This window comes from Thermobia domestica, chromosome 18 (genome assembly GCF_964235325.1).
Source record: "Thermobia domestica chromosome 18, izTheDome1.hap1.1, whole genome shotgun sequence".
In the NCBI taxonomy this organism is placed as follows: Eukaryota; Metazoa; Arthropoda; class Insecta; order Zygentoma; family Lepismatidae; genus Thermobia; species Thermobia domestica.
The window spans coordinates 54,222,880-54,455,574 of record NC_137471.1 but is presented as its reverse complement, the minus strand read 5'-3'; the positions used below and the strand labels follow the sequence as shown (position 1 = coordinate 54,455,574).

General features: G+C 35.9%; 2 protein-coding genes and 1 long non-coding RNA gene across 4 annotated transcripts; 2 read left to right on the top strand and 1 right to left on the bottom strand.

Annotated features, from left to right (window-relative positions):
• Window positions 1–1,203: 1,203 nt before the first annotated feature.
• LOC145675785 (proteasome subunit alpha type-1-like) lies at window positions 1,204–30,383 on the bottom strand. Its single transcript, XM_081746484.1, has 6 exons — window positions 30,257–30,383; window positions 20,572–20,631; window positions 19,299–19,489; window positions 12,153–12,312; window positions 7,226–7,435; window positions 1,204–2,074 (listed from the first exon to the last, which is right to left on the bottom strand). Exons 1-6 carry the CDS (start codon window positions 30,257–30,259, stop codon window positions 1,874–1,876), a joined length of 825 nt encoding a protein of 274 aa, XP_081602610.1. The 5' UTR covers window positions 30,260–30,383; the 3' UTR covers window positions 1,204–1,873.
• A 19,388-nt stretch (window positions 30,384–49,771) lies between these two features.
• Window positions 49,772–158,717, top strand: LOC145675933 (uncharacterized). The gene is made up of 2 exons (XM_081746742.1): window positions 49,772–50,200; window positions 157,109–158,717. Exons 1-2 carry the CDS (start codon window positions 50,128–50,130, stop codon window positions 158,692–158,694), a joined length of 1,659 nt encoding a protein of 552 aa, XP_081602868.1. The 5' UTR covers window positions 49,772–50,127; the 3' UTR covers window positions 158,695–158,717.
• On the top strand, window positions 100,408–106,139 carry LOC145675021 (uncharacterized). Of its 2 annotated transcripts, XR_014129105.1 has the most exons (4): window positions 100,408–100,927; window positions 102,283–102,422; window positions 104,959–105,244; window positions 105,922–106,139. It is a non-coding gene; the product is annotated as an uncharacterized LOC145675021 (long non-coding RNA). The 2 variants fall into 2 exon arrangements; XR_014129106.1 differs by lacking the exon at window positions 104,959–105,244 and having other exon boundaries at window positions 100,683–100,927.
• Window positions 158,718–232,695: the final 73,978 nt, after the last annotated feature.

The window sequence follows — 232,695 nt, the reverse complement described above, 5'->3', positions numbered from 1 at the left end:
TATGCAGTTCAGATTGCATGACCATTTGTACCGTCATGTCCAATACAGCATTTGTTCATAGTGTGGACAACTTTAATCACATGCAATAAGAAAACGATAATAACACACAACTGAGTTAATACATTCTACAAATTGTATGTGCGTCGCTCTTGGGAATATGTGTCACTGTTACAAGACCACGAACAATGGATACATTCTCCCACTTACGAATCTTCTTTTTTTCTTTTACATATACAAAGATAAATATTCTGTTCCACAGAAATAAAATTATAAATTATTATTGATAATTGACGATCTACTTTTCTTACCGCCATATTTTTTCATTTTCTCGAAAACTACTCATGAGAATTTATCCCCTAGCACCTCAATTTGTTAGCCTATCTACCAACTGATTTAAGTCTCATCTTTGGATAATATTAACCAAACATCAAAGTTTAAGAGGTTAACATAATTTTGGGTTTTATCTCATTAATCTGTACTGTAATCTAACTAGTGTTACAATAAAAAATCTTGAAAGTACGAGGACCGTCCAATAAATTATCTACCTAGACAGGAAGGGAGGGGCAGAGCATAATGACGTCTGATACACATGCCAAGGCCACTGTGGGATTTGAAGTCAGTCGGAGCAATGTAGTAGTCGTGACCAGAGTGTTTGTGTTACGCCGCTAACAATGGATTTGGAGAAGTTGGAGCACCGCTCGGTCATCAAGTTTCTCACTAGTGACTATATCCTCTTCCAAGACCTGAAGAAACACCTATGGAGACAACATTTTCCGTCGGACAACGAGGTCTAACAGGCTGTTTCCCGGTGCTTTGCACGCCATGACAAAAACTATTTTGAATCTGGGATTTCTTCGCTGCCCACAAACGTGGCGATGGTGCATAGATCTCCATAGGGACCACATCGAAAAACAGTGATGACCAGGTGAGCCTATCTGCATTCTTTCCTGTCTACATAGATAACTCATTGGACGCTCTTCGTATACTTCATTATCAGTTTCCTCTCAATATATGTCATAGATATTGTACAGCATAATTTTTATATTTACAAAAAGTTTTCACAGATTTTCTCGAAAACTACTCATGAGGATTAAATTACACTTATCCTCAAATGAGGATCTATCGATCGTATACGTTTAAACTTCGGATTTTAAACTTTTTCCTTAAACGCTAATCGTATTGTAGAAATTAATACTTATTAACTAAAAAAGATATATATTTATTCAGCATATGCAATAGGTAAGATAATATGGGATTCAGCATAATGTAAGACATATCACAGAGTGTAATAAAAATAAGAGATTTTAATGCTGCCTTACACTTTTGCCAGCTACCATAAAACCACTTAAGTTTCTGTCTTTCTTCTTCTTTTCTTTTTTTAATTTCACGCATCACTTTTTTTTTTCATCATAATATGACGTACACATTGCCTCTCAAAACCAAATAAATACAACTTTTAACGCTTTTTTTCTTTATTAGAAAAAAATCAACAATCAACTCTGAAAAGAAAATTACTAGCAAACAATTTTGATTTTTAAATTAAAGTATGAGAACATATTACAATAACATGGTGTTAAGTGTGTTTTAAAACGAATTGAATGGTTTATGAAAAAGGCACGATACAGTATGAACCTTTCTAATGTCATTTTTTCCCCCTGAAACATACATTTTAAAATCATCACAGACAACAGATGTTCATGAATACACTCTTAACCAATTTCCACAATATCCTGCACTTTAATTTCCCATGTCTTTAGATGAAAACAGTACTTCTGCTTCTAGCCACCAGAAACGAATGATTTAAAAAAAGCACAGGAAGAAATAGTTTTTCCTATGATTTTTCTTTCTTTTGTAGCACAAGTTTGTTTTTGCTTTATTCGGTCTCCATGGCATCAGGAGGGCCTTCCCCAGCTCCTGGTTGTGACGGAGCATCACTGGGCGCATCAACTCCACTTCCAAGTCCTGCACCCACACGTCGTTCTTCGCCCTCGATGCCAGAAAGGAATGGAGAGACATTCTCGTCTTCATAAAGAGTAAAAGGTTGGTCCTTACCTACGATTCCTACGGACACGTTCTGGAAAGAAGTAAAATGGATACATTTAGTTACACATAGATAAATGAGATACTGACTTGTTTTTTTAGTACCATAAATAACATTTATTTTGTTGTTTATGTATTGTAACGCTGATAACGTGTTTATCAAACCCATACTAGCTGGACGGGAAAGGTACCTTTCCCAAATAAAACAATTGGTTTCTCGTATCACCAGAAATAAGATGTCGGAACTAGTATGTCATCTCAAGCTGAGTACAATCTACAGTGTATTTGAGAAGCTTTTCCATACTAAAATCTCTGTTGGTGCCTTCGACATGCCGCGTGGCTAAGCGCACGTTTTTACTAAGCGAGTGGTCCGTTCGATTCCCTTGCAGTGGTTCGGATCTCCTTTCGCATCTCATATAGCCTGAATACTGACAGAGGACGTTAAAAGTAAACCAATCCCATCTCATCCAGCCTCGGCGCTAACAAAGGACTTCTAAGCAAATCAAATCTCTGTTATACATTAAGGTTCTCACGTTGTTTGCACAAATTATGTATTGCAATGAAAATAAATGTTTTTAGATACTTTGCGTCTTGTATTTGCTTTTGGTCACTAATATTTCACTCACTTCTTGTGCAAACATCGTCTGAGGAAACGGTCTTATGAAGAACAATTCGAGTATCAACTTACTTGTTGGTTTATTGCTTCCGCCAAGTGACCTATGTGGTGGATTAACACCGTGTGCGTGGGTTTCCTCGGCGTTCTCCCGTTTCCTCCCACTTTCTCCACTATTTTATTCATTTCTCATCATCACCGTCTTCTTTAGCCTAGCCGGAGTGGGACTTAAAACTCAAAGATTTTATTTATTTTTTACTTTTTATTTATTTATTTATTTTGTTGGTTTATTATTCACTTCCTCACATCAATTTCACTAGAGGTAACTCCTCTGTTTCTTTATCTAGTCTTCACGAAATGTAATTGCAAACGAAGAAAACCTTTGTGATGCTGATCCTGATACAGCATTTCCCGGAGGTATTTCGAGAGCAAGTGCAATTCTTGATGCAGATAATGAAACATCATATTCTAAGGATACAAATGGTTCACCAGAACAGACCAAAGAGTTGAAAACAAGTAACGTGAATCCCTACCAAACCGGAAGAAAGTAGATGATGCTGGTGATTCTAGTTGTTTGTAGATTAACACAACAAGAAAGCTGAAGAGAGGTTCGAAATGATAAGAACATTCATGTTCTTTCACTGTACAGGGTTTCCGCATGAAACCTTCCTGATTACAAATATTAATTGCATGGAAACTATTACTGCCAGAGAATGACGGTTTGCGGATCTTGAAGAGCAACTCAAGCTGTTTTATACTATATATATATATCTCCCGCCATGTGTTGTGTAGCATGTCCGGTGTGATTGAGTTAATGGCTTCATCAATTTTGTGACAAAAGCAGGAATATCACGTACAGGTGTGGCGTAGACTCTATCTTTGACATAGCCCCATAGAAAGAAATACACAGGGATTTTGTCGGGAGATCGTAGCGGCAAGAAGTGGGTTCATCGCGTCCAATCCATCGCTGTGGAAACGTTCGGTCTAAAGTTCTACGAACATCGAAACACCAGTGCGTTGAACGTGGGATGTTCCGCTCGCGTGACGCTCTGCGAACTGACTTTGTTGGGCTTCTAGTGAAGGCCTCCCTGACCTCATCTACAGTTTCCTCAGACGTTCGTGCTTTGTTCCGAGCCAGGTTGTCGGTTGACACTCCCCGTGGCTAAAAACTTCTCAAACCATGTTTTAATTGTCTTGAGACGTCTGGTGGGTCCCGTCGGTACTTTCGTCTGAAGTTGCTTTTCACGGTAATTGGTGATTTAGTCTCAACCAATCACACCACATACTGCGCTCTCTCTTGTGCTGATGTCATGTTTGTTCATGAACACCTGCACCAAATAATAACAATTAACAATCAACAACAAAAAATTGTCTCAGTTGCTCTTCAAGATGCCGAAAACCGTTATTCTCTGGTACTAATAGTTTAAATGCAATTAATATTTGTAATCAGGGAGGTTTCATATGAACACTCTGTATAATGTATTTCGTTTGATGGCATTCGAACAAACGATTGAACATGTTGCCATATAGGAAATATTTAGGCTTGGCGTACTATTCGTGAATTTTGTTTCCCTTGGGCTTAGAAGAAATTTCGGTCTTATCGGGATACTAGAAATTGAAACGAGAGAATCATCACGGTTTCCTTCCATAAAGACCTTTATGTAAACTGTGTATTTCCCTGCATGACGTTTTCTTTTACAAACAATTACACACAGAGGTAGGAAGATCGTAGAGTGTTCAACACTTTCTTAATATTCTACAGAAAAAACTTCCAAATTTGGCGCCTTTCATTGTCATGAACACACGGTGAAATATTTAAGTTCATCAAAGGGATTTATTCACGGAACTTACAACACTGTGCACGTGAAGAGTGTCTGAAAATGTAAAAAATGCGATGTGAATGTATGCTGAAAAGTTACTGTTTTGTGAATTAAAACAATGGTAAGAAACGTACTCATGTCTGCTCATTGTATCTTAGAAGGTACACAGAAATCCCTCTAAAACGGTCTAAATAAATGTATACGTTCAAATACAGTATTTCAAATGTTTCATAACGGAATTCTGAAAGAAAAATCCTAAATAAATTCACGTTCAAATACAGTATTTCAAATGTTTCATAACGGAATTCTGAAAGAAAAATCCTAAAAAAAAAAAAAAGAAAAAAATTCAAGGATAAAAAAATCGATCATTCGACAGAAAAGAAGAATTAACAAAAGTATCGTTTAAACTTTATAATAAACTAGAGCTTCATTGTAACTATAACAATTTATTCAGCCAGCTAAAATTCGAGAAAAGAACGTTTAAAACGCTATCCACAAGTTCATCATTTAAAAATCTTGACATGATATAACAAAAGAAAGAAGAAATTCTGTAAGTGATGATGTTACACTGATACATACTAAAACTACTTATTTCTGACTTAATTCTGAAAGTGAACTCTGAATCTCAGAATAAAATATTTCCCGAACGGAGAACAAAATTTGATACAAAAACAAAAATGATATAACTTTTTTGTTTTTGTTTTTTATGATGCGTCTTCCTTTCCTGTCAAATTGAATGTAAACAAACAAAACGACACACGTGATATTTAGGTTGCATAACACTTGAAGGTAACAACTGCAATGCTTTTTTTTCATCTCTACAAGAGACTCATCAAAAACGTCGACCCTGCACAAGCAGGAAAAGACACAGTAAAAGAAAAAGAAGTAGAATCGTTAATTTCCTTCTCAGAAAGCAAGTGAAATGAATATTTATGATATTTATATTTTACCGTTTATTGACTATTAGTTTTGTATGAAAACAGTACCTTTTCATAATAGTAGACAAATTTTCCTATGTCCTTAAGATTTTACATTAACGTTGACAACTCAAGACAATTCTCATTTCATAGTAATGGAAACTGTCATTTTTAATTACAATTTTAGTCAATTAATTTTGAAAATAATTTTAATTTAATTGTTACATTTTTTGTGACGACTAACTTTCAATTTGCCATCGAGACTAGTGGTGCTTGGGGATCTGCAAGCCTTGATTTTATTCGAGAAGTAGGCAGACGCATTTCTATCGTTACTGGAAATATTCGTTCAACATCTTTCCTAATTCAACGCATATCTATTGCTATCCAACGTGGCAACGTGTCTTTGGTTCTTGGCACCTTACCACATGGAAAAGAACTAGATGAGGTATTTCTTCTCTAACACAAAGGACAATACTGAACATTTATACAACTGGACGACATACTATACAAATAAGGTGTAATATCATTGGGTGGCGTAGAAAAGCAGACAGTAACACTAGATATGATGCCGTTGATAGGTGGTTTTCTACCCTTTCCTTTGGTTCGACTATCGAAATATATTTCCTGTTGACTTAATTATTTTTTCTTAATTGTTTCGTAAATTTATTTAATGCAATTGTTACAATTTTATTCAAATTATTATATTTTTCTGTTATTCTGTTAGCAATTATTGTTCCATTCCTCATTTATGCCTGTTGTTATTTTAGTTGAATGTCGAATAATTTTGAATTGTAATAAATTTGTTGGTAAACTGTAAATATATACACACAAGGGTAAGTCAAAAATTATCTACACTGTTCTAAATCTTATTTACACGAAGGTAAGGGTTAAACATATACCTCATTTTCTCCATAGTTCTTCGTCAATGCACTTCGACCGACAGTCCAAACTTGCATATTTCTTCTAAGGTTTTCACTTAGTCATCAAGCTACTTTTGCAGCGCTTTCTGTACGTCTGTCTATGATAGATGGATGAAAGACCCGGGTTTGATTCCCGGTGGGAGCTCATGTGGTTTCGAATTATACGTTAAACTATAAGTCTACGTCGCGTACAGCCCCGCTGCTGAAAGGGACGCTAACCATCAAATCAAGCAAATCAATTTATGATAGGCACAACCATGAACTAATGTTCAAAGAAGACGCTATCTCATCGATGATAACTCGCCTATAGTCAGAACCATCTCTCAAGCTTGCTGAATCTTGTCGTCCCTCTTGACCTCTGTCTTGATAAGAGGTTAACGAGCAGCCTGCTCCCTCTAACTTCCCGATCCACGAAAAAGCACTGTTACAACAGGAGTACTGTCTCCATATTGTGGTAAAGGTCTATGATGAATTTTACCCCTTTTACATCCTCAACCATAGAAATCGGATCACTTGCTCCTTGGCGCAAATTTCATAGCGAAATGGACACGTTTACACTGTAGTAACCGGAAGACAAAAGACGCGATCAAAATAGAATTTCGCATCCGTGACCGCAGTCATACTAACTCTAAACACGCGTGCACAAGAAGGTAGTATGGCAACTTTGAGGGCACGTTTTAGCGAAAGTGTAGATAATTTTTGACTCACCCTCGTAAACAAGCATTTACCATTTATTTAAGAAACTAATTCTACAAGCAAGCTCCATTAAACAATTAGGCGAAACTAATCTAATGGTTTTACGAGGTAATTGATGTGGATATTACTGGTGTAGTTAACCTTTTTGTTGAGAAGTACAACAATGTGATATTTTAAAAAGTAAAATGGAAAATGATATTGTTATAAAGTAGAACTTACCTTCGTACTTAGCTCTACTTCATTTGGAAGTGTGTCCCGTAAAGCCCGCAAGCCGTGCTTAATTAACTCATCCGAGTCACTGTCTGGGAACTTATCTAGATTCTTCTCTAAGTACGTCCTCGCACTCTGCGAACGGGAACCTATAGCCATAGCCTTACAATCGAAGAAGTTGGCTGATGGACATGTTTGATAAATACGCGGTCCCTGATCCTACAAGAGATAATAAAATGAAAGTAAGATATAATAATAAGTAAGTGAAAAATCATCTTTCACATTAATTAAAAATTACCAAGATATTTTCAATTAATACAACTCCCGCACGAAGAACATTTTTAAATTCTGAACTGTACTCACTTCTACAGATACTAAGGCTGCTGAAAAAGTTACTGCAAACTACTACTAATAGTGGTGTTAGGGTTCTACTATTATAAAATTTAGAATATAGGATGTACCAGAAGTAATGACTCATCTTTTAAGTGATCAGTACAATTTTTATTATAGACAAGAACGACATGAAACAAAATTGCAGGTACAGAGGAATGATGTAAAAATCAAGTGCTTTACACTATCTAATCCCTTTTCTCCATTTGGAGGTCCACCTGGCAGCCATTAACATGCCTGCGTTCGGAGACACACATTTCTGCACGCCTCTCGGCACATTTGAACGAGAATATTGTTGAATTCCTCGGTGATTCGCGCCATCAATTCGCAACACTGTTTATGGGTCTTGCATATACCTTGTCCTTCATATATCCCAATAAGAAGAAGTCGGGAGGGCTGAGGTCTGGTGACCGTGACGTCCAGTCCAATCCACTGCTCTCCGACGACGAATCCATCGCCCGGGGAAGGTGTTGTTCAAAAAGTCACGGACAATTCGGGCAAAGTGTTGTGGGGCACCGTCTTGCTGCCACCACAATGTGTCAAAATCATCCCTCTCCTGCAACAGAGGTATCACAAGAAACAAACAAACAACATCAATCATACAGTCTAACCTACCGCACCTAACAACAGGTGAGTCACTACTTCTGGGACATCCGGTAGACGTTTCTATGTTTAAATTATCTTTGTTTGTTTATAAGTGTATTCGTTTATTTTTCACAGCAGTTTGAAGAAGTAGTGTTGTGTGAAAAATGGAATTTCTCGTGAACACTTTCGAGTAAGGATTTATTTATTTATTTATGATTTTAAAGGTAGTTTAACTCCGAAACAATGCATCGAGCGACTTCATTTAGCTTCTGGAATGAAGTGCCAACCAATGCGTTTTCCGAATTCCAGTGTGGTCGCATATTGGAAGAACAAAACTAAGAGAACTTCTATACGCCGACGACATCGTACTAATAGCAACCTCAAAAACAGATCTACAGCAAAATCTAAATATGCTAAACACAGAATGAAAGAAGAAAAATATGGTACTAAGTAAGGAGAAAACCAAAACCATGATAATCGGTAAGAAAAACACAAAATCAAGCTGGATAACGAAACATTAGAACAAGTGGAAAACTTTAAATACCTACGAAAGAACGTACACAACCATGGAAGAGAAGAGAAAATGGATACGATAATGAAGGCAGGAAAATTATACCAAATGATACACAGGGGTTTCATTAAGAAAAAAGAAATATCCACAAAGACAAAGCTAACGGTATACAGAACCAACTACATACCAACACTCACGTACAGTAGCGAAAACTGGACCCTAACCGGAAGACACCGACGAGCCATACAAACCATGGAAATGCGCTACCTAAGGAGAATAACGGTAAAACCAGGAAAGATAGAATAAGAAATCAAACTATTACACAATCCTTGAACTCTCAACCATTACAAGAAACAGTAGAACGTAACCAAATTAGATGGTTTGGGCATCTAACGAGGTTATCGAGGTTATCGGAAGAGGTTGGCGGTTGGGAAAAAACGAGGTTATCGAAACAAGTACTGGAAGCACGTCCCCAAGGACGCAGATCAAAAGGAAGACCAAAGAAAACCTGGAAAATGAATGTTAAAGAGATATTGGAAGCACGAAGTTTGGAGTGGAACCAAGCCAAGAAAATGACGGCAAACAGGAAAGCCTGGAGAGCTCTCTGTAAAACTCGACACCAATGGATAAAAGAGGACGCTAGTAAGTAAGTAAGATTTATGTAAGGTCGTCCATCCACTATGGCACATGAATCAACCACAAGTTCATATGCCATAGTTTAGATTTTGGATGCGAGGTGTATATCTATTTTTAATTTTATATCCTTTTCTTTTTACCTTCCTACATGATTTTAGTTTTATAACCTTTTCTCAAACGTACAAGGTGTGTGAGAAAAGTAATGAGACTGGCAACACTGCGGGCGATCTAGCAAAGTTGTGTCTACTGCCCTGTGCTAGGCCGGTTTGTTTATCGCTTCCACTTTCTCAGTCCGAGCTACAACTCCGTACAGCTAACACATAATTTTTGACAGCGCCATCAGTGAAGTTGTGTTTTTGTTTGTTACAGAAATGGAGCATCGGAATTTAGAGCAACGTTGTGCAATAAAGTTTTGTGTTAAACTTGGTGAATTCGCGAGTGTGACTTTTGAAAAGTTGAAACAGGCCTATGGGGAACATTGCTTATCAAGAGTACAAGTTTTCCGCTGGCACAAATCATTTTTGGAAGGCTGAGAACACGTTTAAGATGAACCTCGCTCAGGGAGACCTTCAACTTCAAAAACTGACGAAAACGTTGAACGTGTGAGGGCTCTTGTGGGATCAGACCATCGTTTAACAATAAGGATGATGACTGAACAGTTAAATTTAAACACTTTCACCATACAATTTTGACAGACAATTTGAACATGTGAAAAGATTTGTGCCAAAATGGTGCCGAAAAACCTCACAACTGAACAGAAGAACAATTGAAAAAACGTGTGCGCGTATCTTGAGAGGATTGTCAATGACCAAGAATTCTTCAATTGCGTGATCACAAGTGATGAATCCTGGATATTTGAGTACGATCCTGCAACCAAGCGGCAAGCGAAGAGTGGCACACTCCGTCATCTCCTCGGCCGAAGAAATGTCGAATGAGCAAATCAAAGATCAGGACGATGCTGATTTGTTTTTTTGACAGTAAGCAGGGGTGCCCACAAGGGGGAAGCTATGACGCAAACTGCGTCATTGAAATATTTGGGGGGGGGGGTAAAATCTATATAAATATGTTTGAGGGGGTGTAAAAATTAATCGAAAAGATTTTATTTTTTCATGGAAGAACACCTACGGATAGACAATTGGGGGGGGTGCGTCATGGACATGAGGGGGGGGCACCACTGCAGTAAGGGTATCGTGCACAAAGAATTTGTTCCACCAGGACAAGTGTGATTCGTGTGAGACCAGACATTGCGGGTCACACGGCCATTTCCATCTGTGAATTTTTTTTACCTCAAAACGCATTACTGTTGTTCAACTCCCCTATTCACCTGATTTGAGTCCTTGTGACTTTTTCCTTTTCCCGAAATTGAAACATGTCCTAAAAGGACGTCATTTTGGAACTCTGGAGAACATTCAAAAGACTGTGACCGATCAGTTAAAAGCCATACCAGTTCCAGCGCTGCTTCCAAGAGTGGGAACAACGACTCCGCCGGTGTATAGGTGCCCAAGGGAACTACTTTGAAGGGGATAACATCGTTGTTTGAAAAACATAAAAACTTTAGTTGGTACAAAATCAGTCTCATTACTTTTCTAACACACCTCGTAAGTAAGGTGAGAATGAAGACCGTGTTCCTTAACAGTACTACTTAAGTTTTTTGGGACCTTTGTGGTGACTATGAAGCTTTCTAAATTTACTTTTACTTGCTATCTTAGCAGAATTTAATATTTACTACCAAAACAAAAGAAAGTTCACATGTTATGGTAAAAATAGTTTGTTTTTAAATATTTTGAATTTACAAATCTTTCAAACATTAGAATGATGTCATAAATGGCAATAATAACTCTTCCAAATATAACACTGCGTTGTTATGTTTTACTTTCTAAAAATTACGATGACTATTCAGGAAAAAAGTTAATGTGAAACACAAAACAAAAACTGATGGATGGCACAGAAACCACATATCTTACGCTATTTTCTGAAATACTAGCTAAAATGTCCGTTCTTCGCACAGGGAGAATAGGGATACGGGAAGTCTCCTCCCCTCCTCAGGTAAGCATTTCAATGAAAGTGTAGTAATAAAAGTCCGTAACGTCACTCTTTCTCACCCTCAACCCCAAATGAGACTAAACTTCAACTAAAACGACATCTGGATTGTCACTTTTCATTTCAGCTATCCTGAAAACTAAGGACTGGACACTGATATCGTACATTGATTATTTTTACATGCTAATCCTTACCACATTCACCCTTCCTATGCCGATGGGCAATGAACTTCAACGACAACGGCAGTGTCCAGTGGCGTATTTAGGGGGTCCGGGCTTAAGCCCCCCCCAAATCTTACTTACTATAGTAAAGTGTATGAAATATATTGCAGAATTTTAACATTTTCAGGCAAAGCCCCCTCCCCCAAAGTTAGCATAGCCTTCCCCCCGAAACAAAATCGTAAATACGCCACTGGCAGTGTCACTATTCATCTAAGTGACTCCGAAAACTATGGATAATATTGGATGTTGTGTAAAGAAAGTGTTTCTATATGAAGAAAGAAAAAAAAAAAAAAAAAAAAAAAAAAAACGAACGAAAGGTAGACAACTTAATACATGTTACTTTTAGGAGATGTATTTCTAGAAAAAAGGACACCAAAGGCTTATTAAGTATGTCGAAATGATCGCAGCCTAATATGTAAAAAGAAAGAATACAGCAAGGTACGTAAACTCTATTCCTTTTACTATACTCATATGCGTATTATACAAAATGAAAACTTTTAATTTTTTATACAATGAAAAGCTTTACCATGAATGGGTCGATGTGTATACTTACATCGTAGCCAGCTACAAGAAAACCGACGCCAAAGGGTCGTCGGTCATACCGTTGCGTGGATATCTGCATCTTATTGCCTAACATACCTATGAGGCGAGATACTGGTATCGGTGCGTCGTGAGAATATCTATAGTTCAGGCACTCAGTTCTCATGTACCGACTGCAAAAGACAAATATGTATATTAAAGCTTTTAAAGACAGATGTGGGCTGATCAGTACAACATGTTGAAAACAAAAGCTTACTTAAGAAAGTTTGTGTCTGACAGTTGCATGGAACATGTAGTGCATTTGAGGTATTGTTGCCAACTTAGCATTTTCGCAATACGTGACCTATCAGACTGTATTTATCACAGCAGGTGATCTTCCTTTTATTTACGAATATGAATTATCTAATTAACGCACTGGTATTTTTTTGCGATTGTCTACTCAACTTAAACAAATAACAGAGAAGCCACTTGAACAAAATCATATAAATTTGGAAACGTAAGGGAAAAGTGCGATACTACATTATTAACATTTGAATGGATAATGGTGTGATTTATTACCGCATATATTATTACCCACTAATGATGGTTTGTGATTTTAGTATTTTATACAAAGAGAGAAAGCATGTTATATCTGGTTACTTACCGGATGAAAAAGAAAATCAATACCATATACGTACTTACATTTTAAATTTTTAAATTTCAAATCATTACATGTTTCAGTAATGATTGGATATTATAAAAGTATTATCAAACCATTTACACGGCATGAACTTTGAGCACATACACATACACACACAAAAGTTCGTATCTCAGTATAGTTTATTTAATTATGAAAAGTTTCTTTTAATAATACATTTTTGAAATGGGCGAGATAAGGCATCATCGCTCCGCTTACTACTGGGATTAGTGTTCTGATACGTGATGAAAGTAGTACTATAACTATTTCATCAACATTCATATGCAACGTATCGTGTTGGTCTTGGAAATCATAAGCATGGAGGTTAATTTTTCAATGTAGTGGGTGTTAAAAAGATGGCACAACTGCTTAAGTTGAAATAAATTTTTATGTATTTTATATAAAATATACGAGTACATAATGTTGTGTTTTTAGTGTTGTTAGTTCGGTAATGTTTAGTTCTGATGTATGGTTCATAAATAGTAGGTTACCTGTTGTGAGAATGCTTATCATTCTATAACAGGAAATGTGACACGGTGTACTATTGTTTCCAAATATTAACAATAGTACTAACATGCAAATACCGGCAACAGTGCGGACAATGACCTTAATTGGCGAGAAACAGCTCTAAGAATACTGCGGTGATTGAAGAGCAATTCTCCGCTTCGTTTTATTTACAGCACGTGCAGCTATTTGTCAGACTCCAGCTTTCCCTAACCCCAATTTGAAGTATAGGAAAATCGCATCAAACTAAAATATACATCGACATTATACTATTTTGCTAGGTATTCACTGATTTAGATGTATCTTCCTGCGATAAACTTTATCACAGGAAAAAAACAAAGGGCTCCACTTAGGATGTTAGAATTGCAATGTTGGAGAATTGTCACTTAGGATGTTAGAATTGCAATGTTGGAGAATTGTCCAGCAACACGGTGCAATCTGTACGAGTGAATAACACCGTAACAATGACTAAAAGGATTAAGAACGATAAGTCAGTGATGAACACACACTGAAGCACGTTGAAGGCGGTGCATTTCTTGAATTTTCTGTCTCCCTTCGTTGGAATAAGAAGCCTGTCACTTGACGGTAAAAGTACATTAAAAATAACAGTACAGTTAAATGGGAATTTATATGAAACTGGAATCTACTCTGAAGAAAAATATAATTTTATTTACTTATTGAAACCACCCTCGTAAGAGTAACAAATGCGCACTTTTTCTTTATTTTAACTTTGCAGACTATGTAATTTCATTGATACAATCATATCTAAAAGCAAATTCTCTGTAATATTTCTGCTAAGAAAATATAAAAATTGGCTTTTTTTTTTTTTTTTTTTGAGAATTTTCTTAAGCTACGTTGTTTTTGAGACAGAATTTACTCTGCAAAGTATCACCCCTTCCAGATTAATCCAGAAAAATTACGTAACATTATAAATTTGCTAATAAACTATTGATTTATGGAATATAAATAAAATGGCTAAATGCAGAATTTTGCGTCTTTTATTTTTACTCTGCAGTGAACTATCCTTATCTTTGGCGGTAAAAAGAAAATATGAAAATCCCGCTGGAAAATCTAATAAAAAAAATAAGGTTTAAAAAATTAGTTCGAGTACACTGAACGAAATGACTTCTACGTGCGTATACCGTGCATACATATGGGACCAGACTTTCAAAAATAAATTATTCGGCATGAACGTGCAAACCGGCTAAAATATAGAATTAGATTTTTTTTCACGATTACCACACTTTCTTCTCTCTTATCGTCGCCCAGAAATAAAAATAGAGAAATCCACTTCCAATATCAGATTAATATCAGTATTTAACGAGTTTGGTTTACCAAAATTCCTTTTTAATAGACTAGCAGCATACCTGTTCTTCGCACGGGGAGAATACGTTTCATTTTGGACATAAAGGGCTGAATTTGGATTTAAACGGCATCGAAAGTGTCACTGTTCATCTCAGCGACCCCAAAAACTATGGATTCGACATTAATATCGGTCATTTTCGATCATTATATATAATATCCCCCGTCCCCTAAGTTGCATCATCAAAGTGAAATGACAAAAAACGTTCTAGGCCCGAATCTCATCTGTTAAAAATTCGATCGAGATTCGTCGCGTGGTTCAAGAGTTATTAAGTCACAAAAACAAAGTGACTTCATTTTAATATATATATAGATTTAATCTGTATATTTAGGAGACAAAAAATCTTAAAGAACTACTTGATAGATCATCATTAATTCTGTCCAGGATGTAGAAGAGTTACGGATCGAGTTCGTTGGTGGAGATAATATTCAAACCGAAAATGGTATACATCAACCATTTCCGGTTTTTACTTGAATCAATATAAAGCAAAAATGCTAATACATTTCGAGAAGGGGATTCTTGAAAATAATTAAATGTCCTAAGAATACATTTCACTTTCATCCTTAACGGAAAACCAAAAGTTATAGAAATCCACTATAACTTCCAGATTCAATATTGATCTCCATAAAGCAAAAGCGATAAAAGATTACCCTATATTCAAATCGGAAGTGTAAGAGATCAACTATTTCCAGTTTTGACGTTGATTGCTACGAAGTAAAACGGTAATAGATAGCATGAAGTGGATTTTCTCAACCAATAAAGCATCCCAGAAATATGTTCCATCTAACCTCTTTACTAAAACGGAAAGTAGCAGATATGTACTACGACTTCTGCTTTTCATATGAGAAAATATAAAGCAATAGAAACCAAACTTCTTCAGGTACTGTACACACGGCACTACTACTTGTTACTCATGTACACTTTAAAATACAGCGTGTCCGGAATGGGACTGACAGTTTTTAAAAGTGTATAGTTTTAATATGGTCAGAGATACAGAAAAAAAAAAAAAAAAACATTTATATTGACGGAAAACTCAAAATGTTTTGTTCAGCAAATTTTCGTACTTGAACAACTACCAGTGACGGCGCTAGTATCGCCGATAAATAAAAATGGTGTTGGCAGTCGAAAAGGCGCAATGCGTGTAGTGGTTTGCAAACAAAAAGTGTTGTCTAAGTTCAATGAAACTTTCGACGTGTTTACCATAAGGATCCTCCATCACGCAACAGTATCCAGGCGTGGAAGGATCAATTTTTATCAACGGGGAGTGTAGTGAAACAACACAGTGGTGGTAAATCGCGTGTTTCAGAAGAAAATGTGGAAACAATAAGAGATGTTTCTCACGTAGCCGAGGAAGTCAATTCGCGCAGCGGGCAGGCAATTCGCAATTCCAAAGTCAACAGTGCACGACGTGGTACACAAACGATTACGTTTGCGCATGTATAAAGTGCAATTGTTGCAAGAAATTAAGCCCAATGATAAGTCACAGACAGCAGCATTTGCTACTGAAATTCTGGACAGGATTGATTATGACCATAATTTGCTATTGAACATTGTTTTCTCTGATGAGGCAACTTTTCACTTGTCTGGCTATGTTAACCGGCACAATGTTAGGATATGGGAATCTGAGAATTAGCATGCATACATAGAACATTCTATAGAGCGTCCCACCCTTAGTTTGCAGTACAGGAGTAAATGGCAATGCTTTTCCTTATGCCCATTGTTGCCAAACTTAGCCTGAATTTTAGAAATAGTTTCTTTTACTAGGTATGAATAAATTATTGTAGAATATTGTATTCTCTATCAAATAATCTGTATTTCTCACATCAAGAAGAATTTTCAAGTATTGAAATAAATTGAAAGAGTGAAATCTTGCTGATGGCAAATTCTAACGTCGCGTTAAATATATCACGTCATAAGTTAGGAACTCTAAGACATACAACGATGAAAATTATACAGCTATTAATACCATATTTGGTGCCAATGTTGGAAAAATTTGCATTCAAAAAAACTTTTTAAATTTTAAAATAAAAAATAAAATGTACGAGAAAGTGTATATACTATTCCAATGCAATATCTAAAAAGTTGACTAGTGAGAAACTTTTTTATTTTTCAAGTTAGATGGGGGTGCAAAGCGAGAAAAATATTGAGAAAAGATTGAAATTAATTTTAAAACAATTCGCAGGTCAATATCTTTCTTTATTTAGGTTTTATGACTTTTAGTGTTAAGCATCAACTTTCCAAAGCGCGCGCATCTGACCAGAAGAAAAACAGTGATAAATCTTGCCGATGATATTTTCCTTATAATGTTTGTTTTAAAGTTACTGATGTAGAGTATTGTGCTATAACGATGAGTGTTTACTGTTGACGGTATGCGAGCACGAATCTACTGCTTAACGGAAGCATATTCGCAAAATCGAATCCTGGACCTCAACTACGATAAACATTGCGTCAACTCCACTCAATCTTACGTTCCACTACTTACTTCGCTCGTTTTCCTTGAGTTGCACGCACACACACATACATACACACACACACACACATATATATATATATATATATATATATATATATATAATATGACCAATATTTATTAATAATAAGTCTCCTCATTCCTGTGAAAAAGTTATTAGTTTTGTAATTGATTCATTTATAGTAGTCCTTAATGCTGTTTCAGATGCTGACAATTTTGACAATAAAAGTTGGTTTCGTTTGCAATTCCACTTCTCTTATTTACTTTGAATACATATGAAAATGACAAAAGCGTTCATAACAAATAACTTTATGAGCTCACAAAGCAGAATGAAAGGCCTCTTTATTCTCCCCCTCCCCCCCAATGCTTCTTTAAGAAGCAGGGTTTGATAATTTTGTTTGGTTTTGTTTCCTCGCCCAACGATCTGTATCTTTTTGGCTGTCACTATACGTGATTTAAAGTCACAACTTGCGCGTTTGTTTAGAACGGACATAATGGGGTTTCTTCTTCTGTTTCCAGACTGACATTGTGTGTCTGAGGTGTCAGAAGTGAGTATAGAAACTAGGGAGGTTCAGTTCCTATTCACCATTGCATTTGTCATAATCATCATCATCATCATATTTTATTGGCAGACCACTTGCTGCAACTCAGAAGCTTCCACGATCCACGGTCTTCGGTTAACCTCTTCGTCTTCACGTATGTTTTTTCTATTTTGATATCGTCCAGTAATTGTAGTCTCTTTTCGTCCCCTCCCTCTTTTTCCTGCCACCATACCCTCTAGCATGTCCTTCATGATACAGTCTTAAAACATCGGAAGTGGGGAGAAGCCGCCTTCACAAAATAGTTTATGATGTAACTTGTTTGACAAACGGAATTGGATTAGCGGATATTTTGCTTACACAGACGAATGAGCGTTCTCGTACGTCACATTTTCTCGTCACTTATCACTATCACCCTACTCCAGTTTTCACTCTTATCCAAATTCAGTAGCAGTATCTTACCCATTGCTATTCCTTAGTTTGCCGCACAATCGGTACAGGAAATTTGTGTGTGGAACTGTTTAGCCTGCCATTTATTTCAATCATATGTTTTCTATTCGTTTCATATGTTCTCTCGATTCGTTTCATATGTTCTTTCGTATTGCTTCCATCAAAATTTTATTGCATCGATTTATAAACCATCATTAAAAAAAAAAAAAAAAAAAACTTCTAACACACAATTGTTAGACTGTTATTTCGTACCATCCAATTCGCCGTTCTAAATGAATTTGCGCGATTGGAATGACAAAAGAGTTGAAAATATATGAATTTAAGAAGGATTTATTTATAGACTCATCATTCTTTCTGTCTTTCTTGTTCTTTCTTCGAAAGAAAACATACGGCGGAAGAAACGTGGCAACAGCGCGCTCCATTTACTCTGTACTGCAATCTAAGAGTGGGACGCTCTATAGAGACAATGCCAAACTGAATGTTTGGTGTGCTTTAACACATAATGCAGTTATAGGCCCCTTCTTTCTCATAGTGCAAACCATAACATGAAATGTTTTCTTAGACATGCTTCAACACTTTGCTGTTCCCCAGTTACATTTGCAACCCCAAGTGATATTCCAATTGGATGGTGCCCCGCCACATGAGCCTACAAGTGAGGGAGTACCTTGATACTGAATTTCCTGGCCGTTGGATAGGCCGTGATAAGCCAATTAGGTGGCCTCCACGCTCTCGTGATGTTGCCCCCCTGGACTTCTTCCTGTTGGAGTATGTGAAAGACCTTGTGTATTCTGGTGAAAAGGTGCGTAACCTTAAAGAACCGAAGAACCGTATTAGGAATGCGACTGCTTCAGTAACACCTCAGATGTTACAGAATACATGGAGGAGATTGAGTTCTGGCTAGATATTGTAAGAGTTACACTGAGTTAGAATGACTTGTAAGTAATAGCATTCTTGAATTCTCCTTAAAATATTTTTTTCCCCTCCGTATCTCTGACCATATTAAAATTATACACTTTTAAAAACCGCCAATCACATTCCGGACACCCTGAAAAAGGTCTAGAAAGGATGGCTATATGCATTACATCATAAAACGGGAAAAGGAAATGAACAGAAGAGTAAATATTCTACATAGAAATCCTTTGATTCACTATACGAACCTGAGAATTCGACCATCAGCTGTAAGTCCAGAGATCGAAATCCCCATATGGTCATCAATGGGCATTATTTTCTTCTGATACGCTGAGAGCTCAGACGACGCTCTCTTCAGAGCTATGAGCACCGCATGAGTCTTATTTTTCAGACCTACAGTGGCTGAACCCAACTTCACTGCTTCCATAGCGTACTCCACCTACAAAACAAAGCAGAAGCAACTTCATGTATCTTATATATATATAACAACTTGTCAAATATTATTTTATCTATACAAATGAAAATGAAAGTAACTATGTTTGTAACTTCATACCTCTCGAACCACCGGACCGACCTCGATCAAATTTTCAACATAGATGAGGTTCGGACTTGGGATGGTTTTGTATCATTTCACTTTGACGGTGCAGCTTAGAAGAGGGAGCTTAGAGAAGGAGGACGGCGCAGCTTAAAAGTGATCGAAAATGACCACTGCGGGGCCATGAAGCTAGCAATTAATTTGAACTGACATGTATAGTTATTAATTTGTTCTTGAGAAATCATAAAGTCCTGTGAATGTATATTGATTTGGGCTTACTAGTATAGCATCATTAAGATATATTTTATCAGTGATAACCAATAACCATAGTTTTATTTTAGGCTATTATTTCATTTTCGCTGATTTTGGCTATATACAAAAAACTTTAATCAGAACAATCATATCTTATTTCTCATTTTTTGTGATTCGCATTTCGGTGGTCTCTGACACTCGTCACTGACGTCTAATATTTGCTAAACTGGACGCATTTTTAAGGTTTCTCCTTCCGCAGAGGAAGGAATCACCCAGAGCCACCAAATATTACACGCAGATACATCTTCCACCAATCTAATCGCAATATCAAAACGTTTTCTCGGGGTACGTCAAATTTAAAAGTTATGCCTATGTACAGTGTACCATATTCTCTGTGAAGCAACCAACTCAAACGTTTTGCTGTGTTGCAGGTTGTATAGCTTTCAGATCTTTCAATTCTTTGCGATAATCTTATTCTTCGCACCTAATTCTTAATAAAGATGGACAAATTTTCCGTTTTATATTACTAGTTAACAACGCACATCTATTTTACTTCTTCTGCTCTTCAGCTACAACACTAAATTGGCTCATTTAGCATTTTTCCTTTAATATATAGGACTATATAATTTCTTGTTTGCTGGATGATTCGTACAAAAATTACTGACCAAAAAGCAACTTAACTGTTGCGAATTTTTGGTAACTGTGGACGTACAACTGTAGTAGCAATAACTTACCTGGTGTAATCGTCCCTGGGGACTCCACACGGTGACATCGCTATCATACTGATTTCGGAACTGAAATGAAAAAAAAAAAAAAAAAATCATTAGGTCAGATACGTAATGTATGCTAATAACTGAATAAAAAGTATACACCTTCAGAAGACAAAGATGAAAAACGAATAAAAACGAACGGAACAATATGTTCAACTTCCGTGTTTTACGTGTGAGTGATCAAGAAGTACGGGGCACCGTAGTCAAGTGGTTAGAGCGTGGTCCCAGGTTCGATTCCCAGCCGGTGCTTCCCAATTTTCGGTGTCCACCCAGCGTCGTGAGGCAAACTGGGGAGTCACGTGAATAAAAGACGTGACGGTCTAGAAAGCTCCTGATACGCCCCCTTAGTGACAGGGAGACACAGCGCGCTGATAACGTCCTCATTTCTAGGCTGAACGTAGTTCAACAGGTCGCTTACAGATGGCGTTGAAGCGGCTCAGACCCCCACATGGACTGTTAGACCAAGTGCTTTCATTTCTTTTGGTGATCAATATGTTTGTAGTATCTTTGTTCGTAAGCACATGCTTCTATTTACGGAGTCCAATATTTAATGTGCTATTAACGGAACTACTCGGTGTTAACTGATACTTTTCTCAACAGCCACAAGCAGCTTTTCTCACGTCTTAAAATTCTATCCTGCATTAAAAGAAAATGAACTAAACGTGTTTGTCATTTGTCTATGTCAGCGTATCCCAACCTTTTTCAACTTGCGGCACACTACAGGTGTAACGTGAATTCTCGCGGCACACTTATAGAATTATTATTATTATTTGTAAATATAAAATACCGTAGCATTTTTTTCTGTGATTACTGATATCTTTCTCACGGAGAACAAAGTTTGATCACTGGTATTTCCCCGCAGGGACGTACGCAGGAATTTATTTTGGGAGGGGTCCAAAGCTTTTCGGGGGTCCGAACACAATTTCAGGCTAAATTATATGGTAAAATTGCCCCCAAAAATAGACTAAAATATTTAAAAAGTCCGGATTTCGGGGGGGTCCGGACCCCCAGGACCCACCCCCTGCGTACGTCCCTATTTCCCCGTAATAAATTATTATGCTTATTTTTCATTTTATTTTAAAAATAGAAAACAATTGCAATAAGATATAGGACTCAAGATTTTAAAAATACACTTCCTTTTTGGAAAACTATCCAACCTTTCACTACGAAGGAAGATCACTAAATAACGAACGAACAAATAAATATCTTGTACTTTTAAAACACACTGTAGGTAATTTGTATGCATGTTTGCTTTGCCGAAAGAATTGAATGATATTTTAAAATTTCAAGTTATAAAATTGTTTGCAACGATTAAGAAGCAATAGTGGTCATACCAATGAAAAAAATACTTTTTTTTAATACAGTGTAAAAATCAGTATGAAAGACAGTATGAAAAGTAACACAATATGAAACTTAAAACTGTAGATTCACAGTATGTAAGACGAAACGAAAGAAACCCAAGAAAACCCGATGTTGTCACGATGTTGTCAATCACCAACTCATGTGGCCAGGGATCGTGAATTTCATCCCGCGCTCCCACACGCAAATCAGAAGGCACTAAATTAACCTTTATTGTGTTTTTGTCCTGTAGCAAAAGAAAAAAATGTCAAATATTCTGAAAAGCACTACAGTGAAACCTCCCTTAACGGACACCTCTATAATACGGACAGATTTTTTTGTCCCGGCAAAAATATATGTTCTCTTACGGAACAAAACCCTCCCTTTTACGGACACTCTCAGATACGGACGCGGACAGTCCTTTTTTACCCCCAAACGTCTCAATAACCTCTTCATAACGGACAGGAATTATTCTTGGTTCTGCGATATATGACAGTAGAGAGAAAAGTCTTTTCTCCACAAGTGTATCTATCATCAAACAGAACAACTTCAAGCTGAACTTGAAATGCTTCCTTTTTTCTGACCGGAATAAACTGCTTTCTGGTGGAAATCCTAGAAAATCTTCAATAAGCACTAACACTCATGCTGCATTAGTCGTATGGTCAAGAATTCTATGCGGATCTTTCCTTCCCTAACAAATTTAGTGCTTTTTCCTCTGGGCCTTGCATCTTTCCCGACAATTTCATAGATAACAAAAGAAACATTGTTTATTTTGCGATAACATTTTTCAACGAGCAATGTTTTCTCTCTTACTTTTTTGGAAAAGATTTTTTTTTCTTTTGTACAAATTGGTGCCTCAAGCAGTTGAACAATTAAAGAAATTTGCCATTAATCGCGGTGAAATAGAAGTTCTCCAATTGATCCAACAGTTGCAAGCAAATTTCGAACAGAAACTAGTGTCCATAGGATGCACACAGCAGAGAACTACTGCAGACTTTTCCCCAAGAAATTTTGTGAGTTTCTTCTCCACATTTTCAGTATTTAATAATAATATTGCATACTTTTTAAAGCTATTTTTACTTTTAATATAGGCGGTAAGTGAATTAATGGATTTTTTACAGGGTGATGACATGTCCTTAAGAAACTTACCATACACGCATTATCATTTGCAGTATACGAACATATTAATACATTCCCCAACAATAATATTATTTAACAGAAATGAATTTCTCCTTCATCCGTCCCAGTAATTCAAATACGTACTAAATAGAGTATTTTCATATTGAATTTTACGTATTTACGTTCATACATAATGTATTTACTGTATATCACTGCATACAATTACCGTTGAAAAAATTTTTGTAACCTCTCTGTAACGGACAAAAATTCCCGTCCCATTGGTGTCCGTAATTCAGAGGTTTCACTGTAATATGTTTTAAGACTTGGAGGCTGAAATTATGTCCATTCACTGGGAAGGTTCTAGAACACAGATTCCCCTTTATAAAACTAATGAAATATATTTTAAGTACGTTGTTTTGGTTTATTCTTTTCTGTGTTCTTTCCTTCCAGTTTTTGGACTCTTTATCGTTGAAATATATCATTACCAACTAGTCATGCGTAGGTCTATTGTCTTATACATAAAGTAATAATGATTTCATTAAATATAATTTTAGATAAATGAAGTTCCTTTGTCATTTCTTTGATTTTACTTAAATTTGATCTTAGTTTGGTTTTTATTTTATTCGAAATTATATTGATTCGTATTCGTATTCGGAGTCGATGTTAAATTGTTTGCGGTAGACGTGGGTTGTGACTGTATTGTGAGAATTTGTCGAAGTATTTCATTAGGGATGGGCAAAACCGGTTTCAGTTTTCTCCAAAACCAGTTTTGGTGAAAACTGTTTTGGAAAACACAAAACTATTTCGGCGAAAACCGATTTCTGAAACTGAAAACCGGTTTTTGTGCCCACCACTAGTATTTATACACGTCAATATACGCTTTACACTTCGTGTGTTCTGTTACATTTTATTTAGTTTTATTATAGTTTCTTTAATTGTTCTATTTTTTGATTCATGTGTGTTTTGGTTTCATGGGTTTACAAAATGTTTCCTGAGTCATACAGTGTGGTATTCTTTGAAATTCTTTTGTTTGCAATGGGTATATTGTTTCGCATTATCTGATGTTATGGATAATTTTGTCTTTTAGGGCAAGTTGGGTGAATTATGACAGAATAAATTATTTGAAATTAATAACCAAAATTCCACGTGCATTGAAGGATTTCTTCTAATAACATATATTCTAAAATAACATACGCTTTGGGTCTTTCCTCCCACTATCATTTTATAATGTGATTATTGGAAGAAATCATTTTATGCAAGTGGTATTTTGGTTAGTTAATAGTTTGAAATTGTTTACTTTGTCGTAAGTCACGTAACTTGGCCTCTAGGTGGTGGTCCTGTGTTTAGGATAAGTTAAAGTTAATTTATTCCCTCTAAAAGTTAATTTACGTAATAATGAATGAAATGAATTTTTGAGTTTTACGTCCCACACTTATGCCGGTTAGGCTAAAGGAGACGGTGATAATGAGTAATGAGTGAAATGGTGGAATGAAGAAAGTGGGAGGAAACGGGAGAACCCCGAGAAAACCCACGCACGCGGTGTTTGTCCACCACAAAGTTCACTTGGCGGGGGCTGGGATCGAACCCGGGACTCCAAGCACCAGAGGTGAACGCTCTACCACTGAGTCACCGCGGCCCCTAATTTACGTAATACTGCAAGGATTAACTGTTTTAGTATTTTCTGAGTAGTGTGTAGTTTGAAACACTTAACGGTTGGAGCGAACTAAATAACAACAGGCTACGTAGTAATACAACGTTGAAAACAAGTTCATGTGTGTCTTATCCGGGACCACCATCTGCGGAACATTAGCCGAGTAGAGTAAGATAGGAATAAGTAGGATAGGGTCCGGGTAGCTTAGGGTTGGGAAAGTTTGAATCTATTTTATTAAAATTAACTTAGTAAAATAATTTCTTGTCTCTGCCTAAGGATACCAACTGGAGCGTGTCTGTACACCTGTAGCCATGTTCAGAGAACAAATGCTCGTTACGTTCCCAAAATTCAACCATGCAGCTACATTACGCAAAGTAGTTCCCTCCGCTCGTCAAACAGCTCCATGTTTATAACCGCTTAGGCATTACTCGAGCAGAAGGTTCTACCAAATTTTGACACATTTCTTATATTTTCAGGTTAGCTTAGAGCTTTAAATATCTTTTAGCAGTGCATGTACTAAATAAGGAGCTCCATTACTACTTGCAGATTGACTCCAGGAGGGCTCAGTAAACATAGTGTGGATATATGGTATAAAAATTACAAAGCATAAAATACGACCCAACTTGTGCTAGGTGGCCCAAAAAGGCATGAACGCCATCTAACCGAGTAAGGGCAGGAGCGCAGAAAAGGAGGCCCGAGCTATAGCGATAGCTTGTGCGGAGCAGGCGTACCAGCGACGGAGGGTATACGCATAAACAAAGAAAACACTTACACATACAATATTTTCACTATCACTCAAAATTCATTTCAATATACTGTGCACTGACAGTTATTACTTATATTTACACTCTCATTCCTTCACGAAAAATGTTTCACGTCGTATTTTACCTATAAAATTTCTATTTGGTAAAACCATCTGCACGAGTGAACCCACCGCTTATATAGAAAAGTAAACACAATTTCCGCTCTCCTTACGTCAAACACACAAATGAGCAAATTATCCATTTCTTCCTGGTAAATTTTCAAAATTTCGCTAGAAATGGACGAAACTATCCTTACGCAAAGACAAGAAAGTACACTCTATATTCTTAACAAAATAGGTCCAAACTCCCCTAACACTAAGTTAGACAAGTATTTACTTTGGCCATTTCATTCAATGAATAGCTCAATGAGCCGACTCGTAGCGAAGACAGAAAACAACATGTCCTGTGGGGCTCTAACCCGCCTTCACTCGCTCACGCTCGTTCGGCAATACAATGTGAACTAAATATTAAAATTTTATTCAGAAAGGAACCAACCTACCTAGTAACCTGTATACATGTATGGGCTAACAGGTAAGTTCTCAAAACCGAAACCGAAAGATCAGATCACTGAATCGAAGAACGGCAAGGTTCTAGATTACTGGTCCCCCTTCCCATTGAGCAGTAATAAAGACAGAAAACTACGTGCCCTGCGGGGCTCTAACCCGCCTTCACTCGCTAACGCTCGCTCGGCAATACTGTATAAGTTAAATGTATAAACTTTAGTACAGAAAGAAACCTACCCAGCTACTAATCTACATGGGGGACCAGTAATCTAGAACCTTCCCCCGAAGAACCGAAAAAAAAATGATGAAATGGCCAAAGTAAAGACCTACCCTAAGATAACCCGATCCGGCCTATTATACCCTTTTAAAGGGATCCTAACAATTTACGATTTTTAGTTTCGTAACTGTTACTACGCTTTTTGTAGAAAATCAGGAGCAGCACGGAACAAGTGCCTAAATGACTCCATATGAAATATGGATCTATTAGTGCTATTTTCAGGTAAACAGCTGTATCGTCCGATAAGTTTCAGGAAATTTACCGGATCAATTGGAGAATTTAAGTTTGTGAGGAAGAATGAGTGAAAGTCAGGTAAGGGGAATAGTAGGCGGAGGGACTATTTCGCGGAGAAGTGTACCTATTTTATTATACGAATCCATAGACTGTAAAATGCACAGAAAAATTTCGACAAGTCTTTAAATTGCCCATTTCATGTCGAGAACAGAACCCAACAAACCCCTGCGGGGCTTCTAACCCGTTCCTACTACTATTCATTATATTATGGATCCGTATAGTAGAACTACACGCCTAACAACGTAATCTAACGTAACGTAATGCAATCCAACCAAATATAACCGAGTGCAGTACATTTTGGTACCTTTTTCATTTTCAAATTGGGCTATACTATACATGAAGCTGTATCAGTTCCCGAAGGAGCAGGACGCTCATACTTTTAGGGATTATTCATTGAGTATGTACCAGGGTGGATTGATTTAAATCAGTCTGATTTAAATCAAGATTTAAATCACTTGATTTTTTAAATAAAAATCGTTGATTTAAATCAAATTCCGAAATAATTTAAAATGAAAATAAGTAAAGTCCTGTTTCTGTTCTGTTATTTCGATTATGGAAGATGATAATCATAAAACAATGAGACTCAAATGTACAGTATGTACAGCATAGTATGAAAACAAGTGTCATGCAGAGGATGATAGGGGAAATCCCGTTTTGAACGGGTAACAGGGCAATCCTGTTTTCTTCTCTTCGTAACATAGGGTTTATATTGTAAATCGTTAACTATTCCAACGGGGAAATCACCATCGACATTTAAGACGAAGATTCTTTTGTGTGCGCGTCTATATATTTGTTCCCAGATAATAGGGCGTATTTAGAAGTGTCCTATCCCCTCCCGATTTTTTTTTTTTTTCATTTTATAAATTTGGGCAAAATTTATGTATTTCGTACCGCAAGCTAGTTACAATTTCCTTTAAAATATGCCCCTGCCAAATATCAGTAACTTTGGGCAAAATTTATGTATCTCGTACCGCAAGCTAGTTACAATTTCCTTTAAAATATGCCCCTGCCAAATATCAGTAACTTTTGTGGGAAAAAAAGTGTCACTTTGATGCGCGTTGCTGTACTTTTTCCTTAACGCTAGGGTAAAGTCTCCATTATTCGATTAAAAAGGTACCAATAAAGCTTTTTACTTCGTTTTCTCGAAGGCATTGTAGAGCATGTTACATATGCTTTCACGCCTCTCTGCGTCAAGACATAGGATGTGTTGACGTCATAAATTTAAAAAATATATTTTCTGTTGTGCCTATTTTTATTATTTTTTGGCGGGCCTATATTTTGCATTCAGAAGACAAATTCTGCACACTCGTTCAGTTCATCCTTAGTATTTTTCAGATGATTTCAGATCTCTGCGTGAAAACAGGGGGGTCCAGAGGGGAAAAATGTAAAAAAAAAAAAAAAAAGATATTTTAAATAAAAATAGCTTTCTTCGCGATTTTCCCACCTAAAATGGACACATATGAATGGTACCATCTGAAAGGCTGTTCTATTCTCAAGAGAATGATGTACGAATTATGATCTTAGGATAAATAGGAATGTCTCAGGAAACTGTTACCTGAGATCCTGTTTATACGGGAATCTGGGGTATTTGGGGATATTATTTTTCGCGGGCTTACTTTTGCATCTAGAAATTTGAAATTTTGGACACTCATTTACTGCACCCCTTAGTATTTTTCAGATTTGTTTCAGATCTTTGCCTTTAAAGAGAGGCGGTACAGAGGGGTAAAAAGTAAAGAAAATGGGATATTTCTTAACAGAAAATCCCTTTTCTCGTGATTTTCCAGGCCCAGATAGCCTACACAATGGAGACATTTGAATGGTACCGTTTGAAACTCTGTTTTATTCTGAAGAGAATAATGTACAAATCATGATTCTAGAATAGAGATGCCTGAGGAAACTTTTATATTACATCCGGATCATCTAGGGTATTGTGGGGATGTTCTTAGCTCATTGTTAAATATTTTTCCCGCCCTTACTATTCAAGATAGAAGCTTGAAATTTTGTACACACATTTAGTACACCCTTAGTATTTCCCAGTTAATTTTGAGATCTGTGCGTTAACATAGGAGAGTCCAGAGGAGATCAAAATTTGAAAAAAAAAAAATAAGCAAAAATCCCGACTTCTCTCAAAATTTTCCGCTTCAGGGACAAGATAAGGAAAATGTGAATGTTATCGTTTTAAAGGCTGTTCTATTCTGAAAAGAAGGAGGTATGAACCATGATCCTAGGATAAATAGGAATGATGCTTGACTGAAAGTCTATAATTTACAAAAAAAAAAAAAAAAAAAAAAAAAAGCTATAATTTAAAATTGTTAAAAAAACATTGTTTGGGATTGATATAGGTTAAGGATTGGGGATTATTTAAAATTCAATCCCAATACTTTCACTTAAATGGCATAATTAACATTTAATACTAATTCCCAATGTTTTTTTTTTTTAATTCGCGACTTGTATTATACGAGGAGAAAGATTTGATTTAAATCAAAAAAATCGATTTAAATAAAAAAAATCATCAAAAATGATTTTTTTTAAAAAAAATCATGATTTTTTTCCACCCTGGTATGTACGAACTTACAAAGGGGGTAACAAAACGACTTTTATTTACTTATCGACTGACACGAAAATAAAAAAGAACATACCTGTACATTATATCTGCATGTGTAGTGCCCTTGTACTTTATCTATGACTATGTGTGTGGTGGAGAGGGGAATTTAACGCATATCTTGTGCACATGGATACTTCTTACTATTGCACTACTTAGAAAATTTATGGTATTTCATGTAGAAGTGGTAATAGAACACAGAAGAAACAGATTAGGGGGTTCTCATGTATACTATTACCTCAAATTGGTCCGGCGATACAGCAGTAATGCCCTATTTTCGGGTTAAATTCCAAAGTTGGGCGTCCGTTTCCAGCGAAATTTTTAAAATTTACAGGAAATATATGGATAATTTGATCGTTTGTGTGCTTGATAATATATAAGAGTCTCGAAAAATATGTTTATTTGTTATATATAAGCGGTTATAAACATGGGACTATATGGCGAGCGGAGGGAACTACTTGGCGCAAGGTAACCGAACAGTTGCATTGTGGGAAAGAAACTAGCATTTATGTTACCAACATGGCGAATGTACAAGGGCAATGAACTAGCAATTTTAACATTTGTGAAGGAATACATTGATAATGAGCAAAATCTTTTAAAAGTTTGTGAAGAGCACGGATTAATGAACCTAATAACAAATTGCAGAAAGTGTGGAAAGGAGATAACAGTGAAAAAACTTGACGAAAGGACGCCCAACTTCGGAATATATGCCCTATTTTCCACCGGCAGTATAATTCTCCACAGTGTACAGGACCTGTAGTTTATGTTTACAGATGCATTGTTACTAGTATGAAACCATGGCAAGTACTATTGAAACTCGTATCGAATGGCATTTAGTATCCTCGCTACCGCTCTGCCCTGACTCAGTTCGATAGCATTCGTGCTTTAAATGGCCACCTAGCAGACGTTAGTTAATGATTTATGCACAACACTTATTTATACTCGTCACAGTTACAAATAATTAACCATGATCGCTACCAAGTGATTTGGGGGAGAAACTAAATAATACCCGAAAAATGAATATCTACTCGGTTAAAATTTCAAAAATTGTGTAGAACATACCATAATTTAGAAAATTTGAAGTCTTTAAATTAACCTGTCAACCTCCCTCCAACAAAACTCCTTCGTAATCGTGACGATGTTCTTTTGTTCAGTTACGGAGTTCTGTTGTGAATCTGCATCTATTTCGCTCCGTACCTCGTCGCATTGCTATTCACTGTCACGGAAATCAAACATTGGGCTAACGGGCACTTTCCGTTATAGATTGCGTCAACGCAACGAAAATACGAAGCGGTATTAGGCGAAGCGGTAAAATAGGCATACGCGTAGCAGTTTCTCGTATTTATTGCATTTAGTTACTGTCCACAGAATTTTGTTAAAAATGTGATACGGAATTTTGGATACGATCTGTTCAGTATTATTAATCTATTGAAAATTTATTACGAAACAAACATACTCATGACATAAATGTATCAATCATGAATTCTGACTTAAAGTAGGCCTATGCAACTTCAATAAATTTCTTAATTTTTTCTTTCTTAGATCCCTTACTTGGGATACCCACATAATGTCGTTAGCACAAAAACTTAATAATGTTTTCTATGCCTTAAAAGTTATTTAATTTATATATATATATATATATATATATATATATATATATATATATATATATATATATATATATATATATATATATATATATATATATATATATATATATATATATATATATAGCTGTAGAAGCATTATTTTTGTATCTTTCAATCTTTGTTAATTTATGGGCTTATCTTCTGGGGAAATGATTCAAGAAGTAAATTAATCTTCCGTATTCAAAAAAAAAAAAAAAAAAAAAAGTTAGAATATTAGCCAATGCGAGAGTAAACCAGCCATGTAAACCACTTTTTATAAGACCACAAATATTATCATTGCCATGTCTTTATGTATTACAGTTATTAATTTTCACGTGCTAGAATCTTAATTCATTCTTTGCCAATAAAGGAAACTTTCACTGTTGTAATCCTAGATATAGGGAAAATCTCCGCATTCAAAATCACCATACTACATTGTTTCAAAATGGTCCCATATACTTAGGTCTAACATTATAATCCAAACGATCAATCTCGATCAACAAAATAATTTCTAAATTGGTAACACTGACATTTTTGTTACATTTTGTGCTAATTTTTGTTTCAAAAATAAGGTGTTTATAAAGAAATTAACCTAGTTTATACTTTGTTGTACCATACTAAATTGTTTCTCTTATATGTATGTGTGTGTCTTGCTTTAATGCATATAAGTACCGTGTTTTGAGCATAGGTGCATTTAGATGTTGTCTACTGTGGGGAATGGACCTTCCGAGGGTCTGGAATACCCCTTAGTCGAGTAGGGGTTCAAGGGTTCTACAGCAGGAAATTGTTTACAAATTGTTAATATAAAAACTAGTTTTTTAAAAAAAAATGTTCGTGTATAATTATCTATAATACAACATAACAGATATTTTTTTTAATACTCAAAGAGTTGTAACCTGTAACCTCCCCCCTTCGTAACCTGTAAGCTCTTCCATGGTTTTGAGTTATTATGTAACTAGAAATGCAATTTTTATAGGCAACATACACTCAACATTTGGATAGGCGGTATGTCGAAATAGAATCGTAATAAAACATAGCATCTCTGTTTTTTTTTTTTCGAACACTGAGGAGGGAAGGAGGGTAAATATATGAAAATGAATAAAACTTAATAACTCTTGAACCATCCGACCGATCTCGATCAAACTTTCAATATAGATAAGGTTCGGACATGGGGTGGTTTTTATCATATCCCTTTGACGGTAGAACCTTAATAACTCTTGAACCACCTGACCGATCTCGATCAAATTTTCAACATACATGACCTTCGAGCCTGGAAAGTTTTTTTTTTTTTTTTTTTTTCCTATTTTCACTTTGACGGTAGAACCTAGAGGAGGGGAAATGGAAGGAGAGATTAATATATAAAAATAAATAGAACTTAATTCTTTAACCACCCAACCGATCTCGATCAAATTTTCAAGATACATAACATTCGGGTCTGGGTTAATTTTTATCATGCCGTGCCCCGCAATATGGGGAGGAGAGAGGGATATATAAAAATAAATATTTTTTTAATTGTGTATCATACTCAATTATTCAGACAACAATAGGACGTGCGTGTTTGCTGGCTTAAATAAAAGGTCGTGTAAGTTAGTTGGTTACCGTCAAATGATAAACTATTAAGCATGGAATCGACTTTGTTCTCGAGACGTTGCCTTCTGGCTCCATTGTTAACAAAGGAAGGCAGTATCAGAATTAAATCTGGTTTACCTGACTTATTTTGTTCATTTTTTATTGACATATTCCTACGTAATTTGTTGCGAGGAATCGATTGGTACATCCCCGATTTCTGAAGAAGACTGCATTAAAGTAAAATGCAGGGTATAATGAGAAAATGTCTCGATTCCATTCCAGTCTTCGCAAAATTTTGCGGACTGCCACGCTACGCAAAAGTTGGAAGAAGCAATTGTATGTGCTTTACTAATTGCAAGCTAAAACGCAAATTTTGTAAAAAAAATCGACAAAGCAGTTATAATGACTTTTTTGCTTTTTTGTGTATTCTTGTCGCTACACACAAGCTCCTATAAGTTATTCCTTGGAGGCGAGAATGAGTTTGTCATGTTTAATGATTCTTGATTGATTGATTGTAGGGTTAATGAACACATCATTATCCATGCATTTGTTTCCCGTCAGGAGAAATTTGATTTTGTATGATGATCTATGTATCCACCAATTCCATGGGGTATGATTATAGAAAAGTGTTAACCGGGGTAATATAAACCTCAGATCCCATTTTAGGTTCTGTCTCACATACCAAAGAATGAATATTTACTTGTTGTAGGCCTATATATATAATTGTTGCTTTTGTTCCTTTATGTACCTGACTGCCTCAGAATCAATGCTTTTAAAATGAACTAGTTAGTGATTTTTTGTTATCTTTTATACGTGACAAAGAATAGCTTCCTTGGAGAATGTTCATTGAGATCTTGAAAGAAAAACGATGATTAAAAGATAACAAGCGGTTCTGAGTCCACGGCTTTACTTAGGGGACAGCTCTAGATTTTTTTTATCTGATTATTTCCAAGGACGTTTCTCAATTGAATGAGCATAGGGAAGACTTTTTGTTCTCTTATTGAAAACTGAATGATAGGGTAAAATGCAACCCATTGATTTGGCTTTTACCAGAAAAAAAAATGCTATATGAAAACAAGCGAATGAAGTAATGCTCTAGAAACGATACTCAACCATGGATAGAAGAGCAAACATCGAGCAAATCAGGGAAGAAACATTGTTTCCTGCTACATCCATTGAACACTTGTTTAATCGCGTATTTTTTCTGTTTACCTGGGAACTTCGGAATCATGCGTACACACCGGGAAATTCCCGATTATGCGTATGCTTCCAGGAATACCGAATCGATCAATCCCTAAATCTCTGATCATGCATGTGTTTGGGGATTTCCGGATTATGCGTGTGCCTGAGGGCAGACCCCTGACAGTAGTTAAGAGAACTTAAGGTTTCACATTCACATGACCATGGTGGCTCATGGTAGAGCGTTCACTTTTAGTGAATGGGGTCCTTGGTTCGATCCCAGCTCGCAGCAAGTGAATTTTATGGTGGACAAACACCGTGTGCCTGGGTTTTCTCGAGGTTCTCCCGTTTCCTCAGATTTTCTTAATTCCATCATTTCATTTCATTTCTCATCGTCACCGTCTCTATAGCCTAGCCGGCATAATCGTTGACCGTAAAGATTTCATTCCATTTTTCACATTCACAGTTCAGTGATACGTTTGTTGATATCGTAAGGTAATAGACATACGTAAAAAATGGTGAGGTCGAACATTTGGAAGCATTTCAAACGTAAGAAAAATGCTTTAACTTCAAAATGTGTACAGGGTGGTCCATAAGTCTTAGTACAGTGGATTATTTTGGAAACAAACATGATTAAAGCAAATCTGACTAGCGGAGGGCGGACTTGGGTAAAAGAGCTACCGATTGATGCATGCGTGGTGAATGGCGGCCATCTTGGATTCAGGTTATTTTTTTCAAATGTGAAGGTAGGCATGTCACACATCAATTAACTTTTTTTTTTTTTTTTTTTTTTTTTTTTTTTTTTTTTTTTTTTTAGGGGAATGCAGTCCTGCAGAAATGCGTTATCATGTCCCGTTCCAAAGTTATGACGCCCCAAAGTTGACGGCTTTCTGTTTCCTTGCTGGGAGAGCGACATGGCTGTAACGCTGCAAGAAAGACGTGATGCCCCAAATTTGACAGGTTTTCTTTTCGTTGCAGATAGAGCGAGAGGGCACTGACGAAGGAGGAAAGAATTGGGATCATCCTAATGTCTGGGGAAAGAAGCAGTCGTGCAATTGCCCAGGACTTCAACGCGCGCCACACCGAAAGACCTGCAATAAGCCATAACACCGTTAGCTACCTCATTTGGAAATTCAATGTAACTGGTAATGTTGCCGACAAACCACGGTCAGGTCCCCCACGAACCGCAACAGATGAGAAGACATCCACAATGGTGCTTGCTGCGAGTGTGAAAAGTCCGAAGCGCAGCACAAGACAACTATCAGCGATAACAGGCGTACCACGTGCTTCTGTGATGAGGATTCTCCATACGTACAAGTGACATTCCTTCAAGATGCAGCTTACCTACAATCTTTCAGAGGATGATCCAGACCGGCGCATGGAATTCGCCAATTAGGCTTTGTCACAATATGACCGAGATCCGCATTTCCCAGCCAGCGTTCTCTTCACAGACGAAGCAAACTTTTATTTGGATGGGGAAGTGAATCGCCAGAACATGCGATATTGGTCGATGCAAAACCACATGCGATCAATCCTGCAAGAGGGTTACCCTTGTTCATATCATGGTGTGGTATGGTATATGGAAGACGTCGATCACAGGACCCTTATTTATTCCTGGTACTCTAAATGGTGTCCGATATCTGGACATGTTGCAGAAGTTGGTGTTTCCTTGCTTCTCTACCCTGATGTCACCTTGCCGCGATATTTTTAGCAAGGTAGTGTTCCACCGCACTATGCGGTGCCTGTGCGGGAATGCTTGGATCTGCATTTTCCTGGCGTTGGATCGGTCGCCGAGGCCCTGTGGAGAGGCCAGTCCGGTAGACAGACCTCACTCCCTTGTTTTTTAATGGGGACAACTAAAATGTTCGGAATGTTGCATACCTACAGGGACGTATTTTGGACGCCTGCGATAGCATCACCCCCGCTGTGTTGTTACGGTTTCAGGAGGACTGAATTAAGAGACTCCGGTTGTGTGTTGCAATGGACGGGCAACATGTGGAGCACATCCTGTAGGTGGGACTTTGGGGCGTCATAACTTTAGAACAGGACATGATAACGCATTTGTGCTTGCGGGACTGCACTCCCCTGCAAAAAACAATGTTAATTGATGTGTCACTTGCCTGCCTTCCCATTTGAAAAAAATAACCTTTGTCTTTCTGTACTTATATAAGTCTAGAAACAGTATTTGTGGTCTATGGCAGAGTTGGCGTGGGTCAATGAAAACTTGACCCACGACCCACCGTGACCCACCACCCACCATGACCCACCACACACCGTGACCCACTCTGACCCACCACCCAGCATGAACCACTGTGACCCACCGTGACCCACTCTGACCCACCACCCACCATGCACCACTCTCATACAGTTTGACCTACTCTGACTCACCAAAATCCATCGTCATCAATTCTGAACACGATCCACGGCCTCTTCTGAACTGACTAAAGAGTTTACACTTGTAATAAAACAAGACTGTTAAATTGTCACTAATCGGAGTTTGAAATTCTAGTCAATCGCTCAAGCACCACTCTGTTACAATAACAGTGGATCTGACCTTTACGATATAAGATGGTAAAGTGTTTGTCAGTGAGGAAATTGAAACAGTTCGAGGTGGGGGGAAACTAGTGTGTGCCTAAAATATACTTATACTAAGAGAGTATTCTTGCAAGTGTTAATTTCTGAACGCATTCCAAAAGAAACTTCTATTCACAGGAAAATACCCCAGTACAATATGGAAAAGGTTATGGTTTCTCAGTTCACAGTATTTTTTTTTTTTTTCACAAAAGACTTGGAAAATCAGTGTATAAAGGTGCTCAGGTACCCTCTGTGAGAGCATTTCCATAAAGTATGCTCATAATTGTAATTTGTGTAATCACTAAAACACCATGTTAAATTTACGTTACAAATATGCATAATTGCAATTATTATGAATATTTATTCAGAGTAGTTTACCTAAAGCAAAGAAGTGAGTTACTAAAAATTAGGTACAAAGTTGAATAACACAAATAAGCCATTACTAGTACAACTATACATTTTTCGTAACTCGTAATTTTCCACCTTAAAACAAATCTGAAATCGGATTTATTTCCTGTTGGTAACTTTTTGGCGGTAAATCATCCACAGTGAAATGATGTCCATCCTTCAGCCAAGAAATAACTAGCTCATCTACTTTGAGCATGTCTAGCGGTGGACCATTAACATTGATGAACAACAACTTAGACATTGTTTGAGCACTTAGTCTATTTCTAATATCAGTCATCTGTAAATTCATAAGGGGAATACCTATTCGCACTCTGTCGTGGAAATTGATAATACTTCTACCCGATTTCTGCTACTTCTCATCGACAATCTACTTGTTAGACTTAAGTCTGATAACGATTTTTCTTGGTCAGGTTTGATATACTCAACAAGAAGTATCATCTCTCTATCACCATACAACATCTTTTCCATATCGACCATGTCAGTTGGCAATGTCGACCCATGTAGAACAGAAACTTCATCTACCACGCCTTTGATAGGGGATTTTGTGAATAAATTATCAATTAAAGCCTGATAAACTGATGATTTCTTATTTGTTTATAAATTTAATTTTTGTAATTACACATGAAGGTTTGATACCATTTCCAAGTTCCCTCCTCCGTCTAGAAAGCGAAATGGAACGAGGTTCCTGGAAAGTGTTCAGAGGTGAATGGGAATTTCCTTCTTTCTTCAACTTCAATTACCACACTGCTGTTTGCAATGTGTCAAATTACGATGAATTTCAATTAATTATCATAGTATAATTATTTCCTTGTTGAATTATCAATATTTTTCAATGGAAAAAAGGATGAAATTTCGAATCAAAGTAAGCAGACCAACGTAAAGGGAAAAGTGTAAAATTTTCCATACAATTATGCATACAATCCAAACTTCAAATTTCTGTGTAATTAAGCTTACAGTACAAATTTTATGCCTATTTTTCTCACAACTTTATGGGTTGATTGCCCTGTGCTGTAAGCGCTCCATATAATAAACATAAGCTTCAGCAATTATTATAGCAGAAAGCAATGGATATATGAAGCCAAGCACTGTATTTTTTGTTTCTGATTTTTTTTTTTCTTAAATAAGATCGATTGTCTTCGATCATTTTTACAAACCAACTCACTACCAATTTTCCATATATAGAAATTGCCCCTCCCCACATAAAGGAGAATTTTAAAAAAATGCTAGGACACATTCTGTTTATTTTCAATAAAGTGTTAATACACTGAATTTCAGCTCCGTAAGTTTAACGGGTTGCGGGATACTCATTTTTCCCCCCAAAATTCGGATCCTCACTACCTCCTTAGGATATTATGCATTATAATAAAAGCAATATAACATCCCAATTTGGATTAAGGCCTAACTATATACCAAAAGTAATTTCATTTGACTTTGCAATTTGACCGTGATGATCAGGCACACATAGTTACATTCAATTTTTTATATAATAATTTATATATTACAGTAATTCAAAAATGGATTTTTCCAGTAGTTAGCTCTAAAAACTCACAGGTCTCGAAAGCCAAGTTGTAGTGTAAGTCCTATTGCTATTATTACTATTAAAAATATCAATATCCAAAAATGCCTGAAGGTCTTTTTTCACTTGGTTAGATATACTCACCTCAGGTAAGTAGACAGAAACAAGTGGAAAAGGAAGGGAAATGAAGGTCTTGAAAGTAAAACGGAGACAAATTTACCAGTCTTCAGCAGATAGTGTCTACAATGCAGTGAGCAGAAAGTGTCGGTAGATCATACTGAGTCGGTGGGTCGCAGTGGGTGGTGGGTCGCAGTGGGTCATGGTGGGTGGTGGGTCGCAGTGTGTCACGGTTCGTGGTGGGTCACATGCTGTTGACCCACGACCCACTGACCCACTCAGAAAACTTGACCCACTTGACTCACTGACCCACTCCATCTCTGGTCTATGGAAGAATATGAGTATGAAATCAAGACATCCAAGTATTTTAGAAGAAAACAAAGTGAGGCCACACTTTCTCAAGATCAAGACGATGATTTCACAAAAGCTGCTCAAGTGCGAAGATAGAGACGGATCTAGAACGTAAAAACTAAAGGGCATGCCAGACCCCAGACATAGGTATATCATGAGTTTACTATACACTTTCAAAAATATATAAATAATACTTTAAATTATATTTCTTACTCAAAAACTGGGGGCCTAGGCCCCCCGACTCCGAGCTAGATCCGCCACTGTGCGAAGACCTTCAGAAATAAGGTAAGAGAGATATTCAATTTCAAATGAGGGTGGGTGGGGAATGCAACAAACATGTAACCCACAAAACTGATGTTTCGTGTAGGACGATATAATTTCATTGTCAAACATAAAACTGGTATGCTCGTTGGTGGTACTATAATAAAAAATAATTTAAAAAATCAGGAATTACAATTAACCTTAATTTCTCAAGAAATAATAATAATAATCATCATCATCGGTATTCTACCATTATTGGCAGGTCACTTGCAGCAGCTGAGAAGCTCCCATGCTCCACGGTCTTCCGCTAACCTCTTCGCCTTCACGTACGACCTTTCTGTTTTGATATAATCCATTAATTGTAGTCTCCTTCGCCTCCTCCCTCCCTTTCCTGCCACCATGTACTACCTTCTAGTACTTCCTTCATGATAGAGTTCCTTCGTAGCCAATGTCCCAACCAGTTTCTCTTCCTCTTCTTAATAATATCTAAAATTGTTCTTTTCTCCCCTACCATTTCTAATACCCTCTTATTCGTTTTCCATTCGACCAAGCTAATTTGCTCCATTCGTCTCCACACCAACACCTCGAAAGCTTCGTTTCGTTTCTCATCATTTCTGCTTAATGTCCATGTTTCTGACCCATACAGTACAATACTTCACACTAAGCAATTTATGAATCTTTTTGTCAACTCTTTATTCAAGGACCCACAAAATAGTATTTTCTTCCTCCTAAACAGGGAGTAATCTACACCCCTCCAAATTTCTTTACACACACCCCTGGATGGAAAAGGAATACTCCCCCAAATCCAATTGTATCAATCAGTATGATATTACATCAAGGTAAAAAAGGTTTAGCGTTTAAGAAAGGAGGCAATATTCTTATTTATTTATTTCACTTCAAAATACGAAGCGACCTCGTTCTCATGTCTTCGAGAACCACACGACCTCATTGTTTCGGGCGGTGTTTCGATTGAAACAATTGACAAAACAGACCGCTGATACCTACCCTCCTGGGCTCCGCAGTCGTTTCCGAGAAAAGAGATTGATGGACAGATGCAGATGACTGAAATCGGCAACGTCTTGAGCGGTCATTCACCTATCTGCTCCTCAATAAGGAGAAATATGACAATATAGTAATAAGCTTATACCAGATTCAGTTGGTAAGTGCTACTATGCAACAGGCTTGCAACTAGAGGGGAATTGGGGAGGACCTGGCACTCCCTAAATTTTTCATATCCCTCCAGACCTCAATACAAAATGCACAATTTAGATATTTGTAAGAGAATTTTTAATCACTTGGCCCCTCCTAACATATTCATAGCCCCCCAAAGCTCTGTGGCTGGTTTCGAGCCTGCTCTGCAAGTGGTGTATCAACGGACGGACGTTAGAAGGGTGTAGTCAAAACGTTTTTAGACATAAAGAGATCAATTGAAGTAAGAATTATATATATTTTAGACTGAGTCTAGTGTTATGCAGGAACATAACTTATGCAGGAACGTAACTGCTTACCGTAACTACAAAGCATACTTTGAAAACCTAAGAAAGGAGGAATCTCAAAAAGAAGAAGTAAAGAAGAAACAAAACAACAAACAGAGCGAGAAATTGACAAAGGAAAAAAGGGGCATGATGAGATTTTGTGTGCTTTTGGCCATTTTTGGTCACCTTTCAACTATTTACAAGAGACCAGACCACTATGAACCCTGGGATTATTAAAATTAGGGTATTTTAAAGAAGACAAAACAGCAAGATACAAAATATTTGTAAATTGAAAAACTGGATCTCTGGAAGACAACTAAATCAATGAATAATTTTCTTATGAAAGATATTCAGAGCGAATAACGTAGCCAGGAAGGGCAGGAACAGAGATTAAGAGATCAAATAATATTACAACAGTTAACGTTAACTACAGGGTTAGAATATTAAAATAATGAAATTGGAACTATGTACGGTATTAATTACTAAACGAATGTGATTTCAGAATGGGACGAGGGAATTTTTTCCCAATTAATATTTTGAAAAAAAAAAATCATCTACTAAAACTTGCTGGGGGTGAATAAATTGAAATAATAGCAGAATTTTGCAAAATAATTACAATAATTCGTATGTAATCAATTCACATGTAGGGGAATTATTGGGTAAAATAGTGGAGGTTTCCCAATATAGTGAAACCTCTCTTAGCGGACATATCTCAATAATGAACATCTTCATAAGAGGACAAACTTTCTTATTCTTCCATGCCATAAATATGTGTGGTGTGGTATTATGAGAGAGACCCCTTCCTTTTAGGGACAACTCTCATTTACAGACAAGTAATCGGTTCCACCGATGTCCGTTTTGAGAGGTTTCACTGTATTACTTAGTTTATTAATAATAATAATAATAATAATAATAAATGCTCAAATGTGTGAACTTACTTTATTGAACCTACCACTGCGAAGAGCTGATATTATTATTATTATTATTATTATTATTATTATTATTATTATTATTATTAGTAGTAGTAGTAGTAGTAGTAGTAGTAGTAGTAGTATTGCAATAGTTGCGTAACAAAATATACTGTTTTCTTGTTTGAGTCTGTTTAAAAATTATATCACTATTCTGAGAGCACCCTCCCCCTTTTATTTTGAACACACCCAAAAGTAAAAATTTCTGGCGTACTTACTGCTCCTAAAGGCTTCCGTTATTATAAACAGGTTACATATTTATTATACTGAACCCCTAAATTCAAGTTCAAGAGTCAGTCAGAGGGTTCATGAGTCAGCTTTTATTTTCATACCTTTCACGAAGTTTACTGACACTCAGAAAACCGCTGTTTAGTTATATAAATTTGTATTTATGTCCTAATTGAGCAAATGACAGGGTAAAACCAACTGCTAAGGATATGCACAATACAAGTACTAATGCACTTTTGTTCATGATAGTACATTTCCTTCCCATGGAAAGGTCCGAACAGAGATGTTTCACACTCATAAGGGAAGAGAGGGAGATTATATATCAAAGTGGAAGATGGCTTTTACACCAATCGAAAGAACTAATGACGCCGATTACGAAACTGTAATAAAAAAAATTCCGAATGCATATTCTGTGCGAGTAATATGAATATACAGGGTGTCCAGAAAATCCGTTTCCACCCCTAGAATCGCAATCGGTGAGACAGATACTAAAACAGGAAAACACGTATTTGATCATTTTAAAAGTACAACGTATCAAAGCAAAAGGTGTTCTCCCAGGGCCACCCGCAGGGTCCCAGGCGGGGTGCAGCTCAAAAATTGCAAATGGTAAGGGGGTCAAGTAACACATCGTTGGAAACGCAATAAGAAATGAAAGAAGACGGAACAAATCTTGACTCTCTAAAATTACGCTGTGCAAAATGGGGGCTGGTAAAAATGACAGAAAAAACGTCATTGTAAAGTTTATTCCCCCCCCCCCCAGAAAACCTGAAACAGTGAGACAGACGTCAAAACAGGAAAATACGTGTATCATCCTTTCAAAGGTACAATGATTGAAAGTAAAAATATTTGTCTCAGGGTCCTCCACAGAGTCCCACGAAGTCGTACTCAAAAGTTTTAAATGGCAAGCGGGATCAAGTAGCATATCACTGGAAAGCTGTTGTTAAAAGAAAGTAGATGAAATAAGTCTGGACGCTCTACGATAACACTCTTTCTTTTTAGTTCTTTCTGTAGTCGGACTTCAGTTTGTTTCCTCTTTAATTCTTGTACTCAACGGAAATAAAAGAAATGTCCTTACTGTGAGATTCTGCTCTTTGGGCCCAGTAATGTCTAAATGAATAAACAAAAGAATATAATCAAATAAAAGAAAATTAAGAAATAAAGAAAAGAAAAGAAATAACATCTGACGTCTTTGAGCATAAAACTGACTAGGTAACATATAGTGTACAATAGCGGTAGTCTCATACTCGTTGTCTGGATTATCAAATATAAAATGATTCGAACAAAAAAAAAAAAAAAAAAAAAAAAATCTTGTACCTGGAACAGCGAATACGTGCAAATGTCTCACAATGACAACAAATGCAGATTGCAAAATGGAAAGCGAATGCGCTCAGAGAATCGAAATAAGGATGTACATTTTGACCGGTCGCCAGTTTGCACAGCTAAATTTTAGAGGGTCTTGACTTGTTTCATCTTCTTTCATTTCGCAACAGTTTTCAACGGTATGCTACTTGACCTACATTCCCATTTGAAAATATTGAGTACGACCCCCTCTGTTACTCTGTGGAAGACCCGGGAAAAAATATTTTTAATTTCAATCACTGTACTTTTGAAATGATGACACACTATTTTCCTGTTTTGACATCTATCTCACCGTGTCAGATTTATAGAGGTGGCCATAGACTTTACAATGACGTTTTCACCAGCCGCCATTTTGCACAGTGTAATTTTAAAGAGTTGAGACTTGTTCTGTCTTCTTTCATTTCTCAACACATTTCTAGCGATATGATACTTGACTCCCTTATCATTTGCAATTTTTGAGTTGGACACCGCCTGGGACCCTGCGGGTAACCCTGGAACACTTTTTGCTTTGATACGTTGTACTTTTAAAATGATCAAATACGTGTTTTCCTGTTTTGGCATCTGTCTCACCGTTTGCGATTCTAGGGGTGGAAACGGATTTTCTGGACACCCTGTATATTCATATAACTCGCACAGTATATTCATTGGGAAAATTTTTATTACCGTTTCCTAATAGGCTTCATTAGTTCTTTCGCTTGGTGTATAAGCTATCTTCCACTTCGATATATAATCTCCCTCTCTTCCCTTGTTAGAGCTATATCAGGGAATTTTGCGGGATGCCGGTTGTTTACTATCCAGAGATGGCAACAATAGCAGCATTCCGTCTTTTGGCGTTCAGATATCGTATTACTGGTCTAACTTGGCACTGGCGGATTTTTGTATTACGTCAGCCATTTCACTTTATTAATACTTGCACGTACGCAAACCCACTCGGATGATTCTGTCTCTGTTGCAAACACAGAATACTAGGACACGCTCCTGGGCATTATCAACCTTATCAGTGTTGCCAACTTCGTAAAAATATCATCCCTCTTTTTTCATATACACTTCCCCGTACATGCACGTGTACGAAATTACGTTGACATTGGACCATTTCTTTCGGATGCTTAACTTCTTTTTGTCACTCATTGTATTATTAATATTATCATTAAAGAAGAACTGAGAATTCGAAGCTGCAGCTGAAATCGCAGAAAGGTTCGGACATAAAACGCATATAACCAACGAGGTGAAAGAAGGGAGAACATGTATGCACCAGGTAAACAAAATTGGGAACCACTACTCTGGATGAAATTAAGAAGAAAATCAGGACAAATTTACAAAACGACATGAGACGAGACTGGTTTTGCGAGAATCGAGACGAGACGAGGAAGAATTCGCGAATCGATACGAAACAAGAACAGACGAAAATTATAAGACGAGACGACCTTGTTTCTCATCTCGTCTCGTTGTCAATAATACTTAGAAACTTCCAAAATGAATGGCTTACTCTTGGTATGGGTTGGCTTTCCTATTGAGGGCCGCAGTGGCTCAGTGGTATAGCGTTCACCTCTGATGCATGGGGTCCCGGGTTCAAACCCTAGTCCCGCCAAGTGAACTTTGTGGTGGACAAACACCGTGTGCGTGGGTTTTCTTGGGGTTCTCCCGTTTCCTCCCACTTTCTTCATTTCACCATTTCATTCATTTCTCATCATCACCGTCTACTTTATCCTAGCCGGCATATCCGTGGGACATAAAACTCAAAAATTTCGTTTCAATTTATTCTACAAAGATAAAACTTCTTTATTTCTTATTGTTGTGTTCATTGTTCTAATTACTGGAAGCTTACTACGCAGTCGGCGTTCCATTAACCATGGATATAAATGTATTGTTGAGCTTGCCCAATGGGGCGAAGAAAGAAGAGGAGTTGTGTGAGCGCATGCGAGAAAATAAAAAAAGTGGTTACAAGGTGATTTAAGCAAGCGATTTTGTTTATTTTAAGCACATCAAGTGTTTTATATATAAGGAAAAGAGTGAATAAATAAAAAAAGACTTAACTGGATTTATTTACGGCCATAACTGTGGCCTCTACTTTTCAGTGGACGTTAGTGGCAATGATACATAATGGACAGAGAAAACGACCCTGAAGACCTCCCTGGTCCATCAGGGTTAGGACAAAGTACTTTAAGCCATCACCACCAGCCGCCTGATGAACGTGGCCCAGAGCCAGACGTTCAATGTGCGCAGGAAGTTCCAAGCGAAGAAGTTTTGCAGGAATTCGACTACTCGTCGCTTTCACAATGTATTCTCCATACTGTACAAAATGTTCCAGTAACTCCTGAAGATATGGTCAACGTACTTGGAACAGTAGCTACATTGACAGGAGCAGATGCAGCAAGAGCTGTAGCCAATATCCAGGAGGGATTAGCTGGCCCTTCTGCCGTTATAAGTACAGTTGGGATGCTTGTGCTTTCAAGTGTGATGAATTTAGTTGAAGCGAGGACACGAACCTCTATTAACAATGTCAATGATGAGGATCCATTGTATGTCGGAATGGACATAGATTTAAATCCTTCTGACCAACTGGATGTATATTGGCCACAGATTAGAGAAGCATTTGAACGAAGGAGACGTATTTTGTATGTTAACCCCGAAACGCCTAGAAATCTCCTGTTAGAAACAATATTTAATGGAGATCGATTTCACTGGACGTCGATAGCTCTCGGAATTAGTACTTTGTTGTCATGCACTTCAGCTAGTGGAAGGAGTCTATGTTTTGGTGTGTGCAGTTTTCTAACATCTGTTGCCTGCAGTGAGCACTTCAGAAATACTTATGAACCACTGGAAGACTATTCTGTGGCAGAGACTTCCGTAGATAGAGAAGTTGAAATAGGTGGTCAAATGGTTGTCAGGAATTACGCAGTTATAGAGAAGACCCATAAGAAGATTCCTAGAGTCGTTATTGCAGTCAGTGCAGTAGTGTTGGGATCTTTTTTCTTTATAAAAGGACGATGGTTATGATCATTTTACTTTGTTAGAGAGGACTAACTTTTTAAGTGAACTGGTTATACTCGCAAAAGACTTCCTTGTTTATAGTGAAGCATTTCCGTTAAGGAAACTCCTAGTTGTTTTCAAGTTTACATGCATATTAACGTATATATTAAATATAAACTTTGCAAAGCAAACTTCTGTGAAGTAAAAATATATGAATTACTGTATGCATGCAGTGCAGCAGCTGAAATTACTGTATAATTTCGAATTTCGTTACAAGCAATCAATTCGTCTTAATTCAAGAGCACTTCGATGAACTCTTATCTAAATTAAAACTACGTGGCCTACACCTGTATATTGTAAATACTCGTTGAAGCAATGTGTTGATTATTACTGTAAATATTCATCAAAAGCAAACTAAATGTTATCAAACGCTTGTGAAGTTAATAGTTCAATAAAGGTTCAAAATGACGTATTTATGTTAAAACAACAAACACTCTGATAAATTTTGAGAAGTCTGCAATTTAACACTATCAGAATGGTATTACAATTATCTAGTTATTGCTTTTATGATTTTTCATAGAATGCACAAATGTGAGTGCCCTAAAGTCACGTCGTCATGAACTGTACACTCAATTTCTATTTTGCAATAATAATAATAATAATAATAATAATAATAATAATAATAATAATAATAATAATAATAATAATAATAATAATAATAATAATAATAATAATAATAATAAACTGCTAGTCATCATCACTGGCCTAGTCATCATCACTAAGGAAATAGATTTTGAGACGAAACTTGCGCAGAACCCCATAATGCGTTGTTGCCAAATTTGTACGTTTACTGTTTAGTCACAATAAGAAAATTCCTGGATTCTAGCATTGCAGTTCGAGAAGAGAAATGGCGGTAAAGATCGAAAAATAATTTCTCCAGTAAGTATCTAAGCCGAATTCCATGATTACTCCCTTTATTATCTGGCATCAGTAAACACTCGACACTATCTGACAATGCCGCACTATTCAAGCAGCGTTTACCATAGCACCGAGAACACCTAGTGATCCACCTTAAGGCTTTGTGGTATTTATTACAACTAACTTACAATTGTAACTAATACATCAAATGAAAAAGTAACTCAGTTTTATATACACGAATGTGCATGCATTGTTTCCTCTGTCTACAGTTAGGAAGCGCTAGTAGCGAAGATGGTGTCTAGTGAACAGAAAGTTTTCGTATTTTACATTTTGCAAACACTGAGTCTGTAGTTACAGTGCAACCGTCTGTGTGAAGAATTTTGAGGAAACACTTACAGCTGTATCCTTATCGTTTGCAGTTGCTAAAAGCTCTAAAGAGTACAGAGTATGATCTTACGTGCCAACTTTGCAAATTAAATGTTGCTGCACGACGATGAAGAGTTTATGGGTCGTGTGGTCTTCAGTGATGAATCGACATTTCATCTAAGTGGCGATGTGAACACTGATAATGTTCGCATCTAGGGGTCAGAAAATCCCTACGGGATGGCACAGTTGCAACGGGACTTCCCTAAATTGAATGTGTTTTGTGCAATATTTCGGCGGAAAGTTTATGAACCTTTCTCACTTATCGACTCGATGTGTGCCGTGTGATGAATGGTGTTCACATTGAACACTTGTAACAAAAACTGTTTATATTGCTCTTTCATTTAATGTATTATTATGAGGCGTTCAGAAGCCAAACCGATTAACTCCATTTCCTGCTGCTTTTTATGTTCTACATATTTTTGACTTGGAAAAGATACATTCTTCTCAGAGGTAAAATCGATTAACTTCGTAGTGTAACAATTTGCCACTAGAATGCGTAAACGTTCTGATCACTCCTTTAAATGCATTGTACTTAAGTTACTAAAAATGCTCACTACTGAAAAATCTTGTTTGATGGAGTTAATTGGTTTGGCATCTGGACGGCTCATTTATAATTGTAAGTTAAACGTAATAAATACTACAAAGTTTTAGAACAGCGATGCAGCTAGGCTAGTTGTCACCCGGGCAAGAAATCGCCTTAGCGTCCCCTTCCTGTCCAACCAAACCAAAATGTTCAACGAGTACACCTAATATTGGCATCACACGAGTAATTTTTCTATTTCATTTTTTCTTCAAGTGGTAAAGCTTGATTTCAAAATTGCAATATATAATTTAATTTTTAGTATAAGATAAAACACCAAACTAACTAATATTTAGTCGCTGCGCCTCGAAGAATCGCTATATGTTAAAACCACAATTTTCAGGAGAAGCAAAAAGCATTTCGAGCTCTTAAAATTTTGCTAAATACACGGAAACACTTGAAAAATACATTTAAATTGGTTCTGCGTATATTATGCACTGGACATTGTTGTAGCTTGCTTCAACAGTATTATATTACTATTTTTGAGTTTACGCAGCACCTTTTGCGCCTTTTAAGCACATAGAGGATTTGTATACATTAATCAATGCGTACGTGATGAGAACCAGAAGCGTTTAATTTTAATCTATAATTTTTCACTGTTGTGGTGAAACAGTTGAACATTAAAGCGTTTCGCTGCGATGACATATTCGCTTATTAAAAGTGTTTGTTGGCGCGCGCGTGTGTGTGTGTGTGTGTGTGTGATGGGGGTGGAGGTGAAGAGGGATGGGAAATTCTGTTGCAGATACGTTGCCTTTTGTTCTGTATTTCGACAAGCCACGTTAGGTGACAATTTCGTGAGTTTTTGTCTTATTGCTGCAAGTACATTAAAAACAACTTTGCACTCAATAAGGGGGGGGAGGGCTTGAGCTGGGTGACCCCCTAAATACGCCACTGATGTGAACGACTTCATTTTTTCATTGATTTGCCATTGACTTTAATGTTCATGTTTCGTGATTTATTTATTTATTTATTTTTACAATGTTCCATCCAGTTTTGGACAATGTATGTGCTTATGGAATATAGAATCTACTTATAAAGTTTCTTCAATGTTTTTGATGAATTTCAGCCATCTCCTGCTTTTGGTTTTTGAGATAAGTGGAGGAATTACTATGTATTTGTTTTGATTTTTTACTGATATTAATGTTAATATTTCGTGCTTTTTGACTATGTAATATACATTTTAGAACAACGTGCTTTTCAAATATACAATCTACGTAGTCTCTTCTACATTTAAACTGAATTTCACTCATCTCCCGCCAGCGGCGGATCCAGGACCGACTTCTGGGGGGAGGGGGTTTGTCATACTGCCACTTAGAGCTACTTTTAAGAGCTTCAAACTCTGGGATGGGTTTTATTTATATATATAAAAAAATAAGAAAGTTTTCTCTTCTGGGGAGCGATTGCCCCGATCGCCCCCTGGATCCGCCACTGTCTCCCGCAAAGTCTATTCCCATCATTGCGACCCGATAAGCCCGTAGTAGTCGTATCTGTGAGTCCTTTCAAGGCCCTCGCGTTCCTTCCCCCTTCATTCTTACCAATCTGTTCATCATTTACTTCTATTTATATTATCGGTCTTCTTTGACCAACAAGAAGTAATAGTGGGACATTGAACTAAAAATTCAATTTGAAAATCGAAACCTAATACTTGAGGTTATAGATAGCAACAACCAGGGGTAAAAGTGAGAGGGAACTACGGAGGACACCGTTACCTTATTTAAAAAAAAAAAAAAAATCTATGGCGTCCCTCCACTTCCTAAAAAATTAAAATGGACAAAGATAGGCACGGGGGACGGCGTGACGTCATCCATCCCCCTACCTTTTCACTTTTACCCCTGGCAATAACAAGAGTAGGTAGATTTTAAGCGACAGGGGAAAATGGTTTTGAACAGACAGAGAATACTAACTTTTTAATTGGCACTTATCAAAGATACAGTTTCAAGTGAAAGGATTTTTAAATTCCTTATCACATATTAATTTTGTTCCTTTATCTTCGGTTACTCTTTTCCTTTCCTTCCTCCCTGTCTGTTTTGTTTCGCGTTCCTTCTGCTCCTTTCTTCTGCGCAGAGCGGTAACTCTAAAAAGAGTCAAGACCTAAGAGAAACGTAGTGGTGAGTAGTACAGCAATACCACAGCAAGCAAACATATCCGTTTGTCCGCTCGTAGGATGAGGAACGAAGTGTGGAAGCTCCAATCTTTGCGCCACGAACGAAATCCAAGGATTTTTCTCCCCGCTTTGACACGTTTTGTGGAAGGAGTATGTGAACCGACAACTGCCGTGTTTTTTTTCTTTTCTTTTTCTAAAGTGATGCGATACGATCTGACATTTATTAGTGAGTCTTTAAAAATGTAGCTAGAAGAAAAAGAGAACATGCATTGTTGATGTTAATTCAGGGAATGGCATAAACTATGTCAGTGATACCTTGGCGCAGTCCTTGGATTTGGCAAATTTGTGTTCTTCTGATTACAACGGCTTGTTCTGGTAAGTGATTGTAAGATTTTCTTTCTGTCTGTCTGTCTTTCTTCTTGTTTTATTTAGAACTAGCATCAATTACTCCATTCGCTGGGTTAAATTAACAAAAAATAGTACTATGTTCCGTTAGTTACTCACTTTTTACTATTATTAAAGCGCTCTGTGATATCGGTCATTTTTGATGATTTTTATATATCTTCCCCTCACCTCCCCATGTTGCAGGGCACGGAATTGGAAGTGTCATTGTTCATCTCAGCGACTCCGAAAACTATGAATTCCACACTGATATTGGTCATTTCGATCACTTTATACAGTATATCTTCCCCTCTCCAAGTATCGGGGCTGAATTTGAATTTAGACGGCATCAGAAGTGTCACTGTTCATCTCAGCGAACCCGAAAACCATGCATTCGACACCGGTATTGGTCATTTTCGATCATTTTTATATATTTCCTCACTCCCACCCCTCCAAGTTGCTGTGCTGAATTTGGATTTATACGGGGTCGGAAGTAAGGATGGCCAAAAATGTTCGGATCCGGATATCCCGGACCCAGTGAGATCCGGATCCGGATCTTGCCGGATCCGGACCTATATCCGGATCTCGAATCTGAATCCAAAATTCGAATCTCGGATCTTGATTCGTATCCAAACCTACATCTGAAATTGTGATGATAAAATTGAATATCTAAAATTCGTCAAAACATTTTTCGGATTCACTAATATAGTACTGTAGGTTGTTGTGCTTTTAAATGTTTCCATAACACGTTTGTACTACCTTTGTTCTTTATTTTATTTTAACCTTGCAATATTTACATGTTGCACTTTCTGTCGAAGTCTCTTTAGTAAAATGTTTCCAAGTTTGACTTCTTCCCATTTCAGAGTATACTGAATTGTCTGAAAACTTATGTAAATGGTATCAAATTCTTCTGTTTAGCTCCTCTTCGAAACTTTATGTTAGCTTCATATTGAAAATATTTATTTTATTCTTAGAAAATAAACTTTCTTATTTTCTCATATACAAATGAAATATTTTTAGATAAGGCCCTTCTAATCGCAGGAATACTAGACAAAACAAACTCTTTATTAATAGTAGTTTCTGACTCACTAAAGTCCATCCATCAAAAATGTAATAATGAATATCTTTCATTTCGAAGGTACGGTACAACAAAAAATATAGACTGGTTGGCGTGGAACAACAGTAGATTTTTAAACATACACACGAGAATTTCAGGAGAGCGATATGGTTGTGTAGTATTATTAGTATTAATAAAAGTGTTCGTTGTATGACTTTATTACCTAACTTATGGCTTGCCCTTCTGAGGTCGGGAGTTTGTTGAAGGAGTAAATATAAAAGAGATTTCTGTTATTTTTTCTTCACCCTCCAGGTTTCTAGGACGTAACCAAAACATATCCATGCATCGTATCATTGAAGCGTTTTGTATATTAAAATGTTCAAAAATATTTAACATATTCGCATTTGTTCATGTGATCTCAGGTTCAATTTTCGGTGGGAACATACATGGGAAAATTGAAAGCTCAAACAATATGAAAATAGTACTTAAAAGTCAGGAAATTAATATTAAAACTTTAGCTATCTATTGGGACTGTAAGGCTGTAGTTAAATTAACCCACACGTTTCGTGAAGATATATTACGTCGTTATTGTTTATTTACTATAAGCTACCAAATACATCCACAGAGGCCACACTTTATTTACACTGTAGTAATCAACAGATGAAAACATTGGAAAAGGAATGGAAGGAACGTCTCCAGAGCCTTAGATCAAGGTACTAACCTAGCATTTGCCCAGTATAACTGAGGAACAACCCTGGAAAATCCTCAGTCAGGATGGCTGGTCTCCGAATTCGAACCCGGTATTATCCAATTGCAAAGCAAGAATCCTAACAAGTTGCCTGAGCTTGCTCCGTATTATTATTATTTAGCTAATAATTAACGTAATGTTCTAAAATTAGTGCAAATTAAACCCTGCTTTTTTTTATTGCTGATGTTATAGTTAATAAGCCTACATGAGACATCAGTCCCCCTATTAAATGGGCCTTGCTTAAGAAAGAATACTAGAACTGGAATTCAGGAAGCGGGGGTGAAGAGATTAATGAGGATGAGGAAACTGTGTACGATGCAAAAACTGAGTAATTATGACTTCATCACAGATATATTCACTTACATACGTCAATTAATATTTCTCTGATACAGGGCATTCTTGGTAGCTCAAGTGGTAGAGCGTTGGCTTCGCATTCGGGAGGTCGTGGGTTCGAATCCTGCTGCCGACCATCCTGACTGAGGTTTTCCAGGGTTTCCCTCAGTCCTACCAGGCAAATGCCGGGATGGTACCTAGCAAACAGGCCCTGGCCGATACCTTCCCAAATCCTTCCCATTGTTATTGTTGTTGTTGTTGTTATCCAGTGTAAAATGGCCTCTGAGCTGTATCTGGTGATTGTTAAATAAATAAATAAATAAATAAATAGTGGCAGGAAAATGGCCCGCTTTTGTAAACGAACACACTAAGCACGTGCGTATAGGCGCAATGTCCGTGCAAAGAAACATAGGTAAAACTAGAAAAAATAGGGAAAACGAGGGGGAAATGATAAAATGCCCTTCAACTTGAAAAAAGAAAGCTAAAAATAACTAAACTTAGAGCTACGAAACACGCGAGGCGAATCTTATTGAAGAGATTGTTTTTCCTTAGTGACTAGTTGTGCTGACTACGAACATGAATTACAAAGAAAACAAGTAGCTAGCTCTGAGTTTCGCAAACTAGTTGAAAAGGAAATATTGGATAAAATTTAATAAAGAAGGCATTTATGATAATTAAAACAAACTGAATTATTGGCACGACAGTCCTTTGGTTCCTACCAGCGGGCTTACGTTCAAAGTGGCGATGTGTAGTCAACGCATCGACACTTGAAGTCCCTAATGCCGGCTTTCTAGACTGGAATCCGCTACCTCTTACTTAAGATAATTCCCCAATTGTCCTCATGATACTGAGTCAACATCGAAATTGTTGAGTGCCTCTCCGGAAATTGAACCCATGACCACGGGCACCGAAGGCATGCGCTAACCATGATTTATATATATATATATATATATATATATATATATATATATATATATATATATATATATATATATATAGGGGGCGCGGTGGCTCAGTGGTAGAGCGTTCACCTCTGGTGCTTGGGGTCCCGGGTTCGATCCCAACCCCCGCCAAGTGAACTTTGTGGTGGACAAACACCGCGCTCGTGGGTTTTCTCGGGGTTCTCCCGTTTCCTCCCACTTTCTTCATTCCACCATTTCACTCATCTCTCATCATCACCGTCTCCTTTAGCCTAACCGGCATAACCGTGGGACGTAAAACTTAAAGATTTCATTTCATTATATATATATATATAAATAAAGGTAACCGCTTTTTATCAGATTATTTAACCTGTTGAATGCTTTGCAGGGATTACACTGTAACCATTATGACACCACACAGACATAGAAGTAAACGAGGACAATTAAAAACATCTATGCCCGAAGCGGGATTTGAATCCAAGACATTCACAGCAAACGATCCAGAGCCTAATTTCGCAGACCACTCGACTATGACTGTCGAGTTTTCTCGGCTAATCCGTAGCACATTTAAAGTCACTGATTATTTTAAAAGTTGCTCCTAAATACTGACAATCTAAGTCTTATGTATTAAATATTTCCTGTGATAATACCATACACTCTTTGTCTTCTATAGACGAAAAGCTATAGTTACCCACATTATCTAATACAGAAATAAGTTCTGATTCTCTAATAGCTGCTGATGGTGATAGTCAAGGTTCACCGAAGCATGATCCCCAAACCCAAACTGAGATATTGATGTCACTGGAACGCCTGAAAAGTCATTGTGGGTAAGTGAATTGCCCACTTGTCAGAATGAAGGGCGATGGTGATGTGAAATGCGGGGCTGTCAGAGGTACTACTTATAATAATTGGATTCATAATATTCTATGTTGCCGTAAACCCTCTTCAAGAAGATAACTGTTAATCTTAGCTTTGAAAATATTACATAAGGAGTTTTATTGCTATTATTAGGTTGCATGTAAATCTCTTTATTCCGGAATTATCGGATTTATTTTAACACTTAACTTTCACATCTCTTCTGATTTACGAATATGTAAATCGCGATTATCCCCTTAAGGTCAATTAGTGATATTTTAAATCATTTCGAACCAACTTTATATATGGTTAGTCTTGTTATATGGGAATAATTGAGACCAGAAGCAGTCTACAGGCTAAGTCCAAAAGAATCTTGACCGACCTCCTGGTAAACGACGTCTTTCAGCAAGGTGAATTGTGGCAATCCGATACCCACATGAGGAAATCTTCCGGTTCAAGTGAAAGCTTCTATAAGAATCAGCACCCTAATCAGTGGAATGTGCCTTGCTCTTGTTTCCCCAATGTGAAAGTACCTAACTTTATTGTTAAAAATGAAAAAGGCTTTTATTTCAAACAAGTCACCATTACAGTTTTCGTATTTGAACACAACACTCATGAAAAGTCATGTTAAAGCGCGACTTACCCCTGAAAAAGAATGTTTATCTGATTTTAGTTTGTCGTGTTCCCCGAAGTACATGCGGAATTAGTGCAAGTGCCTTCCGCTCGCATGACCTAGGTACAAACGGCTACGATCTTGGTACTAGCACTTGTTTCGGTTTCCAGATCTCAAATATTTATCTTTCAGCCTGATTCTATGTATGAATCCGAAATTTCAAATCTAGATAAGGGGCACCATAATTAATAGTTTATTCTCGGTGCTCATATTGTGATTTACTAAATAATTATTAAATCTAATTGTAAGGTATACATTTGATATTTTGAGCAGACTGAGCAAGATAAATAAACGTAAAAGCTAGTCAATACTTGTCTTAACTGTTTGTTTTCTTAACTGTCAATGAAATAGGTGTATTGAGGTGTATATATATATATATATATATATATATATATATATATATATATATATGTGTGTGTGTGTGTGTGTGTGTGTGTGTGTGTATTTCATCTCGGTCTTGCAACCGGGTGGACCTAGATTCGACATTCGAACTCTCATCTGTATCAAACGTTTTTTTTTTTTTAAGAAAAAAATAAGTAAGCCAAGGATTTGATCTTTAGAGTAGAATGAAGGAGACAAATAGACTTGTCAATATTCGTCTTAATTTTGTTTTCTTCTTCACTGTTAGGACTTCGCGAAATTACTTTCGGCGAATTTTAGATATTCAAATTTATCACAATTTGGGTGCGATGTGGGTTTGGATAAGAATCAAGATCTGAGATCCGGATCCAGGTCCGAGATCCGAGATCCGGATCCAAAGGATCCGGTCCCTCCGGCCATCCCTAGTCGGAAGTGTTACTGTTCATCTCAGCGGCCCTGAAAACTATGACATTAATTCGGTACTAATATTGGTCATTTTTAATCATTTTTATGTATCTCCCCCTGCACTCCACCAAGTTGCGGGTCTGAATTTTGATTTAATCTGCATCGGAAGTGTCACTGTTCATCTCAGCAACCCCGAAAATTATAGATTCGATAATAATATCGATTATTTTCGGTATTAATTCACATTTTCGATATTTTCGATATTAATTCATATTTTCGATATTCATTTTTAAATGTCTCTCCCTCCCCATGTGTTAAGTTACATCGTCAAACTGATATGACAAAAAACATCTCAGATTTCAACCTCATCTATGGTGAAAATTTGATCGAGATCGGTCAGCTGGTTCAAGAATGATGAAGTCACAAAGACAGTTATTTTCATTTTCTTTTTACATATATATATCTCCCCTCCCCTATATTGCATAGTAAAAGTGAAATGACGAATACACTTCAGGCCCTAACCTTATCTATGTTGAAAGTTTGATCGAGATCGGCCGGATGATTCAAGAGTTATTAAGTTTTATTCATTTTCATATATTTTCCCTCCCCTAAGTTCTACCGTCAAAATGAAATGACAAAAACTTCCCAAATTCGATTAAGGTCGGTTGGGTACTTCAAGAGTTATGAACTCACGAAAATAGTCATATATATATATATATATATGTATGTATATATATATATATATATATATATGTATGTATGTATGTATGTATGTATGTATATCCCCACCCCTATGTTGCTCCGTCAAATTGAAATAATAAAAAACATCCCAAGCACGAAGTTCATCTGTGTTGAAAATTTGATTGAGATAAAGATATTTTTTTAGTATTTCAATGTCATGCGAAAGTATGCTGAATGTGTGGCTTAAAAGAGAAAACAAAAGAAATTGGAAGCCGGAAGCCGACGTTATGTTGGAAGCCAGTGTTTTCTGTTAATTTTTTTCTAATGTGTGTGTGTGTGGGATCTGGGATGAAGAGGAAGCGAGCTCAGTAGGTCAAGTGGTTACCAAACATACTTTTCTGAGTATGTGGCCAGGTTCGATCCTATATTAAGCTGTAGTGTGCAAGATCACATTGTTGTGAGATCTTACCCTGTCACTAGTCCCTCCAATTTCATCTTCGAGTTGAGTTGATTTTAGTTTAGCGTCCCTTTCAGCAGCGAGGCTATATGAGACGTGGACCTACTGATTAACGTGGAATCCGAACCACATGAGCTCCCGCCGGGAATCGAACCCAAGTCTCCCAAATTTCATCTTCGAGAAACTTGGTATTAAAAATAAGAACTTATTATGATGCATCTTTTTAATTCAAATATGTTGAGTTTGAAAAGTAAAGAATGTAATCTTTAAGTTTTAGGTACCACTGTTATGCCGCCTAGGCTAAAGGAGACGGTGATGATGAGAAACTAATGAAATGGTGGAATGAAGAAAATGGAAGGAAACGGAAGAACACCGAGGAAACCCAAGCACACGGTTTAATCCACCACAAAGTTAACTTGGCGCGAGCTTGGACATTTTGAGTTTGAGTTTGTGTGTTTTGTGTCCTTATGAATACCGAGATGATAAAAGACAGAACCTACTATTAACTTAGGTTTCAGATTACGAGCGGGGCTTGAGCTAGGCAGTGATGGAACAGCTCACTTTGGGTCACGAGTTCCATGTTAGTCATCCGGGTTTAGGTGTTGATACTCAGACTCGGTAACTCAGAAGTAGCCACATGTCAGCTCTGTAGCATTATTGCAGAATTTCATACTGGATTATTGATGTTCAGTACTTGAGTTCTTTAGAATTTCATAGTGGATTAATGATGTTCAGTACTTGAGTTCTGTAGAATTTCATAGTGGATTATTGATGTTCAGTACTTGAGTTCTGTAGAATTTCATAGTGGATTAATGATGTTCAGTACTTGAGTTTTGTAGAATTTCATAGTGGATTATTGATGTTCAGTATTTGAGTTCTGTAGAATTTCATAGTGGATTATTGATGTTCAGTATTTGAGTTCTGTAGAATTTCATAGTGGATTAATGATGTCCAGTACTTGAGTTCTGTAGAATTTCATAGTGGATTATTGATGTTCAGTACTTGAGTTCTGTAGAATTTCATAGTGGATTAATGATGTCCAGTATTTGAGTTCTGTAGAATTTCATAGTGAAGTAGTAGTCAGAGGTTTCTACTTAGAACAGTTCTATTAGGCCGGAAGAATACCTACAATCTAGTGATATTAAATTCACATCCTATATTCAAATGCTCGAGCAAAATAGTACTTAAATAAAACAAATTAATTAATCGAATAAAGAATAATTTATCAAATAAATATTCGTCTAATGAATAATTGTTCAAGTATACATTCAAATGACTAATAATTATCCAAAGTAAGCATTCAAATAAGGAATAATTGTTCAAATAATCATCTAATAAGAAAAGTTGAACAAGTACGTACGTATTTGAACAATAAATAACTGCTTAAATAACGAATAATGGTTCAAATAAGCATTCAAATACTTAATAATTTTTAAGTAAATTCGAATTCGAATAACGAATAATTGTTCAAACATTCAAATAACAAATAATTGTTCAAATACCATTCAAGTAATGAATAATTGTTCGGAATAAGCATTCAAATATCAAATAACAACAAATAATTGTTCAAATAAACATTCAAATGACAAATAATTGTTCAAATAACTACTAATTATTCAAATAAATTCAAATAACGAATAATTGTTCAAGTAATCATTAAATAAGAAGTGTTGTGTGAGTAAGTACGTATTTGAACAACAAATAATAATTGTTCAAATAACCAATCATTCAAATAGTTAATATTTTTTTCAAGTAAATACGTATTCGAATAACGAATATTCGTTCAAATAAATATTCAAATAACAAATAATTGTTCAGATACGCATTCAAAATAATTGTTCAAGTGAAACATTCAAATAACGAATAATCCTTTCAACAAACATTCAAATAACGAATAATTGTTCAAATAAACATTCAAATAACGAATAATTGTTCAAATAATCATCTAATAAGAAAAGTTGAACAAGTAAGTACGCATTTGAACAATAAATAACTGCTTAAATAACGAATAATTGTTCAAATAAGCATTCAAATACTTAATAATTTTTAAATAAATTCGAATTCGAATAACGAATAATTGTTCAAACATTCAAATAACAAATAATTGTTCAAATACCATTCAAGTAATGAATAATTGTTCGGAATAAGCATTCAAATATCAAATAATTGTCCAAACAAATATTCAAACAACAAATAATTGTTCAAATAAACATTAAATGACAAATAATTGTTCAAATAACTACTAATTATTCAAATAAATTCAAATAACGAATAATTGTTCAAGTAATCATTAAATAAGAAGTGTTGTGTAAGTACGTATTTGAACAACAAATAATAATTGTTCAAATAACAAATCATTCAAATAGTTAATATTTTTTTCAAGTAAATACGTATTCAAATAACGAATATTCGTTCAAATAAATATTCAAATAACAAATAATTGTTGAGATACGCATTCAAAATAATTGTACAAATGAAACATTCAAATAACAAATAATCCTTCAAACAAACATTCAAATAACGCATAATTGTTCAAATAAACATTCAAATAACAAATAATTCTTCAAATAAACATTCAAATAACGAAAAATTATTCAAACAACTATTAATTGTTCAAATAAATTCAAAGAACTAATAATTGTTCAAATAATCATCAAATAAGAAGAGTTATGCAAGCAAGTACGTGTTTTAATAACAAACAATTCTTCAAATAATGAATCATTCAAATAGTTAATATTTTTTTAATAGTAAATACGTATTCGAATAACGAATAATCGTTCTTCAAATAAATATTCAAATAACAAATAATTGTTAAAATACTCATTCAAATATGGAATAACTGTTCAAATAAATATTCAAATAACAAATAATTGTTCAAATAAACATTCAAATAACGAAAAATTATTCAAATAAATAATTGTTCAAATATATTCAAATAACGAATTATTGTTTAAGTAGATATTCAAATAAACAATTAAATAACGAGTAATTATTCAAATAAATATTCGAATAACGAAAAATGGTTTTGAATAAATATTCGAATAAGGAATGATTATTCGTATAAATATTCAAATAACATTTAATTAATCTAATAATAATTATAGTAGGAAGAAAATAATTTGAACAATAATTTCTAATAATTTTAAGAGCACTAATTTAAACTACTTTGTCTTCTAATTTTTGTTGAATTTTATATAATAGTTTAATTATTCATTTAAATTGTCCGTATATTTTCTGCTTCTGAATGCAGAAGTGATATGCTATAGTTGAAAGTGGAAGGACATCTTTTAATATTTCCAAGCCATTAGTCAGAATGCGTTAAATGCAGCAGAACGTCAGCCATTGTGAAGGAGACAGACCTTTCTTTCTCCTTTGAAGTTGACGAATGATACTCTTAAAATTATCTCGTTGGCGGGAGGTTTCGGCCATTAAGACACGTTTTCCGCTAGTCTGCTCCACACAAGGTAGGTAATTCATCGCTTGGCTGATACTAAAATCGGTCTCTCTTCTCTGGTTTCCTTACATAGATCAAAAGATATAACACGTAAGATGACAAATGAGCGCTTTTATTTATTTTTTTTTTTTTCTAAAATCTCTTACTCGAAATACCTTTCGTATTACTTTGTTTTTAAGTACTTTGTAAAAATTAAGAATAGGAATAAAGGATCGAGTATGTGAACGTCTATTTATCAATTCTGTTCTTTTTTCTCCTTGGTAAATAACGTCTAAAATTTGTAGTCTGAAAAGGTTGTAGTCCTCTTAACCAAATTCTTTTGCGCTAGTCCACAATTATCTATATAACCCAGGCTGGGTACATTCAACTGAAGATACATGGTCAGCGCATTGTTTCCGAACGTTTTTCTTGTTGACGACCTCAACCGTAGTTTGCTACCTTTTAATCCAAGTGTTACTCTGCAAAATGATATTTCTCCACTAATACAGTAAGTATCAGTGCGTATCGCTGTATTGGCACAAATGAATCGCTGATTTGAGAAACAGCGTAACTCAATAATTTCAATATTGCCGTAAGTCAATGATTTGTGACGTTTCTCAACTCAGGGACACTTGGAGCTCGATTTGCACGAACTATTATCATGACTTCTGACATATTGCAACCCAACAGTGTAGCTATTCTTCAAAAATCAAAGCTGCATGTAAACTCATTTTCGGCATATGGCTAACTTATGACGTTTCTCAAATCAGCATAAGTGATGGTAAGTAAGATCTTTTCTGTTGAATTAAAGGGAAAGAAGTAACAACAATAAGTTCATACAGATGTCTAAAAGTAACTACGGGGGGACCAAAGTGTATTTACAATCCATATCGTCTCACTTTATTTATTTCTAAAGTTTATTATACGTAATTTATTTTCGATAGTTTCGTAAAATATTAAGCTTGTTATAGTAAATCCCATAACCTTCTTTCCATATGAAATTAAATTTAATATGGCTGCTCTTAAGATATGAGGTACATGTATTAATAGTTAAAATTATTCAAATTATTATATGAATATTTTTTTTATTTAAATCTTCAGTAGATTTAATAATTTCCTCTGAATATTCGAATAATAATTCATGTAATTATTCCAACTCTCATTTGTTATTGTAATAATTATTCGTTTATACAAATAAATTATTCGCATTATATTCAATTAAGAATATTGATCTTATTAAGAACATTTTGTTTGCTCATTATTATTACTAATTGTTGTCTCCGAGGCTTTGTCTTACTGTACACTTTAGATTAATTAACAGCTCTATTTATTTATTTATTTTGAGATTCCGCACCAACCAAATAGTGATGTCAAGCGGACCGGCTCGAGACCTGAGCCCATTGGCTCAGCTCGGCTTGGTTCAACTGAACCAACAAGTCGAGTCGGCTCGATTTGAATGAGCCATCGCCTCTGTTCGACTTGGTTCAGGTGAGCAATCGGCTCGAGCCGGCTCGTTTGAGATTCAGCCATCAGTTCGGTTGGGCTCAGCTCAGGTGAACCATTGGCTCGAGGCGGTTTGGTTGGAATGAACTATCGGCTCGGTTCGGCCCAACTGAGCCGAGGGCTCGAGCCGGCATGATTGGGTGAGCTGTTGTCTTGGCTCACTTCGGCTCGGTGGTGACTGAGCTGTGATCCGAGCTGTTGACAACACTACAACCAAACCATCCCGAACTCTATAACATATCTATGAAATTCAAGGACTTAATTATACTGGCAAATGACAGTGCAGGTAGCGACATCTACTATTTATTATTACGATTAGCGTGACGCACGAACTGAGCTGTTTGCCATTTACAGTATTATTATAATTTTTAAAATTTTTTACTGCTGTGAATGAAATGAAATCTTTCAATTTAACATCCTACCTTTATGCCCTTTAGCCAATTGAATAATGATAGAGAAATTGTTGATATGAGAATGTCGGGGGAAATGGGAATACCTCGAGAAAACCCACAGATCGATATTGTCCACCTCAAATTTTGCTTGTAGGGAGATCGAACCAGGGACCTCACACACCACAAGTAAGCGCATTACCACTCAGCCACCATACCTACTTATTTTTACTGCTGTGGGGAAAATAAATATTACAATTATAAACCTTTACATCTACTGGTTTGTTAGTTTCCATTAGCTCTTAGCAGTGAATGGAGTTAGACCTCTCATCAGACAGAACATTCACATTTAGCCTATTCTCAATTTAAAAGTATCGGAGCTATTTCTTATCAGCAAATGTCTTAATGACAACATTAACAAGGCACATGTTAGCTGTCAGTGACAACGATTTACCAAACTTAAGGCTTTTGTCCGACACACTAGCATAAAATCTATGGACAAGAGTCCCATTTCCAATACAGAATTCATAGTTGTTATACACCCTTCACTGAAGTTATAAGACCGCCCACATAGAACAGTAAGACAAATTCTACCATCGTTCCTTTATATCTGGAAATAAGTAAATATGGCTCCAAACCTTTTAAGAAGTAGAACAGATTAAGAGCTTGGATTTAACATGAACCATAAACATTTTCATTATATAACTAGGATTTATTAAGTGTAAAATAAAAAAGGGATACAATAGTTGGCACAATAATGTAAATTATGGATAGCTTGATGCGGCTGCACTGATGGAAGCTCCATGGACACGTTAAAGTTGAAATATCCTAAATTAAAAATCAATTTCCTTATGGAATTTTCTATTATTAATATAACAAATTATAACTTTAGTATGTCCCACGAAGTTTCCATCAGTACAGTTATATTAACGTAGCTGATGTTTGCATTGAATTATTGTGTCATTTTTTTTTTAAATCTAAAACTAGTGTTGCCTACGAGACGAGACATTTTTCGTCTCGTCTCGAAAACGATATAAGAAATATATTTTCAAGTTCAAGTCGAGAAACATGAAAATTCTCGTCTCGGACAAGATAAGACATTTTTCGAGTCTTGTGGTAACAGCAGTTTATTCACGTCTTAGATTTCAAATACTGTTTTACTGCTCTATGATCATAGTATAAAAACTATAAAGTGATAAAGTGATTGTGTAATCACAATGAAGAACATTTACCAACACGCAAGTAATTACATAATATATTCCATAATAACAAATATAGTTTAAATGTTGTTATAGGTATTTATTTAATTATTTATTTATTTAACAACCATCAGATAAAACTCAGAGACCATTTTGTACCGGATATATAGGCCTAATTGCAATAACAACAGTAGAAAGGATTTGGGAAGGTATCGGCCAGGGCATGTTTAATAGGTACCATCCCGGCATTTTCCTGATAGAACTGAGGAAAACCATGAAAAACTCCAGTCAGGATGATCGGCAGTGGGGATCGAAACTACTACCTCCCGAATGGGAAGCCAACGCTCTACCATTTGAGCTATTTCATTCGATGGACCTCTCGTACGTCTCTCATGACGCTGAAGGATTCTAATAACTTCTAGATTAAATTAAGAGAAAAGTCAGAGCACACATTTACAAAACGAGATTCGAAAAAATTCGAGAGAGGGGGCGCTGATTTCTCTGTAAATGGGGGGGCCCATTCAGATGCAGAAGGCAGACATGAGGATTTTAAGACAAATCGCATTTAAATTATGCCAAATGTTGTATATTCTTAAATAAAATAAGGGGGATTCACATCAGCTTTGGGAGGGCCCGGTTCCCCTCGGCCCCCAGGATCGGCGCCCTTGGGGGGAAGCTTTCCGACAATAGAGGTTAGACAATACGAGTAAAATTTATTTCTCGTCTCGTGAGCAACATTATAAACAGCGCTCATAAACACAAAGATGTTATAATACAGATGTAATAAAAAGAAGCTTTTATGACTCACGTTAAATCCATATTAGTTGTATCCACTCCTATTCTCTCTCTCTTATACAAGGAACACATACATGTAGAAATAATAAATTACAGTATAACCCCGATTTTACGTTCTCGTATTTAAAGAAAGATTAATTTTGTCCCGCAAACTATAGATATATAATGCATTCGCATTTAAAGAAAACCGTGTTTAATAAATTTTCCACATTTAACAAGAAAAAAACACGGAAAAAGTCATTAGTACAGTATATCAGTATATTAAAATCTGTGAAGTTTTTTTTTCTTTCTGAAATTATTGTAATATTTTGTTTATGAAAAAAAAAAGAACTATCTTCTTTGTGTTTCTTTTAATGTTAATATTTAAATGTTATATTAATCGGATCTGTTCCGAGGATTATCTACACACAATACTCTAAGTGAATTCGTATTTATTTTTCTCAACTTAGCTCAAAAATAATAAGTTAGCATTTTTTTCCTTAGCTCAAAAATGATGTTAGCATTTTTTCCCTTCAAGTATTTGTTAGCTTTTACTTCCATGTTTTCAATGATTTTTGTTCTGGTCTTTAGTGAGCTTCCTAAATATAGTATTCAATATAGTATTTCTCAATCTTGGAAGGGTGAAAACACTGATAGTATACATATTTTTAATAACAGTAGGTTTGATTTAGCTGTTTGTCATTTAATAGCATATTTAGAACCAGGATGTTTTCTATGTTTATTTAACTATGTTGATTTTGAAATATTTTAAAATAAACAATCCTTAAAAGTGCAAAGCAAAATTGTTTCAAAAAACACAGTGCAAAGACTGTATTAAAGCCTCATATTATAAATCGTAGAGAAACTTGGTTTTAATAACGTGAACTCTTTTATAATAAACTTCTACGTGTATTTAGTGAAAACCCATATTTAAGAAAAAAATCCCCACGCAATTCGTAATATACTGTATTAAGGTGCAACTATAAAATTCACTTAAGCACAATCTGCAAGTAAATTTTTGAAACAAATTTAACTTTGTGTAATTCAATAGACAACACGCACTTCTAAGCATAAAGTTCTCATTGTGCAATAGCTGCAAGGCGTTAGAGCAGACTTCTATTACTTTTTTCTTTTTTTAAACCAAAGTGATGTCTCGCCTCCGTTATAAATGGCATCACATATTGACAAGCTTAATTTGATCTAATTAAGAACGCTTTCTAGTACATTGAAATAGGTGGAAGGGATACAACCTCTGAAGGAAATTTTTAATTAAGTGAGCTTCCTAAATTTTGACATGTGATTAATCGAAACACGACCAATGATTGGCGGATGTATTTATCACTGTTTTATTATATAGGTTTAGTGCTAGGTGTTAGCATTTGACTGTGTTTCTTGAAATGGTTTTGTAATTAATGGAAATGGATTAACTAAATGGTGTTACTTTACACTGTCTTGTCGTTTTTCAATATTAATGTATTCTAATGATGTCTACGAGTATCTGTGTGGTCTCTCAGAAATTAAATCTTAAGGTTTTTATTGTAATCATATCCAAGAGAAAGTTATGTATTTCTATTTCTAATACACTAGAAAGCAATGAAGATATGCTAGGTTAGGTTTGTATCTTATGGTACTAGGATAACCTACTAAAACATCATATGTTTTTGATATGAGTGCCCGTAGTGGGGCCAAGAGGAGGCAATTGTTCCTCTATGGATTTTTGAATGGGTTCGCTTCTTCGAAACAAATATAAAAACATATTAGATTGTCTTACTTACCCACCACAGTATTTAATATATTTACTGTAGATAATAATTGTTTCACAGGAAGCATTGTGTGCATGAAGGTGTGTATTGTATATTCATGACTTTGCTTGTGCGTCAGTCTTTTGCAACCTTTGGGGAAAAATCCTGCAGGCGTTTATGTTTAGAAGTAGCAATTCTTAAAGTAAATTAACGGAAACTGGGAGCTGACGTAAAAGGTAAAAATGACTGCATGTTCTGGTGATGATAAGTAATATTTTACCACAGTATGTATAAGTGTGAAGACATATTTTAACACAAAAATTGCAAGATTAGACCACCAATAATTCCTTTAATGAAGTAACAATAACAGTTTTTGATTAAACGTATATTTCAGGAATATTATTACCGTGGCCCTGCGTAGCGTAGTCGCTAACGCCCTCGCCTTCGGTGCGAGCGGTCCCGGGTGGGGGCACTCGGTCGAAAAAGTGTAACAGCTTTTTTAGGTAAGCCACCCTGAATCAGGTTTTCCTGCGTTTCCCTCATTCACACCATGCAAATGCCGGGGTGGTCCTAACTTATAGGTCCCAGGCCGCTTCCTTCCTTCCCTTTCCACGGATTATGTGCTCGCCGAGGGACGTCATCCCTCAAAACGTGAAGGGCTACATGGCCTTAGATGCCGAAACCCCAGAAATCTAAATCCTAACCTAACCTAATATTATTACCGTAAAACGAAAACAAAAATGTTCAAAGATATACCAATCGAACAGATCTTATTGAGATGATCAAGTGATATTGGTGAGTGTAAAATCTTCATCCGCAGTTTCAGAGAAAAGCGAAATATATCGTTTTTTTTTTTCCGCAAGTATCAAAATTGATGCTGTATGATAACTTACTAAGATGAAACTGATACTAAAGTCATACTCATCAAACTTTTTATTATGACACTAGCAAGACGACAGTATACAGTGTAATTAATTATATTACCCAAAATTATGAAAAACTCTTAAACTGTAATTTGTGATTAACAACAACATTGTCTACAAATCAAAAAATATCAATTAATGACCATTGTTAATTGAACAAAGTGAAATACTTAAGGGAAATTCTTGTGCATAGTTTTCGATTACAATCTAGGAAAACGAATTTGTATAACGCTAAAAAATATGTCATTCTTGCTAATATTCATTTGTTATATTTTATTTTACTGAAACATATTGTTTATTTATTTATTTTGTACTGTATATGTGAAAAATGCGCTGTTAACTATTAGATTATATCTATTGTTGTTTCTGCTAACAGTGACATTCATACTTAGCTGCTGTCCCCATCCCAACTTGGTAAAGTTTTTTTTATGTATATTAAATCAGTTTCGTTTCTCATTTTCGTTTTTTTTTTTTTTTTTTTTTTTTGTATATTGGATCACTTTCATTCTTTATTTTTTGTATATTGAATCAGTTTCATTCTTCATTTTCGTTTTTTGTATATTGAATCAGTTCATTCTTTATTTTCGTTTTCTTTGTATATTGAATCAGTTTCATACTTTATTTTCGTTTTTTTGTATATTGAATCACTTTCATTCTTCATTTTTATTTTTATTTTTGTATATTGAATCAGTTTCATTCTTCGTTTTCGTTTTTTGTATATTGAATCAGTTTCATTCTTCATTTTAGTATTTTTTTGTATATTCAATCACTTTCGTTCCTCATTTTCGTTTTTTTTTTTTTTTGTATATTGAATCCGTTTAATTCTTTATTTTAGTTTTTTTGTATATTGAATCAGTTTCATTCTTTATTGTCCTTTCTTTTCAGTAAAGTGATTCAGTTTCGTTCTTTATTTTCGTTTGGTTTGCTTCTCTGTTGTCACCCCAAACTTCTCTTCCTGGTGTTTGTGGTGGACAACATCATGCCCGTGGGTTTTGTCGGGTACTCTCGTTTCTTTCCGCTTTATCATTTCACCAATTATTCCATCATCATTCTTTTACTTTAATCTAGGGATGGGCAAAACCGGTTTTTATAAAAACCGGAAACCGGTTTCTAGAAAAACCGAAATCCAAAAAACGACATTTCGGTTTTCACCGAAACTTTTGGGAAACAAAACTATTTCTGTGGAAACGGAATCGGTTTCTGGAGAACAACGAAACATTATTCTGGTCAGAAATAGAACAAATTTTGGAGAAAGGCGAAACCGGTTTCGGAGAAAACCGGAAAACCGGTTTTTCTGTCCACCACTACTTGAATCATACTCTCCCTTAGCTTAAAGAGCATAATCGTGGACGTTAAACTCAAGATTTTATGTTTTTTCTGTTCCTGGTGCCGACACCATCGAAAACAAAGTAAGGATTTCCAACATGCTTGAACATAAAAAAATATACAGTGCACATATTATAAAAGAAATTTTATGGTTGACAATGAAATACAATTATACTCGTTTAATTCCCTTCTGTAGTAAATCAGATTTTTGGTACTTATAGCTATAATCTTTGACAAATAGTTTATCAAAGTAAAAATTATTGTTTGGGATTGTGTATTCCCATTTGATGAATTGACATCATAGAGAATGGTGTTGCAGCTGGAGAGATTTTCCAACAAAGTTCAAAATACATATAACTTAACGCTTTATCGTCAATATCCTTTACTCTTTCAACATTATTTCTTATATATATTTTCGTTTAGTATTTTGTGAACGATGTACTCACAACAAACTATGATAGAGATAACTTATATTCTATAATTTATTGCACTTCTGTTCGTTTAGGTGTTCAAATGTAGAATGAATAATATTGCTGATAAAGTGCGTTACGTATGCACACTGTTCGTTGGGTATTTCTTCTACAAATATTCACTCCCTGCTGAGTGTTTTGTTGTCGATTGCGAGACTTACAGGGACGGAGATTATTTCTTAACTAATCAACCAGAAGATCCGGTTAGATAGTTGTAGAATGGTCCATAAATAAACAGATAGATAAACATGTGTTGAAAAGGTTACAGTGGGAAACTACACGTGTGTTTGCTTTTTTTTTTTTTTTTTACCATGGTCACTTACGAGTACCAGATATAGCATTCCTCCCGTTATGCAGTTTTTAACTTCTGAATTCAAATGTGTTTTCCATAGCTTTTTGTGGTAGTCTTTGGTATGTCTCTCGTGGCAATAATACAGTGAAACCTCCCTTAACGGTCACCTCTATAATACGTACAGATTTTTTTTTTTTTTTTTTTATCTCGGCAAAAACAAAGCTACTGTAGGTATTACTAAGAATATATGTGCCATTTTTAGCAGTGGCGTAACTAAAGGCTTGGGGGCATCCCCGCAAACAGCGTGGATTGGGGCCCCATCTCTACGTCCCACTACATGATTTGGGAGCCCATGATGGCCTGAGCCCCCCCTCGCAATGCAGGGTCTGCGGGGCCCTTATTTACGCCCTTGATTGTTAGGAGTGTGTGTCACCGCTAGGGGAAGGCATATACCAATAGATACAATACCAATAGATACAATCTGCCGGTTAATAATGTATATTTTCACATATACAGTACATACATAATCTGTTTTTGCAAAATAGCGATTTTCAATAATAATAATAATAATAATAATAATAATAATAATAATAATAATAATAATAATAATAATAATAATAATAAGTAAGAAGTGTCATCAAGAAGATGGCATGAAATGTTTTAGACTATAAAACAGTAATGTATCCTTTATATTTTAATTGAATTAATATATGCGTTTTCATTAAAGAAAAGTGCTTTCTGTGCCTTTTATGATAATCATAGATGATCACAAAACAACGTATACCCTCTGAAAATTTTAGAACTACAGCATTGGCTGTTTGCGTTTCTTATGTCAGTTCTAAAATTTTGTTAATTTTATTAGCAGAGGAAGTTAAGGTATTATGGAATACCATTTTTGTTTCGCTTGTAACTCAATTAATAATTGGACATTGAAACAAAAAGGAAGACAGGTATACGCTTTACATATTTGGTTTTATTTATGCGTATCTTGATAAAGAAGTTTCGGTACAGGGGTGGGCAAAATTTATAATGTGTAAAGAAACTACTTCGGAAGGTAATATGAAATAGTCGGGTAATATGGAATACAAATGCTATATAAAAAAACAAATGAGTTTCCTGTTGAACAGACAATGAATACAGTGACAATATATGAAAATTCTGAATGCCAAGTCATAACTGAATTGATTACTTGCAAAAGTCACAACTATAATAATCTGCTTCAGGACCGGTACAGTCATTTTGTGCTCATATTAAACATGATGAACGCTGGACCCAAGCTTACCCCTTATATCATCAGAAAATTTGCTGTAATAAAATACACTTGGCATTGTTGTCATCATAAATTCATGTTTAATTGCCCAATACCGATAGATATTTTGTAATCGAAATATCATACGGAATACCATACTTTTCTTGTGGGTATTCCATATTGCCCTCCACGCCACCTTGGAAACGAAAGAGATGTTAAACGCATTCGAAGGATAATAGCGCTTATCAAACTACCACTCTGTATATCCAACGTCATAGTAAACAAAGAATTGTTGTTCTATTACATTTCAATAGGAAAATACAGGTTGTAAAACACTTACCTGTAAAAGTTTTCACGAATATGAAATCAGATTTTCACGTCTATCAACACAACGAATGTCACAATAAGAAGGAGACTGATTGTAGAGCATCATGGGAACGTGAGGTAATAATTTCTTTCCTCTTTGCTTGGTAGCAACACACCACAGGCGAGATAATGAGGTATTCCATATTATCCGACTATTCCATAATACCCGAACTTCCTCTATTAGTTTTTCCTTTGGTTTAGTTATAGGTAGTTCCGAAGTAGTATTAACGTTATATAGGCCAATTGCTGTAAACATAGATGTAGCGTTTTTAGGTAGGCCTAGTGTTCCATGATGAATTTCTCTTCGTTGCACGGAATGTTTGCAAAGACATGAATTTTCGTAATTGTCATTATCAATTATCATCATTTTACATTGAAGTAAAGATTACACTTTACAAATAACGGTTTCGTAATTGCCTGCAGAGAGTATATTTTCGTGGGAAGACCTTTCGTATGCGTGGGCTATCTGTGGACAATTGGATTCAAAGAACAAGAGGATTAGGTTCATTAAATGGCTACCAAGTATGTTTCTGTAAAGTTGGACAACAAGGGCTCCTGATGCAGTATTCATCTTATGTTTTGTGAAGCTAGTTACATACGTACACAGATAGACCACTTTTAATTGTTTTTTGGGAGTCTTCTGACGAAGGTTTCCCTCCGACAGCATGGCAGTTCCTGTCAGCCTCCCTTGATATCTTCATCAACTGGGCGTGTGTGTGTTGTCGGCGGGAATCTTGTTCACAACAGACTTTGGCGGTCAGTTAATTTACACGGCGCTCAAACATTCTATTAAATCAACATTTTTGTTCTCAGGCCTCTTCTTCTAGATCGTCCCTTTTCAGTTCAAACGAAAATAAAGCGGTTCCAAATTTAGGTAGCAAATGCATTAGACATATTTGGTGCAGGCGGTAGTTGATTTAGGCGATTTATGAATATGCTAATGTTACTTCTTCTATTCTGGTGACATCATTTAAATTAAATAAAGTATTTATAGTAAAATAATGGTTTTGTAATTTATTTGTTTGTTATGTGAATAATGGACGTAATCTATCTCTCCTGACATGCATACATTCAAAAGGAAATATTTGCCAGCATGTGTGCACATGACGTAATATACAAATATAAAAATTTCTGAGGCTCCAAACCGGAATATTGTTAATGCGAATATTTTATCAAAAATACTCGTGAGACATTCTCAACTTAACAAGACAAATGCACATTGAAAATTCATTGTATACATTTTTCATTTTTTTAATATAAGATTTATTCCTACACACGACTCAGAATTCAAACAAATTTACACTGTATAAATATTAGTATTATGTACAAAGACAGTATTTTGATTTGTAGTACCAAATAATAATAATAATAATAATAATAATAATGCAGAAATCAGTATGAGGTGTTTCAGAATTTGCTGTTCAGTAGTCAAATTTGGTGTTCTAATTTCGCAAGCAGTGCGATTTCTCTCAAGACTTGTTTCATCTGAAATATATACATTCATACCTGTAAAAAAAAAAAAAAAAAAAAAAAAAAAAAGCAATACAGAATTTAACAACTAACTAGTTTACCATGCGCAAATCGAGGAGAAAAGGCAGAACTACTACCCATTATTCAGACAGTTTTCACTTGAGTGAACTTTTCTCAGAAAGTACATATTGTTCGTTATTTTATCAAAGAATTCACTGCAAGTCATTGCTAAATTCATTTTGCAGAGCATTTGTCCTCTCACTGTTGACTTTTCCATTACACTTCTCTATGCTAAAGCGCTAGAAGTTGTTAAATAACTTTGTGACTAAAAACTAAATTTCACCGTCTGACTGAGCACGAAAAACGAAACTCGAAACAAACAAAAGCTCTTGAAGAATTGTTAGTATTTTGTAAACATTGTCCACTTTCTAATATTTTAATATTATTTATTTTTTTTCAGGATATTAAAAAGAAAAGAAATAAGGGAAGGAGAAATTATATGAGATAATTAACCACCAATTAGGACGCTACGGTTTATTGTCTGCTGTTTGATACTGTAAGATTTATCAGTTGACTTACAACGGATCATTGGCAAATATTGTTCATCTTTGTTATATTACAGAGGCTCGTAACTCGAGACATGTGATTAACTCATCGATATTTTAATATTAAATAAAATTTGGTAAAGAACCATCAATACGTTCAAAAGAAGTAGGGTGGCTATCCGGGACTACCCCTCAAAACCTGGACTGTCCAGGTCAAGCTGGGACGTCTGGCAAGCCTAAATGTCATTATTCTTCTAGAGTACAGCGGTATTTTTATACTATCCTGTTTATAATACAAGAGCATATCAATGTATGAGTAACCTGTCAAATTAATGTGTTCTTACTAGCTCTATCTGCCTGCTTGATGCCAATAGATGACGCTAGGGTGCAGGGAATTTGTATATTTAAAACTGTTGTGACGAATTTTTTTTTCAATGTAATTATTTCAAAATGGATTATGATAATATTGGACATGGACATATTTTGCTGTTTATTAATATGACAAGAAAACAATTAGAGCTTTTCAGGGGCAGATCCAGAACGGACTTCTGGAGGGGGCGATCAATTTTATTATTTATATATATAAAATAAGAGTTTCCTTTTCTGGTGGGGGGCCTTCGCCCCCCCTCTGGATTCGATTCTGGAGCTTTTAATTAAGCATGATTTTAATTAGGGATGGCCACATTTTCCAGAAAAACGGAAAATATTTTTTCCGGAAACCGGAAAATTTTTCGGAAAATCGGAAGACTGAAACTTTTCCGGAAAAACGGAAAACGGAAAATAGGATTTCCGAAAACCGGAAAACATTTTCCGGGAATTGCCATCCCTAATTTTAATCTGTTGTGTACAGAGGATCGAAGGCTTGGATGCAACAACCAATAAAAGGTAAATTATAAATAATCCCTAATTCATTGACGATCAGCTTATCTTTTCATTTTTTTCTTTCGAAAATTTCGCTTCTAGAAGAAAGAAATTCGGGGCACGGGTACTTGTGTACGGGTTGACGTAACTACAATGCAATCAGGCTTGCATCAACAAGCACTTTGAAAACCACACTACTTTTCAAATACTTTACATAAATCTTATTTTTACCATGCAGAGAACAACATTCTGTTAATATATACAAAGTACATACCAGTAATCAGTCGCCCGTAATTCTCAACCCTTACATTTTGAAGCCTATATATATATACAATATTCGTCTTCCTACTTATTTCAGGCAGCAGACATTGTCAATGGTTAAGAAGAGACTCATGATTGTCTTCTATAAGCTTGAGTACATTAGCATGAATTAGAAATAAACACATTTCAGACGTTTTGAGTAACATGTATTAGATTATTGATAGTGAGATGAAAACACCCTTGTAGTACGCGCATGGAACAAGTTTTTTTTTTTTTTTTTTTTTTCAAGTAACAAAAAATTTACGGTTATTGTAATGCTATTTTCTATTCATTCTTTTTCGGAAGCTTAATTTGGGAAATGAAAATAAGAAAAAGAAAATGACTTAAAAAATGTTTCCAGTTTCATGTTCCCCTTTATAATAAATCTTCCGAGGATGGTCTTATTTTTTTCAGCCATATAAATAAAGTATCTTCGTGTACGGTGAGATTTTTTTTTCTCTTTCCGTCTTTCCTAACGTGCGTTTGGGAGTTTCTTCTTGCCTTTAATTGGACATAACACTGATTTGTGTGTGAATGAACAGATGCATCCAGAAGCTGGTTTAATTATATTTAGTAGTACATTCAGAAGCCGTCAGTCAGGAGTTTTAGGAAAGCCCTTTATAATAATCTGTTTTTATTATTATTTTCATTCATGCTTTAGGAAACGAATATACACAGGGTGTCTAAAAATTCGGGTCTATGTTATATACAGAAAATTTTGTTTGGGAGGCGAGATCAAAGTCTTAAGAGATTGCAGTGGAACACTATTTGCTGAAGGACGTGTCCTGCACGTGAATGATATGTAATTGAATTTCAATTTATCTTAGTTCTGAGAGCGATTTGCCCAACTCCGGTGGGACGAGACGTTTCAAGTATATCTGAAAGAAACACTACAGTTTCGAAGGCTCACCAGGATTTGAAAAAATGATAGGAGTTTCCTGAGTCAATTGGCTGTAACCCATTTATTTTAGTCATTGAAGGTTTTGTAATAATTTCGAAGCATTGTAATCTGCAAACTATGATCGTGGGTGCCTCTTGTGTAGTCGATTGTTTTCCTTATGCCATGAATGAGTGGTTCCAAGTTTAATGTAATAGGACACAAAATGTTTGCTTATGAGTCATCATTTTGAATAGTGTTTCTTTCAGGTATACATTCGGGGAGACCCTTTGAACTACCCCTTGGCGGTTGTCAATTGACCTCCCGGAGCTAAAATAAATTGTAATTATAGGCCGCTTTCGTATATTCTTTTAGTAAATAGTATCCCAATGTATCCTCCACTCATATATTTTGATTTATTGTCTCGTACAAAACTTTGTGGAAGAGCAGTTGAGAAGCTGGTGGAATTAAGCCAACAATAGGTTTGAACAAAATGGTCCAACTTGAGGAAGTTTAACTTCAGTTTCCGTCTTCAAAGGAGTAATCTCTATTTCTCATACGCTTACAGTTATTTTTTAAGTATAAAAACAAACCGTAATTACTTTTCATAAACAAACACTGAAGACAGTAACGTAATGGAGAATTTTCGGTTTGTATACGCTCGATCGTTTTCAAAAAATGTGATATAGCATATACTCACCCCTTTATACGCTCGTTCTTTCGTATAAGATATATATTTTCTTCTATACGTCCTATTATATCCCTGACTGAAGGCCAATAGGGTATCTGGAAGGATTATTTTAGAAATGCAAATCAATGTTTCTGTTAATTCAGCGAAACAATTGGAGTTCCATTATGTCCCGTGGAAATGCAACACATTCCCAATAATGCTACAGGGTGGCCAGAAAGGCCCATTACTCCTTGATAAATGCTACTGTAAGTTTTCCCGTTACCCCTTTATAAATGCTAATGTAAAGTTTTCCATTCTTTGAGATTGTGTGAACGATGACTGATGCTTTCAGTTACAATATTGAAAAGCGTGTTATTGCAAGTTGTTGGGTGCATGACAGAAACCACAGAGATCTTTAGCGATGAGTGTGTAAGGAGTTTTCGCACACGCAATGCGGTCTTTTGAACCAAGGACAATCCATACTTTTATGAAGAGTTGAAACAGAATCCCCCGCATGTGATGCTATGGATAGGTGTAGACAGCAGACGCGTGTTCGGGCCGTTCTTTTTCGACTTAGCAGCGATACTTAGACTTTTTACAGAACTAATTTGTTCCTCTCTTAGAGGAGCACGGAATCAAAGAGACATGTTGGTCTCAGCACAATAAGGTACCTGCTCATTATGCCCTCGCCGTACGCGAATATCTTACGGAAGTCTTTCCTGAGCTTTTAATTAGTCATGTTAGTCTGGATCGCCCGCATCACTTGCCTGTTCATCGGGCCGTGGTGGCTCAGTGGTAGAGCGTTCACCTCTGGTGCTTGGGGTCCCGGCTTCGATCCCCTCCCCCGCGAAGTGAACTTTGTGGTGGATAAACACCGTGTGCGTGGGTTTTCTCGGGGTTCTTCCGTTTCCTCCCACTTTCTTCATTCCACCATTTCACTCATTACTCATCATCACCATCTCCTTTAGCCTAACCGGCATAACCGCGGGACGTAAAACTCAAAGATTTCATTTTATTTCATTGCCTGTTCATCACGAAGCCCAGACCTCACCTCCTCCTGTGATAATGCGTTATGAGGAGTTCACAAAGGACATCGTTGCACAAAACCGTTACGATGCGCTGCCGAATGACAGAAGCTGTGAAACAAGCTTTCACTCAAGTTACACTTGCAATGATCCGCGAAATGTCGCACAGAACCTGGCGGCGTATTATCCTTTGTCATGAGAATGACGGTTGACAGACTGATCCTTTGGACACTTAATGCTTCCTACATCAATAAAACTTCTCGAAAGCATTATTGTTCATGGCATTCAGTTCTTTCCGTGTTGTTATTTACTACGTTTAGTGGTTTATGTTACTTATTTTCAGCGGTAACGGGATTTTGTGGGTACCCTACTTCTTTTGAACTTCTTGATGGTTCTTTACCAAATTATACTTAATATTAAAATATCGATGAGTTACTCACTTATCATATTATATCAATCAAATGTCTCGAGTTACAAGCCTCTGTAATGTAACAACGATGAACAATCTTTGCCAGTGTTTCGTTGTAAGTCAAATGATAATATCTTACAGTAGCAAACAGCAGAGAATAAACCGTAGCGTCCTAACTGATGGTTAATTGTCTCATCTAATTTCCCCTTCGCTTATTTCCTTTTTTAAAAAATCCTGAAACAATAAACGATTAAAATTTTAGAAAGTGGGCAATGTTTACAAAATACTAGCAATTGTTCCAGGGATTTTGTTATAGACCAGAAATCTAAAATCTGTGTGCACAGTTTATGAAGTAATAATTTTTGTACACACAAATTTCTGCTCTATTTGAAAGGTCTTGATAGGAATAATTAATTATCAGCATATTGTATGTATGTTCCACTTTCCAAAATTTTAATATTCTTTGTTGTCACAGTTTTTTTTTTTTTTTAAGAAATAAGCAGAGGGGACAATGAGGAAAAAACGTATGTGGTGTACATAAAAACGTAGGTTACATGTGTAAATCATGTAGTTTTTGGATTTAACACACAGCAAACGTATAACTGGAAAAGTACATTTTGTACGAACTTTCCATATAAGTGTTCATAATAAACGCACTTTCCGTACGAACGAAAGAACTGTATATAGGCGGTCAGGATCTCACATACAGATAGACGTATGTAACATGTAGCTGACGTATATAGCATATGTAATATACGGAAGACTGTTAGATGTCAGACATCCTGCAACGGCATGATGTAACATCTAAGCGGAAAAAAGTATGTAACATATGGATAGCGTATGCTAGGTACTGATTTCCGTGGTAAATATAATGATTCCGTATATTTGTATTAATAAAATATACCGCTGTCCGGATAATCGATTTTTCTGTGGAGACTAATGGAGACCCTGAATTAAATCTTGTCATGACGTTACGGCTTGCATCGTTATATTTACAAGTTAGATTAGAACGAATCAGTAACGACTTTAAAAAGGGAGCAAGATGAACCGGCGACCCCCGGTGGCATCGTCTGCCTCCGTCTGCCCCCTAGATATATTGTGTTTTTGATATACTATTATTTTCGATATACTAAAATTACTGCGACCTCAAAAATTTACTTTGTCCCTGCCCTCACGAAATTAGAACTGACGTCGTCACTAGAACGAATCACTGGCAAATGTGATACAATCTTTCATTGTCATTAAATTACAGCGATTCGTAACGCAACAAATGTGAGACAAGAAAGAATCCTTCGATGATCGAGACGAGACGAGACTTTTACAAAATTTACTAGAGAAAACGAGAAATCCTTATGTTTTATTTCGTCTTGTTGGCAACACAAGTTTTATTGTGATTTTTCAAATAACATGGATGGAAAGATATAGATTCGCTGCTGATGTTCCGATTAAGCCCCAACCTATCAATCAATCTAATCTAAGTGTATCTCTATATCGGGGCATTTAGTAAAGCGTGTCTTCATTCAAAAATATTGAGAAGCACCGCTTTACTGTGCGGTATAAGCTTGTGATTTCTCACATAGCACATGGACGTCCACGAGATGTCTGAGACTGATCCGCAACGGACAACGGGACATCCCGGGATTATCCGAATTTGCTCCCGGGGCATCCATAGGACTTCCGCTGAATATCTAGATGTGCGCTAATATCCCGGAAAAACAGGATATTCAACGGGACTTCAAAGGGATGTCCACTGGTAAATCGTGGGATAATGGTCCTAGGTATGTCCGCCGTAAGATTTCCCTGGGATCTCCTGTCCCATCCGGGACGTCCCGTGGACATCCTATAGGACGTCCCATACAGAATGTTCATGGGATGTCTACTCATTGTCCCAATAATTCAGGGAATTATGGAATAAGTGGGATCAAAATGGGACGTCCTAGGGACGACGTGTGTTATTTGGGTTACAGCTACAGAAGCCGTTAAATTTTCTCGTAACGAGAAACAAGCAAATGTACACTATAAGTTATAATGAGTGGGCCCACCCATAAATCCAGAAATAGAGTCTAGTCGGACAACTATGATGATAACGAAAACCAAGGGAGTAAAAGACATATTTGTTAGACAAACATAAAATATGGCTCTGAAGTAAGAGGTTTGTTTCAATGAAGCTGCTTAACTGCAGCTCTACGGAATAAGGACATTATTTTCCGGGCATTCAGCATATATATAACAAAGTGGACATCCTCCTTTCTTCTCTTGCATAAGGCATTGTTGGTGTGATGATGTATGGCACATTCCATACGCCACTGAAAGACAATCAATAATACAGAGTGCAGTTGTTTTTGTTTATAAATTAATAGCCGCTCTTTCCGCGGAAGCACTGAATACCCTAATTTGTTGTAGTCCGCTCTGCGGACGTTGACTGAAGACCGTGAGTGGGCGTCTTTGGTAGTAAGTAGGAAGGACTCCTCCCTGTGGTCGCCGCGGGTCACAGAGGCCATCAGCTTAAAAACAAGAGATTCAGACACACAACACCTGTTGTTCCATTTAAAGTCGTTAAATTGTTGGTAATAAGTGCACAGTTGAATCAGAATTATGTGTCCAACTGTGGTATTTGTCATTTACAACGATTTATATCGCTAAATTTTCCCAAATCCCTCTTCATATGAGCCTCATACTCCAACTTCAAACTAAGCTGACAGCGTGGAAGATTAATAAGAAACATTTTACTGTAAAATGGACGAAGATTATTGATGCTCTTGTCACAGATTAAAAATTAACTTAGGCTCCTTCTGTAATATCAGAGATATTTCCACAAAGAAAATTTCGGGGGGAAAACTACCCATGCGAAGGGTGGGTGGCAATAAGGCATAACATTTAATGGAATATTATGTATAATACAGGTATAGATATAGATAGAAGGGAACACATCCGTTTATGGAGCTCATCATTACGTAAAACATCATTGTGGATCGGAATGATATTTACTGTGATGACTAGGGATGGGATTTTTTGAGGCACGTTTTGTTTTGTTTCAGAACAAAAATGAGTTCTTCGAAAGTACCCGAGGTATCAAATAAAGTGTTCAGAGCACAAGGAAATAAAATTCAATTTCCAATCTTGTGAGTAAAAAAGAGACAAAGTTTCTGCATTACGTTTACGTACGTAGAAAAGTTAACTTTTTAACATTATAAGAGTTGTTTACAATCAGTGGTAGATCTAGCTCGGGGCCGGTGGGCTTAGACCCCCAGTTTAAATTAAACTTATGATGTACCTATCATATAGTCTGGATTCTGGTTGCCAACAGTTTTTACTTTCTACATCCCCCACTGTTTACAATATCTGGACATGAATCTTTTAAGCTCTGAAAGGTGCTTCAGATAGAGATTTTTAAGATATGACCAAAGTGACCAAAAAGTGGAATTGATTCCCTTATGCACTGAACACATCAAATCTTGCTTCCTTCTAAGTGATTGCACTCACTTTTTGATACCCCTCGTATTTTCATGAAATTATTCAAAGACTTTGTGATGCATAACAATCCCGCAAAGATAGCAACATCTATTAGAGTCAGATAGGCAAATGATAGTGCACGTAGCGACATCTATTAAGGTCTTTTGTTTGCTATTAGGAAATAACGTGACTTATAGACGTTTGCAGTTTATTATAAGGAATTATCATTATGCTCCTTGCCTTTCCGCAACCAATGGTAAAAAAATTCTTAAAGATGGTTGTGTAACATTCCAGGATAGCGTGATGCACAGACCCACATGTTTCTCTTCAATAATTAGGATTGTGGAGTTTCGGACGGTTGGTGGGAAAACTCATAAAATCAAATAAATAAACAAAACCCGTCCTAAAGAAAACGAACATTTTGGAGTTTTCCGGTTACCAGAGTGGTTTCGTAAAAAGGCGCCGATTTCTCTGTAAATTTGGGGGGCCCATTCAGATGCAGAAGGTATATATATGAGGATTTTAAGATAAATTGCATTCAAATTATGCCAAATATTGTATATTCATAAATTCAATAGGGGCCCACATGAGCTTGGGGGGGCGGACCCCCAGGATCGGCGCCCTTGGTTTCGTATACCGAACATTGCCTTAACGAATGGTATACATAACATTTTCATCGTTCCTGCGTCATTTACAACAAACCGCACTCAAATTGGACAATTTTTACAAATGTTATGCCCAAAAGAAATTCACCTATCCTAAAAAAAAATCACCATGTAAGGGCAATGCTATACCTCTTCATCAATCTTCTTAATGCCTATCATAAATGACCTTGAACATACATATATATATATATATATATATATATATATATATATGTGTGTGTGTGTGTGTGTGTGTGTGTGTGACCAATTTAGAAGAAAAACCCTTAAAAAATTTGCGTTTTCGTATCTATTTGTCTTTCTTACAAATACAAGTTATTTTCACATAACCTTGGATGTTTGTAGTTGATTCTCTTTATCTCGGACAGTGACCAACTACAGGAAGAAAAATTATGGAAATTAACGATTTTTTTAAAAGAAAAGAATAAAAATGTGGAGACGCCCTACGCGACTATCATGTCATCAATTTTTCAATGTGTCCCTAGTGGCGGCCGGGAAGGAAGGTACAACAATACATAGAGAAGAAGTAGTAGTAGTATTATCCACGAGACGAGAGAAATAGTTTTCTCGTCTCGCTTCAAAAAAAAAAAAAAAAAAAATCATATGCAAAATTTATGATCTGATCTTTGCCTCTTAATGCATCAACAAGTTATCAGAATCTTTCCACGTCACGAAAGGCCCACGAAGAGTGTGATCTAATAACATTTAAACCATGTTTATTATTGATGTATATTGTATAGTGACTTAGGTATCTTTATACGTTGATAAATGCTCTTAATTGTGTTAGTACATCACTTCGTCAATTTATAATTTGTATACTGTGAATCATGCTACACTAAAACAAAGTTTGAGATCTAGGACTTAGGTGAACTAGTGTTGTTCACGAGAATCGAGAAATTTCTCGTCTCAAAAACGAGATTAGACTTGTCATGTTTCTCGTCTCGTCTTGTTTTTGAGACGAGGTCAAAAATTTCTCGTTTCGAGGGCAACACTAAGAAGAATACAAGGAAGCGTAGTAGAACTCTGATTTACTCTTTCCTTTACTTGCTGTGGCTTAGTCTAGGGCGCAAAATTTCCGGCCGCCAGGTCGCCATTGGCTACTAGAAATTTAGAGGTGGCGATCAGTGTTCAGTAGGAATGGTTTGTGCCTAAACTGACAGGGCTGCGCACTTTCTGTTTCGCAGGATAATATTTGTCATTGCGTGAGAGAAAACACGGAATGTGAAGTCTTCACAACGTTCATGGAAAGTGAAGTCTTCACAACAAAAATTTACAGTGAAAACTTCGTTACGAGATCCCCAAATTTGCTTCCAATTGTAACATTTAGTGCAATTTTACCTGAGAGTACAGCTTCATGTGAGAGAGGCTTCAGCAATCTCAATAGAGTTAAGACTGCCTACAGGAATTCACGAAAAATTGACACATTGGATGATTTGCTAATTTCCATCAATGGCCCTTCACTTAAGGACTTTCTTCCGAAAACTAGTACTTCAGTGCAAAGACAGAGCGTTACATAAACGTGAAGTCTTAATTAAGATTTTTTTTTACATTTTATGAATTGTCCAATTTTAAAATGGATTATCCTGAATCTAATTGTCTGGTTTTGAAATTTTATGCGTGATGTAATCTCTTTCTTTGTCAAACCAAAGCCCATCGGGTAGGGGAGACCTCTCACAAATTGTACGTAAGAGGTGCTGGCAACTATCATTTTTGGATTGACGAGTGCATCTAACTTTGAAATTTTGCGCTCTGGCTTAGTCGTTCTTATTCCATTGAAGACCGTGGAAGCTAAAACCTGTGATGAATCTAGCCCTGCGCCGGGGGAGGGGTGGCTAGGACACCCAGTTTTTTGATTGCAAAAACAATTGAAACTATTATTTATATATTTTCGAAAGTTTATAATAAGCGTGCCCTTTATTCTTTATCAGAAAATTTTTGAAACATTAGATATAGTTTTAGTTGCAGTATGCAATGTGTAAAACAATACATTGATGTCCATAATGTCAACCAACCTATAATATCCATCGGGAGAGAGTTAAGTTGGAAACTTCTGCAGGACCCATGAAAAATTGTACCTTCATAGTCTAGGTTCTAACTGCTCCCCCAAGTTTTTATTTTCTAGATCCGCCACTGGCTAAAACCTTAGTAATTCCCCTTAGTCAGGCCTTTAGTATGACGCTGATCATACGTCAAAACGACTCTGCAAAGGCCCGCTATGTTTAATATCCACTTGGCATTAGCTACAATAGATAGTGGAAACTTGCATTTCATCAAGATGTTTCACGTTGCTGATATTTTGACGACGACGACTTCTACTACTACTACTACTACTACTATTACTACTACTACTACTACTACTACTACTACTACTACTACTACTACTACTACTACTACTACTAATAATAATAATAATAATAATAATAATAATAATAATAATAATAGGACAACTTCTCTGTTAGGTTGTACACCATGCTAATTCCTAATGGTAAAAAAGTCACTGTAATAGATGTCGCCATCTGCACTACTGCTTGCTACTCAATGATTTAAATTAACATGGAGTTTGGGGTAGTCGAAGGGCAAACAAAGAAGAAAAGAAATAAAGTAAAAATGAAATATTTCAGTTTAACGTCCCACGCTTTTGCCCTTTAGGCTAAGAGAGACGGATGTAAGGCAAGTGAGTGATGATGGAAGAATTGGTGAAATGAGAATGTGGAAGAAAACAGATGTACTCCGAGAAAACCCATGAACATGGTGTTGTCCACCACAAACTTACTTGTCCCGGGATCGAACCAGGGACCCGAAGCACCGGAGGTAAACGCTCTACCGCTGAGCCACCGCGCCCCCTGCACCAGAGGTAATTTCTACTAAGGACAAACGGACGAACGGGTGGCCAAATGTAGAAAAATAAGTTTTTCGGTATGTATGGACCATGAAACTTGTAAATCCGTTTGAAATCTCGAATTAAATTGTCTTCACGATCAACATACTTTCTTCTCTCCTTTCCTCGCTCGAAAGTAAAAACTAGATTAATAATACGACCTAAAAAACGCCAGTACTTTTTAAAAATCCAACGTGGCGTGGTGTGGCATACATTTAGTTATCTTTAAAACGTGTACCGAAAAAGTACTAAATGGTTTTTCATTAGAGTGTGTTTGCTTTCGTAGAAGAAGAGAACTATAACACAGATGCTTCAATTTGACTTCACTCAGCACTTAGCACGTGGTAACTCCGTCTGTCATCTCCATATCATTAAAAGCGTTGCTCGGAGAGAAGAAAATGTATTTCGTGAGACGAAGGGTAAATATGAAGCCACCATAATATGTTAAACTTCTAATTGTATGCGTCAACGGAGGCACCTGTTGAGAATAAGCTTAATAGATCGACACATGTTTAGTAAACAGCATGGAAAGTGCTACTTGAAAGCCTCTACGTAGGTGGTTTTTATCAGAATCCCGTGTTTAGTAAACGTGAAGAAGAACACTTATCATAAAACAATGCTGTTGTTGATATTCTGAACCAAGACCCTGTGAACTTATTCACGTTTCCTTTCATTATTACTAGTTTCTGAAGATTATATAAGTCTCACAGATGCACTGAGGAACTACTTTTTGATTAAATAAACCCAGTTCGTTATTATAGGTGTGGCTCGAAAAGAATTTATTGTCTGGATTCTTTTATGTTCCAATATTTTGATGCTAATGAATAGCTTTTTGGAAAACAAAAACGTGATCAGGTTTACAAAACGGGGTCTTCTCTTATAACCTTTGATTGTTTAAAATGAAGCAAAATTGTTGGCTTAAAAATATAGTCCATTGTCTTGATTATTAACAGGATTGTCAAATAGCAAGGGCTTCTTTGATTTTTCATCTGATGACTGCTTCAGAAAAGAATGCACATTTAGGGTGGCGAGCACCAAACTAGTGTAAATTACTCTTGTAGTAACTCTTACTTCTTTAGTCTGGACTACTTTAGTAAATTACTTCCGTAGTAATATACTCTTTTAGTAACTGTTGGAGAGCTCAATTTCTATTTACTTCTTTAGTTGTAACTAAAGTAGTAACGCCTTTTTACTAAAGAAGTAAGCCATTTCTGCCACTGCTGGCACATGCATTGCGTTTCCTATTGGGAGTTGAAGCTTATCAGAAGTGCCCATGAAAAAAGGCAGAGAACATGCGATTGTAGTGAAGAACAGCAAGTTCTTGTAAAAAGCAGACGAGCTTCATTCGTTAAAAATGCGTTTAATACGAGAGAAATATAATACAAAAATGTTGTTAATTGAAAGACAAAGAGAAATCGTGGAAGACCATAACCTTAAAATGGAAGTTATGAATAAGAACGAATTCAAGAACGAAATGGAACAGACTTCAGGTTCTTCAGGCAATGTACTCCAGAAATTTATGTTTTTATAAATGAATGTGAATATATTTTATATCTATGAAACCAGTGGCGTATTTAGGGGAGGTCTTCCGGGCTTAAGCCCCCCCGAAATCTTACTTACTATAGTAAAGTATATGGAATATCTTGCAGAATTTTCACATTTTCAGGCAAAGTCCCCCCCCCGAAAGTTAACAAAGCCCTCCCCGAAACAAAATCGTAAATACGCCACTGTATGAAACATATTCTTTTTGCTTGATATATTTCCCAATGGTTAGTTCTTGTTTTTCACATGACATAATATTTGTGTTTAAGCATCAGTACATTTAATTTTTCTAATTACCACATTCTAATATTTATTTGTATCAGCGAAGTTATAAAAGTAGACATCTTCTTTTTCTTAGAAATAATCAAAACATCCTTATTGTGTAACTCTGTGTACTGAAGAAAGAAATAAAATGAAAATCTTAATCCCCTAATTGCAAAATAAAGAAGAAAGAAAAGAAAGAAAAAGAGAGATACATAACTAAAATTATACATAAATAAAATGGGTGACATTTCACTGCAGTAGTGATGATCCAGTGCCTTATTTGTTCATTTAAGAAGGAAAAGGATTTATACTAATTTATTATTTTACTAGCAAATTAGGTATAATTTTTCTGACAGTTTGTCCTGCAGCATCTGCTTCTGGCTGAAATGCATATTGGTTCATGTCATTCACATCCACAACACCAGTGTTTCTTCTAAACGTGTACTTTTCTGGGGGGTTGCCCCTCGGAAGTTCTGAGAGTTTTCTCCGGGAGGAGATGAAAATAATACTTCTATAGTATAATAATAAATAGTAAAAATAATATGATCCCCTTCGAATACTAAGTGTTCCCTCCGGGATATTTTTTCCGAAAGAAACACTGCACAGCATCAGGGTGAAACACACCTACTTCTGTTCCAAAGTTGTGCAGAACTGCAGTATCCTCAATAACATTCCCACACATGTTTTGTTTATATCTCATTGTTTTAGTGAGAATTTGGAAACGGTTCTTCTAAACACAGAATGTACGTTCTATTATACATCTTGTAACAACATGGGCTTTATTGTAGCGCCCTACGACTCCTGTCTGAGGTCGAAACATAGGAGTCATAAGATGTTTGGAGAGAGCATATCCACCATCTCCAACAAGCAACCCATTATATTGTTCGTTTTCTAATTCTGGAATGAATTCTACTATTGTCTTAAATGCTTGCATCATGCGTGGAACTCAGCCAATGGCTTACCACGTTCAAAATCTTCATATTGGCATCAGAAATGATTTGTGTATTGATAAAAAAGAAATTCTTGCAATTTCTGTATAGTTCTGCTTGTGCTCCAAAAGGACAAAGTATGGGTATAGGTACACATGACCCCTATAACATTCGGGAATCAACCAATTCGATAGAATTCACTTTTTTCCTTTATATATATATATATAGTGGCGGATCCAGGATATGATCAAGGGAGGGGCTAAACCATAGTTTGCCGTTTTATCCAGTGTAAAGCAGGATTGAAGCCCATTTTATCCAGTGTAAACCTGAGCGTCAAGGGGGGCTATAGCCCTTATAGCTCCCACCTTGGATCTGCCACTGTATATATATATATATATATATATATATATATATATATATATATATATATATATATATATATATATATATATATGTGTGTGTGTGTGTGTGTTTGTGTGTTTGTGTGTTCTGTGGCGTGGACACACATACACAGTGGCTTTAAGGCAATTAGGGTGGCGAGCACCAACCGAGAGTAAGTGAAACTAAAGTAGTAAGTTACTAAGAGAGAAGGAAATCGGCGACTTCCAGTCGAGAGTACTGAACTAAAGGAGTAAATTACTACGAAAGTAAATTTTTCGTTTACTACTGTAGTAAATTTATTTACTCCAAAACTGGTGGAGAGCACCATCAAAGAGTACGCTACTACATTAGTAACTTGAGGAGTAAATAAGGCCAAAATTTACTCCTAAGCAGTAGTAGGAGTAAAGTTAGAGAGTAAGATGAATTCTTTGGTTTCTACGTGTTAAATATCGAATTCTATGGATTACCTGGACTACGAAGTATATATGGAGATGGAGAAAGAAGTAGACATCCCAAGAATGAGAGTTTTAGTGGAGAGAAGAGACCTATTTGCAATGTATAGTGACATTGATTTCAAAGAGCGTTTTGGGTTGCTTAAGGATCTTTTGAGCGGCTGCTTGATATGTTGGAGCCGTTACTGCAGCATAATTCTGACAGGAACCGTGCTTTGTCTCCTAGGCTGCAACTTCTTTGTAGATTGCGAGTCCTTCGCACTGGTACTTATCAAATCTTAGCAGGGGATCTTATTAACATACATCGTGATACTGCTGGAAGAGCTTTTAACAGTGTGATAGACAGTTCAATTACCTTAAAGCTACTGTGTGTGTGTTCACGCCACAGAACAAATATATATATACAGTGGCGGATCCAAGGTGGGAGCTATAAGGGCTATAGCCCCCCTTGACGCTCAGGTTTACACTGAATAAAATGGGCTTCAATCCTGCTTTACACTGGATAAAACGGCAAACTATGGTTTAGCCCCTATATAAAGGAAAAAAGTGAATTCTATCGAATTGGTTGATTCCCGAATGGATTGTGTACCTATGCCCATACTTTGTCCTTTTGGAGCACAAACAGAACTATACAGAAATTGCAAGAATTTCTTTTCTATCAATACACAAATCATTTATGATGCCAATATGAAGATTTTGAGCGTGGTAAGTCATTGGCTGAGTTCCACGCATGATGCACGCATTTGAGACAATAGTAGAATTCCTCCAGAATTGGAAAACGAACAATATAATGGGTTGCTTGTTGGGGATAGTGGATATGCTCTCTCCAAACATTTTATGACTCCTATGTTTCGACCTCAGACAGGAGCCGTAGGGCGCTACAATAAATCCCATGTTGTTACAAGACGTGTAATAGAACGTACATTCTGTGTTTGAAAGAACCGTTTCCAAATTCTCACTAAAACAATGAGATATAAACAAAACATGTGTGGAAATGTTATTGAGGATACTGCAGTTCTGCACAACTTTGGAACAGAAGTAGGTGTGTTTCACCCTGATGCTGCGCAGTGTTTCTTTGAGAAAAAATGTCCCGGAGGGAACACTTAGTATTCGAAGGGGATCATATTATTTTTACATGGTACTATTCTATTTATTATTATATTATAGAAGTATTATTTTCGTCTCCTACCGGAGAAAACTCTCAGAGCATCCGAGGGGCATCCCCCACAAAAAAAAAAAAAAAAAAAATGTCTAGAAGAAACACTGGTGTTGTGGATGTGAATGGCATGAACCAATATGCATTTCAGCCAGAAGCAGATGCTGCAGGACAAGTTGTCAGAAAAATTATACCTAATTTGCTAGTAAAATAATAAATTAGTATAAATACTTTTCCTTCTTAAATGAATAAATAAGGCACTGGATCGTCACTACTGCAGTGAAATGTCACCCATTTTATTTATGTATAATTTTAGTTATGTTTCTCTCTTTTTCTTTCTTTTCTTTCTTTCTTCTTTATTTTGCAATTAGGGGATGTGGTAATTAGAAAAATTAAATGTACTGATGCTTAAACACAAATATTATGTCATGTAAAAAACAAGAACATATTAACCATTGGAAAATATATCAAGCAAAAAGAATATGTTTCATACATATAAAATATATTCACATTCATTTATAAAAACATAAATTTCTGGAGCACATTGCCTGAAGAACCGGAACCTGAAGTCTGTTCCATTTCGTTCTTGAATTCGTTCTTATTCATAACTTCCATTTTAAGGTTATGGTCTTCCACGATTTCTCTTTATCTTTCAATTAACAACATTTTTGTATTATATTCCCCTCGTATTAAACGCATTTTTAACGAATGAAGCTCGTCTGCTTTTTACAACTTGCTGTACTTCACTACAATCGCATGTTCTCTGCCTTTTTTCATGGGCACTTCTTCTGATAAGCTTCAGCTCCCAATAGGAAACGAAATGCACGTGCCAGCAGTGGGCAGAAATGGCTTACTTCTTTAGTAAAAAGGCGTTACTACTTTAGTTACAACTAAAGAAGTAAATAGAAATTGAGCTCTCCAACAGTTACTAAAAGAGTATATTACTACGGAAGTAATTTACTAAAGTAGTCCAGACTAAAGAAGTAAGAGTTACTACAAGAGTAATTTACACTAGTTTGGTGCTCGCCGCCCTTAGAGTTCGCGGTTTCATGCGAATTGAACACGTATTAGTCTTAATGCTTTATTTATTTGAAAACGTTTAAGATGAACGAAATAAACGTTAACAAAGCTTTTAGTTTTTAGCCTTCTCCAGAGGATTTCTTCACAAAATATCTTAGACCAGGATTTTTCAACCTGGGGTTCACATCCCCTAGAAGATCGCGAGAAAAGTCATTGGGGCGCAAAGGGAGGTAAAAAATATAAATGTAATTAGAATCTAGTACCAGGATACATATTTTTAAAAGTTGTTTTAAATTGTTTATGTTGATAGACATTTTTACTCCCATACTTATTATCAAATCGGACCACGTTAGTTCAGTGACAGAGCATTCACCTTTGGTGCGTGGGGTCCCTGGTTCGATCCCAGCTCGCACCACCTGGAGTTTGTAGTGGACAAACACCGTGTATGTGGGTTTTCTTGTTGTTCTCCCACTTTCTTCATTCTACCATTGCATTCATTTCTCATCAGCGTCTCCTTTAGCCTAGCCGGCATTAGAGTGGGACGTAAAACTGAAAGATTTCCCTTCATTTTTCTTTCTCGTATAAAAACAGTTAAGTTCTATATAGATGGCACTATTTTACAATTACTTGTCGTCTTTTCGTATGCAGAATAATACATAGACGTAGGGCTTGTAGTATTGTACACAAATAAATAAACAAAATCTATTCTAGCAACGAAAAAAAAAAAGCAATCAACTGAAGATTGGCGACAAACTACATATTTTTTAATGCCATAAAAATCGTTTGGATCGATTTTGTCCAGACTCCGAATGAGAATTTGTCCTCAAGCTTGTAATTATATTCATCTCAATATGGATTGATTGATCAACTTCATGAGATTGGTGACAAACTACATATTTTTTAATGCCATAAACATTTTTCTGTTTCTCTCTATTTTCTTGTGAAACTTCAATTGACCATTTTTACCCTCAACCATACACGAGGTACATCCAGAAAGTAAGTTTCCCACACGTCCCATAGCTAGGAAACCATATGTTACGCCAAGCGACTGCGAGACAGTAAGGTCCTAGCATGGCTCATTCGCTAGCGAAACTTCCCTAGTGCTCTCAGTAGTGTCATGGCAGTGGTTGAAGATGAACGTTGCTATTCCAGCTCCCGCCGCGTGTGAAGTGCGAGCACTGATAAAGTTTTTGAATACACAGGGAAAACACTACAGAAATTGAGACGGGCCATTCAGAGCAAGTGGCGTGGGATACTTATTGCTGGTGTTGTCCTGCTGCACAATAAATGCCCACCCACACCCAGCTCGCCAGACAACAGATCTCCTGCAGCAGTTCGACTGGGACATTTTGGATCATCCACCGTATAGCCCGGACCTCGCTCCGAGCGATTACCATTTGTGCTTAGACGTCAAGAGATTCCTGTCAGGTTAGCATCAGCATTTTCAGAATGACAGAGAAGGAGGCGACCGAGTTCCATAATATAGGTATAGACAAGTTGGTCCCATGGTGTGACAAACCTGAATTACGGTGGTGAATACATTGAAAAATAGCTAAATGCATCTTTATCTGACACAATAAATGTTTCCATTCAATTGTGTTTTGTTTCTGTTCAAGGTCTTTGGGAAAGTTACTTTCTAGATGCACGTTGTAATTTTATTTATACAGCTCAATATGATCAATTGATTGGTGTACTTATCTGCGGACACTGTTAAACAATAAATAAATAAATAAAAGTGTACGAGTTAATCATGATCTAGAGCTATATCTCATTAAACTGTACTTTGTACTGTCGTCTTGCTAGCGTTAATAATGTAAAGCTTGATAAGGGTACAACACTTTAGTATCGGTTTAATTTTAACAGGTGGCGTACAGTTAGCGTGCAACATCAACGTTTAAATCTACAAACTAATTAGTTTTTTTTTCCTTTATTTCCTCGAAAACTACACATGAGGATTTACATTTATTATTTTATTAATATTACGGTTAGTAAAGCTTCATGTTTGAACTTTTTAATAGTATTTTACAAATACTGTTTGGTTCTCTGTACATTTGTATATTCTTCATTCTCTTTAAGCTATTTCACAATATTGAAATAATTGAGGGTAAAGCGTTCAAAGACCTTACTAATACAAGATCCCTGCCTTTACAACCGTATAATTGCACAAGGACTTAAAACCCACGATTTAACCAATTAATTTAACAGAAAATTTATGAAAAGATTGTTAGTTGGCAGTAGTTTGTTACATCAAGCAAAAAAAAAAAAAAAAAAAAAAAAAAGTAAAAATATTAGGAAATAATGCTTTGAACTTTTCATACATTGTTTTAGTAATAACAGGTATAAAATATATATAACCTTCCAACAGGATGATGGATTCTTTAAGTTGCCCCAGGAACTGACTTTCTTCAGAGGGAGAGAGAAAAATATATTAACAGACAATTTATCTCCGTAATTATTCTCGGCTAGTTTTCAAACAAAATTATTGCGGTCGTTCTTTGCATCTACAAGAGAACAGGCACAGAAAAAAAAAATGACTGAATGAAAGATATGATTAATTTACGAAGTTTAATTGCTAAACGATAGGATATATTTATAATTTTTGAAATTCTATATTTGCATTAAGAAATTTTTGTATCAAAGCGTCACCTGAAATGATAAACAATTGTAAATTACGGTGGGGGTAAAAGTTCACATTTTTATTAAGCTTATACTTTGATATGAAACCTACAGAATTAATAATAATAATAATAATAATAATAATAATAATAATAATAATAATAATAATAATAATAATAATAATAATAATAATAATAATAATGGTAGTGGTGCTGTAGGCAGGAAGAAATTGGAATAAAAATCTATTGTTTGATTTGATTTGATTTTCAGTTTAGTTTCCCTTCCAGCAGTGAGGGTATATGAGACATGGACTTACAATCCGAACCACATGAGCTCCTGGCAGGAATCGAATGCGGGTCTCCTACGTTAACCGCTTAATCATGAGGGAGCTCTAAAAATCTATTATAGTACAAAATTAAAATAATAGTATTATTAAGCTAAAATCCTTGGTGCTATAGCCCATAAAGGGTCATGCTGGGTAAATACCGTATATAAAACCAGGCAATATGTAGTAATAATATCGATTTGACTTTGATACCAGTTAATTCAAGGATTTTCCCAAACGTTCTTGTAGTGGTGAATCAACAACGAAAAATTCTCCCCTCTATTCCTCCAAAAGTGAATTGATTTTAGCGTTAGGGGGCACGGTGGCTCAAAGGTAGAGCGATTACCTCTGGTATGCGGACCCTGTTTCGATTCCCAGTCAAGTAAGTTTGTGGTGGACAACATCGTGTCCGTGGATTTCCTCGAGGTACTTCTGTTTCCTCCCACTTGCTCATTCCACCAATTTTTCCATCATCATTGACTTGAGTTAATCATCGTCTCCCTTAGCCTAATAGACATAATCGTGAGACGTTAAACTAACATATTTCATTTCATTTCATTAGATCTTAACGCTACTATACTTGTATAAGCACTAGCAGACACTAACTTGTACTTCATGATAATGCTATTAAAATCCGATCGATTAGTTGATTGTAGTTCAATGTTGCTTTTATTATATTATTATATTATTATATTTTATTATATGATTATATGATTAGGTACAGGTAAATACCCATTATTAATTTTTTTTTTAATTTCTTATTACTTAAATTTTCATGAAACACAAAGAATAACACATGTGCGTTGCAGAGTAGTCTTTTCCGCGTGTAGAAAAAAGTGGCATGATGCCACTTTCTTCTATTTTGTACCTAAGGCAAAAGAAAAAAGTATAACAAAGTGGCGTATTTACCAACACACGCAGGTAATTACGCCAAGTTAAGGATACTACTAGAAATCTCTAATAAATCTTGCAACTGCTTACATCGTCTGTATTATACGAACTCAAATATCACTACACAACATGGCTGGAGCAAAAAATAGAATAACCAAAGTGCAAAGATGAAGATAAAAATATAAAATATAGAAACGATAATCTCCAAAGTTGAAATGAAGTTCCAAACTGAAAAGTTTTAGACCATAAGAAGATAAACAAACAGTGTCACTGTACTGTGACTTAAAAACAAAAAAGCACTACACCGATATTACATGGAACATGTGGGACAATTGAAAACATCTTTGTCTTCTACAGTCAGTCCTGCATAAGCCCTGGCGTATTTCGCAGCATCATGCTTGCTATTGATTTAGTAGCCATGGAGTCACAAATACTGAAATTACACTTATAAAACAAAGTGTTCCTAGACGGACACGAAATAAGGCATACATTGCTGTAAAGAATCAGCAATGTTCTGACTTAGCGTGGTACTAATAACGGATTCTTAGTTCTATTGAAATAATAACGTCCTTCCACGGAACCTTTCCGAAGCAAACAATACTGCACGTCGTGGTGGTCTCAGCGCTGTCTCCCGAATATTCATCAAATCGGACTTATCCAAGACCATGGCACACATTGGAAGCAGATTCCAGCGGATTATGTCAGAAACATCCTAGTACTGAACACTTGGCGTATTTAGCTGCACTACCTCCAGTTATCTTATATTGTCTATTATCTCTTATATTATTATTATATAGACGGAACATTTAATTTAAAATGGGATCCGAATCATTCACCCACCAGGAACGATGTGATGTCGGGACCATTCGCACAAAAATCAGCTGCATTAGTCATTTACTCACAAAGGGGCATTGTTAAAATTCGAAATTTATCGAATTTTCGAATATTTGTATTTGAATTCAAATATTCAAACAAAATAATCGTTTAAGCGATTTGTTTGCATTCGAATAAGAAACATATTTCTTCAAACAATTATTCTGTAGTTTTTCGTTATTTTGGAGTTTAACATTCTTCTTTAGTACTATGATTATGTAAAATTTGAACTGCAACTTAAAATGGCATTTGGGTAAAATGGCATTTGAACTGCAACTCCCTCGAAAATCGAACCCGAATCTTCTGCATTCAAAGCAGCATTATTAATCGCTTGGTTAGTATAAAATAATACGAACATTCAAATATGTCGCACTGCATAGGTATCGCAAGCACCATTCACAACAAGTGCTGGACATTCCACACAGATGATCCAGATTAGAATTCAAACTTCTTACTATAACATTATGATTTTGTGTGCGAAATCCCGAGCTTCATTGAAGCTAAGTGAGCTCGAGATCCATTGTCTTTAGTATCCTCTAAGAGTTAGTCCAATTCAGGTCAGTACAGGCGCTAGGCGAATCTTCACAGGTTTTAGTCCTTTGAGTACAGAGTTTCTTAAGAATCACTTACCTACAATATTTGTTGTTTCGCAAGATCCATTGAGGTTGACTATTGTGCGATCGAAGAAAGAGAGCGAATTACGTTGAGTTCGACAATTGTGATGTCGATAGAGTGTGACTTTCATTGAGATTAGTCAACATGAAGTCGAGTAAAGTTAGTGATTTTCCAGGGCTACTGAAAATGAAATGAAAAGAGATAGGCACTGCCTCACAAATCTCGCAGGCCCGATCCTACACAGATGATCCATAATCTAGTTCTCAGGTTCTGGATGCAGCTTAGTCTACTAAGGATCATGTAGTGATCAGGATATGTTAGTTCTCGGCTTCTAGCACTCGCGAAAGACTATCTACCAGGGTTATGGAAGAAAAATAATGAAGAAACAGTGACTAAGGCATTAGTAAAGTTGGAAGGACGTAGATGGATAGAACTCACCAAGTTGAGAAAATCCTCTCACGTCTAGATTCTAACACCTGGAAAAACTGCGATGCCCGGCTAGACGCCAAACAATAAGGGCAAAAAACCAGATGCCCTACTGCTGGTCATAAGATGGGTTCAAAGGAACAGCTAGGAATAGGATCACTCAACTCTAAAGTGGGTTAGTGTGAGAGTTCAGTTGTCATAAATAGTCGACTAAACGTTTTATCTAGTTCGAAGTTTTCGCGAGATATAGTGTGTGAGAGCTAGACATATTAAGGTCTATGGCTGCCAAATCGAATGAGCACGAGTTTCATTGAGCTCGAAGATCGTATGGTCAAGCAGATTGAAGTTTGTGAACGTAAGTTCCATTGGGATTGTCGGTTGCCAGGACGATAAAGCTTGAGGTGTGTGCTCACTCGATTGAAGGTCCGAGATATATAGGCACCCGTGGAGGATTACTTAGTAAAACAGAATGTAGAAATAACAAAACGCATTACACATACAATATATACCCTTCCCATTCATATAACTTTTAATTAACTTTTAATAATAACCCATTTCTGGTATACTCATTGGTTCTTATGAATAAACTGGAGCAAGGTGAGCATGCTCCAGTATTTGTGGAGTTTACTCCTTTTGGTATGAATAAAGAGGAGCCAAGAGAGCATGCTCAGGGAGAGGTTACTCAGTGCTGGAGCATGGTCTGAAAACTATCGAGCATGCTCACATTTCATATGAATAAAAAACGAGTTCGTGCTCGCACTTCGAAGTACTGTCTCCAAAAATCTGGAGTCACCTCATTAGCTGACTCAAGCCGTGCAGTGAAGGTGTGTTGTGAAAATGGCTGCATTCATGAATTTACAACGACGTAAAATATACAAGGAGCGCAGAAACACGTGGGAAGTGGACTATAAAATTCTGTATCGCTTTGATCAAGAAAACGTGAAGTGGTTTTCCTAGGTGCAACAAATGAAACTAGAGGCGGGGCACTTACTAACGAACAGAGAATGCGAATTTTTTTGGAGATATTTGAGTGATCCAGGGTTTCAAAGTGGGGTAGGGGAGGATATAGGCGTGGATCAGAGTACGGTGTCCGTGACATTTGCAAATGTTCTAGACAAAATAATCGGAAAGGCTCCCCTGTGGATAAAGTTCCCAACAACTGTTGCTGAACAGCAGGCAGAAATGAATAAGTGGCACCAAAAATACAATTTTCCCTTTGCCATCGGGGTCATCGATTGCACACATGTGGAAATTAAACGACCTCATGTACACGCGGAGGAGTACATAAATCGTAAAGGACGTTTCACCTTGGATGTTCAAGCCACTTGTAATTGTAACGAGGAATTCACGAGCGTTGATGCTTCCTGGCCAGGTTCGGTGCACGACTCCCGAATATGGATGAATTCAGCTGTTCGTGTGGTCATGACAGAAAACAGATCAGGAGCCTTGCTTCTGGGCGATTCTGGATACGCCATTGCTCCTTGGCTTATGACTCCTTTCCAAAATCCAGCTACAGAAGGAGAAAGAGAATTCAACAACTGCTTCAAAGGAGAACGAGTTATAATAGAAAGATGCTTCGGTCAAGTCAAGCAGCGATTCCCTATACTGGAAAATTGACTGACAGACTGCTTGCTTCGTCGTCCCAGCGCGGAGTGGAGCAACCTCTATGAGCATGCTCGGCTTCTGCAAGAGTAAGCTCTCAAAACTATTGATAGTTTTTATTCATACGAAATTTTTAGAGTTTGCTCACGAATAGAGCATGCTCATCTCAAGTGAGCAGAGTCTAGGCTCCATTTTATTCATACCACCCATTGAGTTGCTACATAAGAGCGGAAATTGGAGAATGCCCACTACGGTAATCTATTTTCAATCCCATGGACCTTTCCGTACAGGAAATTTTGGAGCTTGGGGTGAGTGCTGTATAAATCCTGAATCTGATTCTAACTCCGTAAGAGGGTAACCCCTGTAATGTCTGTTCTCGTATGCTGTAGAGAATTCAAAGAAACAGTGAAGGCCACACCAGAAGTCACAAAGTACACAAATCTTAACGTACAGAAGTCCTAATATTCATAAATTTCGTGATTGGTCCTAAAGTCTATAAGTACCAAAATACAGAGGTCTTAAGAAAAGCCAATTCTTTAGAATACTGTATGTATAGGTTTTAAACTAAGTAAGCCCTACACATCATTTACCTACACTAGTTTTTCAGTGCAAAAATCCTAAAACGTATAACAACCAGAAGTCCTAAAATGCATCCACTATCACTGGTCCTAAAGTCTAGAAGCTCTAAGTGTAAATCTTAAACTAGATAAATCCTAACATCTCTAGTTACACTAGTTCTAAAGTGCAGAAGTTCTAAAAGAGCCAGCATGGAGAGATCCCAAAATTCATCCACCGTCACAGATTCTGAAGTGGAGAAGATTTTAAAGCTTGAATCCAATTCTTAAGAATATGTCAATTATGTAAATTCTAAACTACATGAATCATAAAAGTTATATATCTTTACTAACCCAAGTTCACAAGTCCTAAAATGTGAAAACTTGTCGTCTAATTTTTAGAACTTGTGTAATTCAAGATATATGGACATCACTCATACGGTAAACGTTTGAAAAGTTGCGTTTTAAGTAATAGAGAGTTAATATATGGAAGTCGTTTTACATTAAAGTGATGTTCCAGTCCAGTATTTCTTTCAGACATCTTCTTTTTGAGGGGCATTGCTTTCCTTGAGCTGTGAGAGTGTTCCCCGGAGGAGACCAAAATAATATATCTATAAGATAGTAATAAATAGAATAGATAGTACCATCAGTGTCCTCCGGAATACTAAGTGTGCCTCCCGGAACATTCTCTCTGAAAGAAACACTGTTCCGGTCCCTCTGGATTCAGACCTTATAAATATACCATAACACTGTATACCTGTATAAATATACCTGAAAGTTCCCATCGAAATGTAAACTACATTGTATGTTCAAAAGGAAGCTACTGTACACGCTATTACAAATTGTGAACACTATTACACTATTACAAATTACAAATAGTATAATCAAAATTACCAGACAACAAAGATACCATCCAGGAAACCTTAAGAAGTTCCTTCTTGAGCAGGGAGAGTGTCTCAAGCAGAATGGTAAAGTACACTAAAGTAAATTTAAGCTCTTTTTTCTTTTCTGTTGCTGAACAGACAAAAGTGCTTTAGAAACTTCTAAAGAAAGAGGTGTTCCCTTCAAAAGGTATATCCTCTTGCCAACGACAAAGAGAAGTGGAAGACTTTCACATCCATTTTCGCCCTTTGTGTGTGTTCACAACTTTTGCATCACTTTCAACAATCAAGGGCGTCGGAAGAGTACACCGAAACCTAACACTGGATAACATCTGTCCCCGTTTTCTACCTGTACTCTTTCTTTCTTTTTCTTTCTCTTCATCTCGTATTTCTTAAGAAGCGGACATGGTAAAAGGGGTGCTTCCTGATTCTCTTTCCTTTACTTTATTCGCTACTAGCCGAAATACACGTTCTTAGCACGGGAAAAATAAATTTATGAAAAATATTATGCTCGTGGATAAGCAATTCAATAGAAGTGTAATAAATAAAACGGAAGATACTCTATTTTTGGCCATAAAATTTAAGCCCCCTTTCTTTCCTTAGGATAAGCCCTTATAAGCCTGCCATATATATATATATATATATATATATATATTCATGAGAATACGAGACATCTTCGATCTCCCTACCCAAACTATCCAACACAATCCAATGAACTGTAGTTCTGACTATGAACAACTGTAAAATAGGTGAAAGTTCCCTAAAGTGAAGCTACTTTTCTCTCTTCAGCGTGATTCTCTTCTTTGTTCCCTGCAAATAATTGTACGGAGTGAAGATATTTACATTCCAACTACATAAGAATCGCCTTAAAAACACAAGATGAAGTCTTATAAAAATGCTTTATAGGAAAACAATATGCAAATAATCTCGTTTTATGTAAATCAGTGATACAATCTACTTTCAATATTCTTCGCACGTTTAACAATACTTATTTACATGGCTTTTTTTTTTTTTTTTTGCCAAAATTACGTTTGTTAGTTTAGTCTGATGAAAACTTAGCTGATTTTTCTCCTTGCGTCGTGTGTAATTGTCGGCGCCAGATTTATATATTTCTAACCCCTAGACCAAAACACAATTCTGTGCTCTAGTCTCTCAAAAATATTATTTATAATTGTTTTTAACTTATCTAATGTCTTGCTGGAGAAAAAGTCACTTATGTTCCCTGTGCTTGTAAATGTAGAAGCACTCGAAGTTATCTTATGTTTGCTTGTTTTTCGGTGTTCGGAGAGTGTCCGAGTTTGCACCGGATGCAATGGAAAAAGTAGCAATGCAAATTTTAGTCAACTTCATAGTTCAACTTCGTTGCTTTCAGAAACGGATTTCTCCTTCAAATTCGATGAAAACGTACACATCAGGTTAGGCATTCTGTTGATACAAAATTGCAACACTTACTTGTAATGTATTATCAACGACAGCTCAGCTCGTGTACTTTATCAAAGATTGCAGATCCCCTTGACTACTAATGGACAATTATAACTCTGCGGTGCAAGTCTATTGGCTTGCTCGCTGTCAATTTGGAGAGGGTGATGTTGATAACTTCGTGGAAGCTGTTACATGTTATTGTTCATTCACTAATTACAGGGTTCCCAGCCAATGTCAGATTTTTTTTTTTTTTTTCACTTTTCGAATCAGCTGATATTGATAGTAGAAAGGGGAAAGATTAAAATACGAGACATTTGCCTGTCCCGACTAAATTTACGGGGACGCGGGACACTCTTATTCGAAATCGGGACTGTCCCGTTTTTTACGGGACGTATGGCAGGCTTACTTTTAATCAAAGTGTCATGAAAAAAAAAAAAAAAACAGCTTGAGATAGGTACTAACTATATTCCAGAAATTCTTTTTAAAACTATTCAGCCATCCGTCGATCCCGTGACGCGATCACAAACAAGACTTATGTTTAAATGCAAGAACACAAAATCAGAAAGAAGCAATCTGCACTGTGCAAATTAGGTTTATCACGAGCAGTGGCGGCAATAACGTCCCCACAGACCCCTCATCAGGACGTTATCGCCCCCACAGACCCCCCTCACTGACCCCCTGACTGAATCATCTTATAGTTGTGGCCATCAGGGAACCTTTGACTATTCGTAATTGTATGCACTTTTAACTAATGTTTTAAATCAGGTAGGTGGAAGTTGAAACGCATGGCGACATTTTTACGCTTCCATATTCATGCACGGTCTCCTATTCTGGGAAGAAGGAAGCGACGGGGCTCGGGCCTTCCTAAAGTTTGCTTTTCCCCCTTGCCCCCAGCATCGGGACACATTTACTTTGATTTTTGCTTGGATATCTAACAAGGAAATACACGGATCTAAACAGCATTCCCTCTCCCCAGAAAATATACAGTAATCGGAGCCGTTGTGCACTCTTAAAAATTCAGGTGGTTTCGCAGAAAATTCACCGTAAAGATTACAGGTCTTTTACCAGAATTGACATTTCAGGTGAAATATCCATAAATTTTGAACAGTGTATCCAGCATTTGACCAAAGTTCTTTCGAGTTGTTTGAAGTTGTTATCATATTTCGAATAATAGAATGAGTATTAAGTTATACGAAAGAAAATAACTTTCAAAGATGTTTTTCATTATTTCTTCTGGTTTAATTGCAAAATAATTTGAAGAATTATTAAATACTTTTAGCCTTATATTTAGTGGTTGCAGACACTGTCGTAAGATACTTTTATGACAAATGAAAGTTGTTACCGCAACTGAAGCATTTAAGACAAAAAAAAAAAAAAAAAATATCTGACAGTAATGAGATTGTTTGTGTTGTGTGTATTCCAACATTAGAAACTGTTGATCATACATTTTCTTCATTTACATTATAGGTGAGTACATTTATTACTATTATTTTAAGTATATTTATAAGGTTCTTATTGCTCATATTTTACGGATTGGAGTTCAAATTTCTTTTAGTATTTCATGATCGTCTTCTGTGTAAAGTTTTAACCGGTGAAGCACATCGGTTTTTTGCATCCAAAGTTTGATCGCATGTTCAGTGTACAAATAACACACTGACGTTCAAGTCGCATATTATGCAACATCACATAAGGAAAAGTACGTTCGGAACTGTTCTAGTGCAAGTAGTAATGCGTGCCGTCAATTTAAGTGCAAGGAAAAAATTGGGCCTTTGTGCCGTAGAGTAGATCCAGTATTTTCAGGCCTATAAACGTTAAAATTTTATTATTTATCAAGAAATTCACTGTCACTATCTTAGAAATTGTTTCTTGGTGCGCATTCACTTTAAGAGGACCTCACCGTTTGTTTGTAAATACTGCGTCCGGATATATGCTATAAAACTGCAGTAACCTGTGCTGGGTGGCCACTAAACGGACGAATGCCATGTAATAGAGTCAGGACAGGGCAGCCCGAGTGGTAACAAGGGGTTCGTGCGTAGGTAGCAGGCGTGTCAGCGATGGTAGGTATTCGCGTAAACAAGGATGTCGTTGAAAACACTTAGATAAATTTGGGATAATAGTTAAGAACAGCTACTTCTCATCTCCCGTGCACGAGGATACATCTTACTGTTGCACTACCTAAACACCCTAAGTACAAGGGCAAGAACTCAGTCTATTACCTACTTTTTAACATCCTAGATAGTCAGTGAATAATTCCTGAAAGTATGGCGTTTCTCGTCCTTCCCTAAATGGGAAGTACGGCTCCTTAACTATAACCAAATTTGGTTATTATCTTAACACGCGATTACTTACCTTTGCGATTTGCACAATGCCGACACTGCATTTAGGAAATTATAAACAACTAACTGGTTTGTGGTAGAGGACTTGAATTCCTCTCATAAACTTTCATGTGCTCACTTTTCTCATATCATTAAGACATTTGAATATACGTATGACTGTTTCTACATTTCTTTATTTTCAATGTTTTTCTACATTGGTCATATTTTCTGCTCAATTTCAATAATACGTACCGGTCCACAACATATAATAACTCTTTTCTTCACAACACACATTCTTATAACACTCAAAATCGAGTTGCCATCTTTGAATACGCCGAACTAATTTCGTCATTATACCCTAATGTCTCATGTCAGCATGCATCCACTGAAAATAGGACCAGCAGCACGCAGATTTTCACGTCTGAAAATATTACATTAAACTATCTAGCGTGAATTAAAAAAATACTGTGTCTTTCCTTGAAAATTTACGTATTTTTCATATTTCAGGTCCTACTCTCACGCACTTAACTCGAAATTCTCTGTGGATGCTTCGTTATACATTTTAACCAGTTAATGAAAATAGTGGAGATCGGAATATGACTTCCCTTTCGTGCCTTTCTCCAACAGTTGATTGCAAGGAAAAAAAAGTGAGTAAGGCTAGGGAAATTAAGGTTACAACTTTTACAGTAGCCCTGTAAACATACTTTTTTTGATAAGAAGTTTTCAATTTAATACACTGCTTTGCTGAACATTCAAAATTTATAATTAATCAGCATATTGAGTTGCTGGCTAAGACACACCAACTTCATTTGCTTTATACAATAATTATTGCTTTTTATAATTATCGTTGTTATTTAGCAACAGTTAAACTCTCTTTAACGTAAAGTGTTTCATGCTTATTTTCAATGTTCCGATGTATAGTTATCACATATATTTTGCGGGGTGATAATATATGTAATTGGTTAGTTTGTAGTCTTCATTTCTTTAGGGTGTCGCGGTGGCTCAGTGGTAGAGCGTTCACCTCTGGTGCTTGGGGTCCCGGGTTCGATCCCAGCCCCCGCCAAGTGAACTTTGTGGTGGACAAACACCGTGCTCGTGGGTTTTCTCGGGGTTCTCCCGTTTCCTCCCACTTTCTTCATCCACCATTTCACTCATCTCTCATTATCACCGTCTCCTTTAGCCTAATCGGCATAACCGTGGGACGTAAAACTCAAAGATTTCATTTCATTTTCTCATGTATTTTGCATGGCACAACTTATCAATAAATATTACTCTTCAATCCTTATTCTTAATCTAAGCTTAAATGATTGCATGGTAGTGTGCATTTTGAATACAACTCTTGAACTTTAACAAATAATTTTCTATGAGTTGAGTATACTTTTCTATGAAATGCGAGATTTTTTAAAAATATGATTGTCTTTAGGTATTTATAAAGGAATAATTTTTAAAATCATGAAAGACTGAAAATTTCAAATAATATGGAAAGATTGGCAATTTATCCATAAAAATGAATACATTATTTAAAATATTTACAGCTCATACTGAACTGAACTACATCTTTGATAACTTTTTTTTTTCTTTACTTAATATGAAACAATGGTATGGTGTGGCTACTTGGCAGTTGTTACCATTTGCTCTGCGTCGACATAAAACCTCTGTTTACTAATTGCTACATTATGATCCGCTTGTCTTCATTACTGTCTGTACGCTGTAAGTTGAAATCATTCCTAATGCTGTAGCGATATTTTCTTACATTCTTTTTTTTTATATATAATTATTTTGCTCACCTAACACCACACATCCATACCATATATTAATGATTTACTTTTTTTTGCACTTATTCAAGGGTTTCATTATAAACAACTTTTCGCTGAAGATGGAGTTAATATGTGCCGAAATATTAGATGAGGCAAACATCAAAGTCCGTTAATTTTAACTATCATCTATCTTGAATCTACAGTATAGCGTTGCTTAGTGCGTTTATATAATTGACCCTGATTCAGTAATGAGATGATTCGCTTTTATAAGAAAAATGTCTTAACATTAGTAGATCTCACTTCAATTTTTTAAGATTAAAATAAATAAATATGGCAGGGCTTCCGGTTAGCCGAATAATCAGCACGCGTGCCTTCTGCAAAATACGTATGCAATAATTTCTCCATACTTATGCCTATAATTTTATGAAATAAAAGGTTTTTTAAAACGAAGTCGTTTGTTGATATTTGAACAAAGAAGTCAACAAATAAATAAAAGTAAATGAAATGAAATCTTTGAGTTTTACATCCTGTGGTTATGCCGGCTAGACTAAAGAAGACGGTAATGAGGAGAAATGAAAGAAATTGTGGAATGAAGAAAGTGGAAGAAAACGGGAGAATCCCGAGAAAACCCACCCATACGGTATTTGTCTAACACAAATCTCACTTTCCGCGAGCTGGAATCGATCTAAGGACCCCATGCACTAGATATGAACGCTCTACCACTGAGCCACCGCGACACCCTAAAGAAATGAAGACTACAAACTAACCAATTACATTTTTTTAACCAGTAGGTTGAAATCTTATTAAGTTGTTGCAGGTTCAGTTTAGTAAGTTATTGCATCGAAATTGAACTAAAGTGATGTGAAAATAAACCTGTATTGTACCATTCAACCCATACACTTCATAGTTGAAGTTCCAGAAAACAATTATTCATAATGTACATGTATTATAACAGAGTTCTTCATAGATATGACAAAAAAAGCCTATAGCCACTAAGGTCAAAGAGTATTCCAGATTCGATAAAGAGGATGATAAGGTACTTTCAGACTTGTCACAACATTTTCATGCGTTCAAACACAGGTCAATGATATTAAAGTGCTACACAGAACAAATTTGTTCATTAAGAGGAATGTTTATGATTAGTTTTATACAAGAATGAACAACCTAGTTTGAATCTTGACAAAGACCACTTGAACAACAAACGAGTTAAAATAATCAACTGTCATCTGGCGCACAAACTTTAAAGTTTGAAGATTGTATGGCACAAAACAGGTTTATTTTCACACAGCATATTTATAATTTTGTTAAGTGGTTGGTGTTTTAATGAAGACGGGAGTTCCTATCGAAAATTTCAAGTTACTTATATGACTGACGTATACAAGATTAGTTCATGTTAATAACGATTCTCTCTTGTTGCGTGATCCAGTGACGTCGCTCCATACACCAAGTAAAGTGGCTTCACAACATTTGTCGGAGTAAAATTACTTATGGGTAGCTACTTGGCCATAAGACCTAAGTTTTCACATCATGTGCCGAACACTTACGGTGAATAGAGGCTGATACACTGTGAGCGTGGCGATAAATGATTGCAATTCCACAGAACAATCCACTTAAACGCTCTACAGTTCTGGAGGCCAAAATGAGAGGTTGTCCTCGCTGCTTTTGTGTTCAGGAACGTCGCACCACTTTTCCTCTTCACTGCAACAACCTAAGTAAGTCTCTTGTTTGGTGTTTTTTTTTTTTTTTTTTTTTTTTTTTTTTTAAGAGCTTAAGTATCCTGAACCAGTTACACATTAGATGTGGCATGCAACCATCTCACCACGTTGACGTTCGTGAAATGCACAGTTTTACTCATTCGGTTCTCTCACCCATTTAGTACGATTATGAATATTGTCCATATCTATGTATCCCAGACACATATGGTTTCCCTTTGTAACTGAAAAACACACATCTTGTGTTTGATACCACTATTAGGTGAAATCTGTAATACACTATTTCTTGTTACCTTTTATGGTGCGAAATTGTTAATCGTTTTCCACAAATACAAACCTGTTTTCGAGACTTCTATATATCTTAATCCACAGTTCTTATGCCAGCTTCACGGATGTGAAATAGTGCAAAATGAAAATGGTTAGTGTTAATCAAAACTTAAGTAAATTTATAGAATAGTTAATGCAAATGTATATGAATAATTCATATTATTGTTTATTGTCTTTAAAAAAAATCGTACAGGAAAGGAAAATGTAATGGTATGAGAGACATAAGAGAAACACCATTAAGCATGATATTGCGCTCAGAGTTACATAAGTCAATTTACAACTTGAAAGAAATAAAAATAGGTTTTGCCTATTTTTCTCTAGCTTCGAAATATATTTGTTTCTGATTTCAGGTGTTTTGTTGGAATTAATCCAGAAATTGAATCCATTCCGCGGAAAGCGAGGGAAGATACGGCAACATGATACTTCTAAGGATTATCCGTAGCAAATTTTTGACTTCCATGAAATAACTCATTGTCAGTTTATAAACGGAATATTGACTAGACTGATCATTTCTTTTTTATTTCATGTACTATCATTAGAGAATTAAATATGATGAGATATTTAAGAATATATTGTTTTCATTTGGTTTTTACTAAATCCTGTTAATTTATGTTTAAATCTTTAAGTACTTTTTTTTCAGTAGCGTCATTTCAGACTTTGCCAGGTAGGAGTAAGTTAGTCCATCAACATAAGAGTTTTACCTTTTGAATTAGTATTTTAGTATACAATTTATTGAAGAGCATTTGATTCTCAAACCCAGGGGGGTAATTATCCTCCTTGCCCTTCCCAAATGATTCCCTGCTTCTCTCTCTCTGAAAACCTTCTTCTGCTTTCTGTACATGTAGACTTAACTCTGGTTGTATTACTGTTACAAAGGAAAAGTGTCGTGAATACATACACGTTTTTGTATACAAACTACTGTATATTCCTGAATGCAAGACTAGGTATTTTGCCGCAATTTTGTAACCGTAAATATGGAGTCGTCTTGGTTTTGCGACATATCATGTATAGTTTTTCTTCACTGAACAGAATCACGAGATTCCATTAAACGATAAATTTACCCATTTCCTTGACTACCGCTTTAGCCTTCAATGTTTGAAGATTCACTGCAGAGGCATCATGTGGGAAGAGTACGGGCAATTGCATCCTACTTAGCACTTAGTTTGAGAAATAGACGCTTTTTAATAAATTGTGTACTAATATTGTAATGAAAAAACGTGAAACTTATGTCAGTGAACAGTTTTGTTCCTCCTGCCAAAACCTGAAATAACGCTATTGATCCAGTGGACCCTTCTAATGAGAAAGAGTAAGTGAGGTTTCTATTTGATTTGATTTTTAATGTAGTTTTGAAAATATGTCCTGTATGTGCTATAGATGTATTTGTGTAATCCTTTGGTAAAAATATGGTGGTTCGTCTTAGTAATTATGTGTGAATTTGCAGGAGGAAATAAAATTTAAAGTAATCCTAACATACTTGTGAAAAAGTGCACTTCAAAATATTCTTACTTGTAACTCTATCAGTAATAGTCACAATAATTGATTATTTATTAATATTATTTTTTCCCTTTTCCTGCTTGCAAAGTTGTATCTTCTACTTCAGTTATCGAAGACATTAGAGAAAGTGTTGTCTAAAGAATGTGAATATTGGTTTGCTGTCTCGTGAAAATTCAGATGATAGGAAAAGAAAGAGCGTAAACGCATTGTTCATTGTATTACATTGTCCAGAAAGAAAACCAAGTTGTTAGTAGTAGGGGTCGATCTGGGTAAATGGATGTTTAGATCATTAGCGATGTCAAACATGTCAATCTTGCTCGAATTTTACCATAATGTAATCCATTTTGGCTGCGAGAAGCATCTTGGACATTGAAATTTCCTGATTGATAGTAACTGAACTATATTTCAGTTCTTGCTTTTGATAACGTATCTTGCCCGCATTTTCGGCCAAGGAACAAGAGTTGATTCTGTTTCACTTTATAATTTATGGAAGAACTCGCCTAAGCCTATACACTGTAAAATTGTTTTCTTGAGGTGCTTTCTTGAATTTGATGTTGAAAAATCTCAACTAAAGTCTATAAGAATTTAAGCGATTAATTCATATTGCGTCGCATTTAACTTCTCCGATGTAGGTTTTTTTTTCTTTTTTTTTTCAGATAATAGTTACACAACCTTTATACATCGTAGCTGCTCCGGTAAGTTGGCAAACTTGACGAGGAAGAATGTGTCTTAAGGCCATCAGTGTAATTGGGCTCTTAAGCAGTACCGATAAAAAATATTTCTTTGTTAAATGAACACGCCAATAACTTTAAAGCTTGTTGAAGAGTACCGCACATAAATACATTAAATCATCACTGTGCAAAATACTCTCGTGCTGATTTGTTGCTCTAAACTGAACACGAAATCACATAAATATATCTAGTTTTTAACCATAACGATTTCCACTCAATCTGTGAGGCACTTTCAAATGGCTGTGGAAAACAGATGTCCAACGTTTTGGTGAAATTACGGAACTTTTCAGGAGAAGTTTCTGTAAATTGTTAAATGAAATTCATGCAACATATCCGTTGAAATATCTGTAAATTTTTGTGTGAAATATCTAGCACTTGAGGTTATGTATATGCTATAATTCCCGTAAATTCTATAATACACAAAGAGTGAAAAAGTGACCAACTGGACAGAGACTCGACCCCGAGACCTCCGACATACCGTGTCGATGCGTTAACCACTATGTCATCCAGTCCGTCTCCCAGAACAGTCACTCACTCTCGAGGTCGATGCTCTACACCCAGACCATGGATTGTACCAGAGAACCATTGCTGTTCTCGGACAATGCCTGTATCCGTACATTGAGCACCTATGACGGTTGTGATTTCATATAGATGTTAATGAAAGAGGAAACAACATATTTTTTAACACACCAGTTCCTTTGTAGATGTGAATTCTACAATGCACAAAGAATGAAAAACTGACCCACTAGGCCAAGACTCAAACCCGGGATCTCCGGCATGTCGTGCCGATGCGTTAACCACTATGCTACCCCGGCCGCCTCCCAGAACAGCTACTCACTCTCGACATCGGAGGTTCCCACTCGGACTCCGTATAACCCACGTGCTTCGAGTAGAGAGCACTGACCTCGAGAGTGAGAGAGTGACTGGCTGTTATGGAAGGCGGACTGGGTGATATAATGGTTAACGCATCGATACGGTATGCCAGAGGTCCCGGGTCCGAGTTTCGATCCAGTCGGTCATTTTTCCACTGTTTGTGGGGTATAGAATTCACATCTACATAGGATCTGGTATGTTAAAAAAATTGGTTGTTTCCTCTTTCATTAATATCTATATTCCGGCAAAATTACTACAAAATTTCCGTTAAAATATTTGAAAGTGCAGGCGAAATTTATGGAATTATTATGGTGAAATTACTGTAAATGTTTCAGTAAAATATCTACAGGTCAGGTGAAATTCATGGAATTATCCAGGTGAAGTTACTGCAAATTTTCCGGTGAAAAGTCTGAAGATGAGGGGAAATTCATGCAAATATTCCGGTGAAATATCTAAAGCTCAGGTGAAATTCCTGGAATATTCCGGTGAAATTACTGCAAAATTTCCGGTGAAAATATGGCATCCCCGATTGCCATATATTTCACCGTAAAAATTCCGGTATTTTTTTAAGAGTGTGTGTATGACATTCTTCTGGGTGAAAATAAATAAATAAATAATGAATCATTATCAGCATTGCAACCAGTTTTAAAATTATAGGTATACATGTAGGAATATGTATACATAAAACGATCCTCGTAACATTTTATTTCAAGATTTCACTATCCTGATTTCATTAAAATAAGCTATTGACAATTTACGCATTATTCGTAGCAACAAAATGCGCATTCAAGCTATTACTTATGAATTCACTGGCTACATCATCACTTGGAAACCTATTTTTGTCTTTCTATTGAGAGGGAAAATATTTTACAAGTGGTTTATTAGAACAGAGGGAATTCTGTGGGTGACCCCCAAAGCCCGTTTCGCATCACCAAGGCGTTTTCTTGGGAAAGTGTTATTTCATAACCCAATTATATAATACACTCTCATGATCTCGTTAATCTCAATTAAGGAGTGCACTTATAACAAGAATATTTTTGATTGCATAAGTACAGGGTGAGTTATAAGTCTCCATACAAATGATGATAATACTACACTACAGTTATAAAATATAGTCCACATGTTTCCCTGACATGTCGAGACAAAATGACAGGCGCTTCAACCAATTCCGACGAACATTTGTCAATGTTGCACTTGTTACTTGTTTGCAAGCTGCACTGATTCTTTGTTTACAATGATCCAAATCCCGAATTTTCTCCTGGTACACAATCAATTTCAGGTAGCCCCACAAATAAAAATCCATGGGAGTGAGGTCTGGTGACCTTGGTGGCTACTCCACCGGACCACGTCGACCGATCCAATGCCCAGGGAACTGCTGGTCCAGCCATCGGCGCACTTCAATGCCGTAGTGGGGTGGTGCTCCATCCTGCTGAAAAATGCAGGGAAGTCCCCATTCTCATCCAAGATTAACATGAAGATGTCATTTTTCAACATGTCAAGATAACCTTTGGCGTTAAGGTTTCCTTCAATGAAAAAAAAAGGGGGGCCAACAATCCTGTTATCCCATATCCCGCACCACACCATGAATTTCGCTGCACCTTGCTGTTTGCACTCAGACATCCAATGTGGGTTGGTATTACTCCAGTACCTCACATTTTGCCTGTTCACCTCCCCACTAACACAAAAATTTGCCTCATCTGAAAAAATTGTGGTACTAACGAAATCATGATCACCATGGTACATGTTTAGTGCCCATTCACAAAACTCTGCCCTGCGATCAGGATCGTCTTCTGACAGCTTCTGCAACATTTGTAGCTTGAATGGGTGCCACTTGTTAGTACGCAAGCTACGCATGACACTGCTTTGGCTGATAGGCCTACCAATTTCTGCAGAGAGGCGTCGGGTTTCCTTTTTCGGACTCTTGGCCATCGCTGCCAGCACCATCGTTGACGTAACTTCATTTGTTGCCGTCTTCGGTCTTCCACATCGAGGTTCGTCGGCCACAGAACCTCTCCTCTTGAATTTCTGAATGAGTGTGGCCACTGTGTCATGGGTTATCTGCGTTCTGTCTGTTTCATTGAACGCACGTGCTACGTGTTACTTCAATACCTTGCAATTTTAAACGTGTTTTTCTGTTTTGTTATTGTCTCAACTTAACGGATTTAGAAGCGTGCCCATAGATTTTCTGATGTAGGTTGTATTGACATTTTGACCAGTTACCCGGTTGCACAGGGTTATCGTAGAGAGTTGAGATTTGTTCTAACTTCTTTTATTTAACAATAGCTTTCATACAATATGCTACTTGAACCCCGGTTCCATTTGGAAATTTTGAGTTAGACCCCGCCTGAGACCCTGCGAGTGCCCCGGGGACACAAATTTTTTATTCAAAAGGTGCTCTGCTCCCCACACTAATTTGATATGTATTCGCTGAGTTTCCTTACTCGACCGTTTCCGAAAAATTTGACCCGGAATATGACTTTGTAATGTATAGTATGGAGTTCAATTTGTAACTTTTCACGCTTATATCTCCCCAACGGTTGCGATCGAGGATGTATCCCTTTTCGTGTTATGTTGTTTTGGGACAAGGTGTCCAACGGCCATAGTCTCGACTCGAAGTCAGAGTTACACTTGGATAGGTTCCCTCGTTAGACGTTATGGTGATTCCCTGCGCTGTTAGGCGTAGTTTCACAATAAACTTACATGCTCATGTTACAGGTTTTTTTGCTGCGGACTATACCTAGGTATAATGTTTCACTCCTAACCGAGTCGTAAGCCTTTCTAAAATCAATAAATAGTTGATGCACCGGTGTATTGTATTCCCACTTCTTTTCGAGCATTTGGCGAATGGTAAATATCTGGTCGATATTTGATAGATTTGGTCTAAATCCGCACTGATAATCTCCAATAATTTCACCTGCGTATGGGGTCAATCTTGCTAATAGAATATTTGAAAGGATTTTATAGGATGTTGACAGAAGAGAAATGCCTTGATAATTATTTCAGTCAGTTGTGTCGCCTTTCTTGTGAATTGGAACAATGATTGATTCTTTCCACTCTTGTGGCAATTCTTCCTTGTTTCAGATAAGGAGAATGAGTTTGTATCTTGTTCCACAATTTTTCGCCTCCACCTAAAATTAACTCAACCGGAATTTCGTCTACACCCGGAGATTTGTGTTTCTTTAATTTCTTTATAGCGGTTTCTATTTCTATTCGGGGTTAGGTTCCGGAATATACGGTTCTGCGGTGTGTATCTCCCTTTCTCCACGCACATTAGTTTTCGGCTACGTGTTCATCAAATCGTCAAAGAAATCTTTCCATCTATTTAAAATGCTATCAGTATCAGTGAGAACTGTTCCGTCAGCTTTCTTTAATATACAAGCACGAGGTTGATAACCTTTCTTAAATTCGTTGATCCCCTTATACATGTTCCGAATGTTTCTATTTTTACTATTATCTTCAAGTTCCTTAATTTTAGCTTTCCAAAAATTGCGTTTCTTTGTTCTAAAAGTTTTGGAAGTTTCCCGCTTGATGTCTACGAAATTTTGTGTAGTTATTTCATTCTGATTTTGTAGCCAACGTAATTTTGCCTGTTTTCTTTTCTCTGCTAGATAAATGCATTCCTGGTCGAACCATGGTTTGTTCCTATGTATTTCAACGTGTCCCAATTTTTCTTTTCTTTCTTTCAATACTATCTCTAATTTCAATCCAGTATCCTTCAAGGATACAATATCAATATTAAATCGTGAAGTCTAAGGTGTGCGGGGCACGCCACCAGAATGAGAAATACACGCAAATAGATAGATTGATCTATTGAATTTATTGATTGATTGAATTCAGGGCGCATCCACGGATGGTCCTCCGGGTCGGGACCCCCAAAACTTACTAGCTCAACATATATTTGTACAAAAATTTGACCTTACATTTAATCTGTACTCTTTCTCTTATAAAAACAATCTACTTCTATCATTTTTCCTGAAAATAGAGGTGGAAATATTTTACAATTATTTACCATCTTTTCGGGTGCAGAATAATACTCGCAATAATACACAAAAGTAGTAGCTTGTAGTATTGGACCCCCCCCTCCCAAAGCTTAGACCTCTCACAACAAAAAAAATCTGGGCGAGTGCCTAATGGAACTTAATATCACTTTTCAGTAGCGACTCTGTATGATACGATGCTTACTACTTCAAGTGGGATTAAAATCGTAATCATTACTTCGTTTTGTATCCAAAGTAAATATTTCTTACGGGATCACGCAAGCAGAAAGTATGGGTGTTAAACGCCTTGTCTATAAAAGCACAAAACCAAGTGCGTTGAGCGGAAATTGGAAGTTTTAAAAATAAAAATCTTTTAGACAGGTGAGAATGACTGAAAAGATAATATAAAATTTCATTTTAGCGAAGTAAGTAATGACAATTTCGATCGAATTGCTTTGCCACAATATGGGATCAATTTGGAGAACTTTTGTTTCTGTGGTGTTGAACCTTCAGGTTCTTTATATTATAACAGTTATTTAGCACTTGTTATGTGTTGTTGAATGCTGAAATAATCTGATGAATGTAATAAATAAAATATTTTTGTTGGAGGATACTTGTTTGCAGCTAATTTTTCTGAATTTGTACTCGCATCTACAACGGACACGATAGTTTACTAGTAGAACCTTCTTTCCTGAAGCGAAGGGTCAAAGATAGGGCTGTTTGACATTTGGATTTACATATCAATAAAATATCCGAAACTTGATCGATATATCAGAATCTAAAAATATTTTAAAACGTCGAAATATTGAACGTCTAATTATTCAAAATAATTGAAATGTTTCCAAGTAATAAAAAATTCGATATTTGAAAATTTCCACCGATGTATCGAAATAAAATATCACAGTCCTAATCCAGGTTCAATTTCAGGAAGTCCCGTAGGCAGAACACTAAAACAGGGGTGCAAACCGAGATAGATAACTTTTTGGGAAGCTAACTTGAGTTCGTCTTAAATAACTAACGAACTCTATGGCCTATGCAACCCGGAGATTCAATGCCCCGCTCACAAAACCTCTCCACCTACTTCTATCCTTAGCTAACTGAGTCCAGTTTCTACTTTGTATTCCTATCTCTGCGAGATCCATCTTAATATTGTCCTCCCATCTGCGCCTAGGTCTTCTGAATGGTCGTTTTCCGATTGGTCTTCCAGTCAAGACTTTGAAAGCGTTTCTACTTTATTCCATCCTACTTACATGGCCTGCCCACCTAAGCATCCTACACTTAATGACCCTAACAATGTTTGGTAAACCGTATAAATTATATAGTTTCTCATTATGAAGTTTCCGCCATTCCCCATTCCCGTTCCTCTCGGGTTCGAATATTCGCGTCAGGATCTTCTTCTCAAATACTTTCAGTCTATGTTCTTCCCTCAGAGTAAGCAACCATGTTTCGCAACCATACAGAACAACAGGTATAATTATCGTTTTATATATTTTAAAGTCCAAATTCCTCGATATAACAAGGGACAAGAGATTTTAAACTGAATAACACGAATTCGCTGCTTTTAACTGTCATTTAATTTCTTCGTGAATATGATTCTCGTCTGTTTATATTGATCCTAAATATTTGAAAGTATCCACTTTATCAAAAGTATTATTTAATATTTTAACGCATCCATAATTTGCCGTATTACGGTCCCGACGCACTTCCATACCAACAAACAACTGAAGGTTTTATGGAGACCGTAGGTGATCTCAAGTCACTTGGCCACCCCCTACTTATCATCCTAATTGTAGGGCATGTTAGTGTACAGTGGTCAAGATCGTATTCGTGTGCTTTATTGAATTTTGCCCCACTAATTTTTTTTTTTCATTCTACAAATTATTTTGTTATCATTCACATACATTCATTAAACATCTGTTTTTGCTTTAGACTAGCACGGGACATAATTGTGGGACCTCGAAGTAAAGATTTAATTTAACTTTTTAATGCTTTATAAATTAAATGGTATTACAATATAAAAGCCTTCATCTAATGTCAGATTATATTTATATCATTGAGTTTTACTTAATCTGAGTCGAGTCCAGTTTATGTTGTCTTGTTGTATATAAATTAAGAGCGACATCCATTAAATAACGTTTTAAAGAAAATCAACATTCCACAACGTGTGGCGGTAGCGTTTATACTAAAAGTCCTTTTTACTGTAGATACAGAAATTGTGGCAATTCTCATTGGTAAAAAGCACATTAAATGTCGTAACATTTTATTTTTTTGTTTTAAAAATATGTTAATACTTTGAGAAATATTCTGTTCTCTCCTTTTACCATGAATTCAAGTCGTCAACTGAATTTTCTTCTCAACTGCTCTAACGAAAAGTTATTGTTTTCTAACAAGTTTCACATGATGTATTCAATGAATATGTGTAGTTTACTTCTTGTTTGGCTACTTAAAAAAAAAAAAAAAAAAAAAAAAAAAAAAAAGGCGGCTTCTTTGAAAGCAACGAGAGATGGTACGCTTATTTTCATTGTTCGTTTTTTCTGTGGGTACTACATGGGCATTTATGGCTAAGCAACTATCCTGTCGTCATTTTATTAATGCTAGTATAGTTCTTTAAATAAAAGATAAATAAGAAAACTTGGAAAGGAAATAAAATACTTTAAGAACTGTATTCAATTGTTCTCGTATACGCAGTGGCGTATTTAGGGGGTGGCTTCCGGGCTTAAGCCCCCCCCGAAATCTTACTTAGTATAGTAAAGTAAATGAAATATCTTGCAGAATTTTCACATTTCCAGGCAAAGCCCCCCCCCCGAAAGTCAGCAAAGCCCCTCCCGAAACAAAATCGTAAATACGCCACTGAATATACGTATTATGTATTGCTGTATTTACAAAATTATATATTAAAATCCAGAAGAAGCAGTTTTCCTGACGTATCTTTTATTTTGTGCAATAGGAAAATTTTACTGCTTCTCAACATTTTTAAGGAGCTTCGGTGGTTCATTGGTAGAGCGTTCACTTCTAGTGCATAGGGTCATTAGTTCGATCCCAGCTCACCTTAAGTGAACTTTGTGTTGAACAAACATCGTGTGTTTGGGTTTTCTCGGGGTTCTCCCGTTTCCTCCCACTTTCTTTGTTCCACCATTTCATTAATTTCTCATCACCGTCTCCTTTAGCATAGCTGACATAAGCCTAGAACTAAAAATTAAAGATTTCACACGGAGAAAAATGCATAATCCAGTCGGCATGTAAATGCTGTTTAGGTTACGCGCGTCACCACATTAAGTAATGTTGTTTCATCCGTAGTACGATATACACCACCGTCCAGCGAAAATTTTGTATTGTGGGACCACCATTTGAAATCTAGAATTAACGCCATACCCATTCCGACAGTGGTAACGTACGTATACTCATATAATGTTGTTACCACTTTCCTACGACTGTCCTTTCTTGGTTCTTTCTAAATCTGTGACTACCTACCTTACGAGAGTAATAAGACGACATATCATTCTGTGAGAAGAAAAGAAAGGAAAGATGTTTTTAACACGAAATCCAGACGCCGAACTCCAGACGTGGCATGGTGTTCCCACCTGCTGTAATTTTATACAAGAAATTGCATTACTAAAGGAGGGCACCCGCGTAAATACGATGTATCCACACGGAAATCCTAGTCCTCTTTTTCTCAGTGCATTTCATATTTTATCAACATTTTTAAAATTTGAAAATAAAATTACTATGAAATATTGTTAAATTTATTGTCATAATTAAAAATATTGAATCACAATACGGTTTAACAACATATATAGTAGACTTCTTTTGTGAACTTGGCGCTCTTATTAAAATTTAATGATAAATTTTTACTTTCTAACGACAATAGCAGAGAAGTAACCACTGTGTCAAAAAAGGATAGAAGAAAGAAAAGAAATAAAAAAATTAAACTGATTTACAAATTTCATACCTCCCTAACTGCCGCCAATCTTACTTTTATATTTCATCTATGAGTTCGTTCATTTGAACCCGATGTGTGTAAACATGCCTCATAGATTCATACTGTTCAACGTATCCGGACCAAAGTTTAAAATCCAGGTTTTATAAGAGTCCCCAGGATTTATTTTTTTCGAATTTTCTTTCTGCTAAAAAATAAGACTAATAGAATGATAATGGGAAGTTCCGATTTATTCAAAAGATGCTCTAACAATTTTATTTTTATTTCATAATTCAAACCTTCATTTAATTAACAACTCTGTAATATAGTATGAGTCGTTCGTCTGGACAAAATCCCAAAGGGAAATCTTCGTAATATTTTTTTAAACGAATTTCTTTAAAGATTCATATTTTATAAATAAATATTTTATTAACAACCTTAGAATATAATCTATCGTTGGTTATGTCGAATTATTGTCATAAAAATGAGTAACTTAGTGTTCTCAAAGAATACAAACATATGTTCCCAAAGAATACAAACTTTGCCCTATTTTATTTGAATTGATTTGAATTTAAAGTCGTTTTCCAGCACCTAGGCTGTATCAGACAGGACCTAACTGTTTAAACTATGGTCCAAACCACTACTGGGTTTGTAGATATAATCTTAATGTGGTTTTCAATATGATACAGTTTAGGTATCTGTTAAAGCGATGTGAAATCATTTCTAAAATATCTAAAACCAATGATGGCCAAATGGCTGCTCGCAGACCGCATACGACCCGCGAAAAAGAAAGACAGTGTATGATTTGCTCTTTTTCAACTCTGCATAACAGGAGGACCATAACTGGTCCTCATAAATATATCTAAATTGAGACTTGACCCTTAACTGTGATATATACATCTTTTGGTTAGGAATTCATCTACGAGATAAGGCTGTCAATACCGGTCCGATCTTTATATATATAGAGTTAGTTCCAAATGTTTGTATCTCAGACGTTCGTAGTTGGTCAAAACACCTTAAATAAATAGTAGGATACACAGAATGGAACTACCGGTTCAGAAAATTATAGGCTACATTCAACGGACCGTCGCCTTAGGGATGTGTGGAAAATGTTCCTCTTCTCTCCAAACATAGTTTTTATTTTGCCATTATCGCGTTATAATTTGACCATCACTGATCTAAACAATACGCTATGTTTCACTTCTGTTTTTAGTTAAGCAGCATTATTAACCCTTTCAGGACCAAGCCTCAGCGTGTAGTGAGATATCATTTTTGAACATTCACAAATAAAACAGAGAAGAAATATTTTATCCATGAAAAAAAAATTATAAACTTATTAACACAAAATAAAAATATTGAGTACAACATCAGATATATTCACGATTAAAATCCTACATTTCGAAAGTGTGGCACTTTGTAGCCCCCCCTGGTACTGCTAGGGTTAATGTTGTCCACGAGACGAAAAAAAGTTTTCTCCCTAGTCTAGTAACTATTGTAGATATCTCGTCTCGATATTCGAAGAAATCTTTTTCGCCTCGTCTCGATTCTCGAACAGATTTTTCTCTTCTGGTTCTTTAAATTTATGTGCAAAACTTATGCTATAATTTTTTCTTGATTTCATGTAAGACAGAAGTGATCATAACACTTCCGCACCACGAGAGTACTACGAAGGGTGTGATATAACATTTAAACTATATTTATTATAAGAATATACTGTATTGTATCTTTAAACATTGATAAATGCTTTTCATTATATTTGTGCAATCACTTGATCAATTTATGATTTTTATGCTATGAATCATGTAGCACTAGGACAGTGACTGAAATCTAATGTAAGACTTGGGTGAACTAGTGATGTCCATGAGACTCGTAAAATATCTCGTCTCGAATTTAAAAGCATATTTCTCGTCTGTCTCGAATTTAAAAGCATGTTTCTTGACTCGTCTCGACTTTAAAAGCGTATTTCTTGTCTCGTCTCTAATTTAAAACCATATTTCTTGTCTCGTCTCGAATTTAAAAGCATATTTTTTGTCTCGTCTCGTCTCGAATATAAAAGCATATTTCTTGTCTCGTCTCGAATTTAAAAGCGTATTTCTTGTCTCGTCTCTAATTTAAAAGCATATTTCTTGTCTCGTCTCGACTCGAATTTAAAAGCATATTTCTTGTCTTGTCTCGTCTCGAATTTAAAAGCATATTTCTTGTCTCGTCTCTAATTTAAAAGCGTATTTCTTGTTTCGTCTCGTCTCGAATTTAAAAGCATATTTCTTGTCTCGTCTCGAATTTAAAAGCGTATTTCTTGTCTCGTCTCTAATTTAAAAGCATATTTCTTGTCTCGTCTCGTCTCGAATTTAAAAGCATATTTCTTGTCTTGTCTCGTCTCGAATTTAAAAGCATATTTTTCGTCTCTTCTCGCGTCTCGAATTTAAAAGCATGCTTCTCACGTGGGCAATACTAAATGTTATTGATTTTGACTTTACCAAACCATTATATAGTGCACTTAATAAATATACAATTGAAAGCACTTCTTTCTTTAATAAAAAAGATTATAGGATATTATTAAAAATTATCTGCAGATAGTGAAGGACTTGGGACATTTCTTTTCTTCACGTTGATCTGTAAGCAAAAATATAATATCTGGAACATTAAAATTCAAGAGATGTAAGACTCCCTGATTTCATGGAAATACAGTCTAGAAATTATTATCTGTGTGTAACTCACCCCAACTGTCCTCATTTCGTTGTAGATTTTCTTTGGAACGGTATAAGACCACAGAAAAACACAATATTAACTTATAAAGCACGTTATAGTGAAGTATTCCAGAGAGTGAAGTCGTACAACACAATAGGATCTAATTGATAGGTCGGAAAGTTTGAGCCTTCGCAGGTCATAAGTTAAATGCTATAATTTCCTGATGATTACAGCTTATTGAGTTCCATCGCTTTTTTCATCATTTTTTTAAATGGATGATTTAGCTTTGGATACCTACTGTAAAGGAATCCTAATATATATGTTTAAACGGTAGGATTTGAAGTCAGGTAGGAAAACGTTATAATCATCTGTAAGTTGTGTTATAAGAAAATCGTGTGTGTGTGTGTCAGTATAGTAATTTTAAGCAACTGAAGTAAACTTATTATTATTATTATTATTATTATTATTATTATTTTGAACTTTTAAAAGTTAGTTAATATTCATAAAGTCAAAGTATTCAAACTGACTTGCTAAATTGACGATCTCAACTAAGTTTTGGTCAGTTTGAACTTGGAAAAACTCTTTTCTTCAGATGTGACAGTCACTGGAATAGTCAAGAAAAGAGCATCCCTACGTATATTGGATTCATTCTCTGTGTATTTGACAACCGAGAACAGATTATACTCTAGCGCGGGCAACCCTTAGGCGCGGGGTCCGATTCGAAGCAATCGGTCTAAATGGCTGAAGTACAACCCTGGTTCGAAGAGGATTTAGAGTTGGCCACCATGCTCGCCCGCTTTATCGTCTCTGTATATGGACATCTGAAGAGGTTTGTGCATGAGACTTCTATTCTGTTCCGTGAGGATCTCGTCGTTAGTATTTCTGTCGCTGCCAGACCTGTTTCGAAAACTATCTGACATTTTCGCGAATGTACGCCAATTACTGCATAAATGCTGTGAAGCATCGGTATTATTCGCATCAACTTTTAGCATTTATGATAAAGTATTTACTAGGATTATGCAGGAGACGTAAGACTGTGTTGTTAGTCGGTCCGTTACTTCGCTCGACAACTCTTGGACGGGTGCAATTTTGTAAAAAATTCTATTGTTTGCAATGTATAGCTAAGGCTATTATTTCAGCTGAGTTCGTTAATGGAGAAAATTCGTCAACAACTGAACGAGTAACGGGGATTTTAACGGTGGTTATTCATATCCCACACATAGAAATATTCCGCATGATCTTCTCTGCTGTCTTTACCAGAGCATATTTACGAACGTAATTTCAGATACAGCTTAACATTATTTTACACTGAAATATTTCGGTTGTTCACTATAACCTATTTATAATAGCAAAACATTCCAGTCTGTGTGTAACGCTAATTGCTACTAGTAAATAGTGGAGCCAATAGATGTCACCACGTGCGTTACCTTCTAATTCTAACAGATTTACTTACGTGCAGATTCAGTTTGCAGATTTAGAGCTATTGTGACGATTTAATTGCAACTTGAAAGCTACATTCAATTTAACGTTGCCAGCTTTCAATAGCCAAATGTAAGGATATTTCATGCAGCTAATGGGAGAAAAAGAAAGAGAAAAGTAGACTACTAGCGGCCTTTTTTTCTGTAATTACGTAAAATAAATCTTTGTAAAGGAGAGTGCATCAGATTTATCTGATTGGTAGAGGAGATTGAGACTTTAAATTACAGAGGCCCTATATCATATAATATACGTATAATAAGAAGTGTGATCAGTTTAAATAGCATGTAGCTTTTGTACAAAATTTGTACCGGATATGCTTGTATTCTACCTGTCTGTGTTGTGAAGTTTCATTTTATTTTGTAGACTCTGTATAAATATAAATGACGTAAGTAAATCGCAATAATAATAGGCCTAATAATAGTCACTAACTTCGCTAATAAATATGAAAGTTTTATTAGTTTTAAAGTTTTAAATGAACACATTTTAAAGTTCCGAGAGAGCCACAATGGGACACGGGAATTTTTTTTTTTTTTTCGGAAATCGGGACTGTTTTGACAAAATAGGAATAGGTGATAACTATATTTGAATTTAATTATTTCAAAATAGGATAATCTATAGTGTATATCGGGCTTAAGGCTTGGAATATAACAACTAGATATTTCATAATGTATGTTTCTTTTTTAAGCAGTTCTTGTGCTAGTATTTATAAGTTTCAGTTTTATTATAGTCCCTATTACAAAAGATTTCTCAGAATGCTCTACTACCTTTTAAACGATAACCATTTGTTCTTTCTACAGTGAATTCTAAAATATGCCTGTATTTTATTGTAACATTATACAGGGTGTTTCAAAACAACACAGACAACGTTTGTGAGGTGATTCCTGACACCAAGATAAGACAAAAAGTATAGACCATCCTGGGCGCACAAATGCTTCCTTTCGGATTTATAGGCTTCCGAAATCATGAAAAAATGAATTTTAAAGACTCATAGCTCAAAACTTTGGAACCCAAGGAACTAGTATGTGCCCTATCCAAATATCCAAGTTTCAGAATCCTGAGGTACTTCAGCAACAATTTTTATTGAGGTAGTTGGAGAGTACTTCAAATTATATGCTCGTAGCCTAACTACTCCTATAAAAATTGCTTCGTGAATGTCTTAGGATTCTGAAACCTGTACTTTTGGATATTGCACATGCACATACTAGTTCTTATGTGAAGTCTTGTCCAGACTTCAGTTTAAAGTTATTTTTTTTCATGTTTTCGGCAACCTATAAATCCGAAAGAAAGCATTTGTGCACCCAGGATGGTCTATACTTTTTGTCTTATCTTGGTGTCAGGAATCACCTCCCAAACGTTGCCGGTGTTGTTTTGAATCACCCTGTATACAATTTGCGTTTGCCTTTTGTTCACTCCTATATGAAATTGCCCATATGAGAAAATCGTCAAATTCTAATTGCTGTAATATTCTAGCATGATCCTGTGAATAATGTCGATTTAATTGTAGATGCTCTTCTAATCTAGAGTAAACCAGATGAGTAAAATGTGTAAACGATTCATCACATTTTATACAAAGATCCATAGATTTCGTTGTCAACATGTTGTTGAAAGATATTCCATATCGGACATTTCCTAGCGAGGTAAACATATCTTTCTCCGTTGAATAGAAAAATTCCTTTCTGTCTTCTGCCTCAGCCATTCTACAATATCTATACCTCCCTCTCTTTTAATATGTTGTTCTGTTCTGACGTTGTTACAAAAGTGTGCTATTAAAATTTTTGACGGTTTAATCTCATAGGATGTTTTTCATCTAAGTTGTCACTTTGATCTGTGAAGGCAGTGAATAGGTCTTCAGTTGTGTGAATAGTATTGAAATTTGTCATTCGATCTCTCTCGTACAAGCTATCCTATATACAGAGCCAACAACTGTAAAAAAGCTTTCAGACTACACGCTACCAAGAGTGTAAAAGATTTTACTTAGTTTTTGTCATCTTTCTTCCATTCAAAGTTATCCATTTTTTTTAATCCAAAAGATTTGCAAGATCGTAATCGTTCTTTGTCATCAATCATCCCTGTCACTCCAGGAACTTCAAGATTCAATTATAACTAGTATGTTTCAGTCACCTTTCTACATTTATTTTCCTTTCTCTGGCCTTTGAGGATATTAGAGAACTAATCGTTTACAACATACTATGTTTCACCCGGGTGTTTTCTGTACAAGCTACGCGTTAAGATGTCTGTAGCTTTCATCAATTAGGATGGAAAAGTAATGTCACTACGTCCTTTTAATTTACCTTGTGGTTATTGGTTTTGGTATTTTTTAACTAAATAAATTTGAAGAAATATAAGACCCATAAAGATGTGTGACAGGCCATACATGAAAAAACAACACTCATAATCGTGTTTCAGGTACATAGTACACATAGATGTTCAATGTGTACACCGTTGGTCACATGGCATATATCCAAATCGCAATCCAGTTTGTTTCATACGTTAAAGAGCATGATCCTCTCAATGATCACCACACCAGCAGCGATACATTCCTTCAGTTGTTGCAGTGTGACTAGGTAAACTGTGTTCTTCATGTACTCCACATAGAGAAATAACATGGCGAGAGGTCTGGAGACATTTTTTCCTGCATTGCCCTTATCTTGCAAACTACCGTCATAGAACTGCCGTCTATCGCGTGAACGAGTGCAACGTATCGCTATCTGTACTTGGTGAATATATATAAGGTCTAAATAACAGTGTATCGTAACCCAATGAATCATTTATACTAATCCTGCATAAACAATTCAAGTACAGCGATATTTATTGTTACGAGACCAATTCCTTTCAAAACCATGAAAATATCATATCCATAATTGAATTTTTCAATATAAAACGAACTAATAAGAATTTCAGAGGGTGGCCCGGCAGGAGATTTCCCCACCGGAGCTAATAATATTCCTCCTCCCCCCCCCCCGACTGTCATATTTCCTATCGTCCTCAATGTGGATCCCTTATTTTCGTAATGCTACGTTTTACCTTCAGTCCATCAAAATTCCGCCCGGAGGAAAAATTCTGAAATCTTCACTAAAACGAACCCCTAGAAAAAGTGCAACAAGAATAATTAAGTATTCTAGACTAAAAACGTAATATTAATTCATTTTAAAAAAATCCAAATTATATATATATATATATATATATATATATATATATATATATTAAAAATAATGCACAAGTTCGAAACCAGTTGCATAACTTGCAACATGCGAGTCATGTGTATAACTGTTCCTTAAAAAAAGAAAAAAGTCGATTCGCTAAAATATTGCCTCTATCTGATAATAAAATACATATAAAAATTTCAGTTCTCTGAATACTTCGAACATATTTATACTTTTGCTCCAGGCTCCATCTGACGTCTTGTGAGTTCCTTCTTTTTCTATAGGAATCCCATTGCATGTATAGTAATAAAGTAATTTTCCTTTCTGTACTTATATTTTCCTTTTAAAAATGATAGTTTTATAGGAAATAATTTAGTACCAAACTCATAAACTTGTAAAGATATATTCCTTAAAATAAAGTTATTAAGTTTCATAAAAGAAGGATTTGCTTTTCCGGTTACTTCTCTAGAATAACTTCTGAGAACCCCAAGACTAAAAAAAAAAGTATTAAGTTATTATATCTTTTCTTATAGCCTGTTACCATTACTGCGTGCTTATGGCAAACGTGACTGGAAAAATTAACTCGTTTATTTGCATATTAATTGTGCTCATAAATTCTTTGCAGAAAGTTACCAGATGAATGTTTTAAGTTAACTGATCGTCGTTTATTAGTGTAGTGGCGTGATATTTATGCTCATAATCAGGAAAATAATGGTTGTTATTTAGTTTAGTCTTTTACAAAATATAATGTAAAGTGTCTATCTTGGTCATCAGACTTCTTGTGAAGCTATCATATCAAGAAAAATATCGTTGTATGTAGTCTAACATCTTTATTAAATGCTGTTAGTGAAAAACTTGTTTCTAATTCCTTCAAATGTCTCTGGTTTTATATGAAATGAAGTTAAATTAAATTTCTAGTTTTCCGCCCTTCGATTATATCCGTAGGCTGAAAGATATGGAAGATTAATGGAAAGGAATGATTATGAATCAATTGGTGGGATGATAATGTGGGAGGAAACAAAAAGAATCTCGAGCAAATGCTCTTGTCCATCACAAACTTACTTGGCCTCTCACTCAAACCAGGGACCTCGCTCTACTATTGAGTACTTGGAGCTTGGTATGCATACAGGGCATTACATCATGGGCGTCTCTGGCGGGGGGAAGGGGGACGCGTCCCCCAATATTTTGAAATACGAAATATTCAATATTTTATTTTAATTTAATTTATTTAGATACTCATTAGCAGTTAGATAATTTCCTTTGATGTCCCCCCCAAAATTTACATGCCAGAGAAGCCAATGCATTACATCACGACACTGATGCATGTGACAGAAGGGAGACGTATGCTGTGATCATACCACGGGATGATAGACATCTGTGACAGACTGTGCAACGTCGTGTACAGTGTTATCTCGATACTAAAGCACAGTGTTGAGTGTGGACTTGTCTGCGTCAACGGTTCGATTGTATCTACTGAACGTTTGGCTCACGAAACATCTCTTTGTTTCTGCTTCCATTGACCAATAACCTAAAATGCCTCAGTTTCCCCTTCCGAGAGCAAGAAGTTCCCGTACCGCAGATTTAAGTTCTAGAGAGAACAATGACAATTTAGTTTTAGTTGTGATATTGATAACATTGTTACTGACAGCATTGCCATTTCATTCAAGATTATGTTGAGCATTTCAATCGTCAAGCTATGGTTGATGTGAGTGGTTGCAGGTACATCATTGAGGAACGGTTAGTGGGATGTGTGTGGGTGCACGAACGACCACACACAGGGCAAACAATGGTACAGGTAATTTCTGAATTTATACAGTAGATCGCTTTTGGGAAGAACGCTTGTAAAGCTTCATGGGGAGAAACGTGCGTTTGCTTCCGGATGTGATGCTGAACTTGTTATTCTAGTTACTGAATGCTAATCTCTACATATCCTCTACAGGCAATGTAGGAATAGTACATTATAGACAATAGTTATAATTTTAATTTTTGTGTCCGACAGAAAGAGAAAAAGTGAAAAAATTTAGACTGACCAAGGAAACTTCATGCAACTTTAGCCTTAGAGATTAGAAAGAAGACTAGATGAAGTGACACATAAAGCTGAACCAAGTTTTATAGGCAGTAGATTATGTTTTGAGGTAATACCAGAGGTAGAAAGTTGTCCAGGAAAAAAGAAGAAAAAGAGACTATAGGATGCACAAGGCAGGTGGCTAATGCCTTACAATGGAACGAATGCAGTAGATCTTTCTGAAAGACGTTTAAAAAAGAATCTTCTATTGAACTGGTTTTCTGGTCGTAGCTTTCAGATGTAGCGTATAAATCAGAATTCGCAAAGGTGAATATCAGGGTTTACTTCGTGGGGGTGCGTCAACGAACAGGTTCTTCGTGTCTCTAAATTTTAAAAAAATCCGTCTCGCTTATATTTTTATAGTAGCTATTTTCAGCATTATTATTTAGTATTATTGAAAAAAAAAAGAGAAGTTTGTTTTTAAATACTATTTTCCTTCAAGGATATTCTCCTAAAATTGTTAAATTCGTAGTTCATGGTGATATCAATGGTTCCGTCACGCATTCACCGCCAAATGCTGTTTAACTTTTATAAAATAACATGTTTTTCGCATCACACTATTAATTCATACCGCATATCAGCAGCACTAATGTGAATAATAATAAGATTCATATGTGAGGAAGCAAACTGTGCATACCCAAGTACTACTTGTATATTTTGAGGAACTACGTGTATTAAATAATTTTGTATGTGTGTGAACAGTGGATCCATGTCCCATGTGCATGGCACCTCACCACTTGTACTACATAAATTCTTGCAAGTTAACTTTTCTCTTGGCTTTTCTTAAACAACTATATTTACAAATTCGTAAAAGGAAATATTAACAGGTTATCTCGTTGTCACAGGCGTTATTTCGCGGCTAAGATTTTTTTTTTTTTTTTTTTTCATAACCCTCTAGGACAGAAGAGGTCAATCTTTCTCAACGTGGGATTAAGATATCGTTAGAAATTACATCAAGGACCTTCCACTATAGAAAACTTTTACGTTAGCAATTTTCATAAGCTTAAGAATACCATACTTTCATCATAGGTAACAGCAATGCTTTCTCTTTTTCTAAAATATTTAAACTCTCAGTATCACCATTTTGAATTATAAATAAGTGGGAAAAATAATACAATGGCCGTATCAATAAACATGAAGAAATACTGCTGAGGCCTCCTTAATGGTCTAATTGCTAGCACGTGTGACTTCGGTTCATAAGATTCTGGGTTTGATTCCCGTGTAAAAACATTGAACATATTGCAGTAGTTCGTATTCCACTGATGATTGACAGTGATTTTTGTGCAATAGTCATCAGCTTTGATCTAAAAACAATAGACCTATGCTAAGATTGAAAAGTTGATAGAAGAATTGAAATTAAACAATAAAGTATAGTCTATATGAAAAAAGATAGAAAGTAAGCCATTTACATCAACAACTATTTCCAGTTCTATCTTATAGGAAGATTTTAAAACAATACACTATAGCTTATTTGCATAATCCATAAAAAGAAATATGTAGAAAACCACGATGTATTTTATCTTCATATAGGCCCTACTACCTGAGATGTGTTTGTCTTGACATCTTTGCAACCTTATTACGCTCTTAGACTCAGGGCAATACAACACCAAATTAGAGAAGTCTTCGAAGTGCCGTCCGGGAAACTTAGTAACAAGGAGATATACCACTCTTCGGAGGATCATTCTGCAAATGAAAGAAAAAGACAAGATAGTCGTTAATATTAGAACCAAGAATTTATTTCACAATACACCAATTATACCTGCAATTTTCAACGAACTTAAAAATTTCGTTACTGAATTCTCTATATCTGTGTGTCTGTCTGTCTATCCGTCTGTCTGCTATTTACGGATTTTTTTTTTAATTTTGAGCTCTTTATTCGATAAAGTATCAAAAACTATCTGAGAAAGTGATGGAATTTTCCGCGTCACTCTTACCATTCCCGAGATATCGGCCAAAAAATGACCGATTTTCGGAGATTTAAAGATCCATATCTCTGGAACCATAAGTCATGGAGAGATAATGTTGGTATTGATCAATACCTAAGAGGATGGTGAACATTTTAGTACAAAATAGCAACCGGTGGCCACTAGTTTGGCCAGTGGACACCAGTGAATATTGGTACTAAAATGTTTACCATGCTCTTACATATTGATCAACACCAACATCTTCTCTCTCTGACTTACCGTTCCCGACATATTGGCCAAAAACTAGTTCCGATTTCGGCAGATTTAGGATCCATATCTCTGGAACCGTAAGTCATAGAGAGATCATATTGGTGATGACCAATACCTAAGAGGATGGTGAACATTTTGGTACCAAATAGTAACCGGTGGCAACTGGACAACTGGTTACTGAAAAACTGGCCACCGTTCCCCAGATATACGCCAAAAAAGTTCGAATTTCGGGAGGTTTGAGGAACCTCTTCTCGGGAACCGTAAGTCATAGCGAGATTATATTTTGCGAGAAACAGAAGGTGTGGATAAAAAGATTTACTTTTACATGTAGAAACAATCACAGTTATCCTTCCCGCCCCATCTCCCCATTCTTTTTAAATTTGTTCTGGCAATGCTCTTGGAGCATTCTCAACTGGTTAAATTATATATTCACCCAATGTTGACATACTGCAAGATTTCAGAACGTTTTTTTTTTCAGATCATACCTAAAGATGTAACAATCGAAATAAGTAGGTTTGAATAAAACATAAAAGCTCACAAATGATTAGATCTATGCTTGTAAAGTATTACTCTTGAGGGAGTAAAATGATTCCAAAAGTGGGATTTCGTTAAGTGTGTAAAAGGCATTCAGAGTCCAAATGATTTATTGAAATTTCACATCGAATTTTAAGTATTGACGCCACATGAGTCATGGACCTACAACATAACTTATGCAAACATGTACTTATTCTCTAGAAATCCCTCCTCATGTTAGTGTTATTGATTTGATGCAGGGGAGACGGGCTCGATTCCCGGTAGGAGCTCACATAGTTGGGTTAACATGTCAAGCTATAGTTCCATTTATCCAGCTTTGGTGCTGGAAATGAATGATAAATCTCCACTAGGAATCAAACCCAGGTCTTCCAAGAACTCTATAGGCAAGAACTTTACCCATTTACCCACAAGTGAACTTCCGAAGTCAAAAGTAAACGAAACTACAAGTAGCTGCAAAATGATATTAGTAACAAAATTCAATGATATTTAACAAAATTAAACAAAACTACATACAGCGCCGCAGCTTGGAACTTTTCCTGAAGGGGCAAGCACCAGTATTTGGGTTCCCTATTAAAATATGATGTAAGAAAATGGGACCCTTTTAGAATTTCAAACTTTAATTAACGTTTTTATTACTTCTAGGGATCCTAGTTAGCGTTTTGCTGAAGTAAGGCCTAGACTACATTTATGTTTCATCTTAAGGAAATATATTTTCCCCAGAAGATGGGGCAACAGCAGCATTTCGAGTTATTTTTCAGGATTTTTGGAAATGGTATTGTGGGCCCATTCCATGCTTCGCATTGTAAATTGAAGGGAGAATACTTGATTCAGCTTAAAGACTTAAGAAATATATATTATTTCTAAGTCACTAGTACTAACATTTTACTGAAATGGACTCAAATCATATTTGTATTTTATTTTAAAGATTATTATGTTGTGTTGCTTTTAGAATGTGGTTAATCTATTCCATGCTTCTTTTATACATTCACGTTCGTATCGTATATGGAGCAAGAAAATGTCTTGAAGTGGGCCCTACTCGAATGACGTAGAGCTTAAATAAGAGGGCAGCTACACCCCGTCTCCCAAAAGTTACGGCCTTGACTATAAATACTTGCAAAATACTACTGATAACAAAGTTCAACGGCCTTGCGGCCCTTAATACAAATACTTGCAAAATACTATTGATAACAAAGTTCAACAGCATTTTACAAAACCAAACAGAACTACAAGTAGCTACAAAATGCTCTTGGTGATATTAAGTTCAACTGTTTATTTCACAAAGACAACAAAGCTACATGTAGCTGCTTAACGCTATTGGTAACCTAAAATTCAACGGTTTTTTAATGAAACAAAACAAAACTAAAGTAACTGAAAAATGCTATTGGTAACAAAAGTCAATGGCCTTTAAGAAAACAAAATGAAACTATATGTAACTGCCAAATGATACTGATAACAAAATCCAACGGTCTTTTAGAAAACAAAATAAAACTATAGGTAACTGCCAAATGCTATTGGTAACAAACGTCAACTGTCTTTTAGAAAACAAAATAAAACTGTAAGTAATTGCCAAATGCTTTTGGTAACAAAATTCAATGACCTTTTAGAAAACAAAATAAAACTATAGGTAACTGCCAAATGCTATTGGTAACAAACGTCAACTGTCTTTTAGAAAACAAAATAAAACTGTAAGTAATTGCCAAATGCTTTTGGTAACAAAATTCAATGGCCTTTTAGAAAACAAAATAAAACTATAAGTAACTGCAAAATGCTATTGGTAACAAAATTCAATGGCCTTTGAGAGAACAAAATAAAACTATAAGCAACTGCCAAATGATATAGGTAACAAAATTCAATGGCCTTTGAGAAAACAAAATAAAACTATAAGTAACTGCCAAATGATATAGGTAACAAAATTCAATGGCCTTTGAGAGAACAAAATAAAACTATAAGCAACTGCCAAATGATATAGGTAACAAAATTCAATGGCCTTTGAGAGAACAAAATAAAACTATAAGCAACTGCCAAATGATATAGGTAACAAAATTCAATGGCCTTTGAGAAAACAAAATAAAACTATAAGCAACTGCCAAATGATATAGGTAACAAAATTCAATGGCCTTTGAGAAAACAAAATAAAACTATAAGTAACTGCCAAATGATATAGGTAACAAAATTCAATGGCTTTTCAGAAAACAAACAAAAAAACTATAAATAACTGCAAAATGCTATTGATAACGTAAAATTTCACTGTTTTCTTCTTCGTTCACGAGATATCAGAGAGCGACAAGCACAATAAAAACAAGTACGCATTAATTTGTGACAATGTTACCAGGAAATCATTAAGAAAGAAGCATGTTACTATATTTCATTAGAAAATCTACTAATGTTTTAAATGTTGTATAGTCAGTCGGGAAATTAAGAGGACTTCATACCTCCACAAAAACGCACAGAACAGACCTTCCGTTTTGAACATTTTTCTCAGTTACGACTAAAGATAGAACTATGGAGTTTTTTTATATTCTTCACAAAACATGTCGGCACAAATCCTTCAGAACAAAACTTTAAAAATTTTCATCCTTAATGAGTAAATTTGGTATAAAAATGGGGAATAAACGTCATTTTCACATCCAATTATCTCCAGAACCCCACATGCTAATAAAAATCCGTTTTGAAGGAATTGTGCATTGATCTTTGCACTTGACATTCGCACTATAACTTGTAAAGTCAGTTTTGATATATCGATACTGTACGTGGAAAACGAAACCCTTGTAACAGCGTAAAGTTTCTCTGCACTGTAGCGACATCTTGTGCTTAAAGTTCGACAGGGCCTAAGCCCCACCCACAGTAGAATTCGGAGGGATACAATAAAGTAGTTCGCGAGGGAAGATCCGCATGCGACGTCTGCTGGCAAGAAAAAGCAGCATTATTGTGTGTATTGTGTGACAGGTGTAATATTTTTTGACGTGTGCATTTCAAAAGTTTACTGAAGTCCCCAGCATGAAGCCAAGGAAGAAAGTAGGGATCACTGCCTTCTACATCCGTCCGATCGAGGAGGCGGTGGTAGGGATGTATCTACATGAGCGCAGAAGCAAGGCCAAAATAAAGATTTTTGCTTATACATTTGCTTTTTGCTCATTGCAACAGAGATTCTACTCAAAGATTTTTGCCCTACACCAACTCTACTAGCAATTTGTCGTTGTGTATATCTTCCTTCCGCCAGAAGTGTTTTGATAACTTCCACTTTACGTGGAGAAAGATCTCTGGTTTTCACATTATGCAGCGATTACAGGACTTCACAGACAAAATTTTAATACACAAAACACGTCACGATCACTTTAAACTGGCCCATTCGAACTGTTGAACGCTTTGAATGTTGTAACTGCTTACGACTGCAACCACAACACTTCAGACTGTAACTTGTTGATAGAAACCACAATCGCTGTATTAGAGACCTGCACGGGCCGGGCTCGGACTCTGTTATTTCTTTGGGCCGGGCCGGGCTGGGGCCGATTATTGCATTTCTTTAATAGTTATTGACTTTCGGTAAACGATAATTAGAATAAAGGCAAACGCTGAAGAAGTGTGCCCGTGAAAAATGTTACAAAATAAAACTTTTAAAATTTATCGGGCCCGGGCCGAAAAATTCGGTTCGTGCAGGTCTCTGCGCTGTATACAACTGAAACACCACTTTCAGAACTTTCTCCTCCACTAATGTCATCTGCTGTTTAACGGTGATATTATCACTTCAACTGTACAGTAAACAAATGAAGGATCCTCTATTGGTGGTTTAACCCTTAACTCACATGTTTTAGAACTCCTAAATTAGGGCTGCAACATCAGCTTTGCATTTTACGGGCGTGAGTCTAATAATTTGAACACGTCTGTACACATTTGATTGATTAATGACAGTAGGAAATTACTTTTGCAGTAGTGGTTGATACTATTTGTTAAATAATTATCTACCATTAATATAAATAATGGAAAATATGTTAAACTCTTTATTGTACCTTCTTGCGTCTATATATTTTTCAAAATTTTTGGGTGGGTCCGTGCCTACCCGCTAAAGCCGCCACTGACTCTAACACCATGTAAATATACTGTAGATTTATGAAACGAAATGTGGAGAAAGATAGGGACACTTTAAATGTATTAATATTGTATTGCATAATGAAAGTTTCCTGTATATGAATTTCAAGAGTATATATATTATATATATTGTGTGTGTGTTCCCGTGTATGTGTTTATTTCATTGTTCACGTACTAATTCAGGTGTTTTTATTATTGTAGTAGAATAGCATATTTTGCGGTTAGAATTGTCTCCTTTCTAAGTGATTTGTTCTTAGGCAGCTAAATTTGTAATAATACGTGTTACAAGACCTATGCGACAATTTTCGGAAGATTATTCCGGACACGAAAGAAAGACTTTTTGAAATTTAGTGCAACTAGTTTCGGAGCTGCAAGATGCCAAATGCGTAGGAAATTGAATTTCAAGGGAATATAATTTTAAAACTACTCAATGTAGAGAGTGCGGCTTCCTAAATTACTGTCGAAGTCATATCTTTTCTATTTACAAATGTTTGTTTCAAAATTATGTATTGTGTCTGGAATAACCTCCCGAAGTTTGTCGCATACGTTTTGGAACACCCTGTACATGTACATATAGCTTTATTAAGTTTTTAAAAGTATTATGGAGCTTACAAAACGAAATGTGAGGAAAGATAGGAACACTTTAAACTTATTAATATTGTATTACATAGTGAACGTTTCCTACGAATTTTAAAAACGTGTTTTTTTTTTTCCTTTTTCACCTAATGATTCAAATGTTTTTGTTGTTTAGTGTAATATGTTTTGCCTCTTGAAACTCGCATTTCTATTGCATTTGTGCTTGACGTAAGCTAAATTAGTAATAATACACAGGGTGTTACAAGATCTATACGGCAAATTTTGGGAGGTTATTCCTCTCTCACACACAAAAAGTTCTTTTGAACTTTTGTTTAGTCACATTGACACCCGTTTAGTGACACGTTGAAAGGATTGTCACTCCGTTTGACATTTCAGTTTTGTAAACTTGACATTCCAGAAGGGTGAAATTTGACGTCATTCTGGAGTTTTCTGCAATCTGTTATTTTTTGGTAGCTAAGCATAGCTTTCCTTTTCTTTCCTCCCCTTTTTTTTTTTTTTTTTTTTTTTTTTAATTTTCTGTCATTTGTACTTCAAGGAAACCAAATTAATAATAACACTATTATGTACTGTATATATGGAACTATTACTTATACAAGTAAAATAAATCAGTATATTCTGTACCCCGAATTATTATTAAATATTTAAAATTTGACGAATTCTGTTATTACTTTTAGTCCAGATAGGGAGATAATTGGTTAGAATCTTGTATCTAGAATAGTACCTTAGGTACTTTGATTAGTCAGTACCTGTACAGTACCTATCTTGGGCAGTACTTTGGCTATCTATTACCTGATACCTGTTACCGATACAAATTTGAGTCAATGCCTTGTACCTGTACTAAGTTATAAGAAATCGTGCCTAACCCAATAGTGATTATCTTCTGCAGATATTTCTGCGACTGGGTTCTTCGGCGATTACACAACCCGGGAAAGTGGAGGTGGAAAGAACATAAAAGAAGAGAGCCCTCTCGTGGCTAAGCAGTTAGGGTACGCGCCTTTGGCGTGGGAGACCCGGGTTCGATTACCGGCGCGAGCTCATGTGGTTCGGATTCCACGTTAATCAGTAGGTCCACGTCTCATATAGCCTCGCTGCTGAACGGGACGCTAAATTAAAATCAAATCAAAAATATAAAAGAAGAGATCCGTGTCCCCCAAATGATTTCCTGGATCCAACAAATGACCGACTTCTAAAACATTATCCTAAGATTACTTCGCTTCAGTTATTTAAAAATAACAAAGTGTACATATAATTAATAATTTACGGAAGTTGCAGCTTCTTTAACCCAAATGAAAAAAAAAAAAAAAACTTGTGCTTCAATTATATCCAAATTTAAAGGAAAAGGTTTAGATAATGGAACTATATTATTGCATACCATTTATAATTTTTCGAGTGTGTAATTCTTCTTTAGATTTGTGTCAACATAAACTGCATAATAAACATATGGACTTTGAAAAATACTTTTTTTGACAGCAGATTACACAATTTATTTGACTTATTGACAGTTTGAAGACAAACGTTTTAACAAGGTACTATAAATACTGCCATAAAACAATGGTACTAAACTGCTTTATAAGTACTTTATATTTTTATATGCTATAACTAGTGTTTTAAAAAACATATTTTTTATTGGATGGAAAATTTGATGAAAAACTCTTTTATTCTGCTTTGCAGGGATTTTTTTTTCTACTTGCTGTAAAACAGGAAGTGAGATATAGCTGTTAATTAAAAAAATATGGTGTTTTTAAATCACGAATAACAAATAAATATTTTTGTCAGTAAATCTTAGTCTTATGTAGATAGGTTCTGTCAGCTACTGTCTGTTCCAAATAACATGTCAAAAGAGCAGTAGAAAATTGTTTTTGAAATAACATGTTTGATACTGTAAGGATGAGATGAAAAATTATGATTTAAAAAAATGTCCACGCAATTACACAACGGCACTATGCTTTCGGAAGCTTGAAATCTCCCTGACTAGTAGCAGAAATTCTGACAATTCCGTAACTTTTATAGAAATTGCAAATTCCCTGTCTCTTCCAGGATATCTCGCTCACCTCGCCACCATGTATTGCAAGTAATACAAATTTCCTCATGAGAAAGAGTAACCAAAAGCTTCCTGTAGTTTATTTTTAACGCTGATCCTTTTTTCCTCATTTCATTTTGTTTAATCTTCCCTTATTTTTTTCATTTCTGGACTCGAAGGAGGGATCCTGACCCCCTAAACCCCCCTTGGCTACATGGTTGTTACCGAGCTTGAGATGGTTGTTACGGTTGTGTAAACAATTTGACCGTGTATGGTGCTGTATGAACTGTTTGCGCTAACATTTGTGCAAACTTTTTCCACATCGAACTCGTTCAAAAATTGTTTACACAAACATGATGTTTGCGCAAACACGTGGACCGTGTATGTGCATGTTTGTGCAAACACGAGCTTTATTTCCGAGTAAGAGGCCTAGTGTACAGACGCTTATTTCTTGCGCTATAGCGTCAATGAATAGGAATCAACAATTCTGGAGAGAATTTATTGAACTTTATCGAAATTTACCTGAACTGTGGAAGGTAAAGAGTGAAGATTATAAAAACAGGAATCTGAAAAATGCGGCGTATGAGAAATTGGTGGCTAAAATGAAGAAAATAGATTAGAAGGCGGATAGATAGTCAGTGAGGAATACAAACAATTTTCCAGTATTTCACCACATGTAGTTGAATCCATTCGTAAATAATTTTTATAGTCCACAGTCGAACTTATCTCAAGTTCGGATATTACCTAAGTAAATTTTGATGATTAAACTTAGACCGTTTCTTGAACCACTCTTTCATCCACATCCTCTTCTTCTGTTTTGGTTTCGCAGGTCTTTCCGCTTCTAAAGCACAAGCAATTACTATCGCTAAACGAGCTGCTTCAGTGGACATGTTTACGCGATCAAACTCAAAATTGAACTGAAATTTGTTCAAACAGTTGAACCATGTATGGCCGAATGTTTGCGCAAACACAGTGTTTGCACAAACCGTGGATCATCTATGGGCCCTCTTTAGAAATAAACCTCGTGTTTGCACAAACATGCCCATACACAGTCCACGTGATTGCGCAAACATCATGTTCGTGTAAACAATTTTCGAACGAGTTCGATGTGGAAAATGTTTGCACAAACGTTTGCGCAAACAGTTCATACAGCTCCATACACGGTTAAACTGTTTGCACAAACCGTGGACCGTGTATGAACCCTATAAGAGATGAATCCTAAGTTTTCGGAAACGCAACCATTGCACGTACTGAATAAAGTGTGTAACGCAGTGGTTTCCATTTCATGAATTTTTGGTGATTGTATGCATTTACACATTATTCACAGATATAGCAGTCTTTTTTGTAATTAGAGCTCAGATATTTGCTATAATTACGACTCGCTCTTTAAAAAATACGATAAGCTAAAAACGCGTAAAAAATGCTTGTCATAAACGTGAAAAATGCACTGAAAGAGCCTTAAAATATATTATGACGTCAAATATTATTCTAAAATATGCTATTTTCACTGTACCTTAGCTGAGATTTACTACAAATATTTGAATTAAAGTACGTCAAAATAAGTTTGAATTAAAGTACGTCTCCTTGCAACGTAAAATTATACCTACGCAATACTTTTATGATATGTTTGATACAGCGAAACAAAATTATAGGTTCACACGAGAGGTCATTGTTGAACTGTAGTGCAGTTTTTATATAGTGCGAATGTTATATCGACTTGTGGAAAAACAATAGGGACACTGTAGTCGCGTTCTTCTTCTTCTTCTTCTTAATAATAATAATAATAATAATAATAATAATAATAATAATAATAATAATAATAATAATAATAATAATAAACTGAAAAATGTGCAGAAAAGTTCTAAAAAGGCAAACAGCAAGAATGCCAAAAATACTTTTAGGATGAAAGTCAAGAGCGTTATTTTTCTCATTATATGGACAACTAATGTATTTTGTTTGATCTTGCATCGTTTGGCCTAATCCTCGTTTCGCCTAACCAATTATCTGACACTTTGATGACAGATAAAAGATAATCTTTATGTCCACCATTTTAGGCGAAATAAGGATACTCGTTTGGCCTAATCCTCGTTTTGCCTAAAATGGTGGACTATAAAAAAAATCGTGGAGATAAAACTGGAGGGAAATTTTTCGAAAAAAAAAAATATTCCCTACTATGTGAAGAACTGAGAAATACAAATTAGTTTTCCCATAACTAATTTGTAATAGGACTATTTGCTTTTGGAAAAATGTTTCGACAATTATACAGTTACTTTTCCGTTCCATTTTGAGAATATTAATGCACCCACAGGGTGTATAGTGACTATATTTGAGATGAGAGAAACACAAAAAGTTACAAATGTTATTAATTTTGTTTAAAGGTGAGTGCTGTTCAAAAGTAACTTTTAGTTTGCAGTTTGTTTCAAAATATATGATATTGTCAAATGGTACTGCTAATCGGTACGTTAAAGGAAATATAGTTTGTGTGTTTCTTCTTATGTAGGTGCAAAAGTTATTTTATTGTAGATTTTGCTGATCTTTCAGACGATTTCGTTTCAGTTTCAACGTTTTTTTTGAAACTGTTAATGCATTATAAGAGATCCGATTGTGATTCTATTGTAATTACAATTCGTATGAAATTTGTAACTATTTCGAGCTAGATCTGACAAAAGATCCCTAAATTTGCTCATAACTTAACAATGGACAATTGTGATCGCAATGAGTGATTTGTGACAAATCGCTCCGCTGACAAATTGCTCTTTGAATAATTCCACAATTCAGACATCTCAATGTGTTACTGACAAAGAAAGAAGAAAAATATATTTCATTTCTTACTATTACTTTTGAAATTACAACTTTTGAGCTGAATTTCCACTCGTTTCACATACTACCTCGAATGTCCATAGCATAAGTTTCTGAGATGCACAATGAGATTGAAATCCGGGCTTCTCGGTGGTTGTTTCAGCAGGAAGACGTTGAATGCTCCTCCAAACAGATGGTGGTCAACCGGGACCTGTTACGAGGGTGGTTGTCCTGCTGGTACACTCCATTTCCACTCGTATGACAGAAATAAAGATGTAGTTGACTCTGGCGATCTTCGTACTTCGATACAATACGGGTCAATAGTAGGTACCAAAGGTCCAAAACATTGCTTACAGAAAAACACTATAAATCAACATGGTCTCCGTTATCTTGTACAATTCCAACCTGACATGATTTCGTTGGACTGGCACCAAATTATAGATCACTATCGGCGTGATGAGATTGAAATCGAGACTCATCATACCAGTGTTTGTTGGTTATAAAAAAAAAAAAAAAAAAAAAAAGGTTTAAACCAAAAACCGAAAAATGTTCGTAAAAATATAATTGTTCGTAAGATCCTGATGAACACACATTTATGGGTTATCACGTTTCACTCCCGTATATTATTCGTATTATATTCAGACCCAAATTTCCCATTCATTACTCAAAAAGATTATACTACAAAAGCAACTTTTGTATTTTTTTTATAAGTGTATTAATGCTTCTTTTCTGATTTTTTTTTATAGTTTATTATTATTGTTATGCAATTTCAATCAAAGGAAAATTCTAAATATTGTTTCGTTTTAATAATGTTTACTATTGATAAAATACATCGAAATGCTCTAGTTTTTTGGGGAGAGGAGGGTTCATACAAATCTCACGAGAGGCATTTATTGAAATTAGAAGTATCTTTGGTATTTATGTATAAATGGGTCAAATAATGGACTCAAATAATTCGTATCTTTATTCACTTTTCTTACAGATATGCAAATTAAGTCTATCTCTTCTTCTTCTCGTTGTATTTCTCTATCTTGGACTAATAAAAGTCGTAATGAACTAACTTGGACTAAATTAGTCTGTACTCTGCAGCATTTTGAAATTGTCCATATGTAATTCTGTATAGTGGTTTCACTTGTTAACTATTTATCTTTTTGTCCTTCTAAAATGATTCTTGACAGTTACATTAACAAGTACCTAAAGATCAGCACAACATATTTTTTACCAGGAATCCTTCATGAGTGAGTCGGCAGACATATCGCATTTGTGGACAATTAGTCCCGGTTTTGAGTTCAAATGGAGGACAATTTCTCTCGGATGTAAGTCGAGAAGCGGTTTGATTCCACTTTAAGCTTATGTGACCTCTTCCAGCATAACCCGGTTGTTGCATAATACCAAGATGAAACAAACTTATTTCTCTCCATATGTGATATAAATACATACAGCAAATTATTTAAACAAAAGCCTGGTTTAAACTCAAAAAATACCGGGTTTAAACAAAAAAAGGGGTTTATTGTATTTTTTTTAAAACATGGTTTTTGCCAACCCTGCATCGCACCATGCTACTCGTTTTTATGGTCCAGTCACAGCATTCTGTTGCCAGTGTAAAACATTAACCGTAGTGACGGCTTGTGAAGTCCATACGATGAAGCGAACGTTGTCTACTAACTATCCAGCTGAACCCCTTTATTCAGTTGGGTATCCGTCTTGGCTAAGGTTTACTGGTGTTCGGTGTAGTAAGCAAAGTTATGAAAACATTTATACCTTGTTCTCTTACTTGTGAGTTTCTTTTTACATTGTTAAATTACTGTAGATTTCCATATTATGCAGATTCAATATGAAACCGGAAATATATCTATAACTTACGGCAGGAATAGAGTGATAATGTGAGACATGCAACCTGTTTATCGGAAGCTGAATTCTCATCAAAAACGATTTCTCATTATCTCTTACGATTTTTAATATTTAGGAATCAATATTGAAACCGAAAGTTGTACTAGTTCTTACTTTAATAGAAGACTCAAGCTGAGATGAAATCTATTCTTAAGATTTGGAATCCATACCATAAATCGTTTGGATCGTTATAGAACGTGTCGATATATATACGATATATGAGTAGACCAATGGCAAAACCCGTTAAATTCACTTAAAAAAAAAAAATGAGATAGTGGTTACTCTGGAAGCCTTAGTTCGAAAGCTATTATTTCCAAATTGTATTCAGTAGAAAAAGCCATTTTAACTAGTTGAAAATTGAGATTGAAATATGTGTCAATTACCAAAACTTGTTAAATCCATCATAGATACAGATGCAAAACCAGTTAAATCCCTCTCCCATATTCAGTTTCATAAACTGTTAAATCTCAAACCTGCAAATAACCTAATGAGAAAAGCAGAACCAAACCCGGTTAATTCCATATTTCAAACAATTTGAGGTTTCGTACTGTATAGGATTAGTTTAGTAATCTGAATATTTATTGCAACTCTTCGTAAATCATTCGAAATTTTATTTGGCAGAATTTGAAGTGTGTGCTTTCATTATTATTATTTTTTTTTTTTTTGGACTGAAAATTGAAGAAAAAGAAAACGAAATCTTTAGTTTTACGTCCACGGTTATGCCGGTTAGGCTAAAGAAAACGGTGATGATGAGAAATGAATGAAATGGTGGAATGAAGAAAGAGAAAGGAAACGCGAGAAAACCCACGATCACGGTGTTTGTCTACCACAAAATTCACATGGCGCAAGCTGGGATCGAACCAGAGACCCCAAGCACCGGAGGTGAACGCTCTACTACTGAGCCACCGCGCACCCTGGACTGAAAATGGAGATACTATACGTCTTAACCTAACTGTTCGTGAAACTTTTCTGTGCTTATTTGCTTTTCTTTAATAATTACTAGACAAATGCACGCAAAATCGAAAGAAAACGATACTCTAAGCAGCGATGATCATAATTTTGTTATCAGACAACACTAAAATTGTCTAGAAAACGTACAAGACACATGAAAAACTGGAAACGAAATGTAGTGGTTAAAAGTCCTTTGTTTTGTACTTCAGGGTAACTCTTTACTTTGAACAGAACACTGTAAGATTAGGTTCTTCTCTAAACGGTCTCTTCAGCTTCAGCAGAACCTCTTTCTTAAAATGTCTCGTGTCAATTATCACTCAAAATTATAGCATGCTTCTGGTACAACATTTAAAAAATTTTGCCGCTTATTTACCATTTCTGATTCTCTTTCTGCCACTGTTTTGCTCAAACTCAACATTTGCACATTTTGTTTTGCTATATTTCAAATTCATATATTGGGATGATTGGCAAATTAATATTCACCCTATATTAGTCCATAAAAGTTTACAAACTCTTCCAAAATATAGTCATTCAGTTTAGAAATGTGTGCGGATAGGTATAATTAACTCCGCTTATAGTTACGAAGGGTTTGGTGATTGAAAGCAGCTCAAAGCTCACGTTTTACAAAGAGGTTTTTGAGGAATAGAAAACCGAGAAAATGGTGATGCATCAGAGGACGACGACGATATGGATTTCCATTTAGTAGATGATGATGGAGAGGAGGTTACATAATTCAATTTTTTGCACATTTGGATCCATTGTTTTCAATTTAGAACAAAATTAATGTAGCATTTATGTATCCATATTCATTTGTGCCAATCTTGTGCAATGTATAATTAATAATACATCCCCCCTCAATATTTTAGTAGGCATAATACTGATTTCTGACTCCCTTTCTTTTTGATAGGTTTTGTATCTTGAGCCTCAACAAAAATGGCCGCTCGTCCAGATGCAAAAGCTGTTATTTCCATTTACATACGCAATACCTGTTAAATCCAAAACTATTTTCTTCAATAACGCAATTCACAGACTAGTGTGATTATACAGCTTTCGACAGACCAACACTCACATTATTCTTAATTTTTTAATGTTCTCTAGTTTCTAATGTTATTTTACAATTATGACGTGTTTAAACAGTTTTTCTCGATTTGTCACAAATTTTAAAATGTGAATTTAACGGGTTTTGCTATTGCCTACTCTTATATATTCATATATATCCATGGTCCTAGTAAATACATAAAGGAGTTTTGGTAATCCGAACTCCTCGAAAATAGTTAATATAATATTAGTCTATATATTTTGCATTTCTTAATTCTTTATATACTAGGGAATTTTCTCTTATAGAATTTCCCTCTAGTTGAATTTCCACGATTTTTTTCTTATTGTCCGACATTTTAGGCGTAACGAGGATTAGGCCAAACAAGGATCCTTTTTCGCCTAAAATGGCGGACACAAATCTTATCATTTATCTGTCATAAAAGTGTCAGATAATTGGTTAGGCGAAACGAGGATTAGGCCAAACGTGGCGACACGATTTTGTTTTGTTCCCGACATATTATATATATATATATATATATATATATATATATATATATATATATATATATATATATATATATATATATATATATATATATATATGTGTGTGTGTGTGTGTGTGTGTGTGTGTGTGTGTGTGTATGTATATATACTTGCCCTAGTTATAATTAAATTATCTACCATTCTGCTACGGAGAATGTTGATTATGGGTTGTCAGAAAGTCTTCAGTATTATCTTGCAGGGGGCTGCCCTCACCCTTCTTTTCTCTTCGCATACTTTGAACAATTCGAACTGGCTCTTCTATGCGCCACGGCAATCGTGTCGTATGGATGGATTTGTTGGCTGATGGGCACTTGATGCTTCTATGTTCGAGCCAAACAGGTTTTCAGCATTACTCTCTGCAAGCAAGTGTCAACTTCTCCCTCCCCCTGCCCGTTGCATTTCGAAGCAGATATATGCGAGCAAACAGGACAAAAGAGATCTTCGCCGGGATTTCACGGATTCTCGTCCACACCACAATTTCCGCAGCACTCGCCCCACACAGAATAGTTTGTTTCACCCCCAAGTCCAAGACTTTCTCGTCAGCTGAGCCGTTGGCTTCAACGTGTAGAATGTACGGACTATTTCCTGACTCGGATTCTGACCATTGCGGCGGTGCAAGGGATTTTGGCTTGAGAGAATCTGTCAATCTCGTGACGTATCTGCTACGTCAGTGGTAAAAGCCACGCAAATAACATCTCAAAAATCACGCCCTTTTTACCCCTGTTCCCCGGTTTTAAGTTTTCTCGCTTGTATGACGGAGCCTTAATTGGCGTCTCTCCTGAAGCAAGAACCGCTTAGTGTATTATTTTTTCTACAATTTTCTTTCTTTCTAAAAAGAATGCTAATTAATCAAGGAGATGCTGGTAGGGGGAAGGATAAAACGCATTTTGTATTCTTTATTCTTTCTAGCTATGCTGATGAATTGCCGTAGTTATTTGTGTAAAAGAAAACGAAATGAAAAAAAGAAAGAAAATACTCATTGGTTTGTCTACATAAAAAGCATATCTTTCTTTTTCAAAATACCGTTGCGGCAATTGTCACTTGTAACCATCAATGCATGGTGTCAATTAGTAGGGAATTATTACTGGTTTTCCGCTACCAACTCTTTTTTTTTTTTTTTTTTTCGATTTCTTTTTAGGATTTTTAGAATGGTCGTCACTCTTACAGTATACACAAGGACTAAAAACAAGCTTTAAGGACTTGATAGTTCCTTTTTTTTTTCGTTTACTTATTTCAAAGAAGTAATTCCATTTCGCTATTGTCAAAGGACATAAGATGGAAGATGTTCACAAACTTTTGCCGAAGTACAATATTTATTATGTTATTGTTCATCTTCAGAACACTATGTATAATCTTTTGAGTTATTATCTAACAAAGTCTTATATGGAATAAAGGAATTAACTTGTTGTCAGTAATAGGGACATCCCATAGATAAAGAGTGACTTTCGACTTCATGGCCACTTCTAATATAGACATTTACAAAAAAAAAAAAAAAAAAAAAAAAAAAAGTTCAAACATTAATATTTTCAATCTTCGAGAGCGACAACCTCTAAGGCAATTACTATCGATAATTTGTCTTATGAATAGGGACCAAGGTTGAAACTTTTGAAATAACAATTATGGTCATAAATGTGTGGACACATAGAATACAGAGATGGCGTGGGTCAATGAAAACTTGACCCATGACATACTGACCCACTACCCACCGTGAACCACGACTCAGCATGACCCTCTCTGACCCACCACTCTTCAAAACCCATGATCCATGCCCTCCTCTCCACCGATTCAAGAGTTTAATAAAACAAGGCTGTGAAATTATTACTATTCAGAGTTTGAATTTCTACGGTCAATCAGTCAAGCACCACTCTGTTACAATACCTGTGGATCTGAGTTTTATGATATAAAGTAATAAAGTGTTTGTCATGGGTCATCTTACGATGAATTTCAATTTAATTATCGTATATAATTATTTCTTTATTGAATTACAGATACTTTTCAGTGAAAAATAGGATGAAATTTGAAAGTCTCAAATCAAGTTAAAGTAGACCAACGTAAAAGGGGAAAAAGGATAAAATTTGACTGTGTCTCGAAAGCCAAGTAGTAAGTACTTTTGCTGTTGTTATAATTACAAATATCAATATCCGAAAATGCCTAAAGTTCTCTTTTCATTTAGATATACTCATTTCAGGTAACTAAATAGAAATAAATGAAAAAGAAAGGAAAACGGAGGCCTTGAAAGTAAAATGTAGACACATTCATCACTGTTCAGAAGATGCTTATACAATGTACTGAGCAGAGTGGGTCGGTGGGTCGTAGTGGGTCATGGTGGTTCATGGTGGGTCACTTTGAGTCAGAGTGGATAGTTGGGTCAGAGTGGGTCACAGTAGGTGGTAGGTCGCAGTGGGTCACGTCCTATTGACCCACGACCCACTGACCCACTCCATCTCTGGTAGAATCAACATGACATCTTCCAAAATTCACGTCCCTATTTACGGTTGTTAAAACTCATATTTGGTCGGTAAGACGACAAGCTGCCAACTGAGCGACCCGTGTTCGATCTCTAGTGGGACTGGAAGTTCTTTTTCTCATAGTATCCTAATTTCAATGCAGTTCACCGAGCCCTTTTAAAAAGATACCTGAGGCAACTTGAAATAAACGAGGCAGCAGCGTGATGCTGATTGGATCTTAACGAATTTCCAGATAGCGTCTAAAATCAATGGAATTCTTAACAAAGTAGTGAATTGTACTTAATGAATTTCCAGATACAGCGTCTAAAGTCAATGGAATTTTTAAAGTGCTGAAGTGTACTTAATGAATTTCCAAATATAGCGTGTAAGTAAATAGAATTATTAACGAAGAGCTGAAGTGTACTTAATGACTTTCCAAATACAACGTCTAAAGTCAATGGGATTATTAACAAAGAGCTGAAGTCTAATTAACGAATTTCCAGATACAGCCTCTAAAGTCAATGGAATTAATAACAAAGAGCTGAAGTTTACTTAACCCTGCGTTAGGCGCGTATGTTTCTGTTGCACGATTACCCACCTATTAAAATATATCTAGAATAAGTAATATCATGTTTAAATGACGATTCTTTGATTTGTTTGAATCAATGTTAATTACAGGCTATAGTTTTGGTTGTACACAGTGTTCTGCTTAATACAACGGACTTTTTTTCATGATTTCTAGACTGATTGCAAGCATGTTACACAAATGTCTTTGATATGTTGTCCAGACATTCATCTGTTACATTTGAAGCACCACTTCCTTGCAATTTGTCTCTTGCACTTCTACAGGCATTTTAACGCCCTCTGGAGCCTGATGGCATTTCAAGATCGACCATTCCCTCTCCCTCAACACCAAGTGAGATTTGAAGTCGGCCCATCAGGCTCCCCGTCTTCCTAATTTCAACTGGAACTTGGGAAATATAGCATCGGCGTTGTATTTGAGAGTCAGTCATTTCCCAAGCGATAAACTCAAAAAAATCTCATTCGTGACAATTCAGGTAAACTGGTATTGAATTTCAGGAAGAAAAGTGCATTCATGCACATATATTCAGAAGATCAAAAATATCAGTATAGGGTGTCACTTGTTCCGTTTCAGTATAGGGTGTCACTTGCACTCAAGTGACCAATTTCATAATCAATGTCATCAGAACACACCTCCGACTCCTCCACTTTCCCCTCAGGCCAAAGCCGAACCACATTTTTTTTTGTCGTCACTATATTCCGGCGTTTTGATATTTTACTTGTTACGCACATAGGCGCGCGGTTGTCAATTGTTGCCCAAAAACGCTCCTGGAAAAATAATTTATTTCTTACAAACTGTAGACGGGGTACATAAGTGTGCTAGTGGCGCCACATCAAACACCAACAATTAACGTTCAGCTACTGAAAGACACGACTCTGAAAGCCAACACACAGTGTTGCCAGTTTGAGACAAAATTCACTGGGGGACACCTGTCACCCACGCGCCTAATCTAGGGTTAAAGGATTTCCAGATGCAGCATCTAAAGTCAGAGGAATTACTAACAAAGAGCTGAAATTTACTTAAAGAATTTCCAGATACTAACTAACTAACTCTATGGCCTATGGAACCCGGAGGATTAATGCCGCGTTCACAAAAGTTCTCCATTGACTTCTAGCCTTAGCCAACTGGATCCAGTGTCTACATTGTATTCCTATTTCTGCGAGATCCATCTTAATATTGTCCTCCCATCTGCACCTAGTCTTCCTAATGATCGTTTCCCGATTGGATTTCCAGTTAAGACTTTGAAAGTGTTCCTAGTTTCTTCCATTCTGGCTACATGACCTGTCCACCTGAGCCTCCTAGCCTTGATGACCCTACCAATGTTTAGTAAACCGTATAAATTATGTAGTTCCTCATTATGAAGTTTCCGCCATTCCCCATTACCGTTCCTCTTGGGTCCGAATATTCGCCTCAGGATCTTGTTCTCAAATACTTTCAGTCTATGATCTTCCCTCAGAGTAAACGACTATGTTTCGCAACCATACAGAACAATAGGCATGATTATCGTTTTATATATTTTAAACTTCAAATTCCTCTACATAATTCGCGACAAAAGATTTTAAACTGAATAATAACACAAATTTCCTGGTTTTTAGTGTACATTTAATTTGTCCCTGAATGTTTTTTATCCACTAATATTGATTCTAGAAAGAATTTCCAGATATAGTATCTAAAGTCAACTTCATTATTAACAAAGTGTTGAAATCTACTTAACAAATTTCCAAATAGGACCTCAAAGCCAATTTAACTTGGAATTATTATCAATCTACAACAATACAAAGGAAGAAATTCGGTCAGGGTCTATATTTAAAGCTTTCATCCTAGCATCTGCGTGGTGAGACTGAGAGAAAATCCTAGAAAAACTTCAATCAGGATAGCCAACCACCGGATTTGAACCCGGGACTGCTGATTGCGAAACAAGAATGTTAACCGCTAGCCTACGTTCTACCGGTCAAGAAGGTATAGAGTCTTTACCTCTACACGTAATTCTTGAACCTTCATAGTCTGGCAGAGATGGAGTGGGTCAGTGGATCGGTGGGTCGTGGGTCAATAGGACGTGATCCCTGCAACTCACTACCTACTGTGCTGACCCACTCTGTCCCACCGACCCACTCTGCAGTGCATTGTAGACAGCATCTTCTGAACACTGGTGAATTTGTCAACATTTTACTTTCAAGGCCTCCATTTGTTTCCTTTTTCATTTGTTTCTATTTACTTACCTGAGATACGTCTATCCAAGTGAAGAAAAGAACTTCCAGGCACTTTTCGATGTTGATATTTGTAATTGTAATAATTGCAATATGACTTACCACTTAGCATTCGAGACACAGTCGATTTTACACTATTTTTCTTTTCTTTATCTTGGTCTACTTTAACTTGATTTGAGATTTTCAAATTTCATCCTATTTTCCATTGTAATTCAACAAGAAAATAATTATATATGATAATTAAATTGAAATTCATCGTAACATGGCCCATGACAAACACTTTGCCATTTGATATCGTAAAGATCAGATCCACCGGTATCGTAACAGAACGGTATTTGAGCGATTAGCTATAGAAATTACAAACTCCGATTATTGATTATTTCACAGAATTGTTTTATTATCAGTGTTAACTCTTCATTCAGTTGAGGGGAGGGCGTGATTCATGGATCAGAGTTGATGAAGATGGGTTTTGGTGGGGGTGCATCAGAGTGGGTCATGATGGGTCACTTGTCACAGTTGGTGACGTTGGGTGGTAGGTCAGTGGGTATGTGCCAAGTTTTCATTGACCTACGCCATGTCCGTACCCTGTCTCGAAAAGAAAGGGGGATTATATAAAATTTTACTTTCAGAAACTCATATTTAGCACATTTTTAGTGGGTAGTACCTGTGCAGTGGGATGTCCCGACAAAAATAAGGAATCCAGAGGGTACTACAAGAATGAGGAATTATATACACCAGAGGGACCGATTTTCGGCTCTGGGTGAGCAACTCTGAAAGTTTCTGGCTCTGCATCGGAAGAAAATATAGTGAAATCTTACGTTACCAATAACATTTTACAGCTACTTGCAGTTTTTGTTTAGACCGCTGAATGTTATACATATTACCAAAAAATTTTTGCAATTATTTATAGTTCTGTTTTGTTTTATAAAACAAGCTGAATTTTGTTACCAGCAGTCACTCTGCTAGGTACAATTAGAGAAGTCTTATAGAATGATTCTGTCTGGCCATCCATCTGTCTGCTTGAATATCATCAGATATCAGAGCGAAAACAGTAGGGAGAAATGTTATATTTATACGGATCAGTGTTTCGGGAATAGGTTATCTCACTACTGAAACCATAATTGCATAAGTGTTTATGTAATAGTTGCTGCATTTATATGCAAACCCACCGAAACTATTCGATGTATTCGTGTTTGGGTGAAAATGCTCAAGTTAGCCTTCAATCCTTCAATAAATATACCTGACTTAAAAAAGATAGTCCGTGAACACGAGTTTTTTCTTTGTCTTAGAAATTTAAGAAATCATCGAATTTAGTATTGCTTGAGTAGAATCATTATTTGTATTATTATTAGTAATAATACTTTTTATTATCGAAATTGATAAGAATAATTTAGATTTAAGATACCGTTTTACTGTTAGTATTATATTTCAGTAATTATGACTAGGAATATGTTTTTTTTTTTTTTTCTTCTGGTAAACAACTCTGAGGAAATATTGTGTTAGATGTCTTTCGCCTTGGAGCATCTGGTGGCAAACGTTGCTAATGAGAGGTTACAACTTTCATTCAGGCGTCAGATTATAATAATTAGGCTGAAGACGCGGCTCCTTGAAACGAATTGGTAACTTGAGAGCGGTATTGCCATGAGTATAGTTACTAAAGATAAATGAGACATAATAGGGAACGCTTTGGGAAAGATAAAGAAAACTTTTTTTTGGAATAAGAGCATATGAGAGAAATGGTTGGCAGGCAACCTTTACTTAGATTGTGTACAGGCAGCACACACCGCAGCCATTTCTAATTTTCTAGAACTTCTTGTATCTGCTTATATCTGCTTATAAATAGTTCGTTAATCTTCTCACGATGCTGGGTTAAGACTTTAAACTATGTACCCTTACGTGAAATCTAAACTGGAAAGATAGGCGCCGAGTTCTAATTATTTCAATGGGTGCTCAGCTCACGCTTCGATACTTACAAGATAAATCAAGACTCCTATTCTAATTCTGAAGGGGGGGGGGGCACGATGGCTCAGTAGTAGAGCGCTTACCGGTTCCATCCCTTGCCAAGTAAGTTTGTGGTGGACAAAATCGTACTTCTGATTTTTCTCGGAGTACTTTAGTTTCCTCCTACTTTCCCATTCCACCAATTCTTCCATCCTCACTCATTTGTTTTAATCATCGTCTCCCTTAGCGTAATAGACATAATCATTGGATGTTAAACTCAGAAGTTTCACTTCACTTTTCTTATTCCAATTCTATTAACAAATCCAATAGATCTCAATGCTTCCCACATTGAGAACTTCTTGAGAGATGTGTAAAAAAAACATCAAGGAAACAAAGGCCGCTGAAATAAAATGAACTCTTATTCTTTTAAAATGTAAAAGCACAAGTTTTTGTTTTGTTTACTATGATTACCTAAGCTTTGTATTGAACTCTTAAGTCCTGAGATATTTTTTTTTTTTTTTTCGTTTCAAAGTTTCAAATGTATTCAGAAATATTGGACAAAGGAAAGAGGCAAAATAATAATAATAATAATAATAATAATAATAATAATAATAATAATAATAATAAAATTATAATTAAATAAGTAATTATAATACATCTAATCAAACCTTCAAAACATTTTAGAAGAATTTCAGTGGGAACTGAAAATAAGTCAACTGTATTGTAATTTTTGTATATAAACACTTTTTATATTTAAAAGACACACACACACACACACACATATATATATATATATATATATATATATATATATATATATATATATATATATATATATATATATATATATATATATATATATATATATATATATATATATATATATATATATATTCGTCGTCGGCAATTCAAAACCCGCTATGTACATTTTTATAAATTTTTCAGGAGAAACGAAAAACATTATCCTGGTTAGATTTTTTGCTTTGTAAAAGTGATGTTATAAGTAATATTTGATGCTGCACGTAACTTGATACCTTCTCAAGTAATAATAAATTAGAGAGTCTAAAAGAGCTAAAAGCTGCACCAGATAGTACTATTATCTCGAAATGGCCGAAAATGTCAGGTTTTGAATTGACGACGACGATATATATATCTATATCTATATCTATCTATCTATCTATCTATCTATCTATCTATCTATATATATATATATATATATATATATATATATATATATATATATATATATATATATACAGTGGCGGATCCAGGATATGATCAAGGGAGGGGCTAAACCATAATTTGCCGTTTTATCCAGTGTAAAGCAGAATTGAAGCTCATTTTATCTAGTGTAAACCTGAGCGTCAAGGGGGGGGGGGCTATAGCCCCGTAGCTCCCCCCTTGGATCCGCCCTTGTATATATATATATATATATATATACGAGAGAGAGAGAACTAACTGCATAAAACAATCCTACAAAATTATTCTTATATGTGAATATCAATTAATATTACTGTTAATAATGTTAGCTCACTTGAAATGACTTAATTTCACGAAATGAAAATGTAATTTCGAAATTAATTCCAATGCAAACATTCAATGGCTGCTTGAGCTCCGGAACATCCATATACTAGCCGCCTAGAACCGGAAACACTCATGCCAAAAACATAAACAAAGATGCCCAAACTTATGAGATCGGTGCTCATAAGTTCGGAACTCACACTCACTCGCTCTCACCCTTACGAAGTGGGCGCGAGTTCAAAATCATGATGTCAGCGTGAGGTCGGAATGATATTGTGAGTGTGAGGTCGGGTGAGCGTGAGTTTCGAACTCATGAGCACCGACCTCATGAGTTTGGGCACCTTTGTTCGTGCCTTCAGCATGAAGTGAGTTGAGTAAGCGCGACTTCCAAATCATTATGTGAGCGTGAGGTCGAGATGATGATGTAGGCGTGAGTTTGAGTAAGGTTAGTCCATAGTGCGCACAGACGCTCCGTACTTGTGGGGAAAAATGTTTCGTTTTCCAGTTGTGAAACTACGGTAGAGTCCTAAATCATGTAAGTTCAATATTGAAACAAATCTATAATTTCCAACTGTAATAGAGAAATAATGAGAGATGAAACTTGGTAAGTAGTAAACTTCTACCATTTCTGGTCTTAGTAGAAAGATACGGGAGAAGATGGAATATTTTCTTAAGACGCTGAATCGATTGCAAAATAATAATAATAATAATAATAATAATAATAATAATAATAATAATAATAATAATAATAATCGTTTGTTGCTATCTGTTTCTGTTCTAGGGGGATAAAGGTTAAAACTGGAGATGAATTACCTCTACCACTTTCGGTTTGAATAGTGGGTTAATGTAGGAGATGGAACCTATTCAAAAAAATGTTTCTCGATATCTCTTACCTATGTATAAATCAACCCTATATAAATCTATATCTATATAAATCAACTATTCTTTGGCTAGCTGGGGACTCCGCCCCCAGGCCCCCGCGTTTGCTCGGCCTACGTCCTCGCACCTCTTAAAACCACAATTCTACTGAATTTCAAGTTTCTTTTCGTATTACCCTAACCCTACCCTACCCTAAGAGATAGGCTTTTGTAACCCAAGAAATCGCTCATTTAAATAACATGGGAATTTCTTCATTCCCCCTTTAGACCATTTAAAAATAAAAATATTCAGGTTTGGCAATTTTCATGGGGTGGATTGCTCCCGAAAGGATATAATCATGTCAAGTTTCATCATTATAGTCCTACAAGAAATGCCTAAACATTTTGGGGTGTAGATGTCCCATATAAATAATTTGGGAAAGATTTTTCAGTTTCCCATAAGCCCATTCTAAAGATAGAAATATTTATATTTAGTGAATTTGTTAAATAATGCTATGAAATACGTACAAGCATACTGAATTTCTAGTTTTTATTTCAATTCCAAGTACCTAAAACATTAGATTATATATCCAAGAAAATGCCTATTTAAATAATATGGGGAGTTTCTTCATCCCTCTTTCAGATCCCTTAAAAATTAAAAATATTCACTTTTGGAAATTTTCCTGTATAGGTTTTCCGAAAAGCTACAATCATACCCCACAGGAAGTGCCTAATAATTTTGGGATTGTAAAAGGTGTCCCATATAAATAACATGGGGAAGATTTTTCACTTCTCCGTACAACAACTCTAAATCTGGATTTTTAAAATTTTTAGTTATTTGCTTAGGCAACGCTAACGAAAATGTACAAGCATACCGAAATTCAAGTTTTTATTCCAATTTCAAGTACTTAAAACATTAAATTATGAGTCCAAGAAAATGCCTATTTAAATAACATGGGGAATTTTTTCATCATGCCTTTAGATCCCCTAAAATTAAAAATATTCACTTTTAGCAATTTTCTTGTGGGTTAGTCCTGAAAAGCTACAACCGTGCCAAATTTCAACTTACCGCGTCAACCGGAAGTATCTGTTATTTATGTCAGTTCATGTAGTTTTATACAAGGTGGCCCAAATTAGGTATACAGTCCCGTACTGATCGGCTCATGACATTTTATAACATTTACTTATTATTATCTATACAGGTATTGATTTAGTTTCTTCATTATTTGTCCTTAATTTATTTTCACTTATACCTGAAGCTCGGAACAAACCGAAGCAAATATTAATAAATTAAAATGTCACACTTGATCGATGCTGGACTGTATGCCTTCTTTTGGCCCACCCTGTAATAGGTAGGATATTGAAACCTGAAGTACTAGTAAATTTTAACAAGTTCTTCTTTGATGCGAATGGAGATTATATCTTTTAAGACGATGAGTTGATTTCAAAAAGCTCCTTGTCGCTATCTATTACCATTTTTGTACTGTGACGATGAATGTTGAAACCGGAAACGGCTGATTTGTATCTCTTAGGGATGCGCACGAGTCGACTCGAGTCGAGATTTAAGCCTGTTTCGACTCGTCTCGAGAAACTGTTGTCTCGACTCGAAAATATGTTTCTGTCTCGACTCATGTATGGACTCGACAGTTTCTGTCTCGACTCGAGTCTCGACAAAATATACGAATTAAAATATACTCACACATCAGCCAGAACATTATGACTATGGCGACGCGTCTTGACGCAATGAACCTTAGTAGGTCACTGGAGAGAGTTGGCACATGTGCACACACAGGTCACTTAACTCCCGTAAATTCCGGGGAGGGGGCGATGCGCTTTCATATCACGTTCAATCCCATCCCAGATGTGTTCGATTGGGTTTAGATCCGGCGAATTGGAGTCAGCACATCACTAGGAACTCGCCCCTGTGTTCCTCGAACCACTCCATCACACTCCTGGCCTTGTGACATGGTGCATTATCTTGTGGAAAAATTCCACCACCGTTGGAAAACATGGTCGTCATGAAGGGGTGTACATAGTCTGCAAGCAGTGTGCGATACGCCTCGGCCGTCATGGTGCCTTGCTCGAGCTCCACTAGACACATAGATGTTCACGTGAATGTTTCCCAGAGCATAATTAAGCCACCAACAGCTTGTCTCCGTCCCGCACTACAGGGGTCAATGAGCTGTTCCCTTGGAACACGACGGATTCACATCCTCTCATTGTCATGATGAAGAAGGTATCGGGATTCATCAGATAATGCAACGCTTTGTCACTGCGCTAAGGTCCAGTGACGATGGTCAAGTGTTCATTTCAGTCGTAGTTGCCGATTTCGTGGTGTTAACATTTGCACATGGATGGGTCATCGGCTGCGAAGGCCCATCGTTAGGAGTGTTTGGTGCGCTGTGTGTTCAGACACACTTGTACTTTGCCCAGCATTACAATCTGATGTTAGTACCGCCACAGTTTGTTGCCTGTCCTGTTTTACCAGTCTACCCAGACTACGACGTCCGACATGAGCTGAATGAGCTGAAAATTAAATCTTGATCACGAAAGATTAACTATTAAGTTTATGCGTTCTGTACCTTTCTAAAGTAATAAATTCTGAAATTTGTTTCAAGGCTGTTTCTGAGTGAATACTTTCTTCAAAATAATATTAAAAATTATAGAAAGATTTTTGACACATTCAGGTCGAGTCGAGATTTTTACGAGCAGTTTCGACTCAACTCGTGTCTCGACTCGAAAATTCGAGTCGAGAAATACGTCTGGCTCGACTCGTTTCGAATTTTACAAAGTGGGACTCGACTCGTGCTCATTCCTACTACCTCTTCCAATTTGCATAGACGATTAACGGAGGAGATAAAAAAATATTCTTGGGACGCCAAATCGATTACAAAAAAAGAGAAAAGAAAGAGAAAAAAGAAAAAGAAAGGAAAACCAGCTTTTTTAAATATTTCTTACCGCTTTTGCTCTGATACTTGTCAACAGACAGACAGACAGACGTAGCCGTTCTATAAGACTTCCGACACCTATGCATATACGTTGAAGGTCGAAAAACAAAATTAATAAATTAATAACTCGTACAGCTTTACTTATCTAAATAGTCACTCTTACTCAGACTGAAGTCATAATGACAGAATTCTTGCTAAACAAAAGACGAATTAAACTTAGTGTAGTTCTGTTTGCTGGTATAGTGGCTAGCGAGCCACCCTTGATGTATGTGTTGTGGTTTGATTACTGGTACGAAAGTACTACACACGCTGCATAGTAATTCAGATCCCACTTCAAACTGTATGTATTGTCTTATATAGCCTCGCTGCTGACAATGGACGTAGATATAAAGCAATCAATAAATCAACAAATAAATCTCGTGGCGTGTACTTCCTGTACATAGAAAATACTGTATTTTCATCTGTCGATGAGGATTTCAACATGTTAAGTTTTCGTGAAATCCAAAACATACTTACTAGCAGGGCCGGATCCAGGATTTTCTGAGGGGGGGTGCACCAAATAACTGCCAGTACGTTTGAATTAAATTTGAGGTTTTTAAATGCCTTTACGCATATGTGGTGTAAATGAGGAATTGCCCTGGAAATGCTGTGTCTGCTCTTGATGAATCCTTTTCCTTCAACCTTCAGAAAATTGACAGAAACTATTGATTTTGCAAAACTCACTGCCAGCTTCTCAGTTTAGGTATTGTATATTTACAACGAAGGGGCGGGGGGTGCATGTGCACCTTTGCACTCCCCCTAAATCCGGCCCTGCTTACTCGTATGATATTTGGTTAATTTATTATTATTATTAGATATTATTCCATTTATTTATTATTTCATTATTTATTTATTATTTTTTTTTTGTATTTACAATGTCCTCAATTACGTTTATATTTATTGTTATCAAGAAATCTGGTTGTAGTAGGATCTTATTAGTTGTCAATTGAGCGTTGGTTTTATTTTTTGAACACTATACAATGTGAAAACGAACATTAATAACCATTTTAATTTTCAAATTCTGTATAGTTTAGTGAAGCAATTTTTATTTGTAAAAAAAAAAAAAAAAAAAAAAAAAAAAAAAAAAAAGACAAGGGGCTCATAAATGTAAAGGCTTATTTGGAAAGACATCAGTTAAGAAGGTTTTTCTGTTTTTTCTTTTTTCTTTTTTTTTAAGGAAAGCAATAATTGCGTTAGAATTTATTGTGCCGACTTTATATCATTTAAGAAAAAAGCAGGCTTAGGTCCTTTACTTGTTTAGAATTGTTTTTGTATGGAGTTGTTTGAATATATACAGAATGAGTCAGAAATATGCCTATACGTTTCATAGTACATGTTTAATCGCATGACAGAATTATGGATACAGATATGGTACCATTGGAAAGACAATGTCTCAAACTCACGACAGAAAACAATACAAAATAATATTGAATCACCTAATTCCCTTAAACTGTACGCCGTTTGCAACACAGCAAAATCGACAACGCTTTGGAAAGTCACACACAGCGTTCTGACACATTGATACCAGAATATCACGAATTTCTTCCTCAATTGTTATTTTCAGCATGTCAGTGTGTCCCCGTGCATAAACTTCTCCTTCAAAAATCTCACATACAATCTCGTCTCGCCAGTCTCACACTATTCTGGTGCACAATCGCCCATGTTGCGACGGTGACTTGCTGCTGCATGTTGAGCGCCATTTTGGCTAGTGACGCCAAGTGAAGCACGTTAACTCGTATCTGAAGTAAGAAATAAACTTTCAAGATTAAAATATGCCATCCACCTTCTCCATCTAGAATGTACGGTAAGATTCTGAATTTAAGAGTATAGTCATATTTCTGATTCACCCTGTATATACAACTATGGTTTTCCTGCTAATTTGGTAACCGATTTAGTTAAACATTAATTATTTCATGTAACTATGAGATAACTAGGTATGTTAATTTCAGAAAAAAAAAAAACTTAACATTTCTCTTCTTTTTTTTTCTATTTGCAGAGAAAACCAGTTTTGAAGAGAACTTTGCTAATAAATTCACCAGTTATCTTCAAACGCAAGGATACAATAGTGGAAGAGTATGTGTTCTTCGCGAAGGAAAATTAGTTCATTTGAAGAATTACCACACCAATCGTCAAGTAAATCATCATCATCATCATCATCACAATCGCGATCATCATCTAGATTCCCCAATCCATTTGCAATCTTTAGAACAATTGTTGGTGGCGACTGGTATCTTAAAACTTATCCAGGATCGTAGATTGCATTTGCAACACAAACCCTTTGCGCAACACAGTGGCTTAAAAGTAGATGATCCGTTACGGACGGTAACTGTGGAGCATTTATTACGTCATACAAGTGGTATAGCAAAAACTCAAAGTTTCGCTTTATATGAAGAGTTGTGGCACAAGAATGGACTTAATTTAAGTCATGAGGTGGTGTTTGTTAGTTTTCCAGGATATAAATATGTCTATTCTGACTTTAATTACCTTATATTGACAAACATTATTAAAGAAACTACACAGCAACAAGTCAAAGTGTACTTATATGAAAACGTTTTAAGGCCTCTTGGTCTTTGGAATACACATCATAAACACTTCTTTGCTGACAACATCAGTGGCTATGTAACGACAAAAAATTCTCGTGTAACAGAAGAATACAACTGGTTGATGGCGTCCAGTGATTTCATTCATTTGTTATATTCGTTCTTTGATGAGAGTGAACATTCAATATGGACGCCACACATTAAGGAGCTGGCTTTATCGAAACCAGATCCTCCGTTTTTCCAACATGTGACAAAGTGGCCAGGGTTAGGGATGATTGTAAGCAGAACTCATGTTTGGTTAAATAGTGATGATCAGTCAAAAGATATGAGTGCATCGTGTACTGTAAACCAATCAAAGGCAGTAACTCTGAGGCATTACAGGTCCCTTACAACAACTAAAAATCCTTCCTCACAACTTTGTTGGTTCATAGCGCTAGACAAAAATCGTCACAAGAACCTTCGACAAGAAGTGAAACATTTCTTCGAACCTCAAGACATGTGGACTTGTGAAGATTTAAGTGTAAATATTCTTACGGACATACAGCTCCAAACTAAGAAAGGGAGTGATATTTATGTGAAATATAAAATGCCAGAACACAGTTTGGATGCGTATATCCAAGCAGCAGTTCGGTCCAACTTGTGTCTAGTGAAGACAACTGCTTTTTCTCTCCACGCTAAAATATACTTTTCTGTGATTCTTGCGAAATGTGACAGCAAGAGCACAACTGTAACAGATTACTTCCTTTCTAGAGAAGTGACAGACACGATAGAAGTGGGCGTAGAAAATTTGAAAGATTTACGGAAACATTATGCATTGTCTGGACGCTGTGTTGAAGATATTTTTCAACATAATCCGGATTTGTTTCGTGTTTCATTAGCTGTGTGCGACAGACAGAAACGGATTATTGAGGGTGAAGTACCAAAATCTAGTCTTTCGGAGGAAATTAAAATCAGACATTTATATGATTTCCTTCCTACGATATTATTTGCTTACTCCAAATATAACGAGACTCGTTATTTTATACAATTTGAACAAATGTAAATAACATTATTTTTGCTCATGAAGTTCATAGTCTTTGATTCTTTTCTTTCTTCTGTGGTGTTTCTAATTTTGTTCGTTTTGCCCATCCCAATAGTATTCAAGTTTTTTTTCTTTTCTTGCGTACTTCTAACTACTCTTTTCCATTCAAGCGTGTAATCCCAGACTTTAACTATCCTTAATTCAAATTATAGGTAGTTATATCAAAAATAAATTATACAATTTATTGATTGTTAATTAAATAACTCAGTTTCACTATAAGCAGAAAAAAAACATGCTATAAATTTAATGGAATTACATTATAGAACACAATTATGTTATAGAGCTAGATGTTTTAAATTTTACATTACACCTTAAGAAGTTATCGTGTACCCTGGAGGTATTCATAAGCCAGGTTGAATTCTGCGAGGAGAGGCTGGAAAGTCATGAAATCACCAAGAAGAAATTTACCTGGAATAACCATTTTAATACACTATTCAGCGTATTCCCCTACGAAGCTCTATACACTTTTCACAACAACGAACTCACAATTCGTACTATGAAATTCAAAGAGCTAAAATTTGATTCAAAATTTTATAATAACAGTGTGTAATGTCAGAAGGCATATGAATCACTTGAATACTGTAAAAGTACACTTACTCAAAACGATGGAATTAGAGATGCGCACTAGTTGAGATTTAAGCCTGTCTGGACTCGTCTCGGGAAAATGTTGTCTCAATTCGTCTCGAAATTCGAGTCGAGACAAAATATACTAGTTAAAATATACGCACACATCAGCCAGAACATTGATTACCTACTAATTGTCAGTATGTCCACCTTTGGCACGGATAACAACGGTGACGCCTCTTGGCATGGACGCAATGATCCTTGGTAGGTCGCTGGAGAGAGTTGGCACATGTGCACACACAGGTCTCCTAATTCCCGTAAATTCCGGGGATGGGACGATGCGCTTTGACACAATGTTCAATTACATCTCAGATGTGTTCGATTGGGTTCAGATCCGGCGAGTTGGGGGGGCCACCACATCACTTGGAACTCGCCCCAGTGTTTCTCAAACTACTCCATCACACTCCTTTCCTTGAGACATAATGCATTATCTTGTGGAAAAATGCCATTACCGTTGGGAAACATGGTCGTCATGAAGAGGTGTACGTAATCTGCAAGCAGTGTGCGATATGCCTCGGCCGTGATGGTGCCTTGCTCGAGCTCCACTAGACACATGGATGCTCACGTGAATGTTCCCCAGAGCATAATTAAACCGCCAACAGCTTGTTCCCGTAGCGCAGTACAGATGTCAAGAAGCTGTTCCCTTGGAACACGACAGATTCGCACCCTCCCATCGTCACGATGAAGAAAGTATCGGGATTCATCAGACAATGCAACACTCTGCCACTGCGCCAAGGACGGGACGCGAGTGGAAGTGTTGTAATTATGAATAAAACTTGGAGAGTAGTAGAACACGTTCTATAAAACCGCATGTCTTTATCTGCTATAGATTACGAGCTATTTCATTCTAAAGGTTCCAGGACTTTGTGGACACTCTGTATATACCTAGGGCCATATTTAACATTTTTACTGCGGCCGAGTAAATACAGGTGTAGCAACTTAAGATAATGAAGTGAATAATAAATTTTTAAATGGATTGATGAGCTGGTTGGTTGAATTGATGTTTAGCATCCGTTTGAGCAGCGAGGCTATATGAGACGTGGACCTACAGTTAAAATGGATCCGGACCTGGCTCTTTTGGACCGAAGACACGTAAAATGGATTGATAAGCGTTGAAAACTGTAAGTAATTCTGGATGTTCATCAACAATGGATAAATTATGGTAAAAGAATAGTCAGTAATGGAAGAAGAGAAATAATGAATATAGGTAAAATGTTAATTATCATTTTCTAGTAAAATAGATTCTTGTTACATAGATATTTACAAAATGTAAAAATTTCATATCATATCCATATGTATATGTGTACATAAGTTCCTAAAATTTCTAGATATGGATTATGAAAGAACAAATCCGAGAAAATTTGCCGCCCCCCAAAAACTTAGTATTCCGTACATAACCTTGTTGGCCCATTCCTAACTACGGCCTCTCTCTCTCTCTCTCTCTCTCTCTCTCTCTAGATATATATATATATACACTGACAAATCCAAGGGGGGCTATAGTGCCCCCTTGACGCTCAGGTGTACACTGGATAAAGTGGGCTTCAATCCTGCTTTATACTGGATAAATCGGCAAACTATGATATAGCCCCTCCCTTGCTCATATGCTGTATATATCATTTTTACAAATGAACGCTCTGATCTGACTCTAATAATAGTGAATAAACCAGCCCACATAGTTTTAATCTGTCTTAAGAGTCTTCCTCCTTGTAAAGGATGTCATATATTTATTTAATAATTCTCGTAACAAGTGAAAAACAGTTAATCGAATAGAGTTATCTTGCTTTTTTGTAATGATCATTCTTCGTTTTTTTTTTTAAACATCGAATTCTACTATAATCAAGTTTGAAATGTGATCACAATTTTCTTTGATAATGATAATTATTTAATTCTACAATGTTGTTAGCGGATTCAAGAAAGAAAATGTCAAAAGATGAGATATGTTCATACCAATCGGTGGATTTCATTGGACTGCAGAAAATTACATTGGAAAGTGTAAATTCTTTTGCCTAGTTTGCGAAGAAGAAGACTTTTTTTTTTTTTTTTTGTACACATACAAATTGAATTTCTACACCAGGCGTGTGCAACTTGAAACAGCGGGTGGGCCAATCACAGAGCACAAAATGCCGTCGCGGGCCTCATTGTAGGTATATCATTTTTACGACAATTGAATAGTTTAGTATTAAATGATGGAACATATTCATCGTAATTTACATCACAATAACACAAAACAACTGTTATACTGGTAACCACTAAAGAGGAGCAGAATAATGTGTTTAGATCTTTGTCGGTACATCTAGCAATCCTTATACCGAGCGAAATTTCCTCCAAGTACCTGCGCTTGCCAATGTCTTCAGGACGTTACCACGTTTTGCATTGTGTGGTCGATGGAAAATTTCCAGTTCATTCTTAACAGGTTTTGTAAAAAAGAAAAATTCTAATAATTATTCTTTTCAATAACTGGCCAGCAGGTCGGAAGACAGTTAGGCGGATCGCATATAGCCCGTGGGCCGGCTGTTGCACACGGCTGCTCTACACGATAAGCATGCCACCTAACTAATCCTGGAGTACACTACGGTTATGTTTTTCATTGTTACTAACAAGACGACAGTACACATTATATTTGGATATATTCCAAAATTATGCTTAGCTGTTAAGTTTCAATTTTTGATTCACTATAATATTGTTTAAAAATAAACTATACAAAGGGTGTCCCATAAAGAACACAACTTTTGAAATGCCCGCCATTTCGGTTCTAGTAAGTTGGCAGCACTGAATGTTACACGATATTCATTTGTTGTCTTTGTGATTAGTAGTCACGGAGCACGGAATAGAGCATGATCGTCATCTCTTTTCTGTACGGGTAGGAGCCGTATAGATTTCTTACAAGAGAGGTTCCCTGGCCGGGTGATTTCTCGCAACAGTGAAGTAAATTAGCCACCTAAATCTTGTGATTTGACACCATGTAAATTGGCTACCTAAATCTTATGATTTGACACCATGTAAATTGGCCACCTAAATCCTGTGATTTGACACCATGTAACTTGGCTACCTAAATCTTGTGATTTGACACCATGCAAATTAGCCACCTAAATCTTGTGATTTGACACCATGTAAATTGGCCACCTAAATCTTGTGATTTGACACCATGTAAATTGGCCACTTAATCTTGTGATTTGACACAATGTAAATTGACCACCTAAATCTTGTGATTTGACACCACGTAAATTGGCCACCTAAATCTTGTGATTTGACACCATGTGATTTCTTTCTGTATTGGGTTTTTGTATTGGGTATTCTCGTGCGCAAACCAACAAACTAAAATCACTTCCAGAGCTTCGGCGTGTAATTTCAGAACTACAGGTGCAAATATGCCAAAAAGTCATGGAGAATTTTATCGAAAGAACAAGAGTGTGTATGCAGAGTCGTGGAGAGCATTTGAGTAATATAGTTATTTTATACATAATCACAGGTAGCATACAATGCAAAAATATAAATATGTAATATGTAAATTACTTAATTTCATCATAAAGTTTTATGTTATTATGTACTCAAAAGTAGCGTTATTTATGGGACACCCTTTAAAAATTTATAAATGACATGGAGCTGAATAAAATGGCATAATTTGGGGATAAATTTTCATGAGTAATTTTCGAGAAAAATAGGGAAAAATGATTTTTGTGACGTTAAAAATATATCGTTCGTTGTCAATAATAATAATAATTGAAAATTCTGGAACAAATTTTGTTTATTTATTAATGTACTGTATATATAAGAAAAATACGTCATTAAGTAACGAGTTGTATGTGGGGTCTGTTCTGAAAGTAATGTCAGTTAAGTCTATTAAAAATCATTGAATTTATCATTACAAGTGTTTAAAAATCATCAAAATAGTCTCCTCTTGCATAGATACATCGGCTCCAGCGGGACTTCCAGCTCTCAAATGCGTTGCGGTAGTCCTCCTCCGGAATGTCCTTTAATGCTGCGGTGCAAGCAGCTTTGATCCTGTCCACTGTCCCAAAATGCTTGCCTTTCGGCGGTGTTTTGAGGCGTGGAAACAGAAAAACGTCGGGGGAGCCAAGTCCAGGCTGTACGGGGGTTAGGGGATCGTGAGCACCTCTGCTTTGACCAGGTAGTCGGTCACGATGAATCTTTGTTCTAACGAGCGCTGTATTTTCACTTCCACAAGATCGAAAAACAACCCTCACGGACATGCCCGTCCTCATTCTTCGGATGCACGGAGCACACTGAGCGACGGAGCGCTGCTTAGCTGGGTTTCCCCACTACTAGTTTCAACCGATTAGACCGCGCTCCGACATACAGTCGCGTTACAATAAATTCAGTGACTCTACTTTCAGGACAGACCTTCTGTATTATTGCTTATCTTTTAACGTGACAAACAATTATCATACAGAACTTACTTACTTATCTGAAAACTTGTATTGTTTACTGGAAATTTTGGAAATCTTTTGAGGGAATTCTTAAGAAATTTAAGCAAAACGTTTTGAAAAGTATGAAGCAAACAATATTAAGTAATACATGCAGATTAACTGTTTCATCATCTCATATACTGTACGTATGTGTTACATATGCATATGTTTATGCCTCTATTGCAACATTCTGTAGAAGCTCTTTCGTATTTTACTGCTTAAAAACTATAATTGAATTTTGAGGGTATTACTTAAAAAACCACAATATTTGAAATGACTTCTCTCTAGTAAGTTGGCAGCACTGAACGATACACGATTTTTATCTGTTGTCTGTGATTTGTAGTTACAGCGTATGATTGTCATCTGTTTTCTGTACGGGTAGGAATGGAGTGCTTCATGACGGAACAGTTTATTAGAAATGTCGTGAAGCGCTCCATTCCTACCAGTACAGAAAATAGATGACGATCATGCGCTATTCGGCGCTGCGTAACTACTAATCACAAAGGCAACATTTGAAAATCGTGTAACGTCCAGTGCTGCCAGCTTACTAGAGCAGAAATGGTGGAGGTTTCAAACGTTGCGTTCTTAATGGGACACCCTTTATATAGGAATGGTCCCTTTTTGGTAATTTCCTTGAAAATACTAGTTTTTTTTTTTTTTTTTTTAAATCAATGTTGGAATTATGACATGTCAGCATGAAAAAGAATGTAAGAATGGAGTGTTATTATTAGTTCAATTAGTAAGTTCAATTCACTGTGTATTTATGAGTGTAGCTATTTGGGTCAATTTACTTAAAATTGTAATGAATGTAAATTATTTTAGAGACTAATATCTGTCCAGATACAAAGTGTCCAATATACAATGCAACGTGGAGTTTGGGATAGTAAAAGTTTGGAACCGGAAACGGTACGCAAATAATGGTTATATCAACATGAAACCTTGTTCATGCATATATTTTTAAACTAGGGACCAATAATTGAAGTACACTAGGAACCACACAGTGTTGCCAGATGTAACCGAAGGTGTATATGTTTCAATTTACAACACGACTTGGAAAATATTGCCAACTGATGTTCTCTTAACAAATTAGGTGTAAACATAAAGAAATATAACATTTTATAATTTACTACAAAACAAAAATAAAATGGAGTTTATTATTCAATGAATCAGATCTTACTAAATAGATCAAATTCAGTCAAAGCTCTTGGAGTTACATTTGATACGAAACTAGCATTTAATAACCATTTTGAGAACATAGTTAATGAATCTCTCAAGATGTTAGAGTTCATAACTAAAACTGGAAGAGTTTAACAATGTTGCTACTAACAAAAATGTATTTATTATTCCTATGTATGATCAAAACTAGAATATGCTGCTGTGATCTGGAATCCATCGCAACAACAATACCGACACCAACTGGAAAAAGTCCAATCTAAATTTATCAAATACTTGACGTACAAGAGAATTGGAATCTATCCATCTTATGAAAATTATCTAACATTAATAGACAACTTCTGTATCCCTACACTTGAACAAAGGCGAAATGCGATAGATCTAATTATTCTCCATAAAATAGTACAAAACGAGTTTAATCGACGAATCTGATATCGACACTAAATTTTCATGTCCCGACACTCAAAACTCGTTCTGCTCTGGCCTGTTTTATTGCAAAAAAGCAAGGATCAACATATTATTGAAATCACGAACGTGGAGAATATGCTCTTCTTATAACAAAATATGTATCGAACACAAAGAAATTGACATATATATATAATATCACCGATATGTTTAAGAAAACTGTTGTAAATTTATTCTGTAATATACCAACACTATAATTGGGTTTATGCTTGTTTTGATGACAAGTAAATAAATAAATAATTTCGAGAACTGGAAAATGACACGAACTGTATTGCGAGCTACACATTTTTAAAACCACATACTGTATACAAACTTACCATGTTGTAGGATAAAACATTTTGCACAAAAATGTGTAGCATTCTTCGGCCACTTTACAAGTTTTTAAGAAGTCTCACGATAAAGTGACAAATGTTCATGTTTGCACTTCAATTAACGTCTGATTTATCCATTCTTAATTTTTAAGATCGTAAAATGTTGATTTTATGCTACTTTTGAAATTGCAAATTTGAGCATTTTAAGATGCCTTTTGAAAGTTTTATAAGCCAAGTCAAAGAAACCAGATTCCAATAAATTTTCTCATACGTTGTTGCTATTACCAGCTTGTATATACGAGTTTCTTGTTCCATAACCTGACTTTAATTTTATAATACCACAAATACCGCCTGCTAGCCGAATGTTCGTTGTCCAGTAACTCCTGTTTAGTTACTGTGCGTTAGAGAAAAGCGTATTTAATGACGAAAAAGAAAATAAATTTAAATCTACATAATCGTGACATAACCCTTTAAAGCCGTCGCTGTTAAACGATGGTCATTTGTTAACTGAAGTTGACGGCCTCGAGAACGTGCGTAATGAGCTTCTTCACTATATCGTACTTTTACACTGCAGCGCTTTCGAATGATTGTACTACATACAGCGTTTCTTGTCAGAGGAAAGGGAGAAGAGGAAACAAATCTTACAACTTACCAAACAAGAAATAGTCAAACCAACCACGTGACTACTCAAATATAAATAGTGTGCTGAGCATGGACGCCCGCACAAGGGTACAAGGGTACAATTTTCGAAAGGTGTTCAATTCTTGGAAATACATGTCAAAACATATTAATTTGCCCTCACATGCTATGTTACTTAATATTGTATACAGGGCCGAGGTGGCTCAGTGGTAGAGCGTCATCTCTGGTGCATGTGATGTTTAGTTCGATCCCAGCCAGCGCCAAGTGAATCGTGAGGTGGACAAACACCGTGCGCGTAGATTTTCTCGGGATTCTCCCTCCCACTCCATTCATTCCACCGTTACCATCCATCCCGTCATCACCGTCTTCCTTAGCCTTGATGCATATATATATATATATATATATATATATATATATATATATATATATATATATATATATATATATATATATATATATATATATATATATATATACATACAGGGTGTTAATAAATTATAACGACAAAGTATAAGAGGTGATTCAAAATAAATAAGACATCAAAATGAGACAAAAGGTTCATATGAGCCTGGGATGAAAAGTGAATAGTTTCAGAGCTAGGGCTGTCCAAAACCGTTAAAAGCTCAGTCTTCACTACAGCGAAATTAAACTACCGCTAATTTTAGAGTTTTTCTGTAATATCTTCAAAAAAAAAAAAAAAAAAATATTCGGAATACAGGAACGTAGTGAACTGGACAATACCATTTTGCATGTGATACCTTTACCACAATTCACCTCTGCTTTTGGTATGCCGCTATTTACAGAACCCGCAAAAAATGTTAAATCTATCTACAGTTGCAAATCGAAAGCAGATAGATGAGTTGCGATAACGGTATCACATGCAAAATCGTATTGTCTAGTTCACTACGTTTCTGGTTTTCGAATATGTTTATTTGTTTTGAAGATATTACAGAAAAAAACTTTAAAATTAGCGGTAGTTTAATTTCGCTGTAGTGAAGATCCTTAACACGTGCTGTATCGAATTCGAAAAACCGTGAATGGAGTCCGTATCAGCTTATAGAAAGTCATACATATGTAACCCAAGAATGGATATTTCATCAATATGTAACGGGTGTTCAAGGGATTCCCTACAGGGTATAATTCCCAGATATGATCTTACCATAATTCTCAGATATGATTTGATTTCGAGTTGGGTCCAAAGTAGGGGAAAAGGTAAATCTTGACAGTGAGGTGATTACCAATCGTCTACTATCATTCGATGTGGGCATAGAGAGCATAAACTTGGGACGTTAAACTAAAGACTTCATTTCATGTCACTGTACTTGCACAAATATTACCTAATGAGTGAAATTTATTCAGGATGTTTTCCAGGAGGGAGGGCAAAGTCTGATTTCAAAGGGGGGAGACAAAAACTGACAAACAATCACAGTCGCGAATATACATTTTGATGCACGCGTGCACAAGCTGACATTCCCGTTCTTTGCACCGGAAGAATGAGTTTATGCAAAGTATTTGAACTCTTTCTTCCCTTAGGATACGCATTCTAATGAAAGTGTAATTATGAAGCTTGTAAAGATATCATGAAATTTAAACCCCACTACCTACTTATGATATACCCTTTCATCAAAGTGATATGATAAAAATCCAACTTGAGTTAGGTATTAATTTTGTTGCAATATTCATTGAAATGGGTCAACCATTTCCACGTGATGCGATCACAAAAAATCAGATAACGGTTGATTTCAATGTGGCGAAAATTATAGCGAGAAATTTCAAAAATACTCCCTTTAAAGCAAGAAATTTCACAAACGCTCCCTTTAAAGCAAGAAATTTCAAACACGTTCCCTTTAAAGCGAAAAATTCCAAAAACTCTCCCCTTGAAGCGCGAAATCTCAAAAACGTTCCCCTCGAAGCGAGAAATTTCAAAATTTCTCCCCTTAAAGTGACATATTTCAAAAACGCCCCCCTTAAACCGAGAACTTCGAAAATGCTTCCATTAAAGCGAGAACTTTCAAAAATGATCTCCTTAAAGCGAGAACTTTCAAAAATGCTGGCTTTAAAGCAAGAACTTTCAGAAACACTCTCCTTAAAGGGAGAAATTTTAAAAACCCTCCCCTTAATGCGAGAAATTTCAAAATCACCGGGACATGTATCCGTTTATTTCTAATGAGGAGTTTACGTACCGACTTTCATCTTCCTAACATGACGAGTTGGAGAGATACTCAATTTTAGCATAAATTATGGCCCCTTCCGCTCTCTTAGGATATGCACTTTAATCAATTTTACATAATAAAAACCCATTTCATAGGTAGGCGATAACTATACTTCAAAATGTATTTCAAACGGTTCAACTGTTTTCCGATGATTCGATCTCACCCACAAAATCAGTTTCATTTTTACACTAAAAAGGTGTGCACATACAACAACGCAGTTCCAATACTACAAAAGCCACTACGTCTATCTAGTATTGAACAGGTAATAATCTACACTCGGAAAGACAGTAAGTAATTGTAAAATACTTTCACCTATATTTTCAGAAAAGAAAAAGAGAACAAGGTTGCTTTTTATAAGAGAAAGAGTACAAATGAAGTGTAACATAAAATTTTCATGCTACATCAATCATTTCCTTGTTAAACAAGTATAGTTTTATTGAGAAAGTAAAGTACCATACAAATGTATGTTGAGTAAGGAAGTCCCTCCCCCGGTGGGTGCTCCCTGACACCGCCACTTGTGGGCATAGAGAGCATAAACATGGGACCATGGTGGAAAGACTACAAGGTGGTTGCATGCGCATGTCGCCTAGAGCGCTGTCGTGGCTGTGACGTCATCTAGTTTGCAAGAGACAACGGGAAACGGCGCGGCTTTAAGTGACAAGTGGAAATTCTTTGTTACTTTGTTCTTTTAAATGATATCGAGAATGCCTAATTGTGCAATGTACGGCTGTAGTAATTATTACAGAAAAACTAAGGGAACTAATATAAAATACTTTAGATTTCCTCAAAAAGAGGGGAAATGTCTCCAGAAATGGATTTTATCTTGCAGGCGACAGGACAAAATAAACCTAAAATATGTTAAGTTTAACATAAAAGTAATAAATAAATGCAATGGCAAATGAAATTATAAAAAAGCGATTTATTTACGTACTTTCCTTTTAGTATTAATAGTATGTAATAATAGTATATCGGGCTACAGTAGTTTGTGTTGATTCTGCATACAAAAATCCAACAGTATGATTTAAAAAGACGAACTTTGAGGTAAGAGCCAGATTTGAAATCATGAGGGAGGGGAACCGACAGAGGTGATCATTTCTATCATCATTTCCTTATACATAAGCTATTGAGACAAAATTTTCCCCACAGAGACAGACATGTAACTCGAGAAGGGAGGCACGATGATCTAGAAGGCTTACCTCCTTCGAGTTACGCATATGGAGAGCATTGAACGCGTTACAGTAGTTTAGGTCCCATTTCATTCTGGAGTTCTGCATTCCCTGTAGCCTCGATGCTAAAACGGGACATTGGACTTCAAATTAACTAACGAATGGAAGGTTCGTAATAACGATTAACGGTTACAAAGATATATAACAATATATTTGATCAAGAGAATAAAGTATCCACCTACCATGTCAGGGCGACATTGTCGGGACATTTTTACACTCAAATTTTAAAATTTTTGTTCATTTTAATCATAACTTTGGATAATTACATATACAGTGGAGTCTCGTTAATTCGAACTTGGATAATTCGAAATATTGGATAATTCGAACAGAAGTCCATTCCCCTTGAAAACTGTATTGAAAACAATAGTAAAAAATCGTGGATAAATCGAACTTTTGAACCTATGTTTTGGATAATTCGAAGTAAATACAGTTAAAATTTTTAATGTTGGACAGATGTAAACAGAGAAATACAGTTTTAACGTGTTTTCTGTTATCCAGATGCAGCCATAGCGAAGAGTAATACAAAAGATAAATACAAAATCCATATAATGATAAAGATGAAGGTGAGTTGGGGAAGAAGTAAAGATAGAGAACGTGTGCCAATCTCATCTTGTTTCAGAATTGGTTGAAAATTTAAGATGAATTATTGATGAAGTTAACCAAATGTTATTAATATCGTATTCCACGCAATACATGAAATTCAAGATTTATTGACCGTACAAAAACAATCGAATTTAAGCAAATGAGGTTTACGACTTCTTAAAAGTGAGAACAGAATATTCAAATTATTACTAGTGTTTAATTGTTTGGGCTATAAAATGTATGTTGTAGTGTTGTACTTAAATATATTGTCCATTGTACACGTAGTTTGAATTATGTAGAGCCAATGTCGTTTGTTAGTTTGCGGTATTCGATCACGCAAATAATAAGCTGCTTTAAAGGTAAAGTCTACACCATATGAATATGTTTTTGATGTACAGTACTTTGGTTTGTTTGTTGTTATATATGTGAAATTGAATGTTGTTGAATAATTCGAATTTTGGATAATTCGAAGTTTTTTCGTGTCCCCTTGGACTTCGAATTAAAAAGAGTCCACTGTACATATTTAGGGCCCCCCTCCAGAATTATAAAATTAAGAATGACTACAGTAAATTTAAAAATATGGTAGATTCTCAACCAATCAAGGAAGCACGGTGGCTCAGTGGCAGAAGGCTCACCTCTGGTGCAAGGGATACTGCCCGCTTCTCGGTCAAGTGAGTTTCTGGTGGACAACATCGTGAGTTTCTCGGGGTACTCCCGCATTCTCATTCCACCAAATTCCACATAATCATTCACTTGCATTTATCTTTTGTCTTCTTTAGTCCACGGGATAGAAAAGAGAAAACTTATCAAGGAAATTAAGAAAATTGTGTAATTTTATGGTTTATGTGTTTTCTAGTCTAGCTGTAACACCCCTACATCGTCTTCACTTACGCCTAGTACTTTGTTTCTTGCTTGAAATAGTCAAGTTGAAATTTCTTTGTTTGAGGTGCTTTGTATATACATATTTATTTCTATATATTTTTAGAACACAATAGTATATGTAACGTTTTATTTCGTACAAATGTTTAATAATACAGTTTGTTATGGCGTAAATTTTGACACTAATATTCAGAGAACTGTCAGTTTCACCAAACCTTTTGTTCAAATACAAATTCTATAAATAAGCGATCAGTGGTTTCAAATAAGATGATTTTTTTATAAATAAAAAATAAAAACGATGTTTAAGATATTAAATACGTGCGTCCCTGCTCAATAAAGTTTTTAACCTCCCCTGAGATTCCGACGAAACTTACGTGGGAGCAACGTCTTAAAAAAAAAAAAAAAAAAAAAAAAAAAAAAAAAAAAACTGTCCAAGCATAACGAAAATATACGTACGTGCATTTCTGTTTATGAAAACCATGAATTCTCCCTTGAGATATTCTCAAAATTTATATGGGGTCATCAGTAAAGAATTCTCTTTCAAGCAAAATAATAATAATAGTAAATCAAAACTGATCAATGTGTTACGAAAATATACTTGAACATACATAAATATATAATAATAAAATGCATTAACGACACACTGTGTTATAGATTATTCAGGCCTATACATACTCGAGCAAGGATGTTATAAATAGAGGATCTGCCCATATGTATCTTCATCCTATTAAATCGGTGAAGACAGAAAGCAACCGAGCATCGGCACGTCTGATTGGCTACTCTCGTTTCTACCATCGTCTGATTAGCTACTTTCGTTTCCGCCATGATTGTTGGCTCAAAACATTGCGATCCTATTGGACGAAGTGGGCAGAGTAGGGGTGGCGAAACTGTGAGGTATGGCTTCAAGATTTTGTTGTAAGGATAGATCCTCTATTTTATAAGATCCTTGTACTCGAGTGTATTATTTCAGATATTTAAAAAAGAGAAGAAAGAAAGAAAGGAAAGAAAGAAAAAGCAGAAAATGTAGTGAGTAATATTGGCTTGTTCAAGCTTCAAAGTTGTTTAATATGAACTGATATTGCTGTTTCTTTTGCTATTGTAAATATCTTCCTTTGAATTCACTTAGCTTAAGCATTGATTACATTACGTTTATATAATTATTCTTTGTACTAAAATATTTACTTTGTTTAAATCACTATAAATAGAAGAGAAGTTTGTGTGTAAGATACCAGCGAGCAAGAGCTTGTTAAAAGTTCATCTGACTCTCGCTGGCCACGTCTGCGACCGAGATGACGTCATGCGCCAGAGCGACAAGAATGTAGCACTGCATTGCATCCACCTTGTAGTCTTTCCACCATGCATGGGACGTTAAACTAAAGACTTAATTTCAGTCAGTGTACTTGCACAAATATTACCTAATGAGTGAAATTTAATCAGGATTTTTTCCAGGGGGTGGGACAAAGACTGATTTCAAAGGGGAGGCAAAAACCGACCGTCTGTCAGGACAGACGCGTTATATATACATAGACGTGACGAACGGTACCCCATTCTTAGGTTATCTCATTGTTTCGGGAGGGGCTTTGCTAACTTTCGGGAGGGGCTTTGCTAACTTTCGGGAGGGCCTTTGTCTGAAAATGTGAAAATTCTGCAAGATATTTCATATACTTGACTATAGTAAGTAAGATTTCGGGGGGGGAAGGGGCTTAAGCCCGAAAGGCCCCCATAAATACGCCACTGATCATATTAAGTCAACTACTAATATATCAGGGTAAATATAGATCATAATGAATGAAGTTTATGATACGTTCTTATTGGTTATTTATAAATACTTGGTGCCTCTTTCTGGTTTTGAGACATACGTAATAGAAAATTATAAGTACTTATTCAGAAGCTTTAGTCATGTAGTTTAAAAAATATTTCACAATTTGTTAATACAAATTGACTATTCAGTCTTATAAAAGAAAACACCATGGTTAAACTATAATGAGATGATTGATGCGTGTTAATAATGATCTGTAAAACAGATTTCAAGGCAAATCTTATATGATTTACAGCCCACACAGCGGCTGTTTTCCTCAGAAGTTAAATCATTTATAACGTCACGGATAATATATACAGCTTGTTAACCGTTCTACTTTTTCGCTGTTACTTTTGTCTTATTAAGTATCCTACATGAAGTGTACATCAAAAGCTTGTTGATAGTTTCCATCAACAACAGGTGCAACGATTATCCCAGTGATGATGGAAGATGGTAGATATTATTAGTTCCCTTACACATCATTTTATGTCAGTTAAACTAAGTTAGTCTATGACAACTACAGCTAATCAATTTTAAGCATTTTGAATTATATATATATATAGTTTAATTTATTGATAAGGTCTTTTGAGCGCCGAAGTTATATATATAATTATATATATAGTTATATATATAATATAAGTTATATATATATGAGAGCGAACTAGAGAAATACTGTTAAAAGTAGGAAAAAATGAAATGAAATCTTTAAGTTTTATGTTCCGCGGTTATGTCGGCTAGGCTAAAGGAGACGGTGATCATGAGAAATGAATGGAGTTGAGTTGACTTTTGAGTTTAACGTCCCGTTCAGCAGCGAGGCTATATGAGACGTGGATCTACTGATTAACGTGGAATCCGAACCACATGAGCTCCCGTCGGGATTCGAACTAGAGTCTCTCGTAGAGAAATGAATGGAATGGTGGAATGAAGAAAGAGGGGTAAACGGAAGAACCCAGTGAAAACCCATGCATACAGTGTTTGTCCACCACAAAGCTCACTTGGCGCGAAATAGGATCGAACCAGTGATCCCATGCACCAGAGGTGAACGCTCTACCACTGATCCACCGCGTGACCATAGCGTATAGATTCAGCGCTTATCTTATGTACTGGGGAAACTAATAGGAACTCAAGTTACTATGGAACAGCTGAAGAATTATATGGGGAAGATAGCGGTTAGCAATAATGGTGTTATCATAAATTTACATGTGAATAGGAAAGAGAGTATAATTAATGACTATGATGCAGAAATACACTAGACGTATATAGTTGTGATTTTATCTATAAAGAAAAAAGGTATGATGTCTTTATTAACGAAAAATTTTGTAAGCATTAAAAGAAGGAAGGTGTCTTTGTTGTGTGACTCTTGTCCCACTAAGCGGCTAACCATTCAGCAGCCAGTTTGACTAATGATCCTTTTAGTAATCAAAAATTTGCATCAGATAAATAGAAGCAAGAACAACAACCTGCTTGTGTGAAGGGTCTTCGAATTCCTTCCTTATTGTCTGATGCTTATCCTCGGAGTTGGTTTTCGTATTTATTTATTTACCGATCGATAGTTCATTAATTTTAAAAACCTCATTTTCAGTTGATAAATGGTTCTTGCTTATTGACTCCATATGTTTGTTTCGTTACAAGACTACTCGCTGCGCTTATCATCATGATGTAAAGTTTCCGAAGACGCCGTGTTGGAAAGAAAAAAATCTGTCCCTGTATAATCTATGTAAAAAAATAAAAAAAAATAAAAAAAAAATAAAAATAAAATAAAATAAAATAAAAAAAACTGTACAGGAATATAATACACAATATTATTATGTTCTTCTCTTTTAACAATACTTTTATTAGGTTATTTTTCTGTTCGTTTGTTTGTTAAAATCGAATGTTGCCATTAAAATTTCACCCTTTTCTAAATTAGCAAGTAAAGCGGATAAAAAAATCGAAATTGGTAGAATCGGATCTCGATAGCACGCAACAGTTGCAACTTGGTTTACATAACGAATTGGTAAAATTTACACAAAATTCGTTAGTATCTTTTACCTCCGCAAGGGGACCAAAATTTTGGGAAAAAATGAAGACATAGGCATAATGTAATAATTTGTAAAAAAAAATATTGAAAATGCAATAATCTTTCCCCTATATAATGATGGTAAAATTTTACAATTTAGTATAAAAGAGGCAAAGGATGTACCTGGAATTAATTTACGTTAGTCCTTCTCTAATTATGCTTCCCTCAAAGTGATACAGTTCTATCACCTATCCATCTTCTTCACATTCGTCGTATGACTCCATTTGGATCACTGTAATCTTTAGTTCAGTAACCAAATTCCCAGTCGTTCCAAAAATGAAAACATGATTTTCTAACGATTCTCAGTGCCATATAAAGGGCAAATACCCTAATGAACAGCAATAATCTCATGAATTTGCTTCATGGAACAAGACAATCAATTTCGTTAGTTAAACTACATATGATATGAAAGCACGAGACACCAACACAGAAAAAGAAAAATGAAAATAAACTATGAGAATCGCCGTGGTAGCGGTAGCGGCATGGGCGGCGATTAGGGGGGGCAAAGGGGGGCAGTTGCCCCCCCACTTTTTTGAAGTAACCCATTAATGTACGTATATACCTTCATGTGAAAATGTAAAGTTTTGTATGTACTACTGGTTCATAAAAAATGGTGCCATATAATATTTCCCATTGCGTGAGTATGTATTGGTTGTCTTCTCATGGAGTTAAGCAAGCTACAGGAATTGCGTTTTAATTGCAATTCAAAGCAATTAATAATGCAATTGCGTATTTCTTTAAATTTCGTAGCATATGCTTGTAGTATTTACTGTCTTTCATTTTCTAACAAGGTACATTCGCGAAGTGTACCCTCGGGATTTGTGTAAAATTGATTCAAATGCAAAGTTCTCCTCGTCACAATGTATATTGTACAAATTTTAGCGGCCCATACTGGTATTTATGTACCTTCATATATCCAGAATTCAATCATATACTAGTATAACGCTCAGACATGAGATTGCTTTTAATTTCTTTAGATGTAAGTGAACATGAATGTGGGCATGTGCAAAATAAATTTGATCAAATACTGCTTCTCTGACACATGCTACCAACCCGAGCTGCCATTTTGGATTCAACTTTCGGTTTTCAAAAGGGAATAGGTGCAAGTGAGACATCAAATTCATGTACAATTTTCTCGGAAACTCACTGATGTAGAGGATTTTACTGTAGCTTGTATCGTTTGCAAGGTGTTGCATATTAAATCCTTCCAGGCATTTCGCGAATAGACATTGCAGAGTAATATCAGTTACACATATATATTTTTGAAGTTGACAAATCAAAACAATTTCTAACGGAAAAAATATTGTAGTTATTAACTAACTCCTTACAACATTTGTATCATAATCTTATTACATTTCTGTGAGTGATTAATTAGTTCCATGATATACTACAACAAAGAAGTATTGTGTAACGGTCAAAATGCTTAATGTAAATTCAGATACGACCATATTTAGGTGAAGACCATTTCCGTATTGACATCTGTGTGTCTGTATTATGTACGTTCAGAGAATATTTCGTCAACGATAAATCACGTAAAACATTACATATACACAGCGGGCCTTGCACAACTTTCTATTTGATTCAATATTCAAGAAGTGCCTGACATTTAACATGAATAGCTACGATAAAGCTCACTACATTAGTGAATTTCCGAGAAATTGTACATGAATTTGATGTACCACTTGCACCTATTCCCTTTTGAAAAACCGAAAATTGAATCCAAGATGGCAGCTCGGGTTGGTAACATGTGTCACAGAAGCAGTACTTGATCAAATTTGTTTTGCACATGCCCACATTCATGTTCAGTTACATCTAAAGAAACTAAAAGCAATTTTGTGTCCAAGCGTTATACTAGTGTATGATTGAATTCCGGATATATGAAGGCTCATAAATACGCAAATTACCAGTATGGGCCGCTAAAATTAGTACAATACACATTGTGGCAAGGAGAACTTTGTATTTGAATCAATTTTACACGAATCTTGAGGGAACACTTCGCGAATGTTCCTTGTAAGAGTAATAACATATATTTAATGTCATGTGTGGAATTATAAATTAAGGGTCTTCACTACGGCAAAATTAAACTACCGCTAATTTCTGAGTTTTTCTGTAATATCTTCAAAACAAATAAAAATATTCGAAAAGCAGAAATGTAGTAAACTAGACAATACAATTTTGCATGTGATACCTTTACCACAATTCACCTATCCGCTTTTGGTGTCCCACCATTTACAGAACCCGCAAAAAATGCTAAATCTTTCTACAGTTGTAAATCGAAAGCAGATAAATGAATTGTGATAACAATATCACATGCAAAATCGTATTATCTAGTTCACTACGTTTCTGCTTTTCGAGTATTTTTCTTTGTTTTGATGATATTACAGAAAAACTCTAAAAGTAGCGGTAGTTTAATATCGCTGTAGTGAAGACCCTTAAGTTGTTCATTAATCTCCAGTTTGAACATAACTTTTGCAAAACAAGCCTCATTATCCATTACTATAATTAATATTATCCTTTCTATTTACTTGTTTTGTAAATTTTTTGTTAAATAATCTGATCACACAATTTTCCAGGCAGAATTTTAAGATGTTTATGAGCAAGGAATCAAATCTCTTCTTACACCTTCGTTGTTTAAGAGTACAAAGGGCTAGTATCTACTTCCGTTGCTCTTGTCAATTTATTTAATAAAATATGAAATACGATATACGGTATTTTAACCAAAGAAGATAGTATCCTATTAGTTATACAACCTTTCGTAAACATTGTTAGAAACAACCAGATAAACTAAGATTGATATACAAATATTCAGATCATGTCTTGCCCCCCCACTTTTAACGTCCAATCGCCGCCACTGGGTAGCGGACATGATATGGCACCAGTATTCCTGTCTGTGTAAACAGGAGATCAAAATTACGCGCTGATAAAGAATATGTCAAAGTCAGCAATGCTTAAAGGAGCAGTTCGACTTAGAAATGCATTTTTTACAATTTATTTCCATTTGTAGAGTTGAAAATTCTAAAAGGTATGGTGTTTGTTTGATCGCGATACGTTCAGTGGTTAGCGAGTAACAGAGGAAGAAAGATTTCGTGATGACGTCATAGGTGGTCAAGGAGCGAGAGCAGGCTTACATACTACAGTATCAAGCATTTCGTTTGTGAGAGGTGCGGTGGCACATTCTAAGTGCGGTTTCCTTTTCCAGAACTGATTGCAAAGACTTATAAATATCATCTGCATGTAGAAAATGATATCTGATGGTGGGCTGTACAAACGTTTTTATAATATTATAAAACGTATCCTATAAAGCATAAGTTCAGCGTTTCAAAAAAAAAAAAAAAAAAAAAAAAAAAAAAAAAAAAAAATCGAAACCAATATTATGCAAATAGATGGCGGACGAGATTGCTGCAACACCTAAGTACCTTTTCTTTAATCATTCTTCCGATTCCCAAACATAAGTATGTTCATTTTCACGTTTTGTTGCAATTTTTAACGCTGACCCTATAATTTTGTGCTTCAAAGTATGTACAGGAGTGCAACATATGAGGCAAAAATGAAATAACATCTGTAAAGTTTGCCAGAATACGAAAAACACTTCACCGGTTAAATTTATTTTATTCGCATAGCTGTCCGCGAAACAACTCTCATCACCCGTTTCATCATCATTGTCACATGATACAGAGAAATTAAACGATGAATCAATGTCTTGAGGAACAGTCATCGTCACTGATTCCTTCTACAAGCCGGTATATTTTACTCCCTAATTCACATTGTATACCTTATTTCTAAAGCAGTATCTTCAGAATCATGAGTGACATCGTCTCTATTACCCTCTAATGCCTCGTCTTGACTACAACCGTCAATTGCGCCTTGTACGATATTTGTACGTTGGTAACTGGACATAGATCGGTGCTTGTTCAATGCCTCGGATTTTAAACCTTTCAATAATATACTTGGAACAGAATTCTGTCTCAGTTTGCGTGTAAATAATTCTCCTGGCATTAGCCAGAAGTGGATCTAGAGGGTAAAACTCAGGGGGGAGTCAAAACCCAGACTATAGTATAGGACTATGATATAGGTATGATATACCTATGGACATAGGTTTATCATGTTTACTAAAAACTTTCAAAAATATCTAAATAATAGCTTAAATCAATTTTGTCACTCAAAAACTGGGGGCCTACGCCCGCGGCCCCAGCCTAGATCCGCCACTGGCATTAACTTTTCTTTCAGTAAACTTGACTTCTCGAAGGCAGGCTCTTCAAGATGTTTGGAACACGAGTGATTTTATTTGGTACACTTTTTCCCATTGATTTTCTTGAGCCATAATTTATATCGATCTGGTGATTTCTCACGACTTGGAAACGTAAAAAAAAAAGATACTTTATGTCCTCAGCTTTAATTGCACGAGAATTACAACCGAAAATACAGCAGGTGTTAGGCATTTTTACTTCACTTCACAGACACAGCACGCGCTGTACTAACACGTGTTTTCTACTTCACACTAGTGTTTCTTTCAGAAAAAAAAATTCCGGGGGGGACACTTCGTATTCGGAGAGGCACATTATTTTTACACAGTACTATTATGTTTATTATAGACGTATTATTTTGGTTTCCTCCGGGGGAATCTCTCAGAGCTCTGGGAGACAGTGCCACCCTAAAAACATGTCTGGAAGAAACACTGTTTCGCACAACAAACGTAATTACTGCTCTCTCTCTACTCTTTTTTATACTAATGCTGTAGGAAAAACAACTAACTAAAACGTCCCTCAAGAATTCAACACAGAGCAAGACTGCTAACAAATCCAAAACACAATCTATTAAATCCAATGCACTATTAAAGGTTTATCAGCTGCGTACAAGGGAGTGGTTGCTGACTCACATTGAGTTTCTCGCGTATCCCATCTATGACGTCAGCATTTACGATTCATCAAAAACAAATGCCTGTAGAAGCTGAACGAGACGGCCTATCAAGATATAAAAAAATACGGGTCTCTTATTTTTTGTTACTCTTTCTATTGCACCAAACTTGTTTTTAACTCGAACTGCTCCTTTAAGTTGTGGGGGGTTCAAATGAACTGAGCTAACGCACCAATTTTATGGGGGAAGCTGGTGCTTCCCCACCAAATCGCACAGATAAAAACTAAACGCCATCGATCTCAAATATTAAAACACATATTTTGTAATATAAATAAACAGCATCATACACTTATGAAACTGAGCTTAATTTAGTTAATATCTGCGGCTTACTTCCGTATGTTCCATATATACAGTATTAATTTGTTATTTAATTTATTAATGTTAATTAATGAGGTAGGGCTACATGATTTAAGCTATCTCCTCGCGTCAGGATAACATTTGGTTGAGCCCTTACCACCACCGATCACATTAGCATTTAATCTCTAAGGTCACTGATCACTTTATTTTATATATAGTACTTCTCCTAAAGTAATAAACCACTAAAAATCTTAAAGTTTAAATATTTTCTTACCTTTTCCTTATTTTGAAAATTGTAAAAAAAAAAAAAAAAAAAAAAAAAAAGCTGACAATGCGTAAGGACATTTTCACGAACCATAGGGTAAGTACGTTTATTATATATCAGCTGAAATATACTGTCTTCGCATGAAGAGGACAGGATAAGGTTTATGAAAACATCTGAAAGCAAAGAAATAAACATCGATATCTTTAACCTCTCCTGTTAAGTAAGACTGCATAACAAATGTATGTATTGTCAATTGCATACAAGCAAAATGTTTTTAGAAACATCCAGAAACGTCTTTAAGAAAAACGAGACAGAATACTCTAATTATAAAGTTAGATTCTATTTTTTTGTTACTAAAATATTTTCTTTGAAGAGAAAATGTGTTGTTATTTACATCTTCCTAACAATCTTTAGTTCATTATGACAACAACAAATCATATTACTCATCTTCGATTACTAATGGAGAGACAGAAAATGATTTTAAAGTGTTATCTTCCAAGAAATTGTCATTTATCCTTAATTAGTATTTAAAAGTGCCTCTTTGTAGCTCAACTTCCTCTATGGTAGAATTCATTGCACCTAGAGCGTGCACTTGTTCCTGCGTACTTGACCCGATTGCTATACGTCCCATAGTTCTTGCGCTATGGAGCTTTGAAGTTTACTTTCCGTCGTTTACGGTATCTCATCCATGGAGATACACATTTTGCGCGCTATGTTTACTATACTTTTTTTTTTTCTTTCTTTTTTCGAGGTGTCCTACAAGGTGGCTATCTTGGTTATCGCCATTATTTTAGCAGCACCTGATACATATATGAATGGGGATACTGTTTATTTGTTATATTTTGAGCGTATGGAAAGATAGTAACATATATGCCTTCAAAGCTAAACATTACTAATGTAAAGGCATACTAGTAATTCGGTTAAACGGGGCTGTAATGTACTTTGTTAGATATCATAGGATACTGCAGATGGGCAGGGCACGTCCTTCGTATAGCAAACTCGTGAATAGTAGCGGCTTTCGAGGGAAGTCACATTGGTAAAAAAAAATAATAATAAACTTTTATCGCTTAAAACTAAGGGATGAACACTTACCTAATGAACAAGAATTAGTAAATTAGATAAATTTTCTTTGTTTAGTTTTAAGCGATAAGTAGTTTCCCTCAAGAGCCATTATGCTTGCGAGGAAGGTTTCTAGATAGAAAATCTTCGAGTTACAGACCTCTGGATATAGACCTAGAAGTTGAAAAGATTGGTCTTTGACAATATTATGATAAAATAATGTAAGGTAGGAGCTTGGGAAAGTATGAGATATGAGAAATGGCGATTGAAATAGTTGGATTCAGTGATAGGATCTAATGGTCGTGTTTCTGTGGCGATGAATTCCCTAGTTCCTTGGGCAATACGAAAACTGTACGTACTATTCAGAGTTGAAGTTAGCTGTATAATGAAGCAGACAGTACACAAGTCTTACCCACTGTCTTTAACGCTTATCGGAAGCATCAATCAACATCTGGAGCAGCAGATTTAGATTGTTCTGATTTAAAACTTAAAATGCTGAATTTACTGTTTTTAGTGTAAGTTTATAGTGTACACGTATTTTACACTGTCAGATTAGAGAATGTGCTTGCTTGATTAAAAGTGCAGTATTGTATCAGATATAACCTTCTGCAGGCTTAGTGTCGAAAGCAGAAGTTAGGGACATAGGACATCGTTAAAGCAAGGGATGAATGTACCAGAGGCGGCTATGTAATGTAGTCACTAAGTCACGTGCCTTCCCAATGAATGCGAAAAATTATAATACAAAGTAACTAAGGGCATTTACTCCTGTATAAAAATGAGGAACAACTGAACATTTTTTTAGTTATTTTGATATGGAGTTTGCAACCTTGATTGATTTTCATCAGAAATTTGGCAATATAGTGTAAGTCACGATGCATGATGTCACCCACTGTTCACATATTCTGGCTTGTTTTTTTCTCGCGTTAGCTTGCCTCATAGAGTAGCACTTTGAGCGCCTACTCTTACGTACAATGAAATCAAACTTTTAACGTGACTAAAGAAACGTGCTTTCTATCTGTTTCCTTGCAACCAGCGAGAGAGGAGAGGAGGGGGGTTAGTAGGTAGAGTTTCTCAGCCTGTGCTGATTTTGTGTGTTCTACACGATGAAGTAGAAGGAGAATCTTGCCTGTCGCAAGAAAAGTCTGACTCATGTTGTTTCAGGGACAACTCTCCAGTACATTTTCGACGCATTCTCTGGAATGCTCGTATATGTTATTATGAAGGAAAAAATGAAATGTTAATTCGCTTTACTATTTCGAAGTTTAATAACACTTTCTGTATGTATACGTATTTTGTTTATTTATTTATGCAATCATTAGGAAACGAATGAATATTCCTGAACAACGTTGTAAATTAATTGACCTCTGATATGTTAACGTGAAAGCAAGCATGCAAATCCACATATAAATATGTGATACCAAGACAGCGAAATTAAACTACTGCTAATTTTAGAGTTTTTTTCTGTAATATATTCAAAACAAATAAACATATTCGAAAACCAGAAACGTAGTGAACGAGACAATACGATTTTGCATGTGATAGATATCGTTATCACAACTCATCTATCTGCTTTCGATTTGCAACTGTAGACAGATTTAGTATTTTTTGCGGGTTCTGTAAATAGCGGCATAGCAAAAGCAGATATGTGAATTGTGGTAAAGGAATCACATGCAAAATCGTATTGTCTAGTTCAGTGCGTTTCTGCTTTTCGAATATTTTTATTTGTTTAAAAGATATTACAGAAAAACTCTAAAATTAGGGTAGTTTAATTTCGCTTGGATAAGTTTAAGTTGGGGAATTAATAGTCATGTTGGATAAGTTTAAGGGTAACAAGCTCATTGGGATCTCAGTAAATTCGGTTCGTTAGACTGTGGAATTTCTTGCTTTTTCTCGTGGACACACGACTAACAAGTTCGTCTTCCCGACGGATGCGGATGCCAGGGTTCGATTCCCAGTGGGATCACTTGATTCTGATTCTACGTTAAACAGTAGGTCTACGTTTTGGTGTTCAAAATGAAGGGGCGGATGAAACTTCATTTGCCTTAGAAACTATCGAAAGAGCGGTAAACAGGCTTAATATCATTTTATTGTAACTTGTCAATTTTTATTATAGTCATTCTTAAAAGAAAGAATCAATATAAAGCTTCCAAAGACGTGCTATGTTGAGTAAGTTTCAGACAAATAAGTGTAAATATTCTTATCCCGTAATATCGTTAGAGTCTCGTAAATAAGGTAAACAAACTTAAGATACTCGAGTAAATCCCTTCGGAGGTACCTATCTGAGCAACGAACGCAGATAGGGTCCATAGCTATGGAGAAACGCGTATTCGAAAAATAAGGAATCAGTGAGAAAATCAAAAAGTGTCGACAATATAATTATTTTGATCAATTGGCCAAACTATAATAATGGTAGTACTATATATATATATATTTCTGTGTAGTGTATTTGAATATGAAATATTTGTGTAGTTAGTGTTGTGTAACGATTTTTATTGTAAATTGTATTATTTTCCAACTGATATAGTATGTGTACAAAGCTATGTCTTGTTTATGCAAATCTTTTAATATTGAAAATTCACTAGAGTTCATTAGAGACAGTGCACTAAATTTTCTGAAAAGCATACTATCGCTTCTAAACTATTTCTCCAGTAAGTCTTGCAAGCAACCTAAACCATTAATTCTTTCATTCCGCAATCCGATTCTTAAACTTATTTCCATTTCTTTTATTAATAAAAAGAGGTAGTAACTGTGGGCGAATTACTACCTCTTTTTATTAATAATTCGCCCACAGTTACTACCTCTTTTTATTAATAAAAGAAATGGAAATAAGTTTAAGAATCGGATTGCGGAATGAAAGAATTAATGGTTTAGGTTGCTTGCAAGACTTACTGGAGAAATAGTTTAGAAGCGATAGTATGCTTTTCAGAAAATTTAGTGCACTGTCTCTAATGAACTCTAGTGAATTTTCAATATTAAAAGATTTGCATAAACAAGACATAGCTTTGTACACATACTATATCAGTTGGAAAATAATACAATTTACAATAAAAATCGTTACACAACACTAACTACACAAATATTTCATATTCAAATACACTATACAGAAATATATATATATAGTACTACCATTATTATAGTTTGGCCAATTGATCAAAATAATTATATTGTCGACACTTTTTGATCGAAATTGACTGTGCACTTGAATTTCAATGCATCATAAAAATATTACCATGTCTCTGTTACAAGTTAATAAATATTATAACTATAGCGTAAATAAAGCTAGTTAACTTTTATATAATTACTTAGATTTGTATGTAAGTATGTAGGTTAAAAAATATGTAACCAAATTACCTTTTCGAGATCGGTTGAAAAAGTCAAATTGAATAAATTTAATATATAGTTGAGCAGTATTGGCAATATCAATTATTATTTTCCATTTCTTGAATACCTTGATTTGTTTTGTGCTTGGCAAAATATATAAAACTTAGTTAAATAATTCTGCATGTGGAACATATATTGAATGTATGATTATGCAACGAAAAAAATTTATATTATTTTTGCTGTAATATTTGCATTACACATCTAGTGGTATACGCAAATTTCATCAGAAGTTTCCAACTTTCAATCTCATTTTTTTTTTTTATAGAACAAGTGTGATTTTTGTATATTTAACCTGTATTTTAATATATGTTTATATTTCCATAGTATCTTGGCCAAGAGGGGATGGGGTATAACCCCCTTGTGTATGCTATTTCTCACACTAGAATTTAAAGAATCCTTCAAAGTGAAAATCATTGGAGGCTCAAAATCCGGGGAATGGTTTGGGAGGGTAGTGGAGAGCTCGTTTCACTTCTATTGCCTACGTGACTTCCCTCTTGTAGAACTCTGGAGCCACCACTGTAATGTACTAAGCTTTTGGAAGAGTCTGGTTGGAGATCGACCTCATAATAATATAAAAAGAAATTGAACGAGCGAATAAGAAAACTGGCCTTCTCTTCTCTATGAAATATCCTAGTATTCTGGACTCCAGCTTGAAGTTACTACCGAAGTTTGTATAGATTCACCTCGTAAAATGCTTACTTACTAGCTGAACCTGCACTTTTTACAGAGCATATCATTCACATTTATTTTCATGAATCTCCCTGTCTTTCCGCACAATATCTGTACATGTCCCTTTGCAGACACATGTGAAGGATATCTTGATAAAAATCTGAGGGGTATCATAAAAAAGAACTTTTTTCAGTTATTTTTTTCAATATCTCTCACAGTTTGCGTAATTTGAGCCTACTTCCGGTTGGAGTTTCTAATTCATGTATGATCAATGTTTTGTTTCTTTTTGCATGCAGTTTGTAATAAGCAAATACATTACACATGCAATTAATTATAATATCAGTGATGTATGATGTTCATTCCGCAAAACACTTAAAACTATTAGCCTGGAGAAATGGTTATCCTTCGTTTTTTCATTATTATTTGGCCATGAAACAAACACCGGGGAGATATACTAACCCCGTATACTAATGAGTGATGTTGGAATGTATAACTCGTAGGATATGATGTTTTACTTTTTAAAATTTCAATAATTCCAGTGTACCCATAAAAATGTAATAAAGAAATAACGGTCATTATTTTTTACATATTCAATTAGAACTTAATAATCTACACAAAATTTGGAATCGATCAGTGAAAATAGTATCTTTCTAGAGTCTATGATTCCCGAGAAGTAAGTCACTGCCGACAGGATTGGCTACAAACATATAAACTTTTCTTGAGCATTTTAATATATAGATTCTATTTTCACAATGTGATTTTCTAGCAATAATGGTGTATGTTGTTAAAGAATCTAATGAGCTTGAGGCGATGATAATCATTTTGCACTTACGTGTAAACCTATTTTAATATTTCACAAAATAAAAAAAAAAAATACAAGCGAAAAAGACGAAAGTTGCTTCCCTTGGGTGGAAAGAAAATGATTCTGCATAACGCTAAAATAAAGATAGCTAGCTTGACTTGAGCCGGCAATACTGTGCATAAAATAAAAATATAAACTCGTGAAGTTTGTAAGGCGAGATCTTTCGTTATGCATATTGGAACAAGACCCTATCAGGAAAACTCGTAACATTCCACGTAACGAGGTTCATTCTGATTCAGAAACTTGAAAAATATCACGTACCGTGATGTGTTGATGGCTAAGAGTTGTGGCACTCCCTTTTATATTCTGACACCCATAGCAAATGCAGGGTGGTAATAAAAAGACAGGTAAAAGAAAATTGAGATCAACACTAGTGCAGCCACCTGACAGGAAGAAAAGAAAGAAAAGAAAAACCAACACTGTTGCCAACAACTTTCAGAGCAAGTTCAATATCGTGAAGTGCAGTTAAGAATCTTTAATAATAAGAAAATATTGTATGTCTGTCATAAAGAAGTCGCCTAGAGCAACCAGCTTTGGTACGCAGATATATCTTTACCAAATATAAATGTGTCCGAAGCCGTTTTATCGATTTTCGACTCGGGGAAGGGGGATTGACGAAAGATTAACATTTAGCACGTTTCTGGGTGTTTCTAAAAACGTCTTGCTTATATGCAATTAACAATACATATTTGTTATGTAGGCTTACCTAACAGGAGAAAACAAAGATGTTACTCTTCGATATTTATTTCTATGATTTCAGAAGTTTAGCCTAAACTTTATCCTTCCCGTGCGAAGAACGGACATTTCAGCTGGAAGGTTAATAAACGTGCTTACCCTATGGTTTGTGATGGTCAAATGCTATCTTTTCACGAAAGCATAACTTACATAATGTAGCCCTACTCAGTAGCTAATTGAGCTTAATAAATTAAATATTAAATTAATACTGTATATATGGAACATACGGAGGGAGCAAACAGAAGTAAGCCGCAGATATTAACTAAAGATCCATCAAATTTTATTTTTTGGCAATTTTCAAATTTAAGGGTGGGTCGATGTACCCCTCCCAATTTTTGAAAGGATGCGTCGATATACCTATGAAATGAAAGTGACATTATACAAAGGTTATACAAGGTAATACAAAAATCGACGCCACAGATGCTCGTTCCAACAATGCACAGCATTACTACATCATTGTAGCTTTCTTACGTAAATATAGAAAAAATCACTTCAGTTAAACGTCAGTTAATATTCCTCCAATACAAGGGCATTCTGTCTTATTACAGGATCAGGAAGCAAGGTCTTGCCTGAGTGTTCTTACTAAGACCCTTCGCAGATTACGTGATTTCGTATGTCGAAGACGAGCAACAATTTTTTTTTCTGTCGCAGACTTGTCGCGGGTAATGAATTTTCATTTGTTACAATGGACGTGGCGCGGGACCTTCGCACACTACGCGACAAGCTTGACACTGTCTCAGGCTTGTCAAGGGGAACCTGCTAGAGACCTGCAAGGGCCAAATATTTCGGCCCGAGCGCAATCCAGCCCGAATGTACCTAGGCCCGGGCTGGATTTGGAAATTTTCGGCCCGAGCCCGGCCCGGCCCGATAAGTTTTTTAAAATTCTTGGCCCAAGCTCGGCCCGGGCCCGATAATTTTTAAAAGTTTCATTTTGTAACAGTTTTCACGGGCACACTTCTTCAACGTTCGCCTTTATTCTAATTATCGTTTAACGAAAGTCAATAATTATTAAAGAATTGCAATTAATCGGCCCCAGCCCGGCCCAACGTGAAGAGAAATCAATGTCGGCCCGCCAAAGCCCGGCCCGGCCCAAAGAAATAACAGAGTCGGCCCGCACAAGCCCGGCCCGCGACAAGCTAAGACCTGCGCATACTACATGACTTCGTGTGTTGAAGTTGCACGACATTAAGCAGATACTCATTCTGAAAGACGAGCTCAATAGAAGCTTTCGATACAGACGCTTTCATTGCAGAAATTCAGGCACAACCTAGTAACGGAATTCCCGCAGTGATTCCTATAACAACAGAATTGAAAAGACAAAAGCATGGGAAAAGTATGTTGTGCATTGCATAGTGGATTCATAGGTATGCCATGCGGAAAGAGAAGAATCGTATTGGTAATACACTGGATGTAAGGGCGCCGATTTCTCTGTAAATTTGGGGTGGGGCATTCAGATGCAGAAGGTACATATATTAGGATTTTAAGACGAATTGCACTCAAATTATTCCAAATATTGTATATTCATAAATACAAATAGGGGGGGGCACATGAGCTTGGGGACCCGGGTCCCCCGGCCCCCCAGGATCGGCGCCTTTGACTGGATGTTGCCATTTTGTTCTTTCTTACATTTTCCAAAATTCGGCACTAAGCCAATGAACTGTTTGGTGGAAGTTTTACATTGTTTATCGCTTCACTTTACTTTTTCAAATTAGACTCTAAAAAATAGCACAAATGACCAGATATTCCCAAATATATTTTACACATTTACAAACTGCGATTCCCCAGGCCAGTATGTAATTTTATAACATTTTGTTATTTTTTTATATGTTCTAATGTATTTAATATGTATACTGTAAGAAAATATGAAAAATAATGTTTTATAAGCACTTAGACATAACACTGATGCCTCGTAGCTGTCTATAATGAAATTTATAAGGAGTGGCCGCGAGGCAGGTGATACCTCATATAGTCATTATCGGATTTAGCAATATACTGACTAGTCCACGGGCCACAGGGGACCGACACTCCAGGCTACATACGTACTCCTTATGGATGTGCTTCCACTTTGTCGTTAAAGAATATAACAAATTGTTTAGTATTACGGCAATTGCATAGAAACTATATAAAATGCATTGTCCCATTGTTCTGCCTTAAAAAAAAAAAAAAAGTGTCACATTCCCGTGACACGTGTGTCGAATATCAGCGACGTAACGACACAGCAATTGCGCGTCTTCGATACACGAAGTCGTGTAGTGTGCGAAGGGCTTAAAGATAGATTTGAGACACTTATTCTTAATGTAACCAGCAGGAAGGATCACTGACCGAATAGAACAGAAGTTGAACGACCAGCTTCTTTCCCTGCAGTTTACAAAAGTATATGGAAGACTAAAATTTAAGGTGCTGGAATGGCGTGAAAAAAAAAAAAAAAAAAAAAAAAAAAAAAAAAAAAAAAAAAAAAAAAAAAAAAAAAAACCTGAACAGAACTCAAGAAAGTACAAGCGAAAGGAACACCTGCGAACTTATAAAAGGCAATATATTATCTGTAGTTACCGCATCCAATATCATCGTCGATTTCTCTGGCTGAGGTAAAGTTTGAGTGAACTTCTGGAGACAATACCCATTTCTGCTACAAACAACAACACCCAGAGAGCTCAATAGCCAAATGATGGGAGTAGTATGTAATATAAAAGTAAACAATCATGAATATTCATGAGTGTTTACTTTTCTGACATTTTAGCACTTAGTAATACACGGCCGGTTGACAGTGTGAAAAATGGATACACCTTTTTTCCGCATACTAATGACACATAATGTATGCAGGTGCGGCCGGAGGTAACATGACATAATAAATGTTTCCGGTCAAAAGAAATGTTAATTGGACAAGCAGAATACAGAAAAAACCTTTTCGGAAAATAAAATATGCAGATCACACACGTAGAACAAGGTAATTCATTAATATGCAGCACATGTAACGCGGCAGCTGCTGCTGGAGAACATTCTAGATATTTGGATCGTTGGTATGAGTGAAAGAAAGCAGTGGAAACCTCCAGATCTTTTTTCTAAGCTTATTATTGTTGGAATAGGGGAAAGAACACACTCGAACCTTCTGGAAAGATTTAAGGGCATATAAATACTGATGCATTTGCATGATGTGTACATTTAGAAAGAAGAGGGCACCAAGAACATCAAGTGTTAACTTTGCGAAGAAGATATTTTACTACTAGGAGAGATTGGAAGATTGGTAAGTAATAACGTTGTAGTTTTCTTGTATTATACTTGTTCATTTTTATATGGGAAAGGGACATATTGTAATTGTTTGGAGTATAAGGGGACGGAACTGTTTGGTTTTATCGGGAATTGATTGCGGATTTTCCGGTATTGAAAAAATGATATGACTCGGTGTACTTTTATGGAATTATAACTTGACTAAGATATAGTATAATGTAATATGTAGGGAAGCAACATTAATGATTGCACCGGGAATCGAATGAGTATTCTCCCATTTGGAGAACCGTACGCTAAATTGTATGCTTGCAGTGTGAACTTATTACTTATACATAGCTATGAATTGTGTAAGATATATCACGAAGTCAACAGAATGCGCTCCCGGGAATCGAACCAGGGCTTGTCCACGTGAAAAGCCGTACGATAAACATTTTGCTTAGCAGATATTGTTACTTATATGTAGCTATGAATTGTGTAAGATATAACTGGTATTTAGAAAGTATATGGGAAGTTTTATTGAGTAGGGAGCCATGATACTGCCGGAACTCGAACCAGGGCTATCCCACGTGGAGAACCGTACGCTTGCTTGCACTGTAGACTTTTTTCAGTTATAAATGGTATATTTTACAATCTTATATTGGATAGGTAGTTAACAGAATGCGCCCCGGGAATCGAACCATGGCTCTTTTACATGCAAAGCCAATATGGTTGAGCGTTAGTGTTACGTTGAATATTATATTTTGTAATTTGAAAAGTCGTAATACGGTAACTAATTGCATTTTTTTTCTTTTCTGTTTTAGGTGCTGAAGCAAATAAGTGATAGAATCGAGAAAAAAGCAGAGAGCACGAAAGACGTGGATTTCAATTGGATTATCACTTAAACAGAGATAAACTATTATTCGGTAAGTATTATTATTATTATTATTATTATTATTATTATTATTATTATTATTATTATTATTATTATTATTATTATTATTATTATTATTATTATTTTCAAAATTTTGTTTGTTTTCAGGTTTTTTAGTCATTGTATACATATATTGATTGCACTTTTTTTGTCTTGTATTTTACAGAAAAAAATGGAGTTTTACTTTGAGGAATTTAACGTGATTGATGAAACCATTTTCCAGGGAAGACTGAGAGGCTTGGATAGTGCTGAACGTGTTTTACAGACTTGGCAACAAGTAGTGGACCTACAAGCAGCAGGGTATGTTGGATCGTCTGAAATTGTAAGTGATCTACTATCGCTTTTGTACCTATATTATAAAAATAATCAATATATCGTTCTGAATAATGTTCGCTCAGCAGCGGATATTATAGAGCTTTTTGACCACGGATTTTTCCGTGAAGATCGACTGTATGATGCGGCATTTATGTCATATTTAAATTATATGGCTTCTGAGAAGGGGCAGTTAGAGCGAGTGAGTGACAAAAGTGTATCCGCGTTCTTTTCATTTACGGGAAATCGAGAAAATGTTCAATCAGAACATAATGATGATGATGATGATGACTCATTACATATTGATTGGGCACTATTAAATGAAATTAATTTGGATGAACCAGTAGAAATTCAAAATTCCGAAACTGACTTTACAGAGATGTTGTGGCAAAAATTACAAGAAATTGAGGAAGAAAATGCGCGTGTTGATCGTCTGAATAATGCACATTATTCAGAAGATATGCGACCCACAACTTCTCAGCACCCTCCATTGCGAGGATATGGAGGGAATGAAATAGAGTGTAATATGTTTGAAATTGTGGGGAGAAATGTGAGAGAGTACCCGCGTTTCAATATGAAAGGGGTGGAAATTATTGTAAAACCAACGGTGCAACATATAATTACAAATCCCGTGGATTATATTACATCCATGATGGATTATGCGCTTTCTACCGTTCTGAGGGATACACGACCCCACGATTTTGTTGGTTTAAGAATAAATTCCGACCGAGATCTCCTGAATAAAGAAGTGTTTGTTCCATGGCGAAAACGTCAAAATTTGAATACCGATGTGGTTCTTAGAACGGTGGAGAACGTATTAAATAGCAACGAATCATTTCTTTTAGGAAATCAATTAGAATTCCGGTTTGACATCGTTGATGGATTACACGGACAGGGTATACCTAAACGCGCAGCGGTAAGAAAATATGCAGAAATGAGTATTTTTTTCAAGGATCATGTGGTGGCCACAAAGGCTAGTGATTTTCTTTGTCTGCCAAAATCCATAGTATATTGGATTACGAAACATGAAGAGAGTAAGCAGGCTTTATACAATATGACCTTGCCTACACGCAAAACATGGGAAAATAAAGCACAAAAATTGTGTAACGATGCGAAAATGTACGTTGAACGGAAACAGGGATTTGATTTAGAAGATGTAGTTGCATTTCAAAATTATTTAGTGAAAAAGAATTATCAAATTGTAGTATATGAATTACCGGAAAATTCCAGAACACCTGTGGTACGCTACCCAGGAATAAATGCTGAGAAAAAGATATTTATTCTGTATCAGAGAGGGGATACTGTGGGCCATTTCCAGCCCATTAAGAATATTACTTCGTTTATGGGTAAGACAAGTTTTTGCTTTTCGTGCTTGGAAGGATTTCATGAAACACGTGCGGCTCACCAATGTCAGATGAGATGTTCGTACTGTGAACATTTTCATGGTAAAGAAACTAACGCGAAATTGGTACATTGTACACAATGTAATAGAAACTTTGCTGAAGGCACTTGCTTTAATAACCATTTAACACTAAATAAAGTAAAGAAATCCACATGTGATTACGTGAAATTGTGTAACGCATGTGGTGTAATTTATGATGTGAGAAAAAGAAAATCAGCTCATGTATGCGGCGACTACTATTGTAGTCTTTGTAAAGTGCACGTAACTGTTGGCCATCGATGTTTCGTTCAAAAGTGTAAACTAAAACGCACTGAACGGTTTTTGTACATTATATTTGATGTGGAAACCATGCTATTAGCACCAAATGAGAAAGGTGAACGAGAGCATGCTGTAAATTTATGTTGTTGTTTGAATGTATGTTTTCACTGCATAAATACAGGAGTAGATAGTTTGTGTTTCAAGTGCGGAGATAAAATATCCGGGAACCGTATGTTTTCTTTTACAACCATGGAGGCGTTTATTGAACATGTGCTTATGGAAAGGCCAGAGTATCAGATTATTGTGGCACTTGCTCACAATAATTCGCGATATGATGGTCTATTTTGTGTGCGCACACTTATTGAGAAACAAAAAATAACTCCACATGTTCTTATGCACGGTCAAAAGATATTTCAAATTAGTATTAGTAATCGTTTTTATTTTCGGGACACTTTTCTTTATCTTGGTGTAAAATTATCCAAATTACCGAAAACCTTAGGATTGAATGTTGAATTGAAAAAAGGAGATTTTCCATACCTCTTTAATACAGAGGAACATCAAAATTATGTTGGAGAATGGCCGGCATTGTATTATTATGACCCAGACTCACGTAGTACGGCAGACCGGGCAGAACTTATGCTGTGGCATGAAGAGCGAGTACGGAATGGTGATGTTTTTGATTTTCAGAAAGAATTGTTGGAGTACTGCCGGAACGATGTGCGTATATTGGCAGAGGCAGTAATTAAATTTACCTCCATGATTGAAGAGAAAACAAATGGTATTCAATGTTTTATTTCCAGCACGACGATCGCTAGTCTAGCAATGTTGACGTACCGGTGTCATCACCTGATTGAAAACACAATTCCAGTTATTCCTCCAAACGGGTTCCAACTTACTCAACAACAGAGTATTAAAGCATTAAAATGGTTGAAGTATATGGAACATGTAACAAAGAGATCTATTGTTACTTCGAATAATGCGTTGGAGGAACGGTTTGGCAGATATAAAGTCGATGGTTTTGACGCTAAAACAAACACTATATATCAGTTCATGGGATGTTACTGGCATTCCTGTAGAAGCTGTTATAAAGATAATAGAAATAGCATTTTATGCAAAGAAAATGGTGCGTACAACACTTTTGAAAAGAGATACGAACAAACAGTGCACTGCCGCAACTATTTGAAAAAATTAGGTTATAATTTAATAGAAATTTGGGAATGTGAATGGGATGCAATGGTAAAACGTGATAAACATATACAGAAGATCCACGAACAACGGTGCAAACATATTCGTGATCCTCTCATTCCGAAATCTGCCTATCAAGGAGGTAGAACAGAAAATTTTAAGTTATATGTAGACTGTACAGAGGACGAATACGTAGTTTACGTAGATGTCACCTCGCTTTATCCCGCAACAATGTGTAAACGAGGCATGCCTGTGAATGTACCTAAAGTACACAATGGCCCCAATTTCCCCAATGTGCGAAACATTCATGGACTTGTAAAATGCAGTGTTCTTCCACCCTCCGATTTATATTTTCCAATCCTCCCTTATGTTACGGGAGGAAGATTAATCTTTGGATTGTGTAAATCGTGCATGGATGAACAAAATGATGATGAATGTACGCACATAGATCTTGAACGTATCATTACAGGTACGTTTTGTACCCCCGAACTGCACAAAGCATTAGACAATGGGTATGAGCTAATTGAAATTCATGAAATATGGGAGTTTGATTTATTAGTCCCGGAAAAAGATGTTTGTGAAGGATTATTTGGGTCATATGTGAAATCCTTTTTACAAATGAAACAAGAAGCTTCAGGCTTTCCTGCAGAATGCAGTACAAAAGAAGAGCAGGAAAAGTACATTCAAGAATATTTCAGGCATGAGGGAATACAGTTAAATTATGAGAACATAGAATATAATCCAGGCCTGCGCAGTACAGCGAAACTGTTTTTGAATTCGCTGTACGGGAAATGGGGACAAAGAACAGACCTTTCACAGTGCACAATGGTTGATACAGCAGAAGATTTTTTAAAAATTTTAACAGATCCTAAATATGAAATTCAAGCTGTAACACCAGTTGGTGAAACTCATTTAATTGTTCAATATAAAGACTGTGAGAGTGAAAATATCCCATTAGCATTTTCTAATGTTGTGTTGGCAGCGTTTATAACTTCATGGGCACGACTGTGGCTGTATGATCTACTAACAAGTGTTGGAGAGCAGAATGTAATCTATTGCGATACGGACAGTATCATGTTTATACAAAGAAAAGATGAGCAACTCCCATTAAAATTAAGTTCGTATTTGGGTGGGTTAACAAATGAAGTTCCCGAAGGTTGGGAAATACGTAAAGTAATAGCATTAGGTGCAAAGAATTACGCCTACGCTTTACGCAATGCTAGTGGGGAAATGAAATATGTGTATAAAATACGTGGAATAACATTAAATCACAGAACAAGTGATAAAATTAATTTTGATAGTTTTTATGATTTAGTGACGGGGAATCGGGAGGCAACTGTAATCGAAATGCCATCCAAAATTGTTCGGAAACCAGATTTGCGCATCTTTTCTCGAAGAGAACTAAAGACACATCAAATGGTGACCAGTAAACGCAGACGAATAGACGCTGACATTGTGACTGACGTACCAAAAAGTGTTACTGTTCCGTATGGCTATAGATCTCATAAATGATTGGCCAGAGACTCGTTTTTTTGGGAATAAAAAGCAGAGTTTCTATCACATTGTGTCATTTGCAACAAAGATGTTACGTTTTAAACATCCGTGCACTATTCTCATAGCCGGCCCTTCCCGTGCTGGTAAAACTCACTTTGTGAATCGATTAATCAAAGAAAGAAATGATATGTTTAATGTTTCCTTTAAAGAAATTGTATGGTGTTATGGCGCAGTTATACCAAACTTGGACGTTGATGCAAAAATACGTTTTCTGGAAGGAATCCCCGATATAAATACTTTTGATATAAGTGAAAATTCATTACTCATATTAGATGATTTAATGTGAGAAACAAATGACGATGTGGCCAAATTATTTACCAAGTACGCTCACCACAAGAAATTAACCGTAATATTTATTGTTCAAAATTTATTTCCAAAAAACCGGCATGCTCGAGATATTAGTTTAAATGCACATTATATAGTGGTATTTAAGAATCCACGTGATAAGTTACAAATTGAATATTTAGCAAGACAAATTATGCCTCGTGAAAGCAAACAACTCGTGAATGTCTTTGAGGAAATTACACAAAAACCACACACGTATTTATTGTTTGACCTTACACAACAAACACATGATGCCCTACGACTGAGAACAAATATATTTCCCGGAGAAATAATGCATGTGTACAGTAGTGTTAAAAACGCGGCCACACCGTTTTATGTTTAGTTAGCATCAAGATGTTGAAGGTAAAACATCATTACAATACGCTCTGCACGCTTGCGAAATGCAAGCCATCCGATCGGAAAGTTATTCTTCAAAACGCACCGGGTGATTTGATTCGTACCATATCACAAGTAGCAAAAAATACTATAAAAGGAAATATCCCCATATCATTAATTCAGAAGCAAAGGCTCCGTAGACATAAGAAGATCTTACGTGCTCTCTCCTCAAAACTTTCTCTTAAAAAGAAAAAGAAATTATTACTACAGAAAGGTGGTGCATTACTTCCATTAATTCTCGGGCCACTCATTGGTGCCTTAGCCTCAACAATTTTTGGAAGATAACATGTCGGAATTACGTAAAATGCTATTAGTTCCAGAAAATGCACTTCATAGAATACAATCTAATTTAAAGACGCATGAAGCACATCAATCAAGACTAGATAAAGATATGAGCGAAATCTTACATCGTACAGATTTGAGTAGAGAACAAAAATGGAAATTGTATCAGCAAGTATTACATCAATATTTACATTATAAATCGAGTCCCACACCGGAAAATCCTATTGCCTTACCCATTGTTGACTCAGAAAATGCAAGTAGTCGTACAGATAGTGGTATTTTAACTCTTGTACCCGATATATTACAATCAGTACCAAAAACACTTCGAAGGAAAACGGATTTATTACTTAAACAACTCATTAATTCACAGAAAATCTCGTGGGATCAAACAGGTACAGTAACTATCGATGGAAATATCATTCCCGGTTCCAATATTATCGATTTAGTAAATGATGTCGTTCGTACACGAAAATATTCAACACAACCAGTAGGATTACAGCCATTTAAAACGTTATTGGATGATATTAATGTTCCTCGGGAATTTATTAGTTCACGTACACCAGGACCGCCTTCACCTGCTTTTACAACCCCGAAAGTGACTGGCAGTAAAATTCGAAAACGGCATTCTTCTTCGACTGCAGTATCACCCGCAATTGCAGCTAACGTATTTCGGTATTGGAAAGAATATAAAATGTAAATAAGAAATGACAAAATTATCAAAAATCTATTACAAGTATTCAGATCCTGCATCTTTATCCAGTGTTAGTACATTAGAACGTAAAACAAAATTATCCCGAGAGAAAATTAAAAAATGGTTAGCATCACAAGATGCATATACAATGCACGCTCCAATACGAAAAACATTTCCACGGAAACAATATTATGTTAGTGGTCCTAATGAAACATTACAATGCGATTTGGCGGACATGCAAAATATTGCAAAGTATAATGACGGATATCGCTATATTTTATGTGCAATTGACATTTTTTCACGGTACTTGTATTGCATTCCTGTGAAAACAAAGAAAGGGCCTGAAATGGCTAATGCAATAACTTCAATTTTAAACCAAGTGCCATTACTGGTTCACGTTCAAACTGACTTAGGGTCAGAATTTTATAATCGCCATGTAAAGAAAGTGTTTAAAGATTTTGGGATTAATCATTATAGTGTACATTCGGAAATGAAATGTGCGTTAGTAGAAAGAGTAATTCGTACCATTAAAAGTAAAATATATCGTTATTTTACTGCAGAAAATACGTATCGGTACATTGATGTGTTGGATCAAATTGTACACAATTATAATCATAGTTATCATTCAACTATTAAAATGGCACCCGCAGAAGTAAATGATTCAAATATCAATCAAGTGTGGAATACGCTGTACGGAAAGACTGTACATAAGAAGAAATTAACTTGTAAATTTCAAGCAGGAGATTATGTTCGCATTACTAAATATAAACATAAGCTTGAAAAAGGATATTTGCCCAATTGGTCTCGAGAAATATTTCTCGTTGATAAATGTATAAAATCAAATCCTGTAACTTATAAATTAAAAGACTGGAATGGTGATGAAATTAAAGGAATATTTTATGCTGAAGAATTACAAAAAATATTTCTAAGCTCAAACAAAACCTATTTAATTGAAAAAGTTCTTCAACGTAAGAAGGGGTGGGTTTTCGTAAAATGGTTAGGCTACCCAGAAAGTATGAATTCGTGGATTCGAGTATCTAGTATTCAGTCTGCATAATGAATTCGTCATTGAAACACGGTTTTTACGTGACGTTACCTTCCAACGCAAGTAGTACACTGTTTGATAATACAACATCCTCATTTCGAGTAAAACTTGCAAGGGCCATAGATTTAACGGACGGAAAGTGGGTTGTGGGCTTAACACAAATTAATATACCGTGGAGTTTTTATAATGTTGGTCCGGGTGAACAAATTACAATCGATACATTTATTGATGGTGAATATATTCGATATCCTGTTAAAGTAACGGAGGGATATTATGCATCCATTAAAGCCATCTTAAATCTAATTCCCGAGAAAGTACGTATAATAAAATATAATTATTTCAAGAATCAAGTGTATATTCAACATTCCTTCCGGTCACGTGATCGGTGTATTCTAGACATAACAAAAGGTTTACAACATATACTCGGTTTTATGAATGAAAATTCAAATTTTTATAATTCAGTGGTGTATATAAAAGATCAACATAGGGAACAATTTCTGGCTCCTCAGGGAAAATATCCCTGTAACCTTGATTATAATATTCCAACAGAAGTTAACGTATGTGTGGATATTGTAAAACAACAAGAAGAAATTGGACCTTTACTTCGTAAAATTAGTATATTTTACGAGCGGTATGGACGAATCAAAAATATTTTATTTCATAACCCGCAGTACGTGAAAGTTGAAAAGAAATATTTTGATACGATAGAAGTAAACTTAAAAGATGAACTCGGTATAAACTTACCATTTCGTTTTGGAACTTCGAACTTGACACTTCACTTTAAACGAAAATGATTTCTGAAAGCATTGAAGACAGCTTCTACATTACACTGGTTTCAAATGCAAGTACAGATGTTTATCCTAAAAATAGTCCAACTCATTTCATTAATAATTTGAAAAATACTGTACGTTTAACAGATACGGATTGGTGTGTCGGATTAAGTGAAATACATATTCCTTTAACGTGTCATAATGTCACCGAAGATGAAAATATCGTTTGGTACAAATTAGAAGGTCATGAAATTATGAAAAGTAAAATTACTCCTGGATATTATGCAAACATTGAACACATACTGGAAGAATTAAATAAAATTTCAGAATTTATACGATTTAACGCTTCCAATATTATTCATGTTACTTCTGAACCAAACGTTGAATTTATAACACTTTCACCTACTTTGGCTATACAACTAGGTTTTCATGAAAAAAATGATCTCATTATTCAAAAACAGGGATTTAAACAACCATACTTAGATATTGGATATCCTTTTCAAATTTTTGTGTATACTGATCTTATTGAATATCAATTGGTGGGAGATACGCAAGCTCCCTTACTACGTATTGCAACTGTTGGCAATATGACTTATGGAAAAGTTCAAACGTTACGATATCAAGATATTCACTATATACCACTCTCTAAATTTTGCTTTAACAATGTTGAAATACTACTAAAGGACCACGCAGGACGAAATTTACCATTTCGTTCCGGGACATTGACAGTGACACTTCATTTTAAACGTTCTCCTGGAAAATGAAAAAGCAACATACGTATTATCAGCGGGGACGTGGCCTTCCCTTCTTTTCAGGTCCAGTTTATCAACGGGGTCATGGGATTGGTAGTTTCTTTAAAGGTTTATTTCGTTTTGCATTACCTTTATTAAAACAAGGTGCCAAAACTGTAGGCCGGCAAGCGTTACAAACCGGTATACAAGTTGCAGGTGATGTACTAGAAGACCGTCCATTTAAAGAATCCGTTCGTGCTCGCGTAGAAGAAGCTGGAGAAACATTAAAAACTAAAGCTGCAAATAAACTTAGTCAGTTGTTAACCGGTAGTGGTAAGAGACGTCCACGAAAACGTAAGGCTCCTGCTATTGTACAATTCGGCCCTCCGGTCAAACGTAATCGAAAATATTCGGGTGATATATTTAGTTAATCATGGCTTTACTCAGTGGAAGTAGTCCTGAATGTTGTACAAGTGAACTTGATTTGTTTACTATTCCAATGACTCAAACTGCTATTGAGTCATCTTCCACTGTTGAATATCGTCCGGTTTCTACTTTATCGTCAGAAGGACCAATTGAATTTGTTGTACCTGGTGAAACTAGTGATTTTATTCACACTGCATACTTGTATCTCTATGTAAAATGTAAAATTACAAAAAACGATAATACAAATTTAGTTGCGGCAGATATTGTTGCACCTGTAAATAATTTTCTTCATTCGTTATTTAGTCAAGTTGATGTTTTATTAAACGATAAATTAATTAGTTCATCATCTGGTTCATATCCGTACCGTGCTTATATCGAAACATTATTAAATTATGGTAGTGATGCCGCTCGAACCCATTTAACTGGGGGCTTATGGTACAAAGATACTGCAAACCAATTTAATGTATTAGGTAATGCAAATACTGGATTTACAAATCGTGCCCAGTATGTTAGAAATAGTGCATCATTCGATATGTATGGCCGTATCCATGCTGATATTGCCGGTGTGGGATGTATGCTTCCTAATAAAGTAAGCTTACGTGTAAAATTACATCGTACAAAAGATACGTTTTGTTTAATGTCTGCTGAAAATACAGCATATAAAGTCAAACTTGAAGACGTAACACTTCACGTGCGGCGTCTAGATATTGCTGCCGACTTAGCTATGCAAATCAATGCTGGCATGGAACACATTCCGGCCAGCATACCTCTTACTCGTGTTGAAACTCGTACCTATACCATTCCCGCAGAAGTAAGTTCATATAATCTCGATAATTTATTTTTGGGTAAAGTACCAAAAGGTGTTGTTATAGGTTTTGTATCAAACACTGCATTTAATGGTCAACCACATGTAAATCCTTTTGAATTTCAACATTTTAACGTTAACAAACTGCAATTACAAGTTGGTTCAAAATCATTTCCACCGACACCCCTCACTCCTAATTTTGAAAATGGGTTATATGTTCAAACATATTCCACTCTGTTTTCCGGTACCGGTATATATTATCAAGATCATTCACATACAATTTCCCGTGAAGAATTTCGACATGGATACACTTTGTACCCGTTCATTCTATCTCCAACAGGAACATTAGATGATTCTACGTGGGATGTCATACGTGATTCCCCTGTCAATTTAAAATTATCATTTTCTCAACCTCTACAAAATTCCATTACATGTATTGTGTACGCTCAATTTGACTCTCTCATTCAAATCGATAAAGACAGGAATGTATATACTGATCATACAATGTAAAATTTCGTCATTTGAGTGCCATGAGGGTTATTGTTCACTTCTCCGCGTTCAACGATAATGATGATCATATTATTATTAAGGAACTTGCAATTGTAAATCCTGATATCCCCTTTGTACAAAGCTGGATTTTTAAACCACCATATCCATTACATGAATTACGTGTGCCGCTCATACTTTCGAATAAACATCTAGTACAACATGATTATGGTATTGACTGGTACAATGGCGATGTAGATTACTCATTGTTACCTACTATATTGAAACAATATTGTGCTAATACCTGTACCTTGTATACTTATGGTAAAACACGTCAGGACTATCTGCAGCAACTATTGGAACGGACTGTTGTGAATTTAGAAGATTTACAGTGCCCAAAAGCGTCTTCCTTGGGATTTCATGTTTACTCTTGTGCTTATTTAAAACATAGATTTGGACAATTTAAGTGTTGTGTGCGTGAAGCTTTATTATATGCCGAATACTTAAAAGTCTATGGTTATGTTTTATACGTAAATCCAAATAGTGCAACGTATGTTCCATCCAAAATAAAACAAGAGGAGGAAAGTAAGGATGAAATAGACTAATAAACATGTATAGTGATCAATTATTACAAGTGTTACTAAAGGACTGTATTACCGCTGCAAATGTGACTGGAATTTATCCCATTGATCGTTTACCTATACTTGTTCAACACCCTGTAGGACTGATTATTAATTTGGACAAGTCTGATTTACCTGGTAGCCATTGGGTAGCGATCTATATCAATAACAATAAACATGGATACTATTTTGATTCTCTGGCACAGGGTGTGCCTAAACTAATTCAACAGTTCCTACAAAGGAATTGTAAACTCTATTTTGTAAATACTGTACAAGTTCAAGATAATCATTCTATCATGTGTGGATATTTTGTATTATATTTTCTGTATTATATGATACGTGGTGTTTCATTTGACAAATGTATTGCAATGTTTAATCATAAACAATTAAAAAATAATGATAAGCTTGTCAAAAAACATGTAGAAAACATAATGAAAAAGAAAAAAAGTAGATGTTTGTAGATTTTTAGAAATAAATAAATACCAATTTTTTAAACTTTTATATTTTTATTTCTCCATAAAATATATCTTCCTTACAATAGTTTTAAGATTACAATGAAAACATTAAACTTGCTATGCCCTTAGTAAGGGTTGTGGATCGCTCATTTTTCCACCAATAGTTCAATTGTTGTGCATTTCGATATGCACATGCCGATTTTGATTCTACTTGCTTATGAAATGAACAAATTTCATTACAAACGGTACCTTGTAATTCTGCTAATGGTGGACAACCTTTTCTTTCCAGATCCACAACGTTTGCTAACGCAAAGATTTTCTTTATCCAAATGGATTTTTCCCCACCTTTACAAAGGAAAGTTGCATCTGATGCACAAAAATCATACATAATATTCCGAATATGTGATACGAGATAGCCAGTCTTACTAGACCATGACAAGCCATGCAAGTGGTTTGTAAGCCAATCAATTTGTTTTTGGCAACCTATTGGTAAATCGTTAAATTCACATGGTACTTTTACTAAACAATGAAAATTTAAAGTATCATCACACGAGTAAGACAAAATTCACGTATCACAAATTCATTCGGGGAAATCTTAAATCCCTGTATGTCTACAATATACATTTTATGGCAAACTGAAATTTCACACGAACGTTCCATGACAACTGGAATAAGTTGTCCAATAAATTCAGTATTTTTTAAACATTCACCAGTTTTTAACATAAAGTTTGTGATTGAAATTTCACGATGCCGTTCATGAAAAATTTCAAAGAGTTCTACTAAAGTCTCATCATTCAACAAGTGCTTTTCAAGAAAAGCTCCAGGATTATGCTGCATACCACTTATTCCATTTGAGCGTAAGTATACAGTTATCGTTTCTAACACACAACTTTCACTAATGTTTTGTCCACAATTCTCACTATCACAATACATGATTACTAATAAAAGGAATCAAACAATTAAACAATTTACCATATGTCCACGTATTTCCCATAATCTTTTTCTAGTAAAATTTTTAATAGAATGGGTCTGTATTCAAAGTCCCACACAAGATCTCGGAAACGTTCAATGAAATTCCATATCATCGCAAAAGGCTGTCCATGCTTTTTTCTGTAAATTGATAATAATTCTTCACGAACTTCAAATTTCGTTACAGCATCTATAGCTTTCCGTTCAAGAGATTCCGTATCCAACACCAAACAATCATGTGTCCATTGACTGCCGTCTCCGAACCCGCAAGCAAAACAAATACATATATCGTCTGGTTTCCAGTATATTATACAGTCTTTTATACAATCCAATGATGTACGTTCCACAGTACACTCACATGGCAAATTCAAAAATTCTTCCAACTCCCAATTCTCCACCGGGGAATTACTCACTGTTGGTGAAGGTGTAGGGGAATATTCTTCTATTTCATGATCCACATCAAGTAACGGGAAAACTTCTGTTTCCAGTGGCGGAGGTTGCGGGCTCACCACCGGGTGGGATGAAACTTCTGTTCCCGGTAATACATCCGAGTTGGCCGGGGTAACTTCTGTTTCCAGTGGCGGAGATTGCGGGCTCACCACCGGTTGGGATAAAAATTCTGTTCCCGGTAATACATCCAAGTTGGCCGGGGTAACTTCTGTTCCCAGTGGCGGAAAGTGCGGGCTCACCACCGGTTGGGATAAAACCTCTGTCCCCGGCAAAGATGATGATTCTGCGAGATCACTTTCACCTCTTGTACTAAGATCCAACGGTTTCATTGAATCCATGCTTTAAAACCAATCTATAACTCCTTTTCACTAAAAAACACTGGCTATTTACTATGTTTCGTCCATCACGTGATATCCCATACCAACAATCACAATTTCTAGAATGTTCTCCAGCAGCAGCTGCCGCGTTACATGTGCTGCATATTAATGAATTAAATTGTTCTACGTGTGTGATCTGCATATTTTATTTTCCGAAAAGGTTTTTTCTGTATTCTGCTTGTCCAATTAACATTTCTTTTGACCGGAAACATTTATTATGTCATGTTACCTCCGGCCGCACCTGCATACATTATGTGTCATTAGTATGCGGAAAAAAGGTGTATCCATTTTTCACACTGTCAACCGAGTGTGTATTACGAAGTGCTAAAATGTCAGAAAAGTAAACACTCATGAATATTCATGATTGTTTACTTTTATATTACATACTACTGATGGGGTTTCATTCATCACTTTTGTCGCTTGAATTTTTCACAATGTTTGTGCGCTTTTGCCGTGCCTACAGAGGAATGCTGGAAGCATTGTTTCTGCGTGACAAGAGGAAACTCACGTACCAACGCTCGTACGTCGAATGCTTAAAAGATCCCGAGACTTGTCTGAGGTACTGTTATGCTCCATCTGGTAAAGAAATTCTTTTTTTTTTAGCTTGGTCTAATAGAATAAAAGAGTCGACGAAATAGTTTTCCTCGCCTCTCATTTTTCTTTGAGAGAGAGCAAAAGAATGATTGGATATTTCTCTCTTCTCTCCTAATTGAGCATTCACGGGTTTCCCCTATCAACGCTCGAATTGCCCTTTCGAAATGGTCATATTTACAGCTCTTGGTTACAATGCAAACAATTCGCTATTAGATAGAGACTACTCTGTTAGGATATAAAAGTCATGTAAGTTGAAGTTCGGCATGTAACAACGGAAACAATACTTAGAAAACGTAGGATATATATAAAATTTTGCTTTTTTGTTATCCTAAAATAACAACTTTAGCTCTTAGGACTCCATGATTTTACTAAATTTAAAATATGCGTATCAAATTTTACTTTTGATAAAGTGGGTAGGATCAATATTAACAGACTAAAAACACCTTCACGAAGAAATTAAATGTCTATTAAAAGAAGGGAATTCGTGTTATTGTTCAGCTCAAAAGCGCTTGTCGTTGCGAATTCTGTCCAGGACTTTGAAAGTTAAAATATATAATACGATAATCCATGCCTGTTGTTCTGTATGGTTGCGAAACATGGTCGCTTACTCTGAGGAAAAAACGTAGACTGAAAATGTTTGAGAACAAGATCCTGAGACGAATATTCGAACTCAAGAGGAACGGGAATGGGGAATGGCGGTAACTTCATAAAGAGGTTTACCAAACATTGTTATAATCATCAAATGTATGAGGGTGGGCAGGTCATGTAGCCAGGATGGAAGAAGGTAGGAATGCTTTCAAAGTCTTAACTGCAAGACTAGTCGGAAAACGACCATTAGGAAGACTCAGACGCAGATGGGAGGATAATATGAAGATGGATCTCGCAGAAATAGGAATACAAAGTAGCAACTGGATACAGTTGGCTAAGGATAGAAGTCAATGGAGAGCTTTTGTGAACGCGGCATTGAACCTCTGGGTTCCATAGGCCATAGAGTGAGTGAGTGAGTGATTTACTAGAACTGAGATGATATTAAGCATTTTGCAAATGTTTATAATAACAATAAATACTTCAATGACGTTTAGATATTACCATTATGAGAGGGGGAATAGTAAAAGTGAAATAATGAGAGTACTGTCAGCACGCGGCTATTTCGTAAAGATAATTTTACTTTAAACGTCCTAGGTTATGCATTTAGTCTAAAGAAAACATACGATATCCCGATGATTGATGAATTTCGAGGAGTGATAATATGAAAGGAAATGAGAAAATCTCAAGAAAACCCATGGAGACGATGTTGTCCACTCACATCGCCAGCCTTATAATCGAAGAACGTATTACTCGCACCAGCAGTGATAGCTCTTGCTGAGCCTTCGCGCATGCATTTCGTCTCCAGCCCAGGCTTCACTTGTGTTGGGAGTAGAAATTTCTGTGGTGGCCCAACACCGTAAGACGACTAAGAAGTAATGGCGTTGGGAGTTGATGCATTGATCAGGAAAGCTCTGGTTTCCCCTGTACTAATTGTTACACCATATATTAAATGAAATATGAAATTAAATTCGGGAGACCCAGGCTCGATTCCCAGTGGGAGTACGTGTGGTTCGGATCCCACATTCACTGTAGGTTCAAGTCTGGGTGGTGAACGAGACAATAAACTGCAAATCAACCAACCAACGAAATTAATTAATTAATCAATTAATTGTCTGTCTTTTGTCCAGTAACTTCGAACTACTCACCTTCATCCCGAGCCAGTTCGGAATTATCCCACTAGGTACTTGACTGGAACTTTCTACCTAAGGAAAGGAAAATATGTTGAAATACTATTACGTATTATCAGGTAACCGTTACTCAATTTTTAATATATATACAGGGTATTAATAAACTATACTGACAAACTTTAAAAGGTGATTCCCCATATCAAAGTAAGAGAAAAAATGTATATTAACCTGTGGGGAAAAGTGCATAATTTCAGAGCTAGGGATGTCCAAAAATCATCGGAAAGCTCAACACGCGCTATTTGGAATTCGTGAAACCATGGAGTTGTAGTCCATATAAACGTAAAGGAAGTCGTACTTTCGCAATCCAAAAATGCATATTTAATCCATGTGCAATGGGCGTGCAAGGGATTCACTGGACGGTAAAATTCCTACATATGTTCAACAGAATTCTCAAATTGCTCTGATTTCAAAATGGGTACAAAGTAGGCAAAATGTAAGGCTTGACACCAACGGATACGGAATGCTTCGGTGGGAAGTCGGAAGTGTTAAAGACCGCCAGCTAGTGTTCGTAGATTTCCTTAAAAGAATTCCCTCGACTGACACAAAATTTTCGCTGTTTTGTTGAGTGTCCAATTCCTATGACAGAAGTTGTTTAATAAGATTACTTTAGCTATATTAAAGAAAATGCCAACCACATTTGTTTTAATCATTTGCTTTTTGCTTCTGTTTTTTTAAAAAACATTTTCCTTCACTTTTTTTTTTAACAAGAAAAGAGCACAAATACACCCAGCCAACCAAGGATGTTATAAAATAGAGGGTCTTGAAACCTTACAACAAAATCTTGAAACCATACGTCACAGTTTCGCCACCCCTACTCTGCCCACTCCGCCCAATAGAATCGCAATGTTTTGAGCCAATAATCATGGCGGAAACGAAAGTAGCCAATCAGACGATGGCAGAAACGAGAGTAGCTAATCAGACGTGCCGATGCTCGGTTGTTTTTTGGCTTCGTCGGTTTAATAGGATGAAGATACATATGGGCAGATCCTCTATTTATAACATCCTTGCAGCCAACAATGGGTGCAAATCGCAAAACACACAGACACAAACTAAAATTGCTATCATTTTGGTGTATTTCTGAAGAACAAAGAAATCATAAGCATTTTAAGTCAGCTAGAGAATTTCAATGGATTTCTAGGTTTTATTGAAAAATCCCCTTTTTCCCCTTTTTTGTTAAATTTAGCTATGGTATTTCCCTAATTAGGGAAATTTCCCTCAAACTACGAACACTGCCGCCAGCTTCACGCTTCCTAGTGTTCGAAATAATGTGTTGCGATGTATTTTGTCACGGTAGATTTTTCTTTTCTTTCTTTCTTTTTTCTTTTTTACATATGAGCGTTGCAACATCGCAGTATGTATTTTTCCAAACACAAGGGACCGTGATGCTGGTGGTAACTTCTGAAAAATAACGTATTCGGAATTACCTACTATTTTGTGTTATCTTTCATTCCCTTTATCCAGTGGTTCTAAAAGAAAATACTACTACTACTACTACTACTACTACTACTACTACTACTAATAATAATAATAATAATAATAATAATAATAATAATAATAATAATAATAATAATAAACATTTACGTTTGCTATAGTTGACTTACGGAATTGTTTATGATGATTGGTCAGAATAGGGCTTATGCTAGTTGTAAGTGGTTTCATTTTCATTGTTATCAAATATCCTCAGTCGCCAATTGAAAGTTTTATCCTAATTATACGCTAACAACAGATAATGGGCCGATCCATTAAATTGTCAGGTAGCACCCACGAAAGAAACAAACAAAAATAAAATAAAATTGTAGTTGCAAGATCGAAATTATTGCATAAATGATGGGAAATTGTTGGTTGGCCAACACACTACATTTTAACTACGTTGGCGCAACGTATTTTTCAACATACGAATTTTCAACCATGCCGAGCTGCTGACCATTAACCAACGTAGGGCCTACAAAATATGCTGAAAGGCGAGTATTAGCCAACGTAGAGTCTATATAATGCGCTGGAAGGCGACCATTAGCCAATGTTGGGCCTACAGAAAGGAACCAACGTAAAGCCCACAAAATGTGCCAAAGGATAATAATTATTATACGAGCTTTCTCATGATTATATGATTAGCATTAGGGCCTTCGGAGTGAGAGATTCAGGTTCGATTCCTGGTGAGAACTCGTGTGATTCAGACTTCGCGTTAAATTGTAAAAATCTACATTTCATAAAGCCTAGATGTTTAAAAGGAATAATGAAGCCCAAAGTAATCAATTTACAGGGTGAGTAAAAAGTACCTTTGCGTTGTGAAGTACTGTTGTTGCTCAATCTATTATTATTATTATTATTATTATTATTATTATTATTATTATTATTATTATTATTATTATTATTATTATTATTATTATGTTATTGTTCACGTTCTTGTGTAACCTTTTGTGAGAAGTTTCTTTACAATTTGACCTGAGAACGTAACGTTATCTCATTGAGGTGACTACGGATGACTTCTTCCTATGTGAAGATCTCAGATATAGACAGACAAACGAGCATTCTTTTATAGATCATATTAGTATGGATAACAAAAGCACTAATGACCCAGCGTTGCGTAGTCGCTAACGCTCTCGCATTTGGTCCCGGGTTCTATTCCCGGTGGGGGCACTCGGTCGAAAAAGTGTAAAAACTTCTTCCGGTCAGCAATCTTGAATGAGATTTACCTGGATTTCCCTCATTCACACCATGCAATTGCCGCGTTGGTACGTATCATTATAGGTTCCAGGCCGCTTTCATCCTTCCCCAATTCTTTCTTTCTTCCCTTTCCCTGGATAGTGTAATCGCCGAGGGACGTCATCTTTCATAGGTTACGGGCTAACATGGCCATAGATGGCGAAAGCCCAGAAATCTAAATTCTAAATCCTAAACAAAAGCACTAATCAAATAACAATAATCATAATAACAAATGGAAACATTGAACTAAACTATGAACAATAACACAGCAACAATAATATTGATAAAGATGTTAACGAGAACAATAACTGGTCATACCTTACTATAGGCCTATAAAGGGAATTCGTGCTTACCATGTAATTATTATTTTCTTTGTGAAGAAAGGCTAAAGCTTCCTATTCACCATTACTAATTATTTTTCTTGTACTATGAACCTCTAGGATGTGCGTACCTCAGGTTGGGAACCGCTATCTTTACGTTACAAATAGATAATATTTCATAAGAATTAAAGTACTATGATTTTTGTATTTTATATCGTTTGTTTTTCCTTTATTTCTTTTTTTTTTTTTAAAAAAAATATGAAATCTATTGTTTTCTTTCACAATTCTGTTGAAAATTAACAAGATTAAGGTATTTGTCTGTGAGATTTGCTCGTGATTTGTTCGCTGTCATTCTGAGAAAAAAAGAGGAAAGAAGATCAAGAAGAAAACAAGGGGGAAATGAAAAATGTAGCAGAAACATCTTCCTTTCTTTCCGTACTATATTAGGCAACACTTTTAGACTCGATGAATAACTTCTCCACTTTTGTTTTCACAGGCGTGTTTCAACTAAATCAAATAGACTTAACAGGGTGCTTCCTATTTGAGCCGCAAAGGGCTTGATTTTAACTTACAGTAAAAGAAAGAAAGAAAAAATGAAATCTATGTAAGAGAGTAGAGTAAAGAAAGGAAACCACGTAAGTTTATACTAATCTCCTGAAATGGTAGATTTAAGAGTATTGAAGAGTGGAAAAGAAACAGAAAAACCAATAAATTAATAACTCATAAATTTTAAAAAAAGAGAAAACGAAAAATGCAAGGAAACATCCTATACTCAATTGAGTGATTCTACATGAATGTACTAAGCGGTTAGCGTACGCGCCTTTGGCGTGGGAGACCCGGGTTCGATTCCCGGCGGGAGCTCATGTGATTCGGATTCCACGTTAATCAATAGGTCCACGTCTCGTATAGCCTCGCTGCTGAACGGGACGTTAAACTCCAAAAATCATCATAATCTACATGAATATAAACATTTCCCTTTTCTTATTTGCTTGAAATCTAACGTCAAATTTAAAATAGAAAAATATAATAAACAAAATAAAATAAAATACCAAGCACTAAGCTTAATCAGACCCATTTCTTTAACTAATCACGCAGTAATTAATCGTATTTATGCAATACTAGCAGAATGTCCGTTATTCGCACGGGCAGAATACATTTCATTTTGACTGTCATCAATCAACTTAGGGACCCCAAAAAGCTATGAACTCGACACTAATATCGGTCATTTTCAATTATTTTTACATGTTTCGATCCCCCCTTAGGCGCCTCCATGTCGCCATACTAATAGGTGCTGAATTTGAAACTAAACTTTATTGAAAGTGTTACTGTTTGTCACAGCTACCCCGAAAACTATGGATTCGACACTAATATCGGTCATTTTCGATCATTTTTATATCTCCGCCTCTCCCAAGATGTGGAGCTGAATTTGGATTTTAAATGTCATCGGAAGTATCACTGTTTGTCTCAGTGACCCCGAAAACTATGGATTCGACACTAATATCGGTCATTTTCGTTAATTTTTAAATATATTTCCCCCTACCCTAAGTTGCACAGTCGAAGTGAAATGATAAAAACCATTACAGGCAGAGACCTCATCTATGTTGAAAATTTGTTCGAGATCGGTCGGGTGGTCCAAGAGTTATTAAGACATAAATATTGTCACTTTCATTTTTATTTATGTGTAGTGTCTATAGATAGATGAACACAAAACTAAGGTATTGAAATTTTTGGTAAAAAAGAAAAAAAGAAAAGAAAATAGCTTATCCCTAAGAGTAACCTACCCCTTACGGATTTCTTAATTAAAACTGACTTAATGACATATGCTACTCCTACAAGTGAATTTTTTATTTATGAAATATGAACAAAATCACTGTGTCGTCCGAGAAAATCGTCCAGAAACAAATTCCCATGAGTAAACTATCCCTTTTGGATTTTTGCTAGAAAGATGGCTTATTCCGTAGTACAGTGTTGATAATGAAATAATGATTAATGAAAAGTAAATGAAATTGGTTAGTATTCGCAATTGGCAGATCACTGTTTCGAATCCAAACTGCTGGGCCTCGGTATCCATTTGGATACAGACAGGTAGGCCTAGCTTAAAAAATGCCCTGGTGGGGTCTGTATTAAGGCACTCAGTTAAGTACAATATATATATATATATGCGGATGGTGGTGGTAGATGCGGCGGTCTGGATTATATTGGTCTATGGCTTCGGTGCGTTCGTATATAGCTAACAGATGGTCCAGTCGTGGGTAATTATAGCGAGGTAAAGCCGGAACTTGATCTAGTAGCTCATGGATAATTGGATGTGCTAAATCGATTCGTTTTTGGATATACCATCAGCGGCGTAGCGTAAGGGAACGCCTGTATGCCCGGCATCCCCTGTTAATAAGAAAAAAGTACGTATTTCATTATATTTATAAATTGTTTGCTTATAATTATCACAATTATTTCCACTGTAATCTTGTGGATGCGCTCTCTCGCTTTTCTTTGGCAAGCGGAACCTACGCATGCGCATCACTCAGATGCACATTTTCTGTCTTTCCTCTTGTTGTATGCTATGTTCCTCGGGCATCGAGGCCTACTGCAAGCATCGGGGTTTTCGTCTGCTTTCTGTCGAATGCGCATGCCCAACTACTCCCCGCCATCCCTTTGCAACCCAACATTTGCTTTAGATATAAGCTGGCGTATGCTCAAGTACTGCCAACTCTATATATTTTGAACTAAGCTATGGTTTCTGTATAGAACGTACGAGCGCTGTCAAGGAAATAGTTAGTTCAACGCCATTATGAAGCATGTCGCTTATGTAAGTGATAGTATAAAAATAGTTATGCTTTAATCGTAATTAAATGCATCGTAATTGTAATAGTAATTAAAGGCAAACTAATAATCTACATCATAAATACATATCATGTCCCAGAATGTAGCCAGATATTCATTGAGAGGACTCACATACAAAAGCATAACTATAATGCATTCTGTAGAATCACGGTCACCGATCCGGTAGGCCACCTTCTGCCCTTCACAAAGTTTACTTGTGCTCTTCCGTATCTGGATATCTGATAATGAAGTAGATACACAGAATAGGCCTCCAGAGGCGCTTTAAGTGCTTTCTATTTGTATCTTCAAATGATATAAACACTCAGGCCCATATTCACGAACGGGCACCTGAGGTCCGGACCCAAGATGACAAATTTCTAGGGGTGACATTAAAAAAAAAAAAAAAAAAAAAAAAAAAAAAAGAGAGAGAGAGAGAGAGAGAGATTGAAGTATGGTATGCGGAGAAAGAAGCTGCCCACGAGAAATAAATAAAGAGAATTATACTGAAAACAATATTTATACAAAAGTGGAGCCGGTTTTTCTTGTCACAATGCTAGTGGCAGAAAAGGAGTTGAGACAATTGCTTATTGGCGTCTAACGTAATCTACGCATTTGCTACTGTATGCCCCACCAGGCGTACAATTACGGGAGCCTGGGCCCCTAAATGTTTTGGTCTCCTAATTATTAAGAGTAGTTATTGATAAAAGAGATCCAGAATTGTGACGATTAGACCCCCTAGCATATTTGTGCCTCTCTCCTAAACTTTAATGGCTGGTTGCGGGCCTTAATGAGCAGACTCAGCCTGTTAATCTTCTATTTGTGTTGTGTAATCGTATGGGATGGTTGCAAATTATGCCGTGCTAAATATAAAACTTCTGCAAGTTGTTTAATGAACATGGCTTTACACTCCTTTCTTGTGATAAATTATTGGCTAACCTCTCTCTGGCTATGCCCTTGCGTTCTGTACTAGATTTATGCTTTTGATTAGCAACATTGATCGTTGGTGGTCAAGAAAAATTGGCGGTATATTTCTTTTCTTTTTCTTTTTTTTTTTGCGTTGTGATTTGAATGAATATTTGTTTTATTTTTTTACTGTAGTATGAAGAAAATTACATTTATAACTAAGAGACAAAGTTGTGGAAAGTGTTCGGCTGCTACAAGGTATAGTACATTACTAACTTTTAGCAAATGATGACTACGATAACAGTACCAGTAGGGAATAAAATGTTATGTTTCGTCTGCATTATGTTTGGGGCAAAGGAGTCGGAGTGGTGTTCAAACGGTATTTCTGATTTGGGTAATTTCATGAAGAAAGCTCTAAAACATGAGTCATCGAAACAACATTTGTTGCATAGTGAATCTTTTCACTTGTTAAGGAAAATACACATTGAACATGCATTGCATTGTATTGTATTATATCAGACAAGTGACTAATTTTGGCATCCCCATTTCGGAATACCACGCTACGCTACTGTATACCATTGGCATAGATGGTATAAGTGTGGCAAAAGTGTTGGAAATTGCACACGACGATAGATTTCAACTGTGGGAGTATCGAGAGGAAGAGAAAAGGCCAGACGTAAGGCGTGTCGTTCGAGAACTTTCAGGCGCTCATAGAAAGTTGGTGCGGCTGATAACCAGGCAGGCGAGATGACCGTATGTAATTGCTGGTCGTACAAAAGCTTTATAGGTAAGAAGAAGAAGTTTTGTATTGAGACCGCACGTAGTGCCTTTCAGATTGCGTAATAAGTTCAAATGACGGCTGATATTAGCTTCCAGTTGTTTTAGATGAGGTTTCCAGGTTAAATGTTTGTCAAAGGTTACGCCCAGGTATTTGAGACTGTTTTGAAGTGGTATTGTAGAGCCCAAGAGAGTTAAATGTAAGCGGTCTGGATTGCTACTATTACAGTATTTATGGCGTTTGAGCCCAAAGAGAGTCATTTGGGTCTTGTTCGGATTTAGCTTGAGTTTCCATTTCAGACACCATGAAATGAGTTTGTCTAATACTGGTTTTAGGAGTAGATTGATGCAGTCAACAGAAAATCCCAACGCCAAGAAAGCAGTCTCATCAGCGAATTGTAGTGCGTATAGTGGGGGCTGAGGTTGAGGCATGTCGGCTACATAAAGAATATATAATAGAGGTAACAGAACTGATCCTTGTGGCATACCAGCGCTGAGTTTAAAGGTGCGGGATTTAGCCATATTGATCTGAACGAAAGCCTGGCGTCGATGGAGAAAATTGGCAATTAGTCGTACATAAGAGTGTGGGAGCAGACTTGTTAGTTTGTAAATGAGGCCCTCATGCCAAACAGTATCAAACGCTCGTTGAATGTCAAAAGAACTCAGAACATAAAGTTGGTGAAATATTATTTGCACTCAAAAATGTCTTTGTTCATAGAATATCACTGTATGTTCAAGAAAAAAGATATTTTTTTCTAAATAATTAGGGGAGAAAAGCTTGATTCCACATACAATGGTTCATTATTCTATTCTAAGATTGTTACTTCATATACAAGTCAATCTAAACCAGTGTTTGTTCTTTCACGTTCTTGGTTTGAAGCGTTTACTTCGTTCTCCCACCTGTGTTTCACAAAAGAAAATGTTTTAAGTTATACTTGTACAGGAAAGGAAAGGAAATCCGACAACGTCGCTCTTACGCGCCACTGACTTTCGCCAAACGTCAAGAGGTTTGAGCCGGACAGTAGATCTTAATTTTATTTATCTTTTTCACCTCCCATCGCGAACCCCGAGGTTGAGAAATCTTATATTAAAGGAACCATTCTATCATTCTCTTGATATAACTTACATAAAATATGGGGTACCCAGTATACTTCATAAATCTTTAACCTCTTCACGGATATGGCATCAAATGATGCCACATATTTATCGGGAAATTAATACGATTTTTTTTTTTCACGAAGAAGAGTGCGAACTGAAGGTAAGTAAAAACAAGTGCTTCAGAATATTATTTTTACTTACCTTCAGTTCGCACTCTTCTTCGTGAAAAAAATTTGGATTATTTTCCCGATAAATATGTGGCATCATTTGATGTCATATAAGTGAAGAGGTTACATTACTGGAAGAGTACTTAAACAATAAATTATTTGAATTACTGTAAATTTAAAATTAATTCAATATGTTATGGTTTTGTGACTATATATATATATATATATATATATATATATATATATATATATATATATATATATATATATATATATATATATATATCTTGTATTCTGTGGATAGGTATAAGATTGGAGAGCTTCATTCTTGAAATTTCTGATATTCCTCTTTTCTTCGTTTCGCGAACTCGTTCTCTACCTACTCTACTCCAATACAGAGATCGTTAATAGACCGATTAAAAAGGTACAAAGGTTAAAGCCGAACTCTCACATGTAACGGTTCAAATTACATTTGGCTTAAATACGCGTACCTTTTGAATAGTCTCTGAGAGAAAATAACAGAAGAAAAAACTTGCTATTTGGATATTTAACTTTTACGAAATTGAATACGAATTTACTTATCTTTAACTTACAACACTGTTTTGGTTCGTTCCAATTAGGACTCATTATTTTTAATAAAATAGTGTGAATAGAACTTTTACAATTTTGGGGAACACTTTGCGTTGCAAAGATAGCCAGTTGTGTTTCTGACATGACAACCTAAGATCGAAAATGGTGAGATCTAGAGCAAGAATGAACTGCTGATTCAGAGTGTCGACGCTAGAGGAGGATCTAGAAGTAAAAACTTGGGGACAGCCAGAACCAGACTATGATAAGTATATCATGAGTTTACTATAAACTTTCAAAAATATATAAATTATAGTTTAAATGATTTTAGCTGTTACTTTCAGTGGCGAATTTATGCAGGCGGGGACGGGGCTGGCTTCTCCAAAATTTTAGGATTTCTATAGAAAACGAATCAAATGTTACTCATAACCTTCATGCCCGTCATTGTGTGTGTCATTATTTCAAAAGTGTACATTATATATATATAAAGAACTAAAAATCTCTGTGCGTTTGAATTTTGTTATGTGTGTCAAGGGTCTTTTGTGCCTGGATACCCAGTAGCGATTTCTTAAAAAATGCATTGGACCCCACATAGTTCCTTCTTCAACCCATAGTATCATATATCCTGTAACCATTCTAAAAATTCAACGCTCCATACAATTACAAAATCTCTGGCCACAGAGAAGGTATTGCCTTGTACGGCCCGCCCATCTCCGGATGGGACTGAAATTCTTGTTATGATGATTCATCAAGTATCGAGTATTAGACAACTTCACGTAACTTTCATTGGGTATTGCAAAAGCAAGGCACGCCTTAAACTCCAAGAGGTTTGAATCAAACAGTAAAAGCGGATTCGTTTTTTTTTTAAAAAAAAGAAAAAGAAACAAAAAGGAAGCCTCATAATGCGTTTCAAGTTCAATGTTTTCCGACCGGGAATCGAACCTGGTACCCCATACAATAGCAGACTAGCAGGGAGAGTTTTAGGCCTACACTGTGTACTGAAGTATTCAAATATCCTAGTGTTGTGTCTTTCTATGTTGTAAACATTACTTTAGTGCAATGAATGCTAATTAATAAATATTATTGGCTAACTGCCAAGTTCCAATGTTGCAACCTCGTAATATTTAAGGAAAAAATATCGGGTGAGAGTATCGGAAAAGGAAGTACGAAGAAATGGAACGTAGCATTACACAACAAAGTGGGTCTTTGTGTAAATAATTGAAAACCGTTATACAGTTGAACTATTTAATATTATTATTCAATGTTCTATATTTGCATTAATGGCTCTAAAATTATGATGGGGTAACGTACCTTTTGTTGTGAGTTTTAACGCGTACGTTCTTTTCTAGGGAAGGAGGATGGCAAATAATAATAATAATAATAATAATAATAATAATAATAATAATAATAATAATAATTATTATTATTATTATTATTATTATTTTTATTTATTTATTTATTTATTTATTTATTTATTTATTTATTTATTTATTTTTGCACATGGTGGCAAATTGCCTATTGCCGGCCCTGAGAAGCATATAATAGAGATCGAATCTAGAACTACGCTCAACAAACAACAAACATGAGAATATACCATTCTCCCCCCCCCAAAAAAAAAAAAACAGCATTGTCGTATTAACGTATGCATCGTACATACGCCCCAGTAAGTAAATAACTTTTGTAAATGAATATTTAGTATACATCTAACATCTTCCAACAGACAAGTGAGTGGATCACAGACGAAATAAGAATAATCCTAAAGTTAAAAAAAAAAGTAAAAGTAAGTATTACGGGGAAAGAAAAATGCATTTTCTAGGAAGTCTATATTGACAGTACATCGTTTGTTGTATTTTCTGATGGAAATTCCTTCCTGCCTCCCACAGAGACTTTAAACGATCAACACCTTAGATAACTTCCGACGATAAAGTAAAGCAAATTCAACGAAGAAAGGGGGAAAAAAGTCTTGAGGATTCTACCAAATTCTAAAATTATCTTCCTTCTCATAGTAGCCGACAAAGATTCAACGAAAAATCCTCGTATGATGGCGAAGACATTCAGCAGGGAGTCTTTTGGGCCTCTCCAGGTGGCCACAGAAGTTAGAAAAAGCGTTTGGAGTTTAGAACATAGCACACCTTATAATAAATTAACAACCTAAGAAGGTGACTTTTTAGTTCCTTTTCTTTCTTGAAATGATTACTTCTTTCCTCTGTGATTATTAATCAAGATTAAAAATCGTGCGTTATAATTTAATTAGTATTTTATAAAGAATTGCAGTAGCAAATATAAGTAGCAATGGCGTTAAGAAACTCAATTTGATTTTTTAAAATTTAATTTTAGTGAATATATGGCATTTCTAATACAGTATGCAACTTCCGTAGGTACGGAAGACCAGGGTTCGAGTCCGAGTGGGAGCACATGTGGTTCGAATTACATCTTAAGGTGTAGGTCCATAATCTCGGCGCTGACAGAGTCTTTTAAACTTCAAGTTAACAGCATGAAAAATCAAATCAACACTATCACAAAGATCTGGTGGTGAAGTAGGGGAGACCGGGGGTGGTTGTCACAGTTTTTGGTTTCTGGAATGTAACTTCCCAGGAAAGAAAGTTATGAAAGTACTGATTATTTTGTTAACTTTGATATCTCTTTCACAGAATCCTATGGTTTTTATTGATAAATGTTATTACGAAAGAGGCATTTTTGAAGTTTGAAAAATAACTTGCGCATGTGACAACCTGTCCCGTCTCTAGGTTGGTTGTCTCACTAAATAGGGCCGGTTGTCCCAGATATTTTAAATAGTAAGTATTAACTTCAACCAAAATAATGTATTTCAAAAGTGCAGAAAAGAAAACTCAGAAAAGTGTTCATCCGTAAGAAATTTTAAATTATAAAACATAATACAAAAGACATACTTTGTGCAAGGGCAGTTGTTTCAGGCACTAGAGATCTTAAAATTGAACTTAACCTTTAGAATGAAAAGAGACCTACAATAATAATAAATGTGAATTACATATAATACAGTTCTTAGAAAAATAATAAGTACTAGAATTTAAAGAGAAAATTACTTGGTGTTACCTGATTCATAGGCCCACTAACGTAACTGAAATATAAATATAAAACAAGAATAAAATGCTATGATTTAGCCCATTAGTCAGACTCCGTGCAAGAAATAGAGGACTCACAGTTATGACAGATATAAGAACTAGATCCTGAATCAGGGATACTACTCGTGCGACCATTCTTTACATTCAATACATTGTATCCAACCTTTTTTGAGCAAACTATTCGAGAATGGTTCTAGACAAACTGAAAAATGGCATTCTTCTTTGTCACTTTCAGAGTCACTGTCATTGTCATGTATGGAGTTTGACCTTTTAGGCCTACCTCGTCTGCCTGAAGTGGCTACAGATGTATATGAACTTTCATTTTCAGAAAACAACTATTTTCTTGAACATTGTTGTGAAGTTTTAGCCATTCTCCCTTTGGATTTTTGTTCTTGTTCATTGGAAGTGTTGTCTGATTTCAATCCTTTTATTTTATTTTTGTTCAGTTTTCGTTTGTTCATCTCCCAATTTTCTTTTTTCTGGAGTGTCTGTCAAGATAGTGGTTTCTCTTTTGCGAGTGCTTTTTAATTTTTTTATTTGTACTACGCTGTTCTGCTTTTTGCGGTAGCCTAATCATTTCATGGGGAATTTGTAGTGGTTAGTTTACTACATCATTAGGACTTTCAACTGGACTGGTTATCTTCGACCGAATTACATCAGACTGAGTAGGCCTATGCCTTTCAGAATAGTTTGTAGGTTGAGATTGATCGGTATGATATGTCTGGATGTCAGGGTTGCTATCAGTTGAAAAATCAGGATTAGGTCCAACGTCAGAATCAGTTTGGTTGGAAATATTATGAGATAGCTCCATTTGTGATTCTGGTTGATCAGTTACATAGGATGGAAGGAAGTCGGCATCAGGGGAAAAAATATGTTCATTATAAGAGTAAATGCCAGTGCATTGAAAACAAGATTGAATGTTTGCTGGTGTCATAGCAAGTGGATAAGCAGTAGCTTTTGTCTTAGGGATGTCAAAAATAGTCAGTGTCTTACCAGGATTGTTGAGCATCCAAGAATCCCATGCAGAATTAATATACTTTGTTTAGTGGTCCGAACACAGCTCTGTTCAAGATCTGTAGGCAGTGTAAATAATGTGAAAGGAACGATCACATGATTACACCGTATTCCTTTGCGAAATTAGGACCTTCAATGCTTAGATGGGAAATGTGGTTGTCCAGGGGCAACAAAACTGGTTCGTCAGGTGAACAACGAACTACAGAAACAAAGTGTTGAAGAAATGTAACAAACTGTAATTCTGTCATCCATCCAGACGGGTTAGTACATCCCTTGGAGCTGGAGGTTCACCTGCAATAAAATTATCCTTGAAGTGAACATGCGGAAAGACAAAGAAGGGTGGTGTGTGATTTCCGACTGCCGAAACTGCTGTAGGTAAAGTTACTAAGTTTCCCATTTCAGTCGAAACCATGGCTCCCACTTGCTTGAATCCTCTTCGAGCAATTACTCTGTCTGGTCTCTGCACCGTCATTACTCCTGTTCCATCCATATTCCGAATGTCTTGCGGCAGAAACTTGTGCCTCTTCATTACGTCAGAAAGACTGTGTAAATATTGTTCTACATTTGTGCGGTTGAATGCTGAAGTCCTAGCTAAACTAATTGCCTCTGGTATACGAAGAGCTAATTCAGAATGCCTCTTCAAACATGCAGTCAACCAATCTGCACCAGCCATTTTATTTTCATGCCAATTTGATGACATTTTGAGGTTATTTGCTTCAGCAACTTAAAATGCCAATTTACGAACTTCTCTTCTACTCAATTTAAAGTAGGGGGCGCGGTGGCTCAGTGGTAGAGCGTTCACCTCTGGTGCTTGGGGTCCCGGGTTCGATCCCATCCCCCGCCAAGTGAACTTTGTGGTGGACAAACACCGTGCTCGTGGGTTTTCCCGGGGTTCTCCCGTTTCCTCCCACATTCTTCATTCCACCATTTCACTCATCTCTCATCATCACCGTCTCCTTTAGCCTAACCGGCATAACCGTGGGACGTAAAACTCAAAGATTTCATTTTTTCAATTTAAAGTAGGGGGCGCGGTGACTCAGTGGTAGAGCGTTCACCTCTGGTGCTTGGGGTCCCGGGTTCGATCCCAGCCCCCGCCAAGTGAACTTTGTGGTGGACAAACACCGTGCTCGTGGGTTTTCTCGGGGTTCTCCCGTTTCCTCCCACTTTCTTCATTCCACCATTTCACTCATCTTTCATCATCACCGTCTCCTTTAGCCCAACCGGCATAAACGTGGGACGTAAAACTTAAAAAGATTTCAATTGAAAGTAAATATCGGTGGCACGTAGCAAGTACGCAGTTAATTGTTGTTCTGCGGCATCTAAAAAACTTGGCTGTTTTTTTATGTATCCAATGGGTATTATTAATGCCGATACATTCTTGTCACTAAGATCACTGTCGGGGATTTTCTGTACGTATTGAGCTCAAGTCCTATAATTCTCATTAACGTCTCTGGTAGCCTGTCGAATTGAACGTCCTTCCAATTTAACACTTCTAACTGCTGTTAGCATAATATCATGCGGGACTTCTCCTTTATTGGTTGACTTTTTGAAATTCCGAACCATTGTGCTCTGAAAAGAAAAAAGGAAATTCGAATTAAATAAGCACGGGGTTGCCCACTAGCCATGTTTATTTTTTGTACGACCTCTATGGAACATAGAACGAGATCCAAGAAATATAAATTATTAATATTATAGCATTATAAAGAAACATTCATAAAACCTTATTCAAACTTCCAAGCTTTTTAGGTGAAAAGCAAAATAGGATGCACAATCTAAGGCCCAAAAGCCCCAGTTATCAAAACTGTTTACTTCTTGCTTTGACGTTGGCAAAATCATTAATAACGTCATCAAAATCAAGTTTAACAGTCAAGTCATTTTCGATGCCTAAAACAGCTAGATGAACCAGTCTCTTCCGAGAAAGAGTAAGCCTCGTATAGTTTTTGATTCTTGACAGTGTGGAAAATGATCTTTCCGCCGCACAGTTAGTTGCTGGTGTACATAAAAACGCTTTATACCTATAAGGCAAATACTTATGTTGAGATATGCCCTGAAGATTTTTCGATATGAGAAATCGGTTAAGTTGCGATAGTGACATTTCTTCAGCACTTCCCAACTTCCCTTCTGTTTCACCACGTTCAAGAATGTCTCTTTTTTAAAGAGTAGTGATTTAAATAAATAGACGGTGTTAAGGTAAAACGTCGTAACTCTCATTTCCAACTTTTTTCAGGAGAGCAAAAAAAAAAAAAAAAAAAAAACTAACTTGCATTTACATCCTTGCAAGACATAAGTATAAAAAGTGGTTTATTTGCCTTAATAATATACCCAAGCTTACAATATTTTTTCTCACCTATGGCCTGACCTATAATGAGCTAAATAAGATATAAATCCACATTTTCAATTATTTGTGGGTTACGACCTTTTACCTCAACACCGTCGAATGTAACTTACTTTTCTATCCGAAGCAAAATGTTGCTAATGTAGACCATATTATTTCAAACCGAGCGAAATAGCTCTGTTGGTAGAGCATTGGGTTCACATTCGGAAGGTCGTGGGTTCGATTGTCACCGCCGACCATCCTAACTAGGATTTTCCCTATTTCTTTCCCTTGTTCTTATATATCCAGTATAAAATGGTCCCCGGGCAGTATCTGATATTTGTTGAATAAATAAATAAGTAAATACACGCATATTTGTGAAAGTATGAGTGTCGAGCTATCTACTCCCGCCCTTTTCAGCAGATCCATCAAATCACCATAATAACCAACTGACTTATGAATATTTGCTAAAACTAATCTGCTACAATATTATCGTAGTCACGACCATTAAAAAAATGGCTATCGCTTATTTTATTGAGTCGTTGTTGAAATATGTATTTTCAATAGTTTTATTTTTTAATTTTTTTAAATACCGCCCCCTCAAAATTTGCCGCATTGGTCCCGGGCCCATATCACCCGTGCCTAAATCCGGCCCTGTTCACCTTATATATTTATATACTAGGGTTGGTTACCCGATTCGCTTTGTTGAAAGAAAACGGCATTAGAAGTGTCAGTGTTCATCTCAGCGACCCCGAAAACTATGGATTCGACACTAATATTGGTCATTTTCGATCATTTTTATATATTCCCCTCCGCCCTCTCCCCTAAGTTTCACCGTCAAAGTGAAATGATAAAAAAACAACCTACCTCATCTAGGTTGGAAATTTGATTGTGATCGGTTGGTTAATTCATGAGATATGAAATCACAAAGACAGTCACTTTCATTTTTAAATATTTTATATATAGATTTAATCTAATTATTTGAGACCAGATTAGCTAATACTTTGACTTAAAATAGGAAGAAAGATATCTTGATTTCAGCTGAAGTAATGTTACTTTCAGCTGAAAAGCTACTTGAGTTGTTTCTTGTGACGCTGAACCTTTCAATAGCTTGCACACGCAGGAATACCGAAACAAGAGAGTAGAACTGGCTTGATGGTGCTTCTTTTTAAAGAGAACAGTGGATGTAGAACTATATCGTAAATTTTATTCCGACGGTAAAGTATCTGGAAGAAAATGCTGTGATAACTTCGGGTCAAAAAGCTAAATGTGACATCTCTTTTCCCTCTTATGTTCAAGATACACATTAAACAGACTTCTCTCACTGAAGAATTTAAAAAGAGAGTCCACAAAAACCTGTGGAGATGTCGTATTATTTTATCTGCAACGATTCTGTCTTTTCTGAATCGCATGTAGTTACTTTAAGTTATCCTTCTTATGCTTCTTTTCATATCAATGTTAATATAAAAATATAGGTAGTGTGAAGATAGCTAAGTTATGTTATGAAGTTAAACGCTAAAGAGTAAAAGAACTAACTTCAAGATGTCAATTGGTAAAATATTCATTGTCAAACCAGTTTCTGTTTGTTGTCTTGTTCAATTTAGATTACACACATATCTCTTAACTCCTACCAGCCCAGATGGAGTTGTTCTATTATTGTTCTCTTCCCATAGGTTTTAGTTCTATTATTAAAATAAGTAGGGTCTATTGAATAGTTCTTGTGAAAAAAACTGTGAAATACCTTTTGTACATTATTCCATGTGCAGAGATACAGTTGACTGAATACACGATAAAATTCAGATAGAGTTCTTTTGAGTTGATTTTGAGTTTAACGTCCCTTTCTGCAGCGAGGCTATATTAGCGGAACCTACTGATTAAATTGGAATCCGAACCACATGAGCTCCCGCCGGGAATGGAACTCGAATCTCCCACGTCAAAGGTGCGTAGGCTAACCGCTTAGCCACGGAGGAGCTCTAGATTTCTTTTATATACACCCTCATATCTAAAATACGCTCTGCGTAGGCAGTAAAAAGGATCACGCCGAGAAGTTTGAATTTCGTCCGCTAGATGTCAACACTGCTGGAGGATGTTTGCTATCACCTAATGCCGTGATAGGTAATCTCTAGTATTTTACAATCCATGCATTTGTTTCAATAGTAGACACTGGGTCTATTATAACCACAGTCAAGGGCGCCGATTTCTCTGTAAATTGGGGGGATTCAGATGCAGAAAGCATATATTAGGATTTTAAAACAAAATGGCATTCAAATTATGCCAAACATTGTAAATTTACAAATACAGTAAGAGAGCCGACATGAGCTTTGTGGGGGCCCGGTCCCCCTCAGCCGCCCGGGATCGGTGCCCTTGACCACAGTGAAAGTCTCCGTTTCCCGTTAACACGTTAACGGATCGACTCCATTAACGAACTCGGCCGAAATAATTTCTCTATCTATCTATTTTTTAAAAAATAGAAGTCGAACACTTGTTTTTGTCAAGAATTATTGTGTGGAGTAACGGACAGACGAATGTACTAACATATTACAATCTTATCACCTCAATAACGTGATTCTAATAAAGTGAGTAAAAATTATTGCTAAAAGTTGAATTTTAATACTCTATTAATGTATAATTTTTATTTCTGAAAATTCTTTGATGTTCCGTTAATTGTTTCTTAAATTGTGATTTTTTGCTCTACAGTGTCTAGTAGACAAAAGACAAGCCATGGATTAAACTGATAACCGATTATTTTCTTTGATTTATTATATGTTCTGTACGCGTTGATTAAAATGGAAAAGCCTATCAAATGTTACACTAATAATAATAATAATAATAATAATAATAATAATAATAATAATAATAATAATAATAATAATAATAATAATAATAATAAAGTGAACACGAAATGATAAGTAGGTTAATTGTAAGAAACTCATGTTACTACTTTGTACATAACTTTTTATCACTCATATATAAGAAGCAAAACATATTTAAATACTTAAGGGGGCACGGTGGCTCAGTAGTAGAGCGTTCGTCTCTGGTGCGTGAAGTCCAGGTTCGACCCCAGCTCGCGCGAAGTAGACTTTATGGTGGACGAACAACGTGTTCGTGGGTTTTCTCGGGTTCTCCCGATTCTTCCCACTTTATTCATTTCACCATTGCATTCATTTTTCATAATTACCATCTCCTTTAGCCTAGCCGGCATAATCGTGGGACGTAAAACTCAAAGATTTTATTTAATTTCATTTAAAAACTTTATTCTATACTTTGCACAGTACTACATATTGAATGAATGTGAAAGTTGGTCACTAATTCACAATCCCACAAAGTGGAAAAATATTAATTTCTTGCCATTAATCTAAGCTATTGACGATTTACGATTAAAAAATAAATTAAAAATAAAAGATGGCTTTCTTTAAAACAAATCTAAAAAACAAAATAAAACAAATTATACTAAAAAGTAGAAAAATAATTGCTTTCAAGAAAATTACTTTTTTAAAAATCTATTTATGCAATACTAAAAAGAAAAGCATAAGGAGCATTCATCAAAGATCAATATATCATCCATCAAAAATTGGTAAAAAATTGTCACCAGTATTGCGAAGTTTCGTTGCCGCAATAGCTTTTCAATTGTTATGAGCTCTTCTCGCGAACAGGCCGCGACTTTGAACATATAGGGTAAAATGTTTTATTATTATTATTATTATTATTATTATTATTATTATTATTATTATTATTATTATTATTATTATTATTATTATTATTATTATTATTATTATTATTATCCAAGAATATTATGAAAGATGTACACATACCCGAAACTTGCTGTTCCATTTCCAGCACTAGCATTGCAGCACTAACACTATTCGAATTGCTAGTGCGCAGTTTAAAGAAAAACGTAACAGCTAACAGTAGTTCGATTATCAGTGGCACTAGTGCTCTCTCGCAATTTCTGGTAGAAGTACGATTATGAGTTATGTTGCCATATAGAGCCATTCATGACGAGTCAAACTCGATCATCTTTGACTTCTAACAGTATTCGTGCCGGCTGAAAAAATTCTGGTGTAACGAGGGTTGTATATCTTCCAGACATAACCTGATTTTCCTCATTTTGCACCAAGTTGCACCGCGAGTATCAAAACTATGGTCAAAATATATCAGGGGCGGATCCAAGACCGACTTCTGGGGGGCGGTGGGTTGTCATACTGCTACTTTTAAGGGCTCCAAACTTTGGGATGGGTTTTATTTATAAATATAAAATAAGAAAGTTTCCTCTTCTGGGGAGGTGGGTTAGTGCTACTTCTATGGTGGAAACTAGAAAGTGGTCACTCAAACGTAAAGTAAAAATATTTGAATTCGAATATTTTCGGTGTGCTTTTCGCTAGAAATTTGAAGGGCGAAACATATTATTTCCCGTTTTCGTTAAGGCCTTTTAAGCAAAGTATATTCATATTTTGTTTCACCCTCGTAACTTCAGTCATTTCCGTAAATGAACAATTTTTGATTTTTGAATTTTAACAATAAACGAAATTCGAAGGAATTTGAAGTTGATTTTTTGGCCAAAGTTATCTGAGAATGTGAAGTATCTTTCACATAAATTGCAGCAATCTCTGTAAGGACACTTTTCACTGTCTTATCCGGCTATACCCTTTGTTCGAGTTTGTGGATGTTAACGCCTGTGTACTTGCCAATCCTGCATTTCTCAACAGTAGAGCTGGTTGCATCCGAAAAGTATGATATCGAGCGTTCTAAAGAAACAAGAAATATTACTTTGAAATACACATAATATATAAAAGTAACAATGGAATATTATATTTTGTCATCCGACTTACGTCGCTGTGCAAAATTTCATGATTCAATGAGATCAGAAAATGAAATCAAGGAAATCGCAGAAAATTGCGAAATTTGAGGGCATGGTTGAACCATTGTAAGTTAAAGAATTTGAATTAAGGTTGAAAGATTTGAAGGCACGGTTGAACTTTTGTAAGTTAAAGAAGTTAAATTAAGAAAAGCATCTAAAAAAAGAAGTTTAGAGAAATAAAAATATTTGTTGCAAAAGATGATGAACGAAATGACTGGATGCAGGTTATAGAATGTGAAATTTCTCATTATTTCCTAAGCCATCGAATGCTTATCAAAAGCACTATCAAGATGAATGGAATATGTTGCTTGCGTGGATAACAGTTGTGTAGGATTCAGTGGCGGATCTAATCCGGGATACCTTATGCCCCCTGTTTTTTGAGTGACAAAAATAATTAAAGCAATTATTTATACATTTTTTAAAGTTTGTAATAAATTTACGATATACCTATCATAGTTTGGGTTCTGACTGCTCCCAGTTTTTTACCTTCTAAATCCCCCACTGATAGGGTTTGCGATATCTAGAATTGAATATCAAAAATTTGGATTAAAAGGCAACCCCCCCTTCCAAAAACAATTCCTTTGCGTAAGCCATTCATCAATTTATTCCAGTAGAATACAAACAATTAGTTATTCTTGTCATCGCACATCATATATTTTATCACGCTAAAATTAACTTTTCTCGAGAGTATCTTTAAAACTATGGATCAGAATTTATTCTCAAACATGTCATTCTATTCAGCTTAATCTCATCTCATTTCTGGACCATCGGCTGTTTCCAACATAGAGGGAGGGGGACGGGTAAGACCGTTCGCACACAGACACACACACACACACACACACACACACATATATATATATATATAACAATTACCAGCTTCCCTGGGTTATAATAAGAAAAATTAGTAATATGTTCCTTTAGTCAGTAATTTTTACTATTACTAAATCGCTCTCTGATATCGGTCATGTTCCATCATTTTTATGTACTGTATCCCCTTCCTCCTCTCCCCCAAGTTATGAGACCAAATTTGAATTTAAACTGCATCCGAAGTGTCACAGTTCATCTCAGCGATCCTGAAAACTATGGATTCAGCATTAATTATATATATATATATATATATATATATATATATATATATATATATATATATATATATATATATATATCCTTCATTCCCCCCCCTAAGTTACACCGTCAAAGTGAAATGATGAGAACCATCCCAGGTCCGAATGTCATCTATGTTGGAAATTTCATCGAGATTGGTGGAATGGTTCAAGAGCTACTTTCATTTTTTAGGATTTAGGATTTAGATTTCTGGGATTTCGGCATCTATGGATATGGTTATTTAAGCCCCTGAAACTCCTTCATGGCTAAGCGGTTAGCGAACGTACTTTTGACGTCGGAGACTTGAGTTCGATTCCCAGCGGGAGCTCATGTGGTTTGGATTTTACGTTAATCAGTAGGTTGCGTCTCATATAGCCTCGCTATTGAAAGAGACGTTCAAGTCAATATCAACTCACCTCAACCTATTTAGCCCGTCATGTATGACTCGGCATTTACCTAGCGTGAATGAGGAAAACATCAAAGAACTTTTTACACTTTTTCAACCGAGTGCCCCCACCGGGAATATATATATATATATATATATATATATATATATATATATATATACTTACATGGCACCATGTTGTGATCAATAAATATGTACATTAAGTTTGTAATTAGTAAAATTATAAATGATAAAATTTATAAGTAATTAACATTAGTTCAATAGAAGCAAAGAAACTATATAGCCTATATGAAACTTTCTGTCTGAATTTAATTCTTCTCATATTATCTGAGGAGCACGAAAATTGAACTTCCTTTGAAAAACAAAAATCAAGTTATACCTTTGATTCGTTACTTACGCATTACAAACAATTTTTCCTTGTCAACTGGTAAGTGTTAATGTACGAAATTACGAACACAGTTTCATAATCATATAGAGGAAATTTGAAACAAAGTTATCACATGTAAATTAAAAAAAAAAAAAAAATGACATCCTAGTTCTGAAGATTTTGCTTAGAAATCCAGCAGCCCTAGCTTCCGATGGTAAGTACTGAAATTACAACGTTCAGTACATTATTTAGCGATTGATGCCTTACAGGGAAATAAGTGGATCAAGTTCTTGTAATTGATGATAAAATGAAGAGGTGAGTTTATCGACGTCTGGCGCCATCATTTCACACCTTCTGTTCGCCTAGTTCCTAGCGGCAAACACCTTAACGAGGCGTTGTAGCTTTAAAAATATTCTAAAAGCCCTGTAATCATCTTCCGAAAACCTCTTCTAATAATAAAAAAAGATTTCTTTTTCTGAAAGAAAAGTTCACTCCTCTCCTTACGGCTATTAACTCACTACTATTACATTCGCTACGGTTCACGCGCGGCAGCTTTTGGTCGAGTGAATAATAGAATTAATAAACACGACATGTCTCGTTATTTATTTATCTTCATATTGCTGTTCACTATATATTCTTGCTGACTAGCTAAGAAAATTTATTGCAAAAAGATTTCCCAAGTGATAACAAATTCTGATAAAGCAAAGGTGTGATAGTAAAAGATTTACGAGTTATTCGTTTGACTGATGCGTTTACACACTTCTATTATGCAGGGCTCCAGAATATTTGTAAAGGAATTCTGGCAGATGGTTGTGAGCGTAAGAATATCAAATGTTCAATCCAGCATTGGATGCTCTACTGCAGTTATTTCCAAATGAATGCTCTGTAACGTCACAGTTTCGTGCTCGACTTCTTAGAAAGCCACATGGTGAGGGAAAAGAGCTGGCAGATAATCTCACGTTGATAAATGGCAGGCAAACAAGAACAATTATTGCATAGTCGATTGTTTTGCAGGAAAACTTCTCGTGGATCCGTGACTATGCGAGCAGAGCCAATACTTGAATATTAGATAGAATACTCACGAGACTAGAATTTTCTAGTCTCGTCTAAAACACATATCGAGAGTCGAGACGAGATGAGATTCAAGACATGTCTCGTTTTGTTTTCCAGTTGAGACAAGAATCGTGTTTACAAGACGACACAATAAATGTTACGAGTCTCGTGGCAACACCAGTTCACCCAAGCCTTTTGCCAAACACTGTTTTAGTGTTACATATTGCATACTACAAAATTATAAATTGATAAAGTGTTTGTAGGAACACAATGAAGAGCATTTATCAACATTGAAAGATACGTAAGTAATAAGCCTGCCATATTTTTTTCATGAGAATACGGGAGATGTTCAATCTCTTCCCCCCCCCCTCGGCGAGCGCGGTGGCTCAGTGGTAGAGCGTTCACCTCCGGTGCTTGGGGTCCCTGGTTCGATCCCAGCTCGCGCCGTGTGGACTTTGTGGGGGAAAAGCACCGTGCTCGTGGGTTTTCTCGGGGTTCTCCCACTTTCTTCATTCCACCATTTTCATTCATTTCTCATCATCACCGTCTCCTTTAGTCTAACCGGCATATGCGTGGGACGTAAAACTTAAAGATTTCATGTTTTCTCTTCCCCGCGCCCATAACTTTCCAGCACAATACATATTTTTGGAAACATTTTCACTGCATTATTTGAAATGAATGCAAGGAAGTAGTGAACAATTCGCTCTGAGTTAACTTTATGCTTCTGGAAAACTGCTATGAATATTTTGCATTTACACATGAGATTTTTTTCATCTGAACATGCTATATTATTTAAGAATGTAGCAGACGAAAGAGAATCATGCACCTACGTACAATGTCCTAACTAGACACAATAATGTGCTTTTGTTCTGGACAGTTGAACTTAACATCGTATTTTTTTAAAATGACCTTTCATGTGTAATCCAATGAACTGTAGCTCTGGTTATAATCACTTATCTTCCCTGTGCTTGTATATGTAGAAGCACTTGAAGTCATCTTATATTTGCTTGTTTTCTGGAGTTGAAGAATGTCCGAGCTTCCACCAGTGCAATGGAAAAATTAGCATTGCAAATTTTGCAGTCAACTTCATAGTTCAGCTTCGTTGCTTTCAGAAAAAGGTATTTCTCTTTCAAATTGAAAAAAAAAAAAAAAGTGCACTTTCGTTTAGGCATTCTTGTTGACACAAAATTGGAACATTTCATTAGTATTATTAATAATAATAACAGCTTGCACTTGATCAAGGATTGCAGATCCCCTTGACTGCCAATGGACAACTGCAACTTTGCGTTGCAAGCCTATTTATTAGCATGCTAGCTATGAAATCGGAGAGAGTGGTGTGATAACTTGCACCAAGCTGTTTATATCACAGCTTATTGTTCATTCACTAATAATAACTCCATGCCGTAAACGTCGTCAATACCTAGTGGCCCACTTGCCGGTAATGTCGATCGTCACTATAGCGACGCGTCGAAGGACTGCCGTTAGTGTGCCACTGGCTGCAGGGCTTTGTCGAGTCGAAATATATATCTAGAGTCAGGGTATTGAAGTTACCACCGCGTAGCAGCGAGGACTTCATTTTGGTCCGCGCTTCTTCGATTTGTCGCGGAGAATCGCGAAGGGACCAACACGAACTATCGCTAGTCATGTACAGTACTTGCGGTTATTATTATATATTATTTTTTCCTGACGAATTGTTCCTAAAGTGAACTACGAGGGTCAAGAGTAACAACTGACTCTACGTAATGAAGTTAAAAATTTTGAGATGATTGC

Bases quoted from the DNA above. Each gene is read 5' to 3' on its own strand.
- LOC145675933 (XM_081746742.1), top strand. From the start codon at position 50,128: ATGTCAGTGATACCTTGGCGCAGTCCTTGGATTTGGCAAATTTGTGTT. The intron at 50,201-157,108 runs GTAAGTGATTGT...TTCTATTTGCAG, and splicing joins GATTACAACGGCTTGTTCTG to AGAAAACCAGTTTTGAAGAG.
- LOC145675785 (XM_081746484.1), bottom strand. The intron at 19,490-20,571 runs GTAAGTTATTGC...TTTGTTTTGTAG, and splicing joins CCCAGGGACGATTACACCAG to GTGGAGTACGCTATGGAAGC. The intron at 12,313-19,298 runs GTTCGTATAGTG...TGTCTTTTGCAG, and splicing joins GCTGATGGTCGAATTCTCAG to TCGGTACATGAGAACTGAGT.